Source organism: Panthera pardus, unplaced genomic scaffold (genome assembly GCF_024362965.1).
Source record: "Panthera pardus isolate Hobbes unplaced genomic scaffold, ASM2436296v1 HiC_scaffold_13, whole genome shotgun sequence".
Lineage (NCBI taxonomy): Eukaryota > Metazoa > Chordata > Mammalia > Carnivora > Felidae > Panthera > Panthera pardus.
Genome location: NW_026526688.1, coordinates 203243511 through 203499696, shown reverse-complemented (window position 1 = coordinate 203499696; position 256186 = coordinate 203243511). Strand labels below are relative to the sequence as shown.

The window sequence follows — 256186 nt, the reverse complement described above, 5'->3', positions numbered from 1 at the left end:
CCACCCCACAGGAGGGCAGCAGGCCACAGGCTCAGCGAATGACAGACTGCGGTGGCCAAATTTACGGATGTGGGTCACGCACACCAGAGAATACAGGGCAGGGGACGCGCGGGCAGCTGAGGAGGAAGGGGGCGCATCAGTGAACAAGGCGGCCAAGGTGCTCAGACTGCTGTGAACCGCGCCAGGCCCTGGAGAGAGCCTCCCGCACCCCACACTGGCAGAGTCCAGTCCACCAGGAAACCCCCTGAGGACAAACACACGTCCCCTTCCTGTCCGCACACTCTTCTTCCAGCAGGCCGGCCGTGGGCTCGGCCAGGCCTGTGCGTGCACAGGCGGGCTCAAACAAGCCCTGTTCCTTGCAGAGCTCTGCCAGGGCCACTTCCGTGACTTTGGGTTTCTCTTATCAGACACAGGGCCCTCTGTCCCCTCCATCACCAACTCACTTCCGTAGAAAGGTAACTTACCCGCCTATATTCCAAAATTATCTTGGGTAATGGATGAAGATCTTGCAGGGCATTTAACTGAAAAAGGAGAAGAAATGTCACCAGTGTAATTCCCTCATTTAATTTTAACATCTTGAACACATTTTCAGCTGGAGAAAGTCCTAATAATAAAGGGTCTGCATTGACTATATTTTCCAAAATGAAGATTCATAATAAACTCAGTTTTATCAAATGTCTAAATCTAAATCCCTTACAAAATCATTGTTGTCCATATGGGAGCGGAAGGCACTTCACACAAGCTTGGAAATAAGATTTCTCCTGAGATTTAAATTCATGAAATCTAAATCTAGGGTATGTAAAATACCACATAGGAAAGTAAATTAAGAAAATGCCTACAAACTTGTAACTCAATAGTTTAGGAGGCACCCAACATTTCCATCACAGTTATCTGGGCATAATGTCAGGGAGGTAACACCAGAAGAGGATTATGGATTTTAAAACTAATTTTAAAAGGTCAAAATATTACACACAGGACAATACAAGATCGTAAGAATATGGTTTGTTCAGTTTCACAAAGTGAACACACTTGGGTGCTACTACCCAGATGAAACACTCGAGATTCACCCCCGGCTCCTGCCCCTCCCCCACAGGTAACCAGCATCCTGACCTCCACCATCAAGGCCACTTTTCCCAGTTTTTGAACATCATATCAATGGAATAGAATGGGCACTCTTTGTGTGTGGCTTTTGTTTTAAGGTTCATCTGTACATTGTCTGAAGCAGCATTTCATTTACTTATACTCCTGCATTCAATTGTTTTGAGTGGAGGACAATTATATTTTATCCTTGATGGACATCAGCGGGTTGTTTATGAGCTATGATGAACAGTGCTGCTGTGAACATTCTGGTGATGGGTTTTGGTTACCATATGTCCACAGCTGTGTTGCATATAAACACAGAGAGGAATGGAATTGAAGGGCCAACTGTAGCAGAGGGAACACCAGCCGGTTCTCCAAAGTCAAGGCACCAATTTTTACCTCATCAGCAACGTGTAAACATTCCAACCGCTCCACATCTTTGCCAACACATGTTGCCCTAGGCCTTAATTTTGGCCATTCTGGTAAATGTGAAGTGATATCACACAGTAGTTCTAATGTATATTTCCCCAATGACTAATAAAGCTGGATAGTATTCACATATGTATTGACTAATTATGTATCTTCTTTCATTAAACCTCTGTTCATGTCTTTTGCCCATTTAAAAAATTGGTTTGTGTGTCCTTTTTTTTTTTTTTTGATTTGTAGGAATTTGTTATTCTGGATAGGGTTTTCTTTAGCCAGTTATACTTATTGGAAATATCTTCTATCCCTCTGCGACTTGCTTTTTTTTCACTTGTTTAATGACATCTCTTCATAAACAGAGGTTTACTATTGTGCAATTTATCAATCTTTTCCTTTATGGTTGATACATTTTGTGTCCTGTTTAAGAACGTTTACCTACCTCAAGGTCTGAGGATATTCCCTTATGGTATCTTCTATAGTCTTGATTGTCTTGCTTTTTATATTTATATATACAATTCACTTGGAATTTATTTTTGTGGGATGTAGTGAGGTGTCCTCACTCATTGCTTTGCAGAGCCATCCTCTCGGACACTGTGTGTTTCATACCCACGTGTGGTCTCACCATCCTGGGCCCATTGGTCTATTTGTTTATGTTCGAATCAACAGGACACTGCCCTACTTAGACCCCAGTAATCCCTATTGATTTAGGATTAATCTTTTATTATTATTTTTTAAATGTTTATTTTTGAGAGAGAGACAGAGAGAGAGGGAGACAATCCAAAGTAGTGTCCAGGCTCTGAGCTGTCAGCACAGAGCCCGACGCTGGGCTTAAACTCACGAACCATGAGATGATGACCTTAGTCAAAGCTAGATGCTTAACTGACTGAGCCATCCAGGCACCCCGATTTAGGATTAGTCTTGATGTCCAACAAACTAAGATCCCCCAGATCTTCTCAAGATCACCTTGGCTCTTAGTGTTTTGCATTTCCATGTAAATTTGGGAATCAGTTTGCCAGTTTCTACAAAAAAACTCTTGGTAGCGTTTTAATTAAGGTTGTTCTGAATCTATAAATCAGGTGTGCGGGGGAACTGATGATATAAGTCTAACGTAATAGTGTAAGGCACAGAGTTGCATCACTGTCTGTTTGAATAAAGACTAAGGACACAGGAGCCTTGGTTAGCCACAGAATCAGAAACTGGAGAGCCAGCACTGGGGTTGTGGGAGTAGGCACTGCCCAGGCGGAGGCACCCTACCTCAGCATAATCCAGAATTATTGTTTTCTTAGAAAAGCTATCCCTCGGGGGATGAAAGTATTATGAAAACACTTAGCCAAGAAAATTGCTTAAGATCAACTGACTCTCCTTATCCTGATACCTTACCCACAAAATAACTTTCTAACCACAGTCTCCCTGTATATCTCTACTTGAGCTGTCTGAGAACACTTGAAAAGAATGAAGTATTTGATCTCCTAAAACTTTGGACAAAGCCCCACCAGCGCTGATTGGAGATCAGAGGCAGCGCCGCAGCCACCCGCCACCCCGGGAGCTTTATCACACACTCCCTGCGTTGGCTCCTGACAGCGCATTCTTCTCAGCTCCCTTCTCTCAGCAGCCACCCCGTAGCCTCTTGCTGGCACCTCCTCTTTCCCTGACCTCTAAACATCAGTTCCCAGTGTTCGGTTCTGTGGTTATCAATGTTGGCCGGCTCATGAGAATCAGTCAGGGGGCTTCAAAGACGTGGCTGGGCCTGGGCTGTCCAGCCCACGACAAGATTCTGTGGGTCAGCCATCAACCTGGGCATGACGGTTTTTCCAAAGCTCCGACCAGGGTAGGGGACCACCATCCCAGGGTAACTTCAGTAAATATCAGCTGAGCACTTCCAAGTATGCATCTCCAGCATGAGACTACACCCACCCAACTGCTCACGTGGTATCTCCGTCTCGAGTGTCTTGTGAACAACTCTGTCTTAACACACCAGAGGGTGAATGTTGGACTCCCCCAGTAAGCTGTTCCTCTCCCACTTTTCTCCGAGTAGTGGCCATCTCTATCTGCTCATGGGCACAACTAAGAAAACCAGGAGCTACGCCCACAGTCTTCTGTTGACACTCACATGGATGCACATCACAGAGTTCCTTTCTGCTCTAAAAAAGCTCGGAAAACTCGTCTGCTTTGCTCCGTCTTCACAGATGTCACTTAGACCACTGAGACTTCAGTCCCCGCTACATCCCACAGTGACAGCCTATTAATGAGATTCTTCCCTTCTCCAACCAGCTAGGAGAGTAGACTTTTTAGAACATAGCTAACACCTGTTAGAATGGACAGACTCCAAAGCACCGACCCCACCACACGCTGGTGAGGAAGCAGGAACCGCTGTTCACGGCGGTGGGAACGCAAAATGGTGCAGCCACTTTGGAAGACAGTTTGGCAGTTTCTTACAAAACAATATACTCTCGCCATATGATCCAGCAATCATGCTTAGTGTTAAGCCAAAGGAGCTGAAAATTTACGTCCACACGAAAACCTGTACGTAGATGTTTATAGCAGCTCATCGCCAAAACTAAAAAGCAACCAAGATGTCCTTCGGTAGGTGAATGAGTAATAAACTGTGGTCCATCTAGATGGTGGAATATTATTCAGCACTAAAAAGAAACAAGCCATCAAGCCAGAAAGAGACCTGGAGGAAGTGTGGACCCACATGACTGAGGGCAAGAAGCCAGTCTGAAAAGGCTGCACACTGTGTGATCATCTATGGGACATTCTGGAAAAGGCAAAACTATGAAGATAGTGAAAATATTGGGATGAAAGGAGGAAAGGGAGGGAGGTACAGGAGGAGCACAGAAGATTTTCTAGGGCAGTGAAACCATTCTGCATGAGACCATAATAATGGACACCTGTCATTATACATTTGTCCAAACCCACGGAATGTACACCACCAAGGGTGACCGCTGAGATCAACCGTGGACTCTGGGTGACAATAATGTGTCAGTGAAGGCTCGCTGATTATAACAAACGGTCCCACTGGCAGGGGCGCTGACAGTGGGGGAGGTGGTGCACATGGGAGGCAGGTGGTATATGAAACTCCTCTGTACCTTCTTTCACAGTAAAATTGTGAAATAAAATATAAAGTCTAATAAAACCATATCTAAGATCACAGTTGTGCCCTTCCTTGACCTGTTCTGGGCTATACTTTTTACCTGAAGTCCACATCTTTCTCCACAAGGAGGGGAACAGGGTGAAGGAAAGTAGAGATTTGCCTTAATTTTGAATTCAGAACTGTCTACATGTGCTCTCTAGTTCAGGTTAGTTTTTTTTTTAATGCACAGAATAGTAAGACTTGCTCAGTTAAATAAGAGAGTAAGGCTAACAATATGATTTACATGGATCATGTCTTTGTGAAAAGTCATACGGGTTGTGGTGTTAATTCCGTCAACAGGAAGCCCATCCGCACCAGAAGAGAGTTCCGTCTCCGTTCTCATCGTCGCGGCGTCGCTGGTTTTCTGGAAGCTCCCAGGAGCCACAGAAGGAAGGGCAGCACTGCCAGCTGGTGTCAGGACAGAGAGTAGATCCGCCTGGGACCCTCGGCTCTACACAAGGGGAAGGGTGTGGCTTTTCCAGGTTCCGCCACTGCTCCAACTTAAGGGCACGGTGCCCCCTTCTGCCCTGCATGGGTGAAGTCCATGCTGGGGCCTCTCCCATAGGATGGGTCCGACCCTTGCTGTGCCGGGTCCCCATGAACAAAAGACAGATATTTGGTGCAGCCCCACCAGGTGCCACTTCTGGCCACTCGGCTCTGGGGACTTGAACAAGTCAACACAGAGCTGTGACTTGTGCAGCCTACATCCTAGAGTGATAAGCAAACCAGTAACTAAGACAACTTGAGGTGCAGAAAAGAATCTGGGTGAAGACACTGTTGCGCCAGGGACCTTACTGCTGTCTGTGTGGCCAGGGGAGGCCTCTCTGAAAGCAATACTTAGGCCAACAATCAGAAGCCACTGTGCAAAATCCAGAAGAGTCTCTAGACCAAGAAAGAGCCTTGGCAGAAACCTGTGAAGAGCGAGGGTGCTCATGGGGTGCGCGGGGTCAGGGTAGGGGCGTAGGAGGCCAGACAAGGGACAGGGCCAGATCCGTGGGCCTGGGGACACACCAGAGGGCTTGAGTTTTAATCTAAGTGTCACGGGAAGCCCCTGGAATATACGCCAGGGGAATCACGTGATTTTTCTAATGCTGCAAAAGATTGCTCTGCCTGGACATGAGGACTAACTAACCAGCAGAGTAAGAGCAGAAGCCCTTGGGGGCTGTGCAAGAGCATCAGTGGGAGAGGACCAGGCGGTGACAGTGAAGATGAGGGAAGCAGACAGACTCAAGACCTATGTTTGCAGGTAGAGACTGTAAGGCTTGTTGTGGGGAAGAAGGTCAAAGAAGACTCGTAGGTTTCTGGATGAAGTAGCTAAGAATTACAGGCAGTACTTGTTAGTTTTTGAGAGTTCATGTGTCAGGCATGGTCCTAAATACTGTTTTACCTTGAACGCCCACAAGATCGTTGTAGGGAAAGGACTATTACTGTCCTTTTACACATCAGGAAACTGAGGCACAGAGTGGTCAAGTAATCTGCCCCAGCTGTGCGGGTCGGTGTGGTGGCTGCCTGCACTGGCCCCGCCCCACCCACCGCTGGCTCACAAGGACACGGGGAGGGCAGGCGTCCGCCAAGGTGGAAGAGGGCAGATTCCGGTCACCGCAGGTGGCCGTGCTTCCCTTGAGCACTGCTGCCTGAGCTCTGAGGACCGCAGGTGGGGATGCTCTAAAGGTGCAGAACGTGCAGTGCTGGGGTGGTAACGTGCATTGGGGGGGGGGGGGGGTGGCGCACAGGAAGCATAAACAGCCCCCACGGCTGGTCCTCACCACAGCAACACGAGTCCACCTCCTTATGGACCCGACAGCACTAACTGGACGCTGAGCATCCACTTACACTCGGCGCTCTGATAAAGGAGCATGTCACTCTTCCCTGTCCTTTGAGAAACAGGCTCCTGGGGGTGAGGGGGCGGGCAGGGGACGGCGGCTCAAACTTTCTAAAATAAATCTAGGGAAGAAGACCGATGACCTTTCCGTTTCTAGCTTCTGGCAGGGCCGTGAAACAAAGAGGCCGCGACTGGATTGTCAAGAATTTGTTTTTAGAACAAAACTCCACCAAATTGTCCTTTGCAGAAAATGAAGCCACTTCATAGCTTCTGGAAAACCATACCATCTGCCTCTTTCTCCACGGCTCATATGAGGAGGGCAGCCTTGTGGGGGGGCACCTCGTGGGGGTCACTGCCGCTTGGCCCGCTGCAGGGGGCGCAGGAGGCCCGAGGGTGATTCACGCGCGGTGTAGCACGCTATCGTTTCCGAAAGCAAGGGGACAATTTTGGAACCTCACCACGGCCTCTGACGTGGACGGGAGTCCCCGCGGCCCTGTTCTAGGAAGAGGGTCCCTGGGACTCAGCAGGTCTTTAACAAAAGCAGGGACACGTGGTGAGCGAGCGGGTCTTGGATTTGAGAAAGAGAACATGGCTGCCACAGCCCGGAAGACACACGTGCGTGAATGCCACAGGCCTCCAGTCTGCCCTCCTGCTTTCCTTGAATTTACAGGAGTTTGAAGGAATGAATCTCAGCGTGAGAAAACACGGACAGCTCACCTACTGTCCAGATAATCAACATAAAATAGTCTTGTCTCCCTTTAACTCCTAAGAAGTATATTTTATTAAAAAAAATTAGCTTTACCTCTCGAAGCTGATTATTACTCGTTTTAAGAAACTGTTCTCCTGCCACAAAATGATCTTCCTGCTCCGATTCCTTGAGACGAGACTGTGAATGTGATAAACAGTCTCATTAATATTTTCACAATTTAAGATTTATTTTGTTCATCAAGCAATTCCCAACAAAAGCTCTTATAAAAATAAAAACTAACCTACAACTTACCAAAATGGACATTAAAAGTACATATTTTGACTCATGGTGGAAACTCAGGCTCTTAGAATCATTCTCTCCCAAACCTCAGGAAGCAAAGTGAAAGAAACACAATAGGAAACAAGACACCAAAGTAGGGGCGGGGAAGACTGCGTTCTCCAGGAGTGTTACTACCGGAAGAAGGATCTAGCATCGTACCGTAAACTTCGGAACATCCAAAATATCCCAAGGCAGAAGAGGCAGGACCAAACTGCCTGGTGACCAGAGTGAGGACACGATAGGGCCCTCTCTCCTGGCAGGGCACCCACAAGGACACCACTGAGCTCCTCAGAACAACCACGCCCAGCCATGCGGGACACAGCCCTGCTTGAGGGGCAGGAGGCATGGGCCGTCCAAGCGAAGAAAGTCTAACCATGTCCTACGACACGGTGATACAGTGCTGAGTGCTGAGATTATAAACGGCTTGCCCCCTTGCGATTTCAGTCAGAAGAAAAGTAGAAGGCAGCCAGGACTTCAACATTTTTAATTATTAAAAAAACAGAGGGCACCTGGGTAGCTCAGTGGGTTAAGCATCTGACTCTTGGCTTCAGGTCAGCTCAAGATCCCAGGGTCATGGGATCGGGCCCTGCATCATGCTCTGTGCTGAACATGAAGCCTGATTAAGAGTCTCTCCCTCTCCCTCTGCCCCTCAGCCTCACTGTGCTCTCTCTCTCTCAAAAATAAATAAATAAATAAATAAAATTGGCAATCCTTAAAAAAAAGAGAGAGAAAAGAAAGCAAAGAGTGGAGGCTAAACCAACCAGTCCCGGTGAAATGTTGTCTGCATTCTATTCTTTATTGACAAGGGTGGGCTTTAGACTGGAATTCTGAAAGAAGCTCACAAACAGGGTCCAGAGAAGTTAGGAGTAGGACATGCATATACAAAACAACAGTATCTAAGCAAAAAGAAGCCATAGGCACTTGTTTCAGTTAAAGTATGCCCAAACTCAGTGGTCAAAGAAACAAATGATAAAAAGAAAAACCAGGAGCAGAGCATTAAAAGACAGATAATTGATCCCTTTAGGAATAAGTCACGCCTTAGGAAAGAAAAACTCTAGTAACAAATTGTTTGATCTCAAGAATTAAGAGCCACCAGGAGCTTCCAGTTAAACCAGCACAGATAACTGGCACGTCGGTGCACTCCTTGTGTTCAGTTAGGCACAAGAAGTAACGAATAGACATAAACGGAGAAAAACAGACAGCTTCTTAAAAGAAACAAAACAAAACGTAAACATTTCTTCAGAGCAGAAATAGACATAAACTACAAAGCGGCAGGCAGAACTGAGCCCAGAGCCCAGCTGGGCTCTGGGCAGGCAAAACAGCAGCTGAAAGTGCCCGGTTCGTGAGAGGAAGCGGGGCCAGCTTGGATCAGTCACCTGCTGCCACAGGACAAACCACCCCAAAGCAAACGTGCTCTGTCCACCACTTCTGTGGGCAGAGCTCAGCTAGACACCTGTGCTGGCTGTGTGGCCTTGGGGGTAGGGGTGCACACATCTTTCATTATTTCAAATTTTAGCCCATTTAAAAATGAGGTCACCTGGCTTTTTCTCATTGATAGGAGTTCTCTATTAGAGTCTGCGTATGAGTCCTTTGTCACACACATGAGAATACAATCAAAATCCCAGCAGGTGTTTAAAAAAGCAGATGATAGAATTTTATATGGCAAGACAGACTGTAAGTACGAAAGACATACAACAGGATATCAAAGCTAAAGTAACTAAGGCAGGGGAGTATTCGCACAAGGATATGTCTATCCATAAACCTGTGGAACAGAACAGAGTCCAGAAAAAGATCCACGTTACACAGTGCTAAAATCAAATACAAGTGGAGACCAGACTTGAAAATTCCCTGAGCAGACAAAACCAGTTTAGTCATACAAGCAAAGCTTAATTTAATTGATTTTGCAAGATAAGTAAGGCCAACTTGATCTGCGATGCTTCTTGCTTGTGCCTCTGAAAATCATAAGCGAATCTCAGTGTGAAGAATAAGCAGTCACGGCCTCCACACCATATAATCTGTTTTATGACAATTTACATCTAAGCCTCATTCCACTTCTCAGTTTGAGTGATCCTGGTTTGCAAACTGTCTCTTTGGTGTGTGCACAATACAGTTTTATTAATTACTACTTCAGCGTTCCATTGGTTTTACTTTTGTTTTTTTCTGAACTTTTGACAACAGTGATCTGATTTATGACACAGACATCACTGTAATTCAGTAAGGAAACAATGGCACTTTTAGTAAGTTATGCTGAAGTAAATGGAAATCAACTTGGGAAGAAATCTTTTTTTTTAAATTTTTTTTTATGTTTATTTTTGAGAGAGACAGAGAGAGAGCGTGAGTGGGGGAGGGGCAGAGAGAGAGGGAGACACAGAATCCAAAGCAGGCTCAAGGTTCTGTCAGCACAGAGCCCGATGAGGGGCTCAAACTCACGAGCCATGAGATCATGACCTGAGCCGAAGTCAGACACTCAACCGACCGAGCCACCCAGGCGCCCCTAACTTGGGAAGAAATCTTAACCGTGCTTAATATCATATAGAAAAATTCACATGAAATGGATGGTAGCTTAAAATAATACAGCTTACAGGGCGCCTGGGCGGCTCAGTCAGTTAAGCATCCGACTTGGGCTCTGGTTATCATCTCGCAGTTCATGAGTTTGAGCCCTGCTTCATGTTCTTGGCTCTTGGTTGTCAGCATGGAGCCTGCTTGGGATCCTCTGTCCTGCCCTCTTGCTGCCCCTCCTCCACTTGTGCACATGTTCTCTCTCTCAAAAATAAATAAACATTAAAAAATAATAATACAGCTTATATCAGAAAACACAGAAGAACATCTTTCTTTACGAGAAGGCAGACAAAAGATACTAGCACATAAAAATTCTTAAACATTTAAAAAAAAAAGGTTCACTGGACTTCACTAAAATAAAGAGATTCTGTTTACCAAAAGATGCCACTATTAAGAGTGAAAACAAAACAAAAAAACAAAAAACAAAAACAAAAAAGAGTGAAAAGACAAGCCATGGACACAGACTGGGCTGGGAAGTATTTTAGATTCTTTGGGCCACATATGGCCTCTGTCACATATTCTCCTTTATTTTTGTTTAGGTGTCTTTTTTTCAAAGAGAGAGACTGCACCCGTGCAAGCAGGGGAAGGGCAGAGAGAGAGAGGGAGAGAGAGAATCTCAAGTAGGTTCCACATTGTCAGTGCAGCGCAGGGCTCAGTCTCACAACCCTGGGATCACAACCTGAGCCGAAATCAAGAGTCTGACACTTAACCAACTAAGCCACCCAGACGCCCCTAGGTGTTTGTCTTTTAAAACCTGTAACAACCACTCTTAACTTGTAGGCCATATGAAAGTAGGCCACAGGATGGATTTGGCCCCACAGAGTATTGTTTGCCAAACCCTGGATGGGAAGAAAGAATTTTCAATATATATTACAAAGGACTTGCGTACAGAATTTATTACAAAGGACTCACATGCAAAATATATAAAGAATTCCTACAAATCAACATGAAAAGGTCGATTAGCATAAATTTTTAAAAATTTATTTATTTTATTTTGAGAAATGAGAGAGAGAGAGAGAGAGAGAGAGAGAACACGAACAAGTGGGGGAGGGGGAGGGGTGGGGGAGAGAATCCCAAGCAGGATCCACACTCAGTGAGGAGCCCATTGTAGGACTCAATCCCATGACTGTGAAATCATGACCTGAGCTGACACAAAGAGTCAGATGCTTAACCAACTGAGCCACCCAGGTGCCCCTAGCATAAATTTTACAACGGGTGAATTCTTGGCAAAATTGGATCACTAGAGTATATCCAAAATGCCATCAAGCACATGATAAGGTCCTCAATATGATTAATCATCAGGGAAATGCAAACTAAATCCACAGTGATACACAACCTCAGAGCCACCAGAATGGCTGATGTGAGAAAGACTGGCAGCACCACACTAGTGAGCACCATGTAGCGCATGGGACCAGACAAGGTCACAACCAAGTCCAGGAGCTACTTGGGGGCACCTACTACCCTCATGTACACCCTGTGACTCAGCAGTTTCACTTTTAGACATAAAACCAAGAGGCAGGAGCACTGACATCCACCACAGTTTACGCACATGAATAATCACAGCCGCTGTGATCACAGCAAGTTGCACTGGAAGCCACTTCTGCTAAACTCAACCAAACAAGCAAGTCCCATAGGTGGATGGTGAGCCAAAAAAAAGCCAGAACCAAAGAGCCAATGCTGTGCGGTTCCATTTCCATGAAGCTCAAAATCACTGAATGCAGAGTCAGATTAATGGCTGTCTCTAGGGGTACAGACTAGGAGGGGACAAAAAGGAGCCTTCTTGGTGCTGGAAATATTCTATATCTTGTTCTGGCTGGAGTCACATGGGTGTGTACATACAGAAAAATGCGTCAGGCTGTGCACTTATGATTTACGTCAAGGAGATTCTGGGAAGATGGCGGAGTAGGAAGCACCTGTAAGTGAGAACCTGTCTCCCCCTTGGACAGAAGTTGCAGGGGCAGAAGCTGTCTGATGCAACAACCATTTTGGACTCAGGAGTCTGCTGGCAGCTCGCAACTTCCAGGGGGAGGTTTGGATGGTAAACTGTGGCTACTTTTGGTCAATGTCAGCTCTTAGCACAGTAGCAGCTACCCATCCCCCATCTCCCACCCCAGCCACATTGCCCAGCAGGCAATCCTCTGGTTGTGGAGCAGTGTGCAGGAGCCAGGGTGGGCAAAAGGACCCTGTCCTCCAAATATCAGGAATCTGTACTCTGATTACTGATTGCTGCTTCTGATAACAGAGGTGCAGACATATAGGCAGGCAGCCAGCCACTGTTGTTGCCCATCCTGGCACTGTTGTAAGACCCTCTTCCTCCAGCTGAACAGACTTCCAGGGGATTTAAAGGGCCAGCACCCTTTTATATCCCCCTTCATTTTTCACTTTTCCTCCTTTTGGGAGCCAGGTATTAAAGACAGGGGTATTTGAAAACTACTACTGAAAAGTACACTAACTGAAATAGCAAATTCCTTACGGGGCTTGAAAGTCAGATTTGAGCAGGCCGAAGAAATAATCAGTGAACTTGAAGACAGGACAATGGAACTTACCGACACTGAAGAACAAGACAGAAAACAAATTGAGGAAAGGTGAACAGAGCCCAAGGGACTTGTGGGACACCATCAAGCAGACCAACATGTACACTGTGGGTGTCTCAAAAGGAGGAGAGAGGGAAAAGGGCAGCAAAAATATTTGAAAAAACAATGGCTAAAACTTCTCCAACTTGATGAAATACATGAATATAACGTCGAAGAAGTTCCACAAACCTCATGTAAGAGGAACTCAAAGAGATCAACACCAAGGCACATTATAATCAAAGTTTCAAAAAACAAAAACAAAGAATCTTGAAATTAGCAAGAGACAGAAGTATCACAAACAAGTATCCTCAATAAGATTAATGAGAAGATTTCTCATCAGAAACTGGAGGCCAGAGGACAGTGGGCCAATATTTTCAAAGTGCTAAAAGAAACACCTGTCAACCAAGAATCCTGCATCTGGAAAAATTGTCCTTGAAGCATGAGGAAGAGATGAAGACCTCCCCAGATAAAGAAAGGCCGAAGGAGATGTGATCACCTCACCTTCCCAGGAAGAAATGCTAAAGGGATCCTCAAGGTGAGACAAAAGGACACTAGACAGTGTCTCAAAGCCACATGGAAAAATAAAGATCTCGAGAAAGGTAAACATGTGGGCAATTATATAAGCTAGTACTATATAACAATTTGTCACTGTGCTTTTCATATTTGTCACTGTGCTTTTCATTTTCTCCATACTTAAAAAATAAACAGTTATAAGTATAAAAGCTAGTATTACTGTAACTTCAGTTTATAACTCCAAATCTTGTTTTCTATATAATTTAAGAGACTAATGCACTTTAAAAAAACTATTGGCTTATGTTTGGGGCACACAATGTATAAAGATGTAATTATGTAGCGTCAACAACTGAAAGGGGTGGGGACAGAGCTGTAGAGGAGCAGAGTTTTTGCATGTTATTCAAGTTAAGCTGTTATAAACTCAAATTATACTGTTATAATGTTAGGATGTTAAATGTCATCCCCATGGAAACCACAAAGAAAATAGCTATAGAATATACACAAAAGAAAATGAGAAAGGAATTTAAAATGTTCACTACAAAAAAATCAACCAAACACAAAGAACACAGTAATGCAGGAGAGACAAAAAAATCTGTAACACACACAGAAAACAGCACAATGACAGAAGTAAGTCCCTTCTTATCAGTATTTACTTAAATGTAAATGGATTAAACTCTCCAAAAGACAGAGACTGGCAGAATAGATAAAAACGTATGAACCAACTACACACTGTCCACAAGAGACAAACTTTAAAATCAAAGATACAGACAGGTTGAAAGTACAAGGATAGAAAGATGCATGCAAATAGTGACCAAATAGTGACCAAAGTAGAGCTGGGGTGGTAATATTAATATCAGAAAAAATAGACTTTAAATAAAAAATGGTTACAAGAGACAAAGGATGACATATATCTGATACACCAAGATGATATAACAATTATAAATATTTACATGCCCCATGACAGACCATCAAAATATATGAAGAAAAAACTGACAGAATTGAAGGCAGAAGTAGACAATTCTACAACAATAGTTGGTATACTTGATTACTCCATTCATAATAACGAGTAGAACAACCATAGAGGATAAGGAAACAGAGGACTTAATACAATAAACCAGCTAGATGCAACAGACATACAGGGCACCCGCCCAGCAACAGCTGCACACACCTTCTCCTCACACACACACAGGACACTATTTAGGACAATATGTCAGGCCACAAATTAAGGCACAAGAGATTAAAAAAAAAAATAGATATCATACAAAGCATCTTCTCTGACCACAACTGGATGAAGTTAGAAATCAGTAACAAAAAGAAAACTGGAAGACTCACAAAATTGTGGAAATATAAACAAATCTTTTTTTTTGTTTGTTTTAAAGAGAGTGCAAGTGGTGGAGAAGGGCAGAAGGAGAGGGAGAGAGAGAGAGAGAAAGAAAGAATCTTTAAGCAGGCTCCACATTCAGTGCAGAGCCCAATGCAGGGCTCAATCCTATGACCCTGGGATCATGACCTGAGCCACAATCAAGAGTCAGATGCTCAACTAACTGAGCTACCCAGGTACTCCTAAACAAATCATTTTTAAACAACCAAAGGATCAAAGAATAAATCAAAAAGGAATTTAGAAATTACTTAGAAATGGATGAAAATGAAAACACAATGTACCAAAACTTACAGAATGCAGCAAAAGCAGTGATAAGGGGAAATGTATAGCTATAAATATTAAGAAACAAGAAATATATAAAATCAATAACGTAACTTTACAACTTAACAAACTAGAAAAAGAACAAACTAAACCCAAAGCTAGCAAAGGAAGGAGATAATACATATATATCAGCATAGATATAAATGAATAATAGGGAAACAACAGAGAAAGCCAATGAAACCAAAAGTTCATCAAAAAAGAATTTAACAAATCTTCGCTAGATGGACTAAGAAAACAAGAAAACTCAAATTACTAAAATCAGAAATGAAAGTGGGGACATTACTATCAATTCTACAAAAACAAAAAGTACTATGAATGATTGTACACCAACAAATTGGATAACCTAGATGAAATGAATAAATTGCTAAAGTCACAAAACCTACCAAGACTAAATCACCAAGAAATAGAAAAACTGAATTGTCCTACAACTATAAAGGAAGTTGAATCAATAATCAATCTCCCAAAAAAGAAAAGCACCACATCATTAGCTACACAGGTGAAGTCTACCAAACATTTAAAGAAGAACCAATACCAATCCTTCCCGAACTTTTCCAAAATAATGGAGAGGAGGGAAGACTACTTCCTCACTCATTCTATGAGGCCAGCATCACCCTGATACCAAAGCCAGACAGAGACACAAGAAAACTATAGACCAACATCCCTTATGAATATTGATGCAAAAATCCTCAACAAAACACTAGCAATATATTCAGCAATATATTAAAAGGATTATACACCAGGAAAAAGTGGGATTTGTTCCTAGAATGCAGGTATGAGTCAATACATGCATGAATGTAACAACATAAATGTAATACACCAATGTAACATGCCACATCAACAGAATGGGGAGGAGAAAAAACACAAGATCATCTGAATCGATGTACAAAAATCATTTGATAATATTTAACGCCCGGTCTTTACAAAAACACTCAACAAACTAGAACAGAAGGGAACTAACTCCACATTCTAAAAACCATATATGAAAAACCCACAGGAACCATCATACTCAATGGTAAAAGATTGAAAGCATATCCTCTAAGATGAGGAACAAGGCAAGGTTGTTTGGTTTTGTCACTTCTATTCAACATGGTAGTGGAAATTCTGATTAGAGCAATTAGGCAGGGAAAATAAATAAAAGGCATCCAAATTGAGATGGAAGAAATAAAATTATCTGTGTTTGTAGATGATATTATTTTATGTGTACAAAACTCTAAAGAGTCCACACCAAAAAACAAAATAAAACAAAACAAACAAAAACAAAAACAACCAAACAAAAACAAAACAAAAAGCCAAAAAACCATTAGAAATTTGGAATTCAGCAAAGTAGCAGGATGCAACATCAACACACAAAAATCACTTGTTGCATTTCTACATATGAACTACCTGAAAAAGTAATTACAAAAACAATTCCATTCACAGTAACATCAAAAGGAGTAAAATACTTAGGAATTAACAAGCATGCCAAGAACATTCAATGGAGAAAGTACAATCTATTCAACAAATGGTGCTGGGAAAACTGGACATTCACATGCAGAACTGGACCCCTACCTCACACCATATACAAACATTTACTCAAAATGCACCAAGGACCTAAACCTAAGACCTGAAACAAAACACTTAGGAGGAAACACAGTACAAAAACTTCACAACACTAGATTTGGCAGTGATTTCTTGGATATGACAATGGCATAGGTAACAAAAGAAAAAAAAATATTTTTTAAGAAAAAAATGTTTAAATTGGACTTTATGAAAATTTTTAAAACTGTGCATCAAAATACACTATCAATAGAGTAAAAAGGCATCCCACAAAATGGGAAAAAATATTTAAAAATCACTTATATGATAAACTATTACCATCCAGAATATATAGAGAACTCCTAAAACTCAACAAGAAAATTCCTAAAACTCAACAAGAAAACTCTCAACACTCAGCAAGAGAAAAAACAAACAACCCAATTCAAAACTGGGCAAAGGACTTGAATAGACATTTTTCCAAAAAAGATACACAGATGGCCAATAAGCACATGAAAAGATAAATCAGTATTACTAATCAATAGGGGAATGCAAATCAAAAGTACAATGAGATACCACCTCACACACATTGCGTGGCTATTTTAAAAACAAAACAAAACAGAAAACAAGAGGTGTTGGTGAGGATGTGGAGAAAGTGCACTTGTGAGCTATTAGTGGGAGTGGAGAATGGTACAGCCACTGTGGAAATGGTATAGTGGTTCCTCAAAACATTAAAAGTTACCATAAGATGTAGCAATTCACTTTGAGGCATGTACTCAAAAGAATTAAAAGCAGGGTCTCAAAGAGATATTTATTTTTACACCCATTTTTATAGCAGCATTATTCACAGTGGCCAAAAATAGAAGTGGCCCAAGCTGCTTACATCCACTGACAGAAGAATGGTAAACAAAATGTGGTATATACATATAATGGAGTAGTGTTCAGCCTTGAAAAGGAAGAAAATTCTGACACCTGCGACAACAGGGATGAATGTTGAAGACATCATGCCACGTGGAATAAGGCAGTGACAAAACGACAGGTTCTGTACGATTCCACTTACATGAAGTACTTGGAGTAGTCAAATCACAGACAGAAAGTATAACCGTGCCTGCCAGGAGCCGGGGGAGGGCAGAATGGGAAGTTACTGCTTAAGGGATACAATTTCAGTCTTACGGGTACGGAGTAGATGCTGATGATGGTTGTACAATCATGTGGATGCATTTACTACCCCCATATTCTCTAACTAGAAATGGTTAAGATGGTAAGTTTTATGTTAAATGCATTTTATCACAATACTTAAAAACAGTTATACCATTCACTGTATGCAATTTCTTTCTCAATTAAAAAGTACATGAAAAGAAAAAAACCAGTTCCAGGTGGATTATAAACCTAAATGCAAAGGCTAATGAAGACAGCTTTGATTTTTATTTTATTTTTTATTTTTTTTTCAACATTTTTAAATTTATTTTTGGTACAGAGAGAGACAGAGCATGAACGGGGGAGGGGCAGAGAGAGAGGGAGACACAGAATCGGAAACAGCCTCCAGGCTCCGAGCCATCAGCCCAGAGCCTGACGCGGGGCTCGAACTCACGGACCGTGAGATCGTGACCTGGCTGAAGTCGGACGCTTAACCGACTGCGCCACCCAGGCGCCCCAGCTTTGATTTTTATTTTTATTTATTTATTTTTATTAATGTTTGTTTATTTTTGAGACAGACAAAGTGTGAGTGGGGGAGGGGCATGGAGCGAGGGGGACAGAGAATCCAAAGCAGGCTCCAGGCTCTGAGCTGTCAGCACAGACACCGACACGGGACTCGAACTCACCAACCGTGAGATCATGACCTGAGCCAAAGTCAGACACCCAACCGACTGAGCCACCCAGGTGCCCCTAATGAAGACAGCTTTTAAATACAATACACGAGAATACTTCATGAGCCGGACATAGGGAATGCTTTCCTGAACAGCATACAAAAGGCACTAACCATACAGACAAAGATTGGTAGATTACATTAAAAATTAAGAACTTCTGGGGTGCCCGGGTGGCTCAGTGGGTTAAGCATCCAACTTAGGCTCAGGTCATGATCTCGTGGTTTGTGAGATAGAGCCTCACATCAGCTCTGTGTTCCAAGTGTGGAGCCTGCTTGGAATTCTCTTTCTCCTCTCTCTCTGCCCCTCCTCTGCTCACACGCTCTTTTTCTCAAAATAAATAATCTTTTTTTTTTTTTACTGTTTATTTCTTTATTTTTGAGACAGAGACAGAGCATGAACAGAGAGAGAGAGGGAGACACAGAATCTGAAACAGGCTCCAGGCTCTGAGCCGTCAGAACAGAGCCCGATGTGGGGCTCGAACCCACAAACTGTGAGATCATGACCTGAGCCGAAGTAGGACGCTTAACCGACTGAGCCACCCAGGAGCCCCAAAATAAATAATCTTTTAAAAAATAAATAAATAAAAATAAAAATAATTAAGAACTTCTGTTCATCAAAAGACACCATTAGGAGGGTAAAAAGGTAAGACAGAATGACAGGAGGTATATGTAACAGGCTTGAACCAGACTATATCAAGATGTTCTATAAATTAGCAAGAAAAACATAAAACCCACCATACAAAAATGGGTAAAAAACTTGAACAGATCTTTTACCAAAGAGAAACTCCTAATAGCCAATGATGATATGAAAAGCTATTCAATCTCATGAGTAATCAGGAAAATAGAAACCAAAATCATAATGAGATATCATTATGTCCTCATCAGAATGACTCCTACTGAACATCTGTTGTCCCCCATGCAGATAAGGATGGGTAATGGCAGGACCGTGTGCACTTCTGGCAGGTGCCACTTCAGAAAGCAATTCAGTCCTACTTAATAAAGCTGAGCGGGCCCATCCTGGGGCCCCAGCAGCCCACCTGCCTTGTGCCCCAGGGAGACACGTTTAAGGGTGCAGTGCGGCTTGTAAAGGCTGCAAGCTGGCAACAACCCAGATGCCTATCAACAGTGGGACGGAAGGTATGATGGAAGACCAGGCAGGCACCAAGTGACAGAGGACATCAGTGAAGCTGGGACACGGAGGCCGAGGGACAGACGTCAGCCACCACCATGAACGTACAGTTCCAAAGAAAAGCTCAACTATAGTTTAGGCATTGAAGTGGAAAAGTGCTAAGAAAAGCAACAACGTAATGACTCCCAAAGTCAGGATGGAGCAGCAGGAAGGGGCTCTGACAGGGAGAGGGCACACAGGGCTTCTGGGAACTCTACACTTCGACCTGGGGAATGGTTATACCAGAGTTTCCTACAAAATAACTTCAGTAAAATATTTTAATGCATCTGTATGCATCTCTCTGTATTTTTTATTTTTGACAAAGTTTTGTTCTTGCTTTTTTTTAAAGAATCCAAGAAACCCATGAATTCCCCTCACCACACTACGGGGGGATGTCCTTGTGAGAAGAACCTGACTCTTGAGAAGGCCAGAAGGTCCACGAAACCACACACACACCCCATGGGGGAGCACCCAGCTGTCCTGCTTGTCTGAACCCCTTCGGTGGGTGATGCTCCCCTGCAGGGGTCAGAGACAGGAGGCATCCACAGTGCTGCCTGAATGAGGAAGGGAGGAAGGGAGAGGAAGGACTCACATGCAGAATAAGGCTGACAGGCACCAGGGCTCTGAAATAACATACCCCAAGAAGTGCTGAAGTCCTCTCCGTTTCTTCTCTGTTCACCCGAATGCTGTGGTTTTCCATCACTGTGATTCAAAAGCCAGAGCAGACAAAATTTGCACTGTATCTATCAATCAACCAATCATTTCTGTGAAAGACTCTAGAATGAGGAGCAAGCCTCACTCCCTGACGGGGACACAACGGCAGCACCTGCCGTGTCCGACTTTGACAAACTGTCCACTGGGGCCAGTGTTTGAGCCCAGCACTAGAGCCAGTAGGTACGGGGATGCACGCTGGCCGGCCACACTGAACGGAGCCGCCACTGGCCAGGCCAGCTGCAGAGTGCTGGGCGGGGCTCGGCTCTCCTAGTGCCCAGCAGGACCTGGGTGCCCAGAGGGCTACAAAGCAAAGGCAGAGGAGAGCCCTGCAGCCCTTCTAGGGGCTCTCTCCAAGGGGTGGGCCCAAACACCCGCAGTCTTGCGGAACAGGCTGAAGGCCTCCTCCCACACTGCTGCTCTCAAGAGCACACACTGCCCCTCGCCCAGGCACTCAGCAAAGCCAGACAGCACAAAAGGAATTCCCCGTGACTGAAATGTCAGAACTTTCTAGATCAAGAGGTGATGCAGTCCAACCCCTCTTGTTACAGAAAGGGAAAATAAAGGGCTTGTTCCCTCTCAGTGCCCACACGACACCCTGCCCACCCCTAAATAAGACAGAAAGAGTTGCTCTCAAACAAGGTAAAGAACTCTCTAGAAAGATGACTGGCCATCATGTTTATGGTACCTTACCTGCCAAAACCGGTATCAGAGGAAGCTCCAAAGTACAAAATAGTTGCCATAAACCGTAAACCTGTTGCACAGGAAGAAATGATTATCAATTTAACTTTTAAATTACTGGCACCTGCATTCTGCTCAACAGCCTACTTGATCTCATGGAGGTGGAATTTGGGCACCTCTGGAGTGAACACGGGCCCCTACCCAACAACCACCCTCCCCCCGCTTCCTAGTAAAACTCCTCTATTTCCTGCAAGTACCCTATTTTATTACCAAGACCTCATAGAGATATTTAGAAATATCAGGTAGGACAAACCTCACTCCCAATTTTCTTTAATCCTTCTCATTTTTAAGTGTGATTTAGGTATTTTTAGACTTTTAGCCTTCCATTTTCATTTCCGAATAGGTTCACTGAATTCACAAAAGCGTAACTATAATTTTCATTGGATTTTGCATTGGCTTTGTAGGTTAACGTGGACAGAGGTGAAATCTTTGTATTAGGTCACGACGTCCTCCAAGAGTATGAAACATCTCTGCATTTGTTCAGACCACCCTCATGCCCCCATCAGAGCTTCTGTCTTGTTCATCCCTCCCTGCTGCTGAGAGGCCCCGGCCTTGTCCGCCCCTCTGCCGCCTGTACCTCCAGGTCCAGCGCTCTGTGCTTTGCCCTCGAGGAACGGCTGATGTCCTCCAGGCCAGCAACTGGCTCCTCCTTGGCTCTCGGGCTGGTTTTGCCCATCTGGGGCGGCAGGGGAGAGAGGTGGGCTTCTTCTCTCCCACTGGACCCGACCCACCAGCCCACAGTCCTTGGCCTGCAGCCACAGCTTCTGGGGCCTGGCTCCCCCACCGGCAGCCCCTGCAAGGCCACTGCCCTCTCAGGGTCCCGTTGACAGCTCACCCTCCAAGCCCGGGGGTGGAAATGCTTCCAGCCAGTGCCTGCCCTGGAGGCTTCTGTGTCTCTTGCTGGTCCCCTCACCCCTGGCCTTGCCTCAGGACACAGTCCCTTCCTTCAACTCTTCTAGATCATTCCCTCGAATGCCCTCTGCTTCCCAATGAGACCTTGAGTAGAGCGGTTCCATCTCACTATTAACTAAAATAAACGCTCAGCTTTGATGTTAAATGCAGCACCAGAAATGTTCCAATTGAATTGGTGGCTTTTGAAACTCCTCCAATTGTTAACCCACAGAAAACATTTTTAAAACTTCAGGTCTAGGGTCACCTGGGTGGCTCAGTCAGTTGAGCGTCTGACTTCAGCTCAGGTCATGATCTCACTGTTCATGAGTTCGAGCCCCACGTTGGGCCCTGCACTGTCAGCACAGAGCCTGCTTTGGGTCCTCTGTCCCCTTCTCTCTGCCCCTCCCCCACTTGCGCTCTCTCAAAAATAAATAAACGTTTAAAAAAAACCACTTCGGGTCTTATCATCTGACTATCCTTCTGTGAATGATGTGCAGCTTAACTTGGCCTTAGAGCTCAATGTCCCATTTCTTACGCACTCGAAGATGCTGTGAGTGTGGATGGGAATGAATGATGCTGTTGGGGGACAGTGAGCAAGAGTGGCCCGCTGACCCCAAGTTATGATAAAATGCCTTGCCTTCAACTGAGAACAAAGGCCCATTGTGAGTCTGTAGAGTATCTTCAGGTTCACACGTACATTCTGGTTCTTTCTTTCTTTATTTTTTAAAAATTTTTTAAATTAATTATTTATTTATTTATTTTTGAGACAGAGAGAGACAGAGCATGAGCAGAGGAGGGGCAGAGAGAGAGGGAGACACAGAATCATAAGCAGGTTCCAGGCTCTGAGCTGCCAGCACAGAGCCCGACGCGGGGCTCGAACTCACAGACCAGGAGATCATGACCTGAGCTGAAGTCAGACGCTTAACCGACTGAGCCACCCAGGCACCCCCATTCTGGTTCTTTAAAAGATCACGAGAATTGAAGATTAGGCAAACTCAGCAGCAATGTTCGCCGCGATCCAGGAAGTGACAAAATAGACGCAAATGGGTACTGGCCGGTAGCGTGAGTCTTTCCACGGCAGACGTGACACCGTGGCATCACCAACACCTCAAGCACATGAGCTCCCATGCAAATGCAAGACGCTACCTGGAGCCTCACACCTTCTCCCTTACCCGGTGTTTCCTCATTTTACAGGAACCGTGGAGAAGCTAAGTGCCCGAGGAGCACAGATCATACAGTGGGGGAGACAGGAGCGTGCCCTCCACATGGCCACCTCACCACCCGTCCTGGCCCGGACGACACCCACAGACACCCTGGGAGGGGACAGATGGGGCGGGGGACAAGCTGCAGCCCACCCTCCCCGCACTCAGTCTGACTCTCCTCCTGAACACCTCATTCTGCCAGACGACTCCCACACTCTGCGCTGGGCTCAAGGCCCCAAGCCGGAGAAAACTCAGGACCATGAGCTGACAGTAGGTCGCTGTAGGCTGGCATTTGCTGTCCAGTCATCCCGGGCCTTGGTGCTCCTGCAGCCTGGCCAAGGGCACCAGGTACCGTGAGCAGACTGTCCACTCCTGCCCAAAGAGCCTTCCACAGGATAGAGCTGACCCCGCAGCCTCCACTTTGAGTGGTTCTCCAGTTGGGCCTCCTCAGGACAAGGCTGAGCTCTGTACTCTCCTGACAGAGCCCCTGACACAGCTCGCCCTCTTCCACACCTTCTGCCTCATTCTCCCGTCCCCTCCTGCACCCCTGCTGCTCCCTCCCTCTGCTCCAACTCCCCCTGCATTCTGAGAGCTCACAGCACCTCCTCAGTCAGCTTGCTCCTCCCTCCACACCGCAATGGACACATTTAGCTAAGGAGGCTGCTGCTTTTCTTCCTGGAGTATGACGAGGGCCTGGGGGTGAAGCTCCCCGTGCCCACCCCTCACCTGGCTGAGCCCACAGCCCCCTGGGTAGCCGCTCCAGCCCGGGTGCAACGCCCCCTGCAGCTGGTCCTTTGTTCCCTGCAGCCGCTCCCATCCCAGATGCACACTAGAAAGAAATTAGACTTCAGAGTCAGAAAGCACCCTTTGAACCACAGCCTCAGCTTAACTTTGGGCAAGGTGCCTGCACACTGGCCTCTCTGACCTTGGTCTTCTCATCTGTAAAGTGGGGCTGGTAATACCGAGGTGAGCACATCCCTGTTTCAGTGACAGTGTCTCAGCTTCTGTTTGGGAAAGTTTCCTCTTTGTCCTCGTAGGACGGACCAGTAGAACTCACCTCTGTGCCGTGTCCCCGCCAAGGGGCACACATGGGGCACAGTGAGGGAAACGAGGCACTCCTAGTGCTGAAACTGAGTCTTGGACAAAAGTGACATGTGGATGCGAGGTCACGGCTCACTGCCGGCCCCCAGGCCTCAGGGCCTTCCCTTCCCAAGGCCTGGTCCTGCTGTTCCTCTGATCTGGGAGCTCCCCCATATCCCTCTGGCAGATCTCTTTTCAAATTAAGGGCAAGTGAGTTTCTGCATTGTTAACCCCAAGTCCCTATCTGACTGTCTCCCTCCCTACCAGAGCGCCCAGGATGAGGTGCAAACCCCAGCAAACCCCACCCCCAGCCTCAGTGCCGGCACATCGCCAGCCGCGTGGCCCCAAAGGTTCCCAGCCGCGGCCAACGTTGTGCTCCCTGAGCACCCTGCACGCTCTCCCAGCTGTGTTTCCAGCACGTAGCTGCTGATTTACAAGCAGGAAGCCTGAACAGAGTGGCCCCACTGCAGCGGCCCACGTTGCTCCCATGGCACTGCCTCCTGTGGGGCCTGCTGTGGGGCCATGGGAGGCTCTGGGCCAGGCTCCAGGGCTGTGAGCACCGTGGCTCCCACAGACGCGGTTCCTAACACCTGGGTGCATCCCCAGGAAGGGCTGGGATGCTCCTGAGCACACGGGCCGAGGTGAGCCCACAGCCTCTGCCACAGAGGCTGGGTCAGCAGCATGAGGAGTTTATGAACTAGCAGCCCTCAGGTCACAGCAGGTGGCTCTCCGACACCAGAGGGGCCATTTAGAAGAATCACACTGTGAAGAGGGCCTCCCGGGAACAGTTTCCTGAAAGAATCAAGTCATCCGTCCTTACTCAGTATCTTCCACCAGAAATGTCAGGGTAGAAAGCATTTGTGCAAAATAAGTGAAAACGAATGTCAGCAATGTTCTTTCTGCTACTAGATTGTCTATGAAGTGGAAAAAGTTTCTAGGAAAAAATTCGGGTAAAGCCTTATCTTAACACAACTCACCACCACATTTCTTGAGGAATTCCCGTACGTGCTGCTCACGGTGACAGATATGGCGCTTTCGAGGTATTTTGCCACTAAATCTTCAAAAGAAGGTGTGGCATCCTCAGGATCTATGAGCCGTGCGGCAATTCTGGGGTCTAGCCCTACGAAATGCACAACTACAGAGAAAAAGGGCATTTAGTACTGTACGGAAAAGAAGGACTGTCCTTGCCCTTCCCTTACGAGGTCCTCAAGGCTCGAATCAATACCAGCACCGCCATCCCCTCAAGTCCCAGCGGTGAGAGCCAAGGGATGCTCTGCCACTCCTAGGGAAGTCTGAACCTTTTGGAAGAGTGGCCTCCACAACCCAGGTCCCGCACAGGCAATCTCCGTGGGGGACCGACCCTGGGCAGCCGCAACACTCTGAACAAACGTGGAACAGGAAGCTCTCAAAAATGTTGAGAGACACGGCGGTGAGAATCCTCAGGCACTCTTCCTGCCCCCTCTGCCCCTGCTCCCCAGCTTTCTGACACACGCCCTCACCGGGCTGCCTTCCCAGGCATCCCTGACCCCACTTCAAGGTGTCCAGGAACCCAAGTGTCTTGAGTAGAAGGAAAAGCGTACATGGCTCATCGCCGAGTTCTGGGTGGGGGTGGATGGGCAGTGCGCGTGAGGGCACGGACGCCTGGCATTCAGGGTCCCCCGACATGTGGAAAACTCCTAGAGACCCACAGACCTCTGCTGCACGGGATGTGTAAGAAGAACCGGGCGCTAGGCCACCCCTGGCAGTCAATGCCCCCACCTTGTGGCTTTCTCATCTGGAGACCCTGGCAAGAGGTTCCTGTGAGCATCTGTGAGACGTGTGGGAAGATGTTTTGTGAAAAATAAAAATGGCATTTGCTAAATAAGTTTCAGTACCAGAGTATTTTAGACACGGACAGGGGAGCCATAAAGGTTGGGGGGTGCTGATCAACAGAGATAAATCTGAGTCCTAAGTGATTGCTTTTCAAGTTACTTTAACACTTTGAATAATGTTACACAAAAATAAGTTTGCTTTCAAACAAATCTGTGGTCTTAGATCACAATACACTAAATATTATTTTTCTGGCATCTTTAAATTATGCCAGTCTAGGAGAATCACGTTTGCCAACACACCAAGTATCATGACTTTTTTGCTTCATGTCTTTGTTTCACCTGGCACCTTGGACGGAGAACAGTGGCAGGCGCCCTGGACGCCTGCACCTGCCTCGGCCACGCGTGACCCCGCCCCACACTGCCCGGCAATGCTAACCGACCCCATTGGGCTAGTTGACTCTACTTGCCTTTTCAAGGCTCAGACAACATATATTTTTGAAAACTCTTGGGGAAGATGTGACAGCACTGAAGGGTCGCAGGGGCTGGTTGCTGTAAGCTCACAACTAACACATCAAAGCCCACCGGGCAAACCCCACGATGGGGAGAAAACGCCAGTAGTGGACAAAGAAAGGCCGGCGAAACAGATTTGAAATGAGCTAAGAAAAGTTGAGAAAGATAATAAAAGTTATGAAAAATAACTAAATTAGAAATACTTAGAAAAATAAAAATTGAACAAAGAAAGGAAAGGGTTTGGGAAAGGGAAATAAAACACAACTGTTTCAGAAACAAAACGGAACTGGCAGTACACAAAAGCCAGGAGACAAGGCTGCACACGAAAAAGACGATGGAAGAGAGGAATTTCCTTAATAAAAGGCAACTGAGATGGAAAACAGATTCTAGATAAACACGCGTCAATGTACACAATAAGAGTTCAAACATCGCAGAGAAGATAAAAAACCAGGCATCATGCACCTCCTGACAGGAGGACACGCCTAGGGTCAGGGGTCAGGGTCAGGGTCAGGACATAGTCTTGCCTTCCCCAAATCAGGCCTGAAATCGGACCAAGCCTCCAGATCTAAGTGTCAATTTACAGAATAGAAGAGAGAGAAGAACACCCTAAGTGGCAAGAAGGGGGCACGTTCCCAAAAATCTAGACTCTGGGCCATCGTATGTGACAACCTGGTTCTATCCACAAGAACGAAGTAATTTCAGGAAGACAAAACAAGGAGAGAGAATATGTAGATGAAAAGAAAGGAAACTTAAGAAAAATATCACACCTATCCCAGCTCCGGGATAACCTAACCCTTGTTTGGATCTCAAGTCATGCAAAGTGTAAACACCCAAACCAAGCAAACAAAATATTTAAAGACAACGGGGGCCGTGCAGACACCGACTGGATATCTAATAACAAAGATCACTACGAATTTTGGGGGGAGATGATGATGGCATCATCTTAAAATGAAACTCTCATGTCTCATCATGTAATTGAAATATTTACAGATTAATCACATGATGCTTGGAATTTGCTACAAAATAATTGGGGGGGGGCGGTTTGGAAATGTGAGGCGTGACAGAGGAGAGAAGATTGGACAGGGTGATGGGTACTGTGTTGTGTTCTCCAATACCACCTCCGACAACCAGTGTGTGGGTCTGTCCCCCCCACAGCTGTCCCGCTCTCTGCTCTCTGCAGACTCGGGGGCAGTTCTGACACCTGCTGCGCTTAGTGCAGATGCCAGAGGCTGAGGGCTCCGCCTCACGAGACCCCCCCTCCTCAGATGCCTCCTGCACCTCCTACCGACCAGCTGCGAACCGGGGTTCCCGTTACCCCCTCCCCGGGCCCCGTGGTCGGCCAGCATGGCTCGCGGGACTCGGGAAAGCACCTCACTAATACCTGTTTATTAGGAATGACACAACTCAGGATCATCCAGAAGGAAGAGACATGCAGGGCAAGGGACAGGGCAGGGGGAACGCCAGCACCCAGCCGTGCTCACCAACCTGGGAGCTCTCTGGATCCCCCCCTCTACCCCGTGCAGGGCATCTATGGAGGTCCCATTGCACAGGTGTGACTGATGAGCTTGCCAGCCCCCGAGACTGCCTGCCTCCCCATCCCCGCTCCCTCCCTGGAGTGGGGGTGGGGGCGGGGCGGGGCGGGGCGGGGGTGGGGCTTGCAGTCCCACCCACTGAGCAGGGCGTGGTTGTGGTTTTGTTGTCCCATCCAGAAGCGGATGGGGGCCTCAGCTCTGAATACTCTCAGCACACAAAAGACACTCTTAGCACTCGGAGCATTGCAAGGGTCTTAGGAACTATGTGCCAGGAAACAGGGTCAAAGACTAAATATATAGTTCTTACTGTATAACAGGTACTTTTGTACATGTTGGAAATTTCTGTACAATCAAAAGTTTTTTTCCAACATCGTATTACGAATATTTTCAAACATGCAGACAATTTAAAAAGAATTATACAGTGAACATTCATACATCTACTACCTAGATCCTATGATGTGCATGCCTGTTCATCTAGTGAAAAAACTTAACAATTTTTTTACTATATTAAATGAAAGATAAAAACGCATTCTATATTGTTTTGATGTTAATTACTCTGGACTTCATTATTTTTAATCTAATTTAGTCTAATTTTCATTCCAGTTAGTGAACACACAGTTTAATTAATGTCACGTGCGCAACACAGTGGTTCAACAGCTGCATAGAGTAGCCAGTGCTCGTCACCACAAGTGCCCTCCTTAGTCCCCATCGCCTATTTCCGCCAGCCCCAGCTCCCCTCTGGTAGCCAGCAGTGTGTTCTGTGTAGTCAGGACTCTGTTTCTTGATTGGCTCTGTTTTCTCCTTTGCTCATCTGTTTCTGAAATTGGACGTATGAGTGAAATCGTATGGTATCTGTCTTCCTCTGACTGACTTCACTTGGCAAAATGCTCCATCCACATCACTGCAAACGGCAAGATTTCACGGTTTCTGATGGCCGAGTGACATTCCATTGTACACACACAGCACACCTCTTTTACCCATTCCTCAGCAGAGGGACACAAGGCTGCCTCCGTAGCTCAGCTATTGTTCTGCTGGTATGAACACTGGGGTGCGTGCGTCCCTTTGAACTAGTGTTCCTGTATTCTGTGGGTAAATACCCCGTAGTGTGATTACTGGAACGTAGGGCAATTCTATTTTTAATTTTGGGGGAACCTCCACACTGTTCTCCAGAGCAGCTGCACCAGTTTGCATTCCCATGAGCAGGGCAGGAAGGTTCCCCTTTCTCCACGTCCCTGCCAACACTTGTTATTTCTTGTGATTTTGATTTCAGCCATCCTGACAGGTGTGAGGTGCCAGGTCACTGTGGTTTTGATCTGTATTTCCCTCATACTGAGTGATGTTGAGCGTCTTCTCATGTGTCTGGACTTTAGTTTAATTCTCAGGGAGTTTAAAGCTATTTGTGGTCACGACAAATGCCATCCGAACACACTGCATAACTCACTTTTCTTATTTTAAACTACAGAAGGAATATACACACTTGCAAAACAAAAGCAAAAACAAAAACAAGCAATCTAAAGCACGGAGGGAAGGTGTCCCCTCACCCTTGGGACACTCGGCCCAGCTGCCTGGTGCTGCCTCCCGCTGTCAGGAGGGGTCACTGCTGGAGAGTCAGATTTCAGAGATCGTGAAAACGAACACTTACCGTGCTTCCAACCGCCATCATTACCAAAAACTGCAGCACTGTCCTCACAAAATCCTTGGCATTAAAACAAATGACAGGACATTTACATTTCAGAGTATGAAACAGCACTTTCCCGGGAGATGAAAACCAATTCACTGATTTAGACACTGATTTAGAACTTCCGACTTCTGACCTTGGAAAAAACGCTCCTATTGTATAGCCACCACTTACATAGTGCTATGTGCAGACCTTCTTACGCTAAGAGCACGGATTAATCCGAACCCTGCAAGGTGGGTGTCACTCACCTGCACTTTATGGTGATGACGACGAGGCACAGAGAGGCTGGGAGGTGAACCCGAGGCCCCACGGCATCAATGGGGAGCTAACCCCCGAGGGAGGCCCCGTTCCCAGCAGACTAAGACGCGCCTTTCTGACCAGAGCACACGCTCTGGGCCCCTCACGGGCTCCCCGCACCACGCTGCAGCCTGCTCTCCCAGTCCCAGCACGTGCTCCAGACACTGCCCTCTGCTCACACGGAGCTCCCTCGCTGGCACCCCGCCTGGTGTCACGTCCTCTCGCACTCTGGGGCCACCGCACGTGTGCATTTGGTCGACAGTTCTCCCCCCCCACCCCCGTGATTTCTGCCAACTGCCCACCTGTTGTTTTCAGGAGGGTTGGCCCCTTTCCCCAGGCAGGGAGCTGCCCCTCCTATACTCTCGTCCACGCACAGGCTGCAGCAGGACCACATCTGCCGTGCTGTCATTTACCTTGAGAGTCTGCTTGCCCCCTTGCATCGTGAGCTCTTGGGCACGGGACTGATAAGAGGTGGCATTTCCTGAACACTTCCCATGAGCAGACGTTATGCTAAACACCTCAAAGGACTGTTACACCGAAATCTCACCACAACCCTGTTAGGCAGGCACCAGATCCACCTTACAGATACGGAAACTGAGGTTCAGGGTGGCTAACCAATTTTCCCAGCATGCCCCAACTGGCGAGTGGCAAAGCTAAGGTCTGAGACCCCATCTGCTGCATCCAGGGCCCACACTGTAAGTCTCCCTTTATAGTAACTGTCTCTCCATACATGAATGAGGGTCTGTCTTGCAGAGGCTGAGGGAGAAAGAAACCAGGGGCCCACTCAGCTCTGCGCACATCAACAGTCAGATTTCGCTCAGCTTGCTCCATAAACAGACGTTTTCAGTCCTGTCACGTTTTCCTGCGTGATTTCGCCTGGGATTCCCTTGAAGGGGGGCCAGGAAGGGAGGGAGCACAGAGTGCCGGTAGCACAGCCTCCGGGCTTCGCTCCGCGGACTCGGACTCGGGAGGGTGCACAGAGGAGAGCAGGGGAGAGGGGCTGGGGCTCACACAGGAGAAGAGCTGCGCTTCCTCTCTGATGCTCCCACTTGCCGAGACCCGAAGTCTCCACTAAGGCCATCTAAGAACGGCAGGGTCTCCTACTAGTGAGAGATGCGGGTGTGGGTTTCCATCTTAAGGTAAGACAACAGAAAGAGCATCTTGTAAGACAAAGTGGCTGAAACACAATGTGTGCTCTAAGTCAGTTATATAAGTCTGTCGTGTCACATTTGCAAACGAAAAGGCAGCTAGAATATAAAAGAGCGAGACTTGAGTCTAAAAAGAGGAGGCCTGAGTTGAAATCTCAAGACTGACTTACGATTATTTCTCTGAGCCTGTTTCCCCAACTATAAAATGGAAAATAATAAGACCAAACACGTAGAGTTAATGTGAAGATGGAGAAAGAGCAGGTAAGAACTTGCACGTTGCACAGGTGTCTGATAAGCGCTATTAAGTACGCCTTGTGCAAGAGAGTTATTTATGTGTGCTTTAATTGAAATGTGATTTATTCAGGGGCGCCTGGGTGGCTCAGTTGGTAGGTGTCTGACTTCGGCTCAGGTCATGATCTCTCAGTTCACGAGTTTGAGCCCCGCGTCGGGCTCTGTGCCGACGGCTCGGAGCCTGGAGCCCGCTTCGGGTTCTGTGTCTCCCTCTCTCTGCCCCTCCCCCACTCACAGTCTGTCTCTCTCTCAAAAATAAATAAACATTAAAAAAAATGTTAGGGGTGCCTGGGTGGCTCAGTCGGTTGAGCGTCTGACTTCGACTCAGGTCATGATCTTGTGGTCTGTGAGTTCGAGCCCCGCGTCGGGCTCTGTGCTGATGGCTCAGAGCCTGGAGCCTGCTTTGGATTCTGTGTCTCCCTCTCTCTCTGCCCCCCTAACCCACTCGCATTCTGTCTCTGTCTCTCTCCAAAATAAATAAACATTTCAAAAAATTTTTAATGTGATTTATTCAAATTCATTTTAAATCTCAAACAGGGATGCCTGGGTGCCTCAGTCAGTTAAGTGTGCGACTTTGGCTCAGGTCATGATCTCACAGCTCATGAGTTCTAGCTCTGTGTGGGGCTCTGCGCTGATAGCCTGGAGCCTGGAGCTGCTTCAGATTCTGTGTCTCCCTCTCTGTTCCTCCCCTGCTGGTGCTCTGTCTCTCTCACTCTCTCTCTCTCTCTCTCAAAAATAAATAGACATTTAAAACAAGTTTAAATCTCAAACATACTATCATAGAATTGGATTATTACTTCCATTTTTATGGTATGTGAAGCTATGTCTTCATAGAAATGTCTTGGAACTTACAAAATTAAACCTCAATATTCACTTATTCAAGACTAATTCTGAACAAACGCTTGCTCAGCACAAGCTCTGTCACACTGTCCGTGGCCTGTGGAGATACAGGAATGAACAAAACACAAAAATGCTGCTTCAGAGAGCTTGGGGGCAGATCCACAGGGAACAAAGGGGTCAGACGCACACAGAGGGGGCGGTATCCTACACGCCGTGCAGCTGCACTTGGGGGTGTGCGCGGGGGTGTGGGCACTGCTGTATATGGTGGGTAGGAAGCCGCCCAACCCCCGCTGACCCTGCTGTAACACCTCAGGGACCTGAGGGATCGAGCGAACAAAACACCCAGTTGAAGACGGAAAGTTCTCTACGGAAAATCTTACCCAACACACGTGGAAGGAATGACAGACACAGAAAAATCACCATCTTCCAGACATAACTAAAAAGTGATTCCGGTGACCCTCGCTGGCACATGAAGCCACTAAGGGGACCAGAGTGGGGCTGTGCTGATGTCACCTAACCCCCGCTTCCAGCTGAGCATCACGGATGCGAGGAAATGTAGCTGCATCACAGACGTGGCCGGAGGGAACACAGACTACGGAGCTAGACTCGAAATTCAGGAAAACAGTGGATAATTTGTGTCTGAGAAAATATACATGATTTTTAGAGATGTATGTGTCTTGCAACATATGGGACATAGGTTATACTAAAAAATTATTTATCTGGAATTCAAACTTAGCATCCTGCATTTTTATTTGCTAAATCCGACCAGCCAACTGCAGCACAGATGGGGTGTGAGGCAGCACCACCCAGGGAGGTGCTCTCGTGAAACAAGCGGGACCTGAAAAACGGACTTGTAGAGCCAAGCTCCAGTTTTCAGAAAGCACGGAGGAAAGGGGAACGAGTTAAAGGACCCCACAGTGACAAAACAGGTGAGTCCAGGACATGGGACCTTTTGCAAGACGGGGTCAGGGGTCGGAGGATGAGCTTATTAGAAGAGGCAGAAGAGACAAGAAATGTCACAGATGACTTTGCCCGTCCTGATCCCAACAGATCAAGTGTAGAAGGACATTTAAAAACAATCAGGTAACTAATTTGGACTGAGTATTAAATTTGTCAGGTTTGGGAATGGCATTGCGGCCACGTGAAGAAAAGCCCAGGTGTTTTAGACCTGCATCCTGAGCCCTGTGAGCTAAAATGGCATGTCTCGATTTTCCTTAATCCCAGCTCCCTACCCCTCCCCTCACAAAGGGGCAGATGAAGGAAGGACAGAAACACCCTTGGTAACTGTTTGGTCTGGGTGGGTGTGTATATGGGGCTCATTATACTCTCATCTTTTCATGATTTGCTGCGCGCGCGTGTGTGTGTGTGTGTGTGTGGTTTACAGGAATGGGGCAGCAAGTCATGCCGATAGCTGGGAGCACACTGCAGGAGAGGGAAGAACCAAGACCCTCACGTAGAGCAGGAGGCTGGGGTGCAGTGAGAGCAGGGAGAGAGGAGACGAGCTCCTGCCCGGTGAGGGGCAGGTGCAGACCTGCAGGCATGTGGGGAGCTGCTGGAGGGTTCGGGACAGGGAGTGTGTAGGACCTCTCTGGGAGCCGTGCAGAGAGCAGGTGGAGGGGCCGGTGGAGGCAGGAGGCCACCGAGGAAGCTCGTGCCCAGTTCTGTCAGGAGGTAAAGGCTGAAACAAATGGCGGCAGCAGAGAGGAAGAAAGTCAGTTTCCAGCTGTATTTTGAAGGCAGAGCCAATAGGATTTGCTAAGAGCTTGAACGTAGTACATGCAAAGAAGAGGGAAGTTAAAGATGACCTAAGACTCACGGAGAGCAAGTGCGGACACTGGCTAGGACAACACAGACCCCAGGAGGCAGGTCTCAGGCAGGGCAGGGGCTCAGTTTGACACATGTTAAGGCTGAAGTGACTACCACGTGTCCAAGTAAACAGCACTGAGTAGGATATATAAACCCAGAATTCAGCAGAGGCTGTCCAAGTATTAGGGCTCTGCTCTCAAACAGGCCTTCCATGCAACAGACCTGCCGAAGTGTTCTTTCCGAAGACAATTATGTAAAAATAAGGCTATGGGTTTCTTGTGAGCAGAGCGCTATGTTTGTCAAAAGTTGTCCCGTTTGCACCAAAAATTACTGTGGTGCAAGTGTGGGCATCGGGCTTTTGATTGCCGAGGCAACCACTTCGAAAGAACGTCCATGTTGCCAGCTGTACGACAAGCTGCTAGCAAAACAGCCAGAAAAGGAACAAGGCCGCCCCCACCCGTGAAGGTCCCTCCAGAAAAGCCAGGGTGACCTGGATAACTGACCTGTGAGTGAGCCTGCTTTTCCCTTCCTGCACCCTAACTCCCACCTTTATGACTTATATCAGCCAATCAGGAGTGAGCCCTTGAAACCCCAAGCCCCACATCCTTAGAGCCTCATAAAGGCAGAGCCTCAGGCCTGCTCCCCCTCTTGCTCTACCTGCGACTTTGCTGTGCGCCCCAGTGTGCTGCATACCCTCCGGGACCTGTGAGGAATAAATCTGGTTCCTCAGAGTTCCCCAGTGGTTTTGCTGGACAGTGTCCCGTCATCATAAAAGTGAACACTGGCCCCCGGGACTCCTCGCTGAGACAACACAGACACAACTGCCTGTAAGTCCCCCACAGCCCAGTGAGACTGGATGAGGCTGAAAGGGCCAGGCCCGAGTGCCACCTTCTCACTGCCCCCCACCCCACCCTGTGAGCCCCTCTTCAGGACCAGACAGCCCCTTCTAGGAGCTCCTGCCAGGCAGCTAGCGTCTTATAACTATTCTCACAGAGTGAAGCTTTGAAATTAGGATGAAATTAGGTGGTACTGAGGATAATTTACTTTTTGAATAGAGGGATAACTTAATTTTCTAACACTGTGAGTGAGTGAATGAATGCGTGTGATGAGGAAAATAGTCTGGGAGTCTGGCCATGGCTGGATTTTCAGGCCTTGGAACCATGCTTTCCTCCCCAACTTCTCACTGAGCTCTCAGTTCAAGTCTTAGAGGGGCTCCCATGGAAGGATGGAACCCCCATTCCAGAAACTCTCTGGGGAAAAGCAGGCTGGTGTTTGCAGAGGTTTCTGTCATTTAGATCCTTTTTTTTTCACATTTATTTTCACATGCCGAAACAAAACTTCTAAAAGTTTAAATAATTAAAACTGGAGCTTGGGAGACTTTAAATTGGACTGAAGCAGGCATGTAAGTAGGATTTAAGGCAGTGAATGGAGATGTCTGACCTGGAAAATTGATTATATGCCTCATGCTCTTGGCCCCCATCGGAGGAGGCTCCATTTCTATGTAGTTACACCGTGGACTGGGTGTGGAGACTTCCCCCGGGGCGCCGTCAGAAGCTGGGATGTCCAGGGGACCACTGCCAACTGCACGGCTCTGCAGTGACACCACGATGCCGTTAACAGAGGAAATAAGAGCCTGTGAACACAAATAAAGTTTCAAAATTAAACATAAACAATGCACGTATTCAAGAAAGATAGGTTTTATAATTAAGCAGAAAGAAAAGGCCTAAAATTAATTTGTAAATAAAGAGCTCTTTCAGCCAAAAGCTAACCCCATGATCTTACTCTCCAAATCTGGTCTCCTCTCTATTCAACATCACAGCAGAAGTCTTAGCCAGTGTAATACAACAGGAAAAAGAAATAAAAGTCATACAAATCGGAAAGGAAGAATACGGTCCCTATTTATAGATGACACAAGTGTCTGTGTAGCAAACCCAAAGGAATTTACAAAAGGGGCTCCTGGGTGGCTCAGTCGGTTGAGCGTCTGACTTTGGCTCAGGTCCTGATCTTGCGATTTGTGAGTTCGAGCCCCGCGTCAGGCTCTGTGCTGACAGTTCAGAGCTTGGAGCCTGCTTCGGATTCTGTGTCTCCCTCTCTCTCTGCCCGTCCCCTGCTCATGCTCTGTCTCTCTCTCTCTCCCTCTCAATAATAAATAAACATTTAAAAGAAACCAAAAAACTTCCTGGAACTAACATGTCAGGATAGCAAGGTTGCAGGATACAAGATCAAAACACAAAATCACCTGTATTTCTATGCACTCTCAACGAACATGTAAAAATGATCTTTTTAAAAAAATGTATTACTATTCATAATAACCATTCCAAAAAATGAAATACTTAAATGGAAATCAACAAAACATGCACAGGATCTGCATGGTGAAACTATGAAATACTGGTGAAAGAAATCAAAGAACACCTAACAAACAGAGAAACACCATGCTTCAGGGCCACAAAACCCCCAATGGGAATGAGAGTTCTCCCCCTTTTAACCTGTAGAACCAAGATCTACAAGCCCCAAGTATGACAAACGTGAAAACGCCACACTGGGCCACATTATCATCACACTGCTTAAAACCAAGGATGAATAAAAACCTTAAAAGAGGCAGGGTGGGGGCGGGCAGCTGGGGTAGGGGTGTCACCTGGATAGAACTAAAGAGGAGCGTGACAGCCGGTCTCCTGTGGGAAACAAAGCAAGCTATAAGACAGTGTGGTCACATCTCTAAACTGGTGAAAGGAAAAAGATGATCCACTTACAATTCTTTAGCCGGCAAAACTCTTTCAAAAATGACAGGCAGAGCAAGATTTGGACACTAAACGCACTGCTGGAAGAGACTGAAGGCTTAAATGCATGAAAGGTCACCCCTGTTCATGGATCAGAAAATTCAATACTGTCAAGACAGCAAAACTCCCAAAATTCCTCCATAGACTCAACACAATTTATACCAAAATCTCAGCTGGGTGTCTGAAGGAACTGACAAGCTGATCCTAAAATTTATATGGAAATGCAAAAGAACCAGAATACCCAAGACAGTCTGGAAAAAGACAAAGTTGGAAGACACAATTCTTACTTTCAAAACTTACCACAAAGCTGAAGTACCCTAGACAGTGTGGTAATGGCATTAGGACAGACATACAGATCCGATGGAAAGAACTGAATGTCTAGAAATAAACCCTTATATTTATAGTCAATTGAGTTTCAATAAAGGTGCCAAAAAAATTCAACAGGGAAAGAAGAGTCTTATCAGCAGTTCTGGGGAAGCTGGATATCAACATGCAGGCAGCCAGGTGGGTCTGTGCCCTTATCTCACGTTAGACATGAAAATTAACTCAAAATCAGACACAGATTCAAATGTAAGACCTAAAACCATAAATTCATATATATATATATATATATATATATATATGAATAAATAAATGTTATTTATTCTGAGAGAGAGAGCGAGTGAGCACACAGGAGGGGCAGAAGGAGAGAGAGAATCCCAAGCAGGCTCCACACTGGCAACACAGAGCCTGATGCAGGGCTCAAACTCAAGAACCAGGAGATCATGACCTGAGCCAAAATTGAGTCAAACACTTAACCAACTGAGCCACCCAGGTGGCCCTAAAACCATAAATTCTTAGAAGAAAATAGAAGTAAACCTTCAAGACCTGGGATAGGGAAAGCATTCTTGAATATAACAACAAAAGTGTAAGTAATAAAAGAAAATAATTGATAAACTGGAGTTCATCGGATGAAAAAATGTTGTGCTTCAAAAGACACCAGCAAGAAACTGAAGACAAATAAACCACAGATGTGGAGAACTGCAAAGTATAGATCCGACAAGGGACTTGTATCAGAATACAGAAAGAATGCTTACAGATGCAAAATAAGGCCCAAGTAACCCCATTAAAAAAGGAGCAAAAGATCTGAGCAGACGTTTCCCCCAAGAAGATACACAAACGGCTGCGATAAGCACAGAGAAGACGCTCCATGTAATTAGTTAGGAGGGAAACGCAGTTTAAAGCCGCAGCGAGACCCCGCTTCACACCCCGGGAACGGCTGACAGCAAGAGACTGTACCGGCAAGGAGGCTGAGGGTCTGGCCCACCCCCCCCGCCCCGTCCAGTGCTGCTGGAGCACAGAGCAGTGTGCCTGCTCTGGAAAACACTGGCGGTTTCTTGAACACCTGATGAGTGTACGTTCTCAGTCACTCACCACTGCAGGGGGGGGGGGGAGGCTCAAATCTTCTCCCCAGCTCTCCTACCCAAATCAGACACTAAGAGAAGGGGGGTTGCAGTGGCACAGAAACAGAACTGACCAGCAGACCGGATGCTGCTGACTCACCTGGGCCACTCTCAGCTGGGTCCAACCATCCTCATACATCAGTGTCACCACCAGGGCCTCAGCCTCTCGGAGCATTTCAATCACTTGGCTTTTGCTCCAGATCATCCAAATACCTACTATGACAAAAATGGTTTTCGCATGCTCTGGGGTTCCCACAATTTAGGTAGGCTTTGACCTCAGCAGCGTCTTCTTCCGATGCCACGCGTTTGCTTGTTCTCCCCGAAAAATTATGTGTGCTATGTTTTCTTTTAAGATTCATGCTTTCTCTTTTTTCATTACCTACATCTTCCTTTAGGAATTGTTTTCTTTCCCATCCCATTTTCTGCAGAACCGAAGCCTCCCGCTTCCACGGTGGAGGTAGACAGCTGGGAGGCAGCGGTGAGCTGCTGCTCTTCCGTCTGGGTCAGCAGACGGCTGGTCCGTGAGTCTGACACCGGAGGGCTGAAGACAGAGCTTGATGGAAGCTCATGACGTCTGGCTTGTAAAAGAATTTAGATTCTGTAGAAAACCATTGAATATTTCACTAGAATATGGATTCCTAAGATCTATAAAGCAAACTGATTCCTGGTAAAACCTGTCCAAGGTAAAGTGGGGACACAGCATCACATTATCTATGAGCCAACTTTCTAATGAAACCATATGGTATCTTCCAGGGCTGTGACTCTTCACCCAGGCAGGAGCGCGTATCTGCATCACGGGCTGGAACAGGCAGGATCCGAGTCTCCGACCGCTGCCTGTGAGCGTGATGAGAGGCGCCGTGGACAGGAGGCCCCTGCAGACGTGAGTAAGACTGAAGATCCATAATTTACGACTTCCAGGGAAAGGCCAATTAACAGAAAGTAAAATCACCACAATGATTTGAGAACATGTTCATCTAGCTACTAAGTTTTGTTTTAACACAGCTCAGCAGCAACCCCCCTCTTGTCTCTGTCTAGCACCACATCACCTCCATTCACAAATTCACAGACTGAGGGGAAAAAAGAATCTCTACCTATCTCAGTACCAGACTCATTCAGAAGAACATTTATTTTTCATGTTTATTTTTCACATTTTGTGATATATTTATATGTTGTTTTGAACATATATTAATAGTACTTTAAAAATAATTTTGAAGGAAAATGTTTCAATATTTGGTATATGGTCACAGAAAATGTAAAGTTGAAGTTTATACTCACATGTTTATTGCAGAGAAATATCACATGGTTTTAAGAAAAGACTTCCAAGCATGAAATTATATTACATTAACAATTTTGCAGAGGAGTATACAAGAAAAGGAATCTGAGGGGTGCCTGGGTGGCTCAGTCTGTTAAGTGGCCAATTCTTGATCTTGGCTCAGGTCATAATCTCATGGTTTGTGAGTTCGAGCCCTGTGTCAGGGTCTGTGTTGACAGCAAAGAGTATGCTTGGGATCTTCTCTCTCTCTCTGCCTCTCCCTCTCTCTCTCTCAAAATAAATAAACATTAAAAAATTAAAGAAAAAAGAAAAGGCATTTGAGGAGCAAAGGGGAAATACAAAAATTCATTTTGCTGAAGAATATCTTTCTCATGTCACTTTTAAAGCAATACTTATGGGGGCTCCTGGGTGGCTCAGTCAGCTGAGTGTTTGACTTTGACTCAGGTCATGATCTTGTGGTTTGTGGGCTCTGTGCTGACAGCTCAGAGCCTGGAGACTGCTTCGGATTCTGTGTCTCCCTCTCTCTCTGCCCCTCCCCAACTCGCGCTCTGTCTCTCTCTTTCTCAAAAATAAACAAACAGTAAAAAAAAAAAAAAAAAAAAAAAGCGATACTTGTGGATATTAAGTTACCAGAGTATAGTACTTAGATTTTAGTAGATATATTTTAAGCAATGATGTAATCTTTTTTAAAATGTCAATATTATCAATACATTAGAAATCGTGTCCTATGAAACATTTTAAACTCGTTATGGATGTTTTAAATGTTAACTTAAAAACACATCATCAGGTATATGGCTTTTCAAAATTCTTCTGCAAGAAAAGAAGCAAAATTGTTAAGGGTAAGCTGGCTTTCTATCTGAGGGACAGGAGGGGCACCAGGAAGCAGGGCTGAGAGGGAACCTCCGAATCTCCAAAGGCAGGGCTGCCGCCCCCCCCCCCCCCCCATCAGAAGTCAGCAGGCTCTCCCTCCACCTGAAGGACGACAATGAGCCTGCCAACCCCTGGGCAGGTCCCACTGTCCCCATTGTACTACAGGGAGTCTAAGTTAGACCAAGTTAGGCTGGGCCTTGAACACAGGGAGTTTGCCCCCGGGTCTATTCTCCCGGCCACTGTGTCTCCTGTCCCAGGTATTGGTGATAGGATCTCTTGTTACCCCCGCCCTGGGACCCACACCACACAGAGCACCCCCGAGACAGGGGTTCCCCCTGCTTCCAGAACCCCTCTGTATTCCAGCTGCCCCGGAGCCCCAGCTCCTTCCCTAACCTGAACACTTTGGCCAAGTCCTCCCCCACTCTCCAAAGATGGGGCTCCAGACCGACCGGCTCCTAACCACCCTCTAGATGTCAACTCAGGCATAATTCTCACACTTCAGACTACCTTCCCCACCACCCAGAAAAAAACTAAACGAGATAGGGCAGAAATGGGCCAGCTGTCCCTCCTGCTGTTCTCGGGACTGTCTCTCCTACCATGGCACCTGACACACGTCTCTATCTTCCCGTCCCCCATCCCCCACCAAGCAGGCTCAACTATAAGCTCCTGGAGAACAAGGACTCGGTTCTTTATTCTCTGAAGCGTGGAATCCGCAGTGCCTAGCACACAGCAGACACTTGAAAAGCCTGTGTTGGACAAGTGAAAGTTATCTATTTAGAATTAATCACATTTGCGATGATTTACCCTTTTTTCCAGTGATTGATTCTTCCCACCTTCAAGAAGTACTGAACACTTAATAGGGGATTTATTCAACACTTCTGCAGCTTTTAAAAACACAAACAGGAAACATGAAAGAAGCACTGAAATCTAAGTCCTCTGATTAGCTAAACACAGATGGCCTCGTGACAGGAGCACGCTACTTACTATTTACTTATGTAAAACAATGTAATCAAATTGATGCCCAAAATGCATACTACCACAATAAACATTTATGTAATATATCTTCAAATTCATTGCAGACAGATCCACGTAACCACGCAATGTTTATTAGAAATTATTATTTGGCATTTCCACTGAATGCTTGAGTCTGAAAACCCAAGTTCAACATTTTGCAGAAACCTTTAAAGTATTAAATGTTTGAGGAATTTTTTTCTTTTTTGAGAGAGAGAGCATGTGGGAGAAGTGGAGGGACAGAAGAAGAGGGAGAGAGAATCTTAAGCAGGCTTTGCACTAACCAGGAGCCCGACACGGTGCTCGATCTCACGACTGACCGTGAGATCATGACCTGAGCTGAAATCAAGACCAAAGGCTTAACTGACTGAGCCACCCAGGCGCCCTGAGGAAATTCTTATAACAAATAATATTGCAATGGAACAATTAGAGGTTCAGTAAAACATCGTGAATACAAACTTGTTTTAAATTTTGTTTTAATTTTAATAAGCCTGGGCTGGATGGTAAGTGAAGGAGCCCACACTGAACCCCAGGCAACATGACTCAGGTGTTCGTGCTCATAACCACTGTGGTTTATGACCCTCCACAGCAACAGTGACAACCAAGGAATGCAAACAGGGGAAATCTTTACAAAAGAAAGAACTCGGGATAAATTTAACAAAAAGGCACGATGCATTCAATGATGAAAACTTAAAATCTTATAAAATGGCACAAAAGAAGATTTATACAAGTGGAAAGACACGGCATCCAAATATGCACAAAATATTCAATTCTTCCAATAATAAAGGTACCGCAATTCCAATTAGAGAGCCTACCGAGCTCTTTTAATTAAAAAAACAACATCAAAGTACAGACGAAATACTAAAGATCTGAAAGCAGACAAAAGGTAAGTGAAAAAATAAAATAAAAGACTCGCCGTGCTAGATTATCAGAACATGCTAGAAAGCCACTGCCATCAACTCCACATGGCATTTGAATAGGAATAGTCAAAAAGATTTCTGGAACAGAATGGACAATCCAGAAACTGACGCCAGGATTTATGAGACTTTCCTACAGAACAAAGATAGCATCTCAGTTCAGTAGGAAAAAACAGATCAATAGGGATAAGTAGCACCACTTCTGAAAGAATACATTGGGAAAACCATTCGGAACAAAAATCATAAAGGGTTAATATCTGTGTTATACAACAATTCTTATATACTGCAAAAAAAGACAATTCAATTTAAAAAATGAGGGGGCGCCTGGGTGGCTCAGTTGGTTAAGCCTATGACTTCAGATCAGGTCATGATCTCATGGGTCATGGGCTTGAGCCCCGCGTCGGGCTCTGTGCTGACAGCTCACAGCCTGGAGCCTGCTTCAGATTCTGTGTCTCCCTCTCTCTCTACCCCTCCCCTGCTCACTCTTGTCTCTCTCAAAAATAAACATAAAAATTTTTTAGTAGAAAAAATAAAAAATGAGGAAAATATAGGAAGAAGCAATGCACAAATGAGCAAATCCAAAGAGCAAATAATCATGATATAATACCCAAACTCACTCGTAGTCGGAGAAATTTAAACAAATATAACTGGAAATGGAAGGAAGAGGTAGTTTCAGGCATCAGTGGTAAAAATGTGAATAGTTAGAATCTCGTTGGAAAACAAGCTGTCAATACCTACGGAAATTAAAAATACATGCATCACCCTTGAGAGTTGGGAAGAAAAGGACAGGCCCACAGGTAGCAAAGATGGGCCTCCGGGGTGTTACCGATGTTCTGTTTCTTGATCTGGGTGAAGGCTACAGGGGTGTTAAACTTGTGGAATGTTGAGTTATAAATCAGGAATATGGTTTGTGTGTAGGACATGTGTGTGTGTGTGTGCGTGTGAGTGCATACCCTCAGTAAAAAGAGGGTTTATATATATAAACATTTTATATATAAAATGTATGAACCATCTAACCAAACAACCTCACTATTGGCTGTTTCATAGAAATGTATGCAACAGTAAATAGGTTTAAACCAAAACATCTATGGCAAAAGACTGAAAACAAAGTGGATACCGATCAAGAGGGAAATCAATGAATAAATTAAGTACCATCCATACCAGGAAGCACACACCCCCCTTGAAAAGAATGACTTAGGGCTTTATTAGTCGCCTTGAAGATGCATACAGGAATCTGTGAAAATACGATCCCATTTTTGAAACCAGTGACCAAACCTCCTCATTTATGTGCACAAGCGTGTTATAGACACCCACTGGCACAGGTCTGGTCCCTGGGAGCCGACTCAGACATGAAGGTTTGCGTTTGGAAAGGTTACTAGGGAGTGCCCTCAGGTTCAACACGTACGGAAGCACGACCGGAGGAGAACCCAGATGCAGTCACTACAAAGGCCTGCTTGGGACCTGGATGGCTATAGAGTTATCCCCCATTGGGTTAAGGGAGCTGGGCCTTTAAATCCCAGCACCAACCACTCATTGGACTGGTCGGTCCTGGGAAAGGGGTGTGCAGCTGAGGCGGCCACCAGGAGAGGCTGTGTCGTAAGCAGCCAGCCGACAGCACTCCCAGCAGCTGGGGCGATGACTGGCTTAGTGCTGGGGTAGGGGTCTGGGCACCCGCAGGGCTCACGGTGGTCCTACACTGCCAGGCGCTCCTGTGCACTGCTCACAGCCACTCGCTGCAGATGCACTCTGAAAGCAGCTCCATCAAGGTTCTAGTGCGCCTCTTCCTGGAGAATCTTTTATTGTTAATTTTAGTTTTTTATTGTTTAAAAAATGTTATTTGAGAGAGAGAGAGAGAGAGAGAGAGAGAGCGTGTGCACACAAGCAGGGAGGGCAGAGAGAGAGGGAGAGAGAGAACCCCAAGCTGGGCTCGAACCTACGAACCCCGAGATCATGACCTGAGCCGAAACTGAGTCAGATGTCCATCGAGTGAAACACCCAGGCGCCCCCTTTTTTAAAACTTTTTTAAAAGTCTGTTTGTTTATTGAGAGAGAGAGAGAGAGGGAGGGAAGGAGAGAGAGAGAGCAAACTGCGGAGAGGCAGAAAGAGAGAAAGAGACAGAATCCCAAGCAGGCCCTGCACCATCAACACAGAGCCCATTTTAGAGCTCAAACTCACGAACAAGGAGATCATGACCTGAGCTGAGATCAAGAGTCGAGTCGGACACTTAACCGACTACATCACCCAGGAGCCCCCTTGGGGGAAACTTTATTTATTTTTTTTTTTTAGTTTATTTATTAATTTTGAGAGAGAAAGAGAGCGAGCACAGCAGGGGAGGGGCAGAGAGGAGAGACAGAATCCCAAGCAGGCTCTGCGCTGTCGGCACAGAGCCCGATGTGGGGCTTGAACTCATGAACCTTGAGATCGTGACCTGAGCTGAGATCAAGAGCTGGACGCTTAACCAAATGAGCCACCTAAGCACCCCTGGGGGGAAACTTCCCAAAGGAAGGTTAATGGGATGGACTGCCTCCCTTGGTCAATGCGGCTGGTCTCGAAGCCGCAAATATTTGTGTCCCTCCTCTCGTACACATTCTAGAGTCCCCTCACCCTGGCTTAGCACCTCTGCCGGTGTACGTAGACTACCCAATAGAGTTTCCTAAACCCTCATCCCTGAGAGGTATAAGCCCCTGGTGACCATACCCTCCTCAGGCCATGGTCACTGAATCGGATTTAGAAAGGAGACAGAGAGGTGACTAGAGCTATCACCGGGGTACCAAGGGTAAGCTTCCCTGCCCCATCAGGTAACGGCAGCCCTGACTTCTGATGACCACGGAGCACCCAGGCGGGATGCGAATTCCATTCCTTGCCTGCCAGTCTCTTGGCATGAGGATACTGAAGTGACCGGGCAGCAGCTGTAGCTGCAAATTGAATGGCATTCTTGTGCACCCTAGTGGGCTCCCTCTCTGACCGTCAAGACTGAATCTGCAGGGGCCAGAGGTGCTGAGGGCCAGACACAAATTTATTGACTAGAGCACTGGAAATGATGGTAAGGAGGACCACTCCCACGTCTACCTTTTGGTTTGGAGACCCCTTAATTATACGTACTGGGGACACTGCCCCTGGAACGCTCACTGAGGTACAGCGTGTACTTAATTGTACACACCAGGGACACTGCGCCCCGGAGGTTGCTGCTCCGTGCCGGGGCCCACGCTGTGCCTGTCACTGGCCATCCCACCCTCTGTCGGGGTGGTGTTTCTGGGTGTGTGGCTGAGGGGACACGTGGGTCCCACAGCCACGTGCCCACGGCAGCTCCCTGACTGCACGGCGGGTCTCCACGTCCAGTGAGATGCTTGTGGGACTTTCAGTGGATCAAATGCTCTGAGCTGTGGGTAGCAGAGCTCACTGAGGCCCTACGCAACAGTAAAGGGAAACCCATGCCTGGAACGTGTCGATTCCAGTCCAGATAAATCACTGCACCTTTGGGGGCACAAAGGGTTCAGTGTTGTCAACTCGGCACCGAGTGACTGTTCCCTCAAAGGATGGTATTACTGGGGACTCAGCCTTTGGTGTGTTGGAAGGCCGGACCTCAGCAGAGCCAGTGCCTGGATCAGCCGCAGTGAGTGGGAGCACAGGCACCCGGGTCCACGCATGACCTCCACCCCAGCCCACAGCCACGCCACTGAAGGGCCCCGGGTGCTTGTGCTGGGACAGCAGGTGGCAGGCCAGCGTAGGTCAGCTGGTCAAGTCACTCCACCTCTTTCTCCAACACTCAGTCTCAGGGAGCTGCTCCGTGTCTGCCTTGACCGGGTCCTCTCACAGGGCTTTACTCCTCAGTAGCCAATCCCGTCACTAGTTAACACGCCGTGCCTTTCCCTGTCCACACTACCCAGTGGTTGTCTCATCTGACCACCTGGCTGGCGCAGGTCTTACACACTCCCCTGACAGGTCCAGTGCCTCTTGACTAGGTTGTTGACTTAATGGTCAAGGGCGAGGGAGGCAGCAGCTCCTCAGGGAGCATGTGTTTTCCCAGACGCATCCTGCACCGTCTTCAGCAATGGCGGGGTGATGGGACACTAGCCTTCAACAGAGGAGCAGCCATTTCTGCAGTTCCCGGAAGCATCTGGGACTCAGGATTTGAATGTGCCAATCCGGATGTCCCCGTCCCGTACCTCAGGGCCTAGTCCCTCTTCCTCATCAAGGCCCTGACCTTGAGGTAGCACACCTCCCTGGGCAGAGAATCCAGCCTTTTCTAGAGCTCTACAAGCGTTAGGACTAAGCAATGGTCCTGTGGCTGTGAGTGATCTTTTTTAGACTACCGGGGAAGCCCTCTGCTTACCACGGTTAGCCTTTTACTGCTGAATTCATCACCCTCAGCCTCTGTCTTTTTCCAAAGGATGTGTTATTCCTGGCCACAGCCACCACTTCCATTGTCTGCCACTGCCTCGTACTTTGTAAATCCGCAGCACGGTCCAGGCAGCTGCAGTTGCCTGCAGTGGTGCGCCACACTGTCCCACAGCGTCCGGCCCTCACTGCCATCATCCCTCGTCCACCTACAACTCGATGGGAGTCACCGGTGCCGATCTGAGGATGGTCGAAGTCCTAGATGCCAGGTCTGCTTTCTCACACCACTCCTAGCACCGACTGCAGCAGATCAGGATCCCAGGAACCACTCTGAGCTTTGCCCACAGGGAGCTTATGGGAGGAGGGAAGGACTGAGAGGAGGGGGGCAAGAAAGGCCTCAGGCGATCCCGTTGGAAGAGGCGGGGGGAGGGCCCAGACAGCACAGCACAGCACAGCCACACACGCAAGCTGCAATTAAAATCACAGAAAGAGGGGCGCCTGGGTGGCTCAGTCGGTTAAGCGGCCGACTTCGGCTCAGGTCACGATCTCACGGTCCGTGAGTTCGAGCCCCGCGTCGGGCTCTGTGCTGCCAGCTCAGAGCCCGGAGCCTGTTTCAGATTCTGTGTCTCCCTCTCTCTGACCCTCCCCTGTTCACGCTCTGTCTCTCCCTGTCTCAAAAATAAATAAAGTGTTAAAAAAATATTAAAAAAAAATTAAAAAAAAATCACAGAAAGAGACGGGCACAGATACAAAAGGGATATACGAAGTTGTCAGCATGGGTTAGCAACGAAAGGAGAGCAACAAACAAAAACCTGAACTAAGAAAACAATGTACAGATATATGCTACATGCCTGTGTGTAGAAGCATGTAAAAAAATTTTTTTTAATGTGGAATTACAGACTTTGTTTTGGTTTTGTTTTTAAAAAATTTCCTAGGGGCACCTGGGCGGCTCAGTCGGTTAAGCATCTGACTTCAGCTTGGGGCATGATCTCACGGTTCGTAACTTCGAGCCCTGCATCGGGCTCTGTGCTGACAGTTCAGAGCCTGGACCCTGCTTCGGATTCTGTGTCTCCCTCTCTCTCTGCCCCTCCCCTGCTCATGCTCTGTCTCTCTCTGTCTCAAAAATAAATAAAAACATTAAAAAAAATTATTTTTTAATTTCCTAGAGTACTACAAACAAAAGAGGCCTCCCAAAAATATTGAGGAAAACATTTACAACATGTATAACAGAAGAGTCCTCCACATACACATATTGTCTGTAGAAGGCTCTTCCAAATCACTGAGAGATGAATTCACAGCCGAGCCCCCTGGGGGGCAGCATTCAGAGGCGAGGACACCTTGCTCTGTCTCAAAGAGCAAAAAGCACCCTATGGATAAGCCCAGGAACCTCACAGGATGTTCTCTCAGCCGAGCTGTGAAGGACTGCAAGGCAGCTTACTTCTAAAAAGAAATTTTTTTTTAACGTTTATTTTTTGAGAGCAAGAGACAGAGATGAGCAGGGGAGGGGCAGAGAGAGAGAGGGAGACACAGAATCCGAAGCAGGCTCCAATCTCCGAGCTGTCAGCACATAGCCCGATGTGGGGCTTGAACTTACAAGCTGTGAGATCATGACCTGAGCCGCAGTCAGACAGTTAACTGACTGAGCCACCCAGGTGCCCCAAGGCAGCTTACTTCTAAGAAGGCTTCCTGGGAGCAGAAGTATTTGGGGCAGAACTCGTAAAATGCTTTCACCAGTTGAGTGAAGGAGAGAGAAAAGGGTTAAGTAGAGGATGGTGTTGGAAAATGTCACCTTTGGAAGTTACAGTCCCATCTGGGGGGGGGGGGGGGTAAAGTGAGAGGGACGGTGGTGGGACACAAGACTACAAAGGGCCACTACAAAGGGACGGCAGGGGCCCCTATGGCACATGGCGTATTTCCACAGAGGAGCTCTGCAGAGGGTGAGGACAAGGGCTGAGCTAGTTCGAGCAAAGGCATGAAGGCAAGTCCAGAGTGGCAGTAAAGAAGGCCAAGTAGGACACCACTGCATATGTCCCCAGTGAGGAGCAGTGGAGGCTGGCATGGGGGCGGTGGGGATGGAAATCCCACACCTGGCAGGGCTTGCTAAGTGACTGGATATAAGGATTTTATGTTTATTTAATAGAAATAAAATACAAAATGTTTATCCATTATACTCTTGACCAGAATGAATACAATCAAAATAGATCTACTTGGTCATTTACTTTTATGTTATCTGTCCTTGAAATCACAGACATTTCTACAGATGGTAGCAATACAGACACAGTTCAAATTAATGAACTGGATTTTCACAAATATTTACCTTTTGAGTCTCAAATTGTAATTAATTTAGAATGTCAAAGTTTTTTGTTTTTTTTTTTGTTTTTTTTACTGGAAGATACCACATTCACATCTAAGCTGTTAGAATGAAAAATCATTTGGACAAATGTGTACTAGAACGTGTATCTGATTTTTATAGGTCCTTAGACAAAAGACAGATATCTTCTAATAAACATGCTTAATGATATGCATAACCCTACACATAGCAGCAGGTCAGCCGCCAGCCCTGAAATCACCCTGCAAACTCTTCCCCCAGTATTTACCAAAGACTTTCAACTGCATTATTGAACCACCAAATGACTGTGAAAAATTTAAGTCAGATGAACCCAATTTTCAATCTAGTTTAAATGCATATGGGTTGGGGCATATGGGTGGCTGTTAGTTAACGTCTGACTCTTGATTTTGGCTCAGGTCATTATCTCAGGGTCATGGAATTGAGCTCTGCATCGGGCTCCGTGCTAAGCATGGAGCCTGCTTAAGATATTCTCTCTCTCTCTCTCTCTCTCTCTCTCTCTCTGCCCTCCTCCCCCACTTGTGCACTCTCTGGGGAAAAAAAAAAGGTATATGAGTTAAGGTACAAAGCTAAGCTACAGTCACAAAAGACTCAACAATACAATGGCTTAAAGAATAAAGTTTATTTCCCTTTCATGTTCTGAGTGAGTGTACTCAGCTGGTTACCCATCTTTTGTGAAGTCCCTCCAGGACTGCAGTTTCCAACATGTTCCACAATCCTCTAGGACACTGTTATCACTTGCAGAGTTTGAAAGGAGTCGTTTGGGGTTCCTACTGGGCGGAAGGAAAGAGGCCGGCTGGGAAGCAAGTTGAATGTCTTTGGGCCTACCCTGGAAATGGCACACGCCACCTGAGCACACGTCCCACAGACAGGAACCCGGGTCACACCTGCCCGCAAGGAGACTGAGCCATGCAGCCCGATCCCGCTCCCCAGGACACACTGGTGTTGCGTACACATAATCTCTGCCGAAAAAGCCTCTGGAGAAAATGCCCATGATCGGGAAGTGGAGGTGACTGCCAGTCAGGATGATGGTTACCTCTGAGCAGGAGAGAGTTTTAATTGAGAAGGAAATGTTGAGGTTTTGAAGATGCAATTACAAGGATGTCCTCGTCATATTAATTCGTTAAACTGTAGTTTAAGTTTTTGCGTATTTTGTTTCTCACAGCAAAGGGTTTTTAAATAATGATCAATCTTGCAGCAAGAAGATATATGTAATCCAACCCTTACTGCATGTGTATCGCGAGATCCCTCAGTGTAGCACATCAGAAATGCAGACCTTGAAGTGACGTGTAATGGTAATGCTGTTCGGTGTTACTTGTTTGTAGTAACAAATATTTGTAGTTATTCTCACTGATTTATGAGTTCAATTTTTATATTTATTTGGTATGAAATGGGTTTTAGAAATGAGACACCGAATACAGTATTTTACTTGTAAGAGGTAAAGGTCTGATGCAGTAACAACTCAGCATGTGACAAGGGTCCAGGAATTAACTAGGTCTTAGGTCCAGCATCATTCATCAATAACCCACCACCAACCAATTTAATCCAATCCATACGAAATAAGAAACTGGTGAGACTCTGTGGCAGACAAACTCCAGGGTGGTCCCAAGACCCCTCCTTCCTAGTACTCACACCCTTGAGTGTGGGTGGGACTTACTGGCTCACTTCTAACCCACACAGTACAGCAACGGTGACAAGATGTTCCCAATTACTCTGCAGACGACTATGACGACACTCTTGTTAGGGAAAAAGCAAGCTGCTATCACGTAAAGCTAGGCCTAAGGAGAACCACGTGAAAAGGAACTGAAGGTGTCTTAGAGCCAACAGCCAACCGAAGCCCTCAGTCCAAAAGCCTACAAGGAACTGAATCTGCCAACAACCATGTGAACTGGAAGCAAATGCTTCCCCATTCGGGCCTCAGATGAGACCGCAGCCCCGGCTCACACCTCTGCACTGTAGCCCAGCAGAGGATGAAGCTAAATTGTGCCCCAGCTCCTGACCCACAGACACTGGGAGATAACAAATGTGGGTTGTTTTAAGTTGCTAAGTTGGCAGCAAGGGTGTTATGTAGCAACAGACAATACAGAATCCATATGAGAATTCCACTATTTTTCCAAATCCAGTAACATTTGACAGAAAAATACCTTTATCTTTTCCTACTACTTCTCAATAAATGTATGAAAACTAGAATTTTATAGGTATAAGAACATGACAAGAGTTCACAAGATCGACTGATGGCCATAAATCTTTCTCAACAGACTCACACTGAAGCTACCAGAGACATTTTACTATTTCTATCATTTTTTTTATTCCTATCAGTTTTTAAAGGGAAGTACATTTCTACCTGTCAAGTACACACTGCTTTTTTATTTTAGAAACTATACAGGATAAAGAAGAAAGCTCTTTGATATTTAAGTATTTATCTTCCTTACTATATGCCCCCCCACCACTCCCCAAAACACTATCAAAATTGCTAGGTAGGTAGTCCATACCCAAAAATTCTTACCAGTTCATTTATTAATGACTTCTACTCTAACAAGGCTCATGAGCAACAGAGGCCTGAATATGAACAAATCTAAATGTTAAGTGCTACCTATATCTTCGAGAAACTGCACATATATAGCTTTTGCACAATTTTTCAATACTCAATTATTTCATCACAATTACTCAATTATATCTCATTCACATATAACTTACTCTGTGAAAAGAAACAATTGGCCGACTTAAATATTAAAAAACAAGACAACTTTGCTGGTAAAAAAAATAACTGGTGCTCCAAATATTTGTCATACTTGTGAGCGTATGTCACTGCTGTTATATATGATGCCATAAATGCATATACACGTATCTGTCGATCTTTGGCACCTAGGAATTTATTCATTTCTCTGGCAGCATAATACACACACTGTCAAAAACACCTCTCTTGTCTGCCACACATAGTAAGCAAATACTATGTCAATGTACGTTCAATGACCCAAGAGCTAAGGCTGAAGCCAGGGGCACCGTGAAACAGCCCATCTCTTCTGAGGTCACTTACACAGCCAGTGCAGACTCTCAGGAAATGTTTGGCATAAATGCCTGGAACAAGGAAGAGAGTGCTACGTTTTAAAGCGTTAAGGGCTGGAGCGCCTGGTGGCTCAGTCAGTTAAGCGTCTGACTTGATCTCAGGTCATGATCTCATGGTTCGTGAGTCTGAGCCCTGCATCAGTCTCTGTGCTGACAGCTCAGAGCCTGAAGCCTGCTTTGGATTCTGTGTCTGCGCCTCCCCTGCTCGTGCTCTGTCTCTCTCTCAAAAATAAATATTGAAAAAAAAATTTAAAGTGTTAAGGGTTAAGAGAATGTGAAGTCTAGCGAGCAGCAGGTCAGTTATCACTGAATGAGAGGAAACCAAGGGGAGCAGGACTCCACTTGTTGGTACCAAAGCTTCTCTACACAATATAAAGTTCCTTAGAATAATTCTGCTGGCTCATTTTCAAACCTTAGTTAAGGTAACTAAAGATAGATTCATAAAAATTACTCACTCTTTTCACCCCTCTCCAATGCTTAGACTCCACTAAGTCACCTGAGTACACAGCAGACATAATCTTCTGAGCAACACCGGAAAGCGGTATCTTACAGGGATCAAAGCCTACAAATGCCTCATAATTTTCCATTTTCATAAATCCTAAACGTAAGATAAACATAATATCCATATATTAATTTTACTTCAAAATAAGAAGTTATTTGAAAAATGTTACATACAGAGACATTCATAAAAATCACTCTCTGTAATGACCACATAAAACAGGAATCAATTATCTCCATAGTTACCGATACAATAGAATAGCAAGAAGGAGGCAAAATGGTTAGAGACTCAACTGGAATATTATGGTAAACAGGTAACAAAGCATACAATTTCTAGTTAACCAATTTTGAAGCAAGCAATCTATTCATATACTTCCTGAGGTTTGAAACAAATGGCTGTTATAATCTTCAACTGTACAAATCTAATAACATAAACATTTTTAATGGACTTGGGTAATTATGAGAGACACACAACCTGACATCATTCCATGCACACCTCTCAGCTGTACTCGCCCCTGGGCTGAGTGGGCGAAGGTGTGGAAGGGACAGTGCAAATCATCAAGTAGCTGGTCATACATCTAACACACATGGCACTAATCTAAACAGAATGTGCTGTTCCACGAGCCAGGAAACTAGGTGACATTTTCGCACATTACTGGAGAAAAGAAAAATTTTAAGTAAATTCTCTATTCCACTGTAGAATAGAGAAAGAAAAAAAAGGAATAAAAGTCACCCATGAGGAGCTAAGAGAAAAATCTTAGACAAGATTGTTACAAATTTTCAAGCATATTTAGATCTACTTAATAAATATACATTTTTAAATAATGTACAAATATAATAATTGGCAAAATAATTTTGTTCAACAGATTATAAAAATTATGAGGGCTTATCTGTCACCTAAGCATACCCATTTTCGGATGGTTACAAAAGTGTAGTTTTTAGACTAGCATTCCATATTAAAAAGTAATATATTCTGGAGCAGGAATATTCTTGAATAAGGAATATTCCTTGAATATCTAGATCTTCCTTTTCCTCTGCAGAGCTTACATAGTATGTAACAGGCCACTTATAAATCAAGCACTCAAGAAACACTTGATGTCATGACTGATAAATAAGCTATTTCAAATTATTTTATCCCACTCAAAATAATTTCTAATGGTCCAAATAATACACTTGTATCCCAACTGATACAATCTAACATTTAAGTATTCTCCCTCCAGAGAAACAGGTAAAATAGATTATACATCCTTTGAGCAACCACTTCTATGGCATTTTCAAATTTCATTTAAAAATCATTCACAATGTGTCATACTGAAATCAAAGCACTAAGATGTCTTACAGAAATTCTAAGTCCCCAGGACCCAGATGCTAAAATGAACAATGGCCAATGGACACCCAACATTCTTTGTGGAACAAATAGGAACATTCAGAGTCTCAAAGTCTACGGCAGGGAATTACGGGGGGATACAGTTTGAGTATTTTACTTTATAGAATTTTACTTTATAGTCAAATACGAGGGTACTTGGCTATTCCATATTAGGGTGTTTAACACCTTAGGGTTTAACAATGCTGATTCAAAGTTCTACAAAGGTTTAAAATATTTCACAGTAGAAATTTTCTATTTCTAAAAAAAAAAAAAAAAAAAAAAGTAAAAGCGACTGAACTAATTCTATTAAGAAATATTTGCATTACATAATAATGCTTTTTCCCTGTAAGTAAAAAGTTATCAGAACTGGGTCCCACCAAGCAAATGTTCAAGTCATAGAAAGCACTAGTACTTTGAATAAATATACTATATGAGGGAAAAAACCAAACTGATACAATACTTGAATTAATTAAATGAAATGTTCCATTGACCTCAAATTTAAAATTTTAGCAGTGTTTACTAGCTATGTTTTCCCCCTAATATAGAAAACATTAAAACATAGCATATGTAGTAAAGATTCCGTTTTTAATAATCTTCAATCTTCCAGACCAACAACTTTAATCTTTGATTGGTTTTCTAAGTTCTCCACAATATCTTTCAGATAATCTTCATCTTTTAAAAAATATACATATAATTCTCTTTCCATTCGATGCAGTTTATTAGATGCCAAAATTTTTCTTTTTGTCTTCACATCAGCAAGAACATCAGTAAGAAGATGATTCAACTTATTCAGCTGGGATTCAACTTGATGAAACTGCTCTGTTAACTCCTAAATGAAAAATAAAAATGCTTTTAATACAAAAGCTCTATTCGTAATAGCAATTATAAAAACTTAAAATGTAATTTACATGGGAAGAATCTGATATAGTTATTCACACGATTTTAATGATAAACCTCAATTAAAAATCCATAGTAGGTTTAATACAAATTCTATGTTAGACTCAATTGCAACAACTTTGGACAGATAACTAAGAGATTCAGAACAAACTGTTACTCCCTGAAGAGTACTTGACATGTAAACTGTTATGCATATTCATACACTCAAGAAATATTACTAAATGCCTACTACATGCCAAGCACTGTTTTAGAGACCACAGGTATAAGAATGAACACCACCTCTTTCATGAAGTTAACAATCCACTTAACTGATCAAACCTTTTTTAGCCTAATCTCAGTCTACGCTAAAGAAAAGAGGTACTGAGAAAGCCTTGAAATGAAGCAATTACCAATAAAAAAGAATCATCTCAACAAAAATCTCCATTTTTCTCTTTTCACATTGTTAAAGACAGAATTACATGTAACGTTCAACAATCCAGATTTACCATGTAGTTCTCCTGCTCAAGAACCTAGACATGCCAGACCCTTCACATTTAATACACTGAAATGCCTCACCTCCTAAAATTAAAAACTATTTATTAACAAGTTTCCATGGCTTTCTAATCAAGTATTCTACCTCTAGAAATTTCCAGCCAGTATCCCCAAAGAGAAAATCCACAGCTCTGTCTCAATCTTCTGCACCTTCTCAACATGGTCCATGAGCATGGTAATCACCTGGGGTGCCTGTGACAAATACAGATTCCTACACCTCACTCCACACTGCATTACTCAAACTCTAACAGGCTCCCCGGTGATTCTTATAAACAAGTTCAAGAATGACTGCTTAACACATGTCATAAATGCCAGTTCCAGAGAGCAGTACTTTTTCAATTACATTTTAACAAAATCAAGTAATATCTACATTACACGGTCTCCCTTTGAGGAAAAACTTGGTAAACTTGAATGAGAAACTATAATCTCACCTTTAATTTCAATATGAAAGATCTTAACAATTACTAAAATAATATTCCTACAACACTGAAAAATATCCACCTTGATTAACAACAAAAATGCAAGTTAAAATTTGTATGCATGGCATTTTTAGATTTCACTGGGTTAAGGAAAAACATTAAATGACAGTAAGATTATAGTGAAGTGAAATCATCATACTTTAGTGATTCTAGAATGAAACCTTTCACATTTTAAGATATCTGACATCCATATCATTTTAAAATTCAGAGCATCTTGTGATTACTACTAACCACTCATAAGAAACACTCTATCACCAACATTCAGAAAAAAAAGTTTTTTACTGTGATGAGAACACTTAACATGAGATCTCCCCTCTTCACAGATTTTTAAGAGTATACTGCAGTATTGTTAACTCAGGCACAATGTTGCACAGCATTATCTCCAAAACTTATATATCTTACTTAACTGAAACTTTTTATCTGCTGATTAATAATTCATTTCCCCCTCTCCAATCCCTGGTAACCACCATTCTACTCCCTGCCTCTATGAGTTTGACAATTTTAGATATCTTTGTGAGTGGAATCATACATTACTTGTCCTTGTGACTGGTTTATTTCACTTAGCATAATTTCCTCCAAGTTCATCCATGTTGTTACATATTACGGGATTTCTATTTATTTATTTTTCAAAAAAAATTTTTAATGTTTTTGAGAGAGACAGAGACAGAATGCGAGTGGGTTAGGGCCAGAGGGAGAGGGAGACACAGAATCCAAAGCAGGCTCCAGGCTCTGAGCTGTCAGCACAGAGCCCGACGTGGGGCTCGAACCCACAAGCTGTGAAATCATGACCTGAGCCGAAGTCAGACACTCGACGTCAGGCGCCCCATGGGATTTCTTTTTATTAAGGCTAAATAATACCTTGTACGTACATACCACATTCTCTTTATCCATTCCTCCACAGACAGACATTTAAGTTGTTTCCATACCTGGCTATTATGAATAGTGCTACAGTGAATGTGTAAGTGCTTCTTCAAGATCCCGATTTCAATTCTGTTTAAATACTCAGAAGTGGAATTACTGGATCATATGGATCATTAAGTTTTTGAGGAACCTCCATAGTGTTTTCCATAGCAGCTGCACCAGTTTGCACTCCTAGCAACAGTGTACAAGGGTTCCAATTTCTCAGCATTCGCCAACACTTTTTGATACCAGTCATTCTAACAGGTATAAGGTAATCGTTCATTGTGGGTTTTGTTTTTTTTTTTAATGTTTATTTATTTTTGAGAGAGAGAGAGAGAGAGCGAGCGCACACACGAACAGGGAGAGGCAGAGAGGGAGGGAGACACAGAATCCAAAGCAGGCTCCAGGCTCTGAGCTGTCAACACAGAGCCTGATATGGGGTGGGGCTCGAACCCATGAACCTAGGAACATCATGAGATCATGACCTGAGCCGAAGTTGGACGCTTAACCGACTGAGCCACCCAGGCACTCCCGTTCGTTGTGGTTTTGATTTGCATTTCCCTGATGATGAGTGACACTGAGCACTATCCATATACCTGTTGGCCCTTTGTACATCTTCTTCAGAGAAATCTCTATTCAAGTCTTCAGCCCATTTTTTTAATTGGGTTATTAATTTTTTTGCTATCACCAACATTCTTAATGTATAGTGTAGAAAAATAAAGACAACAACTTTGAGCCAAAAAATAACATAGAAAGGGCACTTAGTCGGTTAAGCGTCTGACTTTGGCTAAGGTCATGATTTCACAGTTCATGAGTTTAAGCCCCGTATCAGTCTCTACACGGACAGTGGGAAGCCTGCTTGGGATTCTTTGTCTTCCTCTCTCTGCCCCTCCCTGCTCTCTCTCTAATAAATAAATTGAAAAAACAAAAATAACATAGAAGAACTGCACGTCAAGTGTAAAGCTTTGAAATATCCTAAACATTTTAATTGGCTTATTTTTTCCTTCTAACATGTATATTCAAGAGTGGTATGACATTAAAAAGAAAAAAGTGATATGAGAAAAATCCATGTCTACCTGCACCTAGAAGATATCTTCTAGAAAGTATTCAATAAAAATTCAAAATAAAAAAGTATTGTGTCAGTTAACAGAAAGTTTTTCTTTTTTAGCAATTCATAAAATGATGGTGTACCTTATGATCAATGGTGTCTAGCAGACATTTAAATAGTGCTGGTGGCATGAAAAACAGGTGCGACTCCTCAGAAAAGCAATATGGCAGCATCAAAGGTCCCCCCCCCGCAAAAAAATGTATATACCCAAGAAAGCCAATAATCCTATTTCCAAGAATTCATCCAAATGAAAAGTATCCAACAACAAAAAACTATATACACAAGATATACATGATGTCATTCAAGAGCAAACAAAATTAAAAAAATGAAGACTATCAAAAAAATATTCAACAACAGTGGATTGATTGCAGAAATTACTGTAACATTAAAAATTAAGAAAATTATTCAGAGTGAAAATGTTTATTTCATAATGCTAAGTAAAAAGGAATAAAAAGATGTGTAAAGAAAGGTGAAAAGTATATATTTTGAAAATACTAACCAAAACAAAGATGGCATAGAAAAATTAGTATCAGACCAAAAAAAAAAAAAAAAATATTAAGTCAGGAAGCACAGTAAGAATAGAGAAAGTAATTATGTAAATACTAAATGGTTCAATTCACTACAATTCAAATCCACCATGATAATAATTCATCACAATTTTAAACTTGGCAATACAGTTGACCCTTGAATATTGCAGGGGGGTTTAGGGCACTGACTCCCCGTACAGTCAAAAATTCGCATATAAATCTGGATTCCCCCAAAACTTAACTACTGAGAGCCTACTGTTGACATACAGTTGATTAACATATATTTTGTACATTATGTGTATTATATACTATAATCTTACAATACAGTAAGCTAGGAAAAAAGTCATTAAGAAAATCATGAAAAAATACATTTACAGTACTACACTATATTTATTTATTGAAGAAAATTTGAATATAAGTGGACCCATGCAGTTCAAACCCATGTTGGTCAAGGGTCAAATGTAACTTATAAAATAGACTCAAATATAAAGAAAACACTGCTAGAACTACAACAAATTTTCAAATCTACCATCATTGGAGGTTTTTACTAAATTAATACAACTAAAAGACGAAATCAGTAATAATCACAGTTCTCACTTCACACATATTAGGATGACTATTATATACATTTTTAAAAATTTTTTTTGTTTATTTGAGGGAGGACACAGTATGAGCAGTGGAGGGGGGGAGACAGAGAGAGAGAGAGAGAGAGAGAGAAGAGAGAGGAAAGAGAGGAGAGAGAGAGAACCCCAGGCAGGCTCCACACTGTCAGCACAGAGCCCAACGTGGGGCTCAAACTCATGCAACCATGAGATTATGACCTGAACCAAGATCAAGAGCCAGACGCTCAACCGACTGAGTCACCCAGGCACCCCTATATATTTTTTAAAAAAGGAAAATAAGTGTAGGTGAGGATGTGGAGAAACTGGAACCCTGTGCACTGCTGGTGAGAATATAAAATGGTACAGTTACTAAATCAACAAGGAAACAATGGCTTTGAATGACACACTGGACCGGATGGACTTAACAGATATATTCAGAACATTTCATCCTAAAGCAGCAGAATACACACTCTTCTCCAGTGCACATGGAATGTTCTCCAGAACAGATCACATACTGGGACACAAATCATCACTCAACAAGTACAAAAAGATCGAGATCATACTGTGCATATTTTCAAACCACAAAGCTATGAAACTCGAAATGAACCACAAGAAAAAATGTGGAAAGATAATAAATACTTGGAGACTAAAGACCATCCTACTAAAGAATGAATGGGATAACCAAGAAATTAAAGAGGAAATTAAAAAGTACATGGAAGCCAATAAAAATGATAACACCACAGCCCAAAACCTCTGGGATGAAGCAAAGGTGGTCATAAGAAGAAAGTATATAGCAATCCAGGCCTTCCTAAAGAAGGAAGAAAGATCTCAGATACACAACCTAACCTTACACCTTAATGAGCTGGAAAACGAACAGCAAATAAAACCCAAAACCAGCAGAAGACAAGAAATAATAAAGATTAGAGCAGAAATCAAGGCTATCGAAACCAAAAAAACAGTAGAACAGATCAATGAAACTAGAAGCTGGCTCTTTGAAAGAATTAACAAAATTGATAAAGCCCTAGCCAGTTTGATCAAAAAGAAAAAGGAAAGGACCCAAATAAATAAAATCAAGAATGAAAGAGAAGAGATCACAACGAACACAACAGAAATACAAACAATAATAAGAGAATATTATGAGCAATTATACACCAATAAAATGGGCAATCTGGAAGAAATGGACAAATTCCTAGAAACATATAAACTACCAAAACTGAAACAGGAAAAAATAGAAAACTTGAACAGTAAAGAAATCAAATTAGTAATCAAAAATCTCCCAAAAAACAAGAGTCCAGGGCCAGATGGCTTTCCAGAAGAATTCTACCAAACATTTAAAGAAGAGTTAACACCTATTGTCTTGAAGCTCTTCCAAAAACCAGAAATGGAAGGAAAACTTCCAAACTCTTTCTATGAAGCTGGCATTACCTTGATTCCAAAACCAGACAAAGACCCCACTAAAAAGGAGAACTATAGACCAATTTCCCTGATGAACATGGATGCAAAAATCCTCAACAAAATATTAGCCAGCCAGATCCAACAATACATTAAAAAAATTATTCACCACGACCAAGTGGGATTTATACCTGGGATGCAGGGCTGGTTCAATATTTGCAAAACAATCAATGTGATACATCACATCAATAAAAGAAAGGACAAGAACCACATGATCTTCTCAATAGATGCAGAGAAAGCACTTGACAAAATACAGCATCCTTTCTTGATAAAAACCCTCAAGAAAGTAGAGATAGAAGGATCATACCTTGAGATCATAAAAGCCATATATGAAAGACCCAATGCTAACATCATCCTCAGTGGGGAAAAACTGAGAGCTTTCCCCCTAAGGTCAGGAACAAGACAGGGATGTCTACTCTCGCCACTGTTATTCAACATAGTATTTGAAGTCTTAGCCTCAGCAATCAAACAACACAAAGAAATAAAAGGCATCCAAATAGGCCAGGAGGAGGTCAAACTTTCACTCTTCACAGATGACATGATACTCTATATGGAAAACCCAAAAGGCTCCACCAAAAAATTGCTAGAACTGATCTGTGAATTCAGCAAAGTCGCAGGGTATAAAATCAATGCACAGAAATCAGTTGCATTCCTATACACCAATAATGAAGCAACAGAAAGAGAAATCAAGGAATTGACCCCATCTACAATTAATTGCACCAAAAACCATAAAATACCTAGGAATAAATCTAACCAAAGAGGTGAAAAAAATCTATACACTGGAAAACTATAGAAAGCTTATGAAAGAAATTGGAGACACAAAAAAATGGAAAAATATTTCATGCTCTTGGATAGGAAGAACAAAATTGCTAAAATGACAATACTACCCAAAGCAATCTACATATTCAATGTAATACCTATCAAAATAACACCAGCATTCTTCACAAAGCTAAAACAAACAATCCTAAAATTTGTACGGAACCAGAAAAGACTCTGAATAGTCAAAGCAATCTTGAAGATGAAAACCAAAGCTGGAGGCATCACAATCCTGGACTTCAAGCTGTATTACAAAGCTGTAATCATCAAGACAGTATGGTACTGACACAAAAACAGACAGATTAATGGAACAGAATAGAGAACCCAGAAATGGACCCACAAACGTATGGCCAACTAATCCTTGACAAAGCAGGAAAGAACATCCAATAGGATAAAGACAGTCTCTTCAGTAAATGGTGTTAGGAAAACCGGACAGCGACATGCAGAATAATGGACTTGGACCACTTTCTTACACCATACACAAAAATAAACTCAAAATGGATGAAAGACCTAAATGTAAGACAAGAAGCCATCAAAATCCTCAAGGAGAAAGCAGGCAAAAACCTCTTTGACCTCGGCCGCAGCAATTTCTTACTCAACACGTCTCACATCTCCAAAGAAGGGAAACAAAAGCAAAAATGAACTGCTCAGACCTCATCAAGATAAAAAGCTTCTGCACACGGGGCGCCTGGGTGGCTCAGTCGGTTAAGCGGCTGACTTCGGCTCAGGTCATGATCTCGCGGTCCGTGAGTTCGAGCCCCGCATCGGGCTCTGTGCTGACAGCTCAGAGCCTGGAGCCTGTTTCAGATTCTGTGTCTCCCTCTCTCTGAACCTCCCCTGTTCATGCTCTGTCTCTCCCTGTCTCAAAAATAAATAAAACGTTAAAAAAAATTTAAAAAAAAAAAAGCTTCTGCACAGCGAAGGAAGCAATCAGCAAAACTAAAAAGCAACCAACAGAATGTGAGAAGATATTTGCAAACGACGTACCAGATAAAAGGTTAGTATCCAAAATCTATAAACAACTTATGAAACACAACACCCAAAAAACAAATAACCCAGTGAAGAAATGGGCCAAAGACATGAACAGACACTTATCCAAAGAAGACATCCAGATGGCCAACAGACACAGGAAAAGATGCTCAACATCACCCATCACCAGGGAAATACAAATCAAAGCCACAATGAGATACCACCTCACACCTATCAGAATGGCTAACATTAACAACTCAGGCACCAACAGATGTTGGCAAGGATGCAGAGAAAGAGGATCTCTTTTGCACTGCCGGTGGGAATGCAAACTGGTGCAGCTACTCTGGAAAACAGTATGGAGGTTCCTCAAAAAATTAAAAATAGAACTACCCTACGACCCAGCAATTGCACAACTAGGTATTTATCCAAGGGATATAGGTATGCTGTTTCAAAGGGACACATGCACTCCAATGTTTATAGCAGTGCTATTGACAATAGGCAAAGTATGGAAAGATCCCAAATGTCCGTCGATGGATGAATGGATAAAGAAGATGTGGCATATATATACAATCGAGTATTACTCGGCAATCAAAAAGAATGAAATCTTGCCATTTGCAGCTACGTGGATGGAACTAGAAGGTATTATGCTAAGCGAAATTGGTCAGAGAAAGACAAACATCACATGACTTCACTCATATGAGGAATTTAAGATACAAAACAGATAAACATAAGGGAAGTAAAAATAATTTAAAAACAGGGAGGGGGACAAAACATAAGAGACTCTTAAATATAGAGAACAAAGGGTTGCTGGAGGGGCTGTGGGAGGGGGGGATGGGCTAAATGGGTAAGGGGCATTAAGGAATCTACTCCTGAAATCATCATTGCACTATATGCTAACTAACTTGGATGTAAATTAAAAAATAATAATAAATGATTTTAAAAAATGGTACAGTTACTATGCAAAAGTTAGGCAGTTCTTCACAAAGTTAAACACAAAATTGCTACATGATCCAGCAATCCAACTTCTAGGTATACACCCCAAAGAAACGAAAGCAGGGACTCAGATATCTGTACACAATGTTCACAGCAGCATGATTCACAACAGCCAAAGGGTGGAAGCAACCCACGTGACCATCAACAGATAAACGGAATGTACTATATACATTCAATGGAATATTACTCAGCCATGAAAAGTAGTAAAATTCTAACATATGCTACAATACGGATAAAACAGTAATAAATAAGTAAATAAATAATAAAATAAATAATGAATAAATTAAAATAAATTAAAAATAATAAATAAAACAGTAATCATACAAATTATTTCACATGAAATCATACATATGATTTCACTTACATCAGGTAACAGAGTAGGCAAATTCATGGAGACAGAAAGTGGAACAGAAGTTACCACAGGCTAAGGAAGAAGGGGCTAAAGTTATTGTTTAATGGGTACAGAGTTTCTATTTGAGATGATGAAAAAGTTCTGGAAATGTATAGTGGTCATGGTTGCACAATATGTGAATGCATTTTTGTACTTAATGTTGCTGAATTGTACACTTAAAAATGGTTAAAACTGTAAATTTTACATTTTGTATATTTCACAATAAAAAAATTATTTAAAAAAATAATCACAAGCATTCCTGTTCAAGGAAAGGTAGGTTATTCAAATCAATCCTCCCATAAAAAAAAAATGTAAAAGGCTAAATGAAATATTTTTAAAAGTCAAGCAAAACAAAAACTTCCTAAAAGCAATGAAGAGATAACAAGACGTTAAAAGGAACTAGAAGTCCATAAAACACCCCAGACTGGTAAGACAGCCCAGTGGCAGCTTTACCTAGGACAACCGCCAATCTTAGAAAATTAGAACCTATGATTCTTGAGACTCACAAGATGAGTGAGAGAAAAATTGAAGTCCAAGGTCCACAGAAAGTAGGAAGTCAAATGGGAGACCCTCTTCATGATAAGCCAAGGATCACAGGACACCAATAATCTTTTTTTTTTTTTTAATGTTTATTTTTGAGAGATGGAGAGAGACAGAGCACGAGCAGGGGAGGGGCAGAGACAGGGAGACACAGAATCCAAAGTAGGCTCCAAGCCCTGACCTGTCAGCACAGAGCCCGACACAGGGCTCAAACTCATGAACTATGAAATGTTGACCCGAGTCAAAGTGAGACACTTAACTGACTGAACTACACAGGTGCCCCAGGACACCAACAATCTTAAGATCAGAATGGTCCAGAAGTGGAAGAGCCCCCGGATAGAATTACAGCCCAGACAGAAATCACCTGGATCCTCCAAAGACTCTTAGACTTAACCCAGTTTAAGGTTCAGAACTGATCGTGCCCACAGTATCTAACAAAAGAAACATGAAGGCAAAAAGCACTTAAGGATCATTTATTTCATAATGATAAGAGGCTCCCTTCACCAGAAAGAGTGATTTTATTTTTATTGTATGCCTCAATATGGTGATGGGACAATTTGTTTATAGAGGGAAAAAAAACTAATAAAATTAGAACTCTACCTCATATCATACATAAAAATAAACTCCTGGTGGAGAACTAAAAGTGAGTACTATAAGGTAAAGCAAAAAGGACTATCATTATGATGTTAAGAGCAAACCTTAACAAGATACGAAAAACAAAATATAAAAAATGGCAAACCAAAGAGTAATAAAAATAAAATAAAAATACATAAAAATTAAAATGCTAAAAAAAGCAAAAAACAAAGTAAAAAAGACAAGCCACAAATAGGAAGTGAATACATATAACACATGTAACAGAAAAAGGATTGGCACTTGAAATACATAAACTCCTACAAGTGATTTAAAAAAAAAAAAAAAAAAAAAAAAAACCCGAAAGGGGCAGTGGGTGGCTCAGTCGGTTGAGCATCTGACTTCGGCTCAGGTCATGATCTCATGGTTTGTGAGTCTGAGCCCCTCTTCAGGCTCACTGCTACCAGCACGGAGCCCGCTTTGGATCTTCTGTCCCCCTCTCTCTCTGCCCTTCCTCTACTCATACTCTATTTCAAAAATAAACATTTAAAAAAAATGGACAAAGGAGATGAACACAGAATTCTCAGGAAAAGATGAATGGCCAGTAAATAACTGAAAGAGGCCTCAACCTCCTTAATAATTAGGGAAATGCAAATTATGACCTATATGGGATGCACCGATTAAGAGAATTTACAAATCAGATAGTGCTATGTGAGGAAAAGGATGTGGTTCAATATCATCTCTTTGAACTCATGTAATACGGTACAACCACTCTGGAAAACAATTTGACGTACCCTGAAACTGAACCCGTGATACAGCAACTCCACTGCTGAGTGTGCACATGTGTGTACACGCGCACAGCTGTGAGACATACGACCAGACTGTCCACAGCAGTATAACCTACAATAGCAAAAACTGGAAATAACTGAAATGTCTGTCAATGTAACACGTAACTGTGGAATTCATATAATGGAACACTGACTCATGAAAGAGAAAACTTTACATATGTCAACATGGAAGAATGTCAAAATCTTAATATTAATCAACCAGTTACTAAAGAGTATACATAACATAATTACACCCCATACGTAAATTTCAAAAACGTACAAAACTAAACAATATACTGTCTAGGAATATCTATGTGTAATAGAAGTACACAAAAAAGCAAGCAAACGATAAAATCAAGCGAAGTGGTTCTCCTTGATGAAGAAAGGGAAATGCTACTTGGAGAAGCATGCCATCACAGAGGACTTCAAATATAATAATTCTCTATTTGCTAATAAGACAGGTGAAATAATAACAGGAGTAGTTTTTTTTCTTTAAATACTTAGTATAAACATTACATATCCTTTTATGGCTAAAATATTTTGTAAGTTTTTAAAATTCTATGCACATCAATCAAAACCATCTGAAAAATATTATTTATGTGTGACTAAAGCTAGGATATAAAATAATAAATTTTATATTAGGGCAATAGAATTTGGGGTAATATTTTCCTCATGTTAACTTTTTCTTCAGTATCTTTTACAACAAACAATTTTTACAGCATCTTTAGTTACTATGGCATGTACCCACCTGGTCACTAAGCAAAAGCTGATTTCCTCCTTGATACAAAGTATCACAAAGCTCATCCACATCATTATTCAGTTTGGACAGAAAGAAAGAATGTTCTCGAGTAGATACTGCCAACTGATCTTGTACTAAAGAAACATCCTGTTTTAATTTCTCAGCCACCTCCTCCAGGTTTCCATGGGTTATAAACAACTCTTTTTTCTTATTCTCTCCTTCTAAAAGTTGATAAAGCCTAAAATGTAAAAATAAAGTTATAAGAAAAATTCTCAATCAGTCTTATATATCAGTATATAAAAATTCTCAATACAGTCTTCAAAATTATAATCCACTATATTGAGCATCTTTGGGGATAAGTAACAACTTAAAAATATTAACCTGGAAAAAAAATTAACCTATCTGCTGCTACATCAAGCAACCGAAAACATTCCAGCTAAAATACCATCTTACTACAGAAATACATATTGTAATTACTACATCTGATTCCCATTTTCTCATCTCCCAAGTTTTAAATATAAAATACTTTTTGACTTTTAACTGTCATTAGCCTACTTCAAACAAAGCATGTTTCAGAGATACCTCCCAAGAAAACATCTCTTCCACAGAATACAACTATGATGTAGTGGAAATAACAAGGAATTTGAAACAGAAGACCTAGGTCGGAGTTGTGGCTGTCTTTTCGGACCCAGGTCAAGTCAACCTCTGAGACTTAACTTTCACGTCACATACCTATTTTTATAGGATGGTGGTGGGTTTAAAAGCGGAAAATTAAAAATATAAAATGTAAAATAAAGTGAATAAAGAACTATAGAAATAGTAAACTTGCTACTCCAGTCTTCTACATGTTTAATTGTCGAATTAAATTCCTAATGGACCATGAGGCCATTTAACACTTCAAACATTAATAGCAGAAAAATCCTTTGGAACAGATGGAAAAATGTGAGGTAGCACTTTCTACACATTTCTGACAAAAAGGGTTTGCTCTTTTTCTTCAAATTAAAAAACACGGATTTTTAAAATTATTTTATTATTTTAGCAAGTTGCAACAGACTTCATAAAACTGGTTCAAGTCCAAGGCTGCCAATTTTTTTCTTGTGGGATGTGACTACACAATTTAAGGGGGGAAGCATTCTTAGCTCATGTCAATGCCACCCTCTGAAACTGCAATGGAGCAGCCCTTTCCATGCCCATCATCTCATTAATAAGAAAACAAAAGGATTAGATCACTTTCCCCTAGTCCTAGAGAAAAATCAGGAGTAGGATCCAGACTTTTGAGGCCTTTAACTACTTTAGCCCTCCAATTTTAGTATCCCTATATCATCAATTGCCTAGACATCCAAAAAAGGTTGGGAGCTAGCACTCCTTTTTGCCGATTCACCTGACTAGACACGGAAATGAAGTCAGTCTTCTCTCTCTACTGACACCTCCAAATGCAATCAATTCTCTACCTAGCAAAACCTACTACACCCCAAGCTGTACTCAAACTCCCTGTAGTTAAACTCTGCCCCAACCTCAAATAAGGCATCTAAACAATGGTGCTTAAAGGTGCATATGACCTTGTATACATTCACTCCTCCAGCCCACCCACCCCAGCTCTAACACAGCTGCTTCCAGATTGAACAAGAACGGAAAAGGGAGCAAAATATTCAAAAGGAAAAGAGTCACATACGAGAGAAATGAAGGAAGAGAACAGAGAGCCAGAACAGAAAGAAAAAATGTTTTAAACTTCCACAATCTTAGTTAAAACTCTCTATGGTATTTTACAACAAAAAGAATTACTGAAGAAATACAGAAGCATACCTATGAGTAGAATAGTCCTTGGTGTCAATGGTATTCCTTGGATTTATCTGCTGACATACTGACGGGTCTGTCAGCATTTCCAATCGCTGGCGGAGCATCGCGTTACTTTGACTAAGTTCTTGAACCAAATTTTCAAGTTGACGATGTATGTCCCAATGCTTTCTCAATTCAATTTCATATGATAACTGTAGAAGCTCAAATGATGCCTTTTGCTTTATCAACTGATTTAAAACTAACTCTTGTCTTGCTGTATAATAGTCTTGTTTAGCAATCTGTAGATCAAAATCTCCCTTTACAACTGGCATATTCAATAACTGGGCATTCTCTTTTACCACAGCAGGCAAGCTTTTATCTTTTATATAAGCTATTTGTTCTTCAAGTTTCAGAATCTCACTGTTCAAGCTAGAAATTTTAGCATCCAAATTATCTTTGCCAAGAGCCTACACAGAGAAAACAATTGCATTTAAACCAGTCAGTATGAAGTTGAAATCATTTTAAAATTCTTTTTACTTTCCCTTTTAGATTATCGGATTAACATGCTAATAAAACTAATTTCATACTAACAAAAGCCAAAATCACAGTTTAAAAAAGGAAAAGTGTGGACTAAGCCAAAGGTAAATCACTAAATTTTAATGCTATTAACTACCACATATGTACAGTAATGGCTACCAAAACAGAGAGCTTTTCATGTTTGTCTTACTTAAAAAAAATCATTAATTAGCACACTACTCACTGAAAGCAAATGTACGCTATTCGGGTTTTTCTTAAAACTAAAATAATCCCAGTAGCTATTCTTCTAGTCTGTCACCTGATTTTAACCCTTGCAAAGAGTGACAGAACTCCAGATGTTATTCCGAAGTTTATGGCAGTTACAGAAAGTAACTTGGTACTGGTATTGTTTCAGTCCTGTTTTCACTCAATTATCTAGTGGTTACATTACCCAGAAAGCAAGCTTTCCAAGAGTACAGATATGTGCACTACACCTGTACATTCTCAACAAAAAGTCAGGGTTTCAGTCCACTGAACTGCATCCCTGACTTCATTAGCACCAAACAAGGAGCAGACAAGGCAGAACACCCATACAGAAAAATAAAAAGGAATTTCAGTGTTCTCTGAATCTGAACCCACACAAATTTCAAATTCAGAAAAAGTACTTTTGTTTAAAATTAGTTAATGTGATTGCATTATAATCTGTTCCTGCCTTTTACTAATATGAAGATCTATTTGTATGAAATGCTGACACATTGGGACACCTGGGTGGCTTAGTCGGTTAAGCCTCTGACTTCGACTCAGGTCATGATCTCATGATTTGGGAGTTGAAGCCCCATGTTGGGCTATCTGCTGTCAGCACAGAGCCTGCTTCCGATCCTCTGTACCCCTCTCTCTGCCCCTCCCCTGGTCACATTTTCTCTCTCAAAAATAAATAAACGTTAAAAAAAAAAAAAAAAAGAAACAATGACACATCAAACTAAGCACTGAACAAAAAATAAGAAAATGTATTTATTTTATCTCCCTTTCTAAAATACTAACATACCCTCCATTACTAACAATTACAATATGATGCTAGTCTCATTTCTCATGTTTACCTTGCTAGTGAGGCTATGAAGATTCTCCTCTGCCCACTGTATACTTGACTTCATGCTCAAATTACTTGCTTTCAAGTGAATTAACTCATGTTGAGCACAAATGTATGCTAGCTGCAGCCTAACCATCTCCAGCCGTCTCTCCTCAAGGATTTCTTGACTATCACAAATGGATGGTGCTTGTATATCTAAAAGTTGAAAATTTTCTTCATTTGAACTTTCAACTACTTCATGTATACCTTGAAAGAACTGTTTTTTGGTATACAAAGTTAATGCTGCTGTGCTTTGCTCTTCTTGGCTTAGATATTTTTCTAAGGAAAACTGAGATAAAAACACCAGTGGATTTGCCCCTTGATCCAAATTAGAATGTCGGAAAAACATCATCAGTTTAGCAACGCCATCAGTAAGAGCTTGAAGTTCATTATTTATCTTAGTGTTCATCGCATTTAGAATTCCTTGACTCTGCTTCAGCCTTTTAGTGGCTTCTTCTTCTTTAGCACTTAACCTCAGAGATTTGTGGCTTGTTACCGAAGCCATCAACTGGCATTTATTACGTCGCTGAATTTTTAGGTTCTTCAATTTCTGCAGAGTTTGAACTTCGACTTCCAATTTCTCTAGCTCTTGGTCATCCAGGGTAGAGGTTTTCAAATGAGAAGTTTTACAGGTTTTAAGAACTTCATCCAGTGCTGCTCCTTCTAGGATGGGCTTGCCTGATTTTTGAAGAATGCTAAAAGCTTCCAATTCTTCTTTGGACAATACATTCTGTTCATTCACATTCCCACAAAACCACTTCAAAAATGCTTCATCTTCAACAGTCTCAAACAACCAGTCAAAATCTTCCCCATTAAGACTATCAGCTTTGGGATAATCAATTTTTTTTAATGTTTCCACAAACTCTTTTCCACAACTCATGGTTTAACTGCACAACTTTTTTGTAACTGATATGGGTTTATGGTGTGGATATTTAGAAGATAAAGCCAAATACAAACAAACTAAATTTATGTTAAGTTCAGAAGAAGGACAAAATTTTTTTAGAATCTGACTTCTCCTGGGAGGGAAAAACAAACATTAGACCACAAATAAGACAACTAATAAGACAACTCTATTTGTTAAAGAACAATATAGGTAAATACCACAGATATCTGGGAGGGAAGCATCTAACCTGAGGTAGTTGTAGCTGAAATGTTTGACAGAGATAAAGAGAAAATAAACTAGGGTATTACTTAGAACACCGAAAACATAATGAAAACCTAATTATCAAGAAAATCTTATTTTTTCCAAAGATACATCATATCGCATGAGTTCAGTTTTGAATTCAAAATAAATATATCTAAACAAGTCCAAGCCAGCCTGTGGCTAAGCAGCCTCTTTTCCTGCTTTTTCTAAGCAAATAGATATAAATACGATAACGTCCTTGAGGAAGAGTCAACAAAATATTTACCTCGACGACTGAATCAGCACCCGCCATTCACACAAGAATCAATGCCCAGTCACGATGAACCTAGTGCAGAGAAAATCAGGTTTAAGATTGAAGAACCACCCTCAAACTGACCTTAAAAGTGCTCATCAAAAGAAAAACAAATGGGGGCGCCTGGGTGGCTCAGTCGGTTAAGCGTCGGACTTCAGCTCAGGTCACGATCTCGCGGTCCCCGAGTTCGAGCCCCATGTGGGGCTCTGTGCCGACAGCTCGGAGCCTGGAGCCTGCTTCCGATTCTGTGTCTCCCTCTCTCTCTGTCCCTCCCCCGTTCATGCTCTGTCTCTCTCTGTCTCAAAAATAAACGTTAAAAAATTTTAGAAAAAAAAAAGAAAAACAAATGTAACTTTTAGGGTGGCGGGTGGTAAAAGGACTTACTGCGGCAACCATTTCGCAGTGTACAGAAATGTGGTCATCATGGTGCACACCTAAAACTAATGCAACATATCCCAATTAGGCTTAAAAAAAACAACACCTACAGCAAAAACCCCACCAAAACCCCAAAACCAAGTGCCCTCAAATTTCAGATCAGAAGCACCAAAGAACTAGGCGGACACGAAGTAAAAATGCTTTCGGCATTTGCTACTTTGCCACAAACGCGCCACCGAACCACCCCGCTGACTTCACCAAAAGAATTTCTCCGGGACGGAGACGAGCCGCACGGATGAATGATCTGCGTAACACGTGCGAAAAAGCCTCCGCTTTGGTTTTCTGTGTAATTCAGTCACGACACGGATGCACGTCAATAAAATACACAACCACAAAAGCCACCGAATTGGCGTGAAAGGCAAACCGCACAAACCCCAGACCCGCGCGGCCGGCTGGTGGCGTTCCGGAGCGACCTCCCACGTCCCAACAGTCTTGCACCTGCCAGGGACCACGCTCCCGCCTGAGCCCCGCCCCCCTCCCGCCTGAGGCCACGCCCCCCCGCCCTCGGCCCCCCCCGCCCTCGCTCTCCCGCCAGAGCCCCGCCCCGGAGCCCCGCCCCCACCCGGAGGCCCCCTCACTCTCCCCGGCGCCGCACTCTCCACCCACGCCCGCTTCCCGCTTCCACTCACGCTCCCCGCCCTCGCCCCTCAGCCCTTGCCCTCGCCCCCGCGCCCTGCGGACCGCGACTGCGTCGCGCTGACAGCTACTTGCGCGCCTGAAGAGAATTCCCAGGGGTGCCTGTAAAGAAGAGGCAGCTGTGGGATCGGCGCCGCTCCCACAGCCCCACGCCCCGCGACGCCCGGAACAGTGAGGCCGGGGCCATTCACCTCTGGAAGCTCCGCTCGCGCCCCTCAGAAGCCCGCCGCCGCGCTCCGCGCCCGCACTGCCTCACGGGAGCTCTGCCACGGCGCGCGCGCACACCCGGCAGAAGCCGGACCGGGGGGCGTGACCGTCTGCGCAGGCGTGGTGTCGGAAGAGGCGGGCCTGGCTGGGAGGGGCTTTGCGGCAGAACCTAGCGGAGTGCCGGCCCGCCCTCACGGCCAGGCGTCCACCGGTAGGGAGCGAGCTGATTGGCTCTCCGCCTCGGGGGCGGGGCCGGGGAGGCGTGTGGATGGAGTAGAGGAGGGTCTTGGGTGCGGGCCGGCCTGGTCTCGCTGCGCCCGGCTTTCTACGGCGGTGCGTTTTCACCGCAGCGGACTCCATGGCTGAGGCCACCTTTCGGGTCTATTTTGCCGGACCCCAGCGCCCCATCGTCTATAGAGGCGTTTTCCCGGAAAGCCTGGTTGCGGTCCGGAGCTCGCCGGCGCGGGGCCCGGTCCGCCAGGCCGGGTTCCGGGGCGCGCGCCGCCTGCAGAAGTCGGGGGAGTGGAGGAGCAGCGTCTGGCGAATCTTTAGGCTCCGCTGTCCTTACTCGCTTTACGGGCTTTCGCGTTGAACGTTGTTTTGCGAAGCACGCATCCCCCAAGCCCTCACCTGACCACTAAGCAGAAGCAGACTTCCTCCACGATCCCGTTTTCAAAACAGATCTTTTAAAAGGTTGAAAATATCTGAACATGGAGTGGATATGTGTCAAAGACGTAGTTAAGTCTAGACGGAACACTTTCCAAGGAGGGTGCGAGACGCAGGACGTGGGTCGTCTCTGAGCCATAGAGCTGGCCGAACACCGCAGAGTCCGCGCACCCCTGCGGATGCTGGCGGACCTGCGGGGTTACTGTTGGTGCCTGGCAGCGTTCACGCGCCTCTCTCTTACTAGTCTTCCACAGATGAACGTCTAAAAGTAGTGACTACATAGTACTCCCTCCAGCCCCCGCATCAGGTGACCCGAAGGTGGTTGGTTAGAGATGTCCTAGGCTAGTGGGACAGTAGAAGGGCAGAAGTCTTTCTGGATAACTTTTAATATTTTTAAGGGGAGAAAAAAGAATGGTCTAAGACATATGAATTATTCTCGGGTTGAAGATCCTTTTTTTTTTTTTTCAAAAAAAAATTTAATGTTTATTTTTGAGAGACAGAGCATGAGCGGGGGAGGGGCAGAGTTGAAGCTACTTCTTATGAATCCTTCATTTGTTTTACTTTTTACTTTTCCTCTTCCAAAAGACAGCAAAGCCTAAAATGATCTCAAAAGCAGATATTACAGGGGAAGAAAGTTCACAGATTGGTACCCCGCCTGAAACAAGGTGAGGCTGGACTAGGGAGGAGACAGTCGAGTTGGTGAGTCGGAGGACAGGGTTAGAGACCCCGGACCAGGAGGACTCCCTTTGCCACTGACCCGGGGGGGGGCTGGGGGGGGGGCGGGGTGGGGATGGGAACTCACGGAGGGGGCGGGGGTGGGGTCCCCCTGAACAGAAGCTGAGAGGCTTGGAGGGAGGAAGTGGAGGCTGTGCAGACAGGGCCTTCAGGACATTTTGCTGAGGAGGCAAAGATTGAGGGAGGGAGAGGAGAAGAAGGACACGAGATGAGGGGGTGGGAATGTAGGGTAGGGTGGGGGAGGGTTTGGGTTTGTTTTGTTTCAAGATGAGAGGAACTTGGGATGTTTATAGACTGTGAGGAGGAACTCAGAGGAGAAAAGAGGAGAAGAAAGAAAAGGGACTGTTTTTTTTTTTTTTAATGTTTATTTATTTTTGAGAGAGAGACAGAGAGACAGAGCACCAGCAGGGGAGGGGCAGAGAGAGAAGGAGAGACAGAATCCGAAGAAGGCTCCAGGCTCAGAGCTGTCAGCACAGAGCCGGATGCGGGGCTCCAACCCACCCGCTGTGAGCTGAAGTCGACACTTAACTGGCTGAGGCACCCAGGGGCCCCAAGGGACTGCGTTTTTGAAAGATGCCCCAAGGGACAGGAGGGTGAGGGACTGGAGATGAGGCCTGTGAAGCTGTTCTAGAAGCCCATTTTTCCTCGTGACTCCTGGGTCAATTCCTGGGCCACAAATTCTCCATATGATTTTGAATTGCTGTCCATAGTTATTTGTTTGAGAGATGTTTATGGGGGCAAAAAAAAAAAAAAAAAAGCCGTAAAAATATACAGTAGAAATGACAATGTTATCAGCTCCCAGAATACAAACCACGCACACATCAGGTTTAATTATGCACTCAGGAAGCTTTTAAAAACATGACTTTCTAGGGGCACTTCTGCATTTGAGGCTGCACTTGGGATTCAGGAAAGCAAGTGTGTTACACTTATTTCCAAGACAAAGTTTCTTTCCTCCAATAAAACTCATTTGGGGTTTTAGTGGGGCCCTTGCAGAGTCAGAAGATGAAGGGAACCCCTGAAGGAGGCTTCCCCAAGGAAACGGGGGGGGGGGGGGGGGGGGGGGGGGCGGCGGGGGAAGCTCAGGGGACTAAGCAGCCTCGGCACACCACTGCAAGCAGCAAGGGGGTTCACCGACAGCTGTGTCTCCTTTTCTCCTTCCTGTAGGAATCTTTTTCTCCTGCTGATACTAAAAAGTATTTTAGGGGACGCCCGGGTGGTCCAGTCGGTTGAGCATCAGACTCTTGATTTCCACTCAGGTCGTGATCCCATGAGATGGAGCCCCAAATAGGGTTCCATGCTGACCGAACGGGGCTCCGTGTTGACCGTGGACCCTACCTAAGATCGTCTCTCTCTTTGCCTTTCTCCCACTTGGACACGCATGTGTGCACACACATGTACTCTCTCTCTCTCTTTCCAAGTTAATAAACTTTTAAAAATTTTTAGGGGAGCCTGGTGACTCAGTTAAGTGTCCGACTTTGGCTCAGGTCATGATCTCATGGTTCGTGAGTTCGAGCCCCGCGTCAGGCTGTCTGCTGTCAGCATGGAACCTGCCTCAGATTCTCTGTTCCCCTCTCTCTCTGCCCCTCCCCTGCTCTCTCAAAAATAAACATTAAAAAAAATTTTTTCTTAAGTATTTTAAGTTTTGGACAATATGTTTTTATATATGTTTAAGCTGCAGTCTGATGTTAAAGATCATGTGTTCCTAGATGTAGTTTCCAGTAATAATGGGACTCCATTCTTCAAGCAGTGAGGGGTGGGGGCTAGGCAGGCGAGTGACATTCTCAGACATGTGTTAGAAGCCTGACTCTGCAGTAACAAAAGTGACAAAAAGGTGGCAAGAGACAGATGCAGGTAGCCTCCCGTGCACCGGGGAGAGGAGGAGTAAAGGTTCGGCTGGGTTCATGCAAGGGCAGAACCCTGGGGCCTGAGGGCCAGAGTTTGGATGACTCTCAGTTTCCAGCTGAGCAAGAAGGTGGTACTTCTTTCTGTTCTCCCTATTAATCCTTCCTGCTCAGAAGAAAGCAGAGGAGGAGGGTGGGCGGGCGGAAAGTGGTTTTGTCTTCCATCACATTGATATCATGTAACGGAGGTAAAAACTCAGTCCTCACACTCAGGAGCAAGTTGGGGTCAGGAGCTCGCCAAGATAGTTCCTTCAACTGGGGATGGGAAGGGTTTGGGTATAAGAGGGCACAGAGGAAGGGGGCAGTGAGGAGCCTGGGAGGGGGGTTGGGGTCTCATGAAGGGCCTGAAGACAGGCTGAGGAGGCAGAAGGCAATGAGGAGGCAGTTGAGAGCCACTGCGAGCTGAATGGACGAGTGGCATAACATTTACATTCTGGAAAGATCCTTGTGGGGCTAGCCTGTACTAGAGGCCTGACCCGGCTAGGGACTGGGAACAGAGGAAAGGAAACAGCATGCATGGGGCCTTGCCTCCAGACGGGCCCAGATTAGACCAACGCCCAATTTGGGTGGCCATAATCCTGGCAGAAGTGTGCGGGAAGGGGCACAGGAGCAGGTCCCAGAGTGGCGCTGGGGGCTGGGGGCGCTGGTGAGTGCAGACTTCTGACCAGGGGGAAGCCAGCGTAGGAGTGCAGGAGCCCATGGGGAGAAGGCAGGCACCTGGGGTTAATTCTGGAGGCTGTGGGAGGAACAAGACCACCAGGGGTCAAGCTGGCTGCCAAGGAGACTTTGGGAGGGAGGGCTGGGATGGAGGGGGTCGTCTCCCTTGAGGGGCGCTGAGATGGAATCTGGTGGGGGGAGGGGTTCCCCAGAGGACCAGGGTCAGATCCCAGGCCCACCCCGCTCCAGTGGGTGACTTGGGGAAGATGGGTACCTTCTCTGAGCCTCAGTTTCCTGTGTGAGATGGGCCCAGCGTGAGGACATCAAGCTCTAATTTCTGGGGCCCTCATGCAGTCAATAAAAGGTGGTAGTGATTTTAAGTCCTGGCAATATTTGGAATTTACATCCAGACCCGAAGCCCCAGCTGCATTCCTAGGAGGGATTCCCTTGTTTTCCAAAGGTGCCCTCAGGCGGACTCACCCAGGTCGAGAGGCCAGAGTGCTGCTGCCTGCTGCAGGAGGGAGGAGGAACCCAGCTTCCTTCCTGAGGTCCCCTCCCAGACACCCCCAAACCTGCTGGAGGGTCTCACTGAGCCATCTCCAATGTGTGCGGCTGCATGTCCGATGCAGGCACCCCAAGCTCTCCGGAAGGTCCTGTTCCGGCTACCCGGCTACCCAGCTCCCCGCTGCCAGCATTTCATCCCCCAGCTGCCTGTGCTGGGGTCACACCACTTCACACCCTCACCCTGCACAGCAGGTCCTGAGAGCAGCAGGCAAAGGCCCCGCCAGAGATATTCTGGGGACACTGAGGGCAGATCCAAGGAAGGTTTATCAAGGTGCATCCCTGGCAGCCGACGGCGGCTGCGTGGAAAGGGCATCTGGATGCGAACACCCGGTATCCACCCTAAGGCTGACCATCCCAAGGTCCCCGCACCAGGGCCGGGAGCAAAATCTGAATGCCAGCAATAAGAGCACCTGGTTGGCCGATGGTGTGTGTGTGTGTGTCTGTGTGTGTGTGTGTGGGTGTGGGTGTGGTTGGGGGAGGGGGTCCACCTTCATTCAACTGCAGGTGTGACTGTCCAGGGAGGCAGCTGTGAGGGTGGAGTCTCAGTGGTGGCCAGTTGCAGTGGGGAAGGATCATGGTCTGTCGGGACTCCCTGAAAACAGAAGCTGTGGGCAGGGCAGCGAAGGCTGCCAAGGTCACCAGTGGGCTTGGGCTCCCTAAGGAGGCCGAGAGGAGGGGAGACAAATATGGTGATGGAAAGAACTGGAAGCCACAGGGGTGAGGTATAAAAATCTGTATTTATATTACAAAGACAGAATGGTACAGCACAGTCCCTCCCGGTGAACAGGCTGGTGGGTGGCCCAATTCTCTCCAGTGAGGATCTTGTAACACGCTATCCTGGCCAGTGCCAGGCCACCCCGGGAAGCCCCAGACTCTGGCACAGAACCTGCCCTAGATGTGGCCCGGGGTCAGAGTTCTGTGTGCCCAGCTATGGGGAGGGGTCCCCAGGTTAGCTGATCCAGAGAGGCAGGGGGTGGGAGAGTGAGGGAAGCCTGCCTCGCTCAGCAGATGGGGATTGTCTGGGGCAGACAGGAGGGCACGGGTCCTCAGGGCCTTAGTTGGGCACACAGCCCCATCAGCCCAAGAGAGCTGGCTCGGGCCCCGGGCCTCCCAGACCCAAAATGCAAAGGTGGACCCAGAGCTCCAAGGAAGAGAAGCCTTCTTGCAGTCTTCCCAGCCAGCTGGGCCTGCACTGGGCAGTAATGGCCTGGTGTACAGGGGCCACCTCCCAGTGAGGGTGGGGACCCAAACATGAGCCTGGGACTCCAGGATCCTGGCCACCCAGTGCCACAATGGTCCACAGAGGTGTGGGAGGGCACACGGATAGAGAGTGCAGGCACCCCTGCAACCCTGTTCTGGTCCCATCTGCTTCTATAGACTCAACAGTGCTCAGTTATCCGACACGGCCTCAGCAGGGCCCCCTCTGGGTCTCTGTGGCCACCAGCAACAGCTAACCTGTGCAAAAGGCCAGAGGGAGGAGAGAATGGATGTGTAACTCCTAGCACCACACCCTGGCCCCGAGGACCACCCCCAACGTGTCTGCTGGTGGCAGGGAGGGGCCTCTGGGAGCACAGGCCCCTAGGTGGCCAGTGAGGTCAACTCCCTGGCCCAGGTGGGAACCACAGCCTGAGAAGCCACAAGCTGAGCTGCCAGAAGGTCAGCTGAGGGAGGGCCACAGTTGGTCACCTGGAGATGACCCTGCTGGCTGGGGTACTGGGGGAGCTGGTACTTTATGAATTCTGAACACAGACCGCCCCAGGGGTCTGGACTTGTGCCTCCCACAGCAGGATCTTCAACTCGCGCACTCCTGCCTCGGAGTGTGCCAGATGCTGACAAGAAGCTCTCTGTGGACGTGCTCGGGCAGACGGGAGCCACCCTAGGCACTCTAGACCCCCAGTGACACTGGAAGGAGACAGGATAGAACAGGTTCCCTCGCAACCACCAGCAAGATGTCTGGACAGTCTCCCCAGTCCCTGCGCTGTCTCCCATGAGCCTGCTCTCCACTCGCCATCCTGAGCCTCTGCAGGACAGGTTCTGTGCCAGAGCCGTTTCCAGGAACCCCTTTCTGCCTCAGTAGGCTACTCACCCTGGCGCGTCTACCAGCGTGACCGAAAATAAACACCAGCTTCCCCCCCCCCCCCACCCCAGTCTGGAAATTGGTTACAACGCACCAGAGAGGGAAGCAGACACTGGGGCGGGGCGGCCCCACAGCACACCACCCAAATATTGCTGTGTGGACAAGGGCTTCGGGAACAAAAGGCCAGGAGAAGCCTCCTAAGGCCCCGGCCTGGATACCCAGGGTGAAGGGCTGTCCTCATCAGCTGCCTATTTCTGAAATCTGGGGCCCTCACCCCAGGCCAGGGGAGCAGGGACGGTTCAAGCTGGGTACAGCTGAGAACCTATTTCTCTGGTTAGCCGGCTCTTCACCAGGCCCCAGGGCACAGCGATACTGGGGTGCTGGGTCACCAGGGGGCCAGGTGACAGAAAGCTGTGCACGATCCCCCCTGACCTGGCCCGGCAGGAAGCCAGCCGAGGCTGCTGGGAGGGGCTGCTGCCTGGGGAGGAAGCTAGGAGGGCACGTGCTGGGCAGGCCAGGGGTGCCCCTTGAGCCACAAGGGAGATGCTGGTGGTGGTGGGCGGGGCGGGGCCAGACACGGGACACAAGGCACACTTGGACGAAGGTGACATACAAGACGAGTCCCTGAGACGCTGGGTCACTCCCACCCCTCAGCAAACAAGGACACAGCAACGGCTAGGAAAATAGAGTACAAAAATCTCGTACAGGAAATTGAGGCGGCACACGCTGATGTCACTTGGCGGGGAGTCTTTAGAGCTTTTTTCTCTTTTAAAAATGTTTCTCTTTTGTTTTTGGGAAAAAGCCTCTCTCCTGGGAGCCCTGTTCTGGGCTGCTGGGCAGTGCAGCAATTTTTTTTTTTTTTTTTTTTTTTTTGCTTTTTTTCTTTCAAAGGTAGATGAGAAAGCCTCCTGAGGCCTCAGTGGCTTCAGCCTGCCGTCCCCAGCGCACTCCAGCCCCCACCAGGAGGAGAAGCCCTCTGCCCAGTGCAAACAGGGCCAGTGAGCTGGGGGGGGGGAGGGGGAGCCAGGCACAGGCCAGGGACCAGAACTTGCCCAGATGACCCTTGAAGGCCTACCTCCCCATGATGTGTATCCTCTGGGTCCAGTGACGATGTGTGTGTGTGTGTGTGTGTGTGTGTGTGTGTGTGTGCGTGTGTGTATGCGCGTGTGGGCGTGTGTGCCTAGGCATGTGTGTGTGTACATCTGAGGGACCTAACAGAGCAGAAGCTTGGAAGGGGGGGGCCTGGCCTGCCCCCAGGAGCCCAGCGCTTGCTCCTGACACCTGTGGGGTGCAAAGGCCCCTCTCCGCCCACTTGCCCCAGGGTGCTCACCCGAGTCCCGCCCTTCATGGGTCCCTCCATCCAGGCCTCAGGAGCCTGCGTGGACTGACAGACAGATGGACAGACGGACGGAGAGCCACGCCTTCCTTCCTTCCTCGGTCCACTCCTTCCTTTCTCCTGGGATCCAGGGTTGGGGTCTGAGCTCCCCGCAGTGGTCATTAAGCCCCTCACACGGTGCCCGCCGGGATTTGCAGCAATGATATTTAATACTTCTGGAATGATTAGGAATCTGAGAACAGACCGTGGGCGGCTACGCTGGGCTCCGGGATGTGGGAGCTGGGCCCCGCCTCCCTGCAGGAGTCCCTGCCCAGCTGGGAGGGGTGGGCAGCACGGTGGGCCCTGACCGGCAGGCGGCGGAGGCGGGCAGCCCAGGCGGCAGCTGGAGCTTCCAGAATGGCACAGCAGCGGGCCCGCGGAGAGGCTTTCGAGGACTGGAGGGCTGGCACGCTTGGCCGGGCAGGCAGGCGGGCCAAGGAGCTGAGGGCGCTGGGCCTACGAGAGGCCGGGGCGGCCAGGCCGCCGGCAGGGGGGCCCGTAGCCCCCGTCGCTGCAGCCGCCCCTCTGCAGGCTGTAGTGGCCCTCCACGTCACTGCTGCTGCCAACACTGTCCAGCTCACCAGGGCCAAACTCCATGCCCTCTACGTCCACTTCTGGGGAGAACAGAGACGGCAGGATCAGAAACCGAGGTGCCGGCCGGGGGCCCCCTTCAGAGTTAGGGCCGATCTCCACCCTTCCCGGAGGACGCAGAGGCTCCGGGGGCGGGGCGTGGGGGAGGGATGGGGCTCCCGGCCTCTGTGCCTCTCCCTCCACATGGCACCACTTCCGCTACCACACTCGGAGCGCTCGGACAGCGCCGGGGACACACAGCGGCCATCGTCCCCACCCAGGGGCCGCTCCCACGCCCCCACCTTGCTCCGAGTCGTCGGTGGAGACGGCGGAGCCTGTGCTGTCTGTGCGCACGCGCTCCAGGCTCTGCACCGACAGCTGCTCCAGGCGCCGCTTTAGGAAGCGGTGTTCCCGCTGCAGCTGCTCCTTGATGCTCAGCGCCCGGCGGTCCTGCTCCTCCAGTTTCTAGGGGCGGGGGCGGGGGCGGGGGGGGGGGGGCGAGGGGAGCCGTGAGCTGCGGGGATGGGGGGACCGGGGACCATCCCCTACCAGGAACTGGGGTGCAGGGGCGGGTTCTCATCCCACACCCCACCCCCACCCCCGCCTGGCCAGGGGCCACAGGGTGCCCAGTGCCCATGGGGCCCAAAGTCCCAATGAGCCCCCTCCTCACCCCTCCAGGCCCGTTCTCCGTGTGTGCTGACTGGCTCCAGACCCACAGCCACTAGACACCTTGGCCGAGCCAAGTCACGCGTGGGCCCTGGGCTAGCACCACCTCCTGGGGGACAGCCCGCCCTCAGCAGTCTTGCCCCGCTGTCCCCCATACTCCTCACATCCGCTCACCCCCTGCCTGCCCCCTTCCCTCTCCATACCTTCCCTGCTGGAGCTGTTGCTGCTCTGTGAGGCCCCAGGGCACTGACTCTACCTCTCTCAAAGCTCCAGCCCCACTGCCTGTGCTGGCCTGGGAGCTTTGAGGATCTCTTGAGGACACTGAGACCCACCCTGGTTTGCCCAAGTGTCCCAAGACCCACCCCCCCACAACCAGCAGGTCTGTCTCGAGGCCTTGGGGGCCTACCCCAGGAGACCAACCCCACCCTCTACCCAGAACCTCCCAACCCCTGGGCTGCCGGCTTCCTATCCCGCCCTTCCTGGCCCCACGTCTCCTTCTAGCTGCTGCCCCTTCACAGCCCAGGGCCCCCGAGGACCACACCTCCCCCAGCCTGGCATGGCTACCTCCTACCCACCCCCCCACCTCCCAATAAAACCCAGCACGTGCCTGTGACCACCTCAACCTTCAGCATCCCCCGTGGCCAAGCACCGCCCACCTACCACCAGAGACCCCCAGGGGTCCCCGATGTGCACCTGCTAGGCGGCTCCCCTCAGGCCCCCTGGTCACTCCCCCAGGGTGCACGGGACAGGATGGGGTCAGACCAGGGGCAGCAGCGGGGGCACCGTCCTACTTACCTTGATGTGCATCTTGGCACGCTTCAGGAGGCTCAGCGTGGTGTGGCGGGTGCTGTCAGGACCCAGGGGCACCAGCTGCTTGAGCTGCTCCAGATAGAGCCTGAGCTTGGCTCGTCTGAAAGAGGAGAGACAGAACAGTCAGGCCAGAGTGGCACAGCCGACAGGGACAATGGCAATGGCAGCAGAGAGGCCTGGGAGGTCTGAGGGCACAAGAGGCAGCCAGCCAGACTCCTGCACGGACCTGCTGAGGGTCCAGGGCTCCCCTCCCAGCCTGGCTGGCAGCTTCCCCGGAGTAACCAGACACCTGCCTTCTGGATGCCCCAACAGAGGAGGAGAGCCTATGGCCAGGGCCCATGCAGCCAGCCCACCACAGCCCTCAGGGCCTCAGAAAGCCACCACCAGGCACCGCCTTCAGAGCCCTGGCTCACCCTGCTGTCACCATCCTCCACAGTGGATCCAGGAGGTCAGGGGACGACCGGGGACAGCAGGGTTAGGGTCCTGGTCAGACTGCTCCCAGAGGTCCAAGGGGGCCCGAGACAAGATTGGCATTCCACCTTGCCAAGTTCAGGGTGGTCTCTGGTCACGTCACCACAGAAACACAAGTCTATTGGGGTCATGGAGGGCTGAGGACCAGACCCTCCACCCCAAATTTGGTTTCCCTTAGAAGAAACAGCTTCATTCCAGATTTCGTCCCTGTGTTCAGGCAGATGAAGGCAGAGTTCCACAAAACTGTACTCCTAAGAGCCAGTGGCACTGTTGACATAGGGGTCTCAGGTTGGGGGCAGGGGGGGCGGTTGGCCTGGATCCACCTTGCAGAAACACGGCCTTCCTGGCTCATCTCATCTGGGGAGGGCAGGCTGGCAGAGACTAAGGTGACTACAGTGCATCCTAAAGGACGCTGTGGCCACCACGATGGCCTGGGGCCATTGCCCCATCCACGTGACGGCCCCTCCTCAGTACGTGCAGGGCGCCAGAGCCCCAACACGCTGTCCAGCCGCGATGCTCTGCTGGGGCTCCGCTCTGAAAGGAGGGCCCTTGAGGGCGAGGGGTAGGAATTCTTTGTGAGACAGCCTGTCGCCCGACTGCCCAATCACCACAGCCAGCACATGCCCCTTCCCTCAAACTGCCAACCGTGGCCGTCTCTTATTTTCACCTCTATCCCCTATGTGCCACAGCCTTGCTTAGCCTTAGAGAGCCCGGGAGGAAAGTGGGCAGTGATGGCCACTTCTGAGGGGCATCCAAGGCCTGGGGAGAGAGGGGGCAGCTGGGTGCAGGGCAGGACCCCCTCTGTAGAACAGCAACTAACAGCCCCGCCCTGTAGGAGGAAGGCTGGCTGCACGTGGACCCCCTGGCCCTACGTCTGCCACCCGTGTCCACACAGCACCCCCACTGAGAGGGCACCTCCCCACCCCGCACCCCAGCCCACAGCACCCCAGCACCTAGGTGGGCCAGGTGGGCCTGAGTTAGGAAGAACTTCCAGGACACAGGACTGATTCCGTGCTCTGCCACGAGGTCACACGGGGCCAGGACCTGAGGAGCCCAGGCACCAGGGACCTACGTATGGAGCAGCCCATGCTCTGCCTGGAGGCTGGAGGACCTTCAGAGATAAGCGCCCACCTCCATGCAGACACAGGGCTGGGGAAGGGGGCATGCACGACCCCCTGGAGTCCGGGAACCTCCGCTCCCTCACCTCCAAGTGGGCGGAGCATCCCCTCTGCCCTGCTGAAAACGGGGCCAGGAACACAGGGGCAGGCTGCACACCACACTCTGTGCTCAAGGAGGGGTCGGCAATGAGAGCGTCACCCTCTCCCCCGGGGCCCTCCTGTCCTGCCATCCGTGCTAAGTTCACAAGTGGGGTCCCCTCGTCCACCGACTCTAGAGCAAATGTCAATTCTTACAATCTGCTGCTTAATTACATAAGCAGCACGTGATCTTTGTGCAAAATCAGAAACTGCCGATCAGCAGAAAAGTAGCCCAGATTCCACCACCCAGAGACGACCATACCATCCTCTCAATGTGCTCTACGTTCCTGCGTCACAAACGCTCAGTGACAACATCAGCGTACGGAACCACGTGTGTGACAGGTCACCCAATATTGTTTAAAAAAATAAAACAGCAGACGCACACAAGAGACTCAACAGGACACAATGAAGAGCAGGAGGCATGCGTCTCCAGGTGATGCGGTTGGCAACGTTTATTTCTTTGGCTTTACGGTTTGTGTTTTTTAGTTATTTGTTTTTATATTTTCCAAGTTTTCTACGCTAAAAAAAAAAACAAAAAAACACCACATATTACTTTTACAATCAGAAAGAGACATTTGTACAAGAAAGAAAAAACACAGCCGAAAGACGAACAACAGTGGAAAAGCATCTGTGATACACATAAAAGACAAATGGTTAGTATCCGTGACATTTTGAGCTCATACACGTCAAAAACAAGGAGAGGAGTATCTTAATGTGGAAAACGGGCAAAGGACGCAAACAGGCAAGTTGGAGAGCACAGACTGCTAAGCTAGCACAAAACCGAGTGGGTCTCCCAGCACTCCAGGAACTGAGGACCCAGCAGGGCGGGCGGGCGGGCGGGCGTCTGGGCCAGACTGGAAAGGACCGGCCGGCTCTCAGGCGGCGCACGGGCCCACCTGCGCTTTGTTCAGGGAGAGCGAACAGGGACGACAGCGCTGAGGGCCGCTGCGGCGACCCAAAGCCCTGACCGGCACCTGCACTTGTAGGATCCGGGTCCCACCGGGCTGCCCCCCACGGATGCAAAGATGCACGTTTACCGATGCTCGCTGTGGCCCGGCCTGCGTCAACCAGAGGGCCGCCCCTAACAGCGCAGGCAGCACGCGTGCCCGTGCGGGCGCTGGGACCAGGAGCGGAGGGGAGCGCACGACACAGGTGGACACTCACGTGGTGTCCGGTGAAAGGTCGGGTTAGAAAGAGCAGATGACAAGGTCCCGTTCTTATCCAAGTTAGTATCCGTGCGGAGGAGGAGGGAGCAGGTGCGGCCTCCCAGCCGCCTGGGATGGCTGACTCTGAGGGGGGAGCCGGGGAGGCCCACGGGCGTCTGCGAGCAACGTGGATGGACTGCTTTAGAAATCCCAAAGCAGAGGCTCCTCAAGAGACAAGGAGAGCCCGCTGGACCACAGCCGTGCAACGTTTACCACTGGACAGCGCGCCCACCCAGCTCCAGAGGAGCGCTGGGCCGGGAGGGCAGCCTCGGCGGGGTGGGAACCGGCGCCGGCCGTGGGGCCCCGGGCAGGAACCCCATGCCCCACCCCTGCGGGGAGCGGGCTGCCCCATGACCTCTCTGGAGCTGGAAGGGGTGCCGGGGCCCTGCAGCCCTCCTCTGGGGCTGCCACAGCGCCGCAGGCCCTCTGCCAGCGCCCCGTGGCTGTCCCCGGCATTCCTGGGAGCTCTGAAAATTCACCACTTCCTGAAGGAACCCTGTGTGGATTCTGGGGCCAGAACCCGCCTCTGGGAATCACTGCAGTCTGTTAACAGCAGCTCCGTCTCTGGCAGCCGGCCACGGCCTGGCTCTTGACCCAGGCCCTTGCCCGCTTCCCACCACAAGACCCTGCTCCTCAGAGGAAGACCCAGGGCTCCCCTGCCGCATCCCCCGGCACCCGAGGGGCAGGGACCCAGCTCCGCAGGGCCACGGCCCTGGGCCACCCCAGGCCCGGCAGTCCGAGAAGAGGCAGCATGGAGAGGCACCAAACTGTGGCGCCCTCAGCAGGTGTGACGGGAAGCAAGGGTGCCCCGTTCTCCCCTCACGTGCTCCCGCACCTTCCAGTCGTGGGGTTTCTAGAGACGGTGAGCCACTGTGTCACGCAGACATGGCATGGCAGCCCCTGCAGAGGGTCCCCCACCCCTCCACACACAAAACCTAAATCCTGGAGCCGAGCCGGGGGGGGGCGGGGGGGGGGGGGTCATCCTGCCAAGAAACATCTGACTTCCACGACCCCCAGGCCTGGGGTCAGGAGCAGAACACTAGAGCAGCGTTCCACAAGAGAAGAAGGGAGGACGGGGAAGGAACGGGCAGGGCGGGCCTCAGCTTGACCGGGCTGGCTCGGAGAACACGCCGGGGGATGCCCCACAGGCCCAACGTAGGCACGCCTCCAGGGAGGGCAACGTGCGGAGCCGGTGACCCAGCCAGCTGCTCCGTTCCTGCCCGTGGCCAGCAGCCAGAGCATCCAGCATCCGCACAGGTACAGCTGGGACCCGGGGCCCGACCAGGTCCCAAGCTCCAAGACTGGGGGCGCCTCATGGCCAGCCAGGAACACACGCCCCGCATCGGGATGGGGCGGTGTACGCAGACCTCAGGCCACCTGTCTGTCCTGCTTCCGTGTCTGGAAAGAGCCCCCCGCGGCCCAGCCTAGGGGCAGGCTTTGGGAGAAGGTGACTGAGGCCGTGGCCAAGGCCAAGGGGCAGTTGTAGGGGTCAAGGCTAGCAACGTGTCCTCCTCCACAGGCAGCCATGCCCTTGCCACCCATACTCCCTTAGTGTCATCCCCTCTGTCTGAACTGAGGGGCTGTTTTTCCAGACACCACCCCCAGGAAGCCTTTTCTAGAGCATCCCCACGTGCCTGTCCGGGCTCCTGTCCCAGTGAGGCTGGCCATGTCTTCCAGCCTGGAAGGAACCCCAGGGCCCCCACACCTGCCCCACCTCCACGGTCTCTTGGGAACCCCTCAATCACACAGGACCAGTCCAGGAAGTACGGTTCCTCCAAAGAACACAGCGTCCTGTCCCCACCCAGCGCCCACCCAGCCGAGGGCTGGATCCCAGGGGAGAGGAAGCTGGCGCTGCTGTGGGCGTCCCCGGAGGGGGAGGGGGGCACAGAAAACTGGCTATGCTCCAAGCTTTCCCAGGGCGGGCTGGAGTTTTTACCTTGTACGCTACCCACTACCCTTGTACACCCCCACTACCGCCCAATACTGACCCAAGAAGGAAGGAAAGAACTGGCCCATTTCACAGATGGGAGCGAAGGTCAGGAAGAAGCTACCACAAGGCATCCCAGGACCCACCCACAGCTGCACCACCCTGCTAAGACCAGCTGCAAGGCCACCTGTCGGCAGGTCCTAGGCGGCCTGTGTCTCGTCCCTTCGTCAGAGAAGGTGCAGGGTCGTGGAGCCCCCGAGGGCACGACAAGGGCTGTAGCACCCAGGCTAGGGGCACCTGGGAGGGCTCTGGGGCCGACCTGGGCCGGCTGTACTGCCCCTTCCCCACTTCTCACCCCAAGCCCTCCCACTCCTCGGAGAACCCAGAGCAGACTGGGCCCTGCAGCTGGCAGGTGGGTGTCCCGGGATCCAGCCTGGGCCCGGAGCTTTCCCTCAGGCCCACATGGCCAGAGCCCGGCTGCCCTTCCCACTGCCCCCAGATAAGACCAGTGGGAGCTCCTTGGAAGGCACACCCCACAGTGCAAGGGACCCTAAACTAAGGAACCCCAGACTGAGAGGGCTGAACCCTCCTGGCTGGAGGCCAGTGTCCTGAGAGCTCAAAAGCTGCTCCCAAAGGCAGCAAATGCCCCGAATTAGATGAATCTTCTCCTCCAGGGACCTGGCCCTGACTGCCACATAGCACGGGGGGCCTGTCCCTAGCCACTCACCCCCACCTGAGCTCTCATGAGCAGGGCACAGGCCCCGGTCTCTGCCTGCTGGCATGGGAGTGCCCGAGACCGGAGCCTGACTCCTCCTTCAAGATTGACCCTTCCCCAGCAAGGGCACAGCCTGGCAGGGCAGGTGGCCACACCCAGGGCACAGCAGGTGGATGTGGGTGCGGCCACAGCATCCCTTCAGCAGAAGGATAGGTAGGACATGTCAGGTGGCCAACGTGGGGCCTGGGGGGGAGGGACAGGGGATCACTTACCTGTGCTTTTCTAGTTCATTGTGTGAGGACCTGTTTAGAGAGACAGAAAGACAGAGCTCACTCTGCTGACCACCAAAGCACAAGAATGACAGCTCTACTCAGGGACTCAAGGAACCTGCAAGATGGTGGCAGTGAGGGTGTGGGTCCCAGGACGGCTCGGGATGGGGAGTGCTGGGCAGGTGAGCACTGCTGACCCAAGGCTGGGGGAACCTCACACTGAGTGACAAGGACAGGAGACACAGAAGTGCAGTCATGTCCAGAGGTGCCTAGGACTGCCTGACTTACTTAGTGAGACATGTGGGGACTCTTGCCAGCAGGAAGGTCCAGGACCCCTTCCAGAAGGTTCTAGGACTGACCCACCCTGTGTTCCCAAGGTCTACCAGGCACTAAGCCACCAGCCTTCTCCACCCCACACTCCCGGAGGCCAGCAGTGTCTCTGGAGCCACAAGAGCTGTCACAGGGACCCAGCTGCAGGTGAGCACAGAGGCCGGGACTTCAGGACGCAGGGTGGTACTGTCCTGACAACCCCAGCCATAGCAACATCCTCACCGTGTTGGGCTCTCCCACCTGCAAGATCACAGCTCACACCAGCAGGGACATCGAGGGACAGAGCAGACCCACCCCAAGAGCCCTCAGCCCAGGGCTCTGATACCTGGATGCTTCCTGGCCCAGTGGGCAGGAGGAACACTGAGGCTGGCCCTTCTGCTTCCCTCTGGGGCCACGGTCTCGGCCTCTCTGGGAACAGTGGCCCCATCTGCTGCTCAAGCCTTGCCCATCTGGCCCATTCAGACAGGGGTACAGAGTCTTGAGCACTCCAGTGGGCAGTGCCACCACATCTGCCCTGCAGAGCAGCAACGCAGCAGGGCCAATCTCCCCATTCTAGATCATTCTCCCAGTCCAGGCGGGGACCCCATGGACAGCCAGGACTCCGAGGCCTGCCAGGCTACCTCCCACGTGAGCAGAGGGCTCCGGCCACCTCGGGGCACACCCAGATTGGATGCCGTGTCCCCCACCCCTCACTCCTTCCTGGAGCTTCTGCTGACCTCTGCCTGCCCGCCCTCACTCTCCCGCTCCAGGAACTCTGGATTAGGTGTCTCCCGTCCCCACCCCACGAGCTGGAACGCCTGCCCAGCCTTCGTGCCTCTGCTATCCACCACGGTTCACGGCCCCATCAGAGCCAACTGGGGCCTCCCCTCTGCGGCTTGAGGAGAGCCTCCAGACCTGGGTTCTGGGGAGCTCAAGGGCCTGCTGGTCACAAGGGTTGGGCAAGGAGCTTTGGAACCCCTGTCAGGGCTGGCCAGGACCAGGAGGGAGCAGAGCGGTCAGGCTCCTCGAGGCCTGAACAACAGCCCGCCAGCGTGGGTCTGCCCACGTGTGAAGGATATAAGGGTCAGGGAGTGTCCTTCAGCGTAGAGCAACCGGCCCGGCCACCCCCTCACAGTCTGGGCCGGACCCCATCCTGGAGACAGAGGAACACTCCTTGGCTAGCCGGGAGTAGGGAGAGAGGCCCAGAGCCCCGCCTGGGGCTCCTCCCAGACACCTGTGCTAGCCTCCTGGGGGGTTTGTAACATGGGTCCAGGAATGCCCTGTCTTAGGCATGCTTCGTACTGGGGCCAGGGGTGGGGGTGGACCCGCGGCTGGAGCTTTACTAAGCACGTTCCTGGCATCACCGGTTCACACCCCACATCAACGCCTCCAGGTAGATACTCCTCTACCCATGTCCTTGTAAGACCTGAGCCCCAGCGGGCTGGCCCTAGGCCTCTTGCTGAACCATTGTTCCCAGGAGCCCTTCCTGGAGCTCTGGCAATTGTGGGGCCTCCCCACACATGTCACCCTCCTGCCCCACTATTCACCCCTCACCCCGGTCCCAGCCGTGCCCATCCTTTTCCCTCATCTTGGTGGGACACAGAAGCCTTGCAGGCTGGGACTGCCCTGCCAAGTCAGGGTCCCGAACCCTCTGGGCCCTGCTCTGCCTTAGGCCCTGGTCTGGGTTGGCTGAGGCCCAGCTGGGCCAGGACAGCCTGGAGGGACCATCACTGTGAGCCGTAGGGGCCTCAGACACTGGGAGCGGCAGGCTCTGCCCAGAGGAGCAGCAGGGAGGTGCAACGCAGCCCAGGAGACCCTCTCATTCCCTTCCCAGTGAGCTCAAGATCTCCATCCTGCAGAATGTAGAAGGCCAGGACCCCACTGCAGAACGGGAGTCCCAGAGACGGGACAGGGGGCCGGGCAAGTAATTCAACTGGTCTATGCCTCAGTTTCCTCAGCCTTAAAATGGGGATAAAAATAACACCTCCTTCACGGGTTGGGTGAATATTAGCACCTACGTGAACCACTCCGTACATAAAGGGCCCTCTTCAGAGAATCTTAGAATTCTGGTGATCGCTTTTGGGTACCCCATGGGAGTCCAAGGTCACGTCACGGAGTTCTCCAGGGGTGCCATGGCACTGGGGGCAATGAGAGCCAACAGCACGGGCCTGGCTAGCTCCCTGAGGAGGTGTGAGGCAGTGGTGCCCCCCCCTTCACGTATCCCTTCCCAAACTGCCCTCAGCAGGGGACCAGGGGCCGGGACTCAGAGGCTCGTCCAGCCAGGGCAGATGGAGACTCCACCGATTCCTTGCCAGGCCCGGGGCGCCAGGACGTCACAGGAGATGGGTCCCTGTGCCAGCCTTTCTGTTTCCCAAGAACAGGCAGGCCACAGGAATGAGCCGCACCCTCTGCCAAGGGGCCCCCAAGCCCCCTGCAAGAGCAGCTCCCAGCGTGGTGACATGGTCCAGAGCCAAAGTGGGCCCCCAGACAGTGCCAGGTGTGCTGTGGTCCTCGTGGCAGCGGGGAGAGGGGAACCCCGTGGGAGCCCTAGCTCAGGGTCCCCATGCCCCTGCAGGGATGTGTACCCCGGCTTTGCGCTTCACAGCCCGGGAACGAGGCCAGGGGAGGGGGTGGGGATCGCTGGCACCCGGAGGGCTGCTGCACGGCGGCCCGCACCTCTTCCAGCTCCCCTTAAAAAAGGCCTCCTGTCCCAAAGAAAGGAACCCTACACTTGTCGCTGCACTTTCACTTATGTCAGGAGAGGGGCAGAAGCGGTGGGACGGGTGGGGGCCCAGGCAAGGCCTCCGGGCGCCTTCTTTGTCCAGGCCCCCGGGGGTAGGGGTCCTCAGCCCAGCCGCAGGAGAGGTGCGGCCCACCCACCCGCGGCAAGCAGAGGTCAGGGCGAGCGGTCCCACGCTGCTCTGCACCGAGCCTCAGTTTCCCTGGACTCACGGGGGCACCGGCCAGCGCCCAATGACAACTTTTTTCCTGCCCGGAAAAGTCCAGAACAACTTGGGAGCGGGGAGCGGCTGCGGGAAGAGACCCCGAGCGGCTGGCGCTGTACGCGTGGCACTGTTTACGCGAGAGGCCGAGGAGGCGCGGCCCGCGGGAAGATGGCGACGGCGCGGGCGGGGCCGGCCGGGCGGGGCTGCGGCCGCGGCCCCGGCGCGCCTCCTCCTCCAGGCTGGCCGCCGGGGCGCGCGGCCGCGGCCGGGCTGCGGACCGGGGGTCGGGGCCGCGGGAGGGCGCTTCGGGGCGGGGGGGGGGCGACCCCGGGCGCCGGGCCGGGCGGGGGGCGGCCGCGCGGGGGCTGGGGGGGCGGTACCTGTTGTTCGGGGCCTTGCGCACCAGGCCGGCCGCCTTTGTCTTCTTCCTGGCGAAGTCGCCGTCGAAGGGCAGCACCGAGGCGTAGCCGTGCTCGGCCTCTGCGGACAGACGGCGCGGTCAGCGGGCCCCCGCCCCGGCCCCGGCCCCGCCGCCGCCGCCCGCCCGCCCGCGGCCCGGCGCACAAAGGGGCGCGGGCGCTACCTCGGTCCCTGCGCTCCAGGTACTCGGCCGCCTCCAGCAGGATCAGCAGGGAATTTAGCTCCATCCTCCTGCCCGCCCGCGCGCTCCGGGACGGCGGCGGCCGCTGCCCGGCCCTCTCCGGCCGGCTCCGCTAGCCGCCCGCCCCGCGCGCCCGGCGGCCCCACTTCCCCGACTCCCGCGGACTCCCAGCGCGCTCGGCCGCCACCCTCCGCCTCGGGCCCTCAAATTGACACATAAGGCGAGCGGCGGCCGACGCAGCCAATGGGGGCCGGCGCTCCGGGTCCGGGGGCGGGCGCTAGGCCGGGCCGGGGCCAATGGGAGCTGGCCGAACGCCTCGGGCCGGGCCGAGAATGTTGACAGATGCGAAGCTCGGTTCCGATAGGCCCGCCGCGGTAGTAACAATTTAGAAGCCCAAGCTTAGCAACAGCACGTGGTGGCCCGGCCCCCGCGCTCGCTGACTGGCGGCCGGCGTGCATGATAAGTAGGCGCCGTGCGCCGATTGGCCCAGAACGGTCTATGTAAAATAGGGACCGCGGACCAATGGCCGGCTGCGGGGCGCGCGGCCAATGAGGGCGCCGCGGCCGGACGCGTTGCCGGGAGGAAGCTGAGCGCGGTGGCACCGCAAGCCACCGGACCAGCGCCCCTGGGCTGGTCAGCGTGCGGGAGGTGTCGCGTGCGCCTGGCCTGTCCGCCGGGTCTGCACGTCGTGTGCAGGAACCTGTTGCCCTGGAACGGCCACAGCACTGGCTCCGCGGGAGCACGGGACCTCGTGCTCTCTTCGGGGGTGTCTTATGGGCTGCAAAGCGACATCCCTTCCTGCCGGACACAGAGTGACCCCAGGAAAGACCGGAGCTTGGAGGAGGGACGTAGAGGGTCAGAGCCCAAGAGTCAGATCTTGAGCCACATCTCAACGGGCAGAGACCCAGAGAGGGAGGGCCCCTCAGAGCTGCCCAGTGGACCCCAGGCCTGAAGGAAGGGGCAGAGATCTGCTGCCACGGTCCCGAGGGTTTCCCAAGAGTGGAGGGCTGCGTGCACGGGTCTGGTCTGAAGAGTGGAGACATTCCAAGACTTTGCAAGGAAGCGCTTTCTAGGGAAGAGAGTTGCCCTCCTTGGGAGAGGAGCGAGCCCCTCATCAAACTCCTGGCACTTGGGTGGCCCTAGTGGCCCCTGACCCTAAACTGATTCCGTGGGAGCAGGCACTGGCAGCCTGGGGGCATCCCCAGACTGGCCTCAGTTCCCTTTGGTCTTCCTTCTCACTGGTTGTTGAGACTCGTGGCCTGGCAACTCCTGAGGAGGGGCCCAGCAGGCTGGAGAGTGTGGGGATAAGGTGGCTGGACCCCTGCCCTGACCCTGCCCAAACCTCTAAAGGGGGCATTGCTACTGCCAACGAAACAGAACAAAAACTATAAAAATCTCAGTACTTTCCATCCTAGGATCTATTGGATGTTTTATACACCATTTCCTTGTGCATTTCTGAATCCCCGATTTATGGTTAAGGGAACTGGGAATCCTGAGGTTTAGGGACTGCCTAGTGTCTCCTGGAAATCCCAGTAGCATTGATATTGGTGCTCCCACAAATGTGACCCAGGCCTGGTGACACAGGAGCAGGAAGACCAAGCCACCTCCTGACCTAACGCTATTTGCTGGGGGTGGGAGCCCAGCTGTGTGATCTGAGAAATGGGGTTAGGGGTGTGTTGCCCTCCCTACAAGACCCCAGCAGAGCTCAGCAGGACCCAGCTGGGCACTTGAAACCTGCCATTAGACAGCCCTGCATGGGCTGTCTTGATGTTAACCCCAGCCTTTCCTGCTCATGCCCCACAATTACCCCAGAACCAGGGCACAGCCCCTAAGAGCTGTGCAGGACAAAGGAGAGTGCCCAACTCTGGGGAGGGGCAGATGCATTCAGAGTTGGGGGGCCTAGGAGGTAGAACCCCAGGCTTACCACCTGGTGACTGGTATTTTGCAGAGTCCCTTCATCCCTGCTATGTGAAGAGTAGGTTGCTGGCCCCAGTCCTAAAGCCGGCACCTTGCCTAGGGTGAGTGCACCTGCCGGATGCCCACCCTACTAACTGCCGTGGGGCACGAGGGCTGCTCTGTTCCACAGCCGGCTGGGCAAAGGGCCAGGTGTGACTGTGGGAACCATGTGCATACAGTCTGAGAGGAGAGGGGTGGCCCCACCTTGCAGCTGAGCTGTTTCAGGGACCCCTCTCCTAGCAACACCCAGGACCAGGCACTTCCCAGTGGCTCCACACCGCCTGTGACGGTGGGTGGCACCTCAGTGCACATAGGGTGGGGGGAGTGAGGGGAGAAGTGGCCCATGAACTAGGGGCAGGAGGGCTAGGACCTGGCATGGGCAGAGGTATCACAACCCAGGCCTAGGGGCCAACCAGCTCACATGCCCTCTGCTCCAGATCTGCGGGCCCCAAGGGCAGGACAGATCCAGAATGTCTGTGCGCCCATCTTTGCCCGGCTCAGGTGCAGGATCCAGCCCTGAGCTACCCTGAGCGCACAGCAGAACGCAAAGCCTTGCTTGTGTGTTTAAGTCTTGGGTGTGACATTAACTTTGAGTGACTGCTCAGTGCTGGAATCTGCCCCTCTCCCAAGTCTCAGAGGCAGGAGAGGCTCTGGAGTTTCGTTGACTCCTGCAAGGAGACCCCAGACTCTGCCCTGAGAATGTGGGGTGTGGGGGGGGAGGAGGATGCTGCAGGCTAGGAAGGTTGCCTGGAGGAGGTGGCTTTGGCTAGGCCTCTGAGGAGATTAGTGCCTCCAGGACACTGGGTCATGGGGGTGGCATGGGGCAGGCACCTTGGGTCCTGCCCACCTTCCCCCAGCTCCCACTGCAGAGTCCAGGGAACAGGAAGAGCCAGGAATGGCTGGGAAGCCGCCCCCCTCCATGGTGCTATCAGCCCCCAGCCCCAACCCCGGTGGTTTGAGATGTCCAGCTCTAAGTAGGACGCCTGTTTCCCCATCCCAGACCTAGCTGGGGTGTGGTTTGCCTTGCCTGCAGTCCCTGCTGAGCTGGGACCCTCCCTGGCCCCTCCTCACCCCTGCAGGCAGCAATGCGGTCGCCCCCCTGCCCTGGCAGCCCAACCTCACTGGGAGAGCAGGTGGTGGGATGGGTCGCCCTCTGGTGGCCATCAGGGTCTGCAGCAGGGACCCTGGAGGGGGCGCAGTCCTGGGCCCCAGAAGGGGAGCACACCTCCAACCCTACTCTTCCCATTTGGCCTCCTGGGATTATATTGTTCGTCACCTTCCCCAGCAGCCGGAACACCAAGGCCACACAGCTGGTGTGGGGGGCTGCCCGCCTGCGTGTCCAGGGGAGGAGGGCCAGGCCTGAGGGCAGGCTGGCTGTCCCTGGGCACGTTGTGGGGACGGATGAGCCACAAGTGGGGGCAAGCAGCAGGGCACCTCCAGAGGCCAGGGGTGGGTGTAGGGGTGGGAGGTGGGAGCACTGGATGAGCTGAGCCCACTGTGGGAGGGGCAGGACCAGGTGGGGTGCATCCCTCGTCCCCACCCCCATGCCACCTCCCAGAGTGAGTACAGAGAGCTTTGGGTGCTCCACCCCAGGCCCTCCATCCTCTGCCTTGGTGGCCTGCAGGCTGCAGGTCCTGAGTACCTGTGGGGCCCAGCCAGACCTAGGACCCCCACCTGTTACCAGAAGCATGGGGTGGAGGCGTTGGGGCACACGGAAGGCCTTCTCCCCAGGGCCTGTGCGTAGCCAGAGAGAGGGGAGATGGGCAAGCCAGACCCAGGTGCACCAGGCTCCTGCAGCTCCCCAGCCTTCCCTGATGCCAGACAGGGGTGTGCCGTGGGCGTTCAGATGCCGGTGGAGCCCGTCTCCACACCTGCCCCAGAAGAGGCTCTCCAGGCAGAGCCAGCTGGGACTGTCACAGCACCCTCTGCTTCCGCCTCTCGTGTGACCCTCCTAAAAGCTAACAGCGTCTGCCAACTTCTGTAAGCCTCAGTTTCTCCATCTATGACACCGGGATCCTTCCCCCTCGGGGGATTGTCAAGGGGAGTAGAGGGGACAGCGCTCAGAAAACGGTAACAGGAAGGACATAATGATGGTGACACAGGGGAACTGGGGGGCTCAGGAAGGCTAGCCTGCTCCAGGCCCAAGCCCGCTTGCAAGGGCTGCCTCCAAATCTGGAGCTCGTGTCTCTCTCTCTACCTGTCCCTGTCCCCAAGGTCTCCTAGTCTTGAGACCCTACTGTGGGTGGGCAGCAGACTATTCCTTCTAGAACCTTCCTGAGTGGGAAACTCGGTGTTGGGCTAATCCACTTCCCATCCCCAGGTCTTGGCTCTGCCCTTGGGGTGTGGATAGCTCTGTCGAAGGGTAGGGTGACCCCACGTCCCCGGTTTAGCACGGAAAGTCTCATGACTCAGGACTCTCATTCCTGAACAAACGGTACAAGTAGTCACTCTTACTGGAGGCTCCCATGGCCCCAGAACCTTCCTCCAGGGCAGCTCAGGGTAGGGATGCACAAGGGCAGGCCAAATCTGGCTTGGTGGGCTTCCTGGCTCCAGGCCACACCCAGAGCTCTCCCTGTCTCCCTGGGACCCAGGCCTCTCCCTCAGGAGCACAGCTCTGTCTGTGCCAAGGGTGGGCAGACCCTCTTTCCTGGGTCTCCATGCCTCCCAGCCTGACCTGGTGGATAAGGAGGGCCACCATGTTTTAGTCTGGAAGGTGACAACTGTGGGCCTGTTGAGGAGAGGAAGGGGGACCCTGCAGTGTCTCCTCAAAGCAGCTTCTCCTGTGAGGGGCTGACCTCCTGGTCTGACAGCAGGGGCTGTCTTCCTTCCCCGGGCAGCTGACCTTCCAGAAGTCTCCACTGTCCAGCCATTGGAGCTGCAGCCACCCACAGGGGTGGGAGGGGCTCTGTCCAGGGCAGGAGGATGAGGCCCAGACTTGGGCAGCCAGAGACACCAGGTCCCCCTGCAAATCCCTTCTCTTCTACTCCTGAAGGACTCAGGAGTGCCCCTAGGGAGTCCCCCAATTCTAAACTCTTTCACCTCTCAGGAAGAAAGTGGGCCTGGTGGCCACCAATTGGGTGGCTTCTCACAACCATCCCTCCATTCTCTGGGGTCCCAGTGTCCACCTCCAAGGGACTAGACACCCAAGTGATCAGCCTCCAAGAGCAGAGGAAGGCCCCATTGCCATGGCAACCCCAGGGTGCAGCCTACTCACCTGCATTCTCTCCAGGGCACTCCAGAAGGCAGCCCCCCCCCCCCCCCGTGGGTGGGTGGTCCTGACCCGGAGCAGGTGGGGAGGGCTCCAAGGGGGAGTGTCCAAGAGTACGCACCCGCCAACACACACACAGGCCAGGATTCTGAGCTGAAGACCATGAGAAAAGGGGCTGGGCAAGTGGGCAGGCAGTGGAGACCCTGGAACCCTCGTAGGGCATGGGATGGGGCTTTCGGGGGGGCAGGCTGACTACCCCTCTCCTACGGGCTCATGGGAACCCTTCGATTTCCCTAAGAGCGCAGAAGCCCGGAGCTTTCTAGGGAAGAATGCAAGAACACCGCTTCCCAGACGCAGAAAAAGAAGTCCACGTTCACACCAGAAACAAGTGTCTGCAATCCTTAAATAGATTTATGGAAATGGCTTCGAATTACAGCATTTAGAAAATAAAAATAATCTCAATACATAATATTCCCTCCATTATATACTTCCCCCCCCAGAAGCCATTTCTGTGCATGTGTACCCACTGTTCAGCAGTAGTTGGATTTTCTTATAAAAGAAGCAGTAGTTAGCGTCTCTCTAAAAATAAAGCTGCAATCCTCACTGCAATGTGAAGCCTGAGATTTAAGCCTGAGGTGTCCGTGCTGGGGCCCCCTGGCGGCCTCCGCCTGGGTGCCGGGCCACTCTGGGGTCTGAGGAGGTGGGCCAGGGTCCCTGGGGGAAGGGGGTCAGAGGGAAGGGGGTAGTGGCAGCAGGTGGGTGACATCTGTGGTCCTTGGACCCCGGGGGCCCTGGCCTAAGAACCTGGGGAACTGGGTCTCAGTGCTGTGCAGGCAGCTGCCTGGCCCCCCATCTCATCAGCAGCCGGGCACACACCGGCAGGGGCGTGCCTGCGGCCCAGAGGACCCGGCCGTGTGTCTGAATCTCCCCCTCCGAGAATAAACAAGATGCCTGCTGTTTGGCCAAGGGAGGGGCAGCGCTGGAGAATGAGATGGCAGCTGCGGGCTCGGGACAGGGACAGAGAATGGGCAGCGCATGGGAAAGCCCTGTGGGACGCCGAGGCCTGCCCTTCTCCTGGACCTGTCCGCCATCAGCCCAGGATTTAGCCCCAGGTGCAGTCCCACTTGGCTGGTCAAGAGCCGGCTCTGAGTAGGCCTTCTAGTATGGCTGAGCAGCTCAGCAGGCCAGGGGCCGGGGGCAGAAGGCAGGGGACAGGGGCCGGGGGGCAGAGGGCAGGGGCAGGGGCAGGGGGCAGGTGGGAGGAAAGCCCACCCCTGCCCAGGCAGCCACCTGGCAGCCCTGGGTATTCCCCACTGCCTGAAGCTGACCTCCCGTTGGCCCCTGCAGCTGGCCGGGGGCCCCCACAGGTGGGGAGTCCAGGGTAGGAGGGACGGAGGAGCTGGACGTTCTGGAGGCCTGGGCGGCCCGCAGCCTCCTGCAGTGGTGGCGGCCGCTCAATGAAATGCAGTGGAGACCCTCCTGCAGCCAGCAGCACCGCCCCCGGGAGTCCTCTGGGGCCCTGGCAGGTTTGGGGAGTGCCGGTGCCGTGTCAGATGCCCGCCTTGTCGCTGTAGAAGGGTGTGACGTGGAACATGTAGCAGTGCGTGCACACGCGCACGGGCTTCACCTGCCCGTAGCGGGGCAGCGGGGCCGAGTGTGAGGAGCAGCGGGAGCAGAAGATCTGGAATTTGAGGGGCGGGCAGGGGACCCAGTGAGCCAGGGTGCCGAACAAGCCACCGCCACCCTCCCCCCAGGCCGTGCCTCCCCCCTCCTGACCTCGGCGGTTCCCACATCCCCCCTCCTCCAGCGTGCAGGGCGCCACGGGCGGGGCTCTGTGGGCAGGGAGGGGACCTTGGGAAAAGCCTGGGGTGGGTCATGGCCTCAGGAGGCCAGGCTCACGAGGAGGGTCCCAGCCCTGCTCCCAGGCTGCTGCAGGCCTCCTGTTCAGACCCTCCTTCCCTCGACGTCCCCAGCTCTGAAGCGGCTGGGGGCTGGGCACCACACCATCGGGACCCAGTGGGCAGAGTGCCTGGAGTCCACACACGGTGCCAAGTCAAAGCGGGGCCCAGGGCTCAGGGACAGGGACCCCAAAGGCCTTACCAGTGCCCTGGGGTGTCGGTCCTGACTCCCAGATCCTGTGGACGGGCCCCAGGGATGCCCCTGGCCACAGTCTCTGGGTCTGCGGGCACAACCTCTGGCCCCCGTGCCCCTCTTACCTTCCCGCAGCTTCGGCAGTGGTGCTTCCGGCGGATAACAGTGAAGGGTGCTTTGCATGCCGTGCAGAAGCCGCAAGCCTCGTCGGGGACCCACTCTGGTGGATCTGGCACGAGAAGGGGGGTACGCGTCAGCCAGAGGGGGCCGCGAAGCGGTGACAGTGGCAGCCGGTGGGCTGGGGTGGGAGGCCGACCGCGGCGGGTGGGTGTACCGGTGCCTTCCGCCGGATGGGCCCCAGCAGCTCCAGCTCTCCTCCCCTCCCATCCTCCCCTGGACTCCAGGTGCTGGTTACGGTCTCGGGAAACTGCTGGCATCACATGGACAGGACCTTTGCAGCTGTTGTCAGTGCCTGTCCGCCAGGCCACCTGGATTCGGGACGTGGGCAGGGAGTGTTCACCTGGATGACCCTCTCCTGAGCCTCTCTCCGTCAGCACCCAGCCTGGCAGGGCCCTCGGGCAGAGGTGGTAGCTGAGAAGCGAAGGAATCAGCCACCAGCTCGGCACACTCTGTGGGGGCCCCCGGGGCCCCAGCCTTGCCCACCCCTGGCTCCAGAGCAGTTATGGGACCCTCGTGGTCCTGGAAACCCAGGCAGACGTCCGGCCGGCCCCTCCCTGACACAGGTGCAGGCCAGGCTGGGGCCTGGGCCCCCCTTCCAGGTGGGTGTGGGACCCATCCCGTCTCACTTCTAGAGGTGCTTGGAAGCCTCTATGGAGGTTTGCTCTGGGATTCGGAGACTCATCAGTGCGGGGGAGGAGAGAGCTCCCACGCAGCAAGACAGGCACTTTCCTCCCGTTCAGGCCTCAAGGCCAGAGCCAATAGCCGGGCGGGGTGGGGGAGAACATCTGGGATCCATCCCTCAGACCACAGTGTGCTCAGAGGTGGTCTGTCCAGACTTGCACGACCCCCAGTGCTCAGGCGGGCACTGGCCTGCACCCCTGGCCCCATCCTCAGCACCTCCAAACGGAACTCGGCAAGGCTGCTGTCCAAGAAGGGCCTGGGGTCTCCTGGCCTCCCTCCTGGCCTGGAGGGTCTGCCCCTCCTCCTGCCTGCACAGACCCAAAGCTGCCTCCCACCCACCTCTCCCACCTTCCTCTCTGGGCCCCGTGAGCTCACCTCAGTGCAGGGAGGTCATTTCTCCCGCTTGCCACCCCTCCCCTGTGTAAAAATCCCAGGCTGACCCCAGGGAAATCCCAGGTGGCAATGTTAGCCCCTAAGGGCCATGCTAGGCCACAGACACCAGCTCAGACAGAAAAGGCCAAACCCTCTCCTGTGAGGACCGTGAGGGTCCGGGGGACTTCCTGGAACCGCTCCTCTGACCAGCATCCAGGCCCTGTCAGCAGGTGCCACTTCCAGGAGCGAGGCTGGGTCAGCAGTCGGCAAGGAGGGCGCGGCTCCCGCCCGTGCACCGGGCAAGCCAGACCTCACAGCTTTTCACTTCCGCTCCTCCTGAGCAGAGGGGCCCCGAGTTCCTGCTACAGGTGCTTTGTACCATCGTGTATGGTTTTCCAGAAAGAGTCGGGAGATTGTGCCTGCTCCAGACACCCCATCCCCGCAGCCCCCTCTGGACACCCGCATCCCCATCACCCCGGAGTACTGGAGCGCCAGGGAGGCCCTGAGACGGACACAGGCAGGACCAGCCCAGCTGGCCAGGCACACCAGGAGTGCTGTGGCCTCTGGCCCATCACGGGGTGAACTTTCAACTCCTTCTCAGCTCCACGCACATCTGACACCTGGTTGGGCCTATCTGCCACCATCCATCTCAGCACCTTGCCCAGGTCCCCAGCCCCTCCCCACAGACATGATGCCAGGGCCCCAACCTACTCTGGATGCTCCCTCCCTGACTGGGACACCAGCAGGCCTGACCTCCAGGCTAACAGGGTAGCAGGGGCTCGGGGCTCCCACATAACCAGAGAGTGCAGCCTGCAGCCTCCTGTGAAGAGGGTGCCAGAAGCTGCCGTTGAGGCCCTTCCTGTGGGGCAGGTGAATGCAGGTGGGGACAGGTGTGTGCCTGTGCCGAGCCCGGCCGCCTCCAGCCAGGGGCCCGTGTGCCCACCCTGAGGGCCGAAGAGGGGATGCCAGGGTGGGAAGTTGCCTCCCCAGGGGCAGCTACGTGCCCAGAGGGCCTCTGGGGAGGGGCCCCCGGTTGGAGAAGTGGTGCCTTCATGGATTCCATATCCAGGGCAGAAAGGGGGACAGTCCAGACAGGGCCTTTGCTCCCTGCCCAGCGCGCAGCACCGTGGGCGCTGGCCCAGACTCCACACGTACCTTCCAAGTCCCCATCTCGGGTCTTGGCTGCCAGTTCAGAGGATGACAGGGTCTCTTGGCACAGGGCACAATCCTCTAAGGCTGCACTCCGCAGGCTCTGGGTGACTGGAAGAGAAGGGAGGGGTGGGGTGGGCACAGAAACACCTGTTCCTGGTAGCCCCACCTCCGCATCACTGGCAGGGGTCCCCCAAACCCAGCCGCAGTCCCACGGCCATGGGGTCACCACAGCCCCAGCAGGCCGGGTACTGACCCCGGCAGGGGCCTTCAGTGCCCAGAGGCATGCGGCCTCCCTGGGGGTCCCAGCCCCAGAGCCCCTGCACGGTCTGTGCAGAAAGGTCTCCCTGGGCTGTGATCCCTAAGCCCACCATCCTTGCTTCCAGAAGCGGTCCATGTCACCTGCCTTTTCTGAACCGTGATGTCTCAGGAGGCAATCCCGCCCAGGAATCCCCAGCAAATGGGGGCAGCGCAGCCTGGCACGGTGCTACCAGGAGTCAGAGCTTGGTGGACACACAGAACTAACTCTGCTCCTGCTCCCCGCTAGCAAGGAGGGGCTCTGGTGGGCTGGGGCGGGCTGCCCTGTGTGCCCAAATGCCCTGTGATGAGGGGTAGCTGGCCCAGAACAGGTATCTCAGCCCAGCACGGGGGTAGAGGGGGTAAGCCAAGGGTCAGGCTCTCTCCCCACCCCAGGCACGTGACAATATGTGAACGTGTGTGTGTGTGTGTGTGTGTGTGTGTGTGTGTGCGCGCGCGCACATGTGCACAAGTATGCATGTGGGTGTGAGGGCATGTGTCTACACCCGTGATGTGTTGAGCATATGTAAGTATGTGAGGCAGGTCCCAGGTGGCCACAGGATATGAACAGCCACTTTCCCCAGGGAGAGATGGGGCCTATGTCCCCTCCTTGACTCTGGGCTGGCCTCGGACTGCTTTGGCAGCCAGAATTTGCTAGAAGTGACTCTGCCATATCTGGGTCTTGTCTTTAAGAGGAAGGGCACTGTCCCTCCCAGCCTGTTAGCCCCAAGAAGTTGGGTGACCTTGCAGGAGCATACGCAGAGGGAGAATGGGAGGTTCTGCAGGCACAGGCCGGTGCGTGTGAGGTTGTAAGCCACCTGCAAAGCCAGCGGTGGGGACACTGCCCCAGGCAGGTGGCCTCTCGGGGACTTCTGGGGCCTGTGATGTGTGCCCCTTGGTCCCCTAGCGGAGAGCCTGGCAGTGCTGGGTGCTTCTTGTTTGGAATGTGGCAGGTTGTGCAGAACCTGTAGGTTCTGTGTAGGGCCACGTTTCGCTCGGGGTGAGGAGATGCTGATCCCTGGGGTGGGGACATGCCCTGAGCGGGACTCACCCTTCTTTAGCTTTTCCTTGTCGTCTGCTTCTGGTTTGGTGGCCATGACCTCAAAAAGGGTCTTGAGAATACTTCTCAGATCGCTGGCATAGTTGGTCTGCAGCTGGTCAGCCACACCTGGGAGGGGAGGAAGGCCGTCAGGCTCCGGGGGCTCCAGCCGCTGGCTGTGTCCTCAGGTAGGTGGGGGCAAGAAGAGGCCACCAGCCCCTGGGAGCTGGCTTTGTTGGCAGGAGTGAAAGCTCAGGAGTCCAGGGGAGGCCGGTGGAGGGGTGCCTACGCAGCCAGCCCCCCGCTGGCCCCCGCTCACTCTCACTCCCACATTTTATCCTTGGGGTCGCAGCCACTACTCCTGAGTGGTCCTAGCCTCTGACAGGTGACCCCAGGGCCCTGAACCGTGCCCACTGCCCACAGCAGCGCCTTCACTGACACAGCCACGTGTGTGTCCGGTCGTGCCCTCTTCCCCTGGCAGACGCTGCTGCCCCAAGACCCCCTGACTGCAGGGGCCCCTTTGGGGTGTGTGGCTGGGAGCCAAGGTGGGGCCTGCCCTCTGCCGGACTCCCTGCCATTCCCTGCTTCCCCCACTCTCACCGCAGAGCCCTCCTCCTCCCTGAGCAGGCTCCCTCTCCCTGAGTGGGGCTCCCCTTCCCTGACTGAGGGCTCCCCCTCCCTGAGTGAGGCTCCCCCTCCCTGCGTGGGGGTCCCCCTCCCTGAGTGAGGGCCATTTCCCAGCGAGAATCGAAGCCCCGTTAGCTCCTTCGGCGCAGACACCGCTGCTACTTATGGCAGCGTGAGGGGAAAGCCTCAGGCGTCCGGCCAGAACCGGAAGCCCAGTGACCCGCCCCAGGGACTGCAGTCAGCGCTTCCGGAGGATTCTTTGTGCACCGCGACGGTACTGAGCGCCTGCCAGACTCCATATCCCTAAACCTCGGAACAAAGCTGTGTGGCAGCTGTATGAAGCCAAGCTCAGGGTCACCGGGGTCCTCCTGGTCCCACCTGGCCTGGCTTGGCAGTGCCTGGGGAGCCCCGGGGCAGTATGGGACACCCCCCATCGTGACCGGGATTCTGCAGGGATCCCGCCCCCCCCCCCCCCCCCCACAGGCCACAGGCTGCAGTCCTGCCAAGCAGGCCGGGAAGAGCGGGTAGCGCGGGCTGCGGGGAAAGCCCTGTCAGCAAGCACCCCTAAACCGGGAGGATGGGGGTGGGAAGGGCACGCAGGAGGCCGGGGAGGGGGCCTTCAGTGCATACTTTTATACTGTTGAATCACATGGATGTGTTAGTTATATTAACACACGAACCAAAGAGAAGCATTAAAAAGACACCTTTTGGCTCACGGCCCTCTGAATTCCCCGGGGAGACAAAACAGGCGTCTCCCTCCTGTTCCCCCACTCTGGGGGAAACAAAACTAGGCAGGATGAACGCCACAATCGGAACCACGAACGAACAGACCCTCGCGGTGTGGGTGGCCAAGGCCCCCACGGGAGCCGGATGGGTTCCCCAGTCACAGATGGGGGCCCTAGTGAGGAATTAAGCCTTCCTCCCTCCTGGGCTTGGGGATGATGAAATGGCACCATGGGGGGATCCCCAGATGGCAGGGAGGGGATGCTCCTGTGGCCCGGCACAACCCGCATCCTGCCCAGCAGGGACCTTGCGGCCCACCCTCAGCCCCTGCCCCGCCCACACTCGAGGCCCCGCCCAACCTGCAACCCACCCTCAGCCAGGCCCCGCCCAACCCCACGGCCCACGCCCAGACAGGCCCCGCCCACACTCGAGGCCCCGCCCAACCTGCAGCCCACCCTCAGCCAAGCCCCGCCCAACCCTGCGGCCCACGCCCAGCCAGGCCCCGCCCAACCTACAGCCCACCCTCAGCCAGGCCCTCTCACCCTGAGGCCCCCACCCACCCCCCAACCACGCCCACCTTGCAGCCCACCCTCAGACAGGCCCCGCCTACACTCGAGGTCCCGCCCAACCTGCAGCCCACCCTCTGCCAGGCCCTCCCCACCCTGAGGCCCCACCCACTCCCAACAAGGCCCCCACCCTGCAGCCCACCATCAGCTAGGCCCCGCCCACCCCCTGAGGCCCCGCCCCACGCGGGCCCAGCCGGCACCTGAAATGCAGACAAACAGGCGGTGGATCAGGTCGTGGCTGCCGTGGAACCTGGACCGGATCTTCTCTCTTGTGGCCAAGGGGACCGTCTCCAGCCCGGCCTTGTCTGAGGAACCTGAACCGGCCGTGGGGCCACTGCACAGAGAAGGAGATACAGGGTGTGGGGGGCACGGGCACCGCCAGGGGCTCCTGGAGCCTGAAAGCCAGGAGCGAGAACCAAACTCTTTTTGCCCTGGAGGCTCCCACTGCACCACAGCCGAGCTGCCGGGAGGTACTGGCAGCTTCAGAGTGTCACCAAGGTCACAGGCACCACCTAACAAGCCAGCTGGCACAGCAGGGCTCCTAGCCTGGCCATGCCCTGTCTGCTGCCCTCACTTTGCTGTAGCCACTCTCAACTCCTTTCTCTCTGCTGGTGTGGACCACCTGGTGTGGACTCACATGCTCAGGCCCCCCCCCCCCTTCTCCCTCCGACTGACATCATCTACTGACTTCCTCCTAGAACTCGCCCACCTACACCCTGCGCAAACGGGACTAATTTGGATAAAGGGTCTTTGCAGCTGAGATCAAGGTACAGACCCGGAGAGGAGAAAGTCATCTTGGATTATCGGGTGGCCCTAACCCCGTGACAAGTGTCCTTATGAGAGGAGACGCAGACAGACAGGGCCTCCCAGCTGTGAAGGATGAATTTCTGTTGTTTTAACTCCCTGCGTGTGGGGCTTTGTTACTAACACAGGGTTCTGCTCCCACCATGCACGTCCCTGCTCCTCCCCACGGTGGGGGGGGGGGGGGTCTGCCCCACTTCAGGTGCCTCCAATTCTTACACGACTCCTTTCTTCTCTATCCTCCTGTCCTACAATCTGGCAGTTTCTCGTTTCCCTTTCAGCTTTCCCCTTGACGTTTTAATTGATGCTCTCCCTGCGGCTCCATAGACGCAAGTCTTTTAAACGTGGCCAACGGCTGCCTGCACTACCTCCTTCTCCTTTCCGGGAGGTAGTGGATCTGCCTTCCATGCCAGAGGCCTGGTCCTTGGTTGTCCGTCCCGTTTCAGAGGGAGGCACTGAAGGCCACGTGGTGTAGGTGGAACAAAGGCAGCCTCGCACTGCTGGGGCCACAGCTTCAGAGAGAGAACTTGGCACCAGCTGCCCAAGCTCCCACCCCGGGGGCTGCCACTGGCACGCACGTGGAGCTCTGCCCTTGTGGCCCGCAGACGTGGCAGGATCTTCACTGTGGCACTGGTTGCTCAGCGATGGGGCCATCTAGTCTTGCAGGGGCAGAGTCGACAGAGGCAGAGGGGGGCGGGTCACAGACCCTCACATACTGTGGGTCCCTCACACGGCGCAGAAACACGCAGGACCGCCCTAGGTCTTATGTGGGGGTACGTCCAGGGAGAAAAGACCATTAAGAAGTACAAAGATGTGACACGCCTGAGGTTTGGGGCCATTGTCCGCCCCCCCACCCCAGCCCCTGTCCGGTACAGAGGGAGGCTGGGCTGCACGGGCTCCCTTCCTTTCGTCAAGGGTGGTGTGAGAGTTCATGCGTTTTTGCCACACTCTACAATAATGAATATCCACTATGAGTATTTAATGTTTCCCTGGGCCACGGAGAGGTGAGGGCAGGCTGGCAGTGTGAGGCTGGGTGCACCTGTGCCAAGCTGGCACCCTCGGGCAGGTCTACACCCTCTCCTCCCGAGTCGCGGAGTTTCCCGGACAGGCCCCGGACTTTCAGCCTGAGCGTGGGGGGCCTGGCTGCCCTCCACCTGCTGTCCCCGCCCTGGGAGCTGAGTGAGGAAAGGGGGGGGGACTTCACTGTTCACGTCAGCTACCACTCAGCGTCCCCAGTGTCAGGTCACAGCTTTGCCCAAAAGATTTGGGAGCAGGGGCTCAGATAAATACCACACACCCGTGTTCACAGAAGCTTGCTCTCCAACACCACCAACAGATAGTGGATAAACAGTGTGGTCCCCACGGTGGGACGTTATTCGACCGTAAAAGGAAGTTCTGCACACACTACAAGGACAAACCTGGAAGACACCAGGCTGACTGAGACAAGCCGGTCACAGAAGGTCCCATAGGGTGTGATTCCATTTATGCAAACCATCGAGAAGAGGCAAGCCTACAGACACAGAAGGCAGAGGAGGGCTGTGGGGCCAGGGGCGAGAGATGGGGAATGACCGATTGATAACAGGTACAGGGTTTCTTTACGGGGTGGTGAAAATGTCTGCCAAACTGTGAATATAAAATAAAGGAATGTTTTCTTGCAATCATCTAGTGAACTCACATTCGGGAAATAGTTCATAAGTTAAATGTCTGTCATCAGTGGGCTGGCTCAACAAATCATCAGGTCACATCCATACAATTTCCATTTTGTAGAAGGGACAGATGCTAGAAATGTTAAAATATTAAATGAAAAGGCAGCATTCTAAAAATTAGGGAGATCATATGTACATAAGGAGAGACAGGGAAACGCAATAAAAGCAAAGCATTAATATCACGTATATTTGAGTGGTGGGACCATGGATAAACTATGCTTTTCCAAAGTGTCTTCTGGGAGCAAGTATTACCTTTGTGATCAGAATGAACGTGATTTCCAGGAGAGAGGAAGCGCCCGTCGGCAGCAGGTGGCACCACAGCCCTGCCTGTGGCGGGAGCTCGTCCCAAGCCGAGACAGAAGCGGCTCGGGGCGCCCCCTGGGGGTCAGCCCTGCAGCCCCAGCCCCGCAGATCCATGCTCCGGAGGCCCTGGACGATGTGGGGCGGCCAGCACACAGAAACCAGGGGAAGGGCCCTGACCCCACAGAGAGTTGAGGCCATGAAGGCTCCCTGAGGCTCTGGTTGAGCAGGGTAGGGGGGCCGGTGGAGAGAGAGGGAGAGGGACAAGGACTCCACAAAGACACTGATCCTAGGCAGAAAATCGGCTTCGAGGGGCTCGGGGAACAAAAGACCAGACTGCTGCAGGAAGAATTTGACCTGGGACCTGAGCCTGGGTCTAGTCGGTCTGCCTGGTCCCCAGGGGCCACAGGGATGGCCACTGTCTGGGCACTGCCCAGGGCCTGTGGATGCTGATCCTGCAAGGGCAGTTGCTAGACTGCTGGCCCATGGCAGGCACTGGACCCTTGGCAGACGCCACACAGGCTGGAAGCAGAGGGCCACTCGCATCTATAGGACACACCCCGTCTCCGCACACACCCCGTCTGCCAGGGTCTGCCCCTTCCGCTTCACTGCCCAGGCAGCAGGCTGACAAGGGCTGGTGGGGCCCTGGTCGGCCTGGGGACTGTGTTCAGCGGACTGGACCCAGGGCTCCTGCAGAGCCCTGCCTCGCTCGGCATGACCACAGGGCCGCCCCCGGCGGACTCACTGAGGGGAATCACCTTAGACCTCAGAGGAGCCCAGCACCTGCCAGGACTTGCCAGGCAGGAACTCCCCTGACCATGCCAGGGGCCACCCCAAGGAGCTGCAGCTCCTACCAAGATTACAGAAGGCCCAGGACAACGAATCTTTTCAAACAAGTCAGAACATGTCTTTCCTCTGCTGAAACCTTCTACCCCTGCCTCTCAATTAGTCCAAGTAAAAGCAAAAAGCCTTATCGGGCGAGGCTTACGGTGCCTGGCCTAGTCTGGACCCCTCTCTGTCACCCTCCCCTCCCACACCCTCCACTCACTCAAGCTTCTCAGACTTGGTCCTTGTTGTCACAGACAAGCCAAACATGCCATGGCCACAGGGCCTTTGCACAGATATCAGTGGGCCCAGAATGCTCCTTTTCTGGATACCCCCAGACGCCTCTATTTGGTATGCTCTATTGCAAGGGCCTTCCTTGACCACAAACAGGACCCCCCCACCCCCACCCCCACCCCAGCTCTCTTCCTGACCCCACCCTGCATTCTGCTCACGGGGACACTCAGCATCCTGACATAGCACGTGTATGCTGACTGTGTGTCTTACTCTGGGGGAAGGCAAGGTTGGCTCGGCAGCTACTTCCGTTCACTGCTGTACCCCAGCATCAAAGACAGCCCCCCACCCCACACTAGCCTCCCAATCTGTATCTGCTGAACAAAGAATATGAATCCATTAGATATGGAGGAGAACCGGAAGTGGGTTCCCTGGGAATAAACGCTTTCTCCACAGTTGTAATGCCGCATGGGGTTCAGGAAAAAGAGCAGCCAGCAGGGCCTCCTCACCCTTCTGGTGTCACAACTCCTCTGGGAAGAATGGGGGAGCCCCCCCAAAGATGTGTTCACGTCAAACCCCCAGAACCTGTGACTGGGGCCTTATTTGGAAAAAGGATCTTTGGGGATGTAAGTAAGCATAGGATCTCGAGAGGAGCTCTTCCTGGACTGTCCGGGCAGGCTCTGAATCTGATGACAAGGGTCTTTCTAAGAGGAGGAGGGGAGACACCCAGACAGGAGGCTGAGTGTGGACAGAGGGGGACAGAAGACGCGGCCATAAGCCCAGGAGCAGCTGGAGCCCCGGGGGGCCAGGACAGGCAGGAAGGACCCTCCCTGGGGGGAGGGGGGGCCTCCCGAGGGAGGGTGGCCCTGGATTTTGGACTCTGGCCTCCAGGACTATGACAAGGGAGGTCTCTGTCTTCCGAAGCCCCCGATGTGTGGCAGTTCGCCCCTGCTGCCCCGGGGAAGCCGGTCCGGACACAGCCGGAAACGTGATCCCACCTCCATCGCTCACCTGCTGGGCCCAGAAATTGCTCCCTTAGGCACAGAATGGGCACGAGGATAGCCACCGATGGGCCCAGCGAGGACAAGCCCGATCACAAGCACGTGTGGCCGCGAGAGGTGGGGCCGTTGTGGCAGGGAGGACACAGCCGGCTCCTACCGATAAGGCCCGCTCGCGCTCGCCAAGCCTTCAAAAGAGGCGGTCACATTACACATATAATTATGGCTGGAATCGTTTAAGGGACGCTAAGCTCATAATCAGTGTTTAAACCTCTAGGGAAATTGCTTTGCCGGGAGGTGTGTGTTTGCTACGTTCGTTCCACAGATTTGCAGCGGGCGAGGGGGCGCCGAGGAGTGGAGGGAGAAGGGGCTCCGTGAGGGTCCTGCCTAGCACCTGCTGTCCAGGGCGGCGGTGAGGCGGGGCTGGAAGAGATGCGGAAGGCAGAGGGGCGCGGGGCTGCCTGGCACCTTGAGCTGGCGGGTGACGCTTCTGATGCAAGTGGCCGGGGCCCAGGGCAGAGTCTCGCTCCCCCTCAGCATCCCGGGGCCGCCCACAGCCCCACCGGCGGGGAGACGGGGGGTCCCCAACCATGCTAGGGTGGTGGAGCTGACACACACCTTCCCCACCCACCGGGATGTCCTGGGTGGGTCTGAGTGCACGTGTGTCTACGTACGTGTGAATGCGCGTGACAGCGTGCGTGTGCGTGCGTACGTGGGATGTGTGTGCACGGTGTGAGCATGCACACTCAGAATGGTGGCACACCCAGGGCAGTGGCTGCACAGGGGTGCCAGAGGCTGGCCACTCTCCCAAGTACTGGGCAGGGACAGAGGGACAGGAGAGCGACAGGACCAAGGGTCCACTCCGACTGGCAGCAACCTCACCTGACTCCGCAGCAGTTTTCAAACAAACTCCTTTCCAGAACATGTCACGTTACAGGCTTGTATTGCTTAAAAGACGTAACTCGTTCGCCTGTGACCTGTGCATGAATCCTGTCATGTTTTGATATTAATGGAAAGATTTTAAAAGCGAGATCCTGGGTGTGTACACGTTGAAGAGAGACCATCAGGCAGGAGCCGCTACAGTTCACCAGGTGGGAGCCAGCTCACTCCCCACATCCTGGCTGCCCCGCACTGGCACCAGGATGGGACTCACGCCCCCAGCCGCACCCTCCCCACCGCCCGCTGTGGCCTCCTGAGCACGGTCAGTTCTGAGGAGGTGAGAGGCTGCCCCGGGCCTGCACCCCAACTCTACACCACCAGAAGGCGCCTGGGCCTCACTGGCCGGGGATGGGGCCGGGACTCAGAAACGAGCCCTCCAAGGCCAGGGCAGCCCCTAAGAGAGGGGGGGGCCGTCACCGCCGGTGGGAGTGGATGGGGCTGGAGACGGGGTGACGCCAGAGTCCACGCGCGCGGGCTCCTGTGACTACAAAAACAACAGTGGTCTCTGCGTGCCGCACGCGAGTGTGGGTTCACACCGCCATCCCTCACAGGACGTGGAAGGCTCCCTGTGCACCTGTGTCCAGCCTCGTGACTGTGGGCAAATCGCTCCGTCCCCGAACCTCACTGTTCTCTTCCGTAAACGGCAATAGTTAGCAGGGACAGAGATGATGCTTTGAGAGGGGGCCACTCCCGCCTCCGACGAAGGCTCCGTAAGCCGCAGGGCCTCCCGGTAGAAGCCCACACACAAGGCAGTGATTTCCGGTGACGTATGAACAAACACCACAGTACACAGATCCGTGTGCCGTGGGGTCCCGCGGGCGCTCCGGGCGCCGCCCACCCCTCTGCCCTCCCGCCCGTGCGGTCTACCCTCGCTGGCTCCCCTGGCTGTCGGAGAAGCAGCGGCCTGTTCCCACTCCAGAGTCACAGGACCCCCACGGGACCCTGGGGCCGATCGCTGAGGGACTGCAAAAACTGGCAGTTTGGTCCAAACAGCAAATGTAAACAATATACTGAAAATTAGCTGATGTCTCCATTTCTTCTGATTAAGGAGCATTACCACTGATGTCCTAAGAGATGAGCAAGCACCTTTACGTCTCTCTCCCTTTCCTACTTCAGTGAGTCCATGGACCCCTGCCCTGCCCAGGCCGGTCAGGCATGGCGGGTCCTGCCCTTGGCTCCCATCTGGGAGGCAGAAGCAAGAAATCAGAATCCCATTGATACCTGTGTCAGTTACGGACAGTCACCATACAGCAGGGAGGGCTTCCTGGAGGAGGCGGCATGGCATGAGAAGAGTCTATGAGTCCACGGAGACCCCCAGTCTCCCCACACCTGGGGCCCACAGCACCCTAGGACACCCCCCGACCTCGGGCAGCCCTGCCTGGCCCCTGCTGCCTGCAGAGTTCTGATGTGGTTCTGCTGCTGTGAACTCTGTGGAGACAGGACCTTCTTGGCCTCCCTGTCTCCCCATCTTCCCACCACCTTTCTGCTGCGGCTGCTCCCCAGGTCCACACTTCCGCAGGGCTCGGTATGTCCCTGTGAGGGGCATTTTCTGCCAGACGCTGGCCTCAGGGCCCACTGCCCTGGAGAGCTGCCAATGGATCTCCGCATCTGAGAAGGGCCTATCTCTCTCCCACTCCAGCCCTGGTTGCCGGGCAGGGGTCTCTACCTCCCAGGAAAACCAGCAGAGAGACTGGTAGGTGACCCAGCTCTGACAGGATCAGGCCCTAGTCTGAGAAGTCAGGTACGGTTGGAATTCGGGTCATGAGGCCCTGAGCTGGGTCCTAGGGCCACAGTGGACCAGCGGCACCTGCCCTTGAGGGGCTCTGGGGTGGTGACATGGAGGAGGGGACCCCCGAGGGGACCCTGCACATGGCCACTGCCCCAGGGGGAGGACTGCCATGGGCAAGAGTCCCAGGGCCGGGCTGGGAGTCCCTGGAAATTAGCACAGGCTGAAGGCTTCTGGCATCATCACCTCCGCCATCTGGGCAGAGGAAGGTGATCTCCCAGAGCCTCAGTTTACTGGTCTGTAAACTGGGAAAACAATGCCACCCGTGCAGGGTCCTCCGAAGAAGGACATCCAGACACATACGGTGGAGGGTGGGGCTGGGGGTGCGTGTGATTCCCCCCTTTGCTGTGTGGCCCTCGGCCTGTAACACGGGGAGAATGCACAGCTTCCCCAAGGGCAAGGGGGCCGTGAGGCTGGGGCCAGGCTCCCACACTACCACCATCAAGGAGGTCGGCCGTCCGGAGGCTTAGGCAGGGGATGGACATCAAGCAGGGCCCGGCCCAGAGGCGGCCGAGGGTCTGCCCCACACTGTTTGTGGGCACATCACCCCCCAGCGGAATCCCACTGTGAAGCAGCAGCCCCAAGACCACCCGGGCCGTGTGCCAGGCTCCCAGACGCCCTGCAAATACCACCTGGTCAGCCTGGTGGGTGATGTTCATCCAGAAGGAACACAGGGAGGGGCACAACTGTCCCTACAACACTGGGGGACAGCCAGGAAGCCTCAGTGAGCCCCCTTGTCACCAAAGGATGCTCTGCAGGGCCCCCAAAAGCTTAGGAAGTTCTGGGGACCTGTGACTTCCCCGGACAGGGAGGACAGACAGCAGATGTCCTGCCCAGTGCCCACAGTCCTTGCTGAGCCATCCCTGCCTGACAACAGATAGATGGGGTGGCCAGCAGGGCCCGTCAGAGTTCTTCCCCAGACACAGGCCACAGGAAGACCACACAGGCCGCTCCCCCTGGAGCCCAGAGGGAAAGCCTGGTGGCTCTCAGGTCCATCTTGCCTCGAGTGACCCCAAGCCTGCTGGTACCCGAGGAGGGTCCACAAAACAGGGGGAACCCCTCCAGGGTTGAGGAGGGCCTGATGCCCTGGTGCCTCCCATGTTGCCATGACGACCCTCCATTCATCCCGCAGCTACCCCGGCAAGTCCCGTGTGTCCCCAGGCCCTGGCACACCCACCCTGCCCAGCCTTGCCCACTCATGAGACTACAGCCCTGTCACCGACAGCCCCCAGGAGACACTGTCCAGAGCTGGGGCTGCAGAGCCGGGCAGGGCCCCGAAGCAGCCGCTGACGCAGGCAGCTCCTCCCAGCCTGCCTCCCCGCTCCCTCTGGGCTCGCTGCCCGCCCCGGGCACTGCCTGGCCCTTCGCCACCCTGAGGTCAGGTGCACACTCGGCTCCCTCTGTGGAGAGGGGTGGGAGCCGTGGTCCCCTCCTCTGGTGGCATGGCACAGCCCAGCTCTGGAGAAGGTCCCATGGTTGGGTTATGGGAACCTGATCCTCACGCTCTACTCTAGAAAAGCCAGGAAACACAGACGAGGAAAAAGCGCACGTCCGTGTGTATTTTATAAACACGTGTGGTTGTCACATGAGCAGAGGGGACTTGTGTTACCTTCTGCTGTCGTAACTCACACACTCTTCCTGCACTTTTGCTGCTTTCAAAAGCTCTCAGAACATAAGGCGCCAGGGCTGATGAACAAAGCAGCGGGTGAACTTGACTGTGGACACCGCCTGGTGTCCCTGTTGGACCACACTCAGCAATTTAAACCTGCTTTCTCTGGTTTCTGCCTCCGTGAAGGTGGGAGGAAGTGTCGTGCAGGGGAGGTGGCCTTGCAGACAGGGATTCACCTGGCCCCATGGGGTGGAGCAGGCGACCCCACGAGCCCTCAAGGGTGCTGCTGGGGCTGCACCCCATGCCCTCCCCTCCATCCTGCATCCCGAGGAGAAGGGGTCAGTGCCTACCAAGCACACTGCACCCCTGCTCAGAGCCCTCCACCCTGCCCCGTGGAGCCCTGCATACAGAAGGAGTGGGCAGGCCTGGGGCTGCAGGGAGTGCGATGGGATGGTTGTGCCTGGAGACCCAGAACTGTAGGCCAGTCCCCTTCCCCTGGAGCTGCCCCTGCAGCACGCCCCCTCCCCCCACCGAAGCCACGAACACCCACATACCAAACACCCTGGCTGGGATGAGGGCACAGACCCTGCCTGGGAAGCAGGGCTGCACTGAGTGGAGGGCCAGCGGCCCAGAAGAGGTCCGCTGCAGGGGCAGGAGTTTGAGGGAAAGAACCCAGGATGTGAGATACCAGATGTGAACCCTGAGGTCCCCCTCCAAATCCCAGGGCATCCTCCTGAGGCCAGCTGCCTTCCAACTCTTGGTGGCCCCTCATTTTCACTTGATCTAGGGCAAGGATGTTCCCCCAACCAAGCACCCTAAGTCATACCCTCCAGCCTAAGGGATGTGGTGTGGGGGCTGGCAGGATGGGTGAGAAGACATGAGACTCGAGGCTGGGCTCTGGGGATGGGCCCAGGGGTCCTGCAGTGGGCCCCCAAACTGGAGTCAGACAGATGAGAGGGTCTCTGAGCTCCTGCTTCCAATCTGTGCAGCAGGGACACCAATGAAATGTTGCTATGGTACTCAGTGAGGCCACAGGGGCAAATTTTCCCATGGGTTTCATCAAAGGCACATGGTGACTTGGTATAACAGGGAGGGATGTCATGGCAGAGAGGGAGGGGACAGTGACCCAAGGAGCAAACAAGGACCAGAGGCACAAGAGTGCAGAGAGCACCTGGAAAGCTGACACTAGGAGGGTACAAGGGGGCAGTGGCGGGGCAGTTGCCCAGGGTCCAAGAGACCAGGAGAGTAGGGAGCCCTGGGGACTTCCAAGCAGGGGACCATCACCCAGCTATTTGGTATCAGCCTGTCTGAGGGGACGTCAAGAGGACAGGGTAGGGACTGAGGACAATGCAAGTAAACTCCTCCACTCACTGAGGAAGAAACGGGTAACTGAGCAAACCTACATCCAGTAAAAACATTGAAGCCAAAAAACCTTCCCATGAAAACGCTAGGCCCAGACAGCTTCACTGGTGAATTCAAACTAACATCTAACTAGTATCTAATTGAAACTAATATCTAAGGCAGAAAGAATACCCGCTCTACCAAACTCTTCCGGAAGACTGAAGAAGTGAAAGGGCTCCCCAACTCATCCTAGGTCTCAGCTTTGCCCTGATACCCAATTCTGAAAAGGACATTATAAGAATAGAAAACTATTGCCCAGCATTCCTCACAATCAGATGCAAAATTCTTAATAAAATTTTAGCAAATCAAAACCAACAATACATAGAAAGGGTAATACCTAATGGCCAAGTAAAGTTCATCCCAGGAAGGTAAGATTCACTTAACATCTGAAAATCAATCAATGTAATTTATCACATTAATAGACTAAAAAAAATAAATACTATATGATCATCCCCAAAGATACAGAAGAAGCATTTGAGAAAATCCATCGTTTCTTGGTAAAAACTCTCAGCAAGCTGGGGATAAAAGAGAACTTACTGGACCTGATAAAGGGCGCCTATGAAAATCCTGCAGCCAACAACAGACACTAAATGCTTTCCCTCTGAGATCAGGAATACGGCAAAAATATCCTGTGTCAAATCTATTCAACATTGTACTAGAGGTCCTTGCCAGGGCGAAAATGCAAGAAAGAGAAGTAAACAACATCCAACTGAAAAGGAAATATAAAATTGGCTTTTTTTTCACAGATGACATCATCATCTACAGGAAATGGGATGAATCTTCATAAAGACTATAATGAATAAAGCGAGTTTAGTAAAGTTGTAGGAAATAAGATCAATATATAAAACTCAATTGCACCTCCCATATTAGCAATGAACAATTGGAAACTGAAATCATAGAACAATATAATATCACATCAAAAATATAAAATACTTAGGGATAAATCTGATCTGACAAAAGATGTGCAAGACTTCTACAATAAAAACTATGAAAGTTTGCTGAGAGAATTAAGAGCCTAAATAAATGGAGAGATATACTATGTTCATGAACTGGAAGACTTGATCTTATTAAGGGGTTAATTCTTCCCAAGTTGATCTACAGATTCAACAAAATTCCAGTCAAAATCCTAGCAGGCACTGTTTTTCGTTTTTGTTTCATATAAATTGACAACTGGTCCTAAAATTCATAGAGGACCCGGAATAACCAAAACAACTTTGAAAAAGAAGGAAGTTGTAGATTTACACTACCTGATGTTAAGCTACATTTTAGGGGCACCTGGTTGGCTCAGTCGGTTAAGGGTCCGGCTTCAGGTCAGGTCATGATCTTGCGGTCCATGAGTTCGAGCCCTGCATTGGGCTCTGTGCTGACAGCTCCAAGCTTGGACCCTGCTTCAGATTCTGTGTCTCCCTCTCTCTCTGCCCCTCCCCCACTCACGCCCTGTCTCTCTCCCTCTCTCTCTTTTTCAAGATAAAATATTAAACAAACAAAAAAAATTTTTTTGAACGCCAGCTGCCCATACATCACAGTGTGATATTGGTATTAATATAGACAGACCAATGAAACAGACTAGTGAGTCCAGAAACAAACCCACACATATACACTTGACTGATTTTTGATGAAGGTGCAAAGGCAATTCAGTAGAGAAGGAATGGTCTTTTTCAACAAATGGTGCTGGAGTAATTGGTTTTCCTTACACAAAACACAGTAAAATTTTGATCCATACCTCACACCATATACTAAGTTAATCCTAAATTGATCATAGACCTAAATATAAAAACCAAAAATATAAAACTTCTAGAACAGAAGAAAAACCTCTGTGACTTTGGGTTATAAAAATAATCCTTAGATCTGATACCAAAACTACAATCCAGGGAAGAAAGAAAGTTGATAAATAGGACTTCACTGAAATAAGAACTTCTACTCTTCAAAAGATACTCAGAATGAGAAGATAAGCCACAGGCTGGGAGAAAATATTTGCAAACTGTATTTCTGATAAAGGGCTCCTGAGTGAATGAAGAACTCTCAAAACTCAGCAAGGAAACCACCCAGTTGAAAGAAACAGCAAAAGATTTGAATACAGCAGAGGCTTCCCCCAGTTAGATAGGCTGATGGCACTCGAGTGCGTAAGATGCTGAACGTCAGCAGCCCTTAAGGAAATGCAGGTTGAAACCACCATCACGATACCACTTCAGGCCATCAGAACAGCTCAAGTTACAAAGCCTGACCACACCACGGTTTGGGGATGTGTGGAGGAGCTGTACCCTCACTCCGCACGGCTTACTCTATGCCGGTTACCTTTCACTAAAGCTGGTGAAACCGGTTAGAAATACCAGACTGGGCGTCCGAACTGTGCTCACGTGTTACTGCCTCTAATGCTGTGCCTTCCTCTTGGACTAACATTACTGCTCCCCTTGTCTGCTAACCTCGCTGGGCTTTGCCATGCCTGCCCTCCCCTTCTGCTTCCCCCTGCGTCCCCTCTGTCCTTCTGGCACCGTGGCCTTTGTTGGACCTGCTGCCTGAGACACATCTCCTCCCTCCCCACCTTCCATTCAGGTCTCAGAGGATGTCACCACCCCAGGAGGCCCACCCTGATTGCTCTGACTGCTGGAGCTTCCCCAGAGCCCACCCATCACTCTCCACCTTATGCATGGATTTTATCTTCTTCCTGGCACTGGCCGATGGACAGTGGACAGTGTGGGGAGGGCAAGGAAAAGAGGAGAATGGGACCCAGGGGCGCAGCTGACGGTGGTGAAGGCGGTGGAGGCGGCAGGGTGGGGGAACCTGAGATGTCTGGGGTGCAGGGAGGCAGCCGGGGTGCAGGGAGGCAGCCAGGCTGCAGGGAGAAGCTGTCTGGAATGAGAGGACCTTTCCGGGCATGCTGGGTCAGCAGGGGGTGGAGGCCAGGACGGAGCTGTCCCGGGTGCTGACGCAGCGGTCACCATGCAGTCACTGCCTGGAGCACAGCCAGGCTGGATGTGCTCTCTCCAGCTCCACACCCTGCTATGAGTTTGTAAGACAGACTGTGACAGCAGTGAGGCCCCACAACGAGAAGGGCATGTCCCTCCCAGGACCCCGAGGACCCAAGTGCCTCCTGTGTGCAGGCACTCCACCGCCCTCCAGGTGTTCTAGCGGCTTGGGCCTTACTCACTGTGCATGCTGCAGGTTGCATGGTGGTGCCGGTGAGGGGCTCAGGGGACTCAGGGAGAACCCAGCTCTGACCTGCCCTCTGACCTCATGCCAGTGCTCGGCTCCGGTCCCACCCCGTGTCAGCAGAGCAGCCCCGTCATGTAACAATTGACTTGATGACAGTCATTACGCCTAATCTGTTTTTTGAGAGTCTAATTAATTCCAAGTCCTTCTCTATTTTTAAACCACTCAATCATTCCTGTTTTTCCTTCCAGGGACAGGACATGGTGGGAGGCCTCCCTGTTCTTTGCACAGTGGTGGGGACACCGGCCGCAGGGACGGATGGCAGTAGCAGCAAGGCCTGCACCCAGTGTCCAGCCCTAGAATGGCTCTGGCAGAACCAGCAGTGATGTGTGTGTCCCGATGGGGACGAAACAAGGCCTCATGGGGCAGGACCTACTGCCCAGGGTCCCACAGCTGCCAGAGAGAGGTTAGGGTCAGGCCCGTGCTCGCTCTGTCACCCCGTTCCAGAGCTGGTGTTCTGCTGAGCCCCGCAGAGAGCCCAGCAATAGGGTGGGTGGGGCCCAGCCAGGAAACATCTCCTCCAAGTCTCCGCTCACTGAGAGGCCAGTCAGCCCAGGCAGTGCACAGTCCTTACTGCCCCCATGCCTTGACTGGCATCCCCTTACCTTTGAAGGTGCTGGCTCAGGACTGGTTCCCGAGAGCACCCCCAACCACCCCGACTACCTGCACCAGAATCCGAGGCTATTGATATTACACAGGAAAGGGAAGCACGCCCTTCCAAGTCGTGGAGGCCAGAAGATAGCAGTAGACCTTGGACACTGATGAGGCCCCACCCAGGGCAAGGGGCTGACCCCAGGCCTGGAACGGCTGACCTGACTCCGTCTGCTGGAGGGAAAACGGATTCGGTGATGTGTGCACAAAGCACATCAGAAGAGCCAGTCCCACACCTCTGGGGAAGGTTTCCACATGATGGAGGACTCACCACTCACCACATACTCTGGGGGAGGTTTACCCTGTGCAGCCCCTGGGCTGGGCACTGGGGCAGGACCGAGGTCTGCAGGCATCTCAAACAGGTCCCACTGTATGCGGAAGAGGGTCAGTGGGGCCCTGGGGGGAAGCTGGAGCCGGCCTCCTCTCTGCAGCCACAGGCATCCCCAGGGCCCCGATGCCTCTGAGCCTGCGTCCCGACCCTGGCAAAGGGCAGAGGAACTCAGGTGGAACCACAACAGGGCCACAGCACAGAGGAAGGCAAGGCGTTCACTGGAAAAGGAGCCAGGCAGGCAAGACTCAGGTTCAGTGAGGAGGTGATGCTGGAGGCCGGCCTCCTCCAGAGTCTGTCAGCACGGGACAGAGTCCCACCGCGGTGCCCGAGATAACCCTGCCTGGTGGTCACACCACCAGTGAAGAGTGGGAATCAGACCCAGAAACAGTGAAATCCAGTGATGTGATGGGGAGGTAAAGTCAAGACTGGAAATAGGAACAGTCAGTAACAATCCTGAACCAAGGCGGTGAGTAACAGTGGGTGAGTCACAGCGTCAGATAACAACAGCGAGTAACGAAGACACGTAACAATGACAAGTAAGACGTGGACTCACATGAAGGAACAATGTTCCGTGGCCTCTCAGCTCCTCCTCCAGATGCCATCTGAGCTGGAGACTATTGTTAGCCCATTTTGCAGATGACAAAACCAAGGCTTGAGGAGGTCAAGGTCAAGCATCCAGCCCACAGGTCCCCCCCCTCCCCTGGACCCACTCACCCACGGAATTTGCAGGTGCAGGGGAACACATCCTCCAATACCGCCACCCAAACAGGGGAGGAGGCGCCACAGGCGAGGTGTGCCAGCAGCTCCCCTCTGCAAGAAGGAGCACATGGTCCGAGCATATGTCGCCTGTTTAGAGCAGAAGCTCAGAAGCCCGTGCAAAGGACAGCCTTCCAGATTCTTATCTTTCTACCCAAAGTGACAGCCAGGGAGGCTCACTAAGTGCATGATGGAGAGGCGGGGGGCACCACCAGCCAGACTCAAATGTGGCCAAAGAACTGAATGACGCAGAGCGACCCTGCAGGGCGGGGCCGGCGACGATGGTCGCTGAGGTCCCCCTGAGCCAGACACTGGAGTAGCCCTGCCTGTGTGTCAGGATGGCCCCAGGCCCTGACAGTCACGCTCCCTCTGATGGTTAGAGACGGTCTCAGAAGACAGAACAACGGGACTTCTAAGACTGGGGTGCAGAGTTGATGGTGAAAGAGGGGATGACCACAGGACACTAGCAGGAGACGAGGACAGTGCTCCCTGACCTTGCGGGTGAGGGGGGTAGCAGGTGCACAATCAGCCAGAGGAAAAACTAACAACAAACGTGAGAACCAAAAGTTGTCTCTAGAATTTTTATAAATTTAATTACGCAAAACAAAATGGACGTCATCAACAAAGTCAAAGGGCGAGTAGCACGTTGGGTAAATCTATCCACAGCAGACACACCAGAAGGAATGTTTTCAAGTCAGTAAAAAAGACACGAAAACCCAATTGGAAAATAAGCAAAACACGTGAACAGCCACTTTGTGCACAGACAGAGGAACCACGAAACAGGTAGAAGTACGCGGGATACCGACCACCAGAGAAAAGCCACCTCCAACAGCACAGAGGGTCCCACTTCTGCTCCTCAAGGTGGGAAAACTGGGCCTGCGGCTGTGGGGGCTGGGGCAGCCCCCCACCCAGGCAGTACATCGCTGGCTTCTGGGAGGTAAGCTGACGTAAGTGATGGTAAGGCCTTTATACCTTTGCTGTGCTGACTCTACTAACAGTCGATTCTCAAGAAATAATCCAACTGGGGTGCCTGGGGGGCTCAGTCGGTTAAGCCTCTCACTCCTGATTTTGGCTCAGGTCATGATCTCACAGTTTGTGAGTTTGAGCCCTGCGTCAGGCTCTGTGCTGACAGTGTGGAGCCCACTTGGGATTCTCTCTCTCTCTCTCTCTCTCTCTCTCTCTCTCTCAAAATAAATAAACATTAAAAAAACAATCCAAGAGGCAGATGCAGAGCCATAAGGGAGCATGACCACAAAGCTAATTTAACATGGAAAAAATATATGGAAGTGGAAAAACATAGAATAAATTAGGTATGTTCTTAGGATACAGTAAAGTTCAACAGAAATAGTGTTTTTCAAGAGCTTTACAGAGCAATGATCACAAGATAAGATTTAGTGAGAAAAATAAAACTGCCCATGGGATTTGGGATGATTTTTATTTCTTTCTGTTTCCAAAGTTTCTACAATGAACGGGGCCATGTTTATAATAAGAAAAAAGAGAGCCCGTGTTATTTTTTAAACAAGACAGCAGGATGGAAACACTCTAGTCTAATGTCCTCAGAAAGGACAAAAACAGACTTGAAGCAGGATGAGCTTCCATGTTGTAGACAAGTGACTTATTCAGGCTTCCGCAGCATGGAAGGTTCTGGAACAACCTCCACTCACCAAGGTGAGGTGAGTCTAGACAGGGAACAAGCTTTTAAAAAATGTTAACTTTTCCTTTAAAAAGCTCCTAACTTTTCCTGAAAAGGTAGGAGAGAAGAAGCCAGTAAAAAGAGAAAAGCTGAAGGACCCATGATTCTGGAACATTCTGCCCAGGATTCTGCTGAGGGCCATGTCCCACCATCCTGGCAGCAGTGCTGGTGGAACGGGCCGTGGTGCGGCGGGCTGAATGTAGGGCCTGGGCGGCTGCCGCGGGGGCTTCTCCAGCTGAGACCCCAGTGCCCTGCCTTCCACCTGTCTTCTGCTTAAGCAGGAAAATCCGCTCCAGGTGTCCTCGGGGCAGGCGGACCCTCCGTCACAACTCCGTGCGCCTGGGCCAACCCTGTGTGGCTCGAAGAGGTGTGAGGCTGCACCTGTGTGACTCCTTCTCGGGACTGGGAGCTCATGAGCACAGTGCCACGCCTGCCGCTCACTCCTCCAGCCACCGGTCACCTGCAGGTCAGGACAGGCGGGAGGCTGCAGGCCACCCACATCTTCCAGGCACCCGGAGCCGAGGCAAACTCCAGCCTGTCCATCTGCAGAATGGGAGGGGTAGTCACCTGCCCCTGCATGCAAGGCCCGCAGTCTCCATCGTGAAGCCTCAGGAATTTTGGTGAACTTCCTGCCTGTGTGAGGCTGGTCCTTTGTGTCTGTTCATTTTAATTGTACCCTGCTCTGTCACCTCTGTATTAGTGTTCGAGCACGTCCATGAGGTCAGCTTGTGACATGAGCGAAAGGTGCTCCTGATGTGTGCACTGCGGGTGGATTCCCGCTACAGGGGCTTGGGGGGGGGGGGGGGGGGGGTCATCGCTGTCCAAGGTCCTGGCCAAGACAGGGTATTCCCGCTGTGGGGGCATGGGGGCGGGGCATCGCTGTCCAAGGTCCTGGCCCACACGCATGTCTGTCCTGATCATCCCACCAGCTGCCACATTCTTCCCTCCTCAGACCCTCTGCAGCTTCCCTGCAAGATGGGACTGTCTCTCAAGGCCACCGTGGGGCTTCTCTTCCCTTTCCTCAGCTCAGCCTCAGCGTTTGTGCTATGGTGAGTGAGGCCTTGGGAAGCTGTCTGTGAGGCAAACAAGCCGTGTCCACTGTGGGACACGTCAGGAAACCAGGAGACAGAGCGGGTGTCCACTGGCTGGACCCAGAAAGGGGGGCAGGTCAAAAGCTGAAAAATTCACGTATCCTGTCAAAGAATTCCTGATGATTTCCTATCATCCTTGCAAAAAAGTTATCCGCTTACCAATCAGCTCTGTGCCGCAGGGTCAGAGGCCCTGATGAAGAAAGCCACCCAGCGGGTTGTGACAATAACTCATTCCCTCTGGACACGGCTGAGGAAGCTGGACTTGCACCTCAAAAACAGATGTTTGCACCATCTGTAACAGCAGGGTCTGGTGCAGCCACACGGGGGGCCACGCGGCTGGAAGGGAAAGTGGGCACGTCTCCAGAAATAAATGCAAATGACCATCTCTATGCATCTCATGTTGAATGAAATAAAATAACCTGCTGTGAGTAACACCGGGGGCACAGTCTCAAAGAAAGGAACGGTCTCGGTCTCGAGCGGGTTGGAAGCAGTCCACGCTGTGTGTGCTAAGGACAAACGCACTGTTGATAAAAGTCTCAGGTGATAATGAGCGCTGGTGAGGATGTACACAAGGTGGGGCCTCATGCACGACTAGTGGGCACAGAACTGCAGACCCTCTGGAAACCAGTCGATAGCACCTCAAAAAGCTGACCACAGAGTTAGCATATGGTGCAGTGATCCTACTTCTGCATACACACCCAAGAGAAATGAAAACCTCTGACTGTACAAAAACGTGTTCACGAATCTGCAGAGCAGGACTATCCATGGCAGCAAAAAGGATCAACAACGCACATGCACATCGACGGTGACCCACAAAACGGCAGAATACTACTCAGCCACAAAAAGGAAGGCGGCACTGGCATTTGCTACAACGCTGATGAGCGAAAGGAGACACGCTCAGCGAAAGGAGACAGACTCACGTATTGTGTGATTCTGGTTCTCTGAACTGTCCAGAAGGGGCAGATCCATGGAGACACAAAGTAAATCGGGGGCTGCTTGGGGCTGGGGGAGGGGTGAGGAGTGACTGCAGACCCCACACGGAAAAGCCCACACCACTGGGCAGACACAGCCAAAGCACGCAGGGCCCCGGTGGGAGGACCAAGGGTGGTGATGACACAACGGCCATGTGTGAATCCAGCACCTCTCTTCTGATGCTGAGGACGCAGCAGGCACATGGGGGGTGCTGGGGCAATGCTCACTGAATCTGCTTTGTTCCGGATAAGTCCAGGGTGTGGGGAGCAAGGGAAGGGACAGCGGCCTGGAGTCAAAAGAGGTGTGGAGGTGTCAGGGTCCCGCAGACCCCCACCGGGCCTGCCTTTCCTGGTCCCCTGCCTCTACGGGGGAGCCCGGGAGGAGCCCTGGAGGCACGGCCTGAGAATATGCCCAGGGAGTCCCCAGGATCCCACCACAGCCCCAGGGGCTCCACTTCCAAGGCCAGGATAGTGAGCAAAGAGAGATGGAAAGCATACTCAGAGGCGGCCACGGCCCAGTTCTCCCCAACGCGGCTCACCCAGGGCCAGGAGGGGCCACGATGACGCAAGGGGGTGGGCTGAGGCAGTCAGGCCCAGGAGGGCCTCGTACCATCTGCTTAACTGCCTGCCGTGCCGGTGTCTGACACCGGCCACCTCCCACCTCCCCTGGCACGCCTGAGAAGCTGAGGGAAGCGGGTCAGCACTTAGGGAATGAGCCCTGATGCAGACAGAGGAACCTGGCTGTGGCCAGAGATGGCTCTTACCTGGAGCCTGACAGGCGCTGAGGCTCCTGCTCGGCCTCCTCTCCCTGCTGACTTTCCAGCCTGGCCGTCGAGGGCTGCCCTGCATCCTGCGGTCCAGCCTCAGGCCCCCTTTTCGGACTGGCGGCGGTGCCCGCTCCAGGTGACCTGTCTGCTGCATCGAGCTGAGGACCTGAGGTGTGTGTCAGGCACTTGTTGGAAGTAGGGGCGTCCTCTGGGGGCAGGGGGCACGGGGCGTCCGTGGGCAACGCCTCTGGCGTAGGTCGGGCCTCCTCCTGTCTCTCGGCAGGGCCCTTGGTGCCAGCCTTGGCGGAGCCCATGTAGGAGGCGCTGATGACGCTTCCCGGGCCGCACTTGTCCCGCAGACTCTGGGCAGCGGCGTCCTCCCTGCCGCCCCCACAGCCCCCGCAGCACACGCAGGAGTTCAGGAGGCAGCTGGTGGCCGCAGCACTGAGTTTGTGGGAGCCACCGTCCATCCCCTCGGCCGCAGGCTCCGACGGGGAGACGCCCTCTCCAGAGGCTTCCGGGGCGGTGCCGGCCACGCCCACGGCCGGGGTCGACTTGGGATTGAAGATGACGGTGGCCGAGAGCTTCATGCCCCCTGTCCGGTGGGCGATCTTCTCCGCCGTCCCCGCTGCGTCCACCCCCGCCTCCCAGCCCTCCAGGTGTGGCTGTGAGTCCAGGCAGCTGCAGGAGTTGGGGCCCAGCGCCCACAGCTTGTCGTCCTGGACGTTGTTGTTAGTGCTCAGGTCCCCCTCCTCTGCCTCGGCGGGCCTGCTGGCCCCTGCCTCCCCACGCCCCCTGCCCTGTCCTCTCTCCTGGGGGCCAGCACTGGCGCTGCCCGCCCACCCAGCCGGGCTGCCCGGGGCCTCTGCAGCCCCTTCCACGTCATCCATGAAGAACACCCTTCCTTCCTCTTCGTCGCCGCCCGGCCGCAGCCCTGCGCTGCCTGGGGAGGCCTCCCGGCGGGGGCTGCCCTCCACCCCCGGCCTGTGCGCGGGGGACTGGCAGGCGCTGGGCGGGGAGAGGAGGGACGACATCTCGTCCCCGGCCCTGTGGACCATGCGGTTGAGTTGCTCTAGCTCCTGGTCGTCATACTGCATGGAGCAGGCCAGCTCCCCCTCCTGGCTTTTGGCCTTGGCTGAGAGCATCTCCTCGGCGGGGAGGGGTGAGGGAAAGGCGGGCGCCAGGGCTGGGGGCGCCTGGGCGTCTGCCCGGATGGGAAACTCCACGTCTTGGGAAATGCAGAGGTTCCTTTCCAGCGTGTGAAGCTCCTCCTCGGTCAGGGTCTGCAGCAAATCCCTAAAGGGTCAAGATAAGAACCAGGGGTGAGACTCCCAGAGGCCACACCAGCCCCGTGGCCAGGAGTGGACACAGCATCCTCGACGTCTGCATCAGCAGAGAAGCAAGGTGTCAAAGCCTTGCAACGAAATGCGCGTGGCGCACACCTCCCCCGCTACAGGACGAGGCACAGGCGTGCGGGGACCGCTCTGTGCCACGGGTCTGGACAACAGCTGTCCGCATGGATGCCTGGGATGGTTTCCTTCTTAGAAGTGAGATTGGAAACAAGAGGGCCCTGGTTCTTGGGGATGTGATCATCACATTAAGAAAACCTTCTAGGAGTGAAAAAAAAAGTTGGTTTACGCATAGACTTTCATTCAGCACACGTTCTTGACAGCGGTCTCTGTGCTGGGCCCCGGGGAGACGCAGGAAGGCCCAGGCAGGTCCCTGCCCTTGGGGCTGCGCTGGAAGAGCCGGTAAGAGACAGATTTCCATGAACGCTGACTGAGTTACACTAACAGCAACTACGACAAAGGAAAATGCCTGCTGGCTCGAGGGTAACAGCAGGGCACCGGGCTCAGTCTAGGGAGACTTCCTGGGGGAAGGGGCACTGAACCGGAGACCTGAAAGGGGTTAATGTAGTGGTGCTGGGGCGTGTCTAGCGCAGGCCTGCGCCTTGCTCTCTGCCAGCGGGTCTGAGTCCAGGTCCCACATTCCTGTCGGTCACGGAAACAGGCAGAAAAGCCTACTTCCCAGAACCGCACAGCTGTGGTGCCTCCTACGCTGAGCACGCCCCTGCAGACAGCATCAGATCAAACGACGGAACACGAACCAGGCTCCCAGGCCCCCACGTGCCTTTCCAGTCACCCCCTGCCGTCGCCAGCAGCCTGACTTCTAAAGACTGACGTGGTCTCGCCTGTTTTCATTCCGCACGTAAATGGGAATCGCAGCCCACGCTCTTCAGAGGCGGGCTTCGTTTGGCAATATCGTATTTGAGTACAGCCTCCAGGCGACATGCAGGTAAATTTGAATTTCGGATAAACGACAAACACTCCTAGACATATGAATATTTCTTCGGGTACATATTCCCAAACGGGGAGCATACGGGACATCCTTGCACTAAGAAAGTGCTCACTGTTTATCTGAAATTCAAATTCAGTTGAGGGTTCTGCTGGTTTTGTCTCGCTGGATCTGGCAACCCCACCTGGTGAGGTTCTTGTGTGGTCGATGGTCTTGTCTCGTGGCCTGTAGCCTTTCGGGCTGGAAACCACCACCGCTCACCCGGGGAGCTGTTCCTGGTGGGCTCCACTCCTGGTGGGCTCTGACTGCCCCGACTCACCCTCTTGGCGAGCCTCTCTGGGGCACGCACGTGTGCATCCCTGCAGGTGCACACGACGGGGGGCATGCCTGGAGAACGCACGTGTGCATCCCTGAAGGTGCACATGGCCGTGGGGGCGGGGAAGCGTGCCCGGGGAATGCACGTGTGTGTCCCGGCAGGTGCAGACGGGGGCGGGGGGGGGGGGGTGAGCGTGCACACTGGACAGCCCCCATGCCGCTCTCTGGCCTGCTCCCTGGCACTGCCATGCACTCCCGGCAATTTTTCACTTTAAAGTGCTCAGCCTGCTGACGAATGAAGTAAACACCGGGGTACATGTTTGTCAGCCCTTAGGTATGAATGCTGTGAATGTTTTCAGGTCTTCTGCCCATTTTTACTTGGCTTCGCGGTCTCATTCTTACTGATTGACAGGAGTTCTTTACTTGTTTTGGATTTGAGTTCTTTGTTGGATATTCTCCAACTCTGGGGCCTTCCTTTTCACTCTTAATGGTACCTCCTGATGAACTACAGTTTTTAATTTCAATAAAGTTCAATAAATCACTTTTTCCTTTATGTTTAGTGCTTTTCTGTCCTGTTTAAGAAATCTGCCTACTCCACGGTCACAAAGATGTTCCTGCTCTTTTCCTCTGCGATCTTCACTGCTTTCCTTTCCACGTGTGTATCTCCCATCTATCCGGAGTTGATTCTTGTAGATGGTTGTGGTAAGGATCCAGACACGTTTTTCCTCATATGGATATCTGCTGAGTCAGCCCATGTACTGGAAAAAAGCAAGCATTCCCACTGTTCGGCAACGTCTCCTCTGTCATAAATCCGGGAAACCTGTCTGTGTTGGTCTGTTTCTAGGCTCCATTCTGTTGATGGGGCCAGAAGCCGCTCCTGGGTCTGCACCTCCGTGAGCGTCACTAGAGCGCCATGCCAGGGAGTGTCCTTTTTTACGAAGCACACTCAGCAGAAATGCACACACATTCACAAGCATGGTCACACCAGCATTACTTGTGGAAACAACCCAAAGCCCAGCAGGAGTAGGATAGATAAATAATGTTCTTTTTCTCCAGGCATCTTCTTCTTTTTAGCTATTCTGGGCACACTGCATTTCTACCTGAATTTTAGAATTAGTTTGTCAATTTTCTGCCAAAAAAGAAGAGACAAACACCTCCGGAGATTTTGATGGAGACTTGCACTGAATTCATTTGAGAATAACGGGATATTTTCTCAATGTTAAGTTTTCCACTCCTTGAACATGGATAGCTCTCTATTTACATCTTTAACATTTTATGTAACATTTCATTAACTTTCAATGGAAGACTTAGACACCTTCAGACTTATGCTTAACTAGCTGATATTTAGTAACGTTATTGTAGATGATATTTAAATTTTTATTGTGATCAAATACATATGACATGACATTTACCATCATAACCATTTTTAAGTGACAATTCAGTGGCATCGAATACATTCCCATCATAGTGCAAACATCAGTACCATCCACCCCTAGAACTCACTCATCTTGTAAAACTGAAACTCTGTCCCCATGAAACACTAACCACACGCTCTCCTCCCTGGCTCTCACCATCCTACTCTCCATCCCTCTGATTCTGACTAGTTCAGGCCCCTCATATAATTGGAATCATACACGGTTTATCTTTTTGTTACTGGCTTACTTCGCCAAGCACGCCTTCAAGGTTCACCTGTGTGGTGGCAGACGTCAGGATTTCCTTCCTTTTTAAGGCTGAATGATATTCCATTGTGTGGCTGGACTACATTTCGCTTATCCACTCATCCATCAATGGACACCTAGGTTGCTTCCACTTCTTAGCTATTGTGAATAACGCCTCTGGGAACACAGGTGTATAAATATACCTTTGAGACACTACTTTCAATTCTCTTGGGTATATACCAGATGTGGAATTGCTGGATCAGGTGATAATTCTATTTTTCATTTTTTGAGGAACCTCCACACCGTTTTGCAAAGCACCCGCAGCATGTTACACTCCCACCAATAGCATACAGGGTTCTAATTTCTCCGCATCCTCATCAACACGGTTATTTTGTTTTGTTGTTGTTATTTGTTTGTTTTGAGGGTAGCCAGCCTAATGGGTAGGATCTTGTTGTGGTTTTGATTTGCACGTGCTCTGACAATTAATGATGTCGAGCATCTATTCATGTGCTTGTTGGCCATTCATAAATCTTCTTTGGAGAAATGTTTAATTAAATCCCTTGCCCTTTTGAATTGGGTTGTTTGGTTTTTGTTGGTGGGTTTTAGGAGTTCTCTATATATTCTGTGTATTGATCCCTTTATATCCCAGACACAAAATAGGAGAATATTTTCTCCAGTCCGTGGGTTGCCTCTTTATTCTGTTGAGAGCATCTTTCGATGCACAAAGTTTTAAACTTTTCAAGTCCAATTTGTCTATTTTTTCTTTGTTGCCTATGTCTTGGTATCCTATCCAAGAAATCATTTCCAAATGCAATGCGGTAGAGCATTTGTCCAGTGTGGTCTCCTAAGAGTTTTATTATTTCAGGCCTTGCATTTATGTCCTGGATCCATTTTGAGTTCACTTTTGTATATGGTGTTACATAAGGATTCAACTTCATATGGTATGTATGCATATCTCTCTCTTGTATCAGACTAAGGAAATCCCCATTTATTCCTAATTTGCTAAGAAATGTTTTCATCATAAAGTACGTACTGACTTTTTCAAGTTCTTATTCTGTAACTTTTGAAATTTTACAAATTAATGTAGCAAAATGCTGATTTTTCAAATGTTGACAATGCTATGTATAGTTTGAACTCCACAAGACATTACAATGAGTTTTTTGTATATCCACATTTATTTATATTAATTCACAGGAAGTTCTTCAGTCTCTCTTGCATTTCCACATTTCCACCTGAAACTTCTCCTTTGCCTGAAGAACTCCAATTAGCATTTCTCTGTGGGCAGGCTGCTGACACATTTCTGCAGCACTCTGCTTTTGAATAACACCATTTCACCTTCATTGTGGAAGGATACTTCTGCTGGGTATAAAATCCTTGTTGGCAGCTAGTTTCTTTTAGCACTTTTAATATGTATCATTTCATTGCCTTCAGGCTCCCATTGTTTGTTTGTTTCTTAGGAGACAGCTGTCAATCTTACATTCTTTTCCAAGAAATATGTGCTTTTTCTCTGGCTGTGCTTAAGACTTCTTTGTTTTCAGCAATTTTACTATGATACACCTAAGTATGTTTTGTATTTATCTTCCTTGTAGTTTTCTTGAGCCTCCAAAGTGTGTGGGCAGAGATTTCTCTTCAGTTTGGAAAAATTCTTGGCCATTTTTTTCTTTGAATATTGTTTCTGCTCATTTTGCTCTATTCTTTCCTTCTTGTTTTTTTTTTTTTTTTGAAGATTTTATTTTTTTAAGTAATCTCTATACCCAATGTGGGGCTTCAACTTACGACCCTGAGATGAAGAGTCATGTGCTCCCCTGACTGAGCCAGCCAGGCGCCCCTGTTCCTTCCTTCTGATTCCAATTATGTGCATTAGAATTTTGAGCATGTTGCACATGTCTCTGATGCTCTGGACATGCCCATACCCGGTGCCTCCCCCCCGCATCTCCATGCACTGGCCCTTCCTCCATAAGACCCCCAGTCTGATCTAAGCACTCTACTCTTTCCTTCCCAGCCTCAGCATCATCCACCACCTCGCCTCCTTCTTTGTCTCTTCTCCAGTCAGACAGCCAGGGAGGGCAGCAGCCGTGCCCTGGGCCAGGGTCACATTCTGCCCAGAGTGCTCAAGACTGGGCTGGGCACAAGGGAAGCAACAGCAGGCCATCTATCAGATGAGCTACAGCCTAGACCAAGCACCCCATCACAGGCTGTGCTTCACCCACCCCCAGGGCCAATGACTCTCCGAGGACCATCCTGCTGGGTCATTCTCCACCGTCCGGATTCACAGCACTTTTGGCTCCTCATGGGGGAAAGGGAAGCTTGGCACCAGTAAAGGAAAGCCAGCCCCAGGCCGCTCTGGGCTAAATAGTCCTGTCAGACCCAGGAAGGCTGCAGCAGGAGCCCATAGGGTCATCAGCTCCACCAAAGGCATGGAAGGGGGCCTCCAGGGACTGGAGCCATAAGATCCCAGTAAGAAAGACCTCAGAGTCCAAGACCGCAGGGCTAGGGAGGTGATCAGAGGACACATGCTCACTGCCATCCCTCAAGGAGGCCACAGCTGGGTGCTTCAGCTCAGAGGGGCCACCCCAGGGAGGGCTCCCCACCCATCTGAAGTTTGGGTTTGGGGGGGGTCTCCCAAGATGGAGGGGGCTGGCTTGAGGCTTGTTGCTGCTGAAGGCTAAGGGGAGCCCCTTACAGCAGAGAGCAGTCACCCACCCCAAGTGCCACCAAGCCCACAGGACAGCACGCATGGGGCCAAGGGCACCAACACCACCTGGCCCTGTTGCCTGGGACCACTGGGGGAGCCAGATAAGCCACAGCAGGGGAGGGGCACGGGGTGCTTGAGTGAGCTGGGCCCTTCACCCCTACACTGTGGAAGAAACAAATGAGAGCCCTCGGACAAATACCATTCTCCACCTGGGCCCGAGCCTCAGCCTGGAGGCTGGCCTGGGGGGACAGCCCTCCCCTGCAGGTTGTGTGGCCCTGGGGGCACCCACACCACCTCAGTTTCCCCGGGCTCTCCATCTCTCAAGGCCCAGTGCCAGAGCCCCGAGCCAGGGCGGCTGCTGTCATGTTATTGGCATTTTTTACCAAAGGTCATAGTGTTACTGGCCAGGAACAAAGAGCCTGTTGTGTGGGGAGAGAAAGGTATGGGGTTTTGCGAGGGGACTGTAAACATTATAAACCAATAACTCGAGACAAAGACCAAGGTTCTGGCACCTCTGACTTCACAGAAGAGGACTTCCATCCCCGAGGAAAGGAGGGCTCAGGGGCAACCACGGACTCCCCTCCCCCACTGCCCCTCCCCCACCCTCCCGAAGCACCTCCCCCCCTCCACCTTATTTTCCGCAGCAACGTGTGGAAGGGCCGGAACAGCTCAGACATGTCTTCTGCCTTGCGGTCCAAGTTCAGGGGTCCGTCCGCGTAGACCACGAGGCCACTGCATTCAAGACAAAAGCCAGCATGGCGTGAGGCCCTGCAGCCCCCTCAGTCAGCCCCCTGGGTGAGCCCAGACCACAGCCAGGGGCTCTGAGACCACACGTTTCTCTTGTGACTGAATCTTAAGTAAGTTTAGAAAAAAAGCAATGAAGATTACTCAGACTTTATCATCTTCAGAAACTGATTAGCTGATGTTCACTTGAGGGATCATAAAAGAATCATAGAAACATATCTGTTCACATCACTGCTGCAATCAGACAAATCAGCGTCAAGATTTGTTACTAAAACTACCTCCTTGAAAATGGAAACATTGGATTTGTGTTTATATTGAGCACAAATGCAAGGGTTATGAGAATCACAGATAAACCATCCACCCACAGCCCTGGCCAGAGCAAACAGACCCCTGAGCCTCAGGGGGGGCCTGTCAGGGGTCCCTGGGGGGCAGGATGCGCATCTCAAGGACCCTTGGCACAAAGGGGGTGAGACATCTCACAAATGTGGCATCCAGGCTGCCCACCTAGCCTCCCACGGGACTCCCAGACTCTGACCTCACTCTCCCCCATCCACACTCTGAAGTCCAGAGCGTCCTGACTGAGTCTTTCCAACTCACTGACCACAGCTGTCCGGCCTCCCGGACCCACACTCGCTGGGACAATCCAATCCTGGCCACTACCTGCCCTGCCCGACCCGAACCCTGTGAGCCCCCTCCCCCCACAGTGATCTGTGTGCTTCGTGGCTCCCCCAACTACACCCACGCTGTCCCCAAGCCCACCTTTCCCTTCGAGGTCTGGTTCACGCTCCATTGCCTGCCAAGACCAGAGACAGCCTCCTGTCACCCCCAGGCAGGACGGACCCTCTCTCCCCCTCACCAGCGGCCCGTTTGCCATCTGACTGTGCACAGATGCCCCTCCAGGTAGCCCCCTTTCCACAGGCGGCACCATACCCATCTCTTCATAGGCTGCACAGCCCTGCCCAGCTCCCAGCGCGCCCCATTGCCCTTGTCCAAGGGCAGACCTATCTCTGGAGGACTCTCCTCTCGGTGCCTCCTCTCGGGGCTCCCGGGACCAGCCAACTCAGGCCTTGGCACATGGCGGGTGCCCAGGGAGCAAGCACCCACAACCCCAGCAGCTGCTCCTTGCTTCCTCGTCAGAGCACAGGTGAGGGAGGATTTGTCTGCATAAACAGAGAACTGTCTGCATGTTTCTGCAAATGAACAGAATCTCATCGCTGCATCGGGGTCAGGTCATCAGCACTCAACACAAGGTCCTCATTAGCTCAGGAACGCTTCCAATTCGGTGAGAAAGACTGATGAAACTGAATGGACTATTCTTCCCTTACAAAGGTTAGACTCATGTGCGAAAAGAAAGATTCGAAAGTCACAGGAAAACATGGGTTGTGCCTCTCCCTAGGGCAGCAGGAGGGTCAGGGCTGTCAGAAGCGTGAGGGCGGGCGGCAGAGGATGCCCCATCCAGGCTTCTGTTCCTTCCGGTATGTTCTATGAGTCTTAACGCGAGCTGACAGTGTTCAGGGGACATCTTCCCCACACAGAACCTTGACTTCATGGGTGAATCGGTGATCTCAGCACAAAGGCAGGAAAGGGGCAGAAAGGGGTGGGTTTGGTGAATCCCCGTCCAGGCTTCCTGGCCACCTGGTCTTTCAGAAAGCAGTGAAAGGGGCCGGGAGGGACTCTGACTCCCCTCCTGGGTTCCAGGGAGGACACTGGCTGCCCCATCAGTCCGTGAGAACCAGGCCCAGGGCTGACCGCGGTTGGTCTGGAGCCTCAGAAATGAACTCGTTACGTAGGAGGGCTCCAGGTGCCGTGCCATCACAGTCCACGCAGGCCCATGCTGCGCCACCACCTAGGGGCAGGGCAGCCCCCACAGCTGAGCCTGGCAGAGGTGGAGGGGAGGGGCCCGCTGAGCGCTGCGAGGGGCTGTCAGTGAGCAGGGGAGGACACCCAGATAAGAGGAAAGCTGGGCTCTTTCCTTAGGCCACCTTTACCTGTCTTCGTAATGTCCTTTGATGCACAAAAGATTTTAGCTTTGATGGAGATCAACTTACTACTTTTTTCATTTGCCACTTCTTATCATGTCAAATCTAAGATTGGCCAAACCTGGAAATATGAAGATTTATCTCCTATATTAGAGTTCTCCAGAGAAACAGACCCAGTAGGGTGTGTGTGTGTGTGTGTGTGTGTGTGTGTGTGTACGGAGGGAGAGTTTGGTTAGTTGGCTTTTTTTTTTTTTGAGAGAGAGAGTTATTTCTTAAAATAACTGGTTCACACAATTATGGATGGTGGCCACATCCAAAATCTGCAGAGTGAGTGCACAGGCTAGAGACCCAGAGACTCAGGGAAGAGTTGATACTGAGGTTTGAATTGAACACAGTCTGGAGGTAGAATTCCCTCTCACTTGGGGAACTAGGTCTGTTTTCTCTTAAGGCCCTCAACTGACTGGATGAGGCCCACCCACATTATGAAGGGTAAACTCCATTACTCTGGATCCACTGATTTATTAATCTCATCTTAAAAATACCTTCCAGCAACATCCAAACTGGCATTTGACCAAATATCTGGGTACTGTGGCCTAGGCAAGTTGACACACAAAATTAATCATCACAGGGTCCAACTTTGTTCTTATGTGTGTGGCTATCCAGTTATCCCAGCATCATTTGTTGAAGATACTAACAAATTCCTTCCTCACTGAATGGTCTTGGCACCTTTGTCAAAAACCAGTTGGCTATAGATATTTGGGTTATTTTGTTGTCTTGGTTTTATTCCATTGGTCTATCCTTATGACAGTACCACACTTGTGATTAATATGATTTTGTAGTAAGTTCTGAAGTCAAGACATATGAACTCTCCAACTTTGTTTTTCTTTTTCAGTATTGTTTGGACTATTCACGAGCCATTGTGGTTCCATATGAATTTGAGGTTCTTTTCTATTTCCACTAAAAAAAAAAAAAGGCCAATGTCGTCTTTATAGGAAATGTATTGAATCTATATACAACTTTGGGGAGCACTGCCATCTTAACTGGAGTAAGTGCTCAGTCCATGAACATGGGCTATCTTTTCATTTAATTAGGTCTTTAATTTTTTTCACAAAAAATTGTGTTTTGTAGTTTTCAGTGTACGTGTTTTCCACTTCCTTGGTTAAATTCATTCCTGGGTATTTTTCTCTTTTGGATGTTGCTGGAAATCTCTCCTTTAAAATACTATTTAATTACATGCGATGAAATATTATTCAGTCTTAAAAAGGCATGAAGTTCCCACCTGCCACACGGATGAACCATGAAAATATTATGCTAAGTAAAATAAGCCAGACACAAAAGGAAAATACTGCATGATTCTATTTATATGAAGTCCTTAGAATAGTCACATTCACAGAGGAAGAAAGTAGAATAGAGGTTACCAGGGGCTGGGGGAGGGGCTGGGGAGCTAGTGTTTAACGGAAACAGTCTCAGATGAGGAGAAGGAGAGGACAGTGGCAAGACAGGGTGAACGTACTTAATGCCACTGAGGGTTAACGTGGGGGCACCTGCGGGGCTCAGTCGGTTAGGTGTCTGACTCTTGATTTTGGCTCAGGTCACCATCTCGTGGTTTGTGGGTTCGAGCCCTGTGTTGGGCTCTGTGTTGAAGCCTGCTTGGGATCCTCTTTCTCTCTGCCCCTCCCCGGCTTATGCACGTGTGCATGTGCTCTCTCTTTCTTAAAATAAATAAATAAACATTAAAACAAAGATTTAAGTGGTAAATCTTATATTATGCATATTTTACCACAATAAAAAAATTAACATTTATTGCTTTGATTTCTGTTTACAAAAGTCATACCTATCATGCTAAGAAATTTTGTTAAGCAGAGACATACTATTTGGTACGATTTTTTTGTACTCAGCACACTGGGGATGTTTTTCCATGGCTTTTGGGATTTTTCACTAATGTTACTTAAGTGGCTGGAGTATAGTTTTTAAACAATCCCTTAATTCTACGTACCCACGCACTCGAATTTTCACGATTAAAAATAACCTTCAGTAAAAATCTTTGTAAACACATATTGTGCCCTGTCGGGTCAATGCAACAAAATTCGGAGACAGTTCTACTGCCACATGCCAAGCACTAGGGACTCTGAGTGGAAAGGCAGTGAGCACTCGTCACGTACAGCTGCCAGGCTAGTGGGGAGGCACAGACCCCATTTACATGAGATACCCCAGATGGGCAAATCTACAGACACAGGAACAGATCTGTGGTTTCCTGGGGCTGGAGGGGGGGTGGGGCGTAGGGGGTGGAGGGGACAGCTAAGGGGTAAGGGGTATGTATGTGTTTGGGGTGATGAATATGTTCTGGAATTAATGGTGACGGTTGCCCAATTCTGTACATTTACTAAAAACCATTGCATTGTACACTTAAAGTGGGTGAACTGTGTGGTATGTGCATTATATCTAACGTATTTTAAAAATAAGCGATCTAGGGTAAATATGTAACCTTGCCGGAGGCAGTGAACACCTGTATGAGGAAGGGCTGCAGGTGAGGCAGGTTGTGTGGAGACTGGGAAGGGGCTGGGTAGGGGGCTGTCACTGGTGGGGAAGCAGGTAGGCAAAGGGACCAAAGGAAGGGAGGCCAGAGCCTCCCAGGGCAGGGGCTTCTGGTGGTAGGACCACAGGATGGAATGTGGGTGGGAGGGGTGGCAAAATGAGAGAGGGGAAGGGATGGGGCTGCCTATAGCTGAGGGGGGGAGGGTGGGGAGGAGGGGAAGGGGAAAGAGGGGAGGGGAGTGGTAGAGGAAAGGGGAGAGGGAGGAGGAAAAAGGGAGGGGAGGGGGAGGGGGAAAAGGGGAGGAGAGTGGAGGGGATAGAGAAGAGGGGAAGGGAGGGGGAGAGGGAGAGGGGAAGGGGAGGGGAGGGGGAAGAGAGGGGGAGAGGGAGAGGGGGAAAAGGGGAAGGGAGGGGGAAGAGGAGAGGGGAGACAGAGGGGAAAAGGGGAGGAGAAGAGGAGGGGGGAGGGGGAAGGGGAGAGGGAGGGGGAAGAGAGAGGGGGAAAAGGGGAGGGGAGAGGGAAAAGGGGAAAAGAGGAGGGGAGGGGGAAGAGGAGAGGGGGAGGGAGAGGGGAAAAGGGGAGGGGAGTGGAAGAGGGGAGGGAGGCACAGAACTGGCCCCATTGCAGGAGGGGGAGTGTGAGGCAGGACGGGGAGTGGGTTGCAGGGGTGGAGCAGGAGCAAGGCCTGGGCTCTGGGTTCTGGGTAGTTCAGCCTGGGATGCAGCTTCGGGAGAGGGCGGCCCACTCGGAGTGGGGGGCAACTGCAGAGGCTGGAGCTGAGGCCAGGCCAGGCCAGCAGCCAAGACCGGCAGGTGAAGCGGGCCTTGCAGGCAGGCCCAGGTAAGCAGGTCCACCCTGATGGGGCCAGTCACCCGGGCACAGAACCTGGAGACTGTTAGTTTCCTTATTCGTGTAAACCAACTCCAACTGTTTTCAGATAAACCGTCGGGAGTGAAACTAGTCTGTCACAGTCAGAACCACGTGGAGACTCACCTTCCCCCGGGACATGTAGCTGAGTGAGGGAGGACCAGGTCCAGGGTGCCAGGGAAATGGGGGAGCTTGGGCCCAGGGTCCGGGGCTGGTACCTGAGCTGGCCGTGGACACCCTCTACCTGGGCCGGACTGGCCTCCTCCTGAACCTCCAGGCCCCCACATAGCCCTCTCTCAGACCTCAGTTTACCGCCTCTGCCTCAGGCACCTGCCCAGCGGTCACAAGGCAGAGGGCCGGGCTGGCTTGGGTTGTGCCTCTGACCTGTGACGGGCCAGAGAGACCACCTCAGAGGATGTGTTGCTCCTGGGAGAGCTCAGAGCAGGGCGTCTTCTCAACCTGGTGGGAAGGGGCTGGACGTAGGGCGAGGGGGACAGAGTGGCAGAGAGGCTACGCTCCCAGATCCCCCTCTGTCCTCAGGGGATCCCACCAACCCACATCACAGACGTGACCCTAGAAGGCTGTCATTCCAGGAGTGTTGGCTTTACCGCCAACCAAGTGTCTACGGGTCACCCTTCTCCCTTCAGCCAGAGGTCTTCCTGCCTCTGGCCCTTTGCACATGCTGCCTGCCCGCAGTCCACCACCTGCCAGGCTCCCATCCTGACTCCCGGAGCTCTGCTCCAGAACCCAGGGAGCCTCTCCCCCATGCTACCAGCTCTTGTCCACTCCAGAGGGTCCTGCTCCAAGCCCCCTACCCCACCCCAGCATCCAGAACACTCCACAGCAACTGCTCGTTTCACCTACCCGTGCACTCCCCACGGGCAGAATAGTGTCCCTGGGGACAAGCACAGGGCCAGGTACACAGCAGGTGCTCCACACGTGCTCGCTGGGCAAATACAGACAGAGCAAGGCCCAGGCCCCACCCCGTGCAGCTGTGATGCTGCCTGTCTGGCCCAGAGCAGCCACCAAGGACAGTGAGGAAGGAGAGAGGGAGCATCAGGCACCTGGGGAGGTGACCCTGAAGGGGGCGGCTCCGGGAACAGCTTCCTCCAGGAAGGAAGGAGGATTTCGGCCACGGCCAGGCAGCCTGGCTCTGAGGCTGTAACCCCTGCCTCTGCTCGAGGGCTGGCGAGGTTCTGAGGTGGACGGGGGTGGCTGTAGTGAGGCCACCCTCCTGGCCGAGCCGAGCCGAGCCCCTCTGCTCCCCATGCTCTGCGCTTGGGGCCCCTGCACCTGCTCCCACTTCGGGCCGGCCTGGCCTGCACCTGCTCTCCCTTCAATCCAACTACAAAGCTGCCTCCCTTCGCTGTGGCTTGGAGCCCCCTCATTTCTGGGGACTTCTGAGGGAACTCCACACGGGGCTGCCAGGGGGGACGACAGGGCAAGGGCCCAGCCCACGGGGCCCTCACTCTCCCTCCCAGGACGAGGGACAGAGAAGGAACAGAAGCGCAGATGTGTGCGGGGCAGCCGTGGTCTGCAAACAGGGTGCAGCGATGCCAGTCAGGGAGAGGTGGCCTCAGGTGGCCACTCGGTGACAATAGAAAGGCCCGAGACCATGGTCCTGTGGTCACCGGGCCTGGGCCAATGCTGACAGGTAGGCTGGCAAAGGGCTGAACAGACCCACTCGGCAGGCTTCAGGGTGAGAACCCGGAAGCCATGCGCTCAGGCTGTCTGATGCCTCACCTTATCCTAAACCGGGGTTTATTTTAAAACCGCCTAAGAGAGTCTGGTGCTCCCATGAGGCTTAGAACAGGCAAGTCCGTCCTGACCCGAGATGCAGGGTGCTGCCCGGCCCCCGGGGTGCTGTGCGGGGCTCCTCCCCGCGGGGCAGCTCGTCAGAGCAGGCCGGTCAGTGCGCACCCGCGCCGGCCTTTGTGCGCTGTGAGGCAGCTCCGAAGGAAAGGCAGCCTGGGAACCCCATCGCGCGGCCACAGACCCCACGAGGGGGCTCCGTGGCGGGGGCACCTGATCCTGAGCTTCCAGGCACTCGCCAAGGAATTTAGGAAAGAACCAGGGCCAGGCCAGGGGCTGGGCGCTTCCCGCAAAGCGGCGTGTGAACCGCAGAGGAAGGGCAAAGCCGGCTCTCACGGGAAGGGCTGCAGACCCTAGCGCCCCCCGCCCCATAAACATTAAGGCCCCGGCTCGAAGCAGCGTTTTCTTCTACACGTTTGGCCACAGAGAACCACTGCCTAGAAAGCAAACGATGTAACAAAATCACATGGCCCCGTCCGAGGGGACGCTCCAGGACATGTCAGGCCAGACCACGTGAGTTGGCCCACTGGGGACGTCTGTCCTCTGCCTCCTCCAGCTTCGGGGGGAGGGAGAGTCCCGGAGCCCAGCAATTGAGGCGACTGTGACATGTTGCCCCTCTGGTGTGATGGGACCCACTCCTGTTTTCCCTGATTAGGACACCGTCTCCTGGGGACAAGGACAACAGAAGGAGGCACCAGGCCCAAGGGGTTCTGGCAAACTGAGACCCCCAGGGAAGCCGGCTCTGAGGACACAGCCAGGCCACGGAGACTGAGGCCAGGCGGCCGCCCCCTTGCCCCACCCAGGAAAGTGAGGTGTCCAGAGGGCGCTGCTCAGGGTTCCCTGGGGTCCTGGGAAGTGACAGCCGCTCACCCTGGCCCGTCTCCCAGCCTTTCCTCAGCTGAGCCTCTGCTTATCTCTGGGGTCTCAGGGCAGCGGCAGGTGCTTCTGGGCCAGCCCAGGGCGGGGTCTGCCCGCAGCTCCCACACTTCCGCACGGCACACCACGGGTCCCGCCCCCTGTAGGCGAGGGAAGCCCCTCTGGCCCAGAAGCTGGCCCCATCCTGCGGCACCACCACTGCCCTCCCTGCTCCCGCCACCACACCCCCATTTCCCAAGGAGGGGATTCTGTGCCTGGACCAGTCCTGGCCTCCGCGTCACCCCACACTCCCCCAGGGCGGCTTTCGCTGACGATCACATCCACAATAGGCATGTGCCCCGAGGACTCCCGTCCTCTCTGCCCAGCTGCACGCCTGCACACCAGCTGCCCACCGGGCCCCTCCCTAACTTCCAGGTCCACAGAGACCCCCGTGGCCCATTGCCCTCCTCCTCCCTCTGTGACCGCCCTCCCCCTGCCCCCTCAGGGCAGTCCCTGTGTGGGAGTCAGGGTGTGGCTGAACAGCCGTGGACCAAGCCCACAACACCTGGGCTCTGACCTTGGCTCGGGGAAGCTCTGGGCACCCAGCAAGTGATTGAGCACTTCCTGCCTTGGCATACTTAGGGCCCAACCGTGTGCTGCCTGGCGTCTCTGAGCCCACCAGACCCCAAAGGCCCAAGCCTGAGCTCCCCTGCTCTGGCCACTCATCTCCCCCACCCCCCCAGCAGGAAAGGCTCCCGCCCAGGCACGCCCCCGCCCCGTGGCCAGACCAGCTGCTCCCACCTCCTCTTCACCTGACAGCTGTCATTTCACCTCCACGCCAGCCTTGAATGGCTCGGGTAACCCCGTCACACCCGCCCACGGGAGCCAGGGGCGTCCCACCCTCTCGTTACGCGCAGCCTCCCCCCACGGCCCGAGCTGGGCGCTCTGCTTCTGCGGGCACCCCACGTGGCTCCATGCGGTGTGCGGGGTGCTCCTCCCCTGGGCTGTGAGTCCAGCGACTGTCCACGTCACCTGTCCAGCCGGGTGTTGGGTGTCCAGCCATCTCGCACTATCTAGGGTGGGGGGTCCCCCCCTCACCCTTAGAACACTGGTGAGGGGCGCCAGCAGGCCTGCGTGGTGCTGAGCAGGCGGCTGACAGCCAGCGTTGGGGGTGTAAGTGCCAGAAGGGGCCCAGTCCTCCACAGTCCTGCCCGGCTTCTGCACGGCGGCTGCCCCGGGCCGGGGGAGCACTCACCACACGATGGCCAACCTGGGGATGGTGAACATGAGGGCCGGTTCATAGTCGTCAATCATGTCCTGGGTCAGGTACCCGAAGTCCAGGGCCCTGGCCGAGGGGCAGAGAGCAAGAAAGCAAGAAGGGTGAGGCCTGCCCGCCCACACCCACCGCGGCCCCGGCCACCCTCACCTGCGCCTGTGCTCAGCAGACAGCCAGGAAGGTGACACTGGACACCGTGGGCCTTCACACGCACACGGGGCCACTGCTGGAACCCGCTGCACTCCAGAAGGCCCGAGCAGGCCTGGTGCTTCCCTCTCCCCACTTTTCTCCTGCCTGACTCCCCTCCGGGACGGAGGGTGCTGGGAGGGGAAGGGGCGCTTGCTGAGGGGGGCCCACAGGCAGCGATGGCGTCCAGCCAACCAAATGGCTCGAGCGGCAAGAACAAACAGGGAACAAAAACACTGCCCCAGATGACCTGACGCTTCCCCGAGGAAACTGCCCTCCCGGATTTATCCACACTCCCCAGGCCAACGCAGCGGCTCTCTCTCTCTGCTCAGTGAGCTGGCGCCTGCTGGCACCCCGGAGGGAGGCTCCGAGTAAAAGGAACTTTATGCCATCGTGTTTTTCAGCAGCTTGAAGTGTCTTTCACATACATCAACAGCGAATAACACGTCTTTAATTGTGATGTGACATTAGGCAGTTTCAAAACTTACCTAATACCACACAGCACTAGCTAAACAGGAGAAACATTCTAGACTAAACTTTAGTCTCAAAGTCTGACTTCAATTACTGCCCAAAGCACGACAAGACTGCTGATGATTCGCTCCACAGAGCCTTGTTCAGGAGCTCCATCCTGGCCTGTGGAGATGAGGAAATGAGAAGGGAAGAAGAGGGAGGGGGTGAGGCCGTGAGGAGGTGGGATGAAGACTGAGCAGGAGAGGAAGGTGAAGAGGTGAGGAGGTGAGGAGGGTAGGGAGGTGAGGGAGGGAGTGGGGAGTGAGGAGGGTGAGGAGGTTTGGAGGTTGGAGGTGAGGAAGGGAGGAAGGTGAGAAAGGCATGGAGGTGTGGAGGTGAGGCTGGAGGAGGTGAGGAAGATGGGAAGATAAGCAGGTGTGGAGGGTAAGGGGATGAAGAAGGTATGGAGGTGAGGAGGTTTAGAGGCATGGGAATGAGGAGATGAGGAAGTCAGAGAGGTGAGGTGGGTATGGAGGTGAGGAAGATGGGGAGGTGGGGAGGTGAGGTGGGGGGGAGGTGAGGAGGTGAGGCAGGGGGGAGGTGAGGAGGTGAGGTAGGGGGGAGAGAGGAGGTGAGGCAGGGTAGGGGGAGTGATGAGGTGAGGGGGGGAGGGAGTGAGGAGGTGAGACAGTGGGGAGTGAGGTGAGGCGGGGTAGGGGGAGTGGTGAGGTGAGGGGGGGAGGGAGTGAGGAGGTGAGACAGTGGGGAGTGAGGTGAGGCAGGGGGGAGGTGAGGAGGTGAGGCAGGGTGGGGGGAGTGAGGAGGTGAGGCGGGGGAGTGAGGAGGTGAGGCATAGAAGAATAAGAAGGTGAGGCAGGGGGGAGTGAGGAGGTGAGGCAGGAGGGAGCAAGGAAGTGAGGTGGGGGGAGTGAGGAGGTGAGACAGTGGGGAGTGAGGAGGTGAGGCAGGGTGGGGGAAGTGAGGAGGTGAGACAGTAGGGAGTGAGAAGGTGAGGCGGGGGGCAGGGAGTGAGGAGGTGAGGCAGGAGGGAGCAAGGAAGTGAGGTGGGGGGAGTGAGGAGGTGAGACAGTGGGGAGTGAGGAGGTGAGGCCGGGTGGGGGGAGTGAGGAGGTGAGACAGTAGGGAGTGAGAAGGTGAGGTGGGGTGGGGAGCAAGGAGGTGAGGCAGGAGGGAGCAAGGAGGTGGGGGGAGTGAGAAGGTGGGGTGGGGTGGGGGGAGTGAGGAGGTGAGACAGTGGGGAGCAAGGAGGTGAGGCAGGGTGGGGGGAGTGAGGAGGTGAGGAGGGGCGGGGAGCGAGGAGGTGAGGTGGGGGGGAGGTGAGGACCCCAGCTCTCCGTGCGGCCTGCCACAGCTCTGCTCCTCCACGGGGGGAACTTCCCTGCAGGACGTGTGCTCTGGGCGCGGAGGGGAGCGGAGGAAAGTGACGGTGGAGCTGAGGAAGGAGGCTCTGGGTCTGCCCACCGCTTGCTGGGGGAAGGTGACTTGGTAGCAGAAGGGGGCTGGAGCCTTCCCCCCACCGCTGCAGGCGCCCCGTCCCTGCCTTGCCCGGGCTCCCAGCCGGCCTCTTTCCTCTTTCCGGGGAGGAGAGGGGCCCTGTGGCGGCCGGGGGGGGGGGGGGGGCGGGGGGTGGCCCTCACCTCTCCACGGTCTCGCAGAACAGCACAATGACCTCCTGCTGCACGTAGTACTCCCTGGGCGACTTCACGGGCACCATGGCAGAGACGTAGCTGCAATCACAGCCGGAGAGTGAGGGCTGCCCGCCGGCCACGCGTCCCCCCACCCCCGCCGCCTCTCAAATGAAAGCCACGTCAGCTTCCTACGCGCACGCCTCCCAGCAGGGCCGTGTCTATTTTAAAGCAGGGTCAGCCTGGTCCAGTGCCTCCTGGCCCCCCGGCCCTGCCCCGTCTGGGCCCCGACCGCCCACTTCTGCGACGCCCCTGCCCGGGCACCCACCCTGGTGAGCGCGTGAGAATCAGTGCAAGAATGAACGCGCGTGTGGTGGGGGTGGGGGCGGCCAGGACTGGGCGGTGTGAGCATGGGGGCCTCGCGGGCAAGTGACACTTTGTCCAAATGTCCCCCGGGGTGAGAACGCGTTTCTTTCCTTCTGAGTCAGTAGCTCTAACTTTTCCTCGTTACAAAAGCTTGTCTGGAAGAGGACACAGAAAACAACTGTCCACGCTCCCACCGCCTAGAGAGAACTGCCTTTAACATCCAGGCTGGTTTCCTCCCCGAGGTCATCGGGTCACACGATGGAGACGGCTTTTACTAACTGGGATCACCGTGGTGTGGATTTGGGGTCCCACTGTTTCTCGCCTACCGCGAGCGTCTCCGCGCCCGTGGGAGCTGGTGGCGTGCCTGACTCCCGGTCCTGCGCTTCTCCAAAGCCCTGTGAGGAGGCCCCCAGGCCCCACCTGTGTCCTCCGGGGAAGGAGCAGGTGAGGGCAGCCCGTGGGGAGTGGGGCGGGAGGCACTGGCTGGACAGCGGGCAGGAGGGGACGGGTGGAGCTCACGGCAGGTGGTGGTGCTGGGGGATGGGGGGGAGGGCACCCTGTGATCCTCACAGACCCCCCTAACCTGGGGAGGTGCCCTCGCCCTCATCCCAGGGAGCTGGAGCGTCCCCGTGGCCCAGGAGCCACGGCCACCTCTCCCTTGCTCTGCCGTGCCCCAGATCTGAGCGCATGGAAGTGATGCTCGGGTGTTTGTGGGGTGAGTGGGTGAACAGGCGGGATCAGGGGGCAGCTGGCGACCAACAAGCCCCTTACGGTGAGCCCAGTCACCAGGGGAGGCGAGGCAGGAGGTCAGAGGTGAGAGGTCAGAAGCAGGAAGTGAGGCAGGTGGTCAGAGCGGGGAGGTCAGAGTCAGGAAGCGAGGTGGGAAGCAGAGGGCAGAGGTCGGAGGTGGGAAGTGAGGCAGGAGGTCAGAGGTGGGGGGTGGGTCAGAGGCGGAGGCGAGGCAGGAGGCAGAGGGGAGCAGCAGAGCCTCTGGCGGGCGACACGTCCACTCTAGGTGACGGCTACTTGCAGGAACCTCCCGGGTCTTTAGCGCTGGGGTGCATCAGGGAGAGGCAGAGGGGGTGGGCCAGACCCCCGGGAAGGTCACCCAGCCTGACCCCCCAACGGCCCCACGTTGGGCCTCCGGGGTTAACTACGCAGACGGATGGCCCTGAACCGCCATCAGTGGGACGCGCTGCAGGGCTGGGGCCTCCCCCTCAGGGTCACCTCAGCTCGAACTCAGCAAACAGGACGTCGAAGTGCCTCAGCGCCTCCCTCATCTTCTCCGTGTAGGTGCTGAGGTCCCGCAGCGCCTGATCACGGAGGGCGCCCCGCACGTCCTCCAGGCTGCGCGTCAGCTCCTTGGCCAGCGGGCGCATGGCCATGCTCTCCAGCTCGCGGTTCATGATGATGGAGCCGGCGGCCAGGCACTGTGGGCAGAGAACGCGGGGCGGGTCACTCAGAGCCTCCTGGAGCCCGACGGCCCGGGGTCCTTCCTCCCCCCCGCCCGGCTCTGCAGAGCCCGAGCTCAAGAGCCGCCACGGAGGGCTGTGGTGCCAGAGCCGCGGGGACCGTGATGCGGGACAGGAAGGCACAAGAGTGGTGGCTGGGCCCGGGTGTGACCCTCCTCCCCTGGGCCCCGCTCCCAGGAGCACCCTCGCCTCCTACTGTCTCCTCGCTCTGGGGCCAGCGGTCTCTCCTAACCCAGAGTAGCCACGGCCGCGACAGCACATACTCCCCCTGTGGCTGATAGGGTCCCCCACACAGACCCGGACGTGGGCAGAAAGGGAAGGCGGACCCACCGAGGCTCTTGGGTCTGGGGGCTCCGTACAGGGGCCCCGGTCAGGTGACTCCTGCCCCCTCCACGCCCAGCCCACAGACTGGGAATGGGTGCCTGGGAGTCCCTGACACCAGGTTGGGGTGGCACTCAGGGCCAACCTGGCTCCCTGACACCACTGCCCTTTCTAGGCAGTAAAGATGCCCCGCTTCCACAAATGCTCACAGACCTTCCTCTGAGCCAAGACTCATCAGTGCGGGATGCCCGGCTTCTGGGAGATAAGGAGGGTCCCTCCGTGCCCGCAAATCTGCCCACACCTGTCCTGGGCTGTGGGAGGCAGGTCACAGGCCTGTGCGGGCTGCGTGTACCTCCCCAGCTTCTTCCACTCGTCCGGTGACCTGCGGTACTCGTCGACCCGGGTCCTGGCCAAGGGGCGGCCACGCAATCCCCGCGTGGGGCTGTGGTGTTGTGGGACTCCCCTGCCCACCTCGGGCCAGCACCCATCAACGTCTTATCCTGTCAGCAGTGACCCAGAGGGGAGCTGGGACTACAAGCACTTTCCCGGGGGGGCGGAGTGTGGTGTCGCTGATTTCCCACCCACCCTGGAGGGGAGCGTGGAGCTGGCTGGCACCGGGACCACACGGGAGAGACGGCGCCCAGTGCCACGGGGCCCAGGACCTACATCATGTCATGGCTCCACAGCTCCCTGCCCCTGGGACCCACTCTACAGCGGTGAGAACTGAGACCAGAGACAGGGCTAGCCTGCCTGGGGCCACCCACACCAACTGGGGCCTTGGCGAGGACACCCTCCCATCAGGCAGCTTGGGCGAGAGGGGTGAGAGGGGTCAGGTGGGGGACACACAGGGCCAGGCCGTGCCCGAGGAAGACAGGGCATTCCCGAGATTCACTGGGAGGGAGGCAGACACAGGCTGAGAACCCCAGCATGGCCAAGGGAGGGGTCGCGAGGTGCGGGTACGGGAAACAGTGGGCTGGGGCGAGGCTGGTCCGGCCACCACAGGTCAGGCACCCTCCTCTCAGGCTGCAGTCTCCTCGCTGGGAGATGAAGGTCAAGGTCTGAGGGGTGGAGAGGGTGGTGGCTCCACTGAGGCACCCTAACACAGCTCCCAACCCCCTGGGCAAGAATGACCCCTCCTGTCAGAGGGCGAGGGAAACACTGCTCCTAATTTAGGATTGTTGCTGGTAAGAACCACCTGGAGACCCTTCACATCTGGGGGCCTGAGAACCTCACAGAAATTGCACGTGAAGCTTCGTGTCCATATTGGCTTATGTACATCTGGAGGGAGCAGTTCATGGCTTTCCCACACCTCCAAAGGGGTGTGCGGCCTAATCAGAACGCGCCATCCGTAACCCATGGTGGGTGGGGCTCTTGAAGGGGGAGGGAGACACCAGGTCCCTGCCCCCGCAGGTGCACACAGGTGCGGCCCAACGCCCCACACCGTGACCCTGGACCCAGCTGGCTGCCCGCTACCTCGGCCCCAAACCACAGCTGGCCCGCCAGGCTGTCATGCCGGATCTCCTCGGGGAACTTGACGCAGAAATCCCGTGGGGCTCGGTCCTGGGGGATGCACACATCCATGATCTGGTTAATGATGTTTAACACGTTGTCCTGAATCAGAAACAGAGAAAGGGCGCTAAGACACAGCCCCAGCTGGTGGCCGTCAGGTACTGCTTGAAAAACATGAAAAACACATACAGTGCGTTTTCCAGTGTATGTGCATTTCCACATACAGATCATGAGGGTGATATGGTAATGGATCCCTGCTTGCTCTGCAATTGCTACAAAAAGTTCGCATGGTCCAGAAGCACCCAGAGTGAAGTCCCGTTCCCCCTTCCCCACGCCCCTTCCTCACACTCATGTAGCCAGAGCGCGGGCAGTGCTGTGGCTATTACTCTGTGATCTCCTCTGCTCACCGCGGGCCTGGGGGAGCCTCCCACGTCACCACGTAGATTTTTCCTTGCCCTTTGTACCGGCCGCTGGCCGTATGCCTTTGTCTTCCCCTGCTGACCCACGCCCACTCCCTGCAGGACTGTCCCTGAACACCTCTCTCGCAACACCTGTACATGAATTTCCTACGACAGAGCCGGAGAAATGGCACTGCTAGGTGGACAGGTACACAAAAAGTTCACTTTGAACCGCCACAAGCCTGTGTCATCCTGGGTCTGTTCACGATACAGACAAGCTCAGCTGTCCGGGAGTAAGGCCACCGAGGGACAGTATGTAAAACCAGGCTTCTCAAACCCGCCACAGAGGACTCCAAGGCCTGTCCTATGTGAGGGCCTCCCCCCGCACCAGTGACCACAGGGGCCAGGGCATCTGGCAGACTCAGCAACCAGGGCTGGGGGCAAAGCCACTGTCCTCTCTGAACCTCAGTTTTGTAGACAGAGCAGGCCGAGCATCCCCTCAGACTCTTCTCGAACCAGCAGATCAATCACGGCAACATGTCAGTCAGCCAGCGAGGAAGAAGTGCCCCCTTCCTTCCAGGAGGTGGAGACCCTGACTCCGCCCCTCACGGCTGTGCAACCTGGGATGGGCCGCTTAACTTCTCTGATCGTCCAGGAGGCCTGGAAAAGGAGACCAGCCCTTCAGGAGGGCTGTGTGAGCTGGAGGCTGTAAGACTCTTGGCTCCGTTTGGCCCACAGCAAGTCTTAATACATGGTAACTTTTGTTCTAAAGACTCATGAGAATTATTTTACTTAATTTCCTCATGTTCAAAACACAAAGGATAAGAAACTGTTTTGAACTCTTTGTACACATAAGGGAAGCATGCTCATTTTATTGCTTCTTAAATCACATTCATTCTTTTCTTAAAATCATCCTGTTCTTTACACATCTACCATTCACTGTCTGGAATTATAGGAACATTGAAAGTTCAGTTTTTTTCTTTAATTTGTTAAGGATAAAATTAAGGCACATTTACCACAGGAAAATTGGAAACAGTGGAAAACACAGAAGCAGGGAAAGTGTCGCCGGAGGAAAGACCGCACGTTGGGCACGGTTCCTTTTCAGTCTTGTATTCTGCCGCTGTCACGGTCGCACGCCTGCCCGTCTCCACAAGCCCCACCTGTGATGGACAGCTATGTACGGTCCCAGCACACGGGCTGTCCCAGCACTGTCTCTCTCTCTCTCAAAAATAAATAAACATTTAAAAAAAAGGAAGCAGATATGGAAGATCACTACAGGTGGGAAGCATGACCTTTCTAATGCAAAAGTCAATGCATTAAACCCTGAAGGAAATTCTGCCTCGCAACACAAAAACTAAAAATAAAATTCAACCAACGTCAAGTGGTACTGCTGGGAGTTCCTTTTTAAAGGCTTTCTGAGTAGGAAAGCCCCTTTCTGGTGATTCAACAAGCTAACGAACAAATAGGGGCAGTCACAATAGTTAGCACTAGGTGTTTGTCTGCTATTAGGGGGAGCCAGGGCTCTGACCTCCTGTGAGCTGCTTGGACCCACTCCCCACCCTGCCTGGCCCGCCAGGACATCAGCTGCCCGAGGATGAGGGTCTCCTTCTAGTCTCGGCTGGGCCCCCAGTGCCCAGAACCGTGCTGAACACAGAGTGTATCTCAGGAAGCAGTTGCAGGGCCTCCAATTCCGGCCAATGTGCAAGTGACAGGAACCGAATTTGCCTCCCTCAAGCAACAACAACAGTAACGGGAAAAGCAAGACTATGGTTCCCAAGACACTAGCCACCAGGCAGAAGAGAGATGGGCAGGACAGCCCTGATTGCCTGGCTCGCGGCCCAGAGCAACCGTTCAGGGCCCGGCCCAGAGGCAGGGCCCCCAGGCGGGACCCAGCAGACTCCCCAGTGAAGAGCAGAGCTGAGAGTCCAGAGGACCGGGACAGTAGAAGAAGAGGCCCTGAGCCAGAGGACAGAGAGCTGCCCAGGGAAAACCACGTGGATCCGGGAGGGCCCTGCGAGGACACATGCCCGCGAGACCAGCAAGGAGGCAACGCACGCAGTGGAGGCAGCGGCAGCCAGAGCTCAGTTCTGTTCATGGGGCAGAAGGCAGAGCACCCAGAAGTGTCGCGGCTGTGGTGATGAGGGTGGTTGGCACCAGATTAAACTCAGCTCTGACCCCCCCAACTTTTTTTTTTAATGTTTATTTATTTTTGAGAGGGAGACAGACAGAGCATGAGCAGGGAAGGAGCAGAGAGAGAGAGGGAGACACAGAATCTGAAACAGGCTCCAGGCTCTGAGCTGTCAGCACAGAGCCCGACGCGGGGCTCGAACTCACAAACCGCGAGATCATGACCTGAGCCGAAGCCGAATGCTCAACCAACTGAGCCACCCAGGCGCATTCCCCCCCACCCCCGCCAACATCTTTAAAAAATAGGATCCAAAGGATCAGACGGTTTCTGAGTAACCAAACCACATTACAAAACAAAGCTCAAAAAGACTGGTAGGAATACAAAATTATTCAGCTCCCAGAAAGGCGAGATTTGTAATGTCAGACGTTTAATAAAAAATCACCAGGCTTGCAAAGGATTAAGAAAAGATGACACATGATACAAAGAAAACTCAGGCCGACCTGATGCAGGTGGTGCAGTGGCCACCGGGGGACATGGTGGAGGAGGAGCGGAGCCTTACAACAGACTCCCACATGTCCCAAAAGTTCGCTGAGACCACAAAGAAAAAGGGCCCACGCCGATCTAGGAGGGAAACGACACTATCTGAGAGGAAAACAAATCCACTGGATGAGGTTAAGCCCAGATGAGACATTTCATTAGAAAAGAACAACAAACCTGAAGACAAAGCAACTCTCCAGTGAGTCTGAGAACAAAACACATAACAAAACACATAACAGCTCATCGCTGAGTGTCAGACTTCAACATGTCAAAGAGGGCGCCTGGGGGGCTCAGGCGGTTAAGCGTCCGACTTCGACTTCGGCTCAGGTCCTGATCTCACAGCTGGTGGTTTCGAGCCCCATATAGGGCTCTGCCCTCTCAGCACGAAGTCTGCTTTGGATCCTCTCTCTCCCTCTCTCTGCCCCTCCCTTGCTTGCTCTCTCTCTCTCTCTCTCTCAAAAAATAAATAAGCATAAAAAGAAAAGATGTCAAAGGGGCTTATCACTCAAGACCTGAAAGAAGGAAGGGGACAGCAAAAATCTTTGAAGGAATTACGACCAACTTTTGTCCAATTTAATGACCAACAATAAACTCAAGGTCCAAGAAGTTCCATGAACCCAAAGCACAGGGAACACGAAGAAAGCTGCACCAAATCACAGCATGATAAAATTGATAGAAACCAGTGAAAAGAGAAAACTTCACACGTAGTAAGAGGAAAAGATACTACACACACAGAACAAAGCCTCAGGTGACTCTGGGTCCGTGAGAACAGGGCAAGTGAGAAGGCACCAGAACGCTGTCTCCCAGGCACTGAAGAGCCAGGAATCCCAGGATCCCTGTCCCGCCTGCCAGCGGTGTCCGTGGGAGGCGGCGATAGCCAGCACCGTGCTCGGTGGTGAAACCGCACGCTTTCCCCAACACTGACGTGCGGATCCAGCGTGGTCCCGTTCGGCCCCTCAGCGGGCGGTTTCGTAGACTTTTATACGCAGCTGCTCTATTTCGTACAGAAATGCGAAGGACTGAGAGCAGCCCCCACGACTTCGGAACAGAAGAACAAAGTTGGAGATCTGACACGACGTGATTTAACACCAAGGATAAATCTGCCGCCCTAATCAGGACGGTGTGGAATTGGCCCGAAGTCGGGCAGATCAAGGGAACAGAACAGACAGCCCAGAACTAGGCCCACACGTATCTGGATACTGATTGTCAATAAAGGTGTCATTTAGTACAGAAAATGCAGCCTGTTCAGTGGAGAAAGGACAGTCTTTTCAGCACGATGTGCAGGCACAACTGAAAATTCATTTGCAAAAATAAATAAAAAACGTCGGTGCGGTCCTCACACTGTGTCCTGACGTTATGTCAATATGGATCATAGTTCTGAAGCCACAGAACTTCTAGAGGAAAACACGGGGGGCAATCTGATGACCCTGGGTCAGGCCAAGACTTCTTAGAGAACACGTCAAAGGCACGACCTACAAGGGGGAAAGTGGGTAACTGACCTTTCTCAAAATCTAAAACTTATGTCCTTCACAAAACTGGGCAGAGAATGAGAGAACAAGCCACAGACGGGGAGAAAATAATTGTACGTCATAATGTGATGCAGGCTGCTGTCCAGAGTATGTAAGGAACGCCCAACAGTCAGTACGGAAACAATGCGGTCACTGCAAAGGGAGGGTGCTGTGAGGAGCTCCCCGGCCTTGCCGCGGAGCTGGTCAGCCTTCCTGGGACTCCCCCGGCCCCGGTCCTCCCCGGGCACAGCCCCTGTGACAGCAAGTCCAGACATCTGGCCACGCGTGCACCCAGGTGCAGCGCACAGTGGGCAGGAGGCTGGGGTCTGCAGTGAGGGCACTCCAGGGACCCCCCCTCCCCGAGAACCCACCTCTGCCACGGCGGGCACCAGCACCTTCCGGCACGGGGAGGTTCGGGGGTGCCCCTCGCCAGGTCACGCACACGGGGGGGACCTCAAACTGTCACACCACAGAGCTACAGCAAGGCTCACGCGCTCCCACCATGACCCATTAACCAGCTACACTTGGGTACTAGGTCTGTTAGCACATTTTGCCATTTAATTTTCTTCACCGAAGCATCTAAAATTATACTCCCTTGACGCCCAAACGTTACGATGTGACTTAGGGAAAACAGGTCGATGGCAGAATCCAGCCCAGAGCAACTTCAACCCCGTTTGCACCACGAAATCCAAACCCAACTATACTAGTGTCCTGGGGCCACCATAACACAGCCCTGCAGCTGGCAGCCCAGACAACAGACATTTATTCCTCTCGGTCCTGGAGGCTGGGAGTCTGAGATCCACACACGGGTAGGTTGGCTTCTGAGGCCTCACTCCTGGGCGTGCAGACGGCTGTCCTCTCCCCGTGTCCTGACACGGTCGTCCCTCTTCTCTTCTTACAAGGACACTGGTCAGACCCACCCATGACGATTTCATGTTCCCTTAATTATGTCTTTAAGATTGGGGGTTAGGACTTGAACATATGAATGGGGGGGGGGCGCAACTCGGCCATCGCAACAATCCAGGATTTACTTCATCCTTCGGAGCTATGGTTTTTAATCCTTTATGGTTTCTGAAGCAAGAGAACACACACAAACTGCACACTCACATGTGCCCCAGTCCGTAATTTTCATGAGCTAGAAGGTCATTTCGATGAAAACCAATGACTCAGCCTCCTTCTACAGTCAGAGCCAGCAAGGTGGAGCCACCAACGGGGTCCTGGGCCTTCTCCACTGCACCGGCTCTCAGCCCCCCACTGACTCACCCCCACGGCCCCCCGTGGGCAGCCCATGGAGAGCGGGACTCACCAACACAGCCCATGTGCTTCTCACAGTATCACTCTTGTAAGAAGACGAAAGGAGGCTATTGGGTTGGGTTTTTTTTAAGTAGTTTTAAAAATATTTTTAACATTTATTGATTTTTGAGAGGGAAACAGAATATAAGCAGGGGAGGGGCAGAGACAGAGGGAGACTCAGAATCCGAAGCAGGCTCCAGGCTCCGAGGGGTCAGCACAGAGCCTGACATGGGGCCTGAACTCACAAACCGTGAGATCATGACCTGATCTCCAAGTCGGACCCTCAACCAGCTGAGCCCCCAGGCACCCCGACTGAGCCCCCCACAGGTGCCCCGAGGCTCCTGGTTTTTGAGCATCTACTCTGCACCTATCATCTGCCTGGAGACTTTATGTAACAGACCCCATTATGGAGCAGAAAGGTTCAAGATACTACACACCCCAGGGGTAGGGCCTACAACACAGCTTCATTTAAGAGAAGTCCGCACACTGTGTGCGGATGAATGTTGATGGGACTTCCCTGTGTTCTGGGGCCCCAGCAAGCCCCCACCCCCACCAGAGCTGGCTGAGCAAGCAGCACGGGGGAGACGAGGTTGCAGACAAGCACCAGCTGCCCTTCACCTGCCCTTCACCTGCCGGTGAGCAGGCAGCATGTGCTGTGGGTCTCGTGGACCACCGCAGCCCGCCAGGCTCCCACCTGCACTCCCAAGGGCCGACCAGCCGGATGCCAAGCACCTTTCAACGGTCAGCTGAGCAAGCAGATGGTCGTGGAGCACTGGCCCCGGCTCTGGCTGGAATCGGGGTGCATGAAGCCCCCAGGACTCACTGGTGAGAGAAATCAGACTTCCCAGCAGGCGTTAAATGGCGAGGCCATCACCCAGAGGGCCTCTGTGGGGGCCCTCCCCACCCTGAGGAAGACTGAATGTACCCCCACATTGGAGCCAGAGCACTGACTCAAACAGAACTGAACGGTGCCCAGTCAGAGACCCACACGTGGACGCCTCCAGGGGCCCCTGGAGAACTAAGCCAGGCCAGGCTGGTGCCACCATGCATGCCCCGCACAGATGCCACACTCAGCAGAGGGCTGTGCTGGGGTTCAGGGGGCCTAGGGGCCCCGAGATGCCCCAGATGGGAAGACTCAGGGACCCGTCACCAAGGTCAGGGTCAGACGGCAGGGGGACGAGGAGAGCTCCCATGGCCAGTGCCGAGCCACCAGCCTCAAAGCAGAGAAAGTCACGGCCTCCGGGTGCTTGGCTGTGGTGGCCACATCCTTCCCGGGACTGACTCATGGGGGCTGGGAATGCCAGGGGCCTGGGGCCCCAGAACCTGGTCTCCAGTGACCTGCATAGCATGACAGCACTCTCAAATCAAGGCCACCAAGTGGCCCTGCAGAGTGGGCTGCAGTCCCATGTTAACTGCAGTTCCCCAGAGTCTACATTGCAAAGGCGGGCACATCACCCTGTGCACATGGGTCCTGTACAAGCAGCCCTCCCTGATTGCCGTGACCCGGCAAACGCCTGCCCCCTCTCAGCCTGCCTCCCTTCTGTGACACCATCCACCCCTCCAACCAGAGGGAGACCCTCTTCCAGTGACTGCTGCTGAATGAATGAGCGAGTGAATGAATGAACGGACAAACGAACAAACCAGCATCATGACAGTCGAATGGAATGGGAAACAGCAGTCAAATCTGAAAAAACAATGTCCTAATTTAAGGCAGATGTTAGAAATGACAGACACTTTCGGGGCGCCTCGGTGGCTCAGTCGGTTAAGCGGCCGACTTTGGCTTAGGTCATGATCTCGCGGTCCGTGAGTTCGAGCCCCGCGTCGGGCTCTGTGCCGACAGCTTGGAGCCTGGAGCCTGTTTCAGATTCTGTGTCTCCTTCTCTCTCTGACCATCCCCCGTTCATGCTCTGTCTCTCTCTGTCCCAAAAATAAATAAACTTTAAAAAAAAAAAAAAAAGAAATGACAGACACTTTCAACCTAAATGCTTGAGCTTTGCTGAAATCCGCTCTGGCAAGAGTCCTTACACAGCCCACGGGGCCCCAGTAAGCGGCCAGTTAAATATGTTACCATGATGAGCCTTCATAAAATCAGAGCACGTACACGAAGGCATCCCTGGGCAGCACCGCTAACCCTCCTTCTTGGGAGGGGGGCAGAGTACGCAGCTGGGACCCACAACTTCTCACTGTGCCAGTCTGGGTGCAGAAGCTCTGGCAGCAGGCCCCCCAGAGGCCCCTGAGTGGGCGTCCGGGCACCCGGCTGGCGGGAGCATCCCCGGCTCCCCCGCTGACCAGAGCAGCCCCTGTGCCTCACCCGGTCACGCCAACGCCGTGTCCGTGGCGACACCTTCCTCCCAGGGGCCTGCGGTTTGGGCCGCGCCAGGGAGAGTGGCCAGAGGGACCGGCCGCCGGCGGGAGCCCTGCTCTGTGTCTCTCATGTGCTCCCCTGGCGGCCGAGACCCCACACGTGTTGTCACAACGCGCCCCACCTGACGCCCCGGGAGAGGATGCTGGCAGCTGGCGCCTGCTTCCTCGGGACTTGCCCCCCTGGCCCCCCTTTACCCTGTGCCGATGGTGCTTCGATTTCACGGGGGTAAATCCCAGCCGTGAGCATGACTGTGCCGCGTCCTGTGTGTCCTCCTCGTGGGGCATCAGGTCTGGGCTGGGCCTGGGACCCTGACACAGGAGTCTTAGAGGAGGGAGGAGTTCAAGATGCTCGTAGGAGTGCAAGACCCTTTTAGCTTTTTGTGACTTCTTTCTCCAAGAACGTTGCCTTGCCCACGCCTAATTCTAGAGAGTTGCCCTTTCTGCTGTCACCCTGCCAAGGCTCTGCAAAGCACCTGATGTAGCTGCCACCCCATCTGGTCAATGTATGTAACTTGGAACTACGGCAGCCAGTGGACGGGCCGGAGCAGGTCAGGGACAAACTGACTGCGGGGGCGGGGGGTGGGGGGGCGCAGGCAGGCGGGGCAGGAGAGAGAGACCTCCTAGCTGCAAGGTCCACGTGCTGAGGGCACAAGGAAGGACATTCTTTGGAGGGAGAGGGGGAGTGTCAATGGCCCAGCAAGTCCAGAGGCCCCCCTGGGCCCTCCAGTCCCCTAGGAGAGGGGAGGGGCTCCTGGTCATTCCAGGGCCAGCCAGGACCTGCCTGTAAGAACCAAAACCCTTATCTAACTGTCCTGATGCTTAAAAGACACAGTGGGACGCTGGCTTCCTCGAAACCCCCCACCCCGTCCTGCCCCCCCCCGGGATCTGGGAAGCACACCCCAGCCCCCTTCCCAGGGCAGACGGAATCCAGGAAGACTTGTGGGCAGAATGCACCAAGAACATTCTGGAACTTTGTGAAAGACCCTGCCTGTCACTCGACAAAACTGAACCACGTCTCATGTGCTCACGCTGGTCGTTGGCTAAGTTGCAGGACATTTCTGGTGTCACTTCCCCGGCTGGCTCTGAACCGTGCAACACGGCCAGAGTCTGAGCGCCCCCACCCCGCAGCCTGGCCCCTCTCCCCTGCTAGCTGCTCCCTGGCCAAGACCCTGCTGGCTCCTGCTCATCCCGCCTCCCCCTACCTCTGCTCGGGAAGAGTGCCCTGGGCCGCCTGCACTTCTCGCCTGGCTCTCTTCCCCCACGCTGTCCCGCTCGGGGTCGAGTGTCCTCCAGGCCCGGTGCACAGCTGGACCAGGGGGCGCCCAGCACATCGGCCAGGCCAGCCTGAGATGTGCTCAGCAGGTGACAAGGCCTCGGGTTCCCCCACGACAGGCCCCTCGGCCCCACGCCCGCTCACCTGGCAGGAGCGAAACTGGCTGACGAGCAGCGTGCACCGTTGCGGGTCCTTCCGCCCGTCCAGACTGTCCAGCTCGGCGGCCACCTGGTTCAGCTCCTCGTCCGCATAGTAGAACTGGGCGAGCAGCTGTGGGTCCGACCTCTGCGGGGGAGAGAGGCGCTGGCGTGAGCGGGAGCATCGCTGTTCCCGGGCCCCACACCCCTCACGGAACCTGGCACCTGTCCTGACTCCCTCTGCATCTCAGCTCACGTCTCAGGAGGCCTTCCCGCCCGCAGGGGTTCAGGGAGGGTGGGGTGCAGGGATCAGAGGCAGAGTAGAATCGGCTCTTAACAAGGGCCTTGCTCCTAAAACGAGACTACAATGGCAGCCGGTGAAGGACGCAGGTCCGACCAACACCCCACAATTTCCTCAAATGAAGCCTGACGGACCGTGGTGCCATAAGTGGTTGCCATCCGCGAATCTGTTCTCTAGAACCTTCTCAGCCCTCAGCCCGGCTTCCGTCCCCCAGAAAATGCCAGTGGTCTGTGGCAGGAGGCCCCTCACCCCCACCCCTGCTCTCCTGACCGGCTGCCGACCGCCCTGAGCGCCCTGGCCGCCCCCGCCACCCCTGCCCCGGCCTGCGACCTTCTCCTTCCACACACCGGCCTCAGGGCCTCTGCACTGCAGCCGCTCTGGCCTGAGGCAGGAAGGATCTGAGTTTCCAGGATCAGGAGAAACCCAGAGCAAAAGCGATGACGCCCTTGGAGATACTTTCATAAGTGGTGGTGTTCACGACCGCGCAGAGAAAGAAAGGAGAGGGCGAGACCACAAACCAGGCAGGCGTTCAAAGGTGCCGGGGGACCACACACACGCACACTCGCAGCACAGTCAGCACAACCCACTCTTCATCCTCACGGAGTTAGCACACGGTTGCTTGTCCCCTGATGCTGTTAAATGCAGGTAACTTACTGTCCCAATCTTTGGTGTCCCTTTTTCTCCCATCTCGGGGGTCCTCTTGGCTCTGGCGTTCCATCCCCTCCCCTGTGCGGCCCGTCGGGTGGCTTTTCTTCGGCTCAGGGGTCCGGGCCCTTCAGTGCCTGACTCGGTCAGCTCTCGAGCTGGCCCGGGGGGAGACCCCAAATGAGGCAGAGCAGACCCGCGGGCGGGGGCGCCCAGCTGTGGTGCCTGCCTGGGGGCGGGGGGGCATGCGCCCCTGGCTGGGCCAGGGCGGCCTTCCCGGGGCTTTTCCAGGAGAGTCGAGGAGACGAGCATCTGTTCTGTCACCCATTCACCCAGCAAACGCTGCCTGAACACCCACTCTGCCCGGGGTGCGGGGGCCCGGGGGCACGACCTGGGACGGGGTGGACTCAGACCCCCGCCCTACTGGTGACCCAGTGCCTCACACCCTCTCTGGTCCTGGGAGCCAGTGTGTACCCTCAGTGGGCTCAGCTGACTTGCTGGGTTCCTGTCACTCCAAGGAGGGTGACCAGTGTCCCCTCTGTGACAAAACAGGAACAGGATTGGGGTCAGGGGCTAGGCAGTACTTTTGTGCCTCTTTCCTGTTCCACTGACTGGTGGCGTGGAAAGTGATGCTCAGAAGGCATCTCGAGGCCCTTCCCCTACAGGCCTGGAGTCCCAGGGAGGGGTGACGTGGCGGGCAGGGGCTGGGGGCACCCTCCGTGGCCTTGGGGCTACTGACTTTTAGGGAGGCCCTGAGGCCTTGCTGTTTGCTTCTCAAAGTCCCAGAATTGTGACCTGGCTCCCCTGGTGGCTGCCAGCTTCCCCTCCCGAGGTCCTGGATCCCACAAGCCGTGTCCCAAGAAGGAGAGGAGTGCCTCAAGCAGCACCTTGTTACCAGTTACACAGGGGTCGTCCCTTCCTGAGAGGAGGTTGCAGCAAGGGGCTGAGGCCACCGCCGGCCAATGACATGTTCCGGGCTCTGCTGGCACCGAGCCTGGGCACCTGACAGCCTGCTCGGGAACTGACCTCAATCACCAGAGGCCGCTAGCTTCCTTCTGGCCCCAAACCCACCGGCTCCCCTCACAGCAGTGGGGTGGGAGGTCAGGGAGAGCAGGGGGCACGGTGGAGACAGTCCCACAGCAGATGCCTCGCTGTGGCCCGGTGCCTCCCACGGAGCCGGCCTGGAGCTGTCGTGGTCACAACGCACCAGGGCAGGCGATGCAGAGCCTCCCTGCACCTGTTCCTGCAGCTGCCACCACTGCTCACAACACGGCGCCCGCTGGCACAGCAGACAGGCTGGGGACCGGATTGAGGGCACCGGATAATGACACCTCCAGGAAGCCAGGTCTCTGTTCTGAGAAAGAGGGCACGATGCAGGGGGCCGTGCCCAAACGTGTCCAGAAAATAACTCAGAAGCATCCTTTGCCCTGGCATTAAAAACCTCACCATATATAAGCAGACCTCAAATCCAATATTCACACTGACGGCCCGGGTGAACGCGGCCCCCTCTGCTATTGGCGGTGAGTGACCACGGAAGGTCCCGGAACGCCTGACGGTGGCCGTGGTGGCAGCTGTCAGGAAGACAAGGCTCTGCCCCTCACATGCTCCCATTGACCCCGCCGGCCATTCCCCTCCCTGCACCCAGGAGGGGACCGAGCCTCAAGAGCGTCTTCCGAGTGGCCCTCAGCTTGTGTACATGCACACACACGCCTTCCTCCACGTTCTGGAGAGAGTGACAAAGAAGCACCATGTGTTCAAGCGGAACTGTGGTGTGTGTGTGTGTGCACGTGTGTGTAGGGGTGTGTGTGTGGTGTGTGTGTGTCTCCGTGTGTGTGCGGGGTGTGCATGTGTCTGTGTGAGTGTGTAGGTGGCACAGGGAAGGAGACAGCAGCACCCAGTACTGGGTGCCCGCCCAGAGCTGCGTGGGCTCTAAACCTCTTCACGACCATGCCCCCCCAGCGACGAGCACCTAGCAGGTGCGGCAGGATCCGGTCTTGGAAATGATGCACAGAGACGAGGCTCTTGGTCCCACTTCACTTTGACGTCAGTGAACTACAAACCCTAAAACCAGACCTACAGACGTGCTGTGCATCAGCAGAAAGAGAGCCGCAGACACACATACACACACACACACGCGCGCGTGCAGCAGAGTAAGAGAATTCAGAAAACTTTTTTAAAGCTAGTGATTATCCTATATTACTGAAACTCAAAAGGCCTATGCTATTTGAAAACTTTACTCGTACCCTGAGCCAGCTTTCCACCCCCTCAGGACTGGCATCGTCCACAGAGGAAGCAGACGTCCACTGTGTGTGTCCCGGGAAGCAATCCGTGCTGGCCGCGTCGGTCAGACCTGCCCGCGGACCCAGGCGCTGCGAGGGACAAAACTCCAGACAGGGGTTCCAGAAAATGAATGAACACAACCTACAAAGTTCCATTTGTGCTGATGAACAAAATCCAAGGGAGAATGATGACACTCCATTTTTGTGTCGGAGTCTGCAGGGTCCGGAGTAACACGGGCCAGCTCAGCCCCGCCCACCACGGACGTCCAGCTCAGCCAGAGGGCAGGGTCACCACAAGTCTGCTCAAAGTGGGGGACCCATGGATGTTCAGGGACATGAGAAGTTGTCTTTCTCTCTTAGATTTAAATCATCTAGCCTTATTCTATAACATGCTAAATTAAATTTTATTAAGTTTATTTATTTTCAAAGAGACAGAGAGAGCAAGCAGGAGAGTAGCAGAGAGAGAGAGAATCCCAAGCAGGCTCCACACCATCAGCTCAGACCCCGATGTGGGGCTTGGAGCCTGATGTGGGGCTCGAACTCACGAACCATGAGATCACCGCCTGAGCAGAAACTAAGACTCAGAGGCTTAACCGACTGAGGCACCCAGGCGCCCCTAAAATTAAATTTTAAATTACACTTTTAAATATCCCTAAGGAAAATGTTCACAACAAAGAGAACCAATTGGTATATATAAGAAGGACTCAAAAAATAACAACAACAACAAAAAAAGAACTCACCCTATTTTGAAATAAAAATTGTAAGAGAATAATTTAGAACTCAGTAGGAATGTCTTTTCTGCCACACTGTGTCGATATTTTCTCACAATCAGTTCAGGGCAGCGTAAGTTTTCGCGGTCGCAAGAAGACAAAACAGAAGCTCACGGAAGAAAGCGTCTGGCCTGGGAGGCTCCATGACTCTACGAACAGGCAGCATCAGAGGTGGCGGGAAAACCAGGAAATAACAAAGAAGCACTAAGTCGAAGTGCAAACACGAACTGATTCAGCACTAATTTTGTCAAGTTGATGAAATCATTCCTTCATTCGAAAGCTGCTCTGCGGTGTGGGAGAGGGCGCAGGCCACAGTGGGAGGGGGCTCAGGCCCTGCTGCAGGCCCTGGGCTGAGCCGGCCGGCTGGGCTGGGGCGGAAGGCGGCAGGAGCAGGCCCGCCCAGCCCTGTGCAGAGCACCCGGATGAAGTTCACAGGGAAAGGGAAGGCCCAAGGTCGCATGACAGGACAGGATGGAGCCCAGAGTCGGCCTGGGGCTCACACTAAGGACCCTCGGGCATCCTCGTGGGAAAGATGAAGGGGTGAGTGTGACAAGGGCTCCCATCCCTTTCACACCCTTGCTTCCCAAGTAAGAAGTGAGCACTGCAGTGGGAGGGCCTCACGAGGACGCCCCTGTTCGCTCCAGGCCGCAGCCGCACAGCCCCAGCCAAGCCGCACGATGGGGAGGAGGGGTGGAGGCAGATGGCCAGACAGGTGGGTAGGACAGATGGCGGGACAGGAGGCCTGGCCAGACCAGAAAGGACCAGTCCCCCACACTGCCTGGTGATGGAGCACAGCCCAGGTGGCATGTGGGGAGCCCCAGCCCCCTGCCCACCCCCCTCCCCTCAGCACCCGCCCCAGGATGTGAGCTGGGCTCCCAACGCTCACTCGTTCCCCAGACAGGCCACCCCATATGCCTCCCGCCATCCCAACACTCAGCAGGAGCCAGCCTTCCAGATCTCAGTGGACCCCAGGTAGGCATCAGCTGGACAGAGTCCAGGTTGCTCAGGGATGAGGGCTGGGCGCCTAAGGTGCCAGTCCGCCAGCCTTGGGCCTCTCCCAGACTGGCTTTCCAGTAAAGCCTCAGATTCCCCACTGCAACACCAGAAATGCAAGGATGTTGCCAAAAACAAACAAACAAACAAACCAAACAGAAAAGCCTCAAGTCGTGGCACCTTGAATGTGACTGCTCCCCCTACCACCAGTGGTGCCCCCACCCAGCCAGCTGGTCTCCAGTCCCCGGGCCTGGGAGAATCAGTCCAGACCACACTAGGGTCTTAAGGAAGCCCACTGACCACTCGTCCCATGGCTGGAACCCCTCACTGCCTCCAAACACCGACCCAGGCCCTCCTGAAGGTCTGCACCACCCTCTGTCCCCACCAACGTCTGGCATATTTGGGGAGCCATGACTCATGCCCCAAAGTTGGCTTGTCTACATCAGTACACCCCGGGGCCGCCTGGCCCAGACACCAGCCACCCTTCAGCAGATCTGGTGCCCCAAATAGGCACAGGCTCCTGTTGTCACAAGGCAGCAGCCCTGCCATCTGGCCCATCAGTGACTGGACTGGTGGCTGGTTACTCCTGTGCCCACCCCCCCACTCCGACCCAACTGCCTGCTATCTCTACCCAGGGGCTGCAGAGAGCCCGCCCAGTCACAAGGAGCGACAGTCAGGGGCTTTGTCCCACACCCCCTCCCCAACTGCTGGTAGCTCCTGCTGCCTGCTCCCCGCCCCCCCGCCCGCAACTGGCTCCCTCTCAGGACTCGGTGCCTGCCCTCCCTGAGGCCTCAGGTTCAGGCGCAGAGCTGGGCCCTGGGCACATCACCACCCCTGTGGCCCCCTGCACCTGGCCGGCACACCTGGCCAGGGAGACCCTGAGGTGGCCAGCTGCTTCCCCCCAGGGCTTGAGGAGGCTGGCCAGGCCCCAGCGGTTTTAGGTCCTGGCAGCCAGGGCTTGGTGCAGACTAATCACAGAGAAAACCGTCAAGAGCTGTGTCTAAATCATGCAACCTCCATAATCCAACACCCCCTCAGAGGAGGTGACGGCCACTCCCCAGTCTGCACAGGGGAGAACCTAGGCTTGGATCCCATGCCCAAAAAGTAGCCCCACCTGTCACTTCGCCCCCCTAACAAAGGATGGCCTTTTTCTGCAACTCACTTTCCCTTCTGGTCCCTGCTGCGTGTTAAGAGCAAGGCAGCACAGGGCTCCCATCCGGACTGGCACCACGTGTCCCTGATAGAAAGCTGGAGGGTCCCACTGGGGTCGGGCTCAGTGGCTCAGGGTCCCGGCACACGCACCCACGTGGGCCAACTTGCACGGACACCACATGTTTCCACAGGTCTCCTCTGAATGCCCAGGGAGCATCCATCCACCCTAGGAGGCTGGCCCCATCCTGGGCCGCAGCCAGAAAATCGCCGCTGAAGCCCAGGAACCGCCCCACCCAGGGCAGGCACCAGCGGACAGTCAGCTGGCCCCGCCCGCACCTCCAGCCTGACTGCAGCCACAGGTGGCCTGTCCTCCCTTGCGTGGGGCCCGGCCGGGCCGCTGTGAGCGGTCTGCCTCAAGGGCAAAGCACTTCGCGGCTACAGAGCCGAATGCTTGCCCAAGAGAGACTGACGACGTTACACTCAGTTCACATCGATAAATATTTTATGTCTATGGTACAGCAACAGAGACGGCCATCCTGAAAATGTGTCCAGAGAAATCAAGGGCCCTCGACAGCATGGGGAAGAGCCTGTGCCCCGATGGCAGGATGAACCAGCTTCAGAATTTATAAAGATGGGTGCTGGGCTTAGGTCCAGGATGCGCTGAGCTTCAAATCCCGCTCAGTCACTTACTGGACGGTGACCATGGGCACGGCACTTACCCACGTCTCCATTTACCATTTGCAAAATGGGCTTAACGCACTCAGAGTACCTGGCAAGCGCCCGGGGCACAGCAGACACTCAATATAGTCTGTCACTAAGGGAGTCATCACTACCAATAAAAGCGTCCCTGGTGCAAGCAGTCAAAGGTGATAGAAAACAAGCCAAGATGACCTCACTTCTGAGAGCATCATTCCCTGAAAGTGGCCTGCAGCATCCACACGACAGCACCACCCCCAAACAGCAGACCACAATGACACCCCGTGCCAACCAACAGAGCCATGTGGGGAACCTCAACCCCCAGGAGGCAGTGAGGACCGACAGCAGGGGCGGGAGAGACCTCCCCCCACGACCGCACCTGGTCCCCGAAGTGCCCAAATCCGGGAGTCTTTCTGAGCCTTCCCCAGGATATCAGGGGGTGGGGCACTGGGACAAGGGGCGCGCATCCAGGGCTGGGGTGCGGGGCAATGGGGCGCAGGGTCGGGGCATCGGGGGCTGGGACGCGGGGCACTGGGACATGGGTGCCGGGCATTGGGGGCTGGGACGCAGGGCACTGGGGTTCAGGGACGGGGCATCAGGGGCTGAGACGCGGGGCACTGGGGTGTGGGTGCCGGGCATCGGGGGCTGGGGTGCGGGGCACTGCGGGTGCGGCACTGGGCGCACTGCGTGGGCCATTGGGGGCGCAAGTGGCGGAGCCCTAGGGACAAGGGGGCGGGGCGCAGGTGTCCAGGTGAGGTCCGGAAGGGCGGGCTGCCCTCACATAAAGGAGGAAGAGGCCAAGCTGGCCGGGTCGCGGGAAGCGTGGGCTGGGGTTGCGCAGCGAGTGGAGCCTCCGCGGGCGCCATGGAGGCCGGAAGGTCGGTGGTGTCCCAGAAGGAGCGACGTGGGAGGGAGGAGAGGCCTCGGGACGAGCGAGCATTGTGGCTGGAGAAACGCAGGAGTCTCTCGGGCTCAGAGTGGTCGCTGAGCCCCTGGCCGCTCAGCGAGTTCAGGGGCCTGACCTGCCCCTTCCCGCTCAGCAGGTGTCTGGGTGAGTGGGTCGCCTGCCAGGGAAGCGCAGCCTGGCCCTGTAGCCCTGGCCCATCCCCGCTCCAGGTCCCTCCCCTAATCTCTGACACTTCAGAGCCAACCCTGAGCCGGACCTGGCACAAGTGGGAGCGCCAGCAGCCCCTGGCCTGGGTGACGCCTGTTCTGGCTCAAAGATGCAGATAGATGGACTCTCCCAAGCCCTCGGACTCCCGGCCTGGGCTGGGGAATGGGTTAGCGAGCTGCGCCAGTCACCCCAGTACCGGGAGACCTTCACTGCACCTGCTGCGGGATGAAGTCTGCATGGACGTGCGGTGGGGGCCTCCCCTCTACAGGAGGGGTGCAGGGAGAGAAAGCACCCCTCTGGCAGGGCCAGGCCAAGACTTAAACACAGTATGACTCACTCAGGAAGCTGAGGTGGGCAGACTACACAGCCCAACTTCACGGTCAACTCACAGATGGTTCTAGAACAGCTGCCCAACACATCGACCTAAAAGATGTGTCCTGAGGCTGAATCTGGATCCCCACAAAGGAGTACATCCTCTTATAGTGATGGGGGGGGGGGCATGAAATTAAATCTAGGGTCCAGTTATTCCAGCAAAAAATAGTCCTGAAATCTTACCCACACCCAAGAGGCTCACACATAAGATTTTTTTTTTTTTTTTTTTTGAGAGACAGAGAGAGAGAGCACGAGCAGAGGAGGGACAGAGAGAAAGGGAGACACAGAATCTGACGCAGGCTCCAGGTTCTGAGCTGTGAGCACAGAGCCCAACGCAGGGCTCGAACTCATGGACTGTGAGATCATGACCTGAGCTGAAGTCGGAAGCTTAACCGACTGAGCCACCCAGGTGCCCCTCACAGTTAAGTTCTGAGACAGAGTTTTGAACTCACTAAATTTTTAAGACACTGTTATCACCATAACCAGCGTTGCCCCAAATGAGGTTTTATAAGAACTTCTTAAGCAGAGCGGACTGTGGGCCTCCTTGAGGGAAGGCCAGCACTCTGCAGTCCCCCAGATGATCTGCTAAATTAGTGCCCCACAAGCTCTGGAGTGTAGGACCCGTTTAGACACCCAGGAGACGAGTTCCCTGTACCAGCTATGGCTCCCACTTGGAGGGCCAGCTTCCCCGCTGTTGGCGACTCTGGAAAGTAACCCAGGAAGGGGCCCCGGAGAAACCCCTCCAGCTGCAGGGGGTCCCTGCCTTGGGAGCCATGGCGAGGGGCCCCTTTATAAACATACTCTGGTCCCATCTGGAGACAGACCCCCACTGTTGGGGGAGATGCTCCTGAGAAGCAGGGCCCCAGCCCTGGGAGGAGGCTAGGTCACCCCCTGTTGGGCTGGGACATCCCCCTTCCACGGGGAGCAGCCTGGCACGGGACCCTGCCACACCCCAGGTGACCACACTGGCCTTGGCTGCAGTATTTGGGCTTCAGGCCAAACCAGATGCAACGCCTACACATCACACACTGTCCAGTGAATGGTTTCCAGAAGGAAATGATTTCCCCAAACTCCCCATCCAGTGCTGTGCACACAGATGAGTCACCAAGCACGGGACCATGGGGAGTTCAAGCCGGGCAGCTGCGGCGGGTCACGGAGAAGCCCCTTGCATAACTTCTCAGAAAAGTGGCACGGGCACCCACACATCTGGGGAGGGAGTGTGCTTCGCACCCCCAGACGCCGCCCCCAGGCAGGCCCTGCCTGACCACAGGTGTCTGAACTACAGGAGGTCTGTTTAGAATTTGAATGGGTTTGAGGTTCTTTCAAATGCGAGTTATTTTCAAAGCTATTAAGTAGTAAACTTGGTGGCATGCTATTTACTCTATTCCCACACGGTTCCCACACTGCTGGCAGCCATGGGACACAGTCCCCCGGGGGCCCCAGGCCCGAGCTCCCATTGTTGGGACAGTGTCCTGGGCTCGGGCTGCAGCCCAGGAAACAGGCGAGGTAGCCGGGCTGGGAAGTCTTCTCAGCTTCTGGGACGGTGGGAATCTACCCAAGGGAAACGGAAATTTAAATTGCTTCTTTATGGGGGTGCCTGGCTGGCTTAGTCAGTTGAGCGTCGGACTTCGCCTCAGGTCATGATCTCCTGGTCCGTGAGTTGGTGAGTTCGAGCCCTGCATCGGGCTCTGTGCTGACAGCTCGGAGCCTGGAGCCTGCTTCAGATTCTGTGTCTCCCTCTCTCTCTGCCCCGCCCTCCCCCCCACTTGTGCTTTGTCTGTCTGTCTCTCTCTGTCTCAAAAATAAACATTAAAAATTTTGTTAATTGCTTCTTTATGAATTGTCCTCTCCTTCAAAAAGAATTTGAGGTGATCACCAAATCAGAGCACACGTGAACTGAGCCTGTTTGTTTAATCAGAGGAGCAATTAAAGGGCCCAAACAGGGGTCCCTCTGGGGCCAAGTGGATCACTGCAGGTACATGACAACAGCCAGCTGGCCTACCCCGATCTCTGTTTTGCTGGCACAGGCCCAGGGCCCACGAGTGTCCCACAGTCCTGGGCATATCAGCGCCACAGAGCGGGGATGAAGTGGATTGGGAGAGTCCAGCCCCACACCTGTAGGGAGCCCTAATCCCGGGCCAGCCTCACCTGCGGTCTGGGAACATGCTGGGGTCAGGGAGCAACACGCAATTCCTCCCACTGGGAGGACCTAAGAGACGGGACATCACCGGGAGGGAAGCCAGCACCTGGGGAGGCCTTGCTGGCTGAGCAGGTGGGGTTAACACACACTTGAGGGACCCAAGGACTTAGAAATGCAGGTGGGCAATCCCTATCAAAATAACACCAGCATTCTTCACAGAGCTAGAACAAACAATCCTAAAATTTTTATGGAACCAGAAAAGACCCCGAATAGCCAAAGCAATCTTGAAAAAGAAAACCAAAGCAGGAGGCATCACAATCCCAGACTTCAAGCTATACTACAAAGCTGTCATCATCAAGACAGCATGGTACTGGCACAAAAACAGACACTCAGATCAGTGGAACAGAATAGAGACCCCAGAAACGGACCCACAAACGTATGGCCAACTAATCTTTGACAAAGCAGGAAAGAATATCCAATGGAATCAAGACAGTCTCTTCAGCAAGTGGTGCTGGGAAAACTGGAGGGTGACATGCAGAAGAATGAACCTGGACCACTTTCTTACACCAGACACAAAAATAAACTCAAAATGGATGAAAGACCTAAATGTAAGACAGGAAGCCATCAAAACCCTCGAGGAGAAAGCAGGCAAAAGCCTCTTTGATCTTGGCTGTAGCAACTTCTTACTCAACACGTCTCCAGAGGCAAGGGAAACAAAAGCAAACATGAACTGTTGGGACCTCATCAAGATAAAAAGCTTCTGCACAGCGAAGGAAGCAATCAGCAAACAAGGCAACCGACAGAATGGGAGAAGATATTTGCAAACAACATATCAGACAAAGGGTTAATATCCAAAATCTATAAACAACTTATGAAACTCAACACCCAAAAAACAAATAACCCAGTGAAGAAATGGGCCAAAGACATGAACAGACACTTCTCCAAAGAAGACATCCAGATGGCCAACAGACACATGAAAAGATGCTCAACATCATCCATCATCAGGGAACCACAAATCAAAGCCACAATGAGATACCACCTCACACCTGTCAGAATGGCTAACATTCACAACTCAGGCAACAACAGATGTTGTCAAGGATGCGGAGAAAGAGTGTCTCCTTTGCACTGCTGGTGGGAATGCAAACTGGTGCAGCTGCTCTGGAAAACGGTATGAAGGTTCCTCAAAAAATTAACAATAGAACTACCCTACGACCCAGCAATTGCACTACTAGGTATTTATCCAAGGGGTACAGGGATGCTGTTTCGAAGGGACAAATGTGCTCCAATGTTTATAGCAGTGCTACTGACAATAGGCAAAGTATGGAAAGAGCCCAAATGTCCATTGATGGATGAATGGATAAAGAAGATGTGTGTACACACACACACACACACACACACACACACACACACACACAATGGAGTGTTACTCAGCAATCAAAAAGAATGAAATCTTGCCATTTGCAACTATGTGGATGGAACTAGAAGGTATTATGCTCAGTGAAATTAGCCAGAGAAAGACAAATATATAACTTCACTCATATGAGGACTTTAAGATACAAAAGAGATGAACATAAGGGAAGGGAAGCAAAAATAAGATAAAAACAGAGAGGGAGACAAAACAGAAGAGACTCTTAAATACAGAGAACAAATGGAGGGTTGCTGGAGGGGTTGTGGGGGGGGGGATGGGCTAAATGGGGGAGGGGCATTAGGGAGGACACTTGCTGGGATGAGCACTGGGTGTTATATGTAGGGGATGAATCACTGAATTCTACTCCTGAAATCATTGTTGCAATACATGCTGACCAACTTGAATGTAAATTAAAATAAAGGGAGGAAGGAAGGAGGGAAGGAAGAAGGTGGGCTGGTTGGTTGCTGCAGCCTTGGACCCAGACCCTCTGACCACACCTCACCCAGGGCCAGTCGGGTGGTGCTGCTCCCGGAAGGTCTGGGGACACGCACCTCCAGCAGGTCAGGACGACATACCCAGCCCCCTTCCCAGAAGAGGGTAATCCGGGCTTTTAGAAACAGCTTTATTGACACAGATCTCATGTCCCATAACATCCTCCCAGTTAAAGTCCTCAACTCAGGGGTTTTAGTACATTCGCGGGGTTGTGCAACCATCACCACGAACTAATCTTAGATCGCCTCCACCCCGCAAAGGGAAGCTTGCACCCATTCCCAGTCATCCCTCTACGGGCCCTGATCTACCGTCTTTACGGATTTGCCTGCTCTGGACGTTTCATGCAAATGGATCACAGGAGATGTGACCTTTTGCATCTGGCTCCTTTCCTTCTGCATGTTTGCAAAGATCGTCCACGTTGTGGGGCACGTCAGTGCGTTCTTTAGGGCCGAACAGTTCCCACTGTGGGGATGGACATTTTGTTGGTGGAGCCCCTCCCCAGTTGGTGGACAGGTGGACTGTGTCCACTTTGGGGCGATGCTGCTATGAACGAGTATTCGTGTGGACGTCAGCTTTCCACCTCTCTTGGGCGTAAATCTGGAAGGGGTCTCAATCCGGGGTCACTGCGTGTGAAACTGCCGGGGCCACCGCCAGGTGGCTTTCCAGAGGGGCGGCACCATTTGGCGACCGTACAGCCACAGTGCTTGGGGGTCCCCGTCAGCACCTGCGCGTCTCAGACTTCGATTCCCACCGTCCCGAGGGCGGTGAGGCGCCACCTCTGTGCCCTGTGACCCGCACCTCCCTGGTCAGTAAGGATGCTGAGCTCCTTTCTTGTGCCTGTTGGCCCTTTGTCGGTCTTCTCTGTGGCTGTCCTTCCTCACAGTGACCTCTTTCCACATGGGGGTCAAAGGAGCTGAGGCGGTCACGCGCTCTGGTCTGACCATATCTGCCTCCCACGGCCACTTGGGTGCAGTCCAGACTGGGCCTCTGTCTGCTGGGACGAGGGTCCCTCTGCCACAGCCAAAGCCACAGGAGGGTGCAGACTGTGCAACACAGACACGCTCACTTGCCATGAAGGGAGTCCTCGGAGCGAGGCAAAGGTTCTCCCATCACCTGCCCTGGCACCCCAGAAATGTCTCCTACCCACCTGCAACATGTGGCCCTCACAGTCCACTCGGAACCCAGGAATGTGACCATCTTTGGAAAAGGGTCTTTGTAGACGGAAGAAAGGTGTGCTCTGGGGATGAGCTCATGCTGGAATATCAGGGTGGAGCCTACCTCCAGGGACAAGTGTCCCTGTAGGAGAAGGGGAAGCGTACACGGGACAAGCCAGGGGAAGTGAGGTCAAGACTGGAGCAAAGTGTCTACAAGCCCAGCAACGCATGGAGCCCCAAGAATCCGGATTCTCTCTCAGAGCCTCCTGAGAACCAGTCCTGTTTTCAGACTGTGTCTCCTGAACCACGAAAGAAACTCCTTTTCTTTTTTTTTTTAATTTTTTTTTTTCAACGTTTTTTATTTATTTTTGGGACAGAGAGAGACAGAGCATGAACGGGGGAGGGGCAGAGAGAGAGGGAGACACAGAATCGGAAACAGGCTCCAGGCTCCGAGCCATCAGCCCAGAGCCTGACGCGGGGCTCGAACTCACGGACCGCGAGATCATGACCTGGCTGAAGTCGGACGCTTAACCGACTGCGTCACCCAGGTGCCCCGAAACTCCTTTTCTTTTAAGCCAGCTACTTGGTTACCCCAGGCGGGAGAAAGGAATGCACCCTCCCTGCACCCCATCCCTGTGTCCGCACCCCAGTGCCCGCACCCCACCCCTGTGCTCTGCGCTGTCAGCGTAGAGGCCGACGTGGGGCTCGAACCCACGAACCATGAGATCATGACCTGAGTCGAAATCAAGAGTCAGGACGCTTAACCGACTAAGCCCCCCAACTGCCCCTTCTTTATGATTTTCTTAGTAACATTTTCTTTTCTCCAGACTACTTTATTGTAAGATTACAGCATACAATATATGTAACATACAAAATATGTTAACTTACTGTTTATATTATCTGAAAGGCTTCCAGTCAATAATAGACTATAGTGGTTAAGTTCTAGGGGAGTCAAAAGTTACACAGAGATTTTCAACTGTGTGGGGGGTTAGCACCCCTAACCCCTGTATTGTCCAAAGGTCAACTGTACTTGGTTTCAAAGCATTTTTAGAGGAAAAACCATAGACGGATATTGCAGAGGCTCAACATACAGCAGAAGAAAACCAAATGGGTGTCTGCTCAGAAAAAACAGGGACGGGGTCTGCAGAAAAATAATCCAGATGCAGATTCTCAAGCCAGGGCAAAAACAAACAAGGCAAAGCAAAAAATAAAAAGACTCCCTTCAACAATAGTGGGCAAATAAACTCTTCACATAAATCCGCATAATTGCAGCGAAAGCTGAACCCCTAGAGAGCTCTCACCCTGGATGTGTGCCCACTGAGGCTCCCTGGAGGTGACTGATGCCAGCTCAGCCGCTGACATGGGGGACCCTGCATGGTGCCTACAAACAGGCTGCCTGCCTCCTGAAGGGACCCCAAGCGCCAGGCTGTCCCAGAGGCAGACAAGACAAAGCGCCCGCCCATATCCACGAGGAGCCCACCTTAGGGGCCCAGGGGACCTGGGGGCAGAGTAGAGGAGAAAGGGCAAGCAGGGCCGCCCAAAGCAGAACCATCAACACACAAGGACTGGTTTTTTATACTGAACACAAAACGATTTTTTAAATATTATTTTTGATTGTAAAAAGTACAGAAATTCGGAAAACTGTAAACAGGAAAATAATCATCTCCAAGAACCCAAACCCAAACCCAAACCCAACCTCTTGGTCTTCTGCCCACGTGAACCCGGGAACACAAGGAGCCCTCTGTCCCCCCCGCTACCGGCCCCCAAGCAGGGCTTCTCAAACCTGCATGGCGGTAAACTCACTCTCGCACATGTTGGTGGGACGTCGGGGTCCCCACAGGACCCCTCAGCACCACGGATGTGTTCAATTCATGCTCCGAACCAGAGCGGCTCCAACACCAGCACCTGGGCCCCTCCCACCCACAGGTCTCCAAGAGCACTGACTGCAAATAGCAAAAAACAGCGTGTTTACTCTAAAATTATGATCTTGTCCGTAGACTCAGCCCCTCCACTCTGGAAAGAGCCGTGGGGACAACCGAGTGCGAGATCACTCCAAAAAGCGCGTCTTCGGTTAACTGTGTAGGAGCTGAGGCTGTGAAGACATCTGTCCGAATCTGTGCTTTTCAGCAGGTCCCCGTGTGCTCATAGGGAAACGTGCCCCAAGTATCTATGGAACAAACCTAAACTTTAAAACACATCCACATACGGCAGACACAGCGGCCTGGAGAGGCTTTCAGACGGGAGTGGGCACAGAGAGGCCCCAATTCTCCCATGGAAGGTTCTGAGCTTCCAGAACAGCATTCTCCAGGGAAGTGTTTGTCTTTCTCTATTGTCTACGAAATGCAATTCCAAGCGCCTTGACTGCTCGTCGGCCCATATGAGGCTCTGCAGGAGCGTCAGCCATGAGCTGGGTGCTGCCCGCCACACCCGGGGTCCTGTCCCAAGTCCCCTTCTCCATGCCCTGCTGCAGCAGGCCGAGGGGCCGTCGTGGCTCTCCTGAAGCTTTGAGGAAGAGGGCTTTCTCTTGTCCCAACCACCCATTTTACAGGAAAATGTTAAATTAAGTCATTCCTACTCATTTCAAGCAACTTTGCATCAAATAGGGTGGCAAATGCTAAGAAGGACCGAATCACGTGAGTGGGTCAACCCTGGTGGCTCCCAGGGGACCCGCCTGGCTCTCCCCCAAGCTGGAGAGCATATGCCCCACCCTCTGAACCCCACATGAAGTCACGACTTGGTGGCCATACAGACTGATCTGCCCCGTGGCGTGAGACACCACCCCAGGCTGGACGCGGGTGGCCATCCCAACACCGAACCTTCAAATCTTCCACGGAACAAAATGAGTATAAAATTACACAGCGTGAGCCCCTGGGCACAGGACTGTGCCACCATCACCTGCTGTCCCAAGCAGAGGACAGCCCAGAGCCCCTCCCTCTGCTCCTGCTGTCCAGGTCCCTGCCGCCCACAGAGGCAGCCACTGACACGTGGGGCTGGTGAGCACCTAAACGGGGCCATCGGAGTTGAGACGTGCTGTCAGTGTGACCAATAAACATGCCACCTTCACAGATATTAGCGTGAAGGTACAGGTCCCCTGGTCCATATGCTGATTACATGTTGAAATAGTAGCGTTTTAGATCTGTTTGTTTAAGTAAAATGTATTATTAAAACTAAGCCTGCCTGTTTATTTTTACTACATATATTTTTTTTAATTTTTTTTAACGTTTATTTTATTTTTGAGATACAGAGAGACAGAGCATGAACAGGGGAGGGTCAGAGAGAGGGAGACACAGAATCTGAAACAGGCTCCAGGCTCTGAGCTGTCAGCACAGAGCCCGACGTGGGGCTCGAACTCACGGACCGTGAGATCATGACCTGAGCCGAAGTCGGCCACCCAACCGACTGAGCCACCCAGGCACCTCAGTTTTTTAATATTTATTCATTTTTGAGAGACAGACAGAGTGCGAGCAGGGAAGGGGCAGATCATGCCCTGTGAGATCATGACCCGAGCCGAAGTCGGATGCTTAACCGACTGAGCCACCCAGGTACCCCGCTATATATTTCATGTGGCTCCTTGAAAAGTTTAAATTACATACAAGCTTGCGTGTGAGGCTCGCATCATTTCTCTGTAGGACAGCACATAATTTCTTACACGATCAATACCTAATTACACTTGACATTTTGCCGATTTCCAGCCTCAATGCTGATTCTTCTCTCCCCCTGGCTTCCCTGTGAGCTCTTTTCTTCTCGCTGACGTGCGTGCGATGATAACAAATCTTACAATAAGGGTCCACGGATGGTTGACAGTGTGGCTATCGGTGAGCCTGGACACAGGCTGTGTCGGCCCCCCGTGGGCGTCCATCTGGGGGTGAAGTTCTGGGCTACGGCCGGCCTCTGTCTCGGCTCCAGGGAACGTTGAGAGACACCCGCCAGGCTTTCCCCTTTCTTTACAGCTACACTGTCTTTTCTTTGTTAACTTACTTTTCACCTCCACGTCCTGCACTTTCGCCTTGTGTCTCAGGGATGTAGTTTCGTTTACGCTACTCTGAACTCCGTCTCCCTTCATCGGAGGACCCTCGTCTTTCTTCCACTCGGGGAAATTCCCAGCTGGTGTCTTTCCAGATGTGGCTTTTCCGTCATTCTCTCTCTTCCCCGCTCTTCCCCCAACTCCTAGGAGACCCTTACTGGACCCTCTTAGGGAGCACTCCCCACTCCCGCACGGGGGAGCCCGGTACGCGTCCTCGGGAAGCACTGTGCAACACCCCACTGTCCCGCTTTCCCGGATGGACGCCACACACTGATCTGTGCAACTGACGGCTGGCGTGTGCCATCACCTATAAGGTCCGAGAAGGCAGGCCTGCGTCCACGCACCCCTCACTCTACCCCCAGCACCCAGCACCTGGGCAAATCCCTGCAGCACCCACCCAACCTCCCACAGCCACCTGGCCGCCCGGCCTCATGCCCTCCTTCAACCCCGTACCCTGAGGCCAGCCAAAACAGCTGCCTTTTGAGAGGCTCACACTCTATACCCATCTATACCCAGAGCTTCCATTCAAGCCATAGATCCTGGTTCTTCCAAAAGAAATAGCAGAGGCAAGCTGAAGCCAGGCCAATTAATTGTAGGGTTTGCACCCGCTTCCCCACATCACCCTGACCCCAAGGGTGGGAACCGGGAGCCGGTGCTAGGGTCTCTGAGCAGAGGGCTCTCCCTCCGTGGGGCAGGTGTGCACCTGGTTAGCAGTGGGCCCTGGGGCTTCCTGGGACGGTGCCCGTGGTGGCAGATGGTCACCCCAACCCGATGGGGCCCCCTGCCTGGCTGCTGGGCCATCCCAGGAGGAGAGGCGCGGGATGAGGGCTGGTTAGGTGGCCGACGCCCAGAAGCTCCCAGTTCTGCTGCAGAGCCGTGTGCCGGAGGACAAAGAGCACCTCTGTGCGGGGACTGCTCCAGGCACAGGCAGGAGCCGGGAAGACCCAGGAGCAGCCACCGCGGGGCTCAGAGTGTCCTCACCTACCACAAAAAGGAAATCTCAGAAACCCAGGTTCTGTCCAGATTTGTCTCAGCCGCTGAGGTGCCCACCCCCATGCCTCTCCTCTTACCCGAACCAGGAAAACCCAGGCTGACGGACACACTGTTGAGCTAAATTCCAACAGAGGCTGGACCGCCAGCACCCTACAACTGCTGACAGGCAGCAGCTGTGGACTCCACGAAGCCCCAACTTGACTGCCCTCGTCAGTAGGCACAGAGCACTTAGACACACAGGGGACACGGCTCCTTAGCCTCCTGAATTTCCATCCCATTTTCTTCATGCAATTTTATCTGCATGGAATATATTTTTATGCTCCAAAGTCTCTTTTGGTCACCTATCACACCCATCTGTAATAATACATATATAAGCAGAATTTTATTTATTTTTTTAATGTTTATTTTTATTTTTGAGAGACTGCAAGCAGAGGAGCGGCAGAAAGAGAGAGAATCCCAAGCAGACTCTGAAGTGACAGCAGAGAGCCAGACGTTGGGCTCGAACTCATGAACTGTGAGATCCTGACCTGAGCTGAAGTCGGATGCTTAATTGATTCAGCCACCCAAGTGCCCCTATAAACACAATTTTAAAACCTTTCCTGGGGGCACCTGGGGGGCTCAGTCGGTTGAGCATCTTCAGTTCAGGTCATGATCTCACAGTCTGTGGGTTGGAGCCCCACATTGGGCTCTGTGCTGACAGCTCAAAGCCTGGAGCCTGCTTCAGATTCTGTGTCTCCCTCTCTCTCTGCCCCTCCCCCACTCGCATGCGCGCTCTCTTCTCTCTCTCTCTCTCTCTCGCTCTCTCTCTCTGTCTCTTAAAAGTAAGTCAACATTTAAAATATTTTTTAATAAATAAACAAATAAAACCTTTCCTGTGACTGTAAGGCTGAGTGCTAGAAGCTTCTTCCAGATTGAGTTACCACCGCAACAGCACTGGCACACAATTGGTCCACGCGGCACAAGCATGGGACAGTCTTGGTGAACAACTGTCCCACAGCCAAGTTCCATGAGGAGGACATCGGGCTCCTCCCCCTGGCAAATGTCTCTGCGGTGGGTCACTTGGGGCCACGGCAGACTGGCCCCCCCTGTGAGGCCGCTCCCCGTCTCTGATTTTGCGTGAGCCCAGAACACCCGCTCTCACGCTGAGTCCACAGGGGCGGCGGGGGGGCGACTTGGAGGGACAGGCCGAGAATAGCCTCGCGACCGAGATGGCCCTTCACGCAGTCAGCCACAAGTCAGTTAAGCCGCCCCTCAGCCTTACTAGCATCAACGAAGTGGAAACCCCTGGTCTGGGGGCTTTGTCACCCAGACAAATCTGGTCAGAAGGATCTCCACTTCTGACGTCACGGGGAAGTGGAGCACACAGATCCCCGGGAAGGAGCGAAGGACGGTCCCCCCTTCCACACAGGGGATGGACAGGGCGAGGCCTGGACAGGGCGAGGTCACATGGAGAGCCATCCCTCTCTGTCCCTCTCGGAATCTGTATCCAGAGCTCCTCGCCAGACGCCAGAACGCCCCGCTTCTGTCCTCGCGGGGCCGGCACACAGGCGCGCTGGGCAGTGAGTGGCCGCCCACACACGTGCTTGGCAGAGCAAGAGCGGTCTCTCGACGGGGGCCATGGGGGTGGAGGTCACAGCGGGGGGAGGGGCCACCAGCACCTGAAAACAGGTCAACTGCTCGGAGTCCTCGGAGACTCTGAGGGGCTGCCACAAGGAACTTTCTGGAAGGAATCCCCTTTCTCAGGGAAGAGGAAGCTGGTTTTGTAGAAAATGGTTTTGAGAGCTTTCGGACCCTACGGATGAAGAGTCACCCGAGATGGGTCAGCGGCAAATGCCCACCTCACCGAGAGCGTGAATGGTGCCAAGTATGTGCCACTCTGGGTCACCCCACGCCGGGGGCACTCCCGGCACTGGGCAGCAAATGCAGTTCGAGGCCAGGGGTGGGGCCAAGCAAGAGCGGGAGGAGGGCAGGGAGCGGAGGTGGCGTGGCCCCATGGCGGCCTAGGAGCAGAGGGCGGTCCAGGCCTGGAGCCTAGCGGGACAGCAGCTATGGCGGGAACGGCCCACCTGACAGGGACGCAGGGGAGCACGGACAAACAAGGTCAAGGATTTGTGAGGATAGCTAAATACACTTTAGGAAAAAAAATTAATTCAACAGACACAAAGGAGACAGAGACCTCTCACTCACCTGGAGTTTTTAGAGTGAGACACCTGCCAGTCAGAACCTACTCCATGCCAAGAGCCAACACCAACCTGGCTTCCCAGATGCGGCGGGGAGGGGTCCTGGACCGCTGACTGCTCGGGGGTCTGTCCTGTGCACATTCGGAACGCTGGCGGTCAGCCTCACAGCCTCGCCAAAGCCGTCAGGCCCGGCTGCCACCCTCCCCAGAACAGAGGGACCCACAGATGCACCCCATCACAGCTGTAGGGGGACACACGCCAGGCGCCCCCCACACACACACACACAGCAGCTCTCAGATGATGCCAGCAAACAGGTGACCCTGGCCTCTGGGGGCAGCTGGTGGTGAGGACGTGGGCTGGGACGAGAAGCCGAGGGGAGCGAGGCCCACCCTAAGGAGGTGCGAGCCCAGACCCCTGAGCACCGTTGCCCACAGGTGGGTGTCTCTGGAAAGGGGCTCAGCCTTTCTCTTGGTGGAACCTGGCTGTGCCTTGATGCTACAACAGCCCCTGATCGGTTCTGAGGAGAGTGATGGACAACCAGAAAAATCCCTGAAATCCCTCTGTTACTTTCTCTAGTTTCCATGTATAGGACACACGATTGGTGTAACATTATCTTCAAAAAACACAGGAAACGACAGGGGCGCCTGGGTGGCTCAGTCGCTTGAGCATCCAGCTTCGGCTCAGGTCATGATATCACAGCTCGTGAGTTCAAGCCCCACCTCGGGCTCTGTGCCGACAGCTCAGAGCCTGGAGCCTGCTTCAGATTCTGTGTCTCCCTCTCTCTCTGCCCCTCCCCTGGCTCAAGCTCTCGCTCTCTCTCGCTCTCTCTCTCTCTAAAATAAACATTAAAATTGTTTAAAAAAAAAACAAAACAAAACAGGAAACTATAGAGAAAATAAGAATTATCCATAACCATCCCGACCAGGGAACACAGTGGTAGCATCCTGAGGCACATCCTGAACAATTTCCCGGCACATACTATGTACGTATTTTTGATAAAATTGAGCCATACTTCCCACTGTTTTTTTTTACTGTTTACTTATTTATTTTTGAAAGGGTGCACACGTGTGTGAGCAAGCAGGGGAGGGGCAGAGAGAAAGGGAGACAGAGAATCCCAAGCAGGCTCCACGGACAGCACAGAGCCCAACACAGGGCTTGAACCCAGGAACGCGAGCTCTTCCCCACCTGAGCTGGGGATCAGGAGTCGGCCGCTTAACCGACTGCGCCCCCACCCCTGGCGCCCCTGCCCGCTGTCCTTCACCAGCTCCCTGTGCCGCACGCACTCTATGGCTGGACGCGGTCCACCAGGCAGCATGACTGGTTTTCCAACCTCCCCACTCACGTGGCTTTCAAAGGTAGGGTTATGCCAGTGTTTTGCCAACTTGAACAAAACCGCATCAAACCGCCTCGTTCCTGCCTCTCCCTGCCTCTCCTTTCCTTAGGACGCATCCCTAGCAGCAGAATTAGAAGATGACAGTGGAAGAAGTCTGTCTCTTCTCACATGTTCCAGATTCGGGGTTCCCAAACGCTCTAGAGCATCAGGGCCGAGCAGGACCCGTGTCCCCACGCCCAGGCAGCCCCACACATTAGTGCCCGTGTCAAGCAGCATCTGAGGGGAAAACAATGAGAACGTGACACACAGGGGCTGTGACACTGTGAGTTGGTGGCCCCTGTGACAGGAGAAGGGTACGCGGCATCCATAGGAAGCCGCTGTGGCCCCAGGCTGCACGGGCAGAGGCAGACGGTGCGGTCACCGGAGGACGCAGTGGAGAAGCTGCAGCCACAACAGACAGGCCTGTCCCCTTCCCGCCAGCCCTGGCCAGAGCCTCACGCTGGCCCAACCCAGCCAGAAGCCCACTCAGGAGCCTGAGAAACCGTCAGGTAGGGTCAGCACCCGACCCGAGCGGGGATGTGCCAGGTGTGGACGGGTCTGAGGACACAGGTGAAATTCAGTGTCTCGACTCCTAATCATCTGACTGCTGGTGACCCTGAACATGCTCTTCATTTGTCTGCCAGTCTCTTTCTGTCCTTTACTAACTGCCTGTTTGTGTCTACAAGAGTCTGTACCTGACCCCACAACCATTGTCCCCTTCTTCCTGGAGCAAAGCACTCCCAATTCCAGCTGCTCGTAAGGGTCCCTGGCATAAAAACTATACTTCCCAGGCTCCCCTGCTGTTTCCCCACACCCTCACCAAGGCCCGTGGACCCACTTTTCTGAGGGCCGTCTTCCCCCGGGGTGTGAGGCCTTGTGACAGCTTTCACAGGTCCCTGAAGCCAACAAGTCACCTGCTATCCCGTCACCAATACTTCCCCCTTCGCCACCCGTCTTACAACTTTCTGTGGCTCCCTGCCACGGGGAAGCCATCCTGTCCATTGTGGGACTTGCGTGGCTACATCTCCCCCTGCCTCTCTCCTCCTGCCACTTGCCCGCACTCTCAGAGGCCTCCTTACTGTGGGATCGACACGGCTGCACACACTCCCTCCAGCTTCCTTGCGGTTTCTTCTCCTACGGTAAAGTGTTTGAACTGTCTACAACTTCTTTTCCTTTTAAGGAGCACGGCGGCTACTGGATCTCGTTTCTCTTCCAAATAGGGAAGTGTTGATTTGAGTTGTATGGATGAGATGCTCGACCATCGATAACCAGATGATAGACAGGACAGGTCTGAGTTTTTTAATTTTTTAAAATTTGTTTTAGCATTTATTTATTTTTGAAAGAGAGAGACAGAATGCAAGATGGAAAGGGGCAGAGAGAGAGGGAGACACAGAATCCAAAGTAGGCTCCAGGCTCCGAGCCGTCAGCACAGAGCTCGATGTGGGGCTCGAACTCACAAATTGCAAGATCATGACCTGAGCCGAAGTCAGACGCTTAACTAACTGACTGAGCCACACAGGCACCCCTAATTTTTTTTTAATGTTTACTTATTTTTGAGAGAGAGAGAGAGAGAGAGACAGAGTGTGAGCAGGGGAGGGGCAGAGAGAGAGGGAGACACGGAATCCAAAGAAGGCTCCAGGCTCCGAGCCGTCAGCACAGAGCTCGATGTGGGGCTCGAACTCACAAATTGCGAGATCATGACCTGAGCCGAAGTCAGACGCTTAACTAACTGACTGAGCCACACAGGCACCCCTAATTTTTTTTTAATGTTTACTTATTTTTGAGAGAGAGAGAGAGAGAGACAGAGTGTGAGCAGGGGAGGGGCAGAGAGAGAGGGAGACACGGAATCTGCAGCAGGCTCTAGGCTCAGCTGTCAGCACAGAGCCCAGTGCGGGGCTCCAACTCATGGACTGCGAGATCGTGAGATTGCGAGATCATGACCGGAACCGAAGCTGGACGCTCAACCGACCGAGCCACCCAGACGCCCCTGTTTTAATTTTTTTTTAATGTTTATTTATTTTTGATAGAGACAGAGCATGAGCAGGGGAGGAGCAGAGAGAGAGGGAGACACAGAATCCGAAGCAGGCTCCAGGCTCTGAGCTGTCAGCACAGAGCCCGATGTGGGGCTCAAACTCATGAGCTGTGAAACCATGACCTGAACTGAAGTCAGACGCTTAATCGACTGAGCCACCCAGGTGCCCCAGGACAGATCTGATTTTTAAGGCTCTCCGGCCAACAAAAGCCGGAGTGTTTGGGGCCAGTACAGCAGACCTAGGCAGGAATCCCTGATGTGCCCACCACATGGCCTGACACCAGATCTCCCCCTGACTCCACCGACCACCGGAGCAGCAACGTCAGGGCCCAGGGGCCAGGCCAGGCACGACAGGCTGCAGGCTCCCCGGGTTCAGCAGCAATCTGGCGCCCTGCAGTGCTGGGATCACCCGCCAGATCCAGCCCACCGTTACAACGGGACAGGGCGCCCACCAGCTGCAGCTGAGCCCTCAGGGACATGGCCTCTGACCTCCTACCTCCCTGAGGACACCCTGCTCCCCCTCTTCCTCTCACAAACAAAAGCCAGGCTGGTGAAAGGGGGTACCCTCCCTGAGTCCCCAGCTCCTTGCTCACGGAGGACCCACCTGGCTGTGCGGGAAGGAGGGGTCATGACTGGGCTGTCGGAAGGTCTCGAGCTTGCAAAGGAGGCTTTGAGGTCTCCCGCAACATATGCGTGACGCACCCGCCATAAACACTGTGCAGTGGGCATTCTCACCCTGGGCGGAGCCAGCAATGAGTGGCTGTCCACTTGCTGCTGACACCCCACGTCTATTTCTGCCCCCTCAAGCGTCTCCAAGAGGCCACGCCCATCTAACCTTGGGCTCCCAGCCCAGCGCACTGCCCTGTCTGTCCCCCAGAGCAGCCACCCAGGGTCCAGTACCATTGGATAGAAACTGCAGCCACAGGCCTCCGGGGAGTTTACGAGTCCTTGGCCCGGCCGCCGGCCAGCTCTCCGTGCATCTGGCGGACGCAGCCACCGTCCACTAGAGGGAAAGGCTGGATGTCTACACAGAATGCAGGAGCCCAGGGAAGGTCTCTGATGAAGGGCAACTGGGCCTCTGCGGCGTGAACAGGAGGAAAGCAAACATCTGCTGGCCTGCAGGAGGGGGCTGGCCTCGCCTCTGTGAACCTTCCCCCAGCCTGTCCTGCGACCCCCACCTCACACATGCACTGACCCTCCCCCATTACCCCTGAGGCTGCCCTCCCCACAAAGCCTTCCACCTTGGCTCTTCCAATTGTGTTGGCCTCCTCCCCGGTCTGCCCTCCTGGGCCCACCCCTCTTCCATGGCCCTCCTCTTTCCCCCTCCCCAGGCGTGGGTCTCCCCCCACCACTCCTACCTGCTTTTCTTTCCTAATGCCTGCCTGCCCCCAGGCTCATGGGGGAGGGGCACACTAGGTCTGGGTATTGGTCAGGGTAGGCCGGTCACCTTCAGAAGAACCCCTAGACTCAGGGAGCATAGTGAGCACTGGGTTCTAGCTGCTGTGCAAGAGTCCTGGGGCCAGAGGCTGCACTCTCGGGTGGGCTGGCCCCCGAGGCCCCGCTGACAGGGCTGCCACGGCCATAAGAACACTCGTGGTACACTCTCACATCACCTGGGCCTCAGAACTGCCCAGGAGAGGAACTGGGGGCTCTGGCTTCCCAGAGGCTCAGGACAGCACAGCCAATGAGCCCAGAGGAAGGGGTCCCTCGGCCACCTTCAGGGGCACAGCCAATCTCCCTGGGTCCAAGCTGTCCCCAGCAAGGTCCCATCCTCGGGGCACAGCTGAGACAGGATGTGTGAAGGTGTGGCCTGAAGGCCTCTGGGCAAGCCCCACTTGCCCCACGGCACAGGGCCATGCCCGCAAATTCTCTTCAAAGCCTGAGTATAAATTTAAGACATCAAGACATAAAAACTGGCAATTACGACCATATTAAACATGGATCCCATGAGGAGAGGCAAATTAGAAGCTTTTAAAACGTACATTTGCCAATTAGCTCCTGAAGGTCACTCCTAACGTCCACCCTGAGCACAATTACCCCGTGGGGAAGATCCTGCAGGCCAGGGACTCAAATGTCAACGGGGCGGCCCTCAAGGCTGTCGGAGACCTCCGGTCCCAGGCCACCGAGACTAGAAGAGCAACGGGGACCTAGCCCCAAGCCCTGAGACCCATCCCGCGGCCTCCTTCCCACTCACGTGACGATTTGAGTTTATTTAGAGAAAGAAACATGCTTCGGGAAATACGCAGTGCAGAGGCGAGACTGCGTTTATCTGAAGGTCTCAGAGCTCCAGGCCCAGGGGTCCCACGGAGAGCAGGCCTCAGGGACAGGGACCAGACCACCCAGACCCCCCCTCCCCCCACACACACACCCTGGTAGGAAGCAGAGAGCAGGGAGCTTGACACTTTGAACTCAAAACAGGAAGAGTGACCTATCTTGTGAAAATACGCACTGAAGGCAAAGAAGGGGTCCTGCCAGGTGGGGGAGCGGGGCAGGCACACTCAACGCCCCACCCCCACTTCTGGTACCTGTGCTACAGTCTACTGCTGGGGGTGAAGACCCCGGGAGGCCAGTGAGTCCCTCCTCTGGGGACTCTGGTGCTCTCACACTGGCCCCGTCCCCTCCCTCAGACCATGGCTCCTGGCCCCTGGATCTACCCCGGCCCCCCAAGGTCTCAGTGGCCAGAGCCAACCTCCACTCACACTCACAGCTAGATGGGGCAGTCTGGCCAGGGGCTGCCCGCATCCAGCCAGAGGCCTGGCCTCCATGGGTCTGGAGCACCCAGGGTCCACCTGTATCTCACACCTACCTGGCTGGGCCAGGGAGGACCAGCCTCTGTGCAATGACAGGCCAGCCTGTCTGAGGCCCCCCTGTCCTCATAGGCCCTCAGGCACACGGCCTGACCTCTTCCAAGCCCTTGGTGTCCACTCACATGGGGAACCTCAGCCTCTAGGGCTCCAAGGTCTCCTACAACCCCAAAGAAACTGCAGGCTGCTTCCTGTGACCCTCATGGGGCAGAGAGCAGACCCAGGTGCCTTCCGAGAGATCGGAGGCAGCTGCCAAAGGCTTTGTGCCCTGGGTGCCCTGGGGGCACCGGGCACAGGCAGCCCCATGACGGACACGTCTGGATTGCTCTGTGTTTCTCAGGGAGTGAGTGCAGCTGGGAGCCCTCCTGGCATACGTCTGGGGGTGGGGGGTGTGGTGCTCCAGCAGCCTGAACCACAGGTGACAAAGCCCTAAAGCGTGAGGGGACATTGCAAGTGCCAACTTGACAGGTTACCCGAGGCGACTCTGCTCTGGCCCAGGATCAGCAGGGACACCCAGGTGCGCTCTCCCCATGGACTGACGGGGGCCACCTGCTGGGCGCCCAGCACCTCTGGCCTCCCATCTGCACCCACCACACTTGGCAGACCTTGTCCCCTCCCACACACAATGGTGGCTGTGGTCGGCTGGACGTGGCCCCCAGAGGACGGGCCCACCTGGAACCTGCCACCATGACCTTACTTGGCGAAAGGTCTTTGCAGATGTGACAGTAATGAGATCCTGGGTTATCTGGGCAGGCCCCAAATCCAATGGCACATGCCCCTAAAGAGGCAGAAAAAGAGGTGCCTGGGGTGGGGGTGGGGGGCTCAGTCAGTTAAGTGTCCGACTCTTGATTTCTGCTCAGGTCATGATCTCATAGTTCGTGGGTTCGAACCCCGTGTCGGGCTCTGTGCTGACAACACTAAGGCAGCTTGGGATTCTCGCCCTCCCTCTCTCTCTCTGCCCCTCTCCTGCCCATTCTTTCTCTCTCTCTTTCTCTCTCACTCAAAATAAACACTCTTTAAAAATTAAAGAGGAGGAGAAACGGAGGCCACGTGGTGGCAGAGGCAGACAGAGTGACATGGCCACGAGACCAGGCTCGCTGCAGCTGCCAGAGGCTCAGGACACAGGCCTGGAGCAGGGAGCAGCCAGCCCTGATCCCGGACGGGCCTCCAGACGGTGAGACGGTAAACGCCCCAGGTGTGCGGTGCTGTGTCCGCGAGAGCCCAGCACGCACACCTAGGCCACCTCGGGCCCCACGTCAGCCGCGCCCCAGCCCATCCGGGGGACGAGGGAGGAGGCGCGGAGAAGTCGGAGGCTCGCGTTTCCGGGAACTGAGGGAAGCTGGAAAAGCCGTGCAGCAGGGAACACGCGTACAAAGTACACGTAATACACACGCGCGCGGGTGAGCAGAGAGAGTGGGAGGAGCCAAGCGCCGACACCGCTTCCCCTTTCCCGCTCTGGCCACCTCAAGTCTGAGCCTGTTTTACTTTCTAGAAACTTTACTACAACCAGAAAAAGCTTTTTTTTTTTTTTTTTTTTAACTTTTTGTAAGAAAACAAGGCCTGTCGCTGGCCGGGCAGTGGAGCGGGTGCCCCCAGCTGAGGAATGCATAATGCATGTCCACACGGGGTCAGGTACACAGGATCCTCATCAGTGACACGTCATAGCGGACAGCAACCCCAAGGACAAAGGCAGAGGCTTCCCTCTGAAGAGCAGGGAAGGCCGTGGGCCTGAGAGGACACAGGGGGACTAGCCACCCTGTCCTCAGAGAAATTTCCAGAAGTCCAGACAGAGCCTGGACAGCCCGGTGCACAGAGCCGAAGCCACAGTGCCTGGCCCATGTCAGGTGCCCCGGGTCAGCTAGCCCCCCTCTTCAGGCCATACAGAGTGACCGGATTCCTGAGGACAGAGCTGTGGGGCCTGAGAAAGTGTACCTGTCTGTGGCTGTGAGGCCATTTGGAGGCTCCGGCGGCCATGAGAAACCTTGGCCCAGACCAGCTCGCGGCCAACAGGGACCCTCCTCCACCTGGGAGGGGGCTCTTCTCAGACCTGCCCCTCTGCCCTGCTCACCCCTCGGCCCAGGACAGGGCCCCGCGGGGTAAATGCCATCTGCTGTCCTCACCCCTCCCTCCAGATCTGAATGGCAAGAGAGACCCCATGCTCCTGCCTGTGAGCCAATCAGGGCCGAGAAAGGCTGTCCAGCACAGTAGACTGACCATGAGAACAGCCTCTGTCTCCACCCTGCGTAAGGTGCTCTGACCTCCTGGAGCCTGGCGAAGTGGAAGGCAGGGAGCCACCATGTTGTTTCCATGGTCCCTGAAGTGGACAGTGTGTCCCAGCACCCAGTGCTGACGGAGCGACCACCCCGTGATGCGGGCCGTTCACCGTCAGAGGCCACCCGAGATGGGTCCTCCCTACCCCGGGGGCGCGGAAGCAGACACCAGGACCGTCAGTGGGTGCCGTGGGACGTGCTGTGGCCAGCCCTGGCCACCCCGCCTCACTGAACGGAGCACCCTCGTGGGTAGGCCCCCGCGGGGCTGCTTCCCACTGGTCCCAGGAGCCTCTGTCCCCTTCCTCCCTCCCGCCTCCTCCCACGCTGAGTGCATGCCTGCCTTTCCCATCTCAGCCCCCACGCCGGCTCCCTAGCTAGTTCCACGTCTTAGTGGCTGCTCAGGGGTCACAAGACGCCTGGGTTCTGCAGCCCACGTCCACACGTGTCAGACGCATCCACGTGGTACGAGACCCCCACCCCGTGGACATCTGGCTGTGGGCCTTGGCTATCAACCCTCTGCTTATATATGTGTTACCATCCCCAAAACACACGGTGTGATTTCAGGTCCATTCCACCTTAGGAGGTCAATTATCACTTCTTTATCGTGGTAAAATAGATATAAAATTCACCATCTTAACCACGCTTCCGTGCACACTCAGTGGCGTCGGGCACATTCACACCGTCGAGTAAGCATCCCCAGCCTCCAGCCTCTACCTCCAGAATTTTCTCATCCTCCCGAACTGTCCCCATGTTCCGCCAAGGGAAGCGGTCCCTGAGTCCTGCCTCTCCCCGGACGGCTGGTCTCAAGAATTCAGTCCACCTGTCGTCCCGCATATTAATTCTCAGTGAGACTGAGACACTCAGTGAGACACCGCCACGAGCCTATTAGCGGCTCAGATGGAAAACCCGTTCGGCAGCTCTCAGCTCTGCGGCCAGACGTCTGCTCGGCTGGCAGGGAGGACCCTCCGCTCAGGGTCTCCGGAGGCTGGACTCCAGGCGGTGGCCCCGGCTGGGTCTCCGCCTGGAGGTCGAGGGAGCTTGGCCTCCCGGCTCACCAGGATGGGCAGAACCTGTTCCTGTGGTTGCAGGGCCGGAGCTCCCGAGGCCACCCCCATTCCCTTGCCTGTGGCCCCTCCCGCTTTGAGTGGTGACAGCACGTGAAATCACCCTCGTGGTTCACGTCTCCCACACCCTGTGCTGCCACCAGCCAGAGAACGCTCCTGCTTCTAGGGGCTGCTACGACTCGGGCAGGCCCACCCAGCATCAAGGGACGGAAACCCAGCATCTTCACGGGGCCCACGACCCACAGGGGTGTTTTCAGAACCAGGCTGCCATCCCCGTGACCTCAGCTCTCTAGTGAGCTAAGCACATTGCACTGTTTTGTAGCTTATCGGTCCTCACATGGTTACAGTGGGCATGACGTCCCCGTGGCTCATCCACGTCCGTCCGCTGAATTCCCCGGGCACCTGCAGACGGCCGGGTTCCATGCCGCTCCATGGGCATCCTCTCATCTCCCCCCCCACAGCCCTGTGAGGAGTGCTATCACCAGCCTCTTCTGGCAGGCAGAAAACCAAGGCACGGAGAGGCCAAGCCACCGGTCAAGGTCACACAGCCAGAGTGTGGCACTGCAGGATCAGGTGCAGGCCCCAGCATGCAGCCCCTGCCAAGCGGTACACCTTCACCCCTCTTAAATATGCTGGGAGTCATGAGTCATCACAAAACTCAGTTTAATCACTTAGGTGGCTCCCTGCACACTTACTCCTTGGCAGATGGGAGGCTGGCTGCCAGGCGCTGGGGTGAGGGGAGCGGGGGGAATGGCCGCTTCCTGGCATGGGGGTCTCCTTTTCAGGTGATGGAAGCGTCTGGAACCAGAGAGAGGTGGTGTGGATGCACAACGTTGTGGACGCACGAATGCCACTGAACTGTTTGCCTTAATACGGCTGATTGTACATTACCTGAGTTTCGCCTTAACTTAAAACTAATAATAACAATCCCCTGGGGGTAAACAGCAGCTCCCCGGGCCTGACGCATCCCAAGGACAAGCCCCTGACCAGCCGGCCTGGCCCCACACACTCAAAGGCACCACGAGGAACCTGACCGTCATCCCTAAGGAAGCAGCACCAAGTAATCACCTTCAGACCGGATCAAGAATCTAACACCTAAGTAAATTCTACAGTAGAAACAAAATGACCCTGAAAAATGGGCCAGAAATTATAAAATAGACGGGACTCTCAAGAAAAGTATGTCGACACCACCTCATTTTCTTTCCTCGAAGTTTCCCATGTGTCAGCTTGGAAAACAGGATAAAGCCAGTGTTTATCAGCAAATCAGGAACATATTTATCCTGTACAGGGGCCACAAAACGACACTGGGCCTTAACGAGAACCTCCCACCTTGCTGATCCCGCCCCTTACGAGATTATCCAAGTACAACTAAACTTCAAGGCTCACAACATGGCTCACAATCCTCGTACCATTCCCCACGCCCGTAACTCTTCACGTAACTCAAAGGAAATGTTCTCAAGGGAAACATTATGTTCTCTGAATTCCCTGTCCACACCCCGCCCCCCACATCCTCCCAGACCCAACGTCTGAGCTGACACCACATCCAGCTCAGCTTTGCCTGTGTGAGCTCAGCGGGAATCAGGCGTCACACACCTTGGCTGTAAGGAATTTGCAAAAATCCAGATAAACTTGTCCATGTGGGATGAATCCTGGAGTTCCAAGAAAAGAGAAGTCTCCTATTCCGTTCCAGATCCAAGCAAGACTCATGGCATCTTTTGCTCCTACCTTGGAAGGAAGCAAATTCGCAAAGCTCCTCTGAAGGGACCAAAGGCTGTGTCTTCACCCCCCAAGGACATCTCATTAAGCACATGAGCAGATCTGTTCTCACGGGCAGAGCCACTGAATGAATGCAGGCTGTCAGAAGGCAGCCCAGACCTTCCAGCCCCACCGCACAGACCACCCCTAACTCCCCCCGCCCCTGTGTGCATGCAGCACCTGCCTTCCCCATGCTAACGACAGAACAATCCAACTGTATGCAAAGCTTGCCCGTGTCACACATGACGCTATTCGCAACACTAATTGAAAACTCCTGGACTGGGGCGCCTGGGTGGCGCAGTCGGTTAAGCGTCCGACTTCAGCCAGGTCACGATCTCGCGGTCCGTGGGTTCGAGCCCCGCGTCGGGCTCTGGGCTGATGGCTTGGAGCCTGGAGCCTGCTTCCGATTCTGTGTCTCCCTCTCTCTCTGCCCCTCCCCCGTTCATGCTCTGTCTCTCTCTGTCCCAAAAATAAATAAAAAACGTTGAAAAAAAAAAAAAAAGAAAGAAAACTCCTGGACTGAGAATTCTCTGGAGGGAGGCAGGCCCGGGAGATGGCCATCTCTCACCTGTGTGAACAAGTCAAATGGCTCAGTAGTTACTTTAAATGGGGCTATGATCACCCACGAGCCCACCACCCGACACGAAGGGAGAGCCCGGCCATAACCCACGTCCACTCCCTGTGGCCCCCAACCACTCCCGGGGCCCCCATCCACTCCCCACCTCCCCATGAAGCTACCTGGACCCTGGACCCTGACTCATACGGCCCCTTTAATGCAGCTTGGTTGCCATATGTGGTCCTAAATGTATTTTTGGTTGCTTTTAACTCTATAAAAAGGACATCATGCATATGTGATATTTTGAGATTGGCTCCTGATTTGTCACATCCTGTGTGTTCTGCCCTTCACCAAGTTGATATTCTGCAACTGCCCTTGTGTGGGGCCCCACGGAGCATCCAGCCACGCCCCACAAGAGGCACCCGATTCTTCCAGGGTTTTGCTGTGTAGGCAGACCTTCGTGAACGCCCTCGCGTGTCCCCTGGCCGCGTGGGCATGTCCCCAGGAGGCAGGTATTGCCTTCCCGTGGCTGCTGCAACAAATCATCACAAACCCAGTGGCTCAGACAACAAAATTCATGACTTTGCAGTTCTGGAAGATCCCAGCATGGGTCGCACTGGCTAAAGTCAAGGGGTCAGCAGGGCTGTTCCTCCGGGAGGGTCCAGGGGAGAATCCGTTTCCCCGCCCTTCCCAGCTTCCAGAGGCCACCCTTTCCTTGGTCCACGGTCCCTGTCTGCACCTTCAGAGCCAGCGGCGGTGCGTCTGCTGTGTTCACAGCTCTCTCTGACCCTCTGTGGCCCCGTCTTCCACCATGAAGGACCCCCGTGGTTACCTTGGGCTTCCCGACAAATAATCCAGAACCGTCTTGCTCCTTTAAAACCAGCCCCACCTGCAACTTGCACCGCGCTTTGCCCCATGACCTAAGATCCTCACCAGCTCCAGGGACCTCGATTCGCCACATGTCGGGCCACGCCATGCCACGCCCCAGCAGCCCACCTTCTCCTGCACCTGGATCCGGACGACATCTTCCTGTTCCCAGCTCAACGGGAGAAGGTGGCAGCTTGTTGTGACGTGAGTCACACCCCCAGCACCCTCCGACCGCTGGGCTTCTCTTCACAAGGTGTTGACCACACGAGAAGGGTCATGACCGTGCGTGGGTTACGATGGCTCCAGCTCCGTGGGCAGGAGTCCTGGACACATAGACACAGTCTTTCTCGCAAAGGGAATTTTTCCAGCTGACAGTCCCGGGACAGAGGGGCCTGTGTGTCCCACAGGGTCCGCGGTCCTAGGGACAGTCACGCCTGGGGCCACAGAGGTGGCCACGCTTTGTCTGCACTGCTTCAGGCCAGAGGTGTCCTGGCCCTGCCATCAATGTGGTGCCAGCAGGCGGTGTCGTCCTACACGCTCCAGTGGACCCAGCACAGGAGCAACGGCAGCACAGAGCAGGTGCCCTGCAGATAACCGGCCGGCGGAAGGTCAGGAAATCTCTTCCACGCCCAGGGCAAGGCCGCCCTTCGTGACCTCTCTGACCTTCCCACTGCAAAGCCAACCTCTCTCCGCTGGAGACGCTCCTATCTCCGTCCAAGACTGGAGCGAAAGGAGGTGGGCCCCGGCACGAAGCCCCGTGCTCACGCACTGAGGGGCGCCGCGCCCAGCACGGTGACTCCGGGCTCTCCAGCCAGCCCGAAACCCCCAGCTTCGTGGCGGCCGGTCCTGGCGAAGGCACCCCCTGCAGGCGCCTGTCACTCTGCTCCCGGAGTGCACGGAGGGCACACCCCCCGTCAGGAGGGAGCCACAACATCAGGGTTTCCTTCTGTCCAGATGTGAAAGACCAAGAGGAGGAATTCACACAGCACCTGACGTTTCATGAAAACTACTGGACCAACCATACTGCGTCCTTTCCGAGGGCAGGCGACGATGCTTTAGCTGCTTGATCCCCGGCTCCCCGCCTCCATCACCCCCTTCCAGGGTTAGCACGCTCCAGAGCCGTACGTCTGAGCAGGCTGCCCCCACAGGCCTCCTGGGGGGTCTGAACCACCTCCTGCAAGCGCTCAGCCCTCCGGCCAGGAAGGAGAGCGAGGGCACACGGCTCTGGGGGGCATTCACTCTCGGGCCGCTGCCCACTAACCCAAGGCTCCTGAGGCTCCCATCCCATCGCACTGGGCTGGAATCGAGAACGCCTCGTTGTCGCTTGGGGGCCAGGAAACAGAGGACTTTCCTGAAATTACTTCCTACCCCAGTTCATCTGCAGCCAAGGTCACCAAGAACACGGGGCCAGAAGAGATGGCCAGACCCAACACCTCAGGGATGGGCTCTGACCACACTGCTGCCCCAGGCAGTGAACACGCACCTCAGGTAATAACCGGTGACCAGGAACGGGTAGCAGATGTGGGGAAGGACGCACAGCACCGGGAGGACAGGGCGGGGTTTCTCAACCCCGGCAGTGTTGGCATTTGGGGCCAGTAATTCCTTGCTGGAGGGGTTGTACTGTTGCATTGTGCAACATTGTTGCATTGTAGGCTGGTGACGGCACACTAGCAGCTACCCACGAGCTGCCAGAAGGACTTCCCCCACCAAGTTGTGACAACCAAAAATGTCCTCAGGCATTGCCAAATGTCCCCTAAAGGGACAGCGGTTTGAGAACCGCTGGATCAGATGGAAGACAGGTATCTCCCATAAGATGGAATTTAAAGGGAAAGCTGAGGGGGAGAGACGCCTGGCACACGGTCCCAAGGTGTGTTTAAGAAGCAGCAAGGAGCCCAGTGGGCTGGAGCAGAAGGGGTCAGGGGGAGTGGGAAGGAGGCCAGAGGGGGCACCTGACCCTGGAAAGCCTCAGGCTTTACTCTGAGATGGGGGGTCCCAGGGGGTTCTGGGCAGAGAGGCAACCTCGAATTGTATATGTGAAACCTGGTTCCAGCTGTTGTGTTGAGAACAGCCTGGACTGGGGTGGGGGGGGGGCAAGGACACAGCGGGGAGACGGGTTAGGGGCTCCAGCAATAACCCAGAGAGGGACGAAGGCAGCCGGGACTGAGGGAGGCATCAGAAACACTTTTTTCTTTCCTCATTCTTGTAAATTGTAGTAAGACCTGCACGTCACAGGCCACGTTGGCCATCAACACCGAGCACACAAGTCAGCGGCACCGCCTCCGCCATCTGTTCCAGAACATTCTTGTGAACCTGGACCTCCGTGCCCATTAAACACTAACCCCCATTCCTGCCCCTGGCGCCCACGTCTGTCTCTATGATTTTGGCTACTCTGAGTACCTCATGTAGGTGGCACCATGCAGGGATCTGTCCCCTCGTGACTGGCTCATTTCACTGAGCATGGCGTCCCGAAGGCTGACCGTGTCCTAGCAGGTGTCAGAATATCCTTCCTTCTTCAGGCTGAATAACATTCAGCTGTGTGGATGGGCACATGGTGTCTATCCACAGTCTGCAGGTAGACGCTGGGCTGCTCCCACATTGAGCAAAGGGGAGCAATGCTGCCGTGAACACAGGTGTCCCTGGGAACACGCTGATGGCAGGGGCGCCGTGTCGGAGACCAGAACTGGGCTGATTTCCAGGTGTGGCCCTAGCATGTGCGTGAACGGAGGCGGGAAGGCCGGGAGGCGAAGTGGTGGGTGAAGGTCTGAGTGAGCAGCGTGGTCAGGGAGGCCAGCGCCCTGGGCAGAGGTCAGGGCACGCAGGGCTCAGGGCTGGGGAACCAGTGGAACGGGCGTGATGCAGCGGAGAAGGGCTGCGTGCAGGGACGCAACCCTATGTGGAGGGTGGTAAAGGAGCCAGGGAAGGACCCCAGAAGACTGGACGGAAGCCAGGATGTGGTGTCACGGCCACCTACGGAAGGAAGTGGTCATACAGATGAGGACAGCAACCAGACACAGGATGTGGCCCCCAGTGTGGTCTGGGTGGGCAGCTGGGGAAGCAGGCGGGAGAAGGGGTAGTGGGAGAGGAATCACAGAGGGCACAGAGACAGCTCCTTCAGGACTTCTGTGGAGGGGAGGTCAAGAGGGTTGGTGACCTGGCTGCTGTTTTAGACACAGGGGAGTTTACAGCATATTTTACCTCCAGAGGAACGATACAGAGGAACGATACAGAGACCAGTATAGGAGTACGGAATAGGCAAAGGCCGTGAGGTCCAAAGCATGGGGGAGGGGGAGACCCAGTGCACAAGGTGGGGGTGAGATGCAGTGCACAAGGTGGGGGTGAGATCCAGTGCACAGGGGGAGGGGAGACCCAGTGCACAAGGGAGAAGGCAGATCCAGTGTGCAGGGTTGGGAGGGGAGATCCAGTGCAAAAGGGGGAGGGGAGATCCAGTGCATAAGGGGGAAGGGGAGATCCAGTGCATGGGGGGGAGGGGAGATCCAGTGTGCAAGGGGGAGAGGATATCCAGTGCATGGGGGGGAAGGGAGATTCAGTGCATAAGGGGGAAGGGGAGATCCAGTGTGCAAGGGGGAGAGGAGATCCAGTGCACAGGGGGAGGGGAGATCCAATGCATAAGGGGGAAGGGGAGATCCAGTGCACGGGGGGAGGGGAGATCCAGTGCACAGGGGGGGAGGGGAGATTCAGTGTGCAAGGGGGAGGGGAGATCCAGTGCATGGGGGGAGGGGAAATCCAGTGCACGGGGGGGAGAGATCCAGTGCACGGGGGGAGGGGAGATCCAGTGTGCAAGGGGGAGAGGAGATCCAGTGCACAGGGGGAAGGGGAGATCCAGTGTGCAAGGGGGAGAGGAGATCCAATGCACAGGGGGGAGGGGAGATCCAATGCATAAGGGGGAAGGGGAGATCCAGTGCACGGGGGGAGGGGAGATCCAGTGCACGGGGGGGGGGAGATCCAGTGCACAGGGGGGAGGGGAGATCCAATGCATAAGGGGGAAGGGGAGATCCAGTGCACGGGGGGGGGGGGAGGGGAGATTCAGTGTGCAAGGGGGAGGGGAGATCCAGTGCATGGGGGGAGGGGAAATCCAGTGCACGGGGGGGGGGGGAGAGATCCAGTGCACAGGGGGAGGGCAGATCCAGTGCACAAGGGGGGAGGGGAGACCCAGGGCACAAGCGGGGAGGGGAGACCCAGTGCACAGGGTTGGGAGGTAGGCTGCCCGCATTAATGCACCTGCAGCCCCCTCCACCCTATGCTTCAGGCCCCTCCTCCCATCTGGAGGTGGAGTCTCTCCCCAGTCTGGGATCTGGGCTGGACTGTGACGTGCTATGACCGAGAGAACGCAGCCAACATTCCCTGTGACTTCTGGGCTCGGACCGCCATCCCTCTGTCATGCCCTCACACCACCACAGAAAAGAGCCTAATGCAGTCTGCTGAAATGAAGGAGGCCCAGCCGTCCCAGAGCAGGGGACTCAGAAAATCCAGCTGTGGGAGGAAACCATCAAGAGGACAAGATGTGACCCCCGCTTGACCTGGGACCTGGACCCGGGCACTCAGAGGCTCCACGCCCCTCCCGGGCCTTGGCATGTGCACTGCGCCCGCCCCGCCCTCTCCAGTGCTGCCCCCAGGACACAGCCTTGAGAGAGTGAATGTGCTGAGACCACCTGGACGGCACAGGGACTGAGCCTACGTAAGGCCTCTCCGCAAACTTTAAGATGGGGCGTGTGGGCACAGAGATCTCCCTGTCTTGTGGCATCCGAAACAAGCCTGGGAGGAAGTTCCCTTGCTTATTAAGCCTGCCACCTGACAACCTGGAGTGGCGGCCTGTCCTCCGTTTCTCCCTGCGCTCCGCGGAGGGTGGTGGCTGTGCGAACCAACACCTGCCAAGGCCAGGACTTGGGACTCTCTCCAGAGGGAGCCTGGAGTGAGACAGCCAACAACGGTCACATCCACACCACCCTCTGTCTTTGGTCGGCTCGGGCTGTCGAACTGGACCACCACAGACCGGGGACAACAGGCATTTATTTCCCACAGGTAGGGGCCAGAAGCCCGGGGTCAACGTGCCAACACAGTCGGTTCCTGGTGAGACCCGCTTCCTGGCTTGCGCATGGCCGCCTCTCACTGCACCCGCGCGTGGCAGAGAGAGTACAGGGCCTTCTCATAAGGACACTGGTCTTACGGTAACAGGACCCCACTTTCATGACCTCATTTAACTGAGTCCCTGCCCAGAGGCCCCTACCTCCAAATGCAGCCACACTGGGTGTTAGGACCCAACGTAGGAATTGGGGGGGCACGACTCCATGCACAGCACCCTGCTAAAGCATCATCTGGCTGCTGACAGGACTTTCTAGAAGCTCCCATTGTTGCGCTTTGCGGGACTCAGCAAGTCTGGGCGTTTGGCCTTCCCCAGGGCAGGACTAGGGGTCCTCACAGCCATCCTTGGTTACGTGCCCTTCCTTTTTTAATAGAAAGTTTAAACTGATCTGTAATGACAGAAAGCAGACCAGCATTAGTGTGGGGATGGGGGGGCAGAGGAGAGGCTAGGAGGGAACGAGGAGGGGGGAGCACAGAGGGGCCGAGGAACTGTTTGGGGATGGCAGTTCTGTTCACTACCTTGATTGGGTGGCTGCCTCACTGGGTACACAAATGTCAGAACTTATCAGACTATCCACATTAAATATGTGCAGCTTATCATATGTCAGTTATACCTCAATAAAGCTGTTTAAAAAGTTGTTTTAGTTACAAACCATAAGAGACTCCTAAATACAGAGAACAAACTGAGGTTGCTGGGGGGTGTTGGATGGGGGATGGGCTAAATGGGGGATGGGCATCAAGGAGGACACTTGCTGGGAGGAGTAGTGGGTGTTGTGTGAGTGATGAACCACTGGGCTCTGTTCCTGAAATCATTATTATGTTATTTGTCAACTAACTTGGATTTAAATTCAGAAAGATAAATGAATGAATAAAAAAACACTGTTTTCATTAAACTTTTAATTTCGACATAACTGTGATTCACACGTGGTCATAAGAAACAGGGAGGGATCTGTGTACCCTTCACCCTGCTTCCCTCAATGGTCACATTTTACAAAACTGCAGAAAGATACTGTAAACCAGGACATCAACACAGACACAATCCACCCGGCTCGGATTCTCTGCCTCACACACTTGTGTGATAAGCGTGGGCGATTTGTTACCACGTGGGTAGGGTCACAATCCACCACCACAGTCCAGACACAGAGCTGTCCCTTCCCCAAGGATCCCTCATGTTGCCCTTTTCTTTAAAAAATGGGTTTTTAAAAAAAATTTTAATGTTCTATTTATTTTTGAAAGAGAGGGAGAGGGGCGCCTGGGTGGCTCAGTCGGTTAAGCGGCCGACTTTGGCTCAGGTCATGATCTCACAGTCTGTGAGTTTGAGCCCCGCGTCGGGCTCTGTGCTGACAGCTCAGAGCCTGGAGCCTGTTTCAGATTCTGTGTCTCCCTCTCTCTGACCCTCCCCCGTTCATGCTCTGTCTCTCTCTGTCTCAAAAATAAATAAACGTTAAAAAAAAAAAAAAAATTAAAAAAAAAAAAAAAGAAAGAGAGGGAGAGACAGAGTGTGAGTGGGGGAAAGGCAGAGAGAGACGGAGACACAGAATCCGAAGCAGGCCCCAGGCTCCGAGCTGTCAGCACAGGGCCCGACAAGGGGCTCGAACCCACAAACCCTAAGACCCTGACCTGAGCCGAAGTTGGACGCTTAACCAACTGAGCCACCCAGGCACCCCCTCCCACACAAAAAAATTTTTAATTGTGGTGAAATACACATAACACAAAATCTTCCACTGCAAGATTTTCTGAGAGCACAGTTTAACAGTATTATGTGTATGCGCCTCGTTAAAGCTTTTAAAAAGTGTGAGCAGATACAAACTTCACCTCTAAGGGTCCTGAGTCACCACCCCTTTCCGGTCCCCTGTAGGAACGAGGAGAGTAATGACTCCTGACCGGTCAACCCCCCCCCCCCCACACACACACACCAAGGCCCCCATGGGTCACCACCTGGTCCAGAAAGATAGCTTCCAGGGTTCTGGGTTCCCTTAAGGGTGAACCTAGAACATCACACTGGCAGGGCATCTGCACGGGGTCATGTACAGAGGGGTTTGCGGTCGCTGCATCCAGATACACTGAGGTCCCTCAGCCTGTGCCCCCACCTTCCGCTCCTCAGGACAGCGGGCCTCCCGGTCTGACCACCTTGTTCATGTGCATCCTGAAAGCCTGGGGAGCCACTTGGCACTCTGGGGGCACACTCCTGACAATTTCCAACCCCTGGGAGATGAAGCTGTCCAGATGGCACACTGGGACCCCAGCAGGTGCTCCAGGAGGGGAATGTACAGCTTTCGGGTCACTCAATATCCCTGCCCCCCACCTCCCCTGACCATGCTGCCCTCTGAAACCACTGCTCTGGCCGCTCCCCCACTGGGCACCCAGCTTTAATCCTGAGACAAAGTCCCAGCTGAGGCTGGGGCCTCTACTGTCTCCTTCTCTGCCAAGTGCCAAGCCCAATGCCCGGCACACAGTCATACCCAATTAACGTCTGTTAAATTAATAAACGATGGTCTTAACTCTGTGCCGTTCTGAGATGGTCAGGAGGGGCCCACACTTCCTTTAATCATGTCAGATGCTAGCAGGGAAAGCCCACAAAGAAACCCCCTGCCTCCCCCCACCCCCACCCCCACAGCAAGACTCAGGTCCCAAGTGCACGTCCACACAGGAGATGGGACAGGGAGGGTCCTGACACAAAGCATCCCACTGTATCCGCCCCCGCTGGATACCTGGTGCTGTGGATGGGAACGGCGGAGGCTCCCTACAGGACAGAGCTCAGAGCGGGACCCAGGCTGTTGTCTGGCCCACACTCAGCTGGGCGTGAGCCACACCAGCTGGCTGACTAGTCGCCGGGCCACACCCAGCTGGGCTCCGTCACTCACATCCAAGCTTCTTCAGCACGGGGCAGAAGGAAGAGGCCAGTGGTGGCCCAGTAAGGCACACCTTCTCCCTAGACAGGAGCCCGTGGGGAGCCCTCACAAGTGCCCTGGTCAAGGGCACAGGGGCATACACGCACCCCGGTACACGGGGCTGGGACAGCCCTCTGCTTTCCAGTTCAGTGCTAATAGTCTATGCACAGGGTCCTTCTCCAGGGAGGTCTCGGGAGCCTTTGGGGCTTTTTGGCCACTCCAAGCAAGCACGATAGGCCTTGCTGCCTCCTCCATGCATGCACACAGCCCTGACCCTCCGTGCGAGTGCACGGCCCTGACCCTCCTTGATATCAAGAACCTTCAAAAGGCCCCTGAGAATGACGGGTTAGGGTGAGCACAGCCACACTTACCTCTCTACGTGAAAGGCACTGTGGCTTAGTATTTTATACGTTGTTGGTACATCGCAGAACACTTGGAAATATCAAAAGACTTCCAATAACTGTGTGATAAGACATCCACAAAAAGCTAATCTCTTCACCCATTACCAGGCTGGCTGTTAAAAGGCAGGCCCTGCGAAGCAGGGACTCTAACAGCACCCAGGTGACCCAGAGCACCTTAGGATGCGAGCGTCGCGGAGGTACCGGCCGCCCCCAGCTCCGCTGGAATGAGCGGGTCCAGAGCCAAATATCAAAGCCACGGATCCTGATTGATGCCCTGCCGTATTCACAGAGGAGCCAGGTGGCTGCCATCACACGCGCCCTGGGAACGTGAGCAATGGCATTACAGCCGGCATAGAACCGGAGGTGGCACCGAGGGGACGCAGCCAGGCCCAACTCCAGTGTGCCGGCCTAGGAGGCCAGTGTGCGGTCACACGACCCCTCCCCTGAGCTCCGAATCTAACAGGGACTTCTCAGTGGGATTTAGTGGGGCACCCAGCAGGGGACAGGCCACGGGTCACTCAGCAGGGGACAGGCCACGGGTTAATGAAGACATCAGCCACTCTGTGGGGGCACTGCCCCAGTGGGCCTGGCTGTGGGGTCCACAAGAGCACGTGTGGGTGCAGGCCAGATGGCACACCCACGATGCCAGCCCAGGGCTCGGCTGATGCCAGGACCTCACCTGCAGAGCTCATCCAGGTATGCTCCTGGCTCTGGGTTTGGGCAGATGCTGCTACTGTGGCCATAGGCGGGCCAGCAGCGGGGGGGGGGGGGGGGGGGGGGGGGGGGGGGGGGGGGGGGGAGGCGGAGCCTGTGGACCCCAGCAGGCTTTCTTCCCTGAGTCCCCAGGCTTGAGACACGAGGGCGGGGGGGGGGGGGGGGGGGGGCAGGCTTTCTTCCCTGAGTCCCCAGGCTTGAGACACGAGGGCGGGGGGGGGGGGGGGGGGGGGCAGGCTTTCTTCCCTGAGTCCCCAGGCTTGAGACATGAGGGCGGGGGGGGGGGGGGCAGGCTTTCTTCCCTGAGTCCCCAGGCTTGAGACACGGGGGGGGGGGGGGGGGGGGGGGGGCAGGGGAGTCATCAGAGGGACCTTTGCCCAGGGGTTGCGTTGGGGCCACAGTAGCTAGAAACCTGGAATTAAAGTGAGCGAGCACCTCGGCTGATGTCCCCCCCTTCCGCCCTCTGCCCCCCACTCACAGCCCCCTGCCCCTCCGAGGCCCAAACTGTAAAGCTCTAAGGTCCCATGGGTACAGGGTCAGAGTTCAGTCCCAGCTTCCATGGGGCCTCTTCCTAAGCCAGCTCCAAAGCCCACATGAGTCCTGGGGTGGGTCCTGGCCCTCCCCTTGCCCCCACCTAATGAGAAAGTCCTTTCAAGCCCAGCCACCTGAAGCCCAGCTGTGAGGTGCCAGCCGGCCCCTGTGGCCTCCCCGGGCTGTCTGTTCTCCCAAAAGATACATACAGAGGCATCAAGGTCACACAGGCCACTGCGGGAGAAACACCACCAGCTTTTGGAGTCCCGTCTCCAACACCAGAGGAGGGACTTGCTCAGCTCACACATGTGACCAGTGACACTGGAATCCCCGGTGCTGGTGGCAGGGGTGGGGGGGTAACAGGCGTCAGGCGCCCCGACGTTGACGACAAGCCTCCTGAGGGGAGGACGGACAGACAACCGGCCACGGGGCCCCAGGCAGAGCAGGTGTCTACATCCAGGAGCGCTTCATGCTGGGGACAGCCCTGCAGGGGTGGGGGCGGGGGGGGGGGCCGCCGCCCACCTCCTCCCTGTCTACAGTGAGGCTTCAAGGCGACAGCCCCTTCGGGGGCTGGAGCTGGAAGGTCAGCCTGGAGCCTGCAGGGCCAGGGCCTCCCCACTGCAGGGCACTGTCCTCACTCCCACCCCTCCCTTTCCAGGAGCAGGGAGAGGAAGGGCTTCCCAAAGCCCTCTGTGCAGCCTCCACCTGGCTACAGTCACCAAAACTCCTGACGGTCAGCAAGCCGTGATGACACGTTGCAGCCACGACGGCAACGACGTTCTCCAGCCGAAGCAATTCTCCAGCCAGGCCGCTCGGCTGATGCGATTTCCCAGTCCTGCAAAGCCTGCTAGAAAGCAGCCCGAGGGAAGACAGCTACAGAGCCACACGGCAAATGGGGCGAGCAGTGGAAACGCATTAACAAACGTCAGTGAGAAGGGTCACGGGGAATATTAAATTTCCATCTCTGTTCACCGATATCTGCTGTTTCCGTAATTTGCACTCACTTTACTTTCCGTCAGCCTCCCATAAAGAAATCGAGTGGCCGCTCAGGTGGCCAAGCCGGTGGCCAGGCCTGCACCCTCCACAGTCAGCTAACAGCCACGTGAGTCCTCCCACCCCAGGAACGGGACCCCACTCGGAGGCCCCTGCAGCTGGCATGTTGCAGCGTGTATGAGGAGAGGCCACGGGCATCACAGGCCTTTCAGACTCCTCACAACCCTGGACAAAGCGTGTCCTCTCTCTGTGACCACCTTGGATGCCGGAGCCCAGCTCCTGACAGGGGCCCAGGAGGGATCGCGGCTCCCATCCAGGGGACCTTGCCCCTGCCCCGAGAGTGGGGCGTGGAAACAAGAGCCTGTGAGAAAGACACCGCCATGCTGGTTCTCACAGGATTCACAAGCGTGGCTCCCAGTGAGCCCCGGGGTGGGGTCTGGGGCCACCTTGGAAGACCCACCCAGGCCTCCAATCTCCAGGAGTTTCGGTTCACAAGCAGGGACACCGCTGGGACACCCTGCTCACCAGGACTGGGGCGGCCCCAAGGCCAGGGCACACAGGTTGGGCAGCCATAGGTCCCCCATCTGGGCACCGCGTGGCTCACACAGGCCCCACTCTCCCCCATGAACCACCCTCCATTCGTCAAGAACCACAACAGGAAAAACAGTTCAGTGGTCCCCCAAAAACTTAGACCTAAAGTTCCCATGTGACCCAGAAATTCTGTTCCTGTGTATCTACCCAACAGAATGAAAACACGGGAAAATGTGTACATGGATGTTTATTGCAGCTTATTCACAGCAGCCCAGAAGAGGACCCAGCCCAGAAGTCCACAGATGGATGAAGTGTAGACAGAAGGGAGGCATGCCATTCATCCTTCCGAAGGAAATTCCAACACCTGCTGCAAGGTTGATGAAACCAGACACTGAAGACCCCACGTCGTATGATCCCCTTTCTGTGAAATGCCCAGAACAGAAATGCACAGAGACAGAACGCAGGCCAGAGGTCTCCGGGGGCAGGAGGGGGAGAGTGGGGGCGACTGCACAATGGACACAGCCCCCCACATGCACGCTGGGTACACGAATGCCACTGAGGTAAACGTAAACTGCGTGTGATGTGAATGCCACCTAATTTTTTAAGAAATGACACATATAAGGGAGTCTGGGTGGCACAGCTGGTTAAGCATCCGACTCTTGACCTCTGCTCAGGTCGCGATCTCAGTTTGTGGGATTGAGCCCCATGTTGTGTGGGCTCTGCACTGACAGCACCGTGCCAGCTTGGGAGTCTCTCTCTCTCTCTCTCTCTCTCTCTCTCTCTCTCTCTCTCTCTCTCCTGCTTGTTGTGCTCACACACTTTCTACAAGTAAATAAATAAGCTTTTAAAAAAAGAAAAATATGTACAACAACAACAACAAAGCTATAACGGGCCTTGTCAACAAGCTGGGTTGGTGCCCAAAAGCACATCCTTGGGAAAGGCCCAAGGCAAGCAGCAGACCGCAGGGCTGGGCCCCGGGCACTGGGTCTGAGTCTGGGGGAGAAGCCACGTGCCCCCTGCCCCCGCATGCCACGCTGTGCACAGAACACGAGTGACATCTCATGTCTAACACTGCCACCTGCCTTTTTGGTTTTGTCCACGTGGTGAGGCGGGCTTCCAACCCCACAGCCCCTATTCTAGAATAATCTGCAGCACGACAACTGGAGTGTCAGCAGACCAATCGTCTCCCTCAGAGTTCAGACACCTGTTAGAGGCTGCACATCCACCACGATCAGAATACGGACGGGGCACCAAGAGCAGTGGGGCACGGCCACGCTGGCCTCTCTGGGACTGAGCTTGACTGCTGGGCAGCAGGTCAGGCCTGACCCTGTGGGCGTGGCCAGAGGGCAGAGGCCAGCAGGCCAGGAGGGCCATTCCTGAGACTCACCGGTGCTTGAAGAGGAGGGGGCAGCCTGGCACTGCTCTGCCTGTCGCCTGCCCTCCACTTGGCCCCTCGGGTCCTCCCCCACAGTCTCAAGACACGTCCGCTAAATAGGGCCGCACAGATCTTGGGTCCAGCCACGACACAGGGCTCGGTGGGGGGACAGAGGCTGCCAGGGAAACACTGCCCCCAAAAGCCTTTCTGGTTCTGTGCACCCCTCCTCCAGATCTTTCCCCGTCTGTGACAAGTGAGTTTGCAGCCGGACCCTTCGGCAGCCCCTCCTCAGCCTGGCAAACGCCTCCCTGGGGGTCCACACGCTTTCTTGCTGGCCCTGAGGCAGCTCAGAGACCCTGGTCTCCCTCAGCCTTTGCCAGAGCCCTGTCCCTGGGGCCAAATGACAGAGGTCTGGACTCAGGCTCTCTGTGGGGCACTTGGGGCCAGGGATTCTCAGGGGTGTCAGTTCCCAGTCTGGGAGCATTCATCCCAGGGAAAACAACCCCGGCAAGTGTCCTCAGTCAGCGATGCCGGGGGAATGTATGAGGGGCCAGAGGCCATGGTCCTGGAGCTGGGTCCCTGCACACCTGACAGCTGGGCTCTCTGGAGCTTAGCCAGTCTGCCCCACCCGGCCAGGTCCCAGGGCCCGGGGTAGCTGCCTGCCGGAGGGTCAGTGCTCAGCTGCAGGGGCAGGAAGGCAGCTCCTATGTCGTCCATGGCCTCTCGTTCAGCTAACAGGTGAGGAGACCAGACCTGGCCCCAGCTGCTGAGCACAAGTCCTCGGCCCATCTGTACTCAATCCTGAGCCACTGCTGGGCTCTGGGTGGTGCAGACTTCTCCCAACAGCAGAGAGGCTTCTTGGAGGCTCATGGGCACAGTCGGCAGGGAGTCCAGCAAGGAGGGGGCCACCGAACACGATCTGTCCCAGGACGTGCGACTCCCATCATTCCTTCCTCTCAAAGCTGAAACCAAGACCACAGAAGGTAACAGATACCCAATGGGGTGGAACTTCTCCGGCTGGGAAGTTTTTCACTCTGTAAGTAGCACGCGGGTGCTCCCCCTGGGCTCCCGCGTGTGCTTAACTCACAGTCTGACGTCACCCTCACCTCGCGCCTCCTCCAGAGCCACCAAGGACCCACCCCCACCGGGTGCTCCTGGCTAGTGTGTCTCAGTCCCGCGTTTTGGGGTCACTCTGCCCAAACCCCTGCTTCTTGCCGCTCCACAGGGTAACTGCTGCACTAATGTGCCGCGAGCTCCTTGCCTCCCACGCCCTCCTCTGACTCTTGATTTTCCTTCTGGAATACACTTCCCAGTCCTTGTGCAGCAAGGATTCGGGGGTGGCTACACTTTCGTCTTCATCTAAAACTGTCTTCCATTTCATCCCGGTGCTGACGCCGCCCGGCAAGTGCCGTGCTCCCCAGGGCCCTCCCCCAGCCCAGCCTGGAGTCTGGGCCGGCGCCTGGGAAGGCTCCCCTTGCTCCCTGCCCCCGCCCCAAGTCCCATCAGATGCACCTTGACCCTCATTCCACCCTCCCGGCCTGCCCGTGAACTTCTGGAACCTCAGAGTGATCGCCTCACCCCTGCATGAGGCGGGTTGGTTTTTCATTTTTAATTCAATGACTCTCCCTCTCAGTCCTGGGAGTTCTACAGGCTCTCCGTTCCCACACCTCGTTCTCGTGAGTCTGTTCGTGTTTTTTACCACGCATTCCACATCAGAGGCCGGGCGGGAGGGCCCCCCTCCGGACGGGTGAGTTTTACTCTGCCAGGTACCACAGTGACACAGTGTGGGATAGGGTTTTCCTAGCTGCCTGTCACCCACGCCTCAGCTTCCTGTGTGAACCCCTCTAACCCACCCCTGCCCTGGAGCCATGCTTCCCCACTGCCACTACCCCCGCCCCCAGCCCTGGGCCACCACCAGAAGGCCATGCTTGCCCGCCCTGAACGCAGCTAACCCTCTAAAATGGTGCAAGAGACGCCTGTGACTTCAGGGCTAGGCCTCAGGAGACCCTGCCATTCCCACTGGGGCACCAACACCATCATGCAACCCCCCCCCCCCACCGTCAGCCTCCTGGTGGACAGGAGGCCGTGCAGAGGGGGACCCAGCTGCCAGAGGGCATGGAAGGAGAGAGGTGACAGCCGCTGAGCCCCACCCACATGTGGCCCACAAAATGGGGTGACTGTTCTGGTTCTCAGGGCCATGCTCTCAGCCCTGGGGCCAGCTCGGTACAATTCTGCACTCCTGGGCACCCACCGTGGGGGCTCCGCCATCCACATGGACATTCCATGGGCACCCCAAGCGCCACGGTTCCCACCTGGGCTCCCAGGCCCCTTGCCCCACCAGCCCTCCCCTACACCCTCATGTCCAGCTAACAGCACCCCTCAACCTCCCCACCGGGCCTTTCCATCCCAGAGTCCTGCCTGCCATCCCCTTACCTGAGCCTCAGCCAGGTCTCCGTCACCAGCCCCAGCTTCCAGTTCTCCCCCTGAATCGACTCCCTCCCCCTGAAGGATCTGATCCCATCAAGACTGTCACCACAAGTGACCTGCACCTGGTCCCTCCCCCTTCTGGCACCACACACACACACACATACACACACACACACACACCCTGGTGGGGCTGCCCTGCTCACTCTGCTGACTGCATCTGTCCCTCCAATCCCAGCTCCTCTGGGTCCTGGCCCCCTGGCCACCCCACCTGACAGCCCTGAAGGTGCCCACCAGCCAGCACCCCTGCGCCCATTGTGAGGGCTGCACTTGACCAGGACAGGCTCTCCCTGGGCAGCCCAGGGGCTGCGGTGTGGTTTCAGAAATCTGCACACAGAACCCCTCGCCGCTGTCCTCCAGAAACCCCAAAACCGAGGGCCTGGAAGGGGTGGTTTCAAAGAGCCTCAGGGCGCCAAGCCCCGCCGGAGATGCATCTCCTGACCTTCCAGGAAAAGCCCCTTGACTGTCTCAAAAACTGCTACGATTCTCAAAAAAAAACCCTCAAAAACGGCTTAATTCCCTTTTTTATTGAGGTAAAATTCACCTAAGATACAATTAACCATCTTAAATACACATTTCAGTGCTGCGCCACCACCACCTGTCTCCAGTTTTAAAACCTGTTTATTGCCCCAAAAGGAGCCTTGGACCCTCTGGCCGTCGCCGCCCTTTTCCCACCCCGCCACGACATACGTTCTGTGTCTACAGACCTGCCCTCCGGGACAGTAGGGGAAGCAGAGTCGTAAAGTTTGTGTCCTTTTGTGTCTGGCTTCTCCACATGTCACATAATGACTTGAAGACTCATCCGTATTATAACCTGAAGTTCCTTCCTTTTCCTGGTTGAATAATATTCCATCGTGTGGCTGGACCACACTTCATTTCCTCACTCACTGTTGGTGGACACGTGGGCCACTTCCAATTTCTGTTACGCATAATGTTGCTATAAACGCGGGGATACGATTCTGAAACGTATCTGACATTGGGGGCACCTGGGTGGCTCAGTCTGCTGAGCGTCCATCTTCGGCTCAGGTCATGATCCAGGGGTTCATGAGTTCAAGCCCCTTGTCAGGCTCTATGCTGCCAGTGCAGAGCCGTCTTCAGATCCTCTGCCCCCCGCCCCTCCCCAGCTCACACTCCCTCTCTGTGTCTCAAAAATATAATGCATCCAACAATGAAGTAGTTGATTCCGCTTTTAAACTTTTTTTGTAATTACAATATCCCTAAAAATAATAGGAAACATTCTCAAAAACTAAGCACCCAACAAACGGCTGCCCCAAAGACACCACCCCCAGGGGTAGGTATGCGCTCCGTTTTCTCCAAGCACCCAGTGTATGACGGCCGCAGTCGTGGGGGAGCTTGGGGGGTCCCCGCAGGGCAGAGACTCACAGAGCCCCCGTGCAGAGCTCTAAGGAGCCCTCAGCCATGAAGGCAGCCCCACTTGAAGTGCCCCCAACATTCCCCTGCCCCCACCCTGCACAAAACAAGGAGAAATGGAAGAGCCTCAAAACACTTACTGTAAGAAAGAAAAAAACCTCCCATTCATCTCACCCAACTACTCTACATAAATTATCATAATATGAAACATTCTATTCTACTTTGCTTTATCTATTCAGATCGGTAAAAACAAAAAAGAATCCATTCATTTTTGTCTTCTTCCTTCAAACACTTAAACTGCCCATCAATACCTAAGTTTCTTTTCATTCCAACTGTAAAAAGTACAAAACCAAATGCTTCATCAAACCGGACTCATGTAAACGCTGGTGACGGCTTCAGTTCCTTCCTGCAGGAGAGGCACAGCTCAGGGCAGCCGCACTTGCCAATTCCAGCTCCGGGGCCCAACAGACCGGAGTTCAAATCTAGCTTTCCCTCTTTCCGGCTGTGAAGGCTCCAACAAGTTAAGATCTCGTCCCTGACATCTCGTTTGTAAAACAGGAACATCAAATGTTCACAAGCACCCCCACAACCTCAGCACCAACAGAGATCTATGCCCCCGGGCCGTCGCTTACACCCAGCCCCTCTGCCTTGGCCACCCCATGGCTCTGGAGTCCTTTCCTGGATCCTGAGCCTCCAGCTGAGGAGGGGTGATGGGGTGGGGACAGGACACAGGAGGATGGCCTGACAGGTTGGGGGCCAGACCTGACACAGCAGAGCCCACTGATGCCCGCTCTGGCTGAAATTCAGCCCTGGGTTCTCCTTCAAAGGCAATGCCAGGGCAGTGGATCAGCACCTGGCCGCATCTCAGCCCAGGGAGGGCACAGGAGACGGCATCACTGTTACTCATCGCCGCCATTTGTAATGCCTGAAGCATCCTGAGTCAGGTTCTGTTTCTAGCAACCCAGGACCGGACATGCCACAGAAAGGGAGGCAGGGTGCACCTTCTAAGACACTCTCACTCTTGGGGTGCCTGGGTGGCTCAGTCGGTTGAGCGTCTGACTCTTGATCTTGGCTCAGGTCCTGACTTCACGGTTCGTGGGTTTGAGCCCCACATCATGCTCTGTGCTGAAAACATGGAGCCTGCTTGGGATTCTCTCTCCCTCTCTCTGCCCCTCCCTCGCACTCTCTCTGTCTCTCAAAAATGAATAAATAAACTTATAAAAAAAAGATACTTCACTCTCATAATAACCTGGAAGTCACTGGAAAGCCTCAGTGACCGCTCAGACCCCATAAAACGCTCCATGGGTGGTCTTACATTAAGTCCACACCCAAGAGCGCCGCTGACTTTGACACCGGTCATCTGTTGAGCCGCTCCTATGAGCGTCCGACAGAGATGACCAAGTTCCACGCAGCAGGTCCCGTCACCCCACCTGACAAACAGGGAAACTGAGGCACGGGGCCAGGCAGGGACGGGAGAGGATTCCCACCCAGGCCCCAGCGCCTGCTGCCCTGTCTGCAGCTTCGTGCTATTTATGCCAGAGCGGGCAGCGAGGTCAGCTCAGGGAGACAGGAGAGAAACACGGGGACCCGCGGCTTTCGGCGTATGCGTTTGTCTTCCAGCTGGGACCCGCTCACCGTGTTCCCCTTTGCTGGGCACAGGGCATGCCACGTAGGAGCCGTGGCAGCCCAGTGCTGTCACCCCAAAGGAGACAAAACCACAGCTCTGCCGTCAAGAATTGCAAATGACCGCTGAGTCACGTATACGCCCTTAGATGGGCATCTTTACACAGTTAAAAGAAGCCTGTCTTCTGATCTGGGGACTCCCGGCAGGGCAGCGTTAGGAGAGGCACCAAAGCATCCTGACGTTACCCATCCTTCTGCAGGTAGAAGGAAATTACCTAACAGGCCTCCCGTTCGGAGAGGGGGGCAGTCCGCTGACTCCGGCTCCCTCCCCGCCACGCCACTGCCTGCGGACTCCGAGACCAGAGATCAATCAGGCAACACTCAAGACTCCCGGCCTGTGACTCGCCCATTTCACAGTCACCATCAGAACAGGAACGTTTCCCGTTACTGTGCTCCTCTGACTGTGAAGTGCAGACCCTGAGCGATGACCTAAGAGCTGGCACAGAGACTGACACTCACCATCCGTCAGCCACTCAGCCCCTCCCTGGCCCTGCAAATGCCAGGGGCACAGGGCTGGGCGTGTGAAGCCACACACAGAAATACGGCGAAGCCTCGGAAACGAGACGGGGACCTCCCCCTGAGTCACCCCCTACCCAAGCAGGTGGGCGCCATAAACCACCTTCAGGGACGGGCACCTCTCAGGCCCTCCCATTTGCCCATAGCCTCCAAGTGCTGAGGCATCCGAAGGAAAGCTCTCCGGAGGGGCGGCCAGATGGGGCAGCAGGGAGGAGGGCCCGTGCCTTCTGAATCCTGGGATGACAGCGATGGGTGTGTGGGCCAGCCCAGCCTGCTGTGACTCAGCACTGCCAAGCATCCTTCCCAGGACTCCGCGAGCCCCCTCTGTGCCAGGCACCTGCTGGCGGAGGGAGCTCAGCCCCGGCACAGCCTGCGTGGCCAGGCTTTCCGGAACACTGGCTTTCCAGTAGCTCACCTCAGAGAGGAATGTGTTCCTCCAAGGATGGCCTCAGCTGTGGCCGGGCACTCAGAGTTTATCAGCGGGAAACGCAGCCTGGCTAGAAGTTCACATTAAAACCCCAAGCTCCTGAAACAGTGTCTGTACCTGGCACCAGGATCCAACATGGCACTGCGAGGTCAGCAGCTCGCTTCCCAGGCAGGCAGAGCAGGGAAATCGAGGCACGTGCTGATACTGCCCTCCCAGACCCAAGAGCAGCAGGACCCAGGTTGAGGGAAGACTACCCATCTCACCAGCTTCCGCTGTAAGCCCTCCCACAGCCCTGGGGTCTGCCAATGCCCTGGCTGGATTTCTCCAGGTCTCTGTCGGGGAGTCCCGAAAGGATGAGGGGCTATGCAACGTCTCTGCACTTTGGGGGCCGTGCAGACACAAACCCAGGCCCTTCCCATGGCCCTGTGACCTGCTGGTTTAATACCTGAAGGACTCCTACCTGCTATGGCATTCCCAGGGTCCTGCGCCCCGCCAGGTTGACGGTCAAGGAACAGAGGGCCAGCTCCACGCCCATGACCAGGGGGCCTGGGACTCTGGAAACCAGGAGGGACCGTGGACAGGGCTCTAGACGCCCTGGTCCACTGAGGCTGGGTTAAGTTGCAAACACCCTATCTGGATGTACGCTCGGGCAGACTTCACAAAGCTCGAAGGGTGCTTCTTACAAAAAGCACACGTGCCCATCACATTACCCGGGCTTCTGAGAAGGCTATGTCATCTCTGACCTGAACCCAGGGTACTGACAGTTCCCAGATAAACATCAGTCACTAAAGCACTGTATTCACAAGGAATGTTAATGACCCACATCCCAGGAGTCGTTTGGGGGTACGGAAGAGAGAGGGCTTCATGGAGCATAGGGCGGAGCATGGTAACCCCCACCCAGCTGGACAGTATCACCTACCCACCCATCAATTCTTCCTCAAAGATGGAAAACACGATTTGACCTGTGCCATCATTAGGATGCTCTTTAATGACGGCTGAGCTATCCTGGCTGGGCCTGGTCTGGGGCCCCCTTCCACTATGCCAGGATTTCACCCTTTAGCACAGTGACCAGGCGTCAACAAGAAAGCTATAACCCAGCAAGAAACGCAAGTATTAACACTTTCGTTTCAAATGGAGATACCAATTATTCCAAAAGGTTTCACCTTCTTAAAGTTCACTCTTTCTTGGAAGGACTTTCCCTAAACAAAAGTCAAAAAAGCTTGTCACCAACATCACAAAGGGCAGGCTGATAAGCTTTCCCACACATTCCTTTCCTATCCAGCTTTCACAGTCCAGATAATACTGACAAATCCTGAACACTTCACATGAAGAGAAATTATAGTGTTTAAAAGATGGCCTTGAAGAAAATAAATGGAAATATGAGAGATGGGTAATGTCATTTTAACGTTAAACTACTATATTATACATCAAGGCTTTTTTTTTTTAAACCCAACTGAGGTAGTTATTAATGATTCAGATATCAAAAATTTTAAGTGTCAGAATGTTTTAAAGCACTTCTGAATCCTTTTTAGAACTGCGAGAACAATGAATATTTTTGGCTCCACAATATTTTCCACTGCACTGTAATGAACAAGAAGCTTGGTGTTCAGTTTTAGACCAAAGCAGGGATTAAATCAAGAATGCAGTTTGAATTGTGTATCTATCTAAATACGAAAGTGAAAAAAACAAATCGTAACTGCAGGCAACAGTCTCCCCCAGACACATTCCCCCGCAGCTAACTCTCACACCTCTTGTCCTCCAGCCTGGAATCTTCCCAGCACTGACTCTGTGCTCACCTGTCCCAAATGGATTAAATTAGAAAGGTAAGGGAACCAGAAAATTCAATTCATAATCCAAGACAAAAGTCTGAGCTTTGGTTTGAAAAATGAAAAGCTACTGGGGTGACCTAATATGCTCCAACTCTTCAAACAATCAAGATATTTAACTCCAAAGACAGATCCCAAACAAGAGACCGCCCAAGCTCAAGCTGACTGCGGGCCAGACGCAAAGATCTCAGATGGACGTGTGTCTCAAGTCCAAGGCTCAGGGACAAATATCAGACGTGACCTGACACAAAGCACCAGCCCTCCCTTCTCCGCTGCACCATTGTGACCGGTTAACACCGGCCCTCCACCCAGCCCCCGTCGGCCCCTGGAGCTTGTCTTAGAAGGGCAGCTGCCTGCTGGAGAGGGAAACTTAGGGGTACCATTCTCCATTCCGGGGCACAACCTCAAGGGCAGTATTGTTTTCCACATTTGAAGACTTTCCCCTCAGCTGAAACTGTGCAGCTATTAACGAAACAGAGAGCACACCATTGCTCTTCCTCCCCTTCCAATAAGACAACACAGTTAGGTGATCCTGAAATCAAGGCCGACTCCGGAGCCACGGCTGGAACCTGGACTTCTGACAAAAGTGTTTTTGGAAACACCAGAATGTTACCTGACCTATGATACATTTCCCTGCCAGCCTCTGCTGGCATATACCTTGAAACAATAACACTGCTGTCCACCCTAGATATGACCTTTTGACGAGAGGACTTGATTTTTCCTTAACCGGAGACAAAAGTCACACACACAAAAAGCCATTCCTTGTACAGATATCCTATGCAGTGGCTGTCACCTCCCCCTGACAACCCCCCGGCAGGACAGCAGGAGGGCTGAGACTGGCCTTAGGGGAGACTGCAGTGAGGAGCGGGTAGGTAGAAAATGACCAGGGAGGTCCCAAACCACAGGGAGCCAGGAAGCACCAGGGTCGCACCAAGCCACCACCACCCCCACCACCACGGATAAGGAGCTGCTACAGGACAAGGTTGGGAGGCCAGTGGCTGTACCTGACGCGGAAGAACTGAATCCTCTCTGGGGGAGGCCAAGGCGGAGCAAGGAGCACCACAAGCATCCTAATCCTTCAGCCCAACACTCCGGAGAAATCTCCCGACCCCAAACACCACGAAGCACAAGCTTTCGGGTCCCTGGGCTCGTCCCCTAGACCCCGGTCTCCCCAAACAGATCTGCTGCCTCCCCGGAACCGGCGCACCAGGAGGGCACGGATTTAAAGAAACCCCCACCCTGAGAGACCACCCACGTGGGGGAGGGAGGGCGGGGAAGCCCAATCCAGAAAAGCGGTCCAGCCTCGCGGGGAGCAGTGGGTTCCCTGGGTCGTCAGTGACACTGCGGCCTCGGTGACCCCACCCCAGCGTCATCGCCCTCAGCCAAGACCCCAGCGCCTTCGCCTGCCCGCTGCGCCGGCCGGCAGCTTGTAGCCCCGGACCCCAAAGGCGCCCCCAGGACTCTGGGCCCCGCGCCTCTGGGCCCCGCGCCCCGTCCACAGCGGACACGAGCCCGGGCCGCCGGTGGGACGCAGCGCCCGCAGTGCGACTGGCGCAGCCGCCAGCCGCCGACCCCGCGGGCGAGGGGGGCACCCGTTCTGGATTGGGGAGCACGCGGGTGGGCGCGGGCCAAGGATCCGGCCGAGGTGCGGGTCAGTGCTGGTTCGGGAAGGCAGGGCCGGGGCCGTGCGATGGGGATCCGCTCTGCACACAGGGTAGGAGGGGTCAGCCCGGGACCCGGGGAGAGGAAAGTGGGGGTCCGCTCCAGAACCTGGTAGAGGTGGAGCGAGGGTCTCTTCCGGAGCGCAGGGCGAGGCTGGGGAGTACAGTCCGGGCACAGGATAACGGGGACGGGCAGAAGAGGAATGAGGGGGTCCCCCACCACCACCCCGGTTCAGGCAGCAGGGATGAAAAGGTCCTTCCGGGACGCAGGAGAAGTAGGAGGGGGTCGGCTTCGGGCTGCGGGTCGGGGACCCCGAGGTGCGAGCGCGGCGCCCAAGCAGGACGGGGATGAGCAGGGAGCGGAACGCGCCCTGGCCGCGGGCAGAGGAGGGAAAGCGCGCCCCGGCCGGAGCGCGGCGGCAGGAGGGTCAGTCTAGGACCTGGCTTAGGAAGGGGTGGGGGAGGCGGGACCCGCCGCAGGGGTCCCGGCACCGTGCGCGCGCGGGTCGCCGAGCGGAGCGGAGGTGTCGGCGGCCGGCGAGAGAGGGGTCTGCCTGGGCAGAGAGGGACGGGCGCTCACCTTGGGTTTGTACAGCCACTTTCGGAACCTGTTCATCATCGCCGCGCCGGCCCGGCCCCGCGGCCCTCGCCTCCGCAGCGCTGCGCCCGGCCCGGCTGCGGCGCGGGGCGGACGCGGGGGCAGGGCCGGGCCGGGGCCCGCGCGGTCCCTGGGCGGCTGGCGTGAGCGGAGCCGGGCGCGGGGCGGGCGGAGGGCGGCGGACAGGTGCGCGGGGCAGGTGCGCGGCCGGAGCTGCTCCGCGAGCGGCGCGCAGGGCGGACCCGCAGCCCCGCTGCAGGCGGACGGGCGCACGGGCGGACGCGGGCACGCGGGCGCCGGCTCCTCGCGGCTCACTGACACCCCGCGCCTCGCCGGCCACCGCGCCGCGCGCCGCACATGCGCCGACGCGCCGCGAGCCCCCTGCCCGCCGCCAGCAGCCGAGGCCGCCCAATCCCGCGGCGCCGCGCCGCGCCCCACCCGAGGCGCGCTCCCCGCCGGAGGGCGACCCGGCGCTCCCGGTGGGGGCGAAAAACTACAAGTCCCGACGGGCATTGGGGGGAGGCGGGGCCCTGGGCGCGGCGTCCTTGGCCGCACAGCGGGCGCTGTGCATTCTGGAGCTTGTAGTCTTCCCGCCGGCGGCGCCGGTGCGTGGCTCCGGTTGCTAGGTGACGACGCCCAAACTGCACCCCGGCGCGAGCTCCCCCTGTCCGGGTGGTGGCAGAGGTCCCGGCTGAACAGAAGAAGTGAAGTGGGGGACCCGCTGCGATTCGCGAGACCCGCCGCACCCGCTGGCCCTGGCATCTGCTGTGGCGGCGGGTGGAGGTGGGACGGAAGGTTTGGCGGCAGGAGCTCCCGTGAAGCCAGCACACAGGTAGGAGGGGGAAGGGAGCAGGTGGAACCCGACAGGGAGGAGGGCGAGGCGCGTTTCCTCAGCATCAGCACCTCTCTCCAACAACTTCCCACAGTCAGTCCTCATCTCCTGCTTCCCATCTTCTTACTTTCGCTAATTTTGGTCTTCTTCCCAGCTCCTTGGTTAAAGTGAACGGTGCTTTTTTTTTTTTTTTTTTTAATCGCCACAATAAACGGTGCTTTTTAAAAAGATATTCACCCATATTCACTATTGCCCCCAATGGTGCCCTAATTTGGGTCCATTAAGATAATCACCAAAATCTGAGAACCTGTTTATGTGGCAAGCAGAGAGCTAAAAACATGTGTTGAGTACAAGACACTTTAAATTCCCACTGACAGCTGAAGAAACTGAGGCCCAAAGAGGCTGCTGTGTTCTTATCTGTAGGAAGAGGATCCAGATCACAGGTGGCGCTCCCGCAACAGCTTGGAGCTTTCCCTGTCCCCACCCACCACCGCTCCTCTGAGTGTTCTGAGATGTGCAGATTGGGGGTGCGGGGGGTAGAAGTAACTTCTCCCTTGGTAGAGAATTCATTCTCTGAGACTCGTTGGCCCAGGGTCTCAGGGCTCGGGTGGTTCTGGACTAGAGTGGTCCGCGGAAGTGCGTGCGAGTCTCCCCAGAGGCAGCTTCTGAGGCTTCCGTGTGTGCTGGTGGTGGGCCATGTTCTCTTCTGAGTGCCTGGCTAATCTTGCCCACTCCCCTCTAGCTGCCACCCACTCTGCTCCCTTAGGTTGCCAGCACACAGACCCCACCCCGTCCCCATTGCCTCCTATCTCCGATTCTTTTCGCCTTTTCTCTCCTGAGCCCGCTCTGATCGGGCTTTCACCCAACTCCCTCTCCCAAGTTCTTCATCAAAGTCATCCTTGACCCTGATGTTGTTAAATCCAATGATTGGAGCTCAGCCCCGTCTCCTCCTTGAACCGTTAGCAGCAGGCAGCTCAGCTGAGTGCTCTCCTCCCGGACACGGCGTCCTCAGTTGGCTGGAACAGATCACACTCCAGTGGTTGCTCCTTCTCAGTCTTCTGGGCAGGGGCCTCCTCTGCTTCCCAACCTCCTGACACTAAAGCCCCGGGACTCAGTCCTTGGAAATTCTTCTTCTTATTTTTTTTAATGTTTATTTATGTTAGAGAGAGAGAGAGAGAGAGGGAGGGAGGCAAAGAGAGAGGAAAGACACAGAATCAGAAGCAGGCTCCAGGCTCTAAGCTGTAGGCACAGAGCCCAAGGCGGGGTTTAAACTCACAAGCCATGAGATCATGACTTGAGCCAAAGTTGGACGCTTAACCGGCTAAGCCACCCTGGTGCCCCGGACCTTGGAAACTCTTCTATCCACTCCTTCCTTGGGTGATTTCCTGCAGTCACATGGTCTGGTAAACACCCATTTTCTCCTGACGTTTCCAAAACTTACATGTCCAGCCTGAACATCACCCTGGGACTGCAGACCCCTTTACCCATTCTTTGCCAATGGATGTCTAACAAATCCCCACAAACTCAGTGTGTCCAAATGGACTCTCAATCTTCACACGTAAGACCTGCTCTTCCCCAGCCAGTGCTTCTAGCATAAGAACTCACTGTAGACAGTGGACTATTCTCCACGGTTCTGTCCTTCATTGACTCCAAGGCTAGGGCTGTCATTGCTCGTGCAGAGGCTTTCTTCCTATCCTCCCCAGTTTGAAACTGTGTGCAGGAGGAAGGCTGACCTCGGAGAAGTGGGTGTATCAATTAAGATTAGGTTCAGCTATATGTAATGAAAAATCCAAAGACCAGAGAGTCCCAAACAAGGTTATTTATGTTTCCATAAAGGAGGTCAATGGGGAGCCAGTCCTGGAAGGTATAACAGCCACAAAAAAATCATCAGGGACGTGGACTCTTCTAGCTTTCTCTTCTGCCACCTTTAACATGTTTCCTCACAGTCCAGGATGGCTGCCTAAGTTCCTGCCATCACTTCCTGAGTCCAGCCAGCAGGAAGGAAAAGAGAAGAAGAGTATAAGCCTCTCCCTTTCAGAGAGACTTTGCAGAAGTCTCACATCCTTGTACTTCAGGGCATATCTCGCTGCTGGGGAGGCCAGGGAATGTCATCTTTCAGTTAGGCAGCAATAAACCCAAGTAAAACTCAGTGTTTTGTTATTCAGGAGGAAAGGGAGAGTGGAGATTAAAAAGCAACCAGCAAAACCTGCTGTGTGGGTCTATAAGCACAATCCGTCAGAGCATGACTTGGCAAAAATCCTTAGGAGATTTTTACTCGGAATTAAAAGCCAAGAAAAGAATTTATGTTAATTAACACACATTTTGTGTCTGTGTAAATGAAGCCTCTCTAGTGGTTGAGGGTGTTGAACTGGTTTGTGTCTGATGAATTTAAATCTCCTGTCATCTCACTTCTGTCTATAAAGGATTTGCTAAGAAAAGAGAAGCTTTGGTCCAGCCCACCTTTAAAGTTTCCTTAAATTTGAGACAGTCAGGTCTTGATTCGTGGAGTTAAATCTTGGGAATTAAATACCACTTCCCATGTATCTGGTTTTACCCCATTAGAACAAAGCTGAGGTGCCAAGAGCATGTATCAGAATCAGAAGACTTTACCGCCTGTCTCCTACCCAAAAACGTCCACTAAGCTCACAGGCCAATTTCAGTAAGAATGCAGGACTCAAGTGTCTCTTTTCCTGATTTCCACCCTCCTGGTGCAGCTGCTCTGTGTCTCCTCTGCCCCAGGGGCCCTCAGGCCTGGTAGTGAGCCAGACTGCCAGGGACTAATGGTTCGAGCCAGCTGGGCTCCCCAGGGACCCCCCTCCTCCTCACAGCCCCTCACAGACTCCCCTCTGCATCCTCCACCTGGCTCAGCCATTTGTTGCCTCCAGTTCTGTCCAGGCCCGCTCTGCATTGGGGACAGGGCTTGGCTGCCTCTCTGGCTCTTCTTGGACTTTGAGCCATCACCAAAGGGCCTCTTGGAGCGTCCTTTCTTCAGAATGTTCCAGCTCCGGGACAGGAGGGAGGGCAGGGAAGTCATCCTGCCTGAGGAACGTCTCCCACTAAACACGTGCAGACCGCCCACACTCACCACCCACAGCAGGTGCCGGAGGGAACCCTTTTCCTGCCGGTATCTGGTTCCTCCAGGCAGAGCTGTGTTCAGAGCAGATGCAGAAAGGTAGGGCCAAGGGCCAAACCCCATCCCGGGGCAGTGCCCCCAAGTGCCTGTTGGGGGAGGGGCGAAAAGACTGCATCCTCAACGTTGTTTCTGTAAAAATAGACTTTTTACTAGTTGTGCTCATTTCCTTGTGAGCTTCAGAATGTGTAAATGCTATTTTGCTTTACTATGTTGACATGGTGTCTCTTTCCCCCAGTTATGGCTCATCCTGAGATGTTACCGGGAATCTGGCAGAGTGGGTGTTTGGAGGGTTGCAGAACCAGCCTGGGGCTCAGGCTCCCACAGGCAGGAAGCGCTCCCTTGGGATGGGGAGCCTGACCCCCCCACCTCAACCCCCCAACTCAGCGTGGGGTTTGTTCTGTCCCACCTTTACTTGCTTAGTAAATATCTCGTGGGCATCCATTATTCTCCAATTAAACGAAACAATGAAAGCGAACTTGTTGAACTATAGGATCTGTGGAAGCAAAGGCTTGAATTAAAAAAGATCACTAATACAGGGGCACCTGGGGGGCTCAGTCGGTTGAGCTCAGGCTGTGGTCTCACGGTTCGTGGGTTCGAGCCCTGTGTTGGGCTCTGTGCTGACACTTTCAGCTTGACTGTTCTGCAGTTTGCATCCTGTCATTGACTCCGCAGACACCTCTGCGGCACTGGCTGGAGACCAGCTCTGGTTAAGCTGCTGGAGACCAGCTTGTGGACGCAGAAGTGGCACAGGAGGGTCCTGCGTCAGGTGCGTCACATAGGTTTGGATGAGTTCAGAGGAGGCACGGAGAAGGGAAGAGCTAAGGGAGGAGGAAGCAGGCTCCACAGGTGCTGATATTTGCATCAGGTGTTAAGGGATGCCTAGGAGCTCACCGGAGAGAGGAGAGGCGTGTTCAAGGTTCAGGAGATCCACGTGAAGGGGCTTGAGAGCCAGTGAGAATCCCGGGAAGACAGAGCTGGGGTACAGGACGGGAAGCAGGAGAAGGACCCCAGGAACTGTGAGCCCAGGCTGCGAAGGGGTAGGACGTGCTGGGTACCCCAAGAGTTGGGAGGATCTGTTAATGATGGCTGTTAGTGGAAGGACACTCCCCTGACCTGAGGCCACTCTCCCCCAAACCTCCCTCACCTCAGAGAGTGGCACTGCCATCTATCCCACCTGCCAGAGGCTCAGGCCAAAAGGGTCCTCCCGCCTTTCCCCCACACTGGAACACCTGCCCGGGAGGACAGTGGCTGTGCCGGGGGGTAAGGCGGAGGGCCAGGCCTGGGAGACCTGGTGAGTGGGTCTGTGGCCACTTGGTGCAGGCGGGCTGGGTGATCCTCACCTGCAAATGTCCCACAGCCTCTCGGACGTGGGACCCGGGGCAAAGGGTTTGCATGAACACAAATAACCAAGTACAGGGGCTCATCCAGAGGGGCCACGGGCAGCCTGTGGCCTCAAGACTTCCAAGCTCCGTCCCATGCAGCGAGGCCTCTAATGCCAGATGAGGGGTGGTTAGTGTTGGGGGGGGTGGCCCCCACTTTCTGTGGCCAGATGAGGGGTGGTTAGTGTTGGGGGGGTGGCCCCCACTTTCTGCGGCCTTTAAAATGTCCCTTTGTCCACTAGCTGCATGAGGCTGAGAAAAGTCAGATCTCGCTAGGGAAAAGATTGCAAACTATGGAAATAGATCTTTTCCAGAACTTCTCCCAGAGCCAATATTTCCTCCAGGGACATTCACTCAGTCTGCAAGCCAGGCCCTAGGGAGGAGTCCTAGCAGTACAGACTCCCACAGCAAGAAAAAAGAACTGATTGCACACCCCTCGATGCTACCTTTTGGCCCAGAGACACCTCGTGTCCCTCTGTGTGGTCAGCAATGCCATCGCCAGGGGTGGGACATCAGAGCAGGGCAACCCACCCAGAGGAGGCGGCCAGGTCAGGGCCCTGACTGTAGGGGTCATGACTTCCTGCCTTCGGATAAGTTAAGTCACTTGTCCTCAGCTGCCCAGCAGACCTGGGACTCAGGCCAGGAGGACTGCACGGCATCCACAGCCTCGCGAGGCCTCGTCTGTACCCCTCCTGCACCTCTGTCTCGGGCGCCGACCTCCTCGCTGCGGCCCTCACCTCGTCTTGCCTGTGTCCGAGGGTCAGGACCTGCTCCCACGGTCCAGCCAGCCTGCCCCTGGCAGATGAGAGAGGAGGGGCCAAGCCGGCCAGCCCCCTGCCCTCGAGCCACAGATGGGGACTGCTTCTGTTCCCAAAGGTGCTGTGTGGCCTGCTCTCCAGGTGGCCTGTCCCACTGCTGAGGGGCGGACCTGGAAGAAACGAGTAGCCCAGTGTGTGTTCACAATCAGCGATGCCGCCACCTGGCCGCACGTCAAAAGGGGGTCACCTGGCACGCGCTGGCCCCACGTCACCACCCGTCCTTCCGACCCCTGCACCTGCAAAGGCCAAAGTTTGGGCTCGGTGTAGGTGGTCCTGGTGAAGATAGGGACAGATGGATGAGCACACTGCTTTCAGTGCCTGCATGCAGGTGGCCAGTTCCTTTCTCCTGGGCCTGAGCCCACCTGACTCTAGGTGGCCCCTGGGGCAGTGACCGCAGCCGGGTCCTACCAGCAGCTAGCTCACTCAGTACTGATGGTCATGCCCACTTTGGGGCAAGAACCGATGTAGAAATAGGGACTCAGCCCCCGCTGAGTCCTCTGTGGGTCTCAGCCATTGCCCCCTGAAGTGTGCTCTCGTTTCGTGGAACCACTGACTGGTCTCCGAACCCGGACTCCTGAGGCTTGGTCTTCAGGGCCGGCACCGGCATCAGGGCTTCGAGCCGGTTTCAGTTCGTTTCCCTGTTCCAAGAGGTCTGTCTTCTGGTCGCATACGAGAGAGGCTCGTGCCGCTTCTGTCCCTGCACCGCTAGGGCTGGGCGCCTGAGCGACCCGAGTCAGGCCTCAGGTCCGGGCGGTGCAGGGGCCCAGGTGTGCAGCCAGCAGAGCAGGGCAGGAGTCAAAGCCTCCTTCCCAGAGCGCTCAGCTCAAACCCGCTCGGGATGCTGCGCCAGGCGAGGGCTCCCCTACCCTGGTGCCCCTGGCCTGCCTCCTGCTGTCACCTTCCTGGAAATGCCCCTGCTTCCCAGTCCCTTGTCTGCCCCTTTCTGGGCTCCCTCCACAGGGCGGGGTGCAGGGCCTAGTCTTTCTGCTTGTGCTGTCCTTCTCCAGGTTGGAGATGCATTCCCTGCTGGGGGAGGAGGCTGGTCCGCACCCCTGTCCCCTCCTATGCCACCTGCTGTCTCCCTCGGTGACAAAAGCATTCAAGGCGCTCAAGAGCCCCGTCCACAGGGAGACCCACCCATCCTTCAGCCCTGGGACGTTCTCTCCCGTGACTCTTCTCTTTGCTCGTGGGCATTTGGGCCTTTTGGAGTGGCTCCCTGGTTTTCTGGGTATTTTTCTCCCACTTTGTGTTTTCATCTTTTTATTCTCTCTTGGGAGATTTTCTCAACTATACCTTCCACCTCTTCTATTTGTATTTTTAGTTCTGCTGCCATATTTTAATTTCCAAGACTCTGTCTTCCTCCACTGTTCTTGTTCCTTGGATACCACATCTCTCTTATCTCTCGGAGGTGACAGAGGCACGTTTTCTGGGTTTTAACCGCTGTCTGCTTCTCCTCTTGCCTCTGCTTCACAGTTGTGTGTCAGAGGCTCTCTGAAGCATCTGGTGGCATTTAGCCCTCACACTCTTGAAAGCAGTGGGGGGACTCAACCAATGGGCTGGACTGGCTGGGACAGCCCATCTTGCTGGGGACCCCAGTGACAGTGTATACAGCTTTTCTTTTTTTCCACTCAGTCTCCATTCTGGGGGGTCTAGGTCTGGGGACTGCTATCTGGATACATTCCAACTCGTTGGGGGTTCAGGAGAGGTGCTCGCATTGTTCCCCAGGATGCTAGCAGCCTGGCTTTGCCAACAGCTGGTGCCCAAGAAGACTAGCAGTGGGGTGGCCCAGAGACACACCTCGAGTAGCATGGAACAAGACGGGGGCATGGAGAGGGAGCCTCTGATGGGCCTGGCCACCCCCCTCTAAGCAATTTGGGGCTTACCTATTAGAACCAGTTCCCAGGGTCCCAGCCCCAACCCAAACAGCTCTTCCAAGGTCTCCCAGAGAGAGGCTCTGGGCAAGCTGGTCTCCTGGAGCTAGTATGTTTCTGGAAAGTTCAGTGCCCATACAAGATCTGGCCACTTACCAACTGTGCATTCTTTCTGGGTGTTGGGTCCACCACCTTTAAAATGGGGGCATTGAGGGGCGCCTGGGTGGCTCAGTCGGTTAAGCAGCCGACTTCAGCTCGGGTCATGATCTCGCGGTCCATGAGTTCAAGCCCCGCATCGGGCTCTGTGCTGACAGCTCAGAGCCTGGAGCCTGTTTCAGATTCTGTGTCTCCCTCTCTCTGACCCTCCCCCGTTCATGCTCTGTCTCTCTCTGTCTCAAAAATAAATAAACGTTAAAAAAAAAAATGGGGGCATTGAGGGACACCTGAGTGGCTCAGTCAGTTGAGCATCCAACTCTTGGTTTCAGCTTGGGTCGTGGTCTCACGGTTCGTGAGTTCAAGCCCCATGTCGAGCTCTGTGCTGACAGTGCAGAGCCTGCTTGGGATTCTCTCTCTCTCTCTCTCTCTCTCTCTCTCTCTCTCTCCCTCACCCTCCCTTGCTTACACACACACTCTCTCTCTCTCAAAATAAATAAACATTTTTTTTTTATTTTAAATAAATAAATAAAATGGGAGTGTTGAACCTGGTGACCTGAGGATTCTTCTTGCCCCAGCCATTTGGGATTAGGTCACCTACCCCTCTGGGCAAGACCTTCTGTATAAACAGTCACTGAACCCCAGCTAGGCTGAGATATGCTCAGAGGCCTACCCCTCCCAGGCGTCCTCCCCAGCCATGCACAGTTGTGGGGCTTGGGGCCACGTGGGGAGGCCTGGGAGCCTCCAGGATCTGTGGGTGGGTGGGGGCCTGGGGTGGACTCCTCAGGGCCAGCCTGGGCCCATGGACGGCAGAGTCCTGCAAGGACTCGGTCCGGGAAGTGGGCCCGGGTTTCCCCAGCTGGGGTCCCTGTCTCCCTGTAACATGCCTCACTGTGAGAGGTCCCAGGCTCCCAGGGGACGTCCCGTCTAATGATAAAGCCTCTGCGGCTGCCTTTGCCACCTGCCGAGCTGACAGCCCAGAGGTCATGGAGGGTATGACCTGTAATGGTTTGCTTCTAGAGTCCTGCCCTGGGAAGATGGCCTACTACGGAAAATGCATTGAAACTGTGATTGGGCAACTGGACAAATTTAAGGCTAAGAAGGGCAGTGCTGAGCAGTTCCTGGAGGCCGCGTCCACCGCCCTGCAGGTAGGATCAGTGGCGGCTCGGGGCTCGCTGGGAGGCATGCTGGTGACACCTGTCATGTAGCTAGTTACTTTCTAGGAAGACAGCTGCTTTCCGTCCTCCCTGGGGAGAGGCCCTGGGCACGGCCCCATGCCATTCGAAGGCTGGATGTCCTCAGCTTCACTCTAGGTCACAATAGTGGCTGCAGCGTTTCTAGGGGCCTTCAGGGACCCTCTCTGTGCCTCGAGAGGCATCCCTGGCATCTGGAATGTGCATCAGACCACTCTTGTGAAAGGGAATATTGGCACCGTGCCTCAGGACGTGCCTGCACGGTACCATCCAAAACTGAACATAGAGAAGAGTGAGCTTGGGTTGACCTCCACTCTGGAGGGTGGCCTCCTCCCAGGGCAGCTACGCACGAGCAGCCAGCGAGCTGACCGGCTTCCGACAGAGAGGCAGGGGCTGGCCAAGGCAGCGAGGTCCACAGGAGCCCCCACCTCCTTCTTCTCGTGGCCCACAGCTGGCAGAAATAAGGGACCTTCCCCCCCACCCGCCGCCCCCCTGCTACTCACCTCTTGTCCCCGTGCCCCTGGATGGTCCTTGTTCTTTTCTCCCCCAACTACAGCCCACCCCATTTCAAGCACATACAGAGAGTCCGCTTGGCTGACGTCCTGGGACGGCTCAGGGCCGCTGGAGCACCACCTGTCAGCTCGGCCACCCTCAGAAGCCTCTCTGTGCATCTGTCAATCTGTCCACCAGGGGTGGGTAGGTGCCCAGGGAGCGGGATCATGCATTGCAGGGGCCCAGCCCCCCTGGGGCTGTTGTAGCAAATGCATTAATTACAGGATGCTTGTCCTTAATTGCCAGGTGGAATTGCTTTTCCTTAACAGGCGTGTGTGAGCTATTCACTGTGCCCACCCCCGGGGATGTGGGCTAGCCCCCATGACCTGCTCAGGCGTGGGCTCTGCTGGGCCCCCGGCCACAGAGGGACTCCCTTTCCCTTGCGGTGTGGTAGGGAACGCTCTTCCTTCGTCAGCTGCCTTGTGGTCCAGCGGCCCGAAAACCTGAAGTGGTCGCTGCCTTGCAGAAGGGGCTGGGGCCCTGGGCTGTGCACACAAAGGCTGGAGGGGTCCAGAAACCAGAGACTCTCCCACGAGAGAAAGCTTGGGACCGCTGACCCAACCCCTTCTCCCCAGCTTCATTCAGGAACCCATGTCTCTGGCAGCAGGGGCCGGGCAGCAGCCTGTACCCCTCTCTCAAGCTCGTCCCTGAGACCCTAGCATTTGGGGAAATGATGAAAACAGCCAAGGCCAGGCCCTACCACAATTATCTTCCCCAAGCGGAAACGCCCTGCACAGCTCAGCGCCCCCTCCCCCACCCCGCTTGGGCCTGGCCCTCCCCAGTGGCTGCTCCAGGGCCTGGCGGGGCAGCTCCCTCTGTCCCACCCTCCTCGGGTCGCTCGCATCAGCCATGACTGCTGTTGTTGGTGTCATCCTAAAAGAAAGACCTCGCCCGAGCTTCTCTCATCTTCCACTTGCAAGGAGACCCCTTGGTGTCTCTGCTCTGCCCTCAGCTCCCCTGCATCCGCCCTCCAAAGCTTTCCCCCACTGCCCAGCAAAAACAGCAAGGTTAGCATCTTTATTTCTCAGTAATAACCATTACAGAAAGTTGGGTCTGTGACAACACATTATTGCCGGTAGTTGTCGCTTAGTGAGCCATGGCATCATGCCCCTATGTGTGCGTTTCCGTGGGGAGGGAGGCCAGCACGCCTCTGCCCCCAGACCCACCGCACCGAGTCCCAGGGATCTGGCCAGCGTCGCCGGGGTGTGCACGGATGCTCGCGTCAGATGGAGAGGCCGGCAACTGCGTTTTCTGACACGCTGGTCTTCCCAGATCCTTTCCAATGCCCGCCTCAAGTCTGACCCAGTGGGGACAACACACTCTTGTGTCCAGAAAATTGAAGGAACCCACTGCTTTTGTTAGACTCAAGGCTCAAGGCTGCCGCCTGGCAGAAAACAACGCAGCACACGAGCCCATCGGGCAGGGGTCCTGGCTGGAAAAAGATACCTTCAAGTGCTGGCTGCTGGTTACCTGTGAATGTGACCTTATTTAGAAATGCCACCTCTGCAGATATGATTAGGAATCTCGAGATAAGAGCATCCTTGACTTAGGGTGAGCCCGAAATCCAGTGACTAGCATCCTTATAAGGAGAGGGAAATCTCAACACAGAGACCAGCGAAGAAAGCCACATGACCACAGATATATCCATGAGATGTGGACACCAGGATCCCGCAACCACCTGCGGCTGGGGAGAAGCACGGTGTGGACCCTCCCTGTGACCTGACCTTGCGACACCTCAATTTCAGAATTCTGTCCTCCAGAACTCGGAAAGCCTACATCCCTGTTGTTTTCAGCGGCCAAGTTTGTGGTAATTTGTTAGGGTAGCCCCAGGACATTTGTATAGACAGGGAACCTCCTGGGAGAGGCCAAGGATGGAGGGGCCAGGCTGGCACACTCAGGGTTGCTGCCGAAATGCTGGACTCTGGGGCAGAGGAGGGCGCCTGAGGTGTTCAGATGAAGCCTGGCCGAAGGGTGGGGAAGGTACAAGGACTTGTGGATGGGGGGCAGTGTGCTGACTTTCTCTCTGCAGATTATCTGTAGATCAGAAAGGGATCCATCATCACCACTGGGTGTGTAGGTGCTGAGACGTGGGCATCAAGCCTCCGCGGATGCCAGTCTCCAGAACGGCCTGACAGTGGCACTGAGGGCCTGGCTGGGGCTGGAGAGAGGAGGGAGGGATCAGTGGGGGTGAGGGTGATGGAACCAGCAAGCACCTGGGCTGGCCTGAAAGCCTGGGTTCTCCTGTGCTCCCTGGCCAGGCCCTCGGGAGGGACAGGAATCCTCGCCTCCCCCGTGCTCCCAGCTCTGCCCCCCGTAGTTAATGTCACTTTGGAACAAGTGTCATTTCATTAGAGCACGACGACGGCAGACTGGAGAGTTTCCTGTAGGGGAGAGGGATGCTGCTGGACGTCCCTCCCTGGGTGTTGCCTTTGGCCACCCCTTCCCCCACCTGCACTCCCAGAGACCCACGTGGCCAGCCAGCATGACAGCTGGACACCAGGCTGAACAGGTGGGGCATAGGGACTCCCAGAGAGTCAGCTTGGGCCTGCAGGACCAGGGCGGGGGCGTACTGGGCACAGCAGGCAGCTTGGGGCATCCACAAAGTCCATGAGGTCTGAGCAGACCTCAGAGAAGACTCTGGCTTTGACATTGAGATAGAACCAGAGGGGTGGGAGGTCTGGGAGAACAGGGATTCCGCAAACCGCACCCCCCCACCTCAGGCAGAGGGACTTGAATGAGTCGGGACGGCAGAGTCCTGACCTGTGACAGGCGCTGTGTGGGCGGGGAGGCCAAGTGGGATCTGAGTGCCCAGAACCTTGGGCCCCGGGCCAAACCATGGGCAAGGGCGGGCAGGGGAATGGAAAGGTCAGCACTGGGCTGGCAGGAGTGGTGCTGGGCAGCTGGGCAGTCAGCACAAGGGTGAAGCGGGGGTGAGGAGAGGCCCAGCTGAGCACCCAGCCCGCCCCACCCCCTGCCAGAGGAACAGGGAGAAAGCAGGAACTGGGGGGCTGGGGCCCTGGATCACCACCCATGTCCTCGCCTGGAAGGCGGCAGTATGGCCAAGGGCCAGAACGCCTTGAACTTGCTGTCCTAGTCAGTAGCTTCCTGGGCTCAGGAAACGTTTTTTATGTTAATATGTTTAAGTGCCTGGTTTATTGACATCAAAGATCCCAAACCCAAAAGGCTCAAGGTGGTATCCAGTGGGGTCTACCTCCCATACTGGCCCTCCCAGGAGACAAGCAGAGAGCAGTGTCCTGTGGTCCCTTCCAGAGACGGCCCAGGCCTCTCTTGCATAGATATTAGCTGTAGCAAAAATTACATCTAAATTATATGTTTTATATATGAAAACAGTATCATTTTTACATAAAATTTTTTTTAATTTCTACAAAATGGTAGTACATTATAACATAAATGTACATAAGTGTGCGTAACACTTAAAGTACCATGAGGACTCTTCCACGTTCTGTCCTTAGAGCTGAAAGCATCCTGTTGCCTGGCTGTGACATAACCATCATGACCATCACCTGTCGATGGGCTTGTAGGCCGTTTCCAGTCTTTCAGTATCAGAACCACAGTGAGACGGACCCGTCCGCTTGTCCCTCTGCACCTGGGAAGGCACACCTCGGGCCAAGTCCCAGAAAATGCAGCTTCTCCACGGTGGGGGAGCTGGCCCCCATGGTTTCCGTAGATCTTGCCAGTTGAGGGGTCTACGTGCTCGCACTCTCATTGGTGGGCAGGGTGTGTTTGTTCCCCCAAAGCCTTTTGCTTACATATTGTGCTAGCAAGTGTTTTCATCTCTGCCAATGAAATAGGTGGGGAAAGGCAGTCGGTGCACATAATCAACATTTATTTTACCTCCTGAGTTTTGAAGCGATATGTATTTCTATCTCTGAACGATCTGATCTTCTCAGACCTGTATCTGTTAGGAAACAGTGTTTGGCTGTGAGAAAATCCAGAAAAGCAATGGCTTAAAGAAATTGGAGGTATCTTCGCTCACATAAGAAGCAGTCTGCGTACGTACAGGCAGTCCAGGGTGGGCTCAGGGGCTCCGTGGTGCCATTAGGAATGTATTTTCCCTCCTCTCTGCTCGGCCATGCTTGCAATGTACCTTTGTTTTGTAGTCACAAAATGGCTGCCCTGCCTCCAGCATTGCATCCATATCCCAGGAGAGAAAAGGAGAAAGGCAAACAGCATAAAGGCACGTGCCGGGTGAATCTGCCTCACTTTCTAAGAGCTTCCTTGGAGGCTGCACCCGGCAATTTGCCATTAGATCTCATTGATTAAAGCCATCTGCTACATGGCTCCATCAGCAGGGGCCTGGAAAAAGTTTTAGCTGAGCAAACCACCATCCACAATGAGATAGCATTTTTCTGTTGAGCAGGAAAAAAGGGAGAAGGGATTAGACACCAGGCAGCCTGTTTCCTTTGTCTGCTCTTCTTTTTTTGTTTTTTAACATAATTTATTGTCAAATTGGTTTCCATACAACCCCCAGTGCTCATCCCAACAGGTGCCCTCCTCAATGCCCATCACCCACCCTCCCCTCCCTCCCACCCCCCATCAACCCTCAGTTTGTTCTCAGTATTTAGGAGTCTCTTATGGTTTGCCTCCCTCCCTCTCTGTAACTTTTTTTTCTTTTTCCCCTTCCCCTCCCCCATGGTCTTCTGTTAAGTTTCTCAAGAGCCACATATGAGTGAAAACATGGTTATCTGCCTTGCTCTGGCTGACTTGTTTCACTTAGCATAATACCCACTTCAGCCAACACGTCACTGATTAGCAGGAGCCTCTAGGTGTTGTGACACAACTTACACATTCTGTGTTCTGATTAAATCCACAACCAGGCCCCTTTCCTGCCCCAGGCCCCAGTCTAGCTCTGCCCGAACTCTGGCAAACTGGGTCTGGGGGCTCCGGCCGGAGGCAGCCAGTGATGGTGGAAAGTCAGCAGGCTCACAGGCCCGGCCACCTCCCAGACTATCCGCAAAACTGTTATCCAGGGCCTTGCTGCCCTCCCTGGGGGCTGGCCAGGGGCTGTGGACTCCAGAGTCCTGAACTTGACCAAGGCCCAAAACGGTATCCACACTCAGAGGCCCTTGGGCGGCCACAGCCCTCTGTGGTCTGTGGCTGAGGTGGGTTTGGAATTAAGGGTCAGCTCTGGTACCGGGGCCCCCTCGGTGCAATTCAACTCTCTCCCTACCTCCTCCTGGAGAAAGCCTGGCCAGCCCAGCCCCAGCAGCCCTCTGCTGGCCTGGCCAGAAGGACTTGGTCACTGCCCCAGGCCTCAGTCTCCCCACTATGACCAGCTGGGTTGACCTTCCCTGGTGGCAAAGACCTGGCCCTGGGCCCAGCCTGGCCCACGGGCCAGGGTGTCACTTACTGCTTAGCTCTGTGTCCTCCGGGACCCCTTGGCCCCATGCAGCCCTGCCTGACCTCCGTGCCCGGGGATAGATGGCATCAGGGCTTAGAGCGGCAGGCTCCGGGCTCTGACCTTATTAATACAGACTCACACTTCCCAAACGCAGACGTAATTAATGAGCAGCGGAGTCACTGTTGTCTGAGCCTCAGAAGTGCAAGAGCCTGTCAGCAGGCGTCCTGCAAACTCATGCAGCCTCAGCTCCAGGCTTGCTGACTCATTGCTTTCTGCCCTGCCCGCACGGGCGCCCGGCCTTCCTCTGACAGAACGCGCCCGCTGTGCGCACAGCCCAGGGGTCAGAGGACCGTGAGACCAGAGCTGACCCTGGAAGGAGATGCTGCTCTGTGCCTCGCCTGCACTGGGGGGATGTCCCTGGGTCCCCACAACTGCCCAGGAAGGCAGGACATTCTGTTCCCTGTCTGGAGCACCACCGTAACATTGTAGCAGGGAAGGGAATCAGCTGCCTGCGTGTGCAGCTCGGCAAGAGCGCTAGGCAGCGTCTGACTAGGGGGGTGGTCAGGGACGCCTCCTGGGTCAGGTAGCGTCTGAGCAAAGACCTGGTGGGAGTGAAGGAGCAAGTGTACAGGGAAGAGTGTTGCAAACAGAGGGAACAGCTAGCACGGAGGCCGTGAGGGGATATCCTACAAGCTGGAGACGCAGAGGGAGGCCAGTGTGGCTGGAGTGGAGACAGGGTTAGGTAAGGACCCCGAGGGAGCCAGACCAGTCCACACAGAGCCTCACTGGCCATTGTAAGGACTTCTTCTGGCAGGCTCTGAAGAAGGACAGACATGATCCGATCCCCATTTTAAAAGAACTACTTGGTGGCCAGGCTGGAAACAGAGGAAGGTCGAGAGGAGAAGCCGGAGTGCAGAGGTTCCCCCGGCCCACCCATGAGGCGAGGGAGAGGGAGGCAACAAAGACTTTCTGGGGTTGTGCTGAGATGGGGAGGCCAGGGAGTTGGGGCAAAGCCCAGAGGCCAGACACCGGAGTCGGGGGAGGGTACGGAAGCAGACAGAACTTCTGGAGTCCAGGGAGGGCGGGCCGGGGACCCACGGTTGGAAGGGCACGTTTTCAGCCTAGATGCTGGTTGCGGTGCCCCCCCGGGGTGAGCACAGACCTTGAAGAGACTGGGCTGGAGGCCGGAGACCCTCCCACGTGAGGAGAGGAGGCGTCAGTAGGGGAGTATTGGCATCCGAATATTGCTGGAGCCCAGTCCTGGCACTGGAAGGAGCAAGGGATCTAGTGAAGCCAGGCTGTGCTCAAAGCCACGGGGACGGTTTCAGAACCCAAGTCCAGGGAATCCCCTGCTGCACAGCGGTCACCTCTGTGGGGGGCGGGGGGGGGGGGGACGTCATCTCCCTTGACCTCCTGTCTCTCCTGTAAGGGCATCTCATTAACACAACCAAACTGTGCCAGAGCCACGGGGGCATAGCCCACTGAAGAACACGGTTTCAGGCTTCCAGCCTCTGTGGCTCAGGGGCACCTCGGGAAGGACGTGGGAATGACACCGTCTGCCAAGGCAACATCCACACTCGCAGGTGTAGAGACAGAGGCTCTCCGAGGTCCTGTGGCTTGTCCAGGACCCCTCAGGTCGTTTTCTTCGCATGAAAATAAGAGGGGGGGCACCTGGGTGGCTCAGAGGGCTGAGCATCTGACTTCCACTCAGGTCCTGATCTTTCGGTTTGTGAGTCTGAGCCCATCAGACTCTGCTGTCAGCACACAGCCCACGTCAGAGCCTCTGTCCCCACTCTCTCTGCCCCTCCCCACTCACACTCTGTCTCTCTCTCTCTCTTTTAAAAATAAACATTAAAAAAAAAGAAATACAAATGTCCAGTAAACATATGAAAACTTCACTGATAATAAAACATTGAAAATAAAACAATGAGTTGCCAAAATTTATCTAATAGATGGGCAAAAAAAAATATTTTTGTTTTAATGACACTACTGGTGAGTATGTTTTGCAGTGTTTTGCGTCTGTTTGGGTCGAGGTCTGCATTCTGGTTTCATGCTGCATTAACCGTCTTGTCCCTCCTGGAGATCTTGCGGGACTGAGTTCAATGGCTGCCTTGCTCCCTGTGACGGGAGAGAGTGTCTGACCTAGCGACTCCCCACCACTGACACTTAGGTCCTTACCATTTTCCTTCGCCCTGAACTTCTTTCTTTTCCTTTTCAGAAAGAATTAAAACATTTGTTGGGCATAAATACATTACGTATACGCTACAGATACAGTTAGGGGTTACATACAGTATCCTATTTGCAAAATCTATACACTAAATTTGATATGGCAGTTTTAATGTGATGTATATGAAATAGTCTAAAATTTACAACACACCATCGTCATGGAGCCTGCTTGGGATTCTCTCTCTCTCTCTCTCTCTCTCTCCCTCTCCCTCTCCCTCTCCCTCTCCCTCTCCCTCCCTCCTTCTCTCCCCCTCCCTCCCTCTCTCTCCTTTGCCCCTCTCTCTGCTCATGCTCGCTGTCTCTCTAAAATAAAAAAAATTAAAATAAAAAATATAAAATGTACAATACAGGAAAACATACAATGATTTTTTCCCCCTGAAGTTGAAAAGCTTGGAGTGTATGCTGAACAGTGAGGGAAAACCTCTTGTCTTTCGGTGTAGAGGACCGCACAGGGGTGACACCCAAAGACACTTGGGGCACTTCTCGGTTTCTGCAGGACTGACTCCTGCGGTCAGCCAGACACAGCCGACACAGCCAGAAACTGCCAACATTCCAAGCTGATTAAAAGCAAGGCAGACGATATGGAAAAGAAAAAAAAAAAAAAACATTAAGAAAATGTTGCTTCTTAAATGCCCTGAACTTCTTGTATGCGGCTATTTCCTGTATTTTGGATGGTTTCCTCACATTCCCAGAAGTAATTACTGGATTAAAGGGTACGGGAAGCACAAGGTACTTGAAACACATTTCCAAATTGCTTTCAGGAAAGACCCAACGGCACCGGTCCCCACCAGCCCCTCTCATGGCCGTGCTGGCAACATTAGATGTTCTTTTTCAGTCTTCTTGTTTTCAAAAGCTTAATCACTTTTTTGAATAAGTAACGTGTGACAACACAGTTGTCCAAGGGGTAAGTGGGGAAAAGTCAGTGTCCCCAGCAGAAGCCCGTGGAGAGAACACAGTCCCTCCGGTTACTGGTAATTCCTGTCTGACTTTGCAGGTTTTCCTTACCATTTTCTTTTTTTTTGGGGGGGGGGATTATTTTTTTTAATAATTCACTTGAAAACCTTTATAGGAACTTGCTCGTTTTGTCTCTCGTTGTGGTAAAACACACGTGACATAACATTTAGCATCTTAGCCCCTGTTAAGTGCACGGCTCTGTGGCATTAAGAACGTTCACACTGTTGTGCAGCCGTCCCCACCCTCCTTCCCAGAACTTTCTCATCCTCCACAACAGAAACCGTTCCCGTGAAACGCTAACTGCCCACCCCCACTCCGGCCCCCAGCTCCCACCATCCTCTCTCGGTCCTGGGGCCTCATACAAGTGAAATCACACATTTTTCATGCCTGTTTATTTCTGTCCCTGCCCCCAGCCCGTGGTCACTACCCAGGAGCACCCGAGGGACCACATCCTGGGGTGGACCCGCTGGGTCAGAGGGTCGGGGCGCCGGACTGCCGTGGACTCTGCCAACAGCTTGGGGAGGGGTATACTGAGAGAACGCTTCCCCAGCACGGACCGGGTGCCTGGCCCTGGCCCACGGCCCCCTCCCCCCTCCCGGGCTGTTTCTTTCCTAGACCCTGAGCCCCCAGAAGCAGGCGTTCATTCTGGAGGTGCTGTCTGGGTGCCTCGAGTACCAGAAGCTGCTGGCCGTGGTGGTGGACGCCTTCTACGTGCGGGCCGGCTGTCTCTGCCCACGGGCCGACTACAGCCTCTTTGAGGGTAGGTGTCCCTATGGGCCAGGCCCGCTGCCCTTGCCCCCTGCACAAGGCACAGACAACAGTGGTGACGACCTGGGGAGGTGGCCGCAGACAGGAGCTCCTCAGGCTCGTGCTGGACACCAGCCCCTGCTTCTGCAGCATGCTGCTTTCCGGGCTCTCTCCCTGCCCCTCACTCGTTGGGTCCTCACGGCTGCCTTGAGTGACTGGACCGGGTCTGCCTTACAGACGTGCAAACAGACTCCGGGCTCACTAAAAGCCAGGCTGGGGTCCAGAGCCTCGGGTCCCTGAGGGAGGCACAGCCTGCTTCAGAGACAGTGCCCCCAAAAGGCCAGCCTGAGTGAAATGATGAGCCTTTCTCATTGGCCAAGTTCCTGACCCCCTCAGCCCCGAGGACATAGGGCAGGGCCAGCCTTGTGGCCGCAGTCTGGACTGTCCAGCAGGGGATTAAATATGAATTGTCTCTGCCTGGTCTCCTGCAGGCCCCGGAGGGCCACCTGCTTCCGTGGTGCGGGGTGAACACTGCGGGCAGAGTGGTCAGTGCCTCCGGGTGGGGGTGTTGGTTCAGCCCCCAGACCCTGCACTAGGCCTCAGAGCCCCTGTTCAGAAGGAGAAGGCTTGGGGACAGCAGGGTGCTGGGAAGCCGAACTTAGTGACCCGATGCCAGGTCGGGAGCTGGCCCCTGAGCTCTGCCTGTGCCCCCGACGCTCAGCTCAGGTGTCACAGCCACCAGCACGTCACTGGCCTGCCCAGCAGCCAGTGTAGTGAACAGCCCCCCCCAGGGACCCTCACCGGCCCGAGTGTTCACGTCCTGCTTGGCTTAAGGCTACTCCGTCTCTCAAAATCAACACACTGAAATCCAAAGTGATTTTCCTTTTACCCAGGGAACTTTTAGAATTTCTGCCAACATGCCAAGTCAGTGAGCGTGTGTGGAAGTGTTTTGACAGACGCTCCCCGAACGCTCACCCATGTGAGCCGTCGTCCGAACTCTCGCAGCATTTTGTCGTTTTCACACGGCGTCAGGTGGAGCTCCTGCCCGTGGTCACCTGCCCGGCTGGTGGTGGGCCTTCGGCTCCGCTCCCTGGCACCTGCCGGGCACCGGTCAGGCCTCTGGCTGATTCCCCAAGTCGGAATGCGAGGGGGCGCAGGGGAGGACACCCCAGGGGCGGCCCCACTCACCGGCCCCGTTTCCCCCAGTGATCTGCTACCTGGCCACGTTCCAGCTGGAGGAACTCGGCTTTCAGCTCTTCTGTGACGTCGTCAGGTCCCAGCCCGTGGACAAGATGCGCAAGGTGAGCTCTGCGGTTTCTTCCTAAACCCAAGGGCAAAGGTGTCCCAGCCAGCGCCGACCTCTCACTCTCTGGCTCACTGTAATGGAAGAGACCCTGCTGGGTTTAGTGTGTGTTTATGACAAACAGGTGCCCTCTCGTTGCTGCAGACGCCCTCGTTTTGTCCCTGGGGGCTTCGACTCCCATCCGTCAGGGGCCTGGTGGGTGGTGAGTCTGGGCCTCTGGAGCCTCCCCTTCTCTCTGTGACCAAACTCGTCCCTCCAAGAGAGGCTGTGCCGCCTGGGGGCTGAGGGGCAGGCAAGGGGGCGGGTCCGAGTGGACCCTGAGGACCCATCTCCTGCCCTGCCGTGGCCCCTCCTGTGGCCTGAGCCTCAGGCCCACCGTTCTTTAGTGGCCAGCCCCCGTGGAGCACTTGCTGCGGGCTGCGGGCCGGGCTTCGTCCGTGAGCATTTCTTGTTCCATCCTCACAATGACCCAGGGAGGTCGTCCTACGAGGCATCCATCCCACAGCTGAGGGAACTGAGGCACAGAGAGGTTGGGTGACTCACCCAATACCACCCAGCAAGTGAGTAGCAGAGCCCTTTCTCGGACCAGGCTTTTAACCACTGGCTTGCTCCTTCTTTTTTTTTTTTTTTTTCCAACGTTTTTTATTTATTTTTGGGACAGAGAGAGACAGAGCATGAACGGGGGAGGGGCAGAGAGAGAGGGAGACACAGAATCGGAAGCAGGCTCCAGGCTCCGAGCCATCAGCCCAGAGCCTGACGCGGGGCTCGAACTCGCGGACCGCGAGATCGTGACCTGGCTGAAGTCGGACGCTTAACCGACTGTGCCACCCAGGCGCCCCGGGCTTGCTCCTTCTTACTGGGCTTGGAGGGCCGTCACCAGACAAGGACAGCGATTCCTGGAGAAGAGCAGGGATATCATAGGCCCCGGGAGTGCCCTGGGGCCTCTCCCAGAAGAAACAGCAGGCTCTGCAGTGACAGTTCGGTGGGAGTTGGGGGGGGGGGGGGGAAGCAGGGGAAGGGACGCCCAATAGGACCACAGCCCCCAGAGATGTGGCACTGGAGACTCACAGGTACCTTGGCCACCTAACAAGGGAAAGAGAGAAAGTGCTGGCCCAAGGCCGTGATTTGTGTTTAATGATGGGATTTCCTGTCTACATGTAAACAAGCAATTCACGGGGATAAACATTTGCATAGTTATCTTAAACACAGTCTTCATCTTTCTAAGAAAAAAACAAATTGTAGGCATTTTCTGAGAGGTGTCTGGAGGTGCCCAGGGCCGGCTCCCCAGGCTGAGCTGCCGATGCTCAGTTCCCGCTCTGCTCTCAGAGGCCTCAGATTCTTGGTGACTGTTGAACAAGAGGGCATATGTGTCATCTTGCACTGGGTCCCGCAGTGCAGGAGCTGGCCCTAGACCAACCTTGGCCTGAAGAACCCAGAGGGGGCGGCACAGGACCCTCCTGGGGCTGCCCCACAACGCAGACCCAGGACAGGTACACAGAGAGCTGGCCACACACGGCGAGCCTAGGGCCCCCAGTGCAGGTGGCTGGGTGTTACCTCCCTGGAGATTTTCTGGAAGAGATTCATGGAAACTGCCCCCACAAACTCCGACAGGAGCTGGGGAGCTGCAGGGGTGGGGCGGCACCCTCTGCAGGGCCTTCTCACCCCTGCCCACGCCCCCTTCCCCCCCCCCCCGTCCCATTGGGTCTACCCACCTCCAGCCTCTAGAGGAGAGGTCAGCCTGGGCCTTGAAGACAGGGCGCAAGCTGTTGGGGACAGGATGGAAGCCCTGGGGCCTCCCTGGGGAAGCCCCCCACAGCCCACAGTGGTCAGCAGTGACGAGGTGGTGGTGAGCTCAGCGTGCCCAGGCTGGTTCTCAGGCAGCCTTGGCCATGGTCTCTGCCGGACACAGTGCTGGATGTGGCTGCAGCTGGTCTGTCACTCCGGGGACAGTAGCAATCCTGCTGGCTCCAATGACCCCCACTCACACGCTGGAATCCTCCAGAGGGCCGGAGAACTCACCCCAGGACCCTGCCCCCACACCTGGTGAGAATGGGGGCCTCACTGTGGAGAGCTCTCTCCAGGGGTGTGGGCAGGCCCTCCCTGGGTGGGGGCAGCACACCAGCTGAGATGCTGAGTGGGCGGGGGGATGGAGCAGCAAGGAGCACTGGCCAGGAGCAAGGGGAGCAGAGACCCCCAAGGCCGGATAGCGGGGCACCGACTGCCCCTTCCGGCAGGAAGGGGTAAAGGCTGAGAGACAGCCATGTGATGGGGAGGGCAGAAGACAGGCCGTGGCTGGGCGGCTGGCAGCTGGGCAGCGGGCAGTGGCCACCCTGGGGAGGCAGTGACAGCAGCCGGGGTCCTGTCCTTGTGCCTGGTGCCCCCGCTGCTCAGCCGCTCCATTCACAGCAGCTGCAAGGGCCCGGGCATCATGCCCACCACGCACAGCACACAGCAAACACCGACTCCAGACCCGGAAGCCCCGGGAGTAAGGCCCTCCCAGCCCTTGGCAGGCGTTGGGCCCAGATCCACAGGCGGTGCTGGGGTGGAGCCCAAAGGCCCACAGCGGGAACCTACCTGCTGACTCACTCCCTCCCCAGTAAACTCCCTGTTCCCAAGGCTCACAGCTCAAGGGTGTGCTTTTAGGGACCCAGATGGAGGCATCACGTTTCCTGTGTCCACACAAAGCTCTCCTGGGGGGCTCCAGCGTGTGGCCTCCCTGGTTTTCTGGGAGCCTGGTTTGAATGGTCTGTAGTGGTCCCCTTGACTAGACAAGGCCCTGCAAGCCCGGGTGTGGTTTCGTCTGGGTGGACGCCCTCCTGCAGAACAGTCCCCCAGCAGGCCCCGGGCGTGGCTGCCCCTCGGAGGAGGGCTGGGGCAGGGGGCGCTGAGCTTCACCTCAGCTGTGCTGACAGCCACGTCCTGGGGCCACAGCCAGCCCCTCTGCAGAAGCACACCTCCCTCTCCCCAAGACAGCCAGCCTCCATGAGAAGCTAAACTGGACTGTCTTCTAGAACCAGATCTGTTAGACTTGAGGACCAGGACTGGAAACCAGCCTGCAGGGCCCGCAGCCGCTACAAGTTCCTGCTGTGGCGGGGTCCGGGCCGTCCCAGGGAGAACATCCTCAGTCCCTTCCAGGGGCCGGGTGGGCAGGTCACTCCTGGGGCCCACCCACTGGCACTGTCCTGGGCAAGCAGGGGCAGGCTGCACCTCTATTCCTGGAATTCCGGAGCCCATAGGGGATGCAGGCCGCTGTCCATCTGTCCCCACCAAGAACTCTCCAGAAGTGGGGTGTGGGCCTTCCAGGTCCTGGGCAGGGAGCTCAGGCACAGGGTCCCCACCTGCTTGGCAGGGACACACCCCAGGACCGGAGCGGGCTGCCCTGAACACCCAGAGGCCGTGAGCAGAAGCCAGCGTGGCCAGAGGCAGCGCCCCAGCACAGGCACCCCAGCCCAGCATGGGGGCGGGCGAGCAGGGCTCGGGGAGGGAGGGTCTTTCCCAAGGGGCCTGCTGCCCTGGCGTGGACAGTGGTTTCCTTGCCCCCCTGCCCCCTGGGCATTGGCTTTCCTGTGAGGGACACTGTGGGCTTCACCAGGTTGGGGAGGGGTTCTGGTCCCGAGGCCCCCCCTCAATGGTTCCTACTTCTCCCTCAGTTCCTGGGGTTCTTCTTCAACCCCTTAAACCTGTGCTCATGGATCACAGATGAGTGGAGCCTCATCTACGAGACAGCCTATGTGCGAGAGAACTGGATCGGCCCCCTGATGAGGTGGGAGCCTCCCTGCACTCCACTCCCCAAAGCCACCCTCTTGTCCCTGCGCCCCATAACAGGCTCGGCCAAATCCCGGCTTCACCCGCGCAGGCCGGGACCCACGGGCAGAAGGACCAGCACTGTGGCCTGGCCCTGCCCTTGGCCTCCACGAGAGGCTACTGGAGTCAGGGTGAAGCTGGCCCTGCGGTGTTTCCCTTCTTATAGGGCTGGGGGAGCCGCCTGGTTTTCCTGGGGACAGACAGACTGTTTGGGCACAAGCAGACCACTTTAGGTACCAGCAGTGTGCTGGAGAGCCAGAGGCCCGGGGGGAGGGGCCCTTCTGTGGGAGAGAAAACCATGGCCCTGAGGTGGAGGGGTGGCCCTGGAGCTGCCGTTTCCCTGGAAGAAAGCCCTCAGTCCAAGCCAGGCTGGATTCACTGCCCATCCACCGGACTGCCACCAGGGCCCGGGGCCTCGGAGCCCAGAGAGCCACCTGTGGGGTCAGCCTGGCTCCAGGGTGCCCACCACCCACCTCAGCACTGCCATATGCAGCCCCATCCCAGACCCACCCTGCCCCTCCGGAAACCTCACTCCCCTCAGAAGTGCCCTTCCTTCCTCTGATGGCCGTGGGCCTCGAGCTGGGCCAGGAGCTATACAAACCACGATGTCTGTCCTCAGGGGAACCCCACCGGCCAGGCTGCTGATGGGAACTGGGCCCACCTGCGGTGTAGGGCACAGACCCCTGCTCTAGGGCACCGGCACCCCAAGGCTCCACCCTGCTCCCGTAGCCCCTTCCCCACCTGTCACCAGCAGCACAGCTCCAGGAACATTCCAGACATCTCCAGCTTCTCTGGGCCTCCTTGCACTGGGCCTTCCACTCCGGCCCAGATGAGTTCTGCGTCCCTCCCGCTGCTGCTCCTCAGGCCCCTGGATTCCTGCCGCTGGGCCTCTCTGCCCCTGTCCTCCCAACTCCCCACGCAGCAGCATGGCTTGTGACCACAGTGCTGCTGGCCTTGTTTCCTCACTTGTCTGCGTGACTCAGGGCATAACTGGTACAGTGCCCGGGGCATAGCTGGCCCTCAGTGGAGTGGCTATTGCTTCCATTATCAGCCCGCACCCTAAGGTGGACCCAGGGTGTCTTGGGTCCTTTGGTTCCTCAGGGCCGTGCCCTCGTTGACCTTCTCCCGAAGGCCGTGCCCTACTTGGCCTGCTTCTCCTGAGGGCGGTGCCCTGGTTGGCCTTAGGAAGTGGCCCTAACTGGCTGCTCTTGCCTTTGCCTTCAAGATGGCAGCCGGAAGTCCAGAAGCTGATCAACCAGCTAGAGGAAGTGTTGGCCAATCAGTCCGTTTCCAAGACCAAGGCCAAGGTCACAGAGCCCAAGGAGTTCAACCTGACTGTCCCCAGACCCCGCTCCATTCCAGTGCCTGAGCCAGTCCCTGTCATGGCCAAGTCCAAACCAGTAAGTGCAGACATTTGTGGTGAGCACGGCCCATCCAAGCTGGGAGAGTGGACTCTGTGAGCCAGGGGCAGGCTGGGCTCTTCCCAGGTGCACTGGACCAGACCAGGAGCGTTTGGTGACCCCACGTCTCTGTGGGGAAGCCCAGCTGACCTGGGGCCTGCCCAGTGAGTTCCTGTGCTCCGCATCCTAAGGTCTGGTCAGCAGAGATGAAGTGAGGCTGTGGGGCCACAGGGCTCAAACCTGTCCGGACGTGGCATCTAGAGCATGCTTGTAACCTGTTGTGACATAGGTCTCCCTCTCTATTAAATAGCACATGTGTAGCTCACAATATGCTCTTCAGTACTACTCAGGTCATGGGCAGGTGATAATGTCTGTCTGTGTGACCCCATCATGTGGACTTGTCCCCACCCCAGGGCCTTTGCACACCTGTCCCATCTGCCTAGAGCCTCTTCCTCTCCTTCTCCCTCTCTCTCTCCCCACTTTGCTGACTTCTGCCAGTCAGGATGCTTTGTATTGTAGGTAACAGAAAAAGGCAGCTCAAGCTGGTGTAGACCATAGAGGACGGGCTGACTCTTGGCTGAGTAGGTTAGGCCTCAGGCAGAGTTTGATCAGAGTTCTAGCTGTGCTTCTGTGGGTCACCTTTATCTTTGGGCAAACTTCCTTCATTGTAGCAAACCACCCAGGCCTTCCCCATACTGTAAACCATCCAGGGCATGAGAGGACATCTAGGGCCAAGAATTCTGTGAGAGTACGATTAGACCAGCTCAGGCCGCACGCCTCCCCTCGAGCTGATCACCATGATTGGGGATGCTGTGTTCTGACTGATCCAAGTCTCTACCCCACACACTTGTGGTGGAGTCAGTTTCTCAGACCCAATCTGGTTTCCTCACAGAATTAAGGACCACGTGGAAGGGGGGGGGTGCCGGGGGTCCCAGCCCACCCCCACCACCTTCAGGTCTCATGGCAACCTCTCTGCCCAGAGAGGTTTTCCATGAGCCCTCACCCCGGTCAGGTCCCTCGAGTATTCCAATGCTCCTTAGGCACACAGGGTAGAGGGAAAGGAGTTAGGGTCTGGAGCTCAGGGGTTTCCAGGCTGCCCCTGCCCCACCCCCATGGACACTGCTCCTTCCAGGCTGGTGAGGGTCCCTGTGATGGGACCCTGTGGGTGGCTCTCAGGCCACCCTGGCCTCTGCAGTATTCATGCTATGGCGCCGCCCCCTCCCTGACCCTCACTTTTCTGGGGTCCATGACACCTTTCTGGACTCACTTTCCCCTCCACACCTCCCCTTCCATCCCCTGCCCACTCAGTGGTCCTCTGCCTGTTCCCCCAGTGTCTACTGGGCCTGGACCCCGTGCTTGGCCACCTCCCTTCTTGCTGCTGGCCTGCCGTCCTTCCTTTCCCTCCCCCGGATGGCCACCAGCACCCAGGGGATCCCAGTCAGAGCCCAGCAGCCTCCCTCTCAGCCCTGCTTCTGCTGGCACGGGCACCACGGTCCACCCTCCTGTCCCCGGCACCGCCCTCTCTTCACCCATATCCCATTGGCCACCAGCCTGGCCCTTCTACACACCCCGGACACCATAGCCGCTGACCGCAGGCTTTCCTCCGGCCACCCCGCCAGGTCCCCAGGAGCACCTACCAGCCGCCCAAGGAGCAGCAGCTGCTGGAGACGACCAAGAGGCACAATCGCTGGAAGGCGGAGGTGAGGACCCACCGACGAGCCCTGCCTTCCTAGACCCTCTGGGGGGTGTTCTGTGAGGAGGTGGGGGATGGGGGGGTGGAGGAAGAGCGGGAAGCTGGTCTGTGCCTTCATCCCTCCCGAGGCCCAAGGGCGCCGGGGGGTGGCCAGTGGGGCCAGAGCCAAGTGCTGCCTCTTGCAGGAGCTGCTGCTCAGGGCGAACATGGAGGAGATGCGGTGCGCGGTGCCCAGGTCCCGCGGGGAGCCCCCGACGCAGGTAACACGCACCCTCCTCGCCCTGGGTCGGTCTTCACGGTGGCACTCTCCCACCACATGGAACCGTCCCTCCCTGCGCCCTTTGAGCGGTGACGCGATGAGCCCCTTCTTTAGCCTGTCCGGTCTCTGCTCCCCAAGCCCGGGCGGGGCGGCAGGTGCAGATGTACCTCCAGATCCGCACGGGCAATCCACGCATCCCTCTCTGGATGTTCCCACATTTCCATGCTGAGCACTTACTGTTTCTGTAAGAAAAAAAAAAAAAAAAAAAAAAGCCAAGGTAAGTTTGTCAATAAAGAAAAAGTAAAGGACGCAGGACAAGGAAGGCCTGTTCGTGGTGGGCGCTCTGTCCAGAGGAGTGGGCCTGCCCTGCCCTCCCCACTGTGGGCTCCCCCTACCGCCGGTGGCAGCAGGGCGAGGCAGCGGTGCCCTGGCCCCCACAAGCAGTTGGGGCAGGCGGGGCATGGCCCTGGGGGTGTGCTGGCTGAGTTCCAAGGGGGGGCTCTTCTACCCACCGCTCCGCACACTGGGGCTGTGGGGCCCCTCCTGGGAGCACCCCAGAGAAGCAGCAGGCAAGGAGCAACTTCCTAGCAGCCAGGAAGCCAGTCGTGGAAGCCAGTGCCAGGGAGCCATTCGGGGGACGGGCCCTGAACCCAGAGGTTCAAGCACCCGGGAACTGTGGTCCCCAGGCCTGGCCGGCCCTACACCCAGGAAAGGCGGGGGAGGGCATGGGAGACAGAAGTGTTGTCATGGGACCCGTGAGCAGGGGGTGGGCTGGGAACACTCGGGTGGGCAGCTGGAGTGAGGACAGGGGAGCGCGTTGGCCCTCCCGGGGGTGCTGGGCCCACCATTCCCCCAGGGTGCGTCCAAGGGCACCCAGTGGGCACAGGTGCTGGGCCTGATCCCCGCAGGACTCCCAGAAGACTCTGCAGCCCCGACTCCTGCCCCGAACCCTTAAGACTCCAAAGCTGACCTTCTACAAGGTGAGGGGTGTTCCTGACCGGCCAGGTTGGGCACGGGGTGCCTGGTCTAGTCCCCTCTCCCTGGACACTCACTTCCTGGCCAGGTCTGTGCCCAGGGGATCAGATGGCCAGAGCTGGAGGCCCTGAGGGAGGCCCCACCCTAGGGGCCGGGGGGCAAGTGTGGGGGGTAGGGGGGCACTTGCTGGCCCGACTCTCCCCCACCAGCCACCAGACTGCAGCTGGCCCCTCCTGTCTCCTGCAGACCAACAACGTCCCTGTGAAGCTCAACACAGCTGCCATCCTGCGGGAAGGATCTCTATACCAGCGGCAGGTGGAGAAAGAGCTGGAGAGGTAGGCGGGCGGCTCCTCACCCTGTTCAGAGGAAGGGGTGCAGGGACGGCTCTCCTGGGAGGGGAGGAGGTTGCCAGCAGGGGGGGAAGGCGGGGCCTGGTGGCTGTGGTGCTTTGGGGGTGCCACAGGCAGGCCAGCCTTAGGGTCACGGCTGCATCTGAAGAAGATGACCCGCTCAGTGAGGGAAACTGGGCAGAAGGTGGCTTAGCAGAAAGCTGGCCCAGCCCACACTTCTCTCAGGGTCACCTGCTCTTCAGAACCCCCTGAGGCCCCCCGCTGACCACCAGCACCCCAGTCCCCTGTGCTTACCGCATGAGTTGGGCTGTGGGTGGGAGTTTGGTGGCTGACCAGGTGGATGAGAGGATGGACAGGTGGATGGATGGGTGAGCAGACGAACAGGTGGCCAAAAGGTGGTGGAGGCACAGGACGGGGACAGGCGGACGGTGGGTGGCGGACAGGTGCTATGGCCCGCGATGGGTGAACGGCTCCCCATGCCTGTGAGGCCACCGCACCCCCAGGGAACCCGTGCACCCCCCCCCCACGGCCAGCACAGGCCCCCACTCTTGTCCCCTCTCCCCAGGGTGGATAAGCTTGTGGACGGGGCCGGGGACTTTTCCGAGTTCCTCGAGTGGCAGAGGAAGGTGCAGGCGGAGGGCCGGGAGGAGCAGCTGGCCGCGAGCGAGTGCCACAGGCTGCAGGGGAAACTCAGCCACGAGGAGGCCATCCTGGCCCGGCAGCGCCTGGTGCAAGGGAACAAGGAGAAGGCTGACCAGAAGAAGGAGGAGGTGACGCAGCCTTGCGGGAGCAGCGGGAGTACCTGGGGGCCGGCTGGCGGGCTGTGGCAGCTCCTGTGGTCATGGCTTGTGGTCTGACCCCTAAGATCCACACAGTGGCTGTGGTTTCTCTTTCTGCACCTTCACGGGTTGGGGGCGGGGGTTGGAGGCTCTCTCAGTGGACAGTCTGGCCAGCACTTCTGGTCCAGACTGCCCCCTGCCCCCACCAGGAGGGGCAGTGGGCCCACACATCCACACATGAAGGAGGATCTGAGGTTCTGGCAGAAACTTCTGGAAAGCCAACACATTTGCGTATGGCGTCCTCTCCCATAGGAGGGTCTGCAGGCATCTTCAGAAGCTTTAGACGTCTCAGTCCTGGCTCTGCCTCCTCCTAGGACAGGTGGCCTGGGTGGGGGGCCCCAACCTGTGTTTCCCTGAAAGCCTGTTCTTTGCAGTGGCTCCCAAGTGGCCTGGGGTCCGCAGGCCTGACCTCGGTTCTGTCTGTCCCCAGATGTGTGCCCTTGGGGACTTGCATTGGGCAGGGGGAGGGGACCATGCTGGAAGTTCACTTGAAAATGCCCTTTGGATAACTTGTTTGTGTCTGTTTGTATTTGATGTTAGGGTTTGCTTTTCCTTCCTTCTTAGTGTACTTTTTCACAAATAGGAAGTCAAAGCGATCTGAAAAATAGACTCAGAGAAGCGTCATTTCTTGTAAGTCCCTTGCCACCTACCCACCTCAATTCTTATTTTCATTAACCTCTGGATCATCTTTCCTTAAAGCAAATACGTACACTTGTGTACAAATCCTTCCTTCCTCCCTTGTCCCTTACATAAAATGCCACGCCCTGCTTTGTCTGCAATGGGAAACACAGGGCCAGTTTTCCGTGTTTGTGGAGAGAGGTTTTCAAGGTAAGCTTCTAGAGGGGACATCGCTAAGCCCCAAAGTTAACTGAGAGCGGGGCTCGGTCCCCGCTGTTGGGCACACAGTTTCCTCACCTTCCGCGGGGCAGCGTGCGCAGACCCCGGCAGAGTGTGCCGTGCTGAACTCAGAAATGTTCGCTCGGTCTTGTAGGTGAGAAACAGTATCCCGGTACAGTTCTGATTTGCATTTCATTGATTATGTATGAATTTGAACGTGTTGCCATATATTCAAGAGCCATCTCTTTATCTCTTTCTGTGAACAACCTCTTCGTGCCTTTTGTCCGTTTTCTCGCAGCTCTACTGCGGCATGATGGACGAGTGAAATTCGTGTCTGTTGAAGGTCTGTCACAGGATGTTCGGATACACGTCCCATCGTGACATGATTGTCACAATCGAGCAAATTGCTGTATCTGTCCCCTCCCGCAGCCACCTCCTCCACGTGTGGCAGGGACACTGGAGATCTCTCTCAGCAAATTTCATGTACACGTTCTTAGGAACCACAGTCCCCACCCTGTACATTAGGTCTCTGGGACGTACCCATCTTCTAACAGACTTCGCGCACTTGGACCATGCCCACGGCTCTGGTCTCTGCAACCACGATGTGGACCTTGCTAGATTCCACACATAGGTGAGATCCTACAGCAACTGTCCTGTGCCAGGCTTATCTCACTTAACATAATATGTTCCCGGTTTACCCATGTTTTTGCAAATGGCAGGACTTCCTTCTTTTTTAAGGCTGCAGAGTGTTCTCATATTCGTCTCTGAAGGGACAATTAGGTTGTTGCCATGTCTTGGCTATTGCGAATGATGCTGCAGTGAACATGGGGGGTGCAGATATCTCCTCAAAACAGTGGTTTTATTGCCTTTGAATCTATATCAGAAGTGATACTTCTGGGTTCTAATTTTATTTTTATTTATTTATTTACTTATTTTTATTTTTTTGTCCTTATTTTATTTTATTTTTATTTTTTATTTTTTAAAATTTACATACAAATTAGTTAGCATACAGTGCAACAATGATTTCAGGAGTAGATTCCTTAGTGCCCCTTACCCATTTCGCCTATTCCCCCCTCCCACAACCCCTCCAGTAACCCTCAGTTTGTTCTCCATATATATAAGTCTCTTCTGTTTTGTCCCTCTCCCTGTTTTTATATTATTTTTATTTCCCTTCCCTTATGGTCATCTGTTTTGTCTCTTAAAGTCCTCATATGAGTAAAGTCATATGATTTTTGTTTTTCTCTGACTGATTAGTTTCACTTAGCGTAATACCCTCCAGTTCCATCCATGTAGTTGCAAATGACAAGATTTCATTCTTTTTGATTGCCGAGTAATACTCCATTGTATATATATACACCACATTTTCTTTATCCATTCATCCATCGATCGACATTTGGGCTCTTTCCATACTTTGGCTATTGTCAATAGTGCTGCTATAAACATGGGGGTGCCTGTGTCCCTTCGAAACGGCACACCTGTATCCCTTGGATAAATGCCTAGTAGTGCAATTGCTGGGTCGTAGGGTAGTTCTATTTTTAGTTTTTTGAGGAACCTCCATACTGCTTTCCAGAGTGGCTGCACCAGCTTGCATTCCTACCAACAATGCAAAAGGGATCTTCTTTCTCCGCATCCTGGCCAACATCTGTTGTTGCCTGAGTTGTGAATGTGAGCCATTGTGACAGGTGTGAGGTGGTATCTCATTGTGGTTTTGATTTGTATTCCCTGATGATGAGTGATGTTGAGCATTTTTTCATGTGTCGGTTGGCTCTGGGTTCTAATTTTAAAACTGGTAGTTCTGGGGGTACCTGGCTGGCTTAGCTCGTAGAGCATGTGACTCTTGATTTGAAGGTCCTGAGCTGGAACCCCACATTGGGTGCAGAGATTACTTTTTAAAAACTGGTAATTCTATTTTTAATTTTTTCAGAAAAAAATTAAAATACTTTTTTCCACAATGGCTGCACCAATTTACATTCCCACCAACAGTGCACAGAATTCCCTTTTCTCCACATCCTCGCCAGCACTTGCTATCTTTTGGCTTTTTTATGATAGCCATCCCAACAGGGGTGAGGTGGAATCTCATTGTGGTTTTGATTTGCATTTCCCTGATGATGAGTGGTTATGAGCATCTTTTCATGTGTCTGTTGGCACATGGAAAATGTCTGTTTATCATCTTTGGAAAATGTCTGTTCAGGTCCTTTGCCCATTTTTTGGTCAGGTTATTTGGCTGTTTTGTTTTGTTTTGTTTTGGTGCTATTGAGTTGTAGGAGTACCTTATATGTTTTGGGTATTAACCCCTTATCAGATACATAGTTTGCAAATGATTTCTTCCATTCCATAGGTTGCCTTTTCATTTTGTTGGTTGTTTCCTTTGCTTTGCAGAAACCTTTTAGTTTGATGTGGTCCCAGTAGTTCATTTTTGTTCTTCTTGCCTGTGCTTTTGATGTCAAATCCAAAAAAAAAAAAAAAAAAAAAAAGCTAAGAGAAGACCAATATGAGGGAGTTTTCTCCTGTCTTCTTCTAGGAGTTTGTGATTTCAGGTCTTGTGTTTAAGTCTCTAATCCACTTTGAATTGATTTTTGTGTGTGGTGTAAAATAAGGGTCTAATTTCACTCTTGTGCGTGTGGATGTCTGGGTTTCCCAGCACCGTTTGTTGAAGACACAGTCCCTTCCCTGCTGAGTGGTCTCGGTGCCTTTGCCAAAGATCAGTTGAACATTTTCCAACAAGCTCTTAGCCTTCATTTCTTTGGTTTTTAAGAGTTCTTTACACAGTAGGGACAGTGACTTTTCATGATACAAGGCAGATATTTCCTCCCAATCTGTCACTTGGCTTTGCTTGTGTGTTTTACCAGGCAGACTAATCAATGTTTCCTTTTACTGTGCCTGGACTTTGAAGAGTGAGGAGAAAGGTTTTTCCCATACCTGTGTTATAGAGCAATGCGCCTAGGTGTCCTCTAGTATTTATATTTCATTTTTACGTCTGGATCTCTAATCTGCGCCCAGTTTATGCTCATACGTGGTCTGAGGTCTGGATCGACTTCCATGACCACCCAACTGGGGCTCCCAATCCATGAATGCAGTACGTCTCTCCATTTATTTCAATCCTTTATTTCTTTCATCTGTGTTGTATAGTGTTTTGTTTTTAGCATTCAAGTCCTGTTCGTGTTCTGTTAGATTTGTGCCTAAGTGTTTCTTTTATTATTTTTGAGTAATTGTAAGTGGTGTTATATTTTTAATTCTGATGTCCATGTATCCGATGCTAGTCTATTAAAGCGTAATTGACTTTTGTGTGTTGATCATCTATCTCAGGACCTTGCTGAACCACCTTATAATTTTTCTAGGACAAACAAGGCATTTTGTCGTAGAGCCTTTGTAATTTTCTATGTAGACAATCATGTCATCTGTAAAGAACAGTTTATTTCTTAACTTCTGACCTACATTCTTGTCATTTGCTCCTCTAGCCTATTGCACTGCCTAGAACTTTCCAGTGCTGTGTTGAATAAGAAAAAGTCTACAGAGGTGCCTGGGTGGCTCAGGCGGTTAAGCGTCTGACTTTGGCTCAGGTCATGAGCTCACAGTTTGTGGGTTCAAGCCCCTTGTCGGGCTCTTTGCTAACAACTTCTGATCCTCTGTCCCATCCTGCCCCCCTGCCCTTTGCATGTCTTATGTGTGGGGGATGCTGAGGAGGTGGGTACCACAAAGACGCTGGCAAGGCCTGAGGTGGCAGAGCTGGTCTGGGCAGATGGCACTCACAGTGCACTGTGTCCCCCCCAAGCCTAGGCCTTCTCCTTGGTCCTGTGCTGCCCTCACACCTGCCCCCCGCCCCAGTTCCATGCACATTTATGGAGAGCCAGGAGACATTGCCTCTTCTCCTCCCTCCCCGCTTCTCCACTGGCCCTGAGCTGTGTCTGTGCCGTCCCCGAGGTGCAGCTGGGCAGGGGCCCTGGGACCCAGCAGGGCAGGCCTCCTCGCCCACGGCGGTGGTTCATGGTTTGTTCTTTCTTTGCCCCTAGTCAGCTCACTTGAGATAAGACCCCTTGCAGATTTTGGCTGCCCACCTCTTTTCACCTGTATTTCCACATAAGTATCTTCCCACTTATTACCAAGTTTTCGAAGATACTTTTAACAATAAACTTTTTGCTTCGGAACAGTTTAAAGAGTTACAGAAAAGTTGCAAAGACGGTGCAGAGAGTTCCCATTTCCTACCACCCAGCCGCCTCTGCTGGTGATGCCTTACGTCTCCACGCTGGCTTTGGGCCGCCACAGGGAGGCACCGCAGGCCTGACCAAGTTGTGGAGGCCGCAGGTCCAAGGTCGAGGAGGGCGTGAGCTGGGCCATGCTCTCTGCTAAGCTCCCTGGGGAGGACCCTTCCTTGCCTCTTCCAGCTTCTGGAGACCCCAGAAACTCCTTGTCTGTGGCAGCCCCACCCCGGACTCTGTCCCCGTCCTCACATGGCCATGAGTCCGCATCTCTCTGCGTCCCTCTCTTCTTATGGACACTTGTCATTGGACTTAGGGCCCGCTCTAAACCCAGGATGATCGCATCCTGAGATCCTCACTTAATTGGATGTGAGATCACATTCTGAGGTTCCAGGTAGACGTGAATTTGGGGGAGGTGCTACCCACTACACCGCAGTATATTTGTCACAGCCAAGAAGCCAACGCTGGTATGTGACTTACTCGAACTCCACACTTTGCTTAGATTTCATCACATTTTCTCCCTATGAAGGCCCTTTTCCTGTCCCCGGACTCCACATCACATTTAACGGTCATGCCTCAGACTCTTCTTGGCTGTGGCAGTTTCTCAGACTTTCCTTGTTTTTGGTGACCCTGACAGTTTCAAGGAGAGCGGGTCAGGTATCCTGTTGGATGCCCCTCGGCTGGGGCGTGTCCGGTGTTCCTCTCATGGTTGTATTGGGGTTGGGGTTTGGGGAGGAGGACCATCACAGCCTGTCAAGGGCACCTGCTGTCAACCAGCTCTTCACTGTGATGTTGACCTTGACCCCTTGGCCGAGGTCATGCCTGGCTTTCTCTGCTGCAGTTAGTGTCCCCTTTCCACATAGCACCGTGCGGAAGGGGATCTCTAGGCAAAGCCTGCAGCCGGGGCGGGTGGGGGGGGGGGGGAGCGACTACTGAGAATTCTGCTGCACAGGGGACTTCTCTCTTCTCCCCCACTTTCTTGAATTCATTCCATCAACTCTTTCAGTGTGGACCCATGCATTTTTATTTTACGTTTTGTGTTATCAAAAGTGTTACTCCGTTGCAAGCTTTGGCCTTTGGGAGCCCCTTCAGGTTGACCTCCTGCGTCCCTCTGACTGCCCTGTGTCCTTCCTTACTTTAGGACACTAGAAGATGCACCAGGCTCACCTGGTGGTTTCCCTGTCCCAGCCCTAAAATAAGCTATTTCTCTGAGAGCCCTGGTTCCCTTTCTTAGAACCTGGGGCAAAACTGGACAAATCAAAAAGGATGGTCGAGAGGCATTTTTGATATACGCCAGCAAATTGTTTTACAAAAGATTACTTGGTGCCCAGTGTCTAAAGCTGAAGTCCAAGCGGCCTGCAAGCTGATTCTCCACTGATGGTGCAGCTGTACATGAGCCCCCACTGCACAGACTGCCGGGGGCTGGGGGTCCCGGAGCCCCTGGCCACCCTGGGCCAGCGACAGAAGGCGTAAACCCCACACTGCGTTTTAGTATCTGGAGGACTGAAACCGCGATTCCGAATTGTTCACAATAGTGCCAAACTGGAAGGAATCTGAATGTCCCTCCACAGTAGAATGGATGAAAGCGTTGTGATATACCCCAAAACGTACAGCCACAAAAATAAGCCACCTACAGTCCAGGGGATAACGTGTACGAGGCTAATGAACGCAGCGCAGAGCCACGGAGGCAAGAGGCAACCAGACACACGGGAGGATTCCAGTCACGTGTGACAAAGCGGCAAAACCACACCCTGTCCTGTTGCTTAAAACTCTGACCTTCTAATAATAAAGATCACATTCACATTAAAAAAAAAAAAAAAAGAAAAAAAGAAAAGAAAAGACTCTGACCTTTTGAAACAGCACGAGAAAGAAGAGTGGGGTGACCAGCAGGACGTGCCTGGGGGCTCATGTGACAGGGACCCTGAGGCTGGCACATCCTGGGCTCCACATGGCTTCAAAGCATCGAGCGCCCTCCTCTCTCAGGGGGAGTCTGGGGGCCGGGGAGAGGCTTCGGGGCAGACCCAGCGGCTCAGACTTGGTTTCCCCAGAACCGCAGTGGAGGAAGGGGGGACACGAGGTGGAACTTCCCCAGTAGGCCTGACCTCCAGGGGACTCCCGGGAGCTGCTGAGCTCAGATCTGGGCTCCGGGGTGACGCAGGGTCGCCTCATGCTGCTCCTGGGGCTGGGGGCAGCCAGGGGCAATGGGCCCGCTCCAGGGGGGACCCTGCGGCTCTGACCACGGTGGGTCGGTTGTGTGGGCAGACGGCAGAGCTGATGCAGCAGTGTGCTGAGAGGCGCCTCCGGGAGGAAAGGTCCATGAAGGAGCTGGTGCAGCGGGTGGCGGAGGTGCAGAAGAACGTGAAGGTGGCACAGACGAAGCTCCTGAGGGGCCGGCAGCAGATAGGTAGGGCGGGGGGCCGGGGACCACGAGGCCGCGCCCAGCTTTGCGCCCCCCCCCCCCACCCCGGCTCGCGCCCCTGGCTGGCCTCCTGCCCCAAGTGAGCTGCTGCGGTTGCCGAGAGCCCAGTGCCCTGGAGGGAAGGCCGGGGTTGGGCAGGGCACCCTGCGGCCCCTCAGCACCCCCTTGCCCCTCAAGTCCAGGAGGTGATAGAGAAGAGCCGGGAGCTGCTGCAGCGCAGCGCAGAGGCCGCGGGGGAGGAGCAGCAGCGGCGCCGTGAGCTTATCTCTCAGCTGCGAGCCCTGGAGACACAGCCGGTGCGCCAGGGCAAGCTCGTGGACCTGACCCAGGTGAGGACCGGGCCCCACTGGGGGAAGCCTCCCCACGTCTTGCCGCGCCTGGCGTGGCCACGGGAGACCACGTTCAGCACGCCCACCGGGACCAAGGGAGGTCTGGCACCAAGCCGGGATCCAGCCGGCACGAGGGGCGTGCCCGACCGTGGACGCCGCGCCTGCCCTGCCGGAGGCCCGGGACCGGCCCAAGAGTTCACAGTCAAGTCAGGGAGACCTCTGTGACCTCTGGGGACAGGAAGCCAGGGCTCCTGGGAGTGGGCCAGGTGGCCTTCATGTTGAAGGAGGTCCCGGGACCCCCCCCCCCCCAGGCCCAGGTGGGAAGGGCAGTGTAGGGAGAGCGCAGGTGTGCAAAGGCCGGATGAGTGGAGGCTGAGAGGAGAGAGCAGGTGCCTGGAGGCCCGTGTGAGCGGCACCCTGAGAGGCCAGGCTGGCATCTGCTGAGGTGGGAGCAGGCCTGCAGGGCCCCGGGAGCTGGTGTGGGAGCCTGGCCTGATCCCAGGGGATGTGGGAAGTTCACAGGGCATTCTGCACAGGCCCCCGGGTCCTGACTCAGGGAGACAGGGCTGAGTTCCATTTGGGCCCTACCTCAGTAGAGGGGCCTACAGGGCACCCAGCTGACACGTGCGGTCCCTGGAGGGAGGCCAAGCCTGGGGAGGCCCAATGGCAGGGATGCTGCACAGGTGCTACTGAGCAGGAAAGGCAGTCGCCCGGGGCCCAGGGGCCAGACCGATGGAACTTGGGGGAGGGGCACCGGCGCTGGCGCAGAGGACAGCTCAGGGCATGGCAGGTGGCCGTGAGGGCTGGGTGTGGGCCTGACGCCCAGCTGCAGGCCTCCCCATCACCCTGCAGATCCCTGGGTATGGCCTGGAAGGGGAGATGTCTGTGGTGGAGCTTCGCGAGCGGCTGGCCCTGCTCAAGGAGACCCGGAGGCGCGAGGAGGAAGAGAAGCGAGACCAGATCATCCAGGGCAAGCGCGCCAGAAGCCAGGAACTGCAGAACGTGGTGGAACAGATCTCGCTGTGCCGCGCGGCCATGGGGAGGTCTGCAGCCTTGAGGTCAGTACCAGTGGCCCAAGGGGCAGGCGACTGAGGCAGGAGCAAGGAGCGAGCCTGCCTTTGCGACCTCCCGGGTGGGTTGTACAACTACATTCCACCCTTCTGCCCAGGCCATCCCCTTGCAATAACTTCTCCCACCTCTACTATCTTATTAGCTAATCTTCAGACATACAAAAACGGCAGCAAAAATCATGCAACGATGGCCTGGATGCAAAATGATGGCATATAACTCATGAGCATGACCTTTGCCGTGTGTTCCATCTAGCTAGCTACTTACTCTGTCCCTGCAGAACCATCTGGAAGGAGCTGCAGGATTCAGACACTTCACTCCTAAACACTCTGGTGTGCATCTTCTGAAAAAAACATTGTCCTGCATAACCACAGCGTACTGACACAACTAGAAAATTAACATCATCTCAATATCCTGTCCGTATTCATGTTTCTCTAGCATCCCAAGACTGTTCACTGTAACTTTTTAAAATTTTTTAAAAGTTTATTTTGAGAGAGAGAGCACGTTCATGCACGCTTGCGAGTGAGGTGGAGGCAGAGAGGGGAGAGAGAATCCCAAGCAGCGCCTGACGTGGGGCTCGAACTCACAGACTGTGAGATCATTGACCAGAGCTAAACCCAAGAGTCGATACAGTCGACGGTTACAAAACTCATCACTATTGGAGTGCCTGGGTGGCTCACTCAGTTGAGTGTCTGACTTGATTTTGGTTCGTGTTGTGATCCTTGGGGGTTGGGATCGAGCCCTGTGTCAGGTTCTAGGCTGAGCATGCAGCCTGTTTGGGATTCTCTCTCCCTCTCTCTCTCTCTCTCTCTCTCTCTCTCTCCCTCCCTCTCTCTCTCCCTCTGCCCCTCTCCATGGCTCAAGCACTCTCTTTCTCTTAAAATTAAAAAAAAAAAAAATCCATCACTATCGATCCTGAGTGACTGCTGCTCTGGTTACAATTTGAGGAGGTCCTGTGACAGCTGTAGGGTAGGGGCTGCCCAGCTACAGCTGGCTGGCCACTCAGCAGGTCCCTCAGGTGGCATGTGCCGGGGACGTCTCACCACTTCCACCTGCTAGACTCAGCCTGATAGACCACACACACAGTCTGGTTGGCGTTGGGGAGCCTCCAAGGGGCCAAACCCACTAACAAAGCTCCTGGAGCTCTCTGCGTGTAGCCAGACCTCCTGGCACGAATCCACCAGGACCATTTTAGTGCACAGTCTGACTGGAGCCAGCCAAGCAGGGATGGTGGCTGAGGGAACAGCACCTCCACATGCCCTGATGCTGTGAAGTGCCCCTAAACCAAAGCCAACGGGGAACAATCTGTATAATGAGGTCTCATTTTGGAAGGAAGAATGACCTCGCATGATAGAGATTTGCAAAGATATTAGCGGCTACCTCTAGGCAAGAGAGTGGCGAGGAGGCACAAGATAAAAGAGGGTTTTCACTTTTTTGCTCCAAATACCTACGTAGCCAATATACGTGAGATACATTTTTGAAACGTCAAGTACAAAGGGCAAGAAGGTAGAGGCGCTGGGGGGACGTCACCCCAGAGCTCCTTGGAGAGCCTCTCCCCCCTGCACGTAAAACACCCCCATTGACCTGTGGTCGGGGCCCCTCCTAAGCCCGCCCTGTCCACCGCCCAGGTGGGAGGAGAGGAAAGCTCGGTCCGCGGCCCCGGCGGCGCCCTCCCAGGACGAGCGCGTGCTCGAGCTGCAGCGCAAGGTCGAGGAGAAGGCGGCCGAGCGCCGCAGGCAGGCGGCCCTGCTGCGGGTACCGGCGCCGCGGGCCGCGCATCGCAAGCCACGGGTGAGTCCCGGGAGCGGGCGGGGAGGCCGGGGGCGCGGCGTCCCGGGTGGGGGAGCGGCTTGGCGACGCGCGGGCGGGGGCGGGGGGGGGGGATCGGTGGGCGGCGGCCCCGGCCCGCGCAGACAGCCCCGGGCGCCCGCCCGCAGGCGCAGCTGGAGGCGCAGCACTGGCTGGAGCTGGAGCAGAGCCGGGAGCGCCGGCTGCGGGCGCTGCAGCGGAGCGGCTCGGTCTGCGGGCACGCGCGCCGCCTGGAGGCCGCCTGAGCCCGGGAGGGCGCGCCCCCAGGAGCCCCGCGAATCCCGCCCGAATAAAGCGTGCGGCCGGCGGTGTGCGCCTCCTCTTCCTGCGCCGCGCGCCCCCTCCACTCCTTCTTCCTGCTCCGCGCCCTAATCTGCCCCGGAGTCCACTTGCCCCAGATCAGGGTTGCCAGATAAAATGCAAGACGCCCAGTTATTGCGTAAGACAAACTCTCAAAGTATCCGTTCTTTATCTGCAATTCAAATTTATCTGGGTGTCCTGTATTTTCTGTGCTAAATCTGACCACCCTTGCCTTAGATTCTAGCCCTTCCCTAGCTCCCAGGGCAAGCCCCTCCCCTTTGTGGAGCTCCCAGAGCCACCTCTGCACGTGAAAACTTGGAATTCCCACTCTGCCTGGAGTCCGGTGGTTTAACTTGTGTGGTTGCACGTGTGCATTTGGTTGGAGAAGTGGCTGGAATGCTTGAGCCACTGGGAAATGGCCTGTGTCATAATTTGTCTCAAGCAAACCTGATTGCCGCCCTGGGGGGAGGGGACCCACGGGGATGCAAGAACTGTCCCCTACCTCCCATTCTGCTGATGAGGCCAGCAGTGCTCGAAGAGGTCAAGTAACCAGCCCCAAAAGCCTTGACCCACAGCTAAGTCTGTGTGACTTTAGAGCACCACCCAGCCTTCTCCAGCATCACCAAGGGGATGTGATTAGAGCCACTGACATCCGCCCACACCAGGACACATCCATTCTCTTGGTTCCTCTGGATCCAGTGCCAGACTGGAGAGGGCATGGCCTTGAGGACAGGCTGGCCGAGTGACAGCCTGCTGGTGAAATGCAGAATCATGAAAAAAGCACAATGTGCTGAAGCTCCCAGGAAGGACAGAGAATGGGGGGGGAGGGGGAGGGGGGAGGTGGTCAGGGAGGGGCTGGAAACAGCCAGGTAGATAGATGTCCAAGAGAGAGATCTCCTCAAACCTGACATCCTCCCGGACCCCAGCACACATTCAGACCAGGAGGATGGGCACATTGAAGTGACAAGAACAGACACCAGAGTTCCCCTGAATATTCTGAACTATCAGAACCCCAGGACTTTCTTTCCCATGTTGGTAAAGAGAAATTTCCCACCTCCCTGTCAAAAAAGCTGAGGGGTGGGGCCGCCTGGGTGGCTCAGCCGGTTGAGCGTTCGACTTCAGCTCAGGTCACAATCTCACTGTTGGTGAGTTCGAGCCCCGGGTCGGGCTCTGTGCTGACAGCTCGGGGCCTGGAGCCTGCTTTGGCTTCTGTGTCTTCCTCTCTGCTCCTCCCCTGCTCACACTCTGTCTCTCTCTCAAA

At 53.8% G+C, this 256186-nt stretch overlaps 4 protein-coding genes across 12 annotated transcripts; 1 reads left to right on the top strand and 3 right to left on the bottom strand.

Annotated features, from left to right (window-relative positions):
- Positions 1 to 49499: 49499 nt before the first annotated feature.
- HAUS3 (HAUS augmin like complex subunit 3) lies at positions 49500 to 72408 on the bottom strand. 4 transcript variants are annotated; one of them, XM_053901774.1, is made up of 6 exons: positions 72280 to 72408; positions 69553 to 71050; positions 67967 to 68406; positions 66173 to 66401; positions 65392 to 65497; positions 54551 to 54651 (listed from the first exon to the last, which is right to left on the bottom strand). In XM_053901774.1, exons 2-6 carry the CDS (start codon positions 70459 to 70461, stop codon positions 54623 to 54625), a joined length of 1713 nt encoding a protein of 570 aa, XP_053757749.1. In that variant the 5' UTR covers positions 70462 to 71050; positions 72280 to 72408; the 3' UTR covers positions 54551 to 54622. The 4 variants fall into 4 exon arrangements, with proteins under 4 accessions (XP_019309426.2, XP_019309430.1, XP_019309428.2 ...); XM_019453881.2 differs by lacking the exon at positions 65392 to 65497 and having other exon boundaries at positions 49500 to 54651; positions 72280 to 72407; XM_019453885.2 differs by lacking the exon at positions 65392 to 65497 and having other exon boundaries at positions 49500 to 54651; positions 70991 to 71050; positions 72280 to 72406.
- Positions 72409 to 77536: 5128 nt separating this feature from the next.
- Positions 77537 to 92230, bottom strand: MXD4 (MAX dimerization protein 4). Of its 2 annotated transcripts, XM_053901775.1 has the most exons (6): positions 91997 to 92226; positions 91794 to 91893; positions 88163 to 88192; positions 82302 to 82416; positions 81143 to 81305; positions 77537 to 80884 (listed from the first exon to the last, which is right to left on the bottom strand). In XM_053901775.1, exons 1-6 carry the CDS (start codon positions 92058 to 92060, stop codon positions 80727 to 80729), a joined length of 630 nt encoding a protein of 209 aa, XP_053757750.1. In that variant the 5' UTR covers positions 92061 to 92226; the 3' UTR covers positions 77537 to 80726. The 2 variants fall into 2 exon arrangements, with proteins under 2 accessions (XP_053757750.1, XP_053757751.1); XM_053901776.1 differs by lacking the exon at positions 88163 to 88192 and having other exon boundaries at positions 91997 to 92230.
- Positions 92231 to 97562: 5332 nt separating this feature from the next.
- ZFYVE28 (zinc finger FYVE-type containing 28) lies at positions 97563 to 214392 on the bottom strand. 3 transcript variants are annotated; one of them, XM_019453877.2, is made up of 13 exons: positions 214107 to 214392; positions 157597 to 157737; positions 147916 to 148053; positions 145877 to 146079; positions 144296 to 144385; positions 141981 to 142070; positions 132563 to 132664; positions 124967 to 126265; positions 105104 to 105237; positions 103000 to 103116; positions 101658 to 101762; positions 99395 to 99498; positions 97563 to 98859 (listed from the first exon to the last, which is right to left on the bottom strand). In XM_019453877.2, the coding sequence occupies exons 1-13, from the start codon at positions 214143 to 214145 to the stop codon at positions 98728 to 98730; spliced, it is 2694 nt and encodes an 897-aa protein (XP_019309422.2). In that variant the 5' UTR covers positions 214146 to 214392; the 3' UTR covers positions 97563 to 98727. The 3 variants fall into 3 exon arrangements, with proteins under 3 accessions (XP_019309422.2, XP_019309421.2, XP_053757745.1); XM_019453876.2 differs by having other exon boundaries at positions 141996 to 142070; XM_053901770.1 differs by lacking the exon at positions 214107 to 214392 and adding an exon at positions 212870 to 213076.
- A 12-nt stretch (positions 214393 to 214404) lies between these two features.
- Positions 214405 to 255760, top strand: CFAP99 (cilia and flagella associated protein 99). Of its 3 annotated transcripts, XM_053901771.1 has the most exons (16): positions 214405 to 214956; positions 223331 to 223458; positions 233213 to 233357; positions 234551 to 234645; positions 238298 to 238410; positions 239677 to 239851; positions 241471 to 241551; positions 241730 to 241804; positions 242712 to 242783; positions 243025 to 243113; positions 243694 to 243898; positions 251263 to 251404; positions 251597 to 251748; positions 252601 to 252806; positions 254445 to 254607; positions 254754 to 255760. In XM_053901771.1, exons 2-16 carry the CDS (start codon positions 223348 to 223350, stop codon positions 254868 to 254870), a joined length of 1941 nt encoding a protein of 646 aa, XP_053757746.1. In that variant the 5' UTR covers positions 214405 to 214956; positions 223331 to 223347; the 3' UTR covers positions 254871 to 255760. The 3 variants fall into 3 exon arrangements, with proteins under 3 accessions (XP_053757746.1, XP_053757747.1, XP_053757748.1); XM_053901772.1 differs by lacking the exons at positions 254445 to 254607; positions 254754 to 255760 and adding an exon at positions 253097 to 253541; XM_053901773.1 differs by lacking the exons at positions 238298 to 238410; positions 239677 to 239851.
- Positions 255761 to 256186: the final 426 nt, after the last annotated feature.

Excerpts from the sequence above, each read along its gene's own strand:
- MXD4 (XM_053901775.1), bottom strand. The coding sequence starts at position 92,060 with ATGGAGCTAAATTCCCTGCTGATCCTGCTGGAGGCGGCCGAGTACCTG. Across the intron at positions 91,894-91,996 it reads CCTGGAGCGCAGGGACCGAG|AGGCCGAGCACGGCTACGCC; the intron begins GTAGCGCCCGCG and ends GTCTGTCCGCAG. Across the intron at positions 88,193-91,793 it reads CGCAAGGCCCCGAACAACAG|GTCCTCACACAATGAACTAG; the intron begins GTACCGCCCCCC and ends CTCTCTAAACAG.
- CFAP99 (XM_053901771.1), top strand. The coding sequence starts at position 223,348 with ATGGCCTACTACGGAAAATGCATTGAAACTGTGATTGGGCAACTGGAC. Across the intron at positions 241,552-241,729 it reads ACAATCGCTGGAAGGCGGAG|GAGCTGCTGCTCAGGGCGAA; the intron begins GTGAGGACCCAC and ends TGCCTCTTGCAG. Across the intron at positions 254,608-254,753 it reads CCGCGCATCGCAAGCCACGG|GCGCAGCTGGAGGCGCAGCA; the intron begins GTGAGTCCCGGG and ends GCCCGCCCGCAG.
- ZFYVE28 (XM_019453877.2), bottom strand. The coding sequence starts at position 214,145 with ATGATGAACAGGTTCCGAAAGTGGCTGTACAAACCCAAG. Across the intron at positions 126,266-132,562 it reads ACGTTGCTGCGGAAAATAAG|GGATTTGCTGCAGACCCTGA; the intron begins GTGGAGGGGGGG and ends TTGACCCTTTAG. Across the intron at positions 105,238-124,966 it reads CAGCGCCTGTCAGGCTCCAG|TGGCCCCACGGCCGGTTCAG; the intron begins GTAAGAGCCATC and ends TTCTCTGTGCAG.
- HAUS3 (XM_019453881.2), bottom strand. The coding sequence starts at position 70,461 with ATGAGTTGTGGAAAAGAGTTTGTGGAAACATTAAAAAAAATTGATTAT. Across the intron at positions 68,407-69,552 it reads TTCATAGCCTCACTAGCAAG|GCTCTTGGCAAAGATAATTT; the intron begins GTAAACATGAGA and ends TTCTCTGTGTAG. Across the intron at positions 54,652-66,172 it reads AGCTTTTGCTTAGTGACCAG|GAGTTAACAGAGCAGTTTCA; the intron begins GTGGGTACATGC and ends TTTTTCATTTAG.